At 41.4% G+C, this 266,448-nt stretch overlaps 2 protein-coding genes and 1 non-coding gene across 4 annotated transcripts in view; 2 read left to right on the top strand and 1 right to left on the bottom strand.

The window, feature by feature from the left end:
* Positions 1 to 51,909: 51,909 nt before the first annotated feature.
* On the bottom strand, positions 51,910 to 178,173 carry LOC126416226 (uncharacterized). 2 transcript variants are annotated; one of them, XM_050083830.1, is made up of 11 exons: positions 178,000 to 178,173; positions 177,878 to 177,914; positions 131,665 to 131,797; positions 124,520 to 124,745; positions 121,767 to 121,910; positions 99,293 to 99,566; positions 95,985 to 96,064; positions 76,765 to 76,979; positions 64,289 to 64,525; positions 54,260 to 54,375; positions 51,910 to 52,068 (listed from the first exon to the last, which is right to left on the bottom strand). In XM_050083830.1, the coding sequence occupies exons 1-11, from the start codon at positions 178,126 to 178,128 to the stop codon at positions 51,992 to 51,994; spliced, it is 1,668 nt and encodes a 555-aa protein (XP_049939787.1). In that variant the 5' UTR covers positions 178,129 to 178,173; the 3' UTR covers positions 51,910 to 51,991. The 2 variants fall into 2 exon arrangements, with proteins under 2 accessions (XP_049939787.1, XP_049939786.1); XM_050083829.1 differs by having other exon boundaries at positions 177,872 to 177,914; positions 178,000 to 178,170.
* Positions 154,372 to 154,446, top strand: Trnas-uga (transfer RNA serine (anticodon UGA)). Its single transcript has one exon. It is a non-coding gene; the product is annotated as a tRNA-Ser (tRNA).
* A 54,645-nt stretch (positions 178,174 to 232,818) lies between the features above and the next one.
* The window catches only part of LOC126417162 (dynein axonemal heavy chain 2), a 959,377-nt gene continuing 925,747 nt past the window's right edge, over positions 232,819 to 266,448 (top strand). Inside the window, 1 exon segment of the mRNA XM_050085060.1 lies at positions 232,819 to 232,894. Coding sequence (XP_049941017.1) covers positions 232,819 to 232,894 — 76 coding nt within the window.

Below are 266,448 nucleotides of genomic sequence, written 5' to 3'. Positions count from 1 at the left end.
CTACAGGAAAATTAAAGAGACCTTTGGAGAGAAGAGAACCACTTGTATGAATATCAAGAGCTCAGATGGCAACCCAGTTCTAAGCAAAGAAGGGAAGGCAGAAAGGTGGAAGGAGTATATAGAGGGTTTATACAAGGGCGATGTACTTGAGGACAATATTATGGAAATGGAAGAGGATGTAGATGAAGATGAAATGGGAGATATGATACTGCGTGAAGAGTTTGACAGAGCACTGAAAGACCTGAGTCGAAACAAGGCCCCGAGAGTAGACAACATTCCATTAGAACTACTGGTGGCCTTGGGAGAGCCAGTCATGACAAAACTCTACCATCTGGTGAGCAAGATGTACGAGACAGGCGAAATACCCTCAGACTTCAAGAAGAATATAGTAATTCCAATCCCAAAGAAAGCAACTGTGGACAGATGTGAAAATTACCGAACTATCAGTTTAATAGGTCACGGCTGCAAAATACTAACGCGAATTCTTTACAGACGAATGGAAAAACTGGTAGAAGCGGACCTCAGGGAAGATCAGTTTGGATTCCGTAGAAATGTTGGAACACGTGAGGCAATACTAACCTTACAACTTATCTTAGAAGAAAGATTAAGAAAAGGCAAACCTACGTTTCTAGCATTTGTAGACTTAGAGAAAGCTTTTGACAATGTTAACTGGAATACTCTCTTTCAAATTCTGAAGGTGGCAGGGGTAAAATACAGGGAGCGAAAGGCTATTTACAATTTGTACAGAAACCAGATGGCAGTTTAAGAGTCGAGGGGCATGAAAGGGAAGCAGTGGTTGGGAAAGGAGTGAGACAGGGTTGTAGCCTCTCCCCGATGTTATTCAATCTGTATATTGAGCAAGCAGTAAAGGAAACAAAAGATAAATTCGGAGTAGGTATTAAAATTCATGGAGAAGAAATAAAAACTTTGAGGTTCGCCGATGACATTGTAATTCTGTCAGAGACAGCAAAGGACTTGGAAGAACAGTTGAACGGAATGGACAGTGTCTTGAAAGGAGGATATAAGATGAACATCAACAAAAGCAAAACGAGGGTTATGGAATGTGGTCAAATTAAATCGGGTGATGCTGAGGGAATTAGATTAGGAAATGAGACACTTAAAGTAGTAAAGGAGTTTTGCTATTTAGGGAGTAAAATAACTGATGATGGTCGAAGTAGAGAGGATATGAAATGTAGACTGGCAATGGCAAGGAAAACATTTCTGAAGAAGAGAAATTTGTTAACATCGAGTGTAGATTTGAGTGAGTGTCAGGAAGTCATTTCTGAAGGTATTTGTATGGAGTGTAGCCATGTATGGAAGTGAAACATGGACGATAACTAGTTTGGACAAGAAGAGAATAGAAGCTTTTGAAATGTGGTGCTACAGAAGAATGCTGAAGATAAGGTGGGTAGATCACGTAACTAATGAGGAGGTATTGAATAGGATTGGGGAGAAGAGAAGTTTGTGGCACAACTTGACTAGAAGAAGGGATCGGTTGGTAGGACATGTTTTGAGGCATCAAGGGATCACCAATTTAGTATTGGAGGGCAGCGTGAAGGGTAAAAATCGTAGAGGGAGACCAAGAGATGAATACACTAAGCAGATTCAGAAGGATGTAGGTTGCAGTAGGTACTGGGAGATGAAGAAGCTTGCACAGGATAGAGCAGCATGGAGAGCTGCATCAAACCAGTCTCAGGACTGAAGACCACAACAACAACAGATGGTTGCAAAGATTTAAGGACAGACATGGGATCATTTTTAAAGTGATTTCCGGAGAAGAAAAATCAGCACCTTAGGTGATGCGTAACTTTGGAGGAAAAACACCATGTGTAAACTGTTAGGAAAAATACAGTCCTGAAAACTTGTACAATGCAGATGCCAGAGAAGACGATGGCCTTTACAGGAGAAACTTGTAAAGGAGGGAAGCAGTGTAAAGTATGCCTAACTGTTTGTCTCTGCAGCAATGTGTCAGGTACTTATAAATTGACACCACTGGGAATCGCACGATCAGCAAACCCACAGTGCTTGAAAAATGTAAGAAGCTTACCAGGTATGAGGGTACATACATTTTATTTTACCTTTCTTTAATTTATTAGTTAATTCAGTACATATTCAACTGTAATGTTTTGCTACAGTCATATCGTAAATGTGATTTCTTCTATTGCAGTCAATTACAAGGCAAACCAAAAAAGCATGGATGGCGTCTACTCTTTTTTAGTGAGTGGCTGCTTTTGCTTGATAAAGAGATGTCAATGAAGAGTAAGAAAATTGCCTTGCTGGTGGATAATAGTAGGGTGCATAACAACATTCCAGTGTTGGAGAACACTGATCTATGCTACTTTTACTAAAATGTGTTCGATTTGGTTGCAATCTAAAAACTCTTTCCATTTGCATCCAACAAAATATGAAGCATTATCTGTTAACATGACTTCTGGTTTTCCTACTCCTGCAAAATAATCCTCTTTAATTTGTCTTATAATTGAACTGGCTGTAACTTTCTGTATAGCGTACAGTTTCACATATTTGGTGAAAATATCATACAGGCCTACTATATATTTTGCTCCCCCCCTTACCTCTGGGATAGGTTCCAGCCACATCTAACGATACCTTTTCTAGAGGTTTCTTGGCCACAATGGGATGTAGTTCTATCTGTTTGGAGTAGTTATATTTTGCTTTTTGGCAAACAATACACTTTCTTACCAGCTGTGGTACTCTTCATCTAAGGTTGGGGAAATAACAATATTTACCTATTCTATCAGTGCATTTTGCAGTGCCATAATGGCCCCAAATATTGTGTGTGTATAAGATAAAATCATCCACAAATTCCTCTGGCAAACACACGTGCCATTGTTCTAGTTCAGGAGGGTTCCTTCGGAACAAAACACCTTTGTGAATAGTGGAAAAGCTTTTTAACTTTTCATCACCATTATGTGTAAGTTTTGCTCTTTTACAGATCGTTGAACTCCTCTAAGCCTTGTGGTAGTCGAGAAATATCATCAGCTATTCTGTTTTGATTTCATTTTATGTATACTATTTCAAAATCAAATTCTTGAAGTTACATATACTACCTGGCTATCCATTGGTGTAGCAATTTACAAGTTAACAAAAATGATGTTCACAGTACACTTTTGTGTGTTTACCTCAAACGGAATATTCAAACTTTTTAAAGGACCAAATTGACCAAATTACAGCCAAACCTTCCCAGGTGCAGCTGGTTAAGCTAATTACTTTAGGGATGAAATTTCCCTCTTCATCTACCATTTGGAAAAGGCACACACCCAGACTGTGAGATGTGTCGGTACATAAACAGAAATCTTCCTCCATACCTGGTTGAGATAAAATATGACAGTTTAATAAGGCTTGCTTGATGTTCTCGAAATTGGTTTGATATTGCTTGTCCCATAACCAAGGTCTGTTTTTCTGGAGAAGATTGAGTAAAGCATCACTGTTCATTTGTTGGTTAGGGATGAAATGCCTGAAAAATCACATTAGGCCTAAGTATGCATTTAATTGTCTCTTGTTTTGAGGAACAGGGTAGGTCCTAATGTCATCAAGTTTTTTTAGATCCGGGGCTGTATGTCTTCTGAAGAGATTGTGTGTCCTAAAAATTTTACCTTTTCTTGTCCGAAATTAGATTTCTTGAGATTTGCTGTTGTTCCATATTCGCAAAAGCGGCTCAATACCTGTTCAAGTAATCTTAAATGTTCTTCTCAAGTGGGTGTATTGACTAAAAGGTTGTCCACATATACTGTTTATCTTACACAAAAGTTTAGGCCCTAGCACTCTGTCAAATGCAGAGATAAATACAACTGCACTTACATTCAGTCCAAATGGTAATGCTTGAAATTCGAGGCTCCTGCCCCCACGTACAAAGGCGGTATACTTCCGACTTTCTTCATGCAGTTTTATTTGTCAATATGAAGACCGGAGGTTGATTATAGTAAGAAATTTGGCATTAGATGGTATTTCATAAGCTGTTCCTCTAAATTGTCTGGACATGTTCAGACTGGTGCAATAATCTTATTAATGTCACGTGCGTCAAGGACCAAGCGCACTGTGCCATCTGGCTTACTCACGTTCCATTAAAGCATCCTGTCAATCTCTTTTCTTACTGCTTCCCTCTTTGTCCACGGTATAGGTACGAGGTAAAACAAAAGTTTTATGAGGATATACTTCAATTTTGTACATAAAATCCTCAATGATTTCTGATCTTTTTTCAAATACATGTAAACAAGTATTAGTTTCCTAAGTTCCGCTTGCTGTTCCCGAGACAATCATTTTGATTCACTTACCTTTGTGCTTATTGTGTCGATATTTACTTCTGCTGCCGACTGGTCGTTATTATATGTGGTGACAAACATAACTATGGGATTTACCAATTTAACTTCAAAGTCATGAGTAACTTCAGTTTTATGTCCATTAGTACTTCCCCTGATTAGCTCTATTACAAATAATTGGTTATTTACAGTGAAGTGACATTGACCTTTTCCTGTGTCAGTTTGTACTTGGTGTGTCCTTACCGATTAAACAATCAACTATTAATTTCTCTACTATAAAAAAATTACATCATGCAGGTAACTGTCCTAATTGTACAGGAATTAAAGCTTGTACCTTGACTCGTTTCGATTTCTGACAAGTGGCAGTTTGTACCTTGCAATTTTGCACGGGCAGTGTTGGTATACGCTTATATTTCTTCAGTTCTTGAAAGAATCCCTGTGATATCAAATTAGTCGTAGCACCTGTGTCAAGCACAATGGGTACACCAAGGTCAAATATTTTGGCTTTAGTAGTAGTGTGTCAAGTTTTTCTGCCTCATTACCTTGATACAGAACATCTCTCACGTCACTACCATTATCATATCTGATAAAGCAGGTGTCGACCACTCTCCCCCAAGGTCATAGAACAGGGGCTTACCATGACCGGTTCAAGTTTTCTGGTGTTTCGGTGGCATCGGTCTCTGACTTAGGCGTAACTTCCACTATGTGGACTGTTGGTGCTTGATTACCTCAAGTAGTATCCTGTAAGGCTCTTGACTGAAATTCTCTTTGCCTGTGCATATCCACATTACTTTGCTGGCTGAATAGTGCTATCTTTGGGTTATTCGATTGTCTGGTATTGTTTTGCGTTTGTCAAGCGATCAGCTGATTATTGCCAGTAGCTTCTATCTATACATATTGTACAGACTGGCCGCATGCTACTTGCCCGTTATAGTTTTTTTTTGCTACATTTTTGCCCAGATCTTTTATATCCACTTTTGAATTTAAGGCTTTCTCCATTGCCGTTGTGATTATCGTTTCCATCATCATAGATCTGTGTGGGGTAAGGTTGCCATCCATGTTGCACTATGAATCTGTTGTTTACTTTGTTGGTTCGCGAATCTCTGTGGCACTATCGGCCTATTAGCAGGCTTGGGTTGTACTAGTCTCTCTTAATACACACATCAGAAAAAGTTTTGCAGCACCCCGGTTCCCAGAACCCCTGAAGATAGACATTGACTGTGGATATTGTCCCTTTGACTGTTCAGAGATGCCACTAAACCTGCCCAAAGATGTAAACAACCATGCATGAGCAGCACCTGTTAGACAGAGGGGGGTCCAACAGCCAGTCAGTTCCAGTCATTCCACCTGGAAGGAGGTACATGACTCATGTTGTCTATAGTTCAAACCATGGTATTGACCATCTAGGCATGGTTGATCATGTCTGCATTGCTTTGCGCCAGTAAGGGCTCTCAACAAGGGAAATGTCCAGGCATCTCGGAGTGAAACAAAGTAATGTTGTTCAGACATGGAGGAGATACAGAGAGACAGGAACTGTCGATGACATCCCTCGCTCAGGCCACCCAAGGGCTATTACTGCAGTGGATTACTGCTACCTACATATTTTGGCTCGGAGGGCCCATGACAGCAATGTCACCATGTTGAATAATGCTTTTCGTGCAGCCACAGAATGTGGCGTTACAACTCAACCTGTGTGCACTACACTGCATGATGCGCAACTTCACTCCCAATGTCCATGGCGAGGTCCCATCTTTGCAACCACAACACTATGCAATGCGATACAGATGGGCCCAACAACATACCGAATGGACCGCTCAGGATTGGCATCACATTCCTTTCACTGATGAGTGTCGTGTATGGCTTCAACCAGAAAATCATCAGAGACGTGTTTGGAGGCAACCCGGTCAGGCTGAACACCTTACACACACTGTCCAGCGAGTGCATCAAGGTGAAGGTTCCCACATGTTTTGGGGTGGCATTATGTGGGGCCGACGTATGCCGCTGGTATTCATGGCAGGTGGCATAATGGCTGTATGATATGTGAATGCCTTCCTCCGACTGATAGTGCAATCATATTGGCAGGGCATTCATCTTCATGGATGACAATTCTTGCCCCCATCGTGCACATCTTTGGAATGACTTCCTTCAGGATAACGACGCCGCTCAACTAGAGTGTCCAGCATTGTTCTCCAGACATGAACTCTACTGAACATGCCTGGGATGTATTGAAAGGGCTGTTTATAGACAATGTGGCCCATCAACCACTCTGAAGGATCTATGCCGAATCGCCGTTGAGGAGTGTGATAATCTGGACTAACATTGCCTTGATGAACTTGTGGATAGCATGGGACGACGAACACAGGCATGCATCGATGCAAGAGGATGTGCTACTGGTTATTAGAGGCACACCGGTGTGTGCAGCAATCTGGACCACCACCTCTGAAGGTCTCGCTGTATAGTGGTACAACATGCAATGTGTGGTTTTCATGAGCAATAAAAAGGGTGGAAATGATGTTTATGTTGATCACTATTCCAATTTTCTGTACAGGTTGCAGAACCAAGGTGTAGTGAAACTTTTTGTGATGTGTGTACATTAAATCTATTGAGTCCAGTACATAAAGAAAGTATTACGTATCGTGTTCTGGAATGGTAATGTTTTTCTCTAATGTGGGCAGTAAGACAGCTCTTTAAAATTTTCAATACTTCTTGAGATACCGGGTTCGCACAGTATCTGGTTTTATTCAAATATTTTTCAAAATAGCCCCTTAAACTTCCGATTGATATTGAATGGAATTGGGTTGAATGCTTCACGTCTGAGCCTCTCTTGTACTGCCTCAGATCAATACTTATCAAGAAAATGCTCTCTCAAACTGTTCATAGTAATGGCAACATTGTGCCATGTCCATAACCTATAGCAGAACATCACCCTGTGTGTATCCAACAACAAATCTAATTTTCTGGGCTTCGGTCCAGGTACAAGGTACAAGACAAAGCATTCCGAAATGCTCTGTGTGCTTTCTTCTTCAGAGGTAAATATCGGAAATTATCGATGCCTAAGTAACCCCTCATCTGCAAGTAGTGTTGAAAAACATGCCGTGCTGTCAGTAACAGGCGTGTTTACATACACTTGTGGCATACCGCATAGCTCAAGAGGTCCAATTGCTGGAAAGTATAGTTGCATCGTGCAACCTTCGGTATTTTCCTTCGACGGGGCCCGTATTGTGGGTAACCAGTGTAAAGATATCTAACTTCTCTAAAAGCGTGGGTTTGTTTTCTGTCATATGTTTTGGAATGTCAGTAGTTTTAGCAACAATGCCTCATAACCTTTCCTCTGCTTCATTTAAACCTGAATCTATTTTAGCTAGAAGTTGATCTTTCTCTTTTAGAGCTGCTTCTACAGTATCTACATAAATTTTTTCACTGTGACACTACCTTTTCAGCAAGTGTGCTGCCCTTATCCAGCATCCTGGCTTCAGCTTTTTCAGTTATTTCCTTTACATCTGCACATAACTTCTCTCTGTTGTTTGGCAAATTCTGATTCTAAATTTAAACAATCTACTCAGACTCAACTTTTGTATTTCAGTAGGTAGGTTTTTGCATACATCTTGCAGCTTGCTGACTGCATTGTACACATCCACATGGATTGAGTCTCCTGAATTTGAGAATATGCTTCTCTAAGGTTTTGTAACGTGCCTGCAAGTTGTTCCTGCTTGTAATCGATGGAGGTTACTTTTTCTGTTAACATGTTTATATTACGGAACTTGTCGGTAATTATTCCTTGTTTTAGTTGTTTACTGAGCTCTGTCAACTTCCCAAATAGTTCGTCAGATAATTCATTGTGTGTAGTTTTTCTCACCTCGCTGAACAGTTGACTAATATTATTCTTGAAATCGTTAAATGCTTGATTTTGCTGTGTAAACTGCTGTCCTATATTTTCCCAGTGTCTTGTAAAGTGCTGTGTAACCTGTTGTATTATTAGTTGCACGAGTTGTGTCAAATTGTGTGTCTCGCTAGTAATAACATTGCTTTTATGAACTGTTTCATGTTATTGCATACACGACGTGAGCAGTTAATCAATGGAATTGTCACATTCACGCACTTCACTTTCACTATTTGAAAAAAATGTTTCATGGTGAGAACTGAGAAATTGTCTTATTGATCGTCATAAAAGTGACATTAGTTATATTACCAGTGTCTTCTTTTTAATAGTGGAATGCCAATCCGGTTGTTTTGGTAGCCATCGGCTAGTTCACGAGTTGTCACGTTACTTTCAACTGTTGCCAAGCTCGGATTCCTGACATATTGGCATAATGCATTTTGTAATGCGTTTTCAACAATGGCCATTTCCTTTGACTCCATTGTGAACAGTGTTTAACAAAAATATGGAAAAATTTTGTTTTTCCAAAAATCAAATTTTGTATCAGTACTTTTCAATTAAAGTAGATTTATGTGCGTATTCTTTAGTGAATCTGATAATTCTCTGAGAACAATTTTGTAGAATTTGGAAGACTTATTTTGGACTTTATACAATTTTTTGTCTTTTCTATAGAAATGTGCTTTCCGTAAAGGATATATTAATTGGAAGGAAAGGGATTATCTACTGCAAGAGAGGTGGCGCCAAGTGCAGCCATATAAACATACAGCGTAACAGTTTCCTACCTTAACTGCTGAAATCAGCATTCCTGGTGTGTCTCATTTGTAGGCAGAATTTAATTTTAATTTGCTCCTTCAAGTTTTTATTGTCTCCAATCTCACAGACATGCAACAAAGGTCTCATTATTTTCTTGTAACGAGAAAATGGATAATTTATCTCAACAATTGAAAAGTCTGTTCATATTCCACTTTACATGGCCACCAGTGAAAAGTGGCAGAATATGGAGGGAGCCATAAGATACAATATATAATGGAAACTGATTAATAATTGCTGCTTGAATGTTTAAAAGAATTGGAAAGAGTAATGGAAAAACAATTTGAATGTACTCATATTCTGAGTGAACTTTAACTGGCACTAATATCAACAGACCTTCAGTATTCAATACATTAAGATCAACATTCATCATCTAAATTTCTGATTATCACCTTTGTGCATAGAGCTGGTTATGACATTCGCCCATGCAAATTCCTCTTGTCTGCTAAGATCCTCTTGATGCACGATTCTCGGCGCGGGCGAAATGATGAATGGATGGGGTTATATACAGGGTTATTACAAATAAACTTTCAAAATGCTATAGAAATAACACCACTGGTCAAAATGAAGTAAAATGCAATGGAATATTATCAGACAACGGGGAAAACCTATAGCAGAAGAAGAAGGAGAAGGAGAAAAAAAAAATAGTGTGAAAATTGATCAGTAGATGGCGCTGTATGTGTGAGAATACGTAAATGAAAACACCTGTCATGTGCACGACCCATTGAAGTTGGTATAAACACGCCGGGTATGCAGCTTTTCCTCATTTTGTGTCTGCAACTTTCGCCACGACTGTCTCAATGCAGGACCATGCTCTGCTTGTAAAGCTGTATTACAAGAATGATGACTGTGCACATGTCGCTCTGTTGAAGTTCTGGCCACTGAACGGTTTGGGAAAAGGCTTTGGTCTGATGACTGCCGTGGGTCTGGAGTAAATGATTCGGAAATTTGAAAAGATGGGTTCTTTTGGTGTGCAACCTGGTAAAGGGACGAAACGAATTTATTCGACATCATTGGAAGCAGTGGCCACAGCAATTTCATGAGAAGATGAGCAGTGGTGAACAAAAATGTTGTGCACAAAGAATTGCCCGAACATTGGACATAACTGTGTGCACACTGCATAAGTCCTATAAAACATCCTTCTTTGCTATCCATTCAAAATTACCCACGTGCACGAATTGCTTCCTGTTGACCTGCCAGCAAGCGAGATCTTTGCTTAGAATTTCTTGCTCTCATGGAAGTGTGCAATGATTGGCTGTGGAAGATTTTGTCGACAGACGAAGCCCACTTACATCTGACAGGATATGTCAATACACAGAACTGTTGAATATGGGTAACAGAAAATTCACATTCAAATCAACCAGTACCACTTCATCTTGAAAAGGTCATGTTTATGACATCATTTATCATAGGGCTATATTTTTTTAAGTGACAGTTGCTTCCGGTCTTGTTACCTGTACCTTCACTGGTTAGTGCTATGAGTGTCTTTTGCACAACCACGTCATTCCAGCTCTCCAACAGTGTGGATGAGATCATTTTTATGCAAGATGGCCCACCTCTGCACATTGCAAATCCAGTTAAACAGCTGTTGAAGCACCATTTCAGAAATGCTAGAATTATCATCCGCCATTTCCCTACAGCCTGCTCGTCCCAGTCACGTGATCTTAATCCGTGTGACTTCTGGCTGTGGGGCTATCTGAAAGATGTGTTCAGTGTTCCGATTGCAAATTTACCTGCATTGAAGGCACACACTGTGCAACACATTCTGAATGTGACACCGGAAACACTTCGATTAGTTGTGGAACATTGCTGTTTCTTGATTTCAAATTGTTGCAGAAAATGGCGGACAGCATATTGAACATGTTTTATGCCAGTCACATGGAAATTAATACAGGTAATTCGATTTGATTTTGATTGATGCTTTTTATGCAGTTTTTAGCTTCAGGACAATTAAAAAGTGATTTTTTTCCCATTCTTTGTGATATGACCTTACTGTGGTGGATGGGCTTACGTAACTAACAGTATCACATCTGTACAACCAAGCACACTGAGTAGTACAGTTTGTTTAACACCAAACATACACCTCAGGCATTGTTGTATGATTCATTTGTAGTCTACCACTATTAAATTATGATGCTCACACACCATGTAATGCTACACTTTGCAACTATTTATTTTTCTTCTACCATACGTTTTCCTCCTTGTTTGATAATATTCTGTTACAATTTGTTTATTTTTCTTCTGCCATACATTTTCCTCCTTGTTTAATTATATTCTGTTACAATTTGATGTCATTCTGACCAGTGATGTTATTTCTACTGCGGTTTGAAAGTTTAACTGTAATTATAATCACCCTGTATATAAATATCAATACATGAACTTCATCTCCCTAATAACTTTTATAACACTTCTTTAATGTATGGTTAGAATACACAGTTTTGAACAACACTACAACAGCAGAACTCTTCTTACGTCTGCCCGCTACCATGTATAGAGGCAAACAGGTGGAGATACAGAAATCAGTCAATTGAAGAGCATCTCTCTACAGGTTTTGTTTGTATCCCAACATTATCACTGGTACAAAATAATGTATTATATACATATTCTTCAGCCAGTAGATATGGTGATAATTAAGAACTTTAAGACAAAATACCGCTTACGTTTAGTTCAACACGTGATCGCAATCATTGAAAGAAAGGTGAGCAATTGCTACAGTTTCAATGTGAAGCAGGCTTGTGACATGATTGCTAGTTCCTGGAACAGTGTACAGCTGTATATGATTGTGAACTGCTGGAAAAATGCAAGAATTTCCGAAAGTGAGGATGTTGGTGAGAAAGTTGTGGTGGATGAAATAACGCAGGATGATATTCAGAGTAACTTGGAGATTTATACACCAGTTACTGATAAAACTATAGATGCTTCATTAGTTGAATACTTTTAAGTGGATGATGAGGCATATTGGTGTTTGAAGCATATACCAATGACTATCATCGAGGAGTTAAAGGGTAATTCGACTGTTGAAGATTCTGACAATGACAGTAATGTGGTAAGTGCGAATCCCCCGCCTCTGATGGAGCTAATAGGCCAGTTGGAAACCATTCACTGAGTAGCATCTTCAATCCCCGTTGTTTCAGCACAGCTCAATCCCCGTTGTTTCAGCACAGCAATTGATTGCATTAGAGGAGACAAAGACAATATTCAGAAGAGAATCCTTAAGAAAAAAGAAACAAAGGAAAATAAGGGGATTTTTCTGTACACAAAAGTAAGATATTCTACAGATACAGGATTAATAAATAAAGTGAACAAAATAGGTTTTGATTATTTGTCTTTTAACGTCATTTTTCATCAGAAAAATACTTCAGTAATGTACTTCCCAGCCATGAAAACATGGCTCCTCGCTCCGAGTCACGATATCAAAACCTCATTACAACAATAGCCCTGGTACAACAATTTAATTTTCATGGTCCCATGAAATTTGTTATATCAAGGTTTGACTGTAGTAATATAACCTAGCTTCATTTCCTTAAGTGTTATATCTCCATTATTTTGATGAATAACCATATTTCCAAATCTCCAGATTGGTAACTCCTGGTCCGTACATAAAGGATGAAAAAATCAAAAAGGTCAGAATATTTTGTTCCTTGATGTCCACTTCAGAAAAAGAGGGAAACTTAAATTAATAAAAGAATCCTAGTAACAGAAGCAAGGTCGTTGGATTGCTCAATTCAATCTTCCGGAGCAGGAATGTGATGAACAGAAGAACTAAGAGACCCATACTCAAGCTGATATTATAGTCCTGTATGGGGCAGTATCCTAGACGACTAATCAGAGACATTGAAGCTATGTGAAGTATTACAGATAGATTTATGGTGAAAATCAGAAACCGAAAGAGGACTTAAAGAACATCGATGTAATAAAGATAATGGAAGTGAAAAGATATGTGGTATTTCCAGAATTAATTTTTACTCTGCAGCGGAGTATGTGCTGATGTGAAACTCTCTGAAAGATTAAAACTCTATACTGGATCTAGACTCGAACTTGGGACCTCTGCTTTCGCAGGCAAGTGGTCTACCAACTTAACTACACAAGCACATCGGATGATATGTCGTCATTGTTGTCGCCATTATCATGAGCCATGCTCGGGTAAAGCAGTTGATAGAGCACTAACCAGCAAAAGGCAAAGGTCCACAGTTCAAGTCTCAGTCTTAATCTGAAAGGAGTATATGTGATGTGCTGGACCGAAGTGGTACAGACATGGAGGAAACAAGAGTACCAAACCTGAAAGTGAAGTAGAAAACTGAGGAACCAGTGACTACTGGGTTCCAAAATGGTCAGATGACATGAAAAGATTTGGTGCATAAGAAGATGATATACAAAACTAAGGAACCTGGGCAATAATCTTGAAGAGATAGTATGGAATACTTGTATAATTCTCATTGTAAAAGGTACCAAGTGTATTGTTATGTTGAGAGAAACCTCTGTATTGAGAAAAAAAAATCTCAAAGAAAAATTACATAAATTTATCTGTTGTATATTAAGGTGTTAAACTCAAAAATTTGCTTGTTTAGAGACACTTTCACATAGGTAGCCATTTAAGATACAGCTTGTCACTATGTAATTAAATAGAGGCACCTTCGCCTTCATTGTAAAATTCTTGTTGTATAAATGTATTCTGTGCCACTTTTGGAAAGATATTGCCAATATCCATTTATGGTGCACTAAACTTTCAAAGCAACCTTCCATTTCTAAGGTCCAGTTAAGAACACCGTGAGCACCTGTATTCCATTCCAAGAATATGATTACCTGTACAAATTTAAATCTGGACCCTGACTACTCCGACTGAACAGTTCCAACAAACTTTCAGTATTCCATAAAATTATTCATTTATTAACAACTTACACTGCATAAATGTGTGCGCAGTGTTTCTTTTGCGTAAAGGCAATCACAGTTTGTAAATTGTTTGAGCTCCTGCAAACTCTTCTCCTGTCAAGAACTCTAATTCCATGAACACGGTTTCTCTAATAAATTCCGTAAACCAATTGCACTATGATATCACAACATAGACATTATGATGTCACCAAACAGTATCATATGTTGAAAATGTGGGTTTCGTGGGAGGTGTGCCAGAGATAAATCCCTGCAGTCACGCTATCCTCTTTGTCCTCGGTGGCTCAGATGAATAGAGCGTTTGCCATGTAAGCAGGAGATCCCAGGTTCGAGTCCCGGTCGGGGCACACATTTTCATCTGTCCCCATTGACGTATGTCAACGCCTGTAAGCAGCTAAGGGTGTTCATTTCCTTGTAGTATCATATACAATGTGTACAGTTGTCAATTGTTCTGGGGTGGCAGATATTGTAGAAGACACAAATTTTGAGAGCCTACTGCATGGAGCCTGAGCAGCAACTCTGGTAGACCTTGCATCATAATGAAAAAGTTATCATGTACACAAAAAGTAAAATGCAAACATATTTATTACAAATACTTTTTATACTTATTTGCTTCTGAATGTATTAATGTCTCCTCATTTGTACAAGGTCGAGATACAAGTTGGTTATAATTAAAGTGCAGTTACTGGCAGAAGTCTAGTGTGGACTGCAATTAATTTATGGCAGCGAAACTATTGACACACTAATGCAGAACCGATTTTCGCTTTGGGGGGGGGGAGGGGGATTTGTTCTAATTTTGCCCACCAACTGAAAATCTGGCAATGTGAATGCAAGAAAGACATACAGAAATGTTTCCATATATAATGGATTAGGGATGGGGTGTGGGTAGATAAGGTCAGAAGTGTGAGAAAGGCATAATGCTGAATTTATTATTAACAGATTAACAGCTACTTAATTTCTTCAATATGGGCACCAGAAACGGTTATGAGATACTGAACAATGCCAGATTTGCTCTTGGTGGGAGAAACTGAAACTTAATTTGTTGGTTAATGTAATTCCAGAAAATTTTATAAAGTTGACTTTCTGGCAGCATACACTCAATAATCATGTCAATATAATCTCCACAAACATTGTCTTACACAACAAAAAAGATTTTCTGTGAGACGCTGCACATTGTTATGGGCGGAAATCAACAAAATTCTTTCAGATTTTATTCTTCACTTCTTAGTCATACCAGCGAGTGTTTTGCCACATACTGTGCCTTTAGCATCACTTGGCATTCTTGATGCCATAGTGCCTTCAGATTTGCTGATCCTAACTGGTCGCCACTAACCTGAGAGTGGAAAGTGAACAGGGGCACAAATCTCTGGACACTGGCTATCCAGTTGTTCCTTTTAAGGCTTAAAAACAGGTTTCAGCAAAGGCAGACTGCCGAAAGTACATCAGAGTCAGTACGGACACCTTGTATGTTGGGATGGAGGTGATCAACCTGAAAGGTCTGAACAAGCACAGATAGTGGGAATGCTTGTCATTTAGAGATCCAGCATTAGGCAGGTGGTGGAGCCCCTTAAAGAAATAGTGAGCACAGGTCAGGAAGGAAGAAAGGCCAGTGTCCACTCAGTTTCCTTGTCAGGGGATATGTCCCAAGATGTGGAGGAGGCTTTGCCAGGAGTGACTGAGTGCACTGGGTGTACCCACCTGCAATTCTTGACTCATATTGGGATGAGTGATGCCTGCCACCTAGGTTCAGAAGACATTTTCAGTTCTCACAGGTGGTGAAGAGAGCTTAATATTGGGCAGGAGCATTTCTAGATGTGATACTGATACTTCTGTTTTAGAGCCAAGTGGAAGTCTTAAGCCAAAGACTCAGGCAATTCCGTGATGATGTCAATGCAGGGTTCTCTACCTCCACTACCAAGTGGAGGATTGCAGGATACCCCGTAATAGGTCATGTGTTGAGTACGACTTTGTACACGGTAATAAGTAGTGGTGGACTACAGAGTAGTGTGGCAACTGTTGTCATAGGAAAGCTGGACAGGAGTAGAAATGATTAATGTGTAAGTTAACACAGTAAACAGAAGATTTGCTTAACTTGTGTTTCTCCAAGTGTACGAAGACTCATTACAAATAATGCAGCAAGAAATAGAGTCCAGCTCAGGCAATAGCAATGAGGAAGAGGCGCTCTAAACTAAGCACAATTAGTGATGTCAGAGCTGTGACTGCATAGTGTAACGTTAAATGCTGTTTAGGCAAATGACATTTCCCACTCCTATTACTACAAGAAAAGGTGATCATGACAAAATAAAGGAGAGGTGTACAGTTCGAGTAAATGGCAAGGTGTGACAGCAAGTAAATGTCTTCATCTGCTGTGGATGGGGCTTTTTATGTTTTGACGTCGTGCCTTGGCGGTGTTTCCACTGTCAAGGAGCAGACACCCTCTCCAAGAATGTAAACAGCAATGAACAAAGGAAGCTCTAAAATGAAATGTCACTTAATTCTTGTCGAACCTTCAAGGTGGACATTCTACTTAATTTATATTGTATCTGCTCCAAGTTAGAGAGTAATTGTGATCTGTACACCCTTTGAAACCAATACAAGACCCCAATGATAAGATGTTGATGTAATTTCGTAATTATAGTAGGTATTGCTTTTCCTTCCACTAGTAACAGCTGCAAAGGAGAAGAGTTCAAGTTTTTCCAGGGCAACACACTGTTCTACAGAGATACTGCTTTGCAGAACCTCCACATGAAGAAGGCAATTATTTGCGACTGAGTCACATTAAAGATAAATGAACACACGATACATCACGTTTCAGAACAAATGCGAGTGTTCTGACTCAGCTCCAAACATAAGGAGGAGGTCAAAAACATTTCAGTGGCATCGCACAGCGAAAAGGATCCAAGTGCGAATGGTGTGTCTAACTGCTGCTGGCCATCCTATATTGTGGCAGCAGAGGGCACTTGTAACGAGGCACTGGAGGTGAGGCTCAGCGGATGTGCACCATTGGATCTGACAGAGCCCATGCGACTTATCAGCATCTGATAGAAACTTGAAATTCCGTTGCCAACTGAACAACGCCTGTGGGGTAATACTAATACATGATACCATATCAGGTATACACTACATACAGGAAGCAGCTATTGTGTGTCTTGCACACCTTTTTTTTAAGGGGGAGTCTAGAGGCAGATCGTCATAACGCAGCACACCTGTGGGTTGTGTTATAGCTCCAATCCTGAATGTGACCACTAAGACACAGTTTGTTTTCGTGTATGTATGTAATTGTGTTGGTATCAGGACCAACAGGTCAACAGCTCAATATATTTGTAATTTGTTAACTAAGTTTTCCATCTGAGTTGCTCATAAAACTTTTCTTAGTGACTAGTTTCAAACATTTTCATTCACTCTCCTACCGTTACCTACATTAGAGGTACAATCAGGGTTGCCACAAGTTTCCCCTAGTGAAATTCCCGACAAGTACAGCATATTTCTCGTACAAATATGAAGATCTCGGAGGTAAGTAAAGACATAAGTTGACAACAACAAAAAATGTAAGGACTTCCGTATTTCTCCCCCATTCTGTTTCGTTTTGCTTTAGGGTGCAGAAACAACTACGGTCATACGAGACCATGTCAAAACTGTGAAACACTAAGACAAGGAGAGAAGTTCAAAAGACTACATGTCAGTCCCCAACGATGGAAAAGCAGACAGCTAAAAACAGGGACATGGAGAAAAATCTATAAAATACGCAATAGAGAAGTAGAGGTCCAGAACTAAAAATTAAATGCTCTTCGTCATATTGCTAAAGTGGATAAAAAGTAAAACGCAGTGAACAGTCCTGTTCAGTAAAAAGGCAGTAATTCAGACAGAAAACTCAAACAAGAACATAATAGGTAAAAAGAAAGGGCATTCCATCAGGACATGGCAGACAGTTAAAAGTTGGGTGCAATGTCCACAAAGTGGTGTGGGAGTGCCACTTAACAAATGGCGATGGCCAAAAAGGAAAGCTAAAGTCACACCACCTCCTGACAAACGGCAACACAGAGATCATCAGAGGGAATGTAAGAACTCATAGGCTATGGTACGAGGATTACAGAAATGGCAGCAGTGTGAGCAGCCTCGTTTCCTGTCATACCGACATGACCAGGAACCTACGTAAACATCACAGTGGCTCCATCAAGAGTGAGCAAGTGCAAGCTTTCCTGGACCCGTTGCACTAAGAGATGGTGGTGTACAGTGCACAGTGGCTCTGAAGGGAGCCGAGAGTGTCTGAGCTGATGACACAATTGTCCAGCCTGTCGCTGGATTTACTCCATGGCCTGATATAGGGCAGAGAGCTCTGCTGTAAATATTGAACAGTGTGAGACTTTGGTACCAACGACAAAGGCACACCTGACACAATGATCAGTCCAAGAGCCATCAGTGAACACAAAGCTACTATCGCGAAATTCCATGTGAAAATGAAGGCAATACAGCAAGGCTGGTGTGGTGTCCTGAGGAAGCAGCTGAAGGCCAAAGTGAACACGGGCCGCCGCACGAAGCCAAGGTGGTGGTGAGTCCACACCCACCAGGAAAGCTGCAGGGAGTGTGAAACTAATCTGCCGGAGCAAGAGCCGAAAGCGAACTCCAGGAGGAAACAGAGAAGACGGATGTGCCCCATAGTGGCGATCAAAGCAGTCATAGAAGGAGAAGGCACAGGATGGGTGGCGATGCATGGCAGACAAACGGCATGCATATCTGATGAGGAGGAAGTCGCAGCAGTAAGACAACAGTAGTTCAGCACCTTCTGCATACAGACCCTCAACCAGTCTAGTGTAAAAGGCACCTGTGGCCAAACGGATGCCACGATGGTGGATAGTATTGAGACAGCACAAGAGGGACAGACGTGCAGATACATAAACAAAGCACCTATAGTCTAGTTTCAAATGGACAAGGAACCAGTACAAACTAACGAGGGTGGTTCGATCTGCGCTCCAGGAAGTACCGTTGAGGACATTGAGGGACTGCGCGCAGTGGGCTGCCAGGTAAGACGTGGGAGGACCAAGAGTGTTTCCTATTGAGCAGGAGCCCCAGGAATTTCGTAGTTTCAACAAATGGAAGATCGTTGGTTGGTTTAAAGGCGGGAGAAGGGACCTTGTTCCTAATAAAACAAACTGTGAGAATAAAACGGACGAAACATATAACACAAAATGGAAAGAAAGGAAAAGCCACAAGAATGAAGGGAAGGCAATGAACACTAAAAGGAACAAAATAGGACAGGAAACAGAAGAGAGTAAAACATGAAAGCAGATTACAGTGGCTGGACAACCACGAGAATAAAAAGGGAAAGCCAGCCACTCTCCAGCACATTAAAACCTCCACCCTAAAAGCACTAGGGTGGAGTACACAGAGGGACAAAGGACATGCACTAAAACCTACATAGAAGTATAAAACCCACTCTCACGGATAAAATATTAAACTAAAGCTCCTGTGGAGCATTGTCACCCAACACCGAAGACAGGGTGCTGGGAAAGTTAAAAGTCTGCGCAGAGCGACAAGAGGTGGACGACTGTCATTTGGGAGCCAAAGCGACACTGAGGTGGGTCCTCGCGACGGAGTAGGTAACCAACCGTTAGCCACGTATGGCCAATTTGGAGCTAGCAGAGGACAACTGATTCCCTGCAAGAGGCCTGCATGGAAGACTTCCACACATCCATAGTTTCCTTAATGACACACGGTTTGCTGTGCGTGCTGTTATGCCATTCCGTCTCCCAAAGCCGGAAAACCCTGCGATGTAAGACAGAATGCAGGTCAGCTTCGGAGATGCCTATCTCCAGAAGCAGTTTCCGAGTCGGCTGTTTGGCCAGCCTACCGGCAAGTCCGTTCCCGGGGATTCCGATGTGTCCTGGGGTGCACACAAACACCACGGAATGGTGGGACTGTTCCAGGGCACAGATGGACTCCTGAATGGATGCTACCAGAGGGTGGCGAGGATAGCACTGGTTGATAGCCTGTAGGCTGCTCAATGAGTCAGTACACAGGAGAAATGACTTGCCAGGGCATAAGTGGATGTATTCAAGAGCATGAGATATGGCTGCAAGTTCTGCAGTGAAAACAGTGCAGCCAACTGGCAAGGAGTGCTGCTCAGTATGTCCTCCCTGAACATATGCAAAGCCTACGTGAGCATCAGCCACTGAGCCGCCTGTGTAAACCACTTCAGAGCCCCGGAACATGTCAAGAGTCGAGAGGAAGTAACGGGAGAGCGGCAGGATTAACGGAGTCCTTAGGGCCATGCAAAAGGTCCAGACAAAGCTGCGGCCAAGGCGTACACCATGGAGGCGTACGTGAACGGACCGCAAGTACAGGTGGTAAAGGGAATGACTCCAGTTCGGAGAGAAGGGTCCGCACGTGAACCGCAATTGTTTGCCCCGATCAGGGCCGCCGATGCAGGAGATGGACTGCCGCAGGCGGAAAAAGGAGATGGTAATTCGGATGCTCAGGGGAACTATGAATGTGTGCTGTGTAACTGACAAGCAGTTGCGCACGTCTGATCTGCAGTGGAGGGACACCAGCCTCCACCAGTACGCTGGTCATCGGACTCGTCCTAAAAGCTCCTGTCGCTAATCGAACCCCACAATGGTGCACAGGGTTGAGTAAATGCAATGCTGAAGGCTCTGCTGAACCATAAACCACACCCCCATAGTCAATTAGGGATTGGACAAGGGTTCTGTAGAGCTGCATCAGTGTAGACCAATCTGCACCTCAACTGGTGATGCTCAGGCAACAGAGGGCATTGAGGTGCTGCCAGCACTTCTGCTTAAGCTGACGAAGATGAGGGAGCCAAGTCAATCGAGCATCAATAACCAGACCTAGGAATTGATATGTCTCCACTACAGTGAGTGGATCATCATTAAAGTAAAGTGCGGGTTCCGGATGAATGGTACAACACCGACAGAAGTGCATGACACACGACTTTGCGGCCGAAAACTGGTAGCCGTGGGCTAGAGCCCATGACTGCACCTTGTGGATGGCTCCCTGGAGGTGCCACTCAGCAACAACAGTACTGGAGCAGCAGTACGAAATGCAGAAGTCGTCTGCATACAGAGAAGGTGAGTTGGAGGGCCCGACAGCTGCTGCTAGACCATTAATAGCCACTAAAAATAGAGAGACACTCTATATAGAGGATTCCATTCTCCTGGATATGGATGGAACTATGGGAGTCACCAACTTGGACATGGAAAGTGTGGAGAACAGGAAGTTTTGGATAAAAATCAGGAGTGGTCCCCGGAGACCCCACTCATACAATGTGGACCCCACTCACACAATGTGGCAAGGATATTCATCGTCAAGTCATGGCGTATGCTTTACGTAAGTCACAAAAAGGCAATCAGATGTTGCCTGTCTGGAGAGGGCTGTTCAGATGGCAGACTCGATGGACAGAAGATTATCAGTGGCAGAGTGACCCTGCTTGAAGCCACCCTGACATGGAACCAGCAAGCCACGTGACTCCAGGACCCGACCCAACCCAACCGCTGACATACCATATGTTCCAGCAGCTTACAAAGAATGTTGGTGAGGCTGATGGGCTGATAGCTGTCCACATCAAGTGGGTATTTACCAGGATTGAGCACCAGAATAATGGTGTTCTCACGCCACTGCTATGGAAAGATGCCATCGCACCAGGTCCGGTTGAAGATGACGAGATGATGTCGCTTGTAGTCAGATGAGAGATGTTTAATCATCTGGCTGTGAATGCGATCAGCCCCAGGAGCTGTGTCGGGGCAATGTGTAAGGGCACTGAGGAGCTCCCACTCTGTGAATGGGGTGTTATAGGATTCAGCGTGTAGTGAATGAGAGGGCGTTCCCTTCCAGCCACCATTTGAGTGTGTGAAATGCTGGGGGGGAGGGGGGGGTGGGGTGGGGTGTAATTCTCCAACGCAGAGGCTCAGCAAAAAAGTGCTCGGCATTTATGGACAGCTGTTGGGGTCTGGTACCAGAAAAGACGTTTGATCTTTGCCCAGACTTGGGAAGGTGACATGTGGCACCCAATGGTGGAGACGTATCTCTCCCAACACTCCTCCTCCTGTTGTTTGATAAGGTAGCCAACACGGGCACGGAGCCATTTGAAGGCTATGAGGTGCTCCAGGGAACGGTGCTCCTTATGCCACTTTAGAGCTCGTCGACGCTCCTCAATTGCTTCAGCGACTTTAGGCGACCACCAAGGGAGTGCCTTACACCTCGAGCACCCTAAAGAGCGAGCGATCGCGTTTTCTGCTGCGATACAATTGTGCTAGTCACCTTCTGAACCATCACATCGATGTTACCATGTGGGGGAGATTCAGCGGTGACAGCAGAAGTGAAAGTTCACAGTCCGCCTTGTTCAAAGCCCATCTGGGCAGGCGTCCATGTGCCTGACGCTGGGGCAGCAGGTAGACGTGCTCTCCAGTGGATGGATGGGAGAAGTTGATAAATCAATGGCCGAGTAACTACCATGAGCCACATTGAAATGTGTGGCAGCCCAGTATTTAAGAGGCTGAGGTCAAATTGCAACAGTAAAGTTTCGACATCTCTGCCTCGGCCAGTAAGCATGGTACCATCCCACAAGGGGTTATGGGCATTAAAATCTCCCTGAAGTAGAAAAGGTTTAGGGAGTTGATCAATCAGTGCAGCTAATACACTCAGGGGGACTGCACCATCTGGAGGAAAATATACATTGCAGACAATTATTTCTTGCATCGTCCTTACGCTGACAACCTGAGCTTCACTACAGACCGAGTTTAGGACATAAACGAAACTCCACCTGACACTCAATTACAGTCACTATGGTTCCTGTAATATCCCTTATAGCCACGGAGGGCAGGGGTCCGCATTGCTGGGAACCAGGTTTCCAGGAGGGCAATGCAGATAGCAGGTGTAAAGCGTAACAGTTGCCGTAACTCAGCCAGTCGGTGGAAAAAACAACTGCAATTCCACTGGAGGACGACACCGTAAGACTGAGAAGGCATGGAACATTCAATAAGGCAGTTTATACCTCAGAGTCACCTGCTGCTACAGATTTATTGCCATTGTGTCTGATGGTCTGGCGAGATCTAGGTTCTCAGCTGACGCTAAAATCTCCACCCCGTCCTCAGCCACAGAGCTTGTAGGTAGCGGTGGTGTGGGTGCCACTGCAATTTCCTTGGTCTTAGGGGTTTTGTTTTTGGATTTCTCTTGCTATTCCTTGGGTTTCCCTGGCTCGGAAGACTTCACTGGCTCAGTCTCTTTTTTTATTATTATTATTTATTTATTTCTTGTTCCATGGGACCAAATTAAGGAGAAGTCTCCATGGTCATGGAACAAGTCAATACATGAAATTATAACACGATATTAGAAACAGATAAAATGAAATATAAAAAACATATCAGGTGACAAGTAAGTTTAAATAAAGAAAATCAACAATGTAACACTGGAATTTGCTTAATTTTTTAGATGTTCCAGGAGCTCCTCGACAGAATAGAAGGAGTGAGCCATGAGGAAAAAGTTTAGACTTAAAAGAGTTTGGGCTACTGCTAAGATTTTCGAGTTCTTGTGGTAGCTTATTGAAAATGGGTGCAACAGAATACTGTACTCCTTTCTGCAGAAGAGTCAAGGAAGAGCATTCCACATGCAGATTGGATTTCTGCCAAGTATTAACTGAGTGAAAGCTGCTAACTCTTGGGAATAGGCTAATATTGCTAACAACAAACGACATTAAAGAAAATATATACTGTGAGGGCAATGTCAGAATTCCCAGATTTTTGAATAGGGGTTGACAAGAGGTTCTGGAACTTACACCACATATAGCTCAAACAGCCCGCTTTTGAGCCAAAAATACCCTTTTTGAATCAGAAGAATTACCCCAAAAAATAATACCATACGACATAAGCGTATGAAAATATGCGAAGTAGACTACTTTTCGTGTTGAAGTGTCACTTATTTCAGATACTGTTCTAATGGTAAATAAAGCAGCATTTAGTTTCTGAACAAGATCCTGGACATGGGCTTTCCACAACAGCTTACTATCTATCCAAACGCCTAGGAACTTGAACTGTTCCGTCTCGCTTATAATATGCCCATTCTGTCTGATCAAAATATCGGTTCTTGTTGAATTGTGAGTTAGAAACTGTAAAAACTGAGTCTTACTGTGATTTAACATCAAATTATTTTCCACAAGCCACGAACGTATTTCATGAACTACATTATTTGATACTGTTTCAATATTACACACAAGATCCTTCACTATCAAGCTGGCATCATCAGCAAACAGAAATATTTTTGAATCACCTGTAATACTAGAAGGCATATCATTTATATAAATAAGAAACAGCAGTGGCCCCAGCACCGACCCTTGGGGAACGCCCCACTTAACAGTGCCCCATTGGGACTGAACATCACTACCACTCTCAGTATTGCAGAGAATTACCTTCTGCTTTCTGTTCTTAAAGTAAGAGGCGAACCAATTGTAAGCTACTCCCCTTACTTCATAATGGTCCAACTTCTGCAGAAAAATTTTGTGGTCAACACAGTCAAAAGCCTTCGTTAAACCAAAGAAAACTCTTAGCGTTCGCAACCTTTTATTTAATCCGTCCAAAACCTCACAGAGAAAAGAGAATATCGCATTTTCAGAAATTCTGACTGGGACTGAGGATGAGCGTGAAGCCCTACAACCAGCTGCTTTTGGGCCCTTCAGCCACTGGCGGGTGTCGTCTTCCAAGTAGAAGAAACCTGGTAAGGGAATTACCCAAGGGACTCTTCCTAGCGAGAGAAGCCGAAGAGGACTTACGCTTCTCCGGCTTAAAAGTGGGGACAGACACCCCCGATGATTGGGGGAGGTGTTGCTCCCGAAGTAGGTGGTGCAGGAGCAACAGGGAGGGATATGCCCCCCACCATCAAGGGGGCAGGTGTAGTCTTCCGGCTCTGAGAGGTGACCTGCATTGTGGAGCTGATGGTGCCAGAACTGTTGTAGGGGCGGCGTAAGACGATGTCATACACACGGGATGCAGGTGTTCAAATTTTCTCTTAGCCTCAGTGTAGGTCAGTCTGTCCCGGGTCTTGTACTCCATTATTTTCCTTTCTTTCTGGAGAATCCTGCAGTCAGGCAAGCAAGGCGAATGGTGGTCTCGCAGTTGACACAGATGGGAGGCGGGGCACATGGAGTATTGGGATGTGATGGGAATCCACAGTCTCGGCATGCGACGCTAGAAGTATAGCGGGAAGACATATGGCCAAACTCTCAGCACTTAAAGCACCGCATCGGAGGAGGGATATAGGGCTTTACATCACACCGGTAGACCGTCACCTTGACCTTGACCTTCTCGGGCAATGTATTACCCTCGAAGGCCAAGATGAAGGCACTGGTGGCAACCTGATTGTCCTTCGGACCCGGTGGACATGCCAGACGAAATGTGCACCTCGCCACTCTAAATTGGTGCGCTACTCATTGTCAGACTGCAAAAGAAGGTCTCTGTGAAATGCTATACCCTGGATCATATGTGAGCTCTTATGAGGTGTTATGGTTACAGAAACACCCCCCAACTTGTCACAGGTGAGTAACTCCCGTGACTGGGCAGAGGATGATTTTGGACAAGTCATCCACGTCCCCGAACTTGTCCTCTGAATGCTCAACAAAAAACTGAGGCTTTATCATCATGAAAGATTCTCCATCAGTTCTCGTACATACAAGGTACCAGGGCAAATAAGATCCGCTGCCATCCTTGGCCTGATGTTCCTCCCATGGTGTGGCCAGGGAGGGGAATGATTAGGGTTCGTACTTCTGTGCATTGAATTGAGCTCGTGATTGCTTAAAGACTGCTGGTGTTTCACCACCAGCAAGAGATGATGGACTATGCTTCAGCTTGTGTCATCCGCCTTGATGCCACCCAGTCCGACCAGGGGCCCTTCCCATGGGTGCCACCAGCCGCAGCAAAGGCCACCTGGCAGGATGGCCATTGCTGGGATTCCCAATGCCCCAGGTGGCTGGGCATCTACCCCATGGCATACATGGGGAGTTAACGGCACAGGCATCAGCAGAGCGATCCGTGTGTGGTCAGAGGGCTACAACCAACAGGGTACATGGCGGCCCCCCCACAACGGACTGGTTGCCGTGCTGGATATCATGTGCAAAGAAATCCATGGTCATCATTAATGCAGAAATCGACACTGCATAGTCATGGTGGAAAACGCACCCAGGAAGGTGTCCTCAACCAAGAGATGGAGAATGGGCAGGACTGCAGTGCGGCGACGAGAAAGTGGGCTAAAGATCTCAATGCACAGTGCACCTTGTAAGGCTCCCTTCCCCAGTTGGCTCGCTCTTTGGGAAAATTTTGAAGAATGGAGGTCAAACCCTACAGGGGACCATCACATAAAGGCCGAAACGTGTGAAACTCCTTTTAATCGCCTCATACAACAGGCAGGAATACCTCAGGCCTATTCCAACCCCCGGACGTGCAGGGGTGGTACCATTGAGGACACAAAGAAGATTGAGGGACCATGTACATCAGGTTGCCAGGTAAGACACGTGGCAGGACCAAGAGAGTTTCCTATCAAGCATGAAACATTGTTTCAACGAATGGAAGGCAACAGGACCAAGATGTAGAGATGGTGGGAGAAACCATTTGCGTTGCCAGAAATTCATACAGACAGTTTTGTCAGGGGAAAAGCGAAAGCCATTGTTGATGCTCCAGGAGTACAGACAACCAAGACAATGCAGAAGATGCCTCTCAGTAACAGGTCCATGGAGAACTGCAACAGATGGTAAAATCTGTGTACAAAAAGAGAGCTGGAGATGTCCGGCGGGAGACAGGCCTTTATAGCGTTAATGGTGATAGCATAGAGGATGAGGATGGAGCCGTGAGGCACATCAGTTTTCCTGGATAAAGGTGTCCTACAAGGCAGAACCCACAAGCACCTTGAAATCTCGGTCTTATAAGAATGCCCAAAGAATACAGGGCAGGCACCCAAGGAAGCCCCACGTGTAAAGAGTATGGAGGATACCAGTTCTCCAGCAGGTGTACGCCTTCTCCAAATCGAAAAAACACGGCCACATTATGGGGTTTCCACAGAAAACCATTCATGACATGGGTGGACAAAGTAACAAGATGGTCAACTCCAGAACGCCGTGCTCGAAATCCACAGTATGCAATCATTAGTAAATGTCGAGACTTGGGTGTTGGTTGGCTTGAGGGTCTAGGAAGTCTTCATGGGAGCATTCTTTCTGCCCTGCCAGTTGTGTAGCTGGTGACTTCACCCTGTAAGGTAAGAGTTTGATAGCTTGTTGCACAGCTGGACGAGGGGAAGGCAATGCTACCATGACAATGGGTGATTTCACAATCTCAGAGCTGAATTTGAGGTCTCGTGTGCATGTGGGCAAGGAGGCATCTACCTTTTTCATCACCCAATGGATGGCAATGACACCCTGATCAGAGATGTATGTTTTGATTTCGGCCTCAATCAGATCGTTGAGCAGCCTAGTGTAAATAACTCCACAGGAAGAATTCAGTGTTTGATGGGCCTCAACGCAGAATAGGATAGCCATGGAGAAGTGAAGCCGCAAGCAGTTGTGCTTGAGAGTCAGACGTAGTCTCCAGCTGAGGGGGTCTTGAATCATTAGCCTCATTCCATTTACGTTTTGTAGACAGTGATTGTGAAGATGATTGCCAGCGTCTCCAATGGCATGCTCCTTCCAACTGGGGTCTCCCTTCACAAGGGAGCACATCTGCCTTAGGTGACTGTTCACACCTCACGAACACCTGACAGAGGGACCAATTGGCAATTTGGGAAGGTAGCAGCTCAGGCAATCACACTCTCTGGGCCTGGCCTGTACCAGGGGGTACGTACGAACCCTACCTGTCGACCCGGGGCTGGGAATTATGTGTTACCCTGTTATGCGTTAGACTCATGGGGGCTGCCTTCAGGAGCACATAGGGAGAAAGAAGAAAAAAGATGAGCCTCAAATGGTGAAGAGGAAGGAAGGATAGGAGAAGGTGAATGAGAAAAGGAACAGAAAACAGTGGCGAGACTTTTCGTATGTCAGCTATGCACAGTGCAGCACATTCCTGAAAACACCCCAGACATGTTCCCCAAGGGAAGGGAAGGGAAAAAGAACAGCAGGAGGATCGACATGCAGGTAGGGCAACGATGCTGCAAAGGCTGGGACCCCATGTAGATTTCTCCCCCGTGTGAGCAAACATCTGAAGTACTAACATCGACATCTTTTGTAATGAACTGTTTTTAGATGGAGAAAGCAACGCAAATGGTATGTGTGTTTCACTAAGACCACTGTTATTTTATTTCAATAAAACTAAACACATTTGTGAGGGGGGGGGGGGGGGGGGGGGGGGAGGTAGGCGTCTTCAAAGAAGTGTATAAGGCAGGGAGGAGTTGTATAAACCAGCCTTACTGGTGACCACCAATAAAATGTTGGTTCTTTGTTCATTATTGTCGATTATTAGTCACTGTGTTATGTCTATTATTTTACAGGTATTGTGCAATTTTTCTTTAGAGAAATGTACAAGCACGTAGCGTACAAACTGCCAGCGACCGCCACAATTTTCTCCTTCTTATTGTTCACACTTTCTAATACATAAATTATTTTGTAAGTGCCAAAATGTACTAGAATAAATAAAACCATAAAACACCACACTGTACAATGTACTTGCGGTGGGACAATTGCAATTCCTGAAATCAATAAAATTGTAGCCTATTTTAAACCGCACACAAATGCTGTAGAAATAATTGACGAAATAGTCACACTCGTCAAACAATGCGACAGCAAACCCACCATTATTGCAGGCGATCTCAACTGCAGAATAGACACGGAGAACTATAAAACAAAATAGTCATTGAAACCCTAGAAGAAGATGGTTTCACCCTACTGAACGATAGATACCTACATACATACATACATACATACATACATATGCCACAATGGGAAAAACACCATTGATATCGCATTAACAAGAGGAGAAATAAAAGGAAGTATTCAACCAGTATGGCATGACTCCATTACTCCTATACGAAAGCACATTCCAATGAAGATAAAAATAAATAACATCACATCACTGCCAGCAAGAAAGACCCACCATATCACACAAAGAAAAATAGGTATAGAAAAATTAACAAACCAGCAAGAACAAATAACACATATAGAAACTTTAATAGAGGAAGGAGACCTTGAAAAAGCAACAGACCAAATAGAAGACCTTCTAAAAAATTCAGTGAAACAAACAAACCCAAAAACAAGGACAGCAAAAAGATGGTATGATGCTGAATGTTACAGCAAAAGGAACACTGTTCTAAGAACACTCCACAGATTAAGAAACCAGCACAACGAGGAATCATACAAACTGCATGCAGAAGAGGAGAATCTACAAAAAACTAATAGAAGAGAAGAAAAAATAATACAAAGAAAGAGAGGCAAAACGAGTAGCGGTTGAAGCAGAGAAAGACCCATACATAGTAGCAAGACCAAGAAAACTGTCTCATACACCAAATATAGACATGAAGGAATGGGAAGACCACTTCAGTAAGATACTGAACAAACGAGGAATCAAAACACCCCCAAAGAAAGAGAAACAACATCAAAATAAGGAAAAGGACAATTATGGGAACCTCTTAATGAAGAAGATGTAAAAGAAGTAATAAAAGCACTGAAGAACAAGAAAGCAGCAGGACCCGATAATATATTTAATGAACATATAAAAGATGCAAAAGAGGCCCTCCAACACGTGTGGATCAAACTATTTAACAAATGCCTGGAACTTGGAAGAATTTGGACACAATGAAGACACTCGACAATAAAAGTTCTCTACAAAGGTAGAGGAGACCCAACGGACCCAAACAAGTACAGAGGCATAGCCCTGGAAAATACTCAGTGCAAAATGTTTTCAAAGATAATTACACAAAAAACCAAAGCTTCTGTGGACAGTCATTTCCCAGAACGTCAAATGGGTTTCAGATCTGGAAGATCAACACTTACGGCAGTGAGGCTTCTTCTAAACAACATCGACGAAGAGCTACAAAAGAAACAAATGTTCTGCACACTGTTCATAGACTTTACCAAAGACTTTGACCTACTGGAAAGAGATCTCGTAGTCCAAAAACTGGAAAACACAAAGGGAGAAGATAGCGTATGGGCAAGAATAACCAAGTCAATCCTCGAATACAATTTAATCACAATATCAGACAACCTCTCTTTTTCGAACTTCATTCTGCAATCGAATGGAGTCTTACAGGGTGACCCAATGAGCCCTTTGCTGTACATTCTTGCCACTGAAGTACTCCGAATTGGAGAAAATTAAGAAGATGTATATGTATATGTTTATGCAGATGCTGACGACATAGCCGTAGATTCAACAGATATACAGAAGCTGCAGAAAATCATTGCGAAAATAGACAAGTGGTGCAGTGAACACAAACTACGCATAAACATAACAAAGACAAAAATGATGATTTTTAGAAAAGGAGGTGATACACCTAAGAATGCAGAAATCAACATCAGAGGACAAAAAATAAAAAGCTCAGACTTTAAATACCTAGGGGTGACAATGCACCCAACAGCCAAATGCTTCACAAAACATACAACAGAACGTGCAGCCCAAGCAATAATAGCAATACAGGACATCAAAAAATCCGCCTACTCAGTCTAGAAACAGCCATGAAATTATTCAACACAAAAATCTTGCCAATCCTGGCCTATGGGATGGAGGTTATATGGGACCACCTGACAGAAAAAGATCTAGAAACACTAGAAAAGGTAAAATCGACCTATCTAAAAAGAGCACTAGGTCTCTCAAAGACAACAAGATCTAGACTAGTGTACCTGCTAGCGAGAGAGACATTCCTAATTGAAGACATCAAACTTTGAAATATGATGCCACACACCAGGGCTTCCAGAAAGAAACTGAAGATCATTGAGGACAAACGAGAAAAAGTATGACCGGAGTTCTATGGCACCGAAGCAATGACGAACCGCTCATGGACAGCACCAAACTTCAAGCTGTGACATGTCATAACTAGACTTTCTATTCACGGCTTTCATCATCTAATTTGCAAAAACAAAACTTATCATGACCCAACCACAACATGTGTATGTGAACTATGTAACAAAGCCTGTGAACGGTATCACAGAGAACTGTGCAGTAAAAGAGTGAAATCCATAAATGAATATGCAAAAATGTAAAATGTAAATGTTAAGCAAAGAAACTGTATATGGCTATTTGGCTGCAATTTTGTTAAATAAATTAATGGTTAATTTTGGTGACTAATTAGAATATTTTCAGCTAGAGTAAATTAACAACAGTGGAAACATATTTCACAAATTGCATACTGAACATAACACGAAACATTTATCGTTTTGTCAATAGCGTTGTCCCCTCTAATGTAGGTAATGGTATGAGAATGAACGAAAATTTTGAAAACTACACTACTGGCCATTAAAATTGCTACACCACGAAGATGACGTGCTACAGACGCAAAATTGAACCGACAGGAAGAAGATGCTGTGATATGCAAATGATTAGCTTTTCAGAGCATTCACACAAGGTTGCCGCCGGTGGCGACACCTACAACGTGCTGACATGAGGAAAGTGTCCAACCCATTTCTCATACACAAACAGCAGTTGACTGGCATTGCCTGGCGAAACGTCGTTGTGATGCCTCGTGTAAGGAGGAGAAATGCATACCATCGCATTTCCCACTTTGATAAAGATCGGATTGCAGCCTATCGCGATTGTGGTTTATCGTATCGCGACATTGCTGCTCGCGTTGGTCGAGATCCCATGACTGTTAGTAGAAGATGGAATCGATGGGTTCAGGAGGGTAATACGGAACACAGTGCTGGATTCCAACGGCCTCTTATCACTAGAAGTCGAGATGACAGGCATCTTATCCATATGGCTGTAACGGATCGTGCAGCTACGTCTCAATCCCTGAGTCAACAGATGGGGACGTTTGCAAGACAACAACCATCTGCACGAACAGTTCGACGACGTTTGCAGCAGCATGGACTATCAGCTCAGAGACCGTGGCTGCGGTTACCCTTGACACTGCATCACAGACAGGAGTGCCTGCAATGGTGTACTCATCGACGAACCTGGGTGCACAAATGGCAAAAAGTCGTCTTTTTTTTTATGAATCCAGGTTCTGTTTACAGCATCATGATAGTCGCATCCGTGTTTGGTGACATCGCAGTGAACGCACATTGGAAGCGTGTATTTGTCATCGCCATAATGGTGTATCACCCGGCGTGATGGTATGGGGTGCCATTGGTTACACGTCTCTGTCACCTCTTCTTCGCATTGACAGCACTTTGAACAGTGGACATTATATTTCAGATGTGTTACGACCCTTGGCTCTACCCTTCATTCGATCCCTGCGAAACCCTACATTTCAGCACGATAATGCACGACTGCATGTTGCAGGTCCTGTACGGGCCTTTCTGGATACAGAAAATGTTCGACTGTTGCCCTGGCCAGCACATTCTCCAGATCTCTCACCAATTGAAAACGTCTGGTCAATAGTGGCCGAGCAACTGGCTTGTCACAATACGCCAGACGCTACTCTTGGTGAACTGTGGTATCGTGTTGAAACTGCATGGGCAGCTGTACCTGTACACGCCATCCAAGCTGTGTTTGACTCAATGCCCAGGCGTATCAAGGTCGTTATTATGGCCAGAGGTGGTTGTTCTGGGTACTGATTTCTGAAGAGCTACGCACCAAAATTGCGTGAAAATGTAATCACATGTCAGTTCCAGTTTTTGTCCAATGAATACCCATTTATCATCTGCATTTCTTCTTGGTGTAGCAATTTTAATGTCCAGTAGTGTAGTCACTTATCAAAATACACACATCAAAAAGAGTTTTGCATCACCCCAGTTCCCAGAACTCCTGAAGATAAACATTGACTGTGGATATTTTATCACAGACAGTGTCCCTTTTGACTGTTCAGAGATGTCGCTAAACCCTCCCAAATATGTAAACAACACTGCATGAGCAGCACCTGTTGGACAGAGGGGGTCCGACAGCCGATCATTTCCAGTCATTCCAACACCTTGTGTTGTCTGTAGTTCAACCATGCCTAGGCAGTCAATACGAGGGTTCGATGATGTCTGCATTGTTACTTTGTGCCAGGACGGGCTTTCAAAGAGGTAAGTGTCCAGGTGTGTCTGAGTGAACCAAAGGGATGTTGTTCAGACATGGAGGATATACAGAGAGATCGGAACTGTCAATGACATGCCTCGCTCAGCCCACCCAAGGGCTACTACTGCAGTGGATGACTGCTACCTATGGATAATGGCTCGGGGGAACCCTGACTGCATCGGCACCATGTTACATAATGCTTTTCATGCAGCCACAGCACGTTGTGTTACGACAAACTGTGCACAATAGGCTGCATGATGTGCAACTTCACACGTAACATCCATGGCGAGGCCCATCTTTGCAACCATGACACCATATAGCGACGTACAGATGGTTCCAACAACACACCGAATGGACCGCTCACGATTGGCATCACATTCTCTTCACCGATGGGTGTTGTATGTGTCCTCAACCACACAATGGTTGGAGACATGTTTGGAGGCAACCCAGTCAGGCTGAACGCCTTAGACACACTGTCCAGTGAGTGCATCAAGGTGGAGGTTCCCTGCTGTTTAGGGGTGACGTTATGTGGGGCCGATGTACGTCGCTGGTGGTCATGCCAGGCGCCATAACAGCTGTACGATACATGAAGGCAATCCTCTGACCGATAGTGCAACAATATCGGCAGCATATTGGCGAGGCATTCATCTTTGTGGACGACAATTCATGCCCTCATCACGGACATCTTGTGAATGACTTTCTTCAGGGTAAGGACATCACTCGACTAGAGTGGCCAGTATGTTCTCCAGACATCAACCCTATCGAACATGCCTGGGATGTATTGAAAAGGGCTGTTTATGGACGATGTGACCCAATAAACACACTGAGGGATCTACGCCGAATTGCCATTGAGGAGTGGGACAATCTGGACCAACAGTGCCATGATGAACTTGTGGATATTATGCCACGATGAATACAAGCAGGCATCAGTGCAAGAGGACGTGCTGCTGGGTATTAGAGGTACCGGTGTGTATAGCAGTCTTGACCACCACCTTTGAATGTCTCACTGTATGGTGGTACAACATGCAATGTGTGGTTTTCATGAGCAATAAAAAGAGCGGAAATGATGTTTATGTTCATCTCTACTCCAATTTTTTGTATGGATTCCGGAATTCTCAGAACTGAGGTGATGCAAAACTTTTTTTGATGTGTGTGTTATATGCAACTCTTATAGAAATCTTAATTAATAAAGTACAAGTTTGTTTTCAGTTAGACAGCCAAATAGTGTAATCACTGGACAAGTTTCCTGTAAATTCTCTGAATATTGTTACAGCATCTCCGCATTTTTAATGTGTCCTACAAATGTCTTCTTGGATTGACCTCCAAAGCTCTCTGGTTGAGATGATCTGGCCTGTGCCAAGAATTATTACTATTTGAGTTACAGACTGAAGACAATTTTATGATAGTGGCGCCAAAATTATTTGTGTTAAACAAATGTTGTTGGACATAAGTGGAAGTATAACAGTGTTCCTAACACTATAAATAAAAACTGTGTGCACATTTATCATCTACTGTAATGTAAATTATGTAAATGCTGAATGCTCAAATGAGAAAGCTCTAAAATAGATGAACTGCAAATTTTTATGTTTGAGTTCAAATATGTTAAAAAAACATTTTCAGGTGCATGCTGCTTTAGAGAAAGTACAATAAAATTCTTTTAAAAGGCTGAAAACTCTAATATAGCTACCAGATTCTCTAAGAAAAATAATCCACGGGAAAGGGAAAAGGGGGGGAGGAGGAGAAGGGTGGAAGCATTCCATGCATATTTGTTTATTCTGATTCAGATTACCATGTAAGATATGAGTTAACTCTTTAAAACGAAAGAGTTTATTTGAGGGTTGCTGTCAAGTTAATGCAGGTACATGTTTTAACAACTTGAATTGATAGAATCTCAGGAAAGTTGACAACAGTACCCGGGTAAATGTCATAGTTTGAAATAACGCCTCTGTAATTGAAGAAAGGTTTTTAATTCTGACTGATTTCATCATCATTGTGTTAAGTGAAAACTTAACCGTCCAAATTCATTGACTTAATTAAAAAATATGGTTTCAAATTACATTTTTTTCTGAATCTACCACATAAAATGTATTTTAACAAATTATATGTTTGAAAATGTAAATAAATTTTGTTTAGATTTAGGAATTTCTGATTAGTTAAGAGCAGAAGTCTCTTGTAAAATAGGCTACATAAAAAGCTACAGTAACCAAGAAAAATTGAGTTTATTTCATATGTAGCATTCTCACCTTTGTAGATGGCTAATTTGTTCATGGGACATAACTTACAGATATTAAATGGCTCCCCTTTTTATTTCTTCATGACCACCAATATTTAAAATCTTTGATTTTGTTTCCAAATTCTGTAGTAGTCGCTGTAAGTATCTAGGTTACTATGGTATGTAATTTCGTGAAACATATCACATTTCTCCCATTGATGTAATGTATTTTCTTTGTTACAAATACAATAACTCCTCACATTAATGGCTCTTTATAAGAAACACTGCAGTAATCTCTCAATCTCAACATAAACATCAACCTGACCGCAAGAGATACAACAACAGATTTGGCACATAAAACTTTCTCTTGTCTTCGTGACATCCACAGCATTGTCATGGCATACACTGTCCAATGACATGCACCAATTCTCCAAGCTGGGACGCCACGGCATACAACAACACAATGTGTCCAACGGGTACTGCAACACATGGTACTGAAGACAGGTGGCATCCATCCGTATCTGTTACATAATGTACTCTCCCAAAAAGTTTGCGGTTCTAAACCTTTCAACTAATGAAAGACTCAACTATGGCAATCTTCGTATGTTGGCTAGGTAGATGTTTGGTAAATATCGCTTCACCAAAGTGATATGTTACACCACATGTGATAGGCTGAATAAGACTGATCAAAATATTTCAAGCAGATTTCTAAGTGTCTTCAGTGAAATGTTTTCACCTAAAGCTTGTTTTAATAAAGTGACAAGAAAATTCGAATGAAGAATTTAGTGCTAACAAGGGAACCTCCCCATCGCACCCCCCTCAGATTTAGTTATAAGTTGGCACAGTGGATAGGCCTTGAAAAACTGAACACAGATCAATCGAGAAAACAGGAAGAAGTTGTGTGGAACTATGAAAAAAATAAGCAAAATATACAAACTGAGTAGTCCATGCGCAAGATAGGCAACATCAAGGAGAGTGTGAGCTTAGGAGCGCCGTGGTCCCGTGGTTAGCGTGAGCAGCTGTGAAACGAGAGGTCCTTGATTCAAGTCTTCCCTCGAGTGAAAAGTTAATTTTTTTATTTTCAGACAATTGTTATCTGTCCGTCCGTCCGATGCGAGGTAACTGCGCCGTAGTATGGGGACGCTACACCTAAACAAACGTTAAAAACATATGTTTTGACAGAGCACAGGGAAAACTGCGCGACTATGAAACTGTTGCATTCATTTGTTGCAGTTTATGTGACAAACTCTTATGTTTTCATCACTTTTTTGGGAGTGATTATCACATCCACAAGAAAACCTAAATCGGGCAAGGTAGAAGAATCTTTTTACCCATTCGCCAAGTGTACAAGTTAGGTGGGTCGACAACATATTCCTGTCATGTGACGCACATGCTGTCACCAGTGTTGAATATAATATATCAGACGTGTTTTCCTGTGGAGGAATCGGTCGACCTATGACCTTGCGATCAAATGTTTTCGGTTCCCATTGGAGAGGCATGTCCTTTCGTCTACTAATCCCACACGGTTTTGCGGTGCGGTCGCAAAACACAGGCACGAAACTTATTACAGTGAACAGAGACGTCAATGAACGAACGGACAGATCATAACTTTGCAAAAATGAAGAAAGTAAAATTTTCACACGAGGGAAGACTTTAATCAAGGACCTCTCGCTCCGCAGCTGCTCACGCTAACCACGGGACCATGGCGCTTCTGAGCTAGTGCTCTCCTTGATGTTGCCTATGTTGCACGTGGACTACTTACCGTATTTACTCGAATCTAAGCCGCACTTTTTTTCCGGTTTTTGTAATCCAAAAAACCACCTGCGGCTTAGAATCGAGTGCAAAGCCAGCGGAAATTCTGAAAAAAGTTGGTGCGTGCCGCCACAACTTACTTCTGCCGTCGAATATATGTAGCGCTACACAGGCATGCTTTGTAGGCACAAAGATAAATACTGGCGCCAAAACGTCTGCGCCAGTAAAAAAAAAAAAAAAAAAAAAAAAGGAGGAGGAGTGGAAGTCGAGTTATTTTCAATGTACTACGAAAATCCGACTGGCAGGACTGTTTGGGATGTTTGTCAATATGGCCAACTCTACGTTCTGAATTTTTTCCTATCTGTGAGAAGAGATGGTTGATATAATAGGAACTTTTATAAATTGTGAATCACATGCAGTATTCTCGTCACCATAAGAATAATACGCATATAAACATTTTGCCATGTATTGTTTCATGTTTGCCGCTATCTCATTTAAATCCGGTCTGCCTAATAAACTACGAAACTAGAGTGAGACAACAGCAAACGCGGAAGAATATAAATATCATGTCATGTTTATATTCGTATTATTCTTATGCTTAATAGCGATACAGTCAGAAATGAAGTACGGCAATCGCCTAGATTTTTAAATCTAAGATGACTAATTTCTGTGTAGAATGTAATGTACTAAAGAGGCGCCTGCAAAGATTTTCAAACGGAGAAAAATTTTCGCTAAACTCTCGTTCAGAACATCTTCTATCATACGCAGTCTATTATTTGGTTCTTGTTGATCATTATCAAAGAAAGCAGCAGTGTAAGTACCAACAAATAGCAGTTTCTTGCCATTGTTTCGCTAATGAGACGATTCTTCTTTTCTTAAAAAAAAAATAAAAAAATAAAATAAAAAAAATAAAAATAATAAAAAAAATAAAAAAAAAAAAAAAAAAGGCGGTAGCGCGCACAAAAGCAAGCCATGCCGCGAGCGGCGGCAGGCTGTAAACACGCACTATCAGAATGCGACAAACAATGCATGACACAGTACAGTAACGCATTTTCAGCTTAGAGTGACGTAAACACCTTTAACAAAGAAAACTGCGCTTATCAGATCAAAGAAAAATAAGCTATCAATTCAAACCAGACGAAGCACGTGGAAAAGGAAGGGTACCCGTATAAATACGGACGGAGCGCCTGATGCATAGCAATGGCTACCTGGTAAAGCTTAACTGCTAACTTACGACTCGAACCAAACTACTGTAGCTGTATCGTCATTCATTCGACCTAAATTGTCTCTCATATTACAATGGACCAACTTTGTTTCGATTTGGAGATGCGGCCTATAATTTTTCTCTCCCCTTGAATTTCGAGTCTCAAATTTCAGGTGCGGCTTAGATTCGGGAAAATATTTTTTCCTTGATTTCGAGTCTAATTTTTCAGGTGCGGCTTAGATTCGAGTGCGGCTTAGATTCGAGTAAATACGGTAGTTTGTATATTTTGCTTATTTTTTTCATAGTTCCACACAACTTCTCCCTGTTTTCTCCAGTGATCTGTGTTCAGTTTTTCAAAGCCTATCCACTGTGCCAACTTATAACTAAATCTGAGGGGGGTGCGATGGGGAGGTTCCCTTGTAAGGAAAGACAGCTGTATAAGAAACTAAAATAAAAGTATTGACTTTGCCAAATATGTTGGATAATACAAAAATTATATTTAAGGAAGGCAAATGACAAATACTGTGCTAATTTTAAGACATGACAATTAATCAAAAGCAGTATGGTGAGTTTTGAAATCTGAATTAAGTATTATGGCTCTAGTCATGAAATCTGTAAAATGAAGCTTGATTGAACTCTAAATTTTAGAATGCCTCCAGGAGTTCATTAATCTGGTGAAATCAGATGCCAGTGTTGTGGATAATGAGAACTAAGTATGTGCTTTCAGATTTAATAAAAAGTGTGAATACCTCACAAAATTTAAAAAACAGTTCTAGCAATGGACACAGAAAATATTACATTTTCATTGAAAAACAAAAATTTTGCAGATTGGGGGAGAGAACAAAAAAAAAATCCTTAAATTTGTGTTTAAAATAGTAGGACCCTATAACCTATAATAATTAATCTTATTGAACGTGGATGTTCCCCAGAGGTACTAAAGTATGCAGCAGAAAAACTGTTGTTCCAGAAATTATCAAGAGAGGATATGGGAAACATAATCCCATCCCTCTTCCTTCAGCCCTGTAAAAAGTATCTGACAAAGCTACTGCCATCTAGATTCAAAATTTTATTAAAGAATAGATTATACTAAATCAATTAGGCTCCCAGTGCAAGAAAAGCCTTTGGTTTATGCTGCAGTCACAGTGGCGCTGATATCGGTGGGTTTTGCTGACAACAGACATCAGTCGAAGACAGCCGCTCAATTCAAATCAGTAACCCATTATGTGTGTGGCCATAATTCAAATAAGTTTGTCTTATACCTGGAAATAAAAACTGCTTTCACGGAGCAAACTGAGGACCAGTTCAACCATCCATGGATCATCTGCTAATATTAAATTTAAGGAATTGGGAACACTATACTTAACACGAAGGGCCGAAAGAAGGGGACATTCTACAAATATGTGAAATATCAGTCTGGCTCCACAACCACATCGCGAGGGTGGGTCATTACATAGGAGGAAACAATGGCTAAGCCAGGTATGAGCAACGCGTAAACGGCATAAAACAGTGGACTCCTTCCGAGAGGAGTAGAAGAAAGAGCGCCAAATTGCAGTAGACTCCTTGATTGCGCGGAGTTTGTTACTATGAGCAGTAGTGCTCCAGATGGCTTCCCACTTTTGGGCAAAGAGAGTTGATGTAGATCTGCTTATCTGCAGCCGGAATCATGAACGGAAATGGGGGGGTGGGGGGTGGGGGGGGGGTTAAGTATCTGCTTCTCTAGCCTAACGGTCACCCATTTCATTCCCTGGGATGCCCACATGACTTGGGACCCAGAGAGAGAGAACAGGACAGGCAGAATGCTCAAGGGGAGAGAGAAGGTCGTGGATAGCAGAGGCCAAAGGGTGACGAGAGTAGCATTGGTCGATAGCTGCAGGTTGGTCATGGAGTATGAACAAATAAAAACACTGTGGAGAGTCCTGTGAATGGCCAGAAGCTCTGCTGTGAAGGCACTACATGATCACTGCAATAAATGGCGTTCGACGCCAGCAGGAGACGTGACAACGTATCCCACCTTATCGACTGTCTTGGAACCATCAGTGTAAAAGATGGTGGCACCCTGGAATGGAACTCTGCACAAGGATGACACATACAAGACTCCCGAAAACTATAGGGGTGACAGAGACCTTAGGGCCCTGGAATAGATCAGCTGTCGTCTAGGCACCATCTGGGGGGGGGGTGTTTATGGGAAAAAAAAAAGACATGGGGTACAGTCCACTGAGTGGAGATGGAGATCCCGACAGGGGGAAGTAAAACGCACGCCAACCAGTAATCCCACCCATGGGTGTTAGGACAGGGACATCCCTCATTGGCACAGAGCACAGGGTACACAGGATGGTCAGGGAATTCGCAAATAGCAATTGCTTAACAAGGAGTTGGCACCGTCGGATGTGTAGAGGTGGAATCCCCCTTCTGTGAGAAGACTATCAACAGGACTAGTGCAAAATGCACCAATAGCCAGACACACCCCACAATGATGGACAGGGTCAAGGAGTTTCAAAAAGTGGAAGGAGCTGCTGAGCCACAAACCTGACTACCATAATCTAGTCTGGACAAAACCAGAGAACAGTAAAGATGGAGAAGAGTGGAACGGTCTGCACCCCAAGATGTGTGGGCCAGGACGCAGAGAGCATTAAGCTTCCACAAACATGTAGTCTGTAGGTGGCAAATGTGGGCCAGCCATGTCAGCTTGTTATCAAAAATAAGGCCCAAGAAACGGGACTGTGCTACAACATCGAGAAGCTGGATGCCTAAATAAAGTTCTGGATCGAGGTGTACAGTGGGTAGACGAAACAAAAGCATGAAACCATGGGTGGTGGCCCATGCAGAGGCCCGTCAGATGGTGCCTTGGAGCTGGCGCTCAGCAGACACTACCAAGTGGGAGCTGCACCAGCTACAAAAATTGTCTACGTACAACACTGGGGTAACCAGAGGCCCAACAAAAGGTCACAAGCCCACTGATGGCAATGAGGAAGAGTGTGACACTTAGCACAGAACCCTGTGGAATACCATTCTCCTGAATCTGAGGGGCACTGAGTAAAGTGCCAACTCAAACCTGGAAGAGCCAGTGAAATAAAAACTCGCGGATAAAAATCTGAAGGGGACTACAGAAGCCCCAATCATGGAGGGTAACTAAAATGTGATGGCACCAAGCCATGTCATACGCCTTATGTAGGTCAAAGAAAACTGTGACAAGGTTTCGGCCATGAGTCAAAGCCTGTCAGATGGCTGATTCCAATCTGAGTAAATGATCAGTTGGAGAACGCCCTACCCAGAAGCCACACTGATACAGGGACAAAAGGCCCCGAGATTCAAGTCCCCACATAATCTGAAGTTGACCATCCTTTCGAGAAGTTTACGAAGTACATTCGTCAGGCTAATTCAGTGGTAGCTGTCTACAGACATTGGGTTTTTCCCGGGCTTAAGGATGGGTATAACTATACTGTCTCGCCATTGTGATGGAAAAGCATCCGTAAGCCAAATGCGGTTGAAGACCCTGAGGAGCTGTTGCCTCTGGGGAATGTCCAAGTGTTGGATCATCTGGTTGTGGATGGAATCTGGACCCAGGGCCATGTTTCGCGAAGAACTAACCAGGGGCAATGTTTCGCGAAGAGCTAAGAGCTTGCACCAATTCGCATGCAGTCAAGGGTGCATTATATGGCTTAACGTGGTGTGGGATGAAGGGGGGGGGGGGGGGGGTGTTCAACTTCGCATTTCTGCCAGAGGAAGGTAGTACGGCAGGAAGAGGACAACGATGCCTTCACAAAGTGTCTTGTGAGGTGTTCTGCGAGGACCAATTGATCAGTGCACAGAGCACCTTGGAGGTTCAGATCCTGGACAGCTGATTGTCGCTGGCAGCCCAGAACGCTACAGAGCCTGAACCAAACCTGCGATGAAGAGGCACACATCCCCAGGGAGGAAACATAGTACTCCCAGCTTTCCTTTTTACTCCGCTTAAAAAGGTAACTAGCCTTAGCATCGAGAGGCTTAAAAGTGAGGAGGTTGGCCTGTGAAGAGTTTCACTTAAATCACTGCAACACTCATCGGCAGTCCTGGACAGCGACTGGGACATCCTTAGTCCACCACGGTACTGGTCGACGATGAGGGGGACCTGTGGATAGGGGAACAACAGGCCAGCAGCATGAAGAATAGTGGCAGAGATGCCTTGCGTAACTACATCAGTGGAGTTCAAGAAGGAGGTGTCAAAGTGCACAGCAGACGTATATAAAGGCCAATTGGCCACCATGTGGAATGCCTAGCCGGCCGGGGTGGCTGAGTGGTTCTAGGCGCTACAGTCTGGAACCGCGGCGACCGCTACGGTCACAGGTTCGAATCCTGCCTCGGGCATGGATGTGTGTGATGTCCTTAGGTTGGTTAGGTTTAAGTAGTTCTAAGTTCTAGGGAACTGATGACCTCACAAGTTAAGTCCCATAGTGCTCAGAGCCATTTGAACCATTTTTTTGGAATGTCCAACGTGGGGGTCTATTTGCCTGGCGGCAGCAGGTGAATGATAAAATCACTGGAAAGTGGTCACTGACACGAAGGTCATCATGGGATGACCAATGTAGGGAAGCCACGAGGGCAGGGGAGGAGATTGTGAGATCGATAGCAGAGAAGGTGCCATGAGCGGCACTGAAGTGGGTAGTGGAACCATCATTGAGGAGACACAAATCGAGGTCTGTGATAAGTTGGTCAGTTAGGATACCCAAAACCGTTGAAGTGACACTCTCCCACAGTGGATGGTGGGCACTGAAGTCCCCCAAGGAGGAGAAATGGGGGTGGGAGTTGCTGGATTAAGGTAGATAGTGTACTTAAGGAAGAGGCCTATCTGGAGGGAGGTAGACATTGCAATTGGTGATTGCCAGAGTCGTTTGGACTCTAACCACTATTGCTTCCAAGTTGGGTATGTAGTCACTAATGACATCGGAACAAACCAATGTTACCCCGGGCCCAGCATGGTTCTGACAGAACGACTGATAACCACAAAATGTTGGAGAGAGTGATCATCATGGAAATGCGTTTCTTGAAGAACAAGACAGAATGCAGAATAGAATGAAACAAGACATAGCATTTCCAGTAGGTGACATTAGTATCTGTTGCAATTCTACTGGATGACTGTGTGGCGAGAAGGAGGGGGGGGGATTGTACCTCCGGGAGCACTGGGGGCAACTTGTCTTGGTATTTGTTTCTTCTTCTTCTCTTTCTGAAGTGGAGGAGGGCAGGGCACAGGGGGAGCATAAGCTTCAGCAAGATCTCAAACCGAAAGAGAGTGGGTGACCTTAGGGCGCACAGATGGTGCACCTCTTGGCCTAGCAGTTGTAAAGAGTCTTCTGGCCTGAGAGACTCTGGGGAGAGGGGTCCTGGGAGGGAGCCTGATTACCGGCAGATGCCAAGGCAGGGGGAGCACTTCTTCAGCCGAGGGAGGGGGACGGGGGCCTCCCTGATGGGAGGTCGTGGGAACTGCAATGGAGGGGGAGGGGAGAGTGGGTCACGACTGCGGTAAGATTGAGAGAGGAGAAGGAAATCAAGTAACAGAGGCAGAAGTTGAAGAGAGTGACACTGGATGTAGGCTCTCATACTTTTGCAAGCCTCAGCATAAGACAGGCAATCCAGGGACTTGTATTCTTGGATCTTCTTTTCTCTCTTGTAAGCTGAGCAATCCGGTTAGTGAGGGGAGTGGTGGTCAGTGTAACTGACACACACAGAAGGTGGAATACAGGGGTTTCCCTCATGGAGTGAGTGGCCACGGTCACCACACAAGGGGTACAGCCGGAAGACGTGTGTCCAAATCCCCTCAAAAACCAGAACGAAGGTGCCAGTATCGGTGCGGTTATCTTTGTGGCCTTTCTGCACACGTCGAACAAAAAGGACGCCACATCCCTCCATATTAGCCTGGAGTTACTCATCAGTTTGCAGTATGAGGTCCCTATTAAAAATTACTCCCTGGACTATAATCGGAGATTGGTGAGGAGTAATAGACACAGGAACATTGGCAAGACGATTACGGGCACAAAGAGCTGCGGATTGGGTGGCAGAAGAAACTTTGATCAACAGGGAGCCCAGCCACATCTTACTAAGAGAGACTACTTCACCAAACTTGTCCTCGATATTTTCCACGAAAATGTGTCCCCATCCATCCTAGTACAGACGAGGTAACAGGGAAAGGGTTTCATCCCAAGACGGCAAGCCTGGCCCTCCTCCCATGGTGTAGCCAGTGAAGGGAAGGTTGCTGAGTCACACAAAGCAGCATTCAAGGATCCTTCACCATTCAAAGAAACAGCTGTTTGAGAACAGCCAGATATTTGTAGATCAATAGGCTTCGTGCGCCAAGCATCCACCTTGATACCACCCCCTCCGACCAGGGGCTCTCCCCACGGGCACCAGCCAACAAAGCAAGGGCTGTCTGGCACAGCAGCCGTTGCCAGGAGTTCTGATGCTCCAAGAAGATAAAGCAACCATTCCCTGGCATACATGGGGAGGAAACAGTTCAGGTGTCAGTAGTGTTATCCCTGTCTTGTCAGGGGGCTCACCCATATGGGTACAAAACAGCCCCACCACATGGACTGGCTACACATACTGGTGACCTAGCTGCATGGAAGGGGGCTACAGTTGGGAAGGCAGAGGGGAAGGAAGGGGAGAGAGGAATCCACACTAGACGCTAAGGAGGGAGTTCTTCCCCACATGGCTCACACTAAACACAGGAAATATTGGAGGAGAGGCCAAACCTCAAGTGGATACCTAAATGCCAAAAAGGATGAAAGAACAGACAAAAGGAACAAAATTTCAACCAATACAGGAAACCAGGTGGATAGCCAGGTCAACATCAATCAGAACACAGAGAGAGGGGAAGGAGGTGGCAATGGGGAAGGAGCAAGGATAGGGAGGGAAGACAGGGTGAAGGAGATGCAGCCAGGGAAGGAAGAATTGGCTGCAATAGCTCGGGCCCCTGTGCGCCATGCACAAATCACAAAAGAACTGTCAGTCTCCTGGGGGAGTTAAAGGTGGAGTTTGTGGCATCCTAAGCGTAAAAAATATAACCATGTTACAGTTCAGAATCTATGGACTGAAATCACAGGTTTATTGGAAGCCATGAGCAGACAAAATCTTTACCAGCAATTTTGGCTATGGATTATAACCAGGAAATGTTTTTATGGTAGTAGGGTGGCGATTCTGTTAGGTGAAGTGGTTTGCAAATGTGGTGTATGTATGTATGTATTTCCACTTTTCAGTGCTTTAGGTGTTCAGATGATCTTACACTAAACTTCATGTTCGTCTTACACATTTATGAATGAGAGTCACTCAGGTTTATAGATGTATACCTGTACAACATTAAATAAGGCTCCTACTTGTAAAGGTGCGATTCAAGGTATATTAAAAAATCCATTTCTCACATTCAAGACCCAGTTCTGGTTCAAGTAAAACCTGAAGTGACAATGATATTTGACATCTGTCGATTACATCTTTCTAGAGCTTTACCACGTTCTGAAAAGTACAGTTCCAAAGTTTTTGTGAGATATGTTAGATGCTACAGGAAAATTAGAGAGACCTTCAGAGAAAAGAGAACCACTTGTATGAATATCAAAAGCTCAGATGGAAACCCAGTTCTAAGCAAAGAAGGGAAAGCAGAAAGGTGGAAGGAGTATATAGAGGGTCTATACAAGGGCGATGTACTTGAGGACAACATTATGGAAATGGAAGAGGATGTAGATGAAGATGAAATTGGAGATACGATACTGCATGAAGAGTTTGACAGAGCACTGAAAGATCTGAGTCGAAACAAGGCCCCCGGAGTAGACAACATTCCATTAGAACTACTGACGGCCTTGGGAGACCCAGTCCTGGCAAAAGTCTACCATCTGGTGAGCAAAATGTATGAGACAGGTGAAATACCCTCAGATTTCAAGAAGAATATAATAATTCCAATCCCAAAGAAAGCAGGCATTGACAGATGTGAAAATTACCGAACTATCAGTTTAATAAGTCACGGCTGCAAAATACTAACACGAATTCTTTACAGACGAATGGAAGAACTGGTAGAAGCCGATCTTGGGGAAGATCAGTTTGGATTCCGCAGAAATATGGGAACACGGGAGGCAATATTGACCCTACGACTTACCATAGAAGCTACATTAAGAAAAGGCAAACCTACGTTTCTAGCATTTGTAGACTTACAGAAAGCTTTTGAAAATGTTGACTGGAATACTCTTTCAAATTCTGAAGGTGGCAGGGGTAAAATACAGGGAGCGAAAGGCTATTTACAATTTGTACAGAAATAAGATGGCAGTTATAAGAGTCGAGGGGTATGAAAGGGAAGCAATGGTTGGGAAGGGAGTGAGACAGGGTTGTAGCCTCTCCCCGATGTTATTCAATCTGTATATTGAGCAAGCAGTGAAGGAAACAAAAGAAAAATTTGGAGTAGGTATTAAAATCCATGGAGAAGAAATAAAAACTTTGAGGTTCGCCGATGACATTGTAATTCTGTCAGAGACAGCAAAGGACTTGGAAGAGCAGTTGAATGGAATGGATAATGTCTTGAAAGGAGGGTTTAAGATGAACATCAACAAAAGCAAAACGAGGATAATGGAATGTAGTCGAATTAAGTCGGGTGATGCTGAAGGAATTAGATTAGGAAATGAGACACTTAAAGTAGTAAAGGAGTTTTGCTATTTGGGGAGCAGAATAACTGATGATGGTCGAAGTAGAGAGGATATAAAGTGTAGACAGGCAATGGCAAGGAAAGCAGTGAAATTTGTTAACATCGAGTATAGATTTAAGTGTCAGGAAGTCGTTTCTGAAAGTATTTGTATGGAGTGTAGCCATGTATGGAAGTGAAACATGGACAATAAATAGTTTGGACAAGAAGAGAATAGAAGCTTTCGAAATGTGGTGCTACAGAAAAATGTTGAAGATAAGGTCGGTAGATCATGTAACTAATGAGGAAGTATTGAATATGATTGGGGAGAAGAGAAGTTTGTGGCACAACTTGACTAGAAGAAGGGATCGGTTGGTAGGACATGTTTTGAGGCATCAAGGGATCACCAATTTAGTATTGGTGGGCAGTGTGGACGGTAAAAATCGTAGAGGGAGACCAAGAGATGAATACACTAAGCAGATTCAGAAGGATATAGGTTGCAGTAGGTACTGGGAGATGAAGAAGCTTGCACAGGATAGAGTAGCATGGAGAGCTGCATCAAACCAGTCTCAGGACTGAAGACCACAACAACAACAACAACAACAACAACAACAACAACATGTTAGATGCTTCCAGAATGAGATTTTCACTCTGCAGCAGTGTGTGCACCGATATGAATCTTCCTGGCAGATTAAAACTGTGTACCGGATCGAGACTCGAACTCGGGACCTTTGCCTTTCGCGGGCAATCGCTCTACCAACTGAGCTACCCAAAGGTAGGAGACGAGGTACTGGCAGAAATAAAGCTGTGAGGACGGGGCGTGAGTCGTGCTTGGGTAGCTCAGTTGGTAGAGCACTTGCTCGCGAAAGGCAAAGGTCCTGAGTTCGAGTCTCGGTCTGGCACACAGTTTTAATCTGCCAGGAAGTTTCATGTTAGATGCTATTTATGATACTCTAACTAGTAACTTAAAATCCAATATTTGCACCACAAATACCTGTGCTACAAAATTTTTAATTTTTCTATACCAAATTTTGAAGCTGTGCAAGTGCACTAAAGGACACTGTAATATTGTGGATTTTCTTTCTTAGAGCAACACTAAATCTGAAATACTGCCCCCAAGAATACTATTACTTCCTTCCTCAAATCCGCTGGGTAAGTGATTAGAGGGTAATGAAGTATCGTAGAATCTGATTATCTGAATACCCTGCCACTACTGCATTAATTTTCACCGTTTTTGGGATACTGTGTGCTAGTGTGGAACCACAAATCTATCTTTCATTAATTAGATAATACTTGCTTCCTGACACAAATTTTGTCCATGTATCATAACATAACCATGTACTTTCACCACTTAAGTTAACCATTATGGGCTTATAACCTCATTGGCAGCAACTTGACAGACCGATGTCACATATCCTGCCACTGTAGCGTAATAAACCAAGCTCTGAACGGTGTGTCTTGGAGAGATCATTAGTGCAGTTATCACTGAAACTATATATTTTTGTAATATATCCGTATAAATATGAAGAACATCAATTATGACCTGTTAGTTTTTAAGGTGGTGGTCCCTTCTGACATTAATCGCTGGTGAGAGAAGGAAAGTGGCGTCACAAAGATAAAGTGTTCTTAGCTTTTATGGCATTGTTTTTTTTTTCCTTCATCTCATATATTTGTGAAACTTGTCTGGTACTTCCAGCAGCTGAGGACAGAGTACAGTATTCGCCCCATTCATTTTGAGACAGATACAGCTCATACATGCATCTTTTGATAGGAAAATCTGCACTGCGACACCTGTCTCCTAGTACAGAGAGGCAGTGTGGTATCCATCCTGTCTTTGGAGGTTAAAATATAACCTACTTTATACATGAAATAGATTCTAACCTAAACTCCTCGATCCCGTCAAAAATTGACGAATAAGATCAGACGCACAGTGACCAAGCCATTGGCAGATGTCCTTGAGCAACTTATGAAGATGTCTGACAACAGTGTCAGTGCCACTGTGAATGCAGCCCTGGTAAATCACAAACTAATTATCTACAAATTTAACAGGTTATGGATAATGTTCTGCAGTGGATTGCTTCACAACTATGCGACAGGAAACTAAGTGTGTGTGTGTAGCAACTGAAGAACACGAGTCAGAAAACATGCCTGCAGTGGCAGGCGTAGGAGGCCAGGCCTCTTAACTTTTTTGTGGTAGAAGTTGTTATACTAGCAGGAATAATTATTTTTGCTATAAATCTTTGTGGAATTATGTCAGCGAGTGTGAAACTTGTTACCTTGTGTTATTTCTTCTACGTCACAGTTGGGAGCAAGTCAGAGTGCAGTAGCTTAACCCTAGCTTAAGGTAGATGGGAGACAAAGCATATGGTGAAGAGACCAGCACATACTATGGCACTTGTAAATGCTTAGTTGGCATGGTACCCTTGACATCATTATTAGGAACAGCAGAGAGGGTACAGGCTATCATAGGAGTGTTGCCATGCCCTTCTGCAGCACAGGAGACCAGCAGCTGTGGTGTTGCTTCTCTAGGTTACTCTTACATTATTTGCCTCATGAACAGTAGTTGTCCCGCATGCAGTGAATACGGATGAGGTCCAACCTTCTACAAGTACTGATGTAATGCTTTGGAGTGAGGACATCATTGCTTCCTTGCACGTGGTGTTGTTTTCAACAAGATGTGAAGCAGAATGGTAAGAAATTTTGAAGAAAGGATGTCCAGTACCAGCATACAATTTTTCAGATAGTATGTACCAAAGACATGCATTCCAAAGTTCATGTATGAGCAGCCTAAGTGGTTATCTGCAAGCCTTTCATAAGGAATATTATTGTGCTGGCCATGTTTTCTTTTAAACACAAGAAAAATTATAAGGTTTCAAAAACTACACAGAACAAGCTGATTGAATATATAAATGAGGTGGTTTATGAATAAATACATCCATGTTTGGATAGAACCTCATTTTATCCCTGTATTGTGAATGAGGCAACATATCTAGGATAAGCCACAAGGCTTCATTGTCGTGAAACTACTGGACTCCACTGGAGACATTCATTCAAGAACAAATTCTTTGTTTTCATCATTTTAGCGAACCTAGAACTGCTGCTGCTGCTGCTGCTTTATTCAATGGGCTGAGTGCGCTGTTCCAAAATTCTGACACGAAAAACAAACTGGTGGCCCAAACCTATGATGTTGCTTCTGTTCTGGCAGGAGAATTAAATAGCCTGCAAGCTAAGGTCCGTGAAATTGCCCCCCAAGATGACTTTACTCACTGTTTTGCACATTGTTTGAATTTCGTTTTTCAGGAGAGCTATTTTTGTATAAAAACAGTAAGAATTTTTTTCTCCATGGTTTAGGGTATTCCTGCTTTTTCCACTGGCCTTCCAAATGTACATCAATTTTCAGCAGGTATTGTTTGTAACTCTTCCCTTTGAACTTTGAAATGAGTTGGACCTATACCACCTGCCATTCATGAAAACTATTTGGGGACAATTGCCGTTTCAAATGAAATAACTGACAGTCCCGACTCTAGTGCAATGACTACAAAAGAAGCTTTTGGTTTCAAAAATAGCCTCCTAGACTAACTGTTTTTCTTCTCTCTGTTTTTCAAAACATATTTTAGAAGACTAAACTGCTTTTCAACATTCTTCAGAAAAGACAGTGATTCACAGTTTTGTAAAAGTGCTGTCTCAGAATCCATAGCTTGTGTAGAAAACTTAAGAAATGAAGATAAATTGATAGACTTTTTAAATTGCACAAAATGATCAACTAATTCGCAGTCTGCAGCTTCCTTGAGTAGACCTGAAATGATGGATGAACACACTGGTAATCAATTGATGTCAAAATACAAGCATGTGTACTTCGAGGTTCTGGATAAAATTTTAATGCAACTGGAAACAAGATTTTCACATGGTCAGCGTTTCCCTGTAGAATCATCGAGTTAACTCGTTTTACAAGTAACAAAGCTGAAATGCCCACTTTAACAGTTTTTTTGTAAATAACACTATTATCATCATTAGCAGTAGTAATAGTATAGTGGTAATGGCTGTTGCCACTGACATCGTCGTCTTGGTAGTGGTCATTGTAGTAGTAGTAGTGGTAGTAGTAGTTGTAGTAGTTGTTGTCATAATTACAAACGCTAGGTACGTGTACATTAAAGGGAAGGAAAGGGGATTTTCTACATTATTTCTTGGTTTCACCAGAATTTAGAGCCACAACTTGCCACTGCATTCCTGTCTGGATCATTAGTACAATGAATCATCTATAAACATGGTTTCAACCCAATGTATTACCCCTAACCTTACCAAAAACCCCTCATATGACCCAGTTCAGTACAAAATAGTCAAAATTCTAAGATATTAAAACGTCATAAAAATCAGGGCCTAGAAGAACTGCCTTGTGTCAGATTCCTAGAATTAAAGTGGTATAAACATGTTGAGTATCTAGTAAGAAAATTATGTGACTTTGCATTTGCAGTGTGAATATTAGCTAGTGCCCCTAGCAGACAAGGAAAAATCATGTATCATAAGTATTTCCAATCTATTGTAAGCTTTGATATTATTTTTTTGGGGAGGCTCAAGTAAGACATCGCATATACTGAAAACTGCAAAAAAGAATCATTAGAAACTGGCTGTACATCCAAGAGAATCACGTTGCCCATTATTTAAAAATCTAATGTTCAACAGTTTTCACCTTACGTATTTATATTATCATTTTTTACACAGGAATTTAGAAGTATTCAAGGAAACTTGTTTTGCTCATTCATATAATATGAGAAATATTGATAATTTTTTGCTCCCTGTCACACGTGCAACTACATTTTGAGACACCTAGTAAACTGGAATGAAAATTTACAGCAAACTAAAGCCAAGAACATTAAGAGTATGAAGCTGGACTTACCGGAAAAAGTTACGTCATTCCTCCAATGATCTTATAACTCAGTTGAAGATTTCATAAAGGATGAGCTGATTATTTGATGGGATGTAATTTATCAACTTAAAATTAATGACACTATCAGGTCTCATTAACTATAGTTTTATATCACTTAAATTATACTACTAATTTTTTTTGACATGTCTCCTATGCTCTAATCAAATGTTTATAGCATCTGTATGTTAGGAGATTACTAAATCACAATTCATTTCTTTTTCAGTTTTAATAGACTTCTCGTTTTGTAACACTGTATGTACAAAATTACTGGCGCACAGCAAAACTGATTTTAAAATACTTTGTCACTGATGCGAAGAAGTTCATAACAGTTGTATGATTCACAGTCACTTGAAAGGTCCGAGGTATCTGGAACAGAAGATTGTTTAGTCAAATAACAATCAGTTTCATTTTTGATTTTGGATACATTCAATGTACAGCCCACAAAGTCTAACTAAAATTAGAATCTATGATAATTAAGTGATGCTAAATTTACTATAACCATCCACTTCTTTACATTAATGTTCTGATGACTGACATCACAGCAAAATGAAGAGCTCTTACTTTAATAGAGTAAGAATGAATTACTGTAGGTCGTTGATTGAATTCTTGCACAGAGTAAATTATGTAACCATTATTAAGTAGGTGTTTCTGACCACTTCAATTGGGAGTAGTAAAACCTTTTAACCTCCCCATTAAAATGAGCAGAAACATTGTTCTAACTCTGATTGGATAAAAATGAGTGACTTTGTCAGTCTTTTTGAAGGAACACTACCAACATTCAGCAGATATTTAGATAGCTGGGTGGAGCCTACTTTACCCTATTCAAAAATCTGTGAATGATGATTTGAAACCAGCTAATAATGTTTACAGAGTTTAGTTAATCTGTAAAATGAATAGTTATGGGATCTATATCCTGTGGCTGTCTTCATTCATTATGAAAAGGAATACACCTACACATGTTGGAGACAGGATTAAATCCGTTTATCTCACATTTGAGAGGTAATACTACCTTTTTCCAATCTTACCATCATGAACTACTTTAAGAACGACTTCTCCAAATACATAACCCTTGTGGTCTAAAAACATTCTTCAGATCATAAATGTAATGCGGACTTTTCTGTTTAGCATATGTTACCCAATGCTTGATTATTAGTCATCTCTGCCACAGTCGCCAAATTCTGAACACCTTCCATGCACTCAAGGGTTGAAAAAATCTTAACTATGATACTTCAATACTTTAAAAAAGTACATTTTTAGACCAAGAGTGGAATGCACTTTGTGTGTATTTACTGCATTTTGTGCTTGCTTTAAAAACCATGGTGACTGTGTGGCATAGGGTTATTAATCGCTCATTAAGTGGTACGATTGACTGCCTTTGAGTATGCTGATGTGAACAGAGATTTAGTGAGACAGAACTCATTGGCATGCGATGCCCATTCCAAATATGGTGCTGCTGTGTAAGTTTGTTGGGTCACTATGTTATACTCCAATCTGTTGATTAATTTTGTCTGTTCCAGTACACCACTTGCAGGAACACTTTCTTCAGCATACTTATATAATAATAGATCAGCATTAAAGTCTCAAGTTGATAACTTTAATAGTTTCTGAGGAACATAAATTTACTTAAGACTCTAAATTTTCAGTCTTTCATAAAACTAGCTTCCTGGTACACTAGTGTAACACTGCATAAGTATCTTATAAGTGTTGTAACTAAACATCATCTTGTCCAACAGTGCTAAAATAGCTTCTAACAACACAAGTAAGATTATATTGCAGATATTTCAGAATGTCTATTTTTATTTAAAATTCTTTTTATTTAATAATGTACAGCTTTTATGCTATCTGAATATGCAGTGGAACAAATGAAGAGTATAGATGATGAGATGTATGTAACATATTACAGTCTGGTAGTGGATCACTTACATTGTATGAAAGCCATTTTGTAAAACAATCAGTACTTGTATACATTGTATGAAAGCCATTTTGTAAAACAATCAGTATTTGTATTGAGGAAATCAACAACCCTCATCGTCCACAGTCTGTCTCCCATCAATCACAAAAAGAGCATAGTACCATGTTCTAGAGACAGTAGGCTAACAATACCAATTAATTGTACAGGTCTCAAAAGCTAGTGTTAACTGCCTTCTATTACACAACCAATCTTCTGTGGGTAAGTAGTTACCTTTCCCTTATTTTATGTGTTTTACCTTTCTATTTTTAATTCATGCAGAGTTCCACTAATTCATGTTTATGGTTAATTTTCCTCAAAGTTCTTTGGTCACCACCTGTTTCAAAACCTCATAGCACCATGAACTGCTTGAAATAATACCTATTTACTCACATAGTTCCACATGTGGTGAGCAGGTAATGGAATGTTTAGGAATCAAGAGCCATATTTAGTTTTCATCAGTCCAGTAAATTTGTTTCCTACTCCTTTGTTTTACGTGCACTCTTTTGCTCCCCGCAAATTAATATGCAACACAACAGATGAAACTGTCAAGAATTTAGCTAATTAACACATTAATTCAATTATAAGAACACAGTTTAGACAACTTACCTTCTTTGTAGCAAACTTTCTCTGGAAATATTGGTGATTTAGTGAAAACAAACATAGATTTCACTTTTAAACATTTGTTTTCTGAAGTCAAACTTAATCCAAAGTGCAGAAATTCACTGAAACCAATTAACATTCCATATATCAAGAATTGAAATGGTATTAAAATGGTACTGTTTACAACATGAAATTAAGACTATAATAGTGTGACATTAGCGTGTAATGTGTGTTATGAATAGTTAACTAATTCATGTGCAGTAAGCATTATTTACATGTAACAAAGGTTTCAGTAAAATTCACCAATTATTTAAACAGTACAATTAGGGAGTGCATATTATTTCATTAAGTTCAAAAAGTTACCCACAGTGTAAAATGTTAACACATTTACACTCTGTGTAATATTTCATTTTCATACGACAACTTATACTTAACAAATGGTTAGAGCACTCTGGCAGCAAAACAGCTTGTAAACAAAGAGATACAGATGTTGTTGGTGTCAGAAGTTTTGATGCAAAGGAAAACCACAGACTATCAACTAAATAACACACCTACATTTACACTCTGCAAACCACTGAAGAGCATGACAGAGACTGTATCCCACTGTACCAGTTATTATGGTTTATTCCCGTTCCATTCACATATGATGCATGGGAGGAATGATTGCTGGAATGCCTCTGTGCCTGCAGCAATTACTCTAATCTTGTCCTTACAATCCCTATGTGAGCAATATGTAAGGGGCTGTAGCACATTTGTAGAATCATCATTTAAAATCTGTTCTTAAAGCTTTGTTAGTAGACTTTTTTGGGATAATTTATGTCTATCTCCAAGAGGCTGCCAGTTCAGCTTCCTCAGCATCTCTGTAACACTTTTCCACGTATCAAACCTGTAACCATTCATGCTGCCCTTCTCCGTATAAGTTCAATATTCCCTTGGTACAGGTCCCACACACTTGGGCAGTATTCTAGAACTGCTTGCACGAACGTGTGTAAGCAGTCTCCTTTGTAGACTGATTGCATTTCCCCAGTATATAACCAATAAACCAAAATCTACCACCTGCTTCACCCACAACTGAGCTTATGTGATTATTCCATTTCATATCCCTAAAAAGTGCTGCACCCAGGTATTTGTGAGAGTTGGCCGATTCCATCTGTGAGTCACTGATGTTAAAACAACAATGTAGGAAAGTATTTACCATAAAGAAGACACGTATAAAGTTGGCCAAATCCAGCATCTTCGGCCTGGCATTCCGATTTGTGATGCTGGAATTGGTGGTCACGTGTGCATTAGGTGTGCTTGCTTCTCTCTCTCTCTCTCTCTCTCTCTCTCTCTCTCTGACAAAGGCTGTGGCCGAAAGCTTTATGCGAGTGTCTCAATTGTGTCTTCAACTTGACATGTCTGCTTTATGGCAAGTAGCAATCTTGTCTTTTCCTACATTGTTGATATTCCTACCTGGAGTTTCCTTTGTTTCATTGATATTATATATATTCTGCTATGGTAGTCACTGAAGGCTTCACTCATTGCTCTTCTGACACCAAAACGTGTTTCATTCAGCATCTCTATCCATAGTCCAATGCTTTATTTTACACTCATTCTGTAGTAGCCTGTTTCATTAGAAATTTCTTTACAGTGAGTGTATAGCATAGAGGGTCACTCCCGTCGTTAACTGTTCTACCAGTGCATGGTCAACTATTCTTTTAAACATGAGCCATAGCTCATCTACATGCTCTTGCACTATGCTCAAATTTTTAAGTTCCTCATTTAGATATAACACTACCGATTTTTTTATCTAGCTTTCTGAACACATATGCCTCTCTGCTCATTTTAGTTGTTCTTTGTACTCTGGTAATCATTGTTGCCACAACCGTGTCACAGTCACTGATACCAATTTCGATGTGGACACCCTCAAAGAGGTCAGGTCTATTTGTTGCCATTAGATCCAATATATTTCCATCATGAGTGGGGTTCCTGTCTGTCTGTTCTAGGTAATTTCCAGAGAAGGCATTTAGTAAAGTTTCACAGGATGTCTTATCACACCCACCACCAACAAAACTGTAATTGTCCCCATTAATTGTTGGATGATTAAAGTTTCCATGATTGATTACAGTATGATTGGGGAACGTACATACAAGTGAACTGACGGTTTTCTCTTACATTTTCAGTTACATCAGGAGATGACAGAAGCATCCAATTACCATTTTATTTAAACCCCTGATACTGAGTCTTGCCCAGTCTCACTTGCTGTTTCAATTTCCGTCTCCGTCGATTTGAGTTCCTTGTCTACTGCGACAAGTATACCACCTACACTTCCCATTAGCCTATCCTTTCAATATAAATTAAATTTTCTCCAAAAATCTCTCTGCTATCAATTTCAGGTTTCAATCACTTTTCTGTACCTATTGTTATGTGAGCTACAATGCTTTTCAGAAGCTCTTTGAATTCAGGCACTCTGTTGCGAACGATTCGACAGTTGACCACTTGGATTTTAATACTCTCACCTGTGTGAGGCATTTCTTCTGATATTACGATACTTCTGGGTTTCTTACAACTATCGTTATCTGGAGTGGTTGGAGTCACTTAATCTAAAAAAAAAAAAAAAAAAAAAAAAAAAAAAAAAAAAAAAAAAAAAAACACCAACCAACCAACCTTGTGTCCACCCTGCACACATTCAGCTACCTGGTAACAGCCTCTTATGTGTAGTGTACACCTGACCCATTTAGGAGGACCCTACAGTTCTCAACCCTATGGTGTAAATCCAGGAAGTCACAGGCTAACTTGTCATAGAATCTTCGAAGGACCTGGTTCAGTTCTTCCACTCATCTCAGAACCAAGAGGCCACAATCAGTTCTGCGGACAATGCTTAAAACTGTGAGCTTCATTGAAACTGCGGGCACATGGCTGGTACCTTCTCTGCGTCGTTGGAATGATCCGACTATAACGTCGGAGCCCAGATGACAGGCATCATTTGCTGTAACGTGCACCACAATCTGCAGCTTGTTGCACCTTGTTCCCTTAGTGGATGAGTAACGGCAGCTCCTGTACTTTCTACAGAGGAGACAGGATCCACAGGACAGGATAGTACTTGAGGTACCTTTGGTACTGGTACTACAGGCAGACTCTCAGGAGTTCTTATAACACACTGATTCGCAGCAGCTGCAAATGGTTTGACAGTAGTCACAGAAATTTCCAGCTGCTTACTAATGTAATCAACTCATCCTGTGTTCGAGAACAGTATTCACAGTGAAGCTGCATTTTGGCTGGTGCAATGTATAACAGCACAGTGAACAAATAATTTTAGACTAAGCCAGCAGTTTATCTTTTGATCTGTCGAGCTAAGAAAGTACTAATTCCCTGTCAGAACTGAAGCAAATACACAAAATTAAATTTCTAATAAGGCAGCAGAAAAACATGTGGTAAAAATTACTAGTTACCTACAAATTTTTGAAATTAATTATAGTTGCTAACAAACTTGAAAACAGAGTTAATTTATAATAAATTTAGATAATGTATCTTCTTTAAGGGAACACCAGATGTAACCCAATATGTTAGCTACAAAATAATCTACAGTTACTAAATCACAAACACCGATTAATAACAAATTATATTATGCACAGGACAATGGTAACAACCAAAATCTCTCAAAAATGCATGCTTATTTACATTAACATACAGTGAAATTCGGGGTGATTTATTCTTTCGCAGTAACTGTGAATCACAACATTGGCTTGCTATGAAATAAGTTATCCAAAAGACTAGTACTGGTAACTTATGAAAATGAATGAGGGTCGATCAATAAGTAATGCTCCACATTTTTTTTTTAAATTGCCGTTAACATACATAGACAAACATCCTTGTTGGTGCTTCACATTTGATGGATGTTCTGTGCGCCGGTGAAGTTTCGAACCATTCTGGCAAATGGTACAGCTGTAGTACACCATCAAAATGACGTCTACATTACAAGCAGCATGCTGTTATTGAATTCTTGTGTGCAGAAAAAGAAACTGTGATGAACATCCATAAACATTTGTGTACACTGTATGGCGATGCTGCAGTTGATAGGAGTAAAGTTGGGTGATGGGTAAAGAAAGTTACAGCCTTAGAAAACACAGAAACAGAGCTCCGTGATCAGCCAAGCTCAGGACATCATGTCACAGCCACTGCTCCAGACATGCTGATTCATGCAGACACCATTATTCGTGCTGACCAGAGCATCAGAACTCAACAATTGGCTCTACAGTTGTCGGTCAGCACTGGAACTGCGCCTGCAATAATCAAGACTCTCAGATATTCAAAGAGGTGCTCACGATGGGTTCCATAAATGCTCACAGCGGACGCAAGATCCAAGGAAAGACCATCTCATCTAATTGTTGGAGCGTTTTGAGACCAATATAGAGGAGTTTCTGTCACGGATCTTTATGAGGGACGAAAGCTGGGTGCACCACTTTGCACTGGAAACAAAAAGGCAGTCCATGGAGTGGCATCATCCTCATTTGCCACAAAAGAAGAAACTCAAGACAACCCCCTCGCACATTTATGCCAAGAGGGTCAACCACCAATTTAGAGGCATACATGAAGATTCTGAATAAACTCAAGAACCGTTTTCGATGTGTTCGATCAGACAACAATCCAGCAGAAATCTTGCTCCAACATGATAATGCACGCCCACACACAAGTCTGAAAACCTGAGAATACATTGCCAAATTGGGTCAGACATCAACGCCTAATCCACCCTACAGTCCAGACCTGGCACCCTCGGACTTCTCCTTCTTTGGGCCGCTTAAAGAACACACTTTGAAGATAACGAGAGTGTCAGTCATAGAGTGAAAACAAGGCTATGCCTACAGGACAAGAGCTTTTACCAGCAGCGAAGACATGCTCTTCCACAAAGTTGGCGTACAGCCATAGAATGTGATGGAAACTATGTAGAAAAATAGGACATGGACAAGACATGTTGATGTATATTGTCACCAAATTCTGACTCTTAACAATAAATATGTTCTGAGAAAAAAAAGTGGGATATTGCTTATTGAACGACCCTTGTATTTTTGTAAGTGTCTGAAAATTCTAAAAAGAGTAATCTATTTCTCATATAATTACACGATGAAATTAGAGAACGGTGGTTTTGAACAGGTGTAGACTTACAGTTCACAAAATTTTAAGAGAGTACAAATAAGTTTAAGCCTGCAATGGACATTAACACCACAAGTTTATCAGGGCACTTGAAAATGTTCGAAATTTTACAATACAAACAGGCATTTATACAATCAATGCAAGATTATGTAGAAGAAATGCAAACAGTAAATATCCAAATCTAGAATTTCAAACCAGGGTACAAATCTTGCACACGTGATCTCACACAAATGAAAATTTCTAAGTCAGCTTTTACGTATAAATAAATGTACATATTGCACAGGTTTTTCACTTAGCTGTTTCTGTGCCAACGTCTACACTGGTGTCCCAAAGAAGAACACTGCAGCATGAATGTATCTCAGTCAGAATAGAGAAATGTGCAGTACCAACATAGTAAGTCTTCTGCATGTTACAGCCAACAGTGCAACTTCTCTGACTAGGCACTTTGTTTAAGACCTCATCAATGTTAACGTGCCAGGACGAGAACCGATATGAGGTGGCATGATGGGAAGTGCAATGATTGGGAACCCTGCCCCAGGTGTTAACAAACCTACTATTTGTGAAAACTTTAGTGACATTTGGCATCCTGAAAAACTGACAAATAAGCAAGGGACTAAGAAGCTAGATAGTGACTCACTTTACAACATTAATTCATACATTCATCCTGTACTATATATTTCATAAAAAAAAAGAGAACTTTCAGGAATGTAGAGTGGAAGAAGTTGTCCATACACAGCAGGGAGTCATCCTGACTGCTATCACGAAATTGAAAGCTGCTGCGAATGGTTGTGTTGGCAGAGCTATTGGGAGCCTCATACCCACCAAGACAACAAAGGTACTGCAAATACATTCTTCTCCTATTTGTCTCCTATCCAGGAGATACAGAACCTTTCACTATTTGACAGCCTAACTGTAAGTGGGAGTGTCAGTGGCAGACCAAGGGGCTCTGTACAAAGGAGGCAGCAACCAGGAAGAACTCAGGGTACTACAGTCATATCCTCTTAACAAGTCCAAGTTATAATCTCTCACTGAAACAAACTGAGCCAGTGTTTTATAGCAGATGACTTCAACCTGTGAGGTGAAAGTTTGGTGGTTTGTTGCACAGCTGGAGGAGGAGACGGGGATGCTACCATGACACTGGGAAATTTCGCAACCGCAGTGCTAAGTTTGAGGTTGCATGTCTGCTTGGCCATGCCCTTAATGTAGTGAGATGTAGCAAGAGCAGTACTGTCTGTGCCAGTTGGTAAAATGCAGGGTTTCCAGCTAGCCAACAACTTGTGAGCAACCAGGGAAGGCAATTTTTCCTTCACCTGGATCTCCCGGACAACCCCCTCATCGAGATACTTGGGACAATCTCAGGAGGCGGCAGCATGGTTGCCGTTGCAGTTGATACAGCGGGGAGGAGGAGGCGAACAATCGTCCTCATGAGCAGCACTATCACAGGTTACACATTTGGCTGGGTGTCGACAGGGCTCTCTAGTGTGGTTGTAACGATGACAATGGTAGCAGAACATTGGGTTCGGAATGTACGGTTGTACTGTGATAACTTCACAGCCTGCTTTGATCTTTGACAGAAGCACAACTCCACAAAAAGTGAGAAAGAGTGAGTGTGGGCAATAAGGATGCATCTACCTTGCTCATCATCCGATGTACTGCAATGATACCCTGATCAGGAGGTACATTTGGATTTCTATCTCAGTCAGACCATCGAGCAGGTTAATGTAAATAAGAACACAGGAAGAATTCAGCGTACGATGGGCCTCGACATGAACAGGATAGCCGTGGAGGAGCTAAGCTGCAAGTAGTTGTGATTGAGAATCAGTCGTCTCCAAAAGCAAAGTACCATTTCGTAACTGAGAGCAGGATTTCACAGGGTCAGTGATTCCATCAACACCTTTCTGAATAATAAACTGACTTACTGTAGCAAAGGACTGACAGTCTTCAGTATTTGAAACCACAAGAAACTGTGGTGGAGCTGGGTGTGTCTTTGAATCGTTAGTCTCATTCCGCGTATGTTTGTTAGACGGTGACAGTGAACAAGATGATTGGCTCATTGTGAGAAAATCCCCCATGATTGCCAGTGTCTCCAATGGCGTGCTCCTTCCAACTGGGAGGGGCCACGCAGTCCGTGACATGACACCTAAAACTACGCGACCACTCCGCATGGCACACTAAACTATCACCCGATATCATTAACATCCATCCATCACAGAACCTTAGAACATATTCTAAGCTCTCAAATAATTACATAATTTTAATAAAATGACCTCTTCCATGTCAACCAACATGGATCCCGAAAAAATCAGTCATGCAAAATCCAACTCACTTTTCTTACATTACGTCCTTAAAGCCATGGATTATCACAATTACATAAATGCTATATTTCTTGACTTCCAAAAAGCATTCAACTCAGTATCACATCATGCTTTTCAACAATCCCACAAGATTTGAGACAAAAATTTGTTACTAGATTTAATGTTTGTTGGTAGGGAGTAAGCTGCATGTTATCATGGGTTGAAAATTATAAACAGGTACAGCAGTAACATCAAGCTTGTCCCAGGCTAGTGTCTTGTGACCTTTGCTGCCCATGTTTTACTTCAATGACCTGGCAGACAATAGTAACTTCAGGCTTTTGGTGGTGATGCTGTTATCTGTAATCAATTACTGTCCCAAAAAAATTCATAAATATTCAGTTACATCTTTTAAGTATTCGAAGGTTGTAAACTTGCTCACAATGTTCAGAACTTTAACATTATGCACAAGAGAGAGAGAGAGAGAGAGAGAGAGAGAGAGAGAGAGAGAGAGAGAGAGAGAGAGATTACAGAAAATTTATGTAACTCATAACAGAATATTGTTTAAGCGTGTTGGGGATCCATACCAAATAGGACTAACAAGGGAAACTGAATGTTTACAAAGGGCAGTACGAATGGTAACAGGTTTCTTTTAATTTACTTGAGGGCAATACAGAAATGCTGAAAACCCTGAACAGGCAGATGCTTCAAGACAGCCAACTATAACGTGAAAGCCTGCTTACAAAGGTTTGAGAGTGAGTATTAAGTAAAGAATCAAGGAGTACGCTATCACCCCTGTATATATTTCTCCTTTAAGGACTACGAAGTCACAATTAGACTAGTATCAGTGCCACAGCGATACTGAAAATAGTCATTATTTCCATGCTCCACATGAGAACCAAACAAGGTGAAACCTTAATCTGTAGTACCATGCTTAATATCTTCTGCCATGCATTATACCATGTGTTGCAGAGTGTGGAGTGCAAGCAATTTTAGCCAACACTGTATTTTGCTGAAATTAATTGTTATATAACTGCTTTAGGGTTAAGAAGCCTGACAATGACCAGAGAGCAGCATGCTGACCACATGCCCTTCTGTACCGCATCCAGTGGCAGATGATGGCACACTGGTCGGTCAGGCTCAATTGCCCTGTCTAAAGCCAGAACATGTAACTATCTACCTATATAACTGCTTTGTATGTAGAGGTAGAAGTTAAAAACAGCAGCTGAAGAACGTAGAGAACCAGCAGTGGCTTTCTGAATACAAGCTACTTTTCCCTTAAGGCACCTTTAATGCAAAAGTAATTACCAGAATTACCATTGTGAGTAGATACAAACTAATCATTTGTTCCAAAATATCCTTAACAGCCCTTAAGTAGCTGCAATTTTCTATTAAAATACAACTTGTGTCAATCCACTCTCTTGAAAGATTTCATCCATGAGCTTTATGGATCATCATCTGATGACTGAATGATTGAACGTAAAAAGGATATACACTCTTCACAGTCTCGACCATTTCTCACTACTCTGCAGCAGTTTTGATAGATGTCCACTGTGATGGCACTTTGCCTAGACTGCTTGTTTAAATTTTACAGTTCAATGAAAAATTACATTTATGTGATTTTTTATGGTTTCTTATTTAACTGAAAAGGGACTGATTTATGATATTCATTGTATGAGATAAACAGATGTTCACACTTTGTGAACATTACATAGTAAACTAAATATCAGATTAATAGCTATATTTCAGTGAAAGATGTTACTGTACATCATTTAATAACTGGCACTGCAGCAGTAAATGAAATTAATTATGTTGCTTATGCTCCACAAGTGTGTGTGTGTGTGTGTGTGTGTGTGTGTGTGTGCGCGCGCGCGGGGGTATACCTGTCCTTTTCTCCCCCTAAAGTAAGTCTTTCCGCTCCCGGGATTGGAATGACTCCTTACCCTCTCCCTTAAAACCCACATCTTTTCGTCATTCCCTCTCCTTCCCTCTTTCCTGATGAAGCAACCTTAGGTTGTGTGTGTGTTTGTGTTTCTTTGTGTGTCTATCAGCATACCAACGCTTTCATTTGGTAAGTTACATCATCCTTGTTTTTAAATAACATAATTAGAAATATTTGGCCTGTAAAATAGCTTGTAACTGCTAACTATGAAATATTAACTAAAACTCTCAACTTAGGGTCTGAGTGACCTACTTCTCCTTTTTAAACTTTTCCAACCAATCCCTCTTTCCTCCAAGAAAAAGGAGCATGCAAGGTATTTCTAGGTTTAAGTTTTTCTCCTGGCACTGTTAGTAAATCTGCCTGTTGAAAGGTAAGTCCTGACTAGCATTTCTACCTTGTTATTTTAACTACTGCATCACAGGCAGCAATTAGTATTTTTGAGCAGTTAGTAGTAGCAACAGTAGTAGATAGACATGTCTCATATCAGTACAAAGTAGTTATATGAAATGTGAGCTAGGTGTAAATTAAAATAATAGAAAGCATGAAGCAATGCTTAAATCATAGGCAGCAATTTGTGACTAACTGCATTGTATTTTAAATACCTGATCGATAACTGTAAAATAAATACACACTAAATATAGAAAGCTAACATTATTTATGACAGCAAAATACCTGTTCAGACTCTGCAGAACTAGTGCCATATCGACAGTAGTGTGCATTTTTATTGTTGGTTTAATTAACAAGTCTTCCAGACTGTGAACAGTAGAGTCACAGAACACTACTGCATCTACTGCTAATGTTGATAAATAGTCTCTGTCAAGTAACAGCCACCTCTCAGCAGCTACCACAAGTTCAAGCGCAGCATGCCTCTTTGCCAGCCAAGTCATACAGTTATCAACATCCGATATCCTGAAAACAATGACTTACTAAGTTGAAATCAAACAATGGAAAATCCAGGATGGAATGTAAAAATATTATGAAAAGGAAAGACGCTACTCACCATATAGCAGAGATGCAACTCAGCATCTCCGCCGTATGGTGAGTAGCAATTTTCGTTTTCATAATATTCTTACTATGTTGAAAACATCATAAACTTTGGATAGTCCCTTAGAGGAAGCTGTTAGCTGAATGATACATATTTTTAAAAGGGTAACCACTATGTATAAAGAATTTAATTTCACAGAATTATCAACCATACTGCTATCTTTGTTGCCCAATGGTGAGAGGTAGATTTTTCTTTTAAGGTACAATTAAAAAGTTTTTATAAATTGTGGTTTTTACAAAATAACTACAAAATTTCAATTTTTGTTTCATTTTGAAAATCGGGGATCAGAGCAACACAGTTGCAAATATTTTTCTGGGAGTGGATAATACCCACACCGATCAGAGCGACATCTTTTGCCAATGGTTAGTGACCACAAGAAGATACTGCCATTTTGTTCAAATTCCCTACAACCATTATTATTGTAATTGTAAAAGCAAAAAAGAGGGACGATTTAAACTTTTGTACTGTTTAGGTGCCATTTGTATCTCATTTTGAAAGGATACGATTTATTATGAATCACAAAAGCAAGTAGGTGTAACTGAAAATTTATGAGGGGCGTTCAATAAGTAATGCTCACTTTTTTTCCTTAAAGCATGTTGGTTTTAATCAGTATTCCAAGTACACCATATTATTCCCTACTCTTTTGCTACATAACCCTATTTTTCAACATAATCTCACCGCAGTGCGACAGCTTTATGCCACCTTACTGGGAGAGCCTGTATGCCTGTGGGCTACCACTCTACTGGTCGACATTGAAGCCAACATCGTGCAGCATCAATAACCTCTCCATTGTCCATGTGCATCCTTCATTGGGCCAAACGGAGAGAACTTTCTCTTTATGGTCTTCTGTTAGGTGACGAGGAACCCAGCGGGCACACACCTTTGAGCACCCCAAATGGTGGAAGAGAGTGTGTGACACTACCAACAGACAACCAGTTGAGTAATGAGATGTCTGGTTGTGATCCATCAATCTCCTGAACGAGAATCTCTGCACATCTAACATTGCAGGAGTCACAGCTGTGTGCAGCTGGCCCGCACGTGGGAGATCGGACGGGTTTGTGCGACCTTGTTGCAATGACTGACGCCCCACCGAATGACTCACCACGCTTTTGTTTACAGCCAGTTCTAAAAAAAAAAATGGCTCTGAGCACTATGGGACTTAACATCTATGGTCATCAGTCCCCTAGAACTTAGAACTACTTAAACCTAACTAACCTAAGGACATCACACAACACCCAGCCATCACGAGGCAGAGAAAATCTCTGACCCCGCCGGGAATCGAACCTGGGAACCCGGGCGTGGGAAGCGAGAACGCTACCGCACGACCACGAGATGCGGGCACAGCCAGGTCTCCGTAGATATTCTGCAAGTGCCTATGAATATCTGCAATGCTCTGGCTTTCCACCAAAATAAACTGAATAACAGCCCTCTGCTCGGAACGCACCTCCATTACAGAATCCATTTTGAAAGTCATATACAGTGAGACCATCTACTGGAATTTCACGGAACTATAGGGGCAGAAGGGAGAATATTCCACAATGTCCCACAACAAAATCTGCACTTATTTAACCAAAATTTATCAAGAAAATAAAGATGTGTTTTATTACTTATTGAACATCCCTTGTATTACCGCAAAAAAAGGGAAAACAAGTACTTTATTTGAGAAACAATGATAAATTACACTTTAAGTAGAACTTATTTTGCTGAATTCGCAACTTCTGTGTGAAATGCTTAAAAATGCAAAATACTGAAGCTATGATATTAAAGATACAAGATACACAAAGCAAAAAATTACATATTCTAGATGGTTATCACAATATTATGGCAATATCTGTAGCTTAAAATATTTACACAGTTTCAAATTTAATAAATGCTATTAAAAAAATAAAAGATAAGACAAGTGTTAAATACATCACTGACTACAAAATATTAATTCAATGAATTTATGAAGTTTAACAATATTTCAGGTAGTATGTATAAAGGGCTGTCAAATGAAAACAAGAGATGGAAAAACATAAGTAAACTGTTTAGTATTTCAAAAGTAATAGCCATAACTGTTAAAACATTTATACCAGTGGTAAGAGATGGTAATGCCTTCACAGAAAAATGTTTGTGACTGCCAAAGGAACCATGATTGTATGCAAGCATGCGTCTCTTTGCCTGAAACAATCAGCAGCCACGAAGTTTCATAGGCAAGCCCTTGCACATCCTCCACGCAGTCCCAATCCTTCCTCATGTGATTTCCATATACAATCGTGGTCCTGTAGGCAACTGCAAACATTTTCCATGAAGGCACTGACCATCTTCTCTCACAGTGGGATGAAGGTATTAACTTTTTCCATAAGTCATTTTCATTTGACTGCCTCTTGCATAAATTAAATCGCTGGTGGATGCAATAGCTATTTAAAAAAAAAAAAATAAAAAAAAAAATAAAAAATTAAAAAAAAAACAGCTGATATATCACACAGCTGCAAAATTTTCTGGATGCTAATAATAAAAATTCCCAACAAGAGTTAGCTAACAGTGACATATTTATATGCAGCTTTTTAACTAAAAATATGAATAAGAAATGTGACATTCACAGTATGCCAGCAGGCATTTATGTAACATGAGGCGTATTATGGCAGGAAGCAATAAAGTAGAACTGCATATCTGCACAATAACTTGAGATATTCCATAGTTATGAGAAAGATGTTTCCAATATTTAACATTAGTACAAGAACACTGTATCACAGATATCATAAATACAAAAGTTCACCTGAGACACTGATAGTTTTGGAACCATAAAGTTCATCAACGAAGGATCTGGAAACTTAAGTCTATTACTGTATTTGATATATCCTTAGTTACATAGTGCCTCTTGCTCAGTACAGTGCTGTTTACGCACCCCATGTTACTTTCCGAAGCATTGAAATCAGGATTGTGACGCGCTTTTGTAAGCCACTCATAGCTCATGTCATGTGATCTCGCCAGCAGATGACAGCGGATATTCAGTGCATAGGACACGTGATGTAGTCAGCCAATGGCAATATCATGTTAATTAGCGCGTATACACAAATTGGGAAAGTTTACCGTTTAGATTAATATACATATTGTTGCTACAAGAACAGAAAAGCTTTCACATATAATATTGAACTTTTTGGCACATGTTTCACTTTAATATACATCACACAAATGTGCCAGTAAAATTTTTAATAACGACATAAATGTGTGAACTTCTGGGCCCGAAATTTTTCTAAATGGTCGTCCTCAAAGAGTTGATTTTTTAAATGAGAGTCAAACATTCTGTCATTTAAGAAATTCATTGTACATTCTCACACATAGTTCAGCTTGCATAAAATGAAATTTACTTTGCAAGTAATACTTTTCAAACAACCATTCAGTATATTTTCCTGTGACCTGTTAGAAATAGGTATGTTTCCGCAGTTGCCAGAGACCGTCAGATAACAGGCGTCACCACTTTTGTGCAGCTACGATGACCCAAGAAGCCCATATGTTCATACAGTGCACATTTGTATGTCAAGATTCGGATTTAGATTTTCTTGGAGTACCAGTACTGTATTATATGATGTTTCGCTCTTTATTATGGCATAATGGCATATGTGCTATAAGATGAAAAGATGTAATTTTGAAATGCAGTGAACACTTGAAACTAGCCAGTAGCGTGGAATTAAACATTTTGTTTCAAATAAATTGACTGCCTCGGCAGAAGAGATTAATAAAAGCCAAATTTCTTTTGCAAACCGACAAAAATAACTTCATTGTTCGGCAAGGCGATTAATGCTTGACTATCAAAGGTGGAAATAAAATAAAATCTGAAACTAATAATACACTCCTGGAAATTGAAATAAGAACACCGTGAATTCATTGTCCCAGGAAGGGGAAACTTTATTGACACATTCCTGGGGTCAGATACATCACATGATCACACTGACAGAACCACAGGCACATAGACACAGGCAACAGAGCATGCACAATGTCGGCTCTAGTACAGTGTATATCCACCTTTCGCAGCAATGCAGGCTGCTATTCTTCCATGGAGACGATCGTAGAGATGCTGGATGTAGTCCTGTGGAACGGCTTGCCATGCCATTTCCACCTGGCGCCTCATTTGGACCAGTGTTCGTGCTGGACGTGCAGACCGCGTGGGACGACGCTTCATCCAGTCCCAAACATGCTCAATGGGGGACAGATCCGGAGATCTTGCTGGCCAGGGTAGTTTGACTTACACCTTCTAGAGCACGTTGGGTGGCACGGGATACATGCGGACGTGCATTGTCCTGTTGGAACAGCAAGTTCCCTTGCCGGTCTAGGAATGGTAGAACAATGGGTTCGATGACGGTTTGGATGTACCGTGCACTATTCAGTGTCCCCTCGACGATCACTAGTGGTGTACGGCCAGTGTAGGAGATCGCTCCCCACACCATGATGCCGGGTGTTGGCCCTGTGTGCCTCGGTCGTATGCAGTCCTGATTGTGCTGCTCACCTGCACGGCGCCAAACACGCATACGACCATCATTGGCACCAAGGCAGAAGCGACTCTCATCGCTGAAGACGACACGTCCCTCCATTCACGCCTGTCGCGACACCACAGGAGGCGGGCTGCACGATGTTGGGGCGTGAGCGGAAGACGGCCTAACTGTGTGCGGGACCGTAGCCCAGCTTCATGGAGACGGTTGCGAATGGTCCTCGCCGATACCCCAGGAGCAACAGTGTTCCTAATTTGCTGGGAAGTGGCGGTGCGGTCCCCTACGGCACTGCGTAGGATCCTACAGTCTTGGCGTGCATCCGTGCGTCGCTGCGGTCCGGTCCCAGGTCGCCGGGCACGTGCACCTTCCGCCGACCACTGGCGACAACATCGATGTACTGTGGAGACCTCACGCCCCACGTGTTGAGCAATTCGGCGGTACGTCCACCCGGCCTCCCGCATGCCCACTATACGCCCTCGCTCAAAGTCCGTCAACTGCACATACGGTTCACGTCCAAGCTGTCGCGGCATGCTACCAGTGTTAAAGACTGCAATGGAGCTCCGTATGCCACGGCAAACTGGCTGACACTGACGGTGGTGGTGCACAAATGCTGCGCAGCTAGCGCCATTCGACGGCCAACACCGCGGTTCCTGGTGTGTCCGCTGTGCCGTGCGTGTGATCATTGCTTGTACAGCCCTCTCGCAGTGTCCGGAGCAAGTATGGTGGGTCTGACACACCGGTGTCAATGTGTTCTTTTTTCCATTTCCAGGAGTGTATATTTTAGCCTTCCGTAATTAAGTGAATGTATTTTAATTCACTTGATAGCTCCCAGCCACAGAAATCCGTTTTGTTTTCATTTGACATGAGAGCAATAAACGAAGAGGAAACAGTAAACTCACTAAACGTAAACACGGGTCACATGGAAACTACTCACCTCTCCACTACAACAGTCTGATCTGTACATCAGCACCAGATCAACGTTATTTCTGAACCGCAGCAGCACTAGCAAAATCCACTTTGTGAGGTGGTTAGTAAATTGCGAGACTCGAGCCACCATACCAGCTGGGCATGAATCATATCCTGAAGGATATTAATTTGGCGCAGTCTAAAAAATTCCCGGGTTTTTCCCGGTTTTCTCCCGGATGAAAAAATTCCCATATACACCCTGAACAGCCATGTGTGCGAGGGTGAGCGTATTTCGATGCTTACAGCACCACCAATTGGTATGATTTACATCCCCCCCCCCAATACATTTCCCCCTGCATCAGTAATAAGCTGTTCAAATTTGAGGTCATTCTGAGCAGTTGCTCTCTTTCCATAGTGTTTGCAAATGAACTTAATTATGAACAATCTGCAGATGCAAGAGAAACTCGTCTCTGTTCGTGAACAGCTGAAATTTGTTTTTTGTTTTAGGGTGCAAAACAACTAGGGTCATATGCACCCACGTCAAAACTATAAAACACAAAAACAGAGGGGAGTTAAAAACGACTACACGTCAATCCCAATAGACGTAAGAGAAGACGGCTAAAAACTAACTCAGAAGGAAAAACCAAGCGGAAATATAAACGGTTAAAAAAAAATGGACATTCCGTCAGGAAATTGCGGACACTTAAAACTTGGGTGCAATGTGCACAAAGTGGTGTGGGAGTGCCACTTAAATGGCAATGGTTAAAAAGGTAGTGCCCCGTACGCAACCTAGTTAAAATGACCACCTCGCAATGGGAGGGCCAAGAGGAGGTCGTCCAAACCACCAGGAGAGGCTTAATAACCTGGAGCTTATTTTCGTGAAGGGAGGACAAGTGGTGATGCCAAAGTGACCCTACCTCCTGACAGATGGCAACACAGGTCATCAGAGGGAAGATAAGAACTAGCGGGCTGAGGTACGAGGCTTGCAGCCTTGGCAGCAGCCTCATTTCCTGGCACACTGGCACGACCAGGGACCCACATAAACATTAGGGTGGCTCCATCAAGAATGAGCAAGTGACAGTTTTCCTGGACCAGTTGCACAAACGGATGGGAGGTGTAAAGGGCACAGAGACTTTGAAGGGTGCTCAGAGAGTCTGAGCAGAGTACACAATTGAAAAACCTGTTTCATTGGACATACTCCATGGCCAGATACAGGGTGAAGAGCTTTGCTGTAAATTCTGAGCATTATGCCAGAAGCCGATACCAAAAAATATCGGCACCAGTGATGAAGGCAAAGTTGAGGTAGCGTGAAGTTAGGTTGCTGGAGCAAGAGCCAAAAGCAAATTCCAGGAGGTAGCAGAGAAGAGGGACATGCCCCATACTGGCGATCAAAGGATTCATCAAAGAAGGAGCCATAGGATGGGTGGCAATGCACAGCAGACAAACAGTGTGCATACCTGCCGAAGAGAAAGTCATGGCAGTAGGACAGTGGTACTTCAGCAGTTTCTGCATACACACTAAACCAGGCAAGTGTAAAAGGCACCAGTGGCAAACGGGTGCCACGATGGTGGATAGTACTGAGACAGTGCATAAACAAAACACCCATGGTCTAGTTTCGAACTGGCAAGGAGCCAGTACAAACTACACCCAGGAAGTACCATTGAGGACACGTAGGACATTGAGAGTCTGCATACAGCAGACTGCCGGGTAAGACATGGGAGTGTTTCCTATCGAGCATGAGCCCCAGGAATTTCGTAATTTCAACGAACGGAAGAGCAACAAGCCCATGATGTAAAGATGGTCGGAGAAACCAACTGCGCCACCAGAAATTCATACAAACTGTTTTTTCAGTGGAAAAACGAAAGCCATTGTCAATGCTCCTTGAGCAAAGACGTCGAGACATCGCCGCTCAAGGAGACAAGTCAATGGAGAACTGCAATAGATCGCTAATTCATCAACAAAAAGTGAGCCAAAGATGCCTGGCGGGAGACAGGCCATTGTAGGGTTAATGGTGATAGCAAAGAGGATGACACTCAGGACGGCACACCGTTTTCCTGGATAAAGGTATCAGACAAGGCAGAACCATACAAACCTTGAAAACTCAGTCTTTTAAAAATTTCTCAAGGAAACAGGGCAGGTGGCCATGGAAGGCCCACGAGACAGTATGGAGGATACCAATCCAGCAGTGGACAAAGCGACGAGATGGTCAACTACAGAACTGCACGCTCAAAATCCACTTTGTGAGGTGGTTAGTAAATTGCGAGACTCGAGCCACCATACCAGCTGGGCATGAATCATATCTTCCATCAACTAGGAAACACAACTGGTGAGAGAGATGGGGCGATAGCTAGAAGGAAGGTGTTTGTCCTTACTGGGCTTAGGTATGAGTATGGCAGTGGCTTCATGCCAGCATCTAGAAAACATGCCCTCTGCCCAGATGCGGTTGTACCTATTAAGCAAAAAATGCTTGCCCGCAAGAGAAAGGTGCTGCAACATCTGAATGTTAACAGCATCTGGCCCTAGGGTGTAGGATCAGGATGAAGTGAGAGCATGCTCTAGCTTCCTCATCGTAAAGGCAGCATTGTACCACTCACGATTCTGAGAAGAGAAGAGTATCGCCTGAGTCTCCTCTGCTCAGTTCCGATGGAGGACGGCAGGGTGATAGTGGGAAGAGCTCGAAATTTCCGAAAAATGGTGGCCCAAGGTGTTGGATATAGCAATAGGGTCCACAATGATGTCATCTGCTACTAGGCTGGAAATTGGGGAAGGGATCTTGGTCCCAGACAGCTGTTGGAGGTTGGCGCACATGACGGATGGAGGAGTTGATTGTTAAAAGAACTAATAAAGGAAATCCAGCTGGCCTTTCTGCTATCGCGAAGAACGCAGTGACACTGTGCATACAACTGTTTGTAACGAATGCAGTTTGCCATCGTAGGACGATGGTTAAAAACACAGAGAGCATGTCTCCGTGCGCGGATAGCATCGCGGCATGCCTCAGTCCACCAATGGGCCGGGACACAGCGAGGACCGGAATGTTCTGTGGTGGTAAGGATAATGTTTGTAAGATATTCTACCTGGTCATCGCAACTGGGGAAATCTTATTCATCAAAGGTCGTCAGGGAGGAGTAAGGCCTCTAGTCAGCCTTATAAAGCTGCCATTTGGGTGCGCACGTAGGTGAGGGAGTCAGCAATCAGATGGCACATGGCAATGGTCGCTCAAGTATGTGTCAGAGACAACAGACCACTTGAGATGATGGGCAAGATGGGCAGTGCAGGATAGATCCAAATGAGAATAGGTGTGTGAGGAGTCAGGAAGGAATGTGGGTGTTCCTGTGTTAAGGCAGAAAAGAGAAGTTGATTAAGGTGGTCAGCCAAGAGGTCACCTCTCTGAAGGTTCAGGGCGAGTCCCAAGGGGGACGGTACACATTAAAGTCACCGAGGAGCAGAAATGGGTGAGGTAGCTGCCCAGTGAGCTGGAGTAAGTCTGCCCTGGGGACACTGAACGATGGAGCGATATAAGTGCTACAAAGGGAAAAGGTCAAGTGAGGAAGGTAAAGGCGAACTGCAACAGCTTGAAGATGGGTAGTCAGGGAGATGGGTTGACTATGATCATCATCCCATATGAGCAGCATGACTCCCCCACGAGGTGGAATGCCGACCTCAGGGGCAAAGCCAAAACTGATTGAGAAGAAATGTGAAAACTCAAAGCAGGTATGAGGACTCAATTTTGTTTCCTGAGGGCAGAGTACAAATGGATGCTGCGATTATAAAAGCAACTGTTAATCCTCTTTGTCGGATCGAAGGCTGTGAATGTTCCATTGGAGGAGACTCATGAAGAAGAAAAAATGAAGGGATATCACCTTGGCGACTGCTGAGAGCAGGCCTACAAAGAGTTGCAGATACAGGGCACAGAGGCAGGACGATCCTGCTCCATGAGGTCCACGGACACATCTGCTTTTATTGTGCTGTCAGCCTGCTGAGCCCATAGCAGAAAAACAGTTGGTGGCGTGCACCAGCATCACGGAGGCCGGCCAGATGAATGTATCACCTGGCAACAGCATCTAATAGGATCTTCGAGTCAGCGAAGGAGTCGGCAGAGTTTGCCTATGTTCGACTTTTTTTAGCCTTTCTGGTTATTAAAGGAAGACTCAGTTGTTGGATGAGCGGAGGGACGTAGGAAGTCTTCACGGGAGTATTTCTTCTGTCCTTTCCAGCCTGCCGGTTGTGTAGCTGGTGACTTCACCCTGTGAGGTGAGAGTTTGATTGCTTGTTGCACAGCTGGACAAGGTGATGGCAATGCTACCATGACACTGGGCAATTTCACAACCACAGAGCTGAATTTCAGGTTTCATGTCTGCATGGGCATGTCTTTCATGGAGTAAGATGTAACAATAGCTGTACTGTAAGAGCCAGATGGTAGAACATAGGGTTTGCAACTAGTCAATAACTTTTGAGTGACCGGGTACGGAACTTTTTCTATTACCCGGATCTCCTGGACAGTCACTCATCGAGACACACCAGACAATCTCAAGAAGAGGCAGCATGCTCACCATTGCAGTTGACACAGCGGAGAGGAGGTGGCAGACAATCGCCCTCGTATGCATCCCTACCACAGGTTACACATTTGGCCAGGTGTCAACAAGACATTCAAGTGTGGTGAAACGATGGCACTTGTAGGTACGATCGGTTTGTGATAACTTCCCAGCCTGCTTTAATCTTGGATGGAAGCATCACTATCGAGGTGAGAAAAAGGGTGCATGTGGGCACTAAGGAGGCATCTACAGTTTTCATCACCCAATGGACAGCAATGACAGCCTGATCAGAGAGGTATGTTTGGATTTCAGATTCGCTCAGACCATCGAGTAGCCTAGTGTAAATAACACCAAAGAAAGAGTTCAGAGTTCTATGGGCCTCGACACAAGCAGGATAGCCACGGAGAAGTGACGCAGCAAGCAGTAGTTGTGCTTGAGAATCCGAAGTAGTCTCCGAAAGCAAAGTGCCATTCTGTAAATGAGAACAGCATTTCACATGGCTGGCAATTGCATCAACATCTTTCTGAACAATAATCAGATTTACCATCGTGAATGACTGACCATTTTCAGTATATAAAGCCATAAGGATCCATGGTGCAGTTGGAAGGCTCTCTGAATCGTTAGCCTCTTTCCGTTTCCGTTTTATAGAAGTTAATCGTGAAGATGACTGGCTCATTGCGAAAAAATCCTCATGATTGCCAGCATCTCCAATGGTGTGCTCCTTACAACTGGGGACCCCCTTCACAAGTGGCACTCCCGCTTTAGGTGATTGTTCACACCTCAGGTCACACCTCCTGGACACCTGACAGAGGGACCGATCGGCAATTTAGGAAAGTAGCAGCTCAGGCAGTCAGCCTTCCCTAGGCCTGGCCTGTACCAGAGGTATGTGCAAACACTACTTGTCAACCCAGGGCTGGTAATTACGCGTTACCCAGTCACCTGTTAGGGTCAGACACATGAGCCTGTCTTCAGGAGCACACAGTGAGGAGGAAGAAAAAGAGGAGCCTCAAACGCCAAAGCGGAGGAAGGACAGGAGAAGGCGAATGAAGAAAGGAAAAGAGAATGAAAAACAGTGGTTAGACTGTTCTTATGTCAGAGATAGATAATGCAAAACATTCCCAAACCCACCCCAGACATGTTCCCCACAGGATGGGGGGCAAAAAATAGTAAGAGGATAAGCATGCAGCACAGAGGGGAAGAGATGCTGCAAAGGCCGGGGCCCCATAGTCGCCAAACACGAAACAGCCGAAGAGTGGCAAGCCCCCAGGGTTGCTGAAATTTGTGCTGCTTACACTTACTTGGCTAAACTATTTCTTTCATGTGTTACACTGCAGTACTGGCAGTTGATGCCCTAATATAAATTGTCGGTGCCAATGAAAATCATTACAAAGTTGATATGAAGCACAAGAATTTTACTACAGAATACAACTACAAATGAAATAAATTACACTACAGCAGATATATTCATCCCGAGAGAATGAGCAACTGTGTTGATATTTAGACCAATTCTCCTTTATTCTTCAGTCCCAGTGGCATATTTTTAATTACATGAAATGTTCCAGTCACTCTGGATCACCTTAAGATATAAGTAGTTGTGTCCAACTGATCTTGTCTGTGTCAGAACCTCACAGTGTACTGAGACTGAAGAATGAATGAAGTGTTTGAAATAAATTACCAGCACTAGTCCCTTCCTTCAGTTGTGAAACATTTATCCTGTTGAAATTTTTCCTCACTTCTCAATCTGAGTCCATCAGTCACAAATCATAATCAGCCCTATTATTCTTCATCATGAATATTTTCTTGTCTGCCATTAAACATGATGCACCACTTTTGAACTGAATCATCATTCACCACATTTCAACCAGCTTTGGTTACCTGCCTATAAATTTCTGATGTTGTACTGTTTGCTGTACATTTCCATTCAAAATTTTAGGTAGCATTCCTACATGGCATTCTACCATTTGTTTTAATCATAAGTACACCTGCTCAATATTAGCTAATAATTATATACAAAAATATTGTAGGATACTGTGAAATAAACTATTACGAACTAAACAACCTATAATCTTTTTGTATAAGTACTACATTGTTTCATTATAATTTAGAAAGCAACCACTGTTGTGGCTTGTACACTGCCATTTTACAGGAAGTGCAAGCTGAAAATAACATCACATAGTAATTAAAAGATTCAAATACCTTCCTGAAAAAATTAAACCCTGCTTCATCTGTTTGGGTGTTAGCAGATTTGTGCTCAGAAAGATATGTAAGTACTCATTAACAAGCTTCTCCAGACCCATTTCAATAATTATTTCCACACATTCATTACCCAGAAGCTCTGGCACTGTTTCTCGTTCACCAGAAATCAGCTCCTTAATAATCCTTGCAGCAGTTGTGCAGTTTGTGGGACGTACCTGTTTTGAACAAAATAAGAGATTCATGTAGATTTATGGAAAATACTCCAGTACAGGGCAATCAAGACAGAGTCAAATAGGCACAAGGCTGGAGTAGGACTAATAACTAAGAAGAAAATACGAATGCACGTAATCCACTATCAACAACATAGTGAACACATCATCATACCCAAGAAAGACACAAAACTTAACACCTGCCACAGTGATACAGGTTTTTATGCCTACTAGTTCCATAAATAATGAAGGGAGAAAGAATATGTAATGAGATAAAACAAATAATTTAGTTAAGGGAGCTGAAAGTTAACTGGGAGTAGAGAGTAAAAGAGAGCAAAAAAATGAAGGGAAGATCTGTCTGGTAGAATTTTGCACAGAGCATAATTTAATCATTGCCAACATTTGTTTTAAGAATCCTGAAGGAAGGTCATATATGCACAAGAGATCTGAAGACATTGGAAGATTTCAGATTGATTATATAATGACAAGACAGATTTTGAAACGGGGTCATAGACTGCAAAACACTTCCAGTGGCCGATGTGGCCTCTGAGTACAACTTATTGGTAATGAATTGCAGGTTAAAAATAAAAAAGTTTCAGAAATGAAAGTAATTAAGGGGATGGGATTTGGATAAATTGAAATAACCACATGATGCTAAAGTTTGTAACAACTAACTGAAACAGAGGAAAGGAATACAACAGATGACAAAAGCTTAGATTAGAGAAGTGAAACAGTGAAGGCAGCAGAGGAAAAATTATGCAAGAAGATAAGGCCTAATAGAAACCTTTCATCATATGAGATACTGAATTTAATCTATGAAAGAAGAAAATACAAAAATGCAGCAAATACTGCAGTCAAAAAAGAAAACAGACATAAAAAAACAGACTGGCAAAGCTGCAGAAACATATCACTATGGAAAAGATAGGTACCACTTATAGCAAAATTAAAGAGACCTCTGGAGAAGAGAGAATCGCTGGTATGCATATTATGAACTCAGATGGCTAACAATAACCAGGCAAACAAGAGGAAGCTGAAAGCTGGAAGGAATATATAGATTGTCTATACAAGGTAAATGAGCTTGAAGACAATATTACAGAAAGAGTATAGGAAGTAGATGAAAATAAAATAGGAGGCATGATACTGAAAGAAAAATCTGACACAGCACTGGAAGACCTGCGGCAAAACAAGACCCCTGGAGTAGATAACATTCCCTTTAAAATCCTTGAGGGAGTCATCCATGACTAACTATTCCACTTGGTACACAAGATACATCAGACAGACAAAATACCCTCAGAAGCATGTAATAAATCTAATTCTGTAGAAAGGAAGTGTTGGCTGATGTTACCAAACTGTCTGCTGAATAAATCATGGTCACAAAACTGTCTCAAATTACTGCACTTACAAAAGTGTGGAAGAACCAGTAGAAGCTGACCTGGGTGAAGATCAGTTTGGGTTACGGAGAATAGTGGGAATGCGTGAGGTAATGACAGGGTTGTACCCTATTCTGATCATACTCAATATGTACACAGAGCAAACAATGAAGGAATGAATTAATTTTTTTGGGAAGGGTGAAAGGGCTAATCATTAAGGTCATCAGTTCCTCTGTTCCTTTAATAATCGAATACTAAAGGTTTTCAGGAGAAGAAAAAGTTGGACTGCTAAATTAATCAGAGGCAGAAAGCCTGGTACAAAACAGAGGGAAGGAAAGGAATTGTCAATGGGAAAGGCACTGCACTGAGATAAGAGAAATGAGATGGTCTACAGCATCCCCTACCAGAAGGCTGTCCACAGGGATCACCCTAAATATGCTAGTCCCAAGCCAGATCTTGCAAATAGTAAACCAGGCCCAGTAGCTGTAACATCGAAGGGGCACCGACTCATAAGCCAGACACCAAAAACTCAGCTGTGATAGGACTAGTGCTTTGCACAGATGGAAGAAAGTGGAATGGTCCACACCCCAGAAGATGTGACTCAAGCAGCAGGGAGTGTCAGGTTTAAGCTGGCATTTCTTTTCAAGCTGGTGACTGTAGTAACCATGTCAATCACGCATCAAATAGAAATCCCAACAAACAATATGAAAACCACACTGATCAGTTCATTAAAAAGGTAAAGTTTCGGCAGAAGTGCATAACACATGTTTTCGCAGTGGAAAACTAAGCCATGGGCAAGAGCCTACCACTGTGCTTTCTGATGGCACCTTCCAGCTGCCATTCAATAAAACTCATTGTTAAAGAACTGCAGTAAATATATCAGTCATCCACATACAGAGGTGGTGAAACCATACATCCCAAAGCCTCTACAAGTCCGTTATTCATTATCAGAAAGAGGGTCAGACTCAGCACAGATCCCTATGGGACGCCATTCTCCTGTATATCAAGAGTGCTACATGATGACCCAATTCAGATATAACACAACCAGAGAGAAAATTCCAGACAAATATCAGGAGGGGACTCAAAAATCCCACTTTTACAGTTTGGTAAGGATGTGGTAACACTATGAGGTGTCCAAGAAGATAGTAGTGAGGTGTTGGCAGTGGACACAAGCTGCCCATTCAGGAAACTCCAGTTGAATTAAGTGGTAAGTAATGGATCAGACTTCCCTAAATCCACAATGGCTGTTTGACAAATGCCCCATGTCTCTAAAGTTCAACATGGCTGTCAGTGCACCATTCGTTCAAGCTGGTTAAACAAAACAGTTATGAGTTGGTTAGGCTCACAGTGGTCCATTTCATATGGGGTTTTATCTGGTTTCAGAACTAAGGCAAATGTGATTTTCCCTCCACTGTGTCATGTCATGGCCAAGGGCCAGAGAACTGAGGAGTTCCCATTCACTAAAAGTAGTATTACATGATTCCAGATGTTGGGTAACGAGGGATAGATTGTTTCCCTCTACACGTCTTTTGTAGATGGACGGCTGAGGATTTGGTGTCAGATACAGGTGCTTGAGCAAAATGTGCTGCAACGTTTTCTGCAATAACAGTAGGGGCAGAAGGAATATTGCCTTCCGAGAAGATACCACAAATACTGATTGTTAGCTAATAACTATTGACACAAAGCAACTTGGCCCATACCTGCAAAGGAAAGGTATGGGTCACTATGGTAACAACGCACTTTTGCCAACACTCATTCTTCTGGTGCTTTATGAAGTAGCATTCCCAAGGAAAGGCAAAAAGGTTTACACTGACCGATAGCACTTCTTACTTTTATATAGTTTGTTACCAACAAATTTCAAACTCACATTAACTAATTGAATAGCTACTGGCATGTCAACAGCAATCCTAAGCATAGCAAAATATGGCCAATATTAGAAATATTATACCATGGCAACTTTTATCATGAAATATACCTGCACAACACCCCCACCCCCTACGAACCATTTACCTTTCCAATTGGTGGAGAGGTTTGCGTGCCTCAGCGATACAGATAGCCGTACCGTAGGTGCAACCACAACGGAGGGGTATCTGTTGAGAGGCCAGACAAACGTGTGGTTCCTGAAGAGGGGCAGCAGCCTTTTCAGTAGTTCCAGGGGCAACAGTCTGGATGATTGACTGATCTGGCCTTTTAACACTAACCAAAATGGCCTTGCTGTGCTGGTACTGTGAACGGCTGAAAACAAGGAGAAACTACAGTGGTAATCTTTCCCGAGGGCATGCAGCTTTACTGTACGGTTAAATGATGATGGCATCCTCTTGGGTAAAATATTCCGGAGGTAAAATAGTCCCCCATTTGGATCTCTGGGCGGGGACTACTCAGGAGGACTTCGTTATCAGGAGAAAGAAAACTGGCATTCTACAGACCGGAGCGTGGAATGTCAGATCCCTTAATCGGGCAGGTAGGTTAGAAAATTTAAAAAGGGAAATGGATAGGTTAAAGTTAGATATAGTGGGAATTAGTGAAGTTCGGTGGCAGGAGAAGCAAGACTTTTGGTCAGGTGAATACAGGTTTATAAATACAAAATCAAATAGGGATAACGCAGGAGTAAGTTTAATAATTAATTAAAAAAATAGGAGTTCGGGTAAGCAACTACAAAAAGGCATCGTGAACGAATTATTGTGGCCAAGATAGACACAAAGCCCATGCCTACTACATTAGTACAAATTTATATGCCAACTAGCTATGCAGGTGACGAAGAAATTGAAGAAGTGTATGATGAGATAAAAGAAATTATTCAGATAGTGAAAGGAGATGAAAATTTAATAGTCATGGGTGACTGGAATTCGATAGTAGGAAAAGAAGAAGGAAATGTAGTAGGTGAATATGGATTGGGGGTAAGAAATGAAAGAGGAAGCTGCCTGGTAGAATTTTGCACAGAGCATAACTTAATCATAGCTCAAACTTGGTTCAAGAATCATAAAAGAAGATTGTATACATGGAAGAAGCCTAGAGATACTGACAGGTTTCAGATAGATTATATAATGGTAAGACAGAGATTTAGGAACCAGGTTTTAAATTGTAAGACATTTCCAAGGGAAGATGTGGACTCTGACCACAATCTATTGGTTATGCACAGTAGATTAAAACTGAAGAAACTGCGAAAATGGGGGAATTTAAGGAGATGGGACCTGGATAAACTGACGAAACCAGAGGTTGTACAGAGTTTCAGGGAGAGCATAAGGGAACAATTGACAGGAATGGGGGAAAGAAATACAGTAGAAGAAGAATGGGTAGCTTTGAGGGATGAAATAGTGAAGGCAGCAGAGGATCAAGTAGGTAAAAAGACGAGGGCTAGTAGAAATCCTTGGGTAACAGAAGCTATACTGAATTTAATCGATGAAAGGAGAAAATATAAAAATGCAGTAAATGAAGCAGGCAAAAAGGAATACAAACGTCTCAAAAATGAGTGTGACAGGAATTGTAAAATGGCAAAGCAGGCATGGCTAGAGGACAAATTTAAGGATGTAGGGGGGGGGGGGCAAGGATGTAAGGGGGGGGGCCAAGGATGTAAGGGGGGGGCCAAGGATGTAAGCGGGGGGGCCAAGGATGTAAGGGGGGGGGCCAAGGATGTAAGGGGGGGGGCCAAGGATGTAAGGGGGGGGGCCAAGGATGTAAGGGGGGGGCCAAGGATGTAAGGGGGGGGCCAAGGATGTAAGGGGGGGGGCCAAGGATGTAAGGGGGGGGGCCAAGGATGTAAGGGGGGGGCCAAGGATGTAAGGGGGGGGCCAAGGATGTAAGGGGGGGCCAAGGATGTAAGGGGGGGGCCAAGGATGTAAGGGGGGGGCCAAGGATGTAAGGGGGGGGCAAGGATGTAAGGGGGGGGCCAAGGATGTAAGGGGGGGCCAAGGATGTAAGGGGGGGGCAAGGATGTAGGAGGGGGGGCCAAGGATGTAGGAGGGGGGGCCAAGGATGTAGGAGGGGGGGCCAAGGATGTAGGAGGGGGGGGCCAAGGATGTAGGAGGGGGGGCCAAGGATGTAGGAGGGGGGGCCAAGGATGTAGGAGGGGGGGCCAAGGATGTAGGAGGGGGGGCCAAGGATGTAGGAGGGGGGCCAAGGATGTAAGGGGGGGCCAAGGATGTAAGGGGGGGCCAAGGATGTAAGGGGGGGCCAAGGATGTAAGGGGGGGGCCAAGGATGTAAGGGGGGGCCAAGGATGTAAGGGGGGGCCAAGGATGTAAGGGGGGGCCAAGGATGTAAGGGGGGGCCAAGGATGTAAGGGGGGGCCAAGGATGTAGGAGGGGGGGCCAAGGATGTAGGAGGGGGGGCAAGGATGTAGGAGGGGGGGCAAGGATGTAGGAGGGGGGGCAAGGATGTAGGAGGGGGGGCAAGGATGTAGGAGGGGGGGGCAAGGATGTAGGAGGGGGGGCAAGGATGTAGGAGGGGGGGCAAGGATGTAGGAGGGGGGCAAGGATGTAGAGGGGGGGCAAGGATGTAGGAGGGGGGGCAAGGATGTAGGAGGGGGGGCAAGGATGTAGTAGGGGGGCAAGGATGTAGTAGGGGGGCAAGGATGTAGTAGGGGGGCAAGGATGTAGTAGGGGGGGCAAGGATGTAGTAGGGGGGCAAGGATGTAGTAGGGGGGCAAGGATGTAGTAGGGGGGGGGCAAGGATGTAGTAGGGGGGGCAAGGATGTAGTAGGGGGGGGGCAAGGATGTAGTAGGGGGGGGGCAAGGATGTAGTAGGGGGGGCAAGGATGTAGTAGGGGGGGGGGGCAAGGATGTAGGGGGGGGCAAGGATGTAGGGGGTGGGCAAGGATGTAGGGGGGGGCAAGGATGTAGGGGGGGGCAAGGATGTAGGGGGGGGGCAAGGATGTAGGGGGGGGGCAAGGATGTAGGGGGGGCAAGGATGTAGGAGGGGGCAAGGATGTAGGGGGGGGCAAGGATGTAGGGGGGGGGCAAGGATGTAGGGGGGGGGGGGCAAGGATGTAGGGGGGGGGGCAAGGATGTAGGGGGGGGCAAGGATGTAGGGGGGGCAAGGATGTAGGGGGGCAAGGATGTAGGGGGGGCAAGGATGTAGGGGGGGCAAGGATGTAGGGGGGGGCAAGGATGTAGGGGGGGGCAAGGGATGTAGGGGGGGGGGCAAGGATGTAGGGGGGGCAAGGATGTAGGGGGGGGGGGCAAGGATGTAGGGGGGGGGCAAGGATGTAGGGGGGGCAAGGATGTAGGGGGGGCAAGGATGTAGGGGGTAAGATAGATAATGACTACAGGAAAATTAAGAAGACCTTTGGAGAAAAGAGAACCACTGGTATGAATATCAAGAGCTCAGATGGAAACCCAGTTCTAAGCAAAGAAGGGAAAGCAGAAAGGTGGAAGGAGTATATAGAGGGTCTATACAAGGGCGATGTACTTGAGGACAATATTATGGAAATGGAAGAGGATGTAGATGAAGATGAAATGGGAGATACGATACTACGTGAAGAGTTCGACAGAGCACTAACAAGGCCCCAGGAGTAGACAACATTCCATTAGAACTACTGACAGCCTTGGGTGAGCCAGTCCTGACAAAACTCTACCATCTGGTGAGCAAGATGTATGAGACAGGTGAAATACCCTCAGACTTCAAGAAGAATATAATAATTCAATCCCAAAGAAGCAGGTTTTGACAGATGTGAAAATTACCGAACTATCAGTTTAATAAGTCACAGCTGCAAAATACTAACACGAAGTCTTTACAGACGAATGGAAAAACTGGTAGAAGCCGACCTTGGGGAAGATCAGTTTGGATTCCGTAGAAATATTGGAACACAGGAGGCAATACTGACCCTACGGCTTATCTTAGAAGCTAGATTAAGAAAAAGCAAACCTACGTTTCTAGCATTTGTAGACTTAGAGAAATGCTTTTGACAATGTTGACCGGAATACTCTCTTTCAAATTCTGAAGGAGACAGGGGTAAAATACAGGGAGCAAAAGGCTATTTACAATTTGTACAAAAACCAGATGGCAGTTATAAGAGTCGAGGGGTATGAAAGGGAAGCAATGGTTGGGAAGGGAGTGAGACAGGGTTGTAGCCTCTCCCCAATGTTATTCATTCTGTATATTGAGCAAGCAGTAAAGGAAACAAAAGAAAAATTCGGAGTAGGTATTAAAATCCATGGAAAGAAATAAAAACTTCGAGGTTCGCCGATGACATTGTAATTCTGTCAGAGACAGTAAAGGACTTGGAAGAGCAGTTGAATGGAATGGACAATGTCTTGAAAGGAGGATATAAGATGAACATCAACAAAAGCAAAACGAGGATAATGGAATGTAGTCAAATTGAGTCGAGCGATGCTGAGGGAATTAGATTAGGAAATGAGATGCTTAAAGAAGTAAAGGAGTTTTGCTATTTGGGGAGCAAAATAACTGATGAGGGTCGAAGTGGAGAGGATATAAAACGTAGACCGGCAATGGCAAGGAAAGTATTTCTGAAGAAGATAAATTTGTTAACATCGAGTATAGATTTAAAGTGTCAGGAAGTCATTTCTGAAAGTATTTGTATGGAGTGTAGCCATGTATGGAAGTGAAACATGGACAATAAATAGTTTGGACAAGAAGAGAATAGAAGCTTTCGAAATGTGGTGCTACAGAAGAATGCTGAAGATTAGATGGGTAGTTCACATAACTAATGAGGAAGTATTGAATAGGATTGGGGAGAAGAGAAGTTTGTGGCACAGCTTGACCAGAAGAAGGGATCGGTTGGTAGGACATGTTCTGAGGCATCAAGGGATCACCAATTTAGTATTGGAGGGCAGCGTGGAGGGTAAAAATCGTAGAGGGAGACCGAGAGATGAATACACTAAGCAGATTCAGAAGGATGTAGGCTGCAGTACGTACTGGGAGATGAAGCAGCTTGCACAGGATAGACTAGGATGGAGAGCTGCATCAAACCATCTCACGACTGAAGACCACAACAACAACAACCTGCACAGTGTTTTCGTTATGTCTCAGGTAGATGCTGCAATTCTAGTCCCTTGAAATTTATATATGTCTGCTACCATCATAATTGATAACATATTTAAAACAGAAGTAATTTGAAAGTAATTAAAATAAAAAAATAAGTGTTAATCATTGTTGTCAATATATAGCTTAAAACTAATGTGATTAAGAAACACAGAACAGAATCTAATTAAAATACGAGTGTAGCTATGAAAATGAAAAACATATCCTGTCCACCAGATTCAATTTTGAAAACATTACTTTAATAAAATGAATTACAATTTTGAAGCTATAAAGAATTTATATTCTCTAATTTATGAATAATCCACTAAAAGTTAATATGTATTGTTCTAATTATTTACCCGATTGTTTTCATTCTGTATGAAACTGCTTTGTTGCAAATTTCATGTATTACATAATGTAACTTTATTTTATGATTAGTGTTATTTAATGTACTGTTATCTGTTTTTAACAGTTACATCATTGTAGCAAAACCTATGTAGGGCCCATGTGGAGCTACTGTTGTACGCCCAGTTTTGGATCGATCAGTTAACACGTAATCGATTCTAAATGACGCACACTGTGCCAACTTTGTATAGTTTTACTCTGAAATAAACATAACTGAAGCTCAAAACAAATTGTGGCATGAATTAAGTGAGCATTACAACCCACTTGGTCTGTATTTGTACCGCCTGGATGTTGATCTGTTCTTTTTATTTTATAAAGGAACTGCAACAAGATCAACTCTTTGAAGCTGTCAACGTAGGTTAAGTATTTGATCCCAGCCTAAGAAAAGCCCTTTTTCATTTGGAAACTTTTCAAGAGCTCCCACCTGTTTGATCTCTGGTTGTCTTAGGCTTTCCTGTGGCCACAGTGGGAGTGGTTTTTGGTGGAATGTTCCATGGTGGGGCAGATTTCTAATGAGATGTTCCACAGTGGGACAGGTTTCGGAAGAGATATTCTCTGCTTTTATTCCCGCCCCTTTGGATGGCAGCACAGGGCTGAAATAATGTCACTTGGCTTTCTTGATGGATAATCACTGGTTGGGTAATAATGTGGAAATGTCATGACAATCTAGAAATTATTACTCTCACACAAGTCGTCATGTAGCCTCCATTACAGACCATTGGCATATATGTCCCGTGTGCCACATGGATCAAGTGTGCCACTGCTTAGTAAACGTATGTCATGGTGTTCCATTATAGTACCTCTGTTAGATGTATCACAACCTCAAAACGGTTTGGGGCATTCAATTTGCCCAGAATGGGACAATGTGAAGTTAGCCGACACATCAGGTCAACTATCTCCTGATATGTTACCTCCATGTTTGAAGTGATATGGGCAACACAGTAAGTTAAATCACAGTCATCATCTGTATGTTAACAGCCATTGCCTCGAATGCTCCATTGAATGGAAGTTTATCACTAAAAAAAATGTCTGCATGCACCAATTTGCATGATTTTTGTGAAAGAGTTCAAAGCCGGGAAACAACATTGAAAAATTACAATCTATACATAAAGCAATAGAGGAGAAGGCTAATAATTTAAACAGAGGGAAAAATAACCAAATTAGGTTCAAAAATAAACAGGGTACAGCAAACTGTTACAAATAAATTGAACGTATTATATAAAAAAGTAAATTAAATTCGGGAAAATTTGTATCAAAAACTTACATGTGTATAGCACCTGGTATGTCAGATGACTTAAGTTTGTCGAAATGGTTTCTTGGAGGGGAGGCATTGTCAGGGTCACTCAAAAATGTGATGAGTGGCAAATCTTTAGTGATTTTAAGAACAGTTTCTTCAATAAGTTTTCGTTCAAGTCTGAGCAAGCTAGAATTAAGAGTGAATTTTTTAATGGCCTTGTTTTTTAGAGGGAGAAAAACAGTGAAAGATTTCTGCAGAAACCATTTAAGGAGATAAGCACATTGACATAAACCTTCTGATGAAATGACTCAGATACAATCAAAAGAAGGTTGGCTAAAAAACTACATTGGTATCTAGTTCATGGGCCAGACAAATCACTTCATCAGTTTCCGAGATATGTAGACAAATCGGTTGGTTGGTTTAAAGGAGTGGGGGGGGGGGGGGGGGGTGAAGTCATCGGTCCCTTGTTCCCAGTAAAGTAATTACACGTGGGAAAGAATAAAAGAAAGGAGACGTACAGCACAATAACAGGAGAATGGAAGAACCAGAAGAATGACAGAACAACCACCAACACTACTACGTGCAAAACAGGAAAAGAAAACCACAGAGAGAAGCAAGAAACAGGTAGAAGGGATGAAAACGAGAGCAGACAACCCTGGCTGGCCAACCACGAGAATAAAAAGGAAAAGCCAGCCACTCTGCGACACATTAAAACATCCAGCCTAAAAGCATTAGAGTGGAGAACACAAAGGGACAAGGACATGCACGAAAAATTATATAGAATGATAAAACCCACCGTCGCATATAAGACATAAAACTAAATTATCCGAGGAGGCATGGTCAGCTAAAATTAATGGCAATGAGTCCGGTAACTGGAGAGTCTATCGCAGGGCAGACTTAGATGGATATGGGCCACTGTCAGCCGGATGCCACACCGACACTGTGGTGGGTCATCATGGTGCTGGAGATAGCCATGTCACCAAAGTGTGGCCAATGCGGAGCTGTCAAAGAACCACACAGTCCCTGCGAGAGGCCCAGGTGGAGGTCTTCCACACATTCGTAGTCTCCTTAATAGCCCGCAGTTTGTTGTGTGTACTGAGGTTATGGCATTCTGTCTCCCAAAGCCACAAAACCTTGCAGCGTAGTACTGAACACAGGTCAATTGCAGAGAAGCCTATCTCCATAAGCAGATTCCGTGTAGTCTGTTTGGGCAGGCTGTCAAGTTTATTGTCTGGGATTCCAACGTGACCTGGGGTCCAGACAAACACCACTGAACGACTGGACCGTTCCAGTGCATAGATGGACTCCTGGATGGTCACTACCAAAGGATGACAAGGGTAGCACTGGTCGACTCAGAGGCTCAAGCAAAGGGCTTGGCAATCACGATTGCGTCGGTAGATTACATGCCATTTATGTTAACACCGGGAACACCTGTTGGGGTCTGGTACCCAAAAACAAGTTTGATCCTTGCTCAGACTTGAGAACGTGACATATGGCACCCAATGGTCAAGACATATCCCCCCCAACACTCCTGCTTCCATCGTTTGGCAAGTTGGCGAACGAGGGCACAAAGCCATTTAAAGGCTGTGAGGTGCTCCAGGGAAAGGTGCCGCTTATGCCGCTGTAGAGCTCGCTGATGCTCCTTAATTTCTTCAGCGACTTGCAGCGACCACGAAGAGACTGCCTTTCACCGGGGGCACCCTAAAGAGCGAGTTATCACATTTTCTGCCACAGAAAGAATTGTTGTTGTAACCTGCTCAACCATCACATCGATGTTCCCGTAATGGTGGAGATTCAATGGTGACAGCTGAGGAAAACGTTTTACAGCAGTAGACCATCACCTTGACTTTCTCAGGTAATGTATCACCCTCGAAGCCCAAGATGAAGGCACCAGTGGCAAATTTATTATCCCTCAAACCCCGGGTGGACACGCTCGTCGTCAACTGCAAAAGAAGGTCCGTGTGAAATATGATACCCTGGACCCATATTTAAGTTCTTATGGGGCGTGATGGTAACAGAAACATTCCCCAGCTTGTCAAGCGAGTACTGCCCGTGACTGGGCAGAGGATGCTGTTTTGATCAAGACTGGACCCAGATCTCATGTTGGACAATCCCTCCACCTCCCCAAACTTGTCCTCTAAATGCTCAATAAAAAACTGAGGCTTCATTGTCATGAAAGATTCTCCATCAGCTCTCTAAGATACAAGGTGCCAGGTTGAATAAAAGCCGCTGCCATCCTTAGCCTGATGTTCCTCCCACGGTATGGCCAGGGAGGGGAGTGATTGGAGGTCGTACTTCTGTGCGTTGAATTGAGCCTGTGAATGCTTAGGGACTGCTGGTGTTTGATTACCAGCAAGAGATGATGTACAACGTTTCATAATGTGTCATCCGCTCTGATGCCACCCCCCTCCGACCAGGGGCCCTCCCTATGGGCGACACCCAGACACAACAAAGGCCACCTGGCAGGATGGTCATTGCCGGTAGTCCCGATGCCCCAGGGTCACGGCATCTGCTCCTCGGCATACGTGGGGGAGTTAACAGTGAAGGCATCAGCAGAACGATCAGTGTGTGGTCAGGGGGGCTACAACCAACAGGGTACCACAATGGACTAGCTACTGTGCTGGATATCAGGTGCAACCAAGGAAACAAGTCCATTGTCAGTGCAGAAAACGATACTGCCTAATAGATGTAAAAATATGCACCCAGGAGGGTGACCTCGCCCAACAGTTTCAGAACAAGGAGAAGTGCAGATCCATGTTAACGAAGGATGTGATAGGTCTCAGCGCCATGACGGATACAATGCACCATGTAAGGTGCCCTTCCCCTGTTGTCTCACTCTTTGGGAAAATTTTGAACAATAGGGGACCATCACATAAAGGCTGAAATGTGCAAGACTCCTTTTAGTCGCCTCTTACAACAGGCAGGAATACCTCGGGCCTATTCTAACCCCTGGACCTGCAGGGGGAAGACAAATCAGAGAGGACTATGGAGAGGAATCATTCACAAAACATTAGTCACGAGACTTATCACCATGAAGGTTGGAACTCTAGTTCCAGTAGGGAGAATTCTAGAAGAAAGGTTCGTGGGAACTTTTGACATGAAAAATCAGGATGAGATAGGGCAAGAGATTACGATGGAAACATGGAATAGAAGTTGGGAAAGAAATGTTGATAACGGAAATGATGCAAACAGACTGGAGGTAGGATGGCAGGCAAACCAAGTGGAAAACATTGGGTCACCTCAATGAGGGTCCGCAGTTCTGGGGTGAGCAGATCAAATTACAATTGGACCTCTAAATTTTGCAAGAATTCAAATAGGCATAACAATTAAAACAGCTCAAAGCACACAAATAGATCATCAAATGGATCATGTGAGTTAAAATAAAAAAAAATTAGGATACTATGTGCAACATTGATCCACTAAGGAAAAAAGTGTGTTCAAAGAAGTAGAGAATCCAGATTTGCCAACAGAGGCTATATGCGATTTGTACACCAGTTCTGAATTGGGGGATTGTTTGAAGAGAAAGATGACAGGTCAGTGAATGATAGTGTTGGGCTAAATGAGACTGCAAGGATGATGCAATGGTGGAGGATGGGGGATTGGGGGACAAGGTGAAGATAATGGTAATATGAGTACTGCTGATGAGAAAAAATCTTGAGGATTCTGGGGGTAAGTATACTAGTGAGGTAAACGAAAACAAAATGTTGAAGCTTGATGCTGCTGTTGATTTTGTTAAATGAATCAAGGAAAATGTAGTAGATGGTGAATTTGCATCTGAAAACAGTTGCTGCCCACTCATTTGAATTTCTTTAAAATATCCAGATGGGTATTATTATTGTCTTCTAGTTTTGAAACAACCAAAACTTTTATTCGACAGTCCGATAATACAGATGAAGAAATGTTATTGTTAAAATTAGACTATTTTAATAATTACTCTTTGACTGGACTGTGGGGACAAAACTGTTAAAGAGTAGTAATGAGGACACACTCAATGTAAATGCTTGTGGTTTTGGTGCGGGATGGGGGAAGGGGGGGACGTCGTGTGCAGCTGAGGCCATCACTCCCCAGATTCACTTTTAGTTTTTTTCCCCCCCTCTTTCTTCTTTTATCCTTGTTCTCCTTGTGGAATTTAGCACTGTGTGTGTGTCAGGAAGGACGACAATAAGCTGCCGTGTGGCCCCATAGTCCAAGTCTCTGAAAAAGGTTTTAACCACAAGCATACTTAAAATTATGGTTCGGGGGGGAGAGGGCTTTCTGGCACAATTTTATTAAGACTTAATGTTTACTATTTGACTTCAGTCAAGTAAGTATCGTACATTATCTAAATCCTTAGAAAGTGATCAACTCTTACAATTAATGATACGATAATTGGACATTGAGACTTCTGGGAATATGCAATTTTTTATTTGACTAAGATAAGCAATCTGAAGGTGTTAGGGGGCGGACAAACTGACACACCAACACCACACCAGCATGTGCGGAAAACAAACATGATAAGTCCCTCGGTAGACCAAAGTATTCCCTCCCACCAGCACAAAAAAATATACTATGTTAAAACATGATGCACCATGAATGTGACACCAAAAACACTGCATTCCAGTGGATCTTCACACCGCAAGACATAAGCAAGCTTCACTTGGCAGAATCTGATACAAAGGCGAGTGAGGACCACTTCGTCCCTTCTCAGAGATTGAAAAGAAGTGTGCCATGGTCCGAAAAGCTGGTTTGAGTGATCACAGCTTGTTGCTGGCCACTTCCAGGTACTATCTTTTCCAGTCATCCAACTGCTCTGTCAGCTTCGTCAGTCCCCTTGAATCCCATGTGTCCAGGACCCCAGCAGGAGGCCATCTTTTTCTGCTTCCTGTGCAGGAGGTGGATAGTGGTCCTGGACCATCTGAACTACCCTATCTGCTGGGAACATTTGCTGACTAGTCTTCAGAGCCTAAGAGAGCCCGAAAAGACAAGAAATTTCCCTCCACTTGAGTCTCATGTGTTGCAGAGCCCTCTTGACCACCCACAGTTCTGCATAGTACACCAAGATGTGACTGGGTAGGTGGATTTTTTAGTGACAAAACCTGAAAAGATAACAGAACACCTAACATTTTCCCCTTGCTTTGGACCATCAGCAAAATTCACCATGTGCTTGTGACACTCCAATAAAAGGCATTAAAAACCCTTACAAATATAGGCAGAGTAGGGGCATTCTTGTGGCTCCATCATGTCCAAGTTAAGAGCAGGCCTGTCAGTCATCCAAGGAGAGTATGTGCTCCAACCCTGTTTAAGAATTGGTATGGCTACTACACCAAACAGGAAAGAAAAAGCTTAGTTGCCTGGTGACTACTCAAACTTTGTTGTACGAATTGTTCAGCCGCAATACCAATAAGATGCTCAGAGATGGACCTCACATTTGTATACAGGTCAATCCATGAGGAGTTTGTCGTGGATGTTAAAAGGTGTTACACCAGCCTCTGCACACAGGCAAGAAATGGGGAGTAGTTTGATAAGCTCCTGTAGCAAAGTCTGATGCCCAAGTAAGTAGGACTAGCTGAGCCACACACCACAAGTATCACACAGCGAAGAAGGACTGCAGCAAGATAGTGAGACATCCACGAAATCCCCATTCGTGCAGTCAAAGGACAATATTGTGTCTCCAGGTGGTGCCATATGCTTCCTCCAGATTGAAGAAGAGCTGTTTGTGTAGGAACGACTTATCACACCCTCTAACTGGAGGGGACTGTCAAGCATGAACTGGTATTTCTGAAACCCAAATTGGAAACAGCTGAGCAATCTCTCAATGTCACAAGCCACATTGAGCATCAGTTTAGCATCCATTCAAGAGTCTATCCTATGCAGCTAATGAGCTTAACACTTTTTTAGCTATCTGGAGACTTGTCCTTCCCTGGCTTGAGAAGTGGTATCAGAACTATCTCCCACCACTGATCTGGATAGTAGCCTTCAGTCCATATTTTGTCCAAGAGGCATAGGACAACTTCTTTCACCTCCATGCTTAGGTGTCATAGTATGCCATATTGAATCCAATTGGGTGCTGGAGCACTCTCATGCACATCTGTTAATGCAACTTTAGTTCCTACATGGAGATAGGGCACTTACAATGCTCGAAGTTGCTAGGCGAAAAGTCTAGTCTGCTATTTGGAGGAAACCATTGTTTAATATGGCAGGTATTGAACCCGAACTGTCAGTCCTTGATATATTCTGAATGGACACTAATGTAGCAGAATGGAAAAATACATTAAGAACCACACTGATCTCAGCTCTACCACAGACTGCCAGTACCCATCTAACTAACTGCAGATATGAAGTATATTCAGCTTTCTCTCTTTTGTATCAATGTTATCTATATAAAACTAATAGTTTGGGAATGTACTTAGTCATCTTACTCTGTTATATCAATAAATTTGCATGAATACTCTACTGTAAAGATTTTCAAATTTCCCAAGTAATGTAAACAATTACTGTTACTGGTATATTTCAAATACTGGTGCAGAAGTAATAAATGTATCAAATAATAAGGTTACAGTAAAAACATGCTAGGAACATTTACTTTTACACAATACTGAAGTAATTAACATTTTCATGTAAAGCATTGCTTGGACAAATAAGATCTCGTATTCACACAAGTCAGGTGTGCCATAAATTTACGTGATGAAAGAAGTAGACATAGATATCTTGTAACAAGACTTCAATTTTGGAGCGAAAGTCACCAGCTTTTTCTTGGAACTCAGCAGAACCTAACACTGGTTTGTCTGCCAAGCTAATAACTGCAGCAGTGACTTTACAGGTGCAGCTACAAGCACACGTGGGTGTGCTAGCATCTGCATTGGCAGTTTGTGTTGAGGCATCAAACTTTGCTACTTGTTGCTGCATGCTGGCAGATGTCCCAGCACATACATTGGCCATTTACATTGAGGCATCCAACTTGGCAACTGTTTGTTTGACAATGACAGAACAAGACTGCAACTGCTGGAAGCAAGTAAGATTTTCAAGGCTATGGAGCCTCCTGGTGACCCAAAGCTCTTGACCAAGACTGGATAAGCACCTGAGCAATTAACACGACAGGGAGGTAGTGTGCATGGCAAGCCCTGGATCAAGAGTATCTAAACCAAATATTCCACAGGTTTGCTTACCTTTACATGCTAGGATGGTGTGCCCAAAATGTCTGGCACTGAATGAAATGCATCAGATTGGGGACATACAGGTAGACTAAAATGTATGAAATCAACCTTGAAATATTCAGGTAATGTGGTTGATTTATAGGAAAGGATTAGGATAGTTGTTTTTTTTTCCTAATTCACCATCTATCCATTTCACCACATTTCTCACTTTATTATACTTTTACTTTCCCATTGCACTAAACGTTCACTTGGGTCCAGACAAATAGTGTTACTTCTTGACACAGTGCCTTTGCTGTAAGTGAGGACGTCTTGCATTTCAACAATGATAAGATATTCCCCAAGTTTTTTTTTTCCCTTTGCAGCAACTTAGGCACTCAACTGGACATCATTGTCTCTATTAGAAGGCTACCATTCTGCAATCTTAATAGACTTAGGAGCTCCACTATTTTCTGTACATAGAATGAAGATATTCTCTCTAATGTTCCCTCCTCCCTATTCATGACAATGAATTCATTACTATGCACTGGCATTGTTCTGTTGCGGTTGTTCAACACTGATGTGTCCAGTGGGCTGCCCACCAGAAGTCTCTGTGGAGTGGGTAGGTAAACGTTCCAGTGGCCCACCTCTTCCACTGAGAGTTCGAATGAGCCATTTTGGTCCCAAAAAATGCTAGGGAATCATTCACCCACCCAGACAAGAGTCCCATTGCCTAGATAAGCCTTTCAGAACGGAGGTGCGACAGGTTCCCGCTAATGACTGTTCTACTTCAACAGCCACGCATCTTATTGGCACACAGCATACCTTAAGATTGAGGCCTTTTTTTAAATAGAGGTGTGTACCTTCCTTGCAACCCAGGCAGTCAAGTCAAGACTCCAATTTGCTGACACACGCTGTGTTCTACCATTTCACCACGCAATGGTCGCTGAAGCATGCCCAGAGTGTAGCGTTACTGACAACTGGTGGCATTTCCCAATCCCAAGCTCGGGAAACCCAGGATCACCAAACCTGTACAAAGACTGAACTCCCTGAGGCACATGAGTTGGGAGACAGGTGTGGCTTTTTGAATGTCATGGATGCAGTGAGTGTTACACACCCGCACGCTAGTACATACTCTGTTTCCTGGTTCAGGAAATTAACATCACTATCAGTAATTGTCATACCAACAGTTCTTTTCACAATCGTGAAAACAGAGCAAAATTTCTTAAGAAAACACAAATAAAAAATTAAAAACTGTTTTTGCCCATGGAATTAAATTGCACGGTAAAGAGTCTATGGTAATGGAAGAGTGAGACAATATCAACACGTTAAAAAAGGATTAAAGCAGTTCTTTTAGATAAAACATACTACACACTCAATTATCATTTGAACTACACATACTAGGGGTTGTTAAAAAAAGGATAAGTACAAATTAAACATCTATCATTTCACAACATACTTATTTCGTCTGGTACTGGAAAATTATGTGTTCAATATCTGCGATGATTTTGAGCTCAATGTCTTCACTTTGGAAGTGCACTGACCCTCTTTCAGATAGAGAAATGGGAACACAAAAATGAATGTAACAGAGAGATGAGGTATCATCATCCTGCCAAAGTCCACCGAAAGGATGTGAGTATGGTGTGTACAGTGACACTTGACAAGATATGAATAAGTACAGTAGCAGTGATTTTGGAATTAACTAGACTAAGTAATTATATGCCTGCATGTTTATTTAACTTTTATTTACAATTCACTGTTGTGTTAAGCTTGTATGTAAATATAGTAAATGGTTTGTAGATAACCAACTAAAATAATCACGTAACTAGATAGCAATCTCAGTTTATACTGTAATTAGAAACAAATAAAAGGCAATAAGTGAACAAAATAAATATATAAAACATATAACTTACATATGGATTTATTTTCTTGGAAAGGACACACCCAAAGAAGATACTGAAACATTGTTTGAGCTCAATCTGGTTACTGCAGTCTGAAAGTTAAAAAGTAAATATCCTTGAATAAAAAACAATAGCTGTTCCTATGAATATTAAAAAATATATACTACTGAGTTAATGATGGTCTCTCTCTCTCTCTCTCTCTCTCTCTCTCTCTCTCTCTCTCTCTCTCTCTCCCCCTCCCCCCCCCCCCCCCCAACTCTCATCAACCAAAAATAGTGTTTATAACACCATACAAGAACATACAACTTTGATACCTCCATGCGGATTTCATCGACCAAGCAAATGAGAACATGGTTAAATGGACACAAAAATGAGGCCACTGAAAAGAGGTGTCCTTTCTTCTCTTACAATTTCTGTATTAACTGGTTTAACACTGTCCTCCATAATTTCTTCTCCAGTGTACCAAAATGTGTATCTCAGACTAGGACTGTATCTAACATTCTAAATTATTTGTTGCATTTAGTCCAAGCTGCCTTCCAGTGTAGTTTTTTGCCTTTTATGTATTTATAGCTCCCTCTAGTACACAAAGTTATTACCTGATGTTTTAACTTGTATCCTATCTTCTTGTTCCTTCCATTTGGTGTTTTCTACTTAATTTTTGGCCCTTTTTGTAACACCACACCGCAGATACTGATTCTCTTCTTTTCACATATAATGCTGTATTCACGTGTACATTCCCAGAAATTGCTTTTTAAAAGCAAGGCTTAAGGGGGATACCAGCGGACTTCTTTCTTTGTATGGAATTATCATGCCTGTGTTAGTCTGATTTTTAAATCTTTGCTACATAATTCAGAAAAGTGGGTAGTGGCGGTTAGGACCCATATGGCACAGGTTGCAAAGCAATCACTGAACTCCAGAATGTTCTGCCACTGGGTGGTCAACTCCACTCTTGCTACAGTTTGGCAGCAGCAGTCCATTCTAATAGACAACATGTTGGTAGTCATGCACATCTAAAATTCTGAGCAGAAATTGCTGCTTTCAAATGTGGCCTTTCCCCTGATGGGCTCAGATAATTTTGTGACAGGAATACAGTAGGATCTGCCAGTTGGGTGAACCTGACAGATGTTGCACCTGTCTTTTACAGGGATATGACCTCCATCGCTTCACAGGAGAGCTTCTGTAAAGTTAGGAAGGTAGGAGACGAGGTACTGGCAGAAGTAAAGCTGTGAGGACAGGGCGTGAGTTGTGCCTGGGTAGCTCAGTTGGTAGAGCACTTGCCCGCGAAAGGCAAAGGTCTCAAGTTCGAGTCTCGGTCCGGCACACAGTTTTAATCTGCCAGGAAGTTTCATATCAGCGCACACTCCGCTGCAGAGTGAAAATCTCATTCTGGAACTAAATGGATAATTTTAGTCTGCTTACTGACTTTACGAGATATCAAAACACCTTAGGATTTTTAGTCAGATTGTTTGCCAAAATTTTACTTCAAAATTCACTGAATGCTTCTTGCATCACTCTATTCACATTCATTTTGGCTTCACTTTCAGTTTGTCTACAAGATTGACTTCACTTACATTACAGATGCTCTCTTCACTTTCACTGTAACTTTCTTCTATAAATACTGACCTACAGTAGCACTTTCACATACCTCACAACCTTACTCAGTACATACTTGTCTAAACATAGTGTACAGTGCTTTTGAGTTTTACTCACTATACTATCAGAATGAACCACTTCCCTGGTATCTTAAGTTTTCTAAAGCCAAACTATTCAAGTTGAAATAAATCCTCAATTTTCTTTTTCATTATTTCACATATTATTATTCTCAAATTTTGATGCACGAGGCTTATCAGCAGCTCCCACATTTGTGTGTCTTTATTATTGTGGATGATATTATTCTGAAAATTTGATGGTTGGTCTCTAGTCACATAGCTTCTACACAAATATGAATAATTATTTAGCTGTCACTTCCTCCAATAGCACTAGAAATTCCTAAGGAATGTTACTTTTTCCAAATTATCCGAAGTTCTGTCAAACTGACTAATACTGTATCCCATATGCCACCCATTCCTCCTATCATGCTAGGAGACAATTCCCCCCAGCCCCTCACGGAAGCTATCAATGTCCTCTCTCCACTATCCACTTTCTTCTGCATTTAACAACGGAATTTCTTTCATATTCTGAATATTGATGTCTGTTTCCAACTTTTCAAAATTTATTTTGACTTTACCGAATCCTTAACCTGCTTTTCTACCAGCCATTTCTTTTTAAATTTCTTCTCAACTTCCCTGCAGCCATTTCACTAAAACTTGCTTTCACTTCCTTTTGAATTTCAGTTCAAAGTGACATTATTGTATGACTTCCCTATTCTTAGCATTACTGCATTTCCTTCTTTTGATTAACAGTAAAAGCATTACACATAGGGGGACAGCATTTTGTGAAGTAGTATATATGGTGTGGCCTTTCTTGGCTGCTGTACGCACCAATTTATTAGCCCAAATTTTTATTTTCCCTGGTAACCAGCAGCCTTTGTAGCAGTGGAAAGATGGAGTGGACTGGTTTGTCAGCTGGGCATGTGCACTACATAACTTAAAATGCACTCAAGAGATGAAGGAGAGGATATATATGCCTCAACTGCATATCTGCTCCAGAGCTCTTGAGATCGCACAACCATTTAACATCTTGTAATAGGATCTTGAAAACACAACTGAATCAAAACAGAGATCAGCAAAGAATGTCACTCACTTTAGATCAATATAGCTGGCATGAAACTGTGGTAAACTATTAATTTAAAACAGCATCTACATAAGTACCCTTGTTATACTACAAGCAGTTGTGGGTTTCTTGGACATACAAAGTGTTACTCTACCAACCCCAGATAATGCTGGATATTTGCTATACACAAAGACATGCTAGATATAGTTTTGCCTGAATAATACAAAATCACTTCATAGTATGTGAAAGGTTGGGGGTGGGGAGGGAGGGGGGGGGGGGGCAGTTGCAATGACCAGTAATTGTCAAAATGTAAAATTTTGCGACCATAGACCAGGCATGAACTCTTGCGCACACGACCGTCAGATAACAGCCCACAAACCTCAGTGCAGAGGGTGGCTCTGTGGCTGTTCTATAGGCATAAAACAGGTCAAGAACTTATTCTTAGCAATCGTTGATTGCAATCATCTAGTTCAGGTATTATGAGAGTGGCTAGGCGTAAGCAAAGCGTCATGAATAAAAGCTAAAATAAACAATCAAACACATTTCTGTCTACATTATTTACATTCAAACCTTTTATTTTTAATTTGGAAAAATAAAAATAATTTTACCTGAAAGTATAAGCCATAGCTTGTCTGTTCCATCGAGTGGAACAGATGAATTATCTGTCACTGCATCAGAAACATTGGTGGGTGCAGATCCCCTTGATGGAGTATTCATGAATTCAAAATCATTCAATCTGTCTATAACATTGCCACTACCTGGAAGTTCCACATCATGACCACCACTTACACGAATATTTTTAAGTGATTTCACCCAATCATGCAACAGCATTAGATGCTGCCACAGCCTGTTAGCATTACTCCCAGCATCACAGGTGATATTCTGAAAAAGTAATGTAAGTCAAGAAACGCTGATATTTCTTTAAGTAAACTTTTGTTACACAAAGTGACCTAAGATATACCTGCACTTCTTTGTTCATAAAACACAAAGAGTCTGGCTCATAATGCCCCAGTTTCATTAATTAAGATTAAGCCAGTGAGGGTAGCTGTCAAAAATCCCATCATAGCCCAAGAAAGTCAACTAAACAGGCTAAACAGGAACTTCAGATATCTAAAGTAACTATAAACGATATTGTCAAAATCAAGGCTGTATCCAAAAAGGTCTAGACCATAAGGAAGCTATGACTGACAAACATGATAGAATAATAAAATTATGCACATGCTGTGTTTAACCACTTTGACAGGCAATGCTTGACTGTACAAACAACTTGCCTGGACAAAATGCTCCTAAATTTTCTCATCTACAGCTACATCAGAGATAATTTTCACACCCATAAAGCACACAATATTCAAGATTTCAGAATCTGGTTTGCAGGCAGCATCAGCATCACTTTTGATATGTTGAGTGGACATGCACACACATTGTCTTTAAACTGAACAGGTATCATTACAGCACAAAACAATATCTTTATTAACAGTATTACTAAATTTCAGTAAGGTAAATAGTTCGTCTTTATACATCATAACTCTGAAAAGTAACAGTTGGCACCTCTGAAGCAGCGGTCTGCTGACACAAAGAGGTACTGTGTGAGACATGCCTAATGTAGATCCTCATGCCATCTAGCTGTTGCAATGATGCAATCCAGTTGTAAGAACGGGTGGGTTACAAATCGCCATACTGTCTTGCCACCTCATGGCAGATGTAACAAATGGTCGATCTAAGTTACAAATTTACTAAATTATATTAGCTAGTAATTAAATATATTATTGTCTGCTAATTTTGTTAAAAAGCTTACAGTGTTAAAACAGGTGTAAAATTATGTATTGTGTATTATGTGGCTTTAGAAGTAAGTAATAACTGTTAATGGGATTCCCTCTTATTAATCTGAGCAGCAGTATCCCAGCCTTTATGAGAAGAGAGAGCTTTTGAACAAAGATTGTCTAACAAGTCAGTACTAGTGCCAGCACAGTGCATGTGTATAGTGAAAATCTAGCACTGGTAAAATCAGTCTTGGACAACTGATGAATGGCACTACTATTTAATAAAACGTGCACATAAACTGTGTGCTAAGGAAGAAGAGGTTTGCTCTGACTTATTGTGGAGTAAAAAGCCAATTTTGTTGTGGGTTACGGGGCTCTGCAAGCTGCAAGAGACATATTGCTGGCTATACGTACAACTGAAGAAGATCCTATAGCATTTAGAGCTACAAATTGTAAGCTGCCACTTCACATTTGTTAAAGGGGCTTGGACATAGCTTGCCACCACGTGAAATGCAACAACTTTATTTGGCCTGTGCCATAACATGTAACAATCTTATTTTGTTTGTGCTACAACATAAAGTGGACTTTGAATAGGGAAGCCACGTTGGCAAAACATGTAAAAGTCATAACATAATTGGAACTGCATGTTGAATAATAATAGACTGGTTATTTATGAAGCAAATGCTTATCTCATGTGTTTGTTTATGTATTTAAAAATCAACACCTTATAGTTTCAATGTTTTAAACCAAAGATTTTTTACAATGATAAAAGCTGGTATTTATTTCAACAAAAGATCATTTACAGACTTACACTGGTTTTTAATATATAAATCACAAACCAGCCAAATTTCGTAATGGATGCTGGGTGTGTCTGTTACTGTTGAGAAGAAGATACTAAAAGGTGAAGTACTACTACTTTTCTCCAGAAAACTGTGGTGGCTTGGGTACTTCGCAAATCCAAACAGGTGGCGTGTGACAAAATCTGAGTATGTTAATTAAAGTGAGGTATAGATCATAACTGAGACCCGTTACATAATTTCTGATTACATATTGCTATGTGACAAACTTTTTCATCCCTGTCTGAAAGATTTTTATAACATCAACACTAAACATATTACCACCACAGTACATAAGCATCTTCAATGCTTCTCAAGTTATTCATTAAAAGTTTATTATGTCACTTTGATGAAAAGTGCTGTTCTATTTAAAATAATTACTTAAGTGTGAATCTACGCACATTAATATTACGCATTCCTGCAAATTTCAGTGTTCCATGTTGAACAAACATCCTGTACGATCGTCACCTCAAAGGCAGTTAACATAAAATTATTAGGTTTCCTCTATGATTATTTGTTGTTAAGATCTGTTTACTACCTTTTAAAGTAATTTGTGTGGCAGATTGCAAGCTCTCACAGACAAAAGAGTGATCAGCCATCACATAGCTCAGTATCTATTGCACGCGACTGTCTCCCGTAACTTACAGGTCCAGCTATCAAATATGGTTAATAAAGCAATTGTTACAACCTATGATACAATAAATTGAACAATGGAAACTCCAGGTACGAATATCAACAACATAGAAAAACGTAGATTGCTACTTACCATAAAGACGACAAGTTACGCTGCAGACAGGCACACTTAAAAGACACTTACATAGAGTTTTCAGCCACAGCCTTTATCAGCAAAAGAGAAATACACACCACTCACACACACACAGAAGCACATCTCATGCATACGAATGCTACCTCCAGCATCTTGGGCCAGAATGCAACTATCACGTGGGATGCAAGCAGCAATCTGCAGGGGGCGAGGAAGGATAAGGGATAGTAGCACACGTGTGGGGAGAGACTAACGCTGTCTTGCAGAGTATGCAGGGCCTAGGAAGCCAACAGGCACAGCGTCAGGAAGTTGTAGGGCAGGGAGACAGAAAAAAGGAGTAAATAAGGAGGGGAACTGGGAAATGTTGGCGGGTGCATTGCCAGAGGGTGGGAAACGAAGGAGGTGGGATAAGAGAGCTGGTAGAAGATGACAGAATAGAGGGGGTAGAAACTGATGAGTTGAGGGTGTGGGAATGTGTGTTACTGTAGGCTGTGGCCGGGATAATTATGGGGGCGGAAAATGTGTTGTAAGGATAACCCCCATCTGTGCAGTTCAGAAAGGCTGGTGGTTGAGGGGAGGATCCATATGGCTCGGGTACTGAAGAGCCATTAAAATCACCCATGTTATGTTCGTGCTACACGTTGGACTACTTTGCTCTTGGCCACAGTTTGGCAGTGGCTGTTCATCCTAGTGAACAGTTGGTTGGTAGTCATACAAATATAAAAAGCTGTATAATGCCTGCATCAGACCTGATAAATGACGTGGCTGCTTTCACACGTAACCCAGTCCCTGATGGAATAGGAGTACCTGTGATAGGTCTGGAATAGGAAATGCTAGGTGGGTGAGTTGGGCAGGTCTCACACCTGCGTCTTCCATAGAGCTATAATCCTTGAGAAAAGGGTTGGGGTTGAAGGTGGCACTGGGATGGACTAGGATGTTGTAGAGGTTGAGTGGGCAATGGAACACCAGTTTAGGAGCGGTGGGAAGGATCTCAGGTGGGATGTCTCATTTCAGGCCACAACAATAGATAATCGAAGCCCTGATGATGGATATGGTTCAGTTGTTCCAGTCCGGGGTGATACTGGGTGACAACTGAACATAACCTGCTTGATTTAAATGGTTGCTTCACTACTGAGCCATCTGTACCCTCTGCTCCATCACCAGCTTTTCCAAACTGCTTGGATGGAAGTATTCCTTACAACTCTTTCTTCATTCCTACATTAACCCTAGACTTAACCTGCACTAATGTACTGTCCTCACACACTACACCCAACAGTTTCCACCCCATCAGTCGTATCATCTCCTACCCATTCTCATATCCTACACACTGTCTGCTGCCCTCTGCTAATGCAACCGCCCATCTTTCCTCACTTCTCTCCTTTTTTCCCGACCTCCCTGTCCCAAGATCTCTTGACGTTCTGCCTGTTGGCATTCTAGTCCCTGCATACTCTGCCAGACATGGTTCATCTCTCGTCTCACATGTACACTAGTATTCTTTCCCCTTCCTCGCCCCCTCCAGATTGCTGCTTACATCCCATGTGATAGCTGCATTCCAGTCCAAGATGCTGGAGATGGCAGTCACGTGTGCATAAGGTGTGGTTGTTTTGTGTACGAATGGTATTAGTTTCTCTTTTGCTAATGAATGCTGTGGCCGAAAGCTCTATGTTAGTGTTGACTAGGATCTGCAACTTAACGTGTCTTCTTTACAGTAAGTAGCAATGTCTACTTTCCTGCACTGTTTACAAAATAAACTGAATCAAATAGGGACAACGCAACCTCAAACTCATAACTGCAAAAGGAAATGTTGAAGTTTTGTGATTGTTGTTATCAAAAGAAACTTTAAAGCCCTTTGAGACATTTATGACTTGCATGTTTATCCTTGTTGATTTGATTCTTTAACATTATCAAATTGGGGCACTAGGAGCCAAACATCTTTGTAGACTTTCCCATCTGTAGTATGATGGATGATAAATGAATTATTACATGTGTTATTACATTTTAAAATACCTCAATATAATAATCATGCCCATTAAAAACAGTCAGTAGTAGAACTGTACCATGTTTTCTGAATCAATAGTGACAATAAATGATGACATCAAATATCACAGTACAGTACAGCCTTTACTATAATAAGAATTAAATTGATGGTTAGACCGGTGATGATACTGTATCTACATAACTGAAAAGATGTCACTGCTCATCTAGTTGTGCAGCTGTGATTGCTGAACTTCTACAGCTTTGGGTCAAAAGCAAGTAAGTCAAATGCTAAGGTAACTACACACTCAGATTGCAAGAATGTGATATTTTCTATTTCTCAAAGGGGCAAAGAGGGTGCATTATGAATAACTGAAGGCTGTCAAGCAAGAAGAGACTATTGCAACGTATGAGAGAACACAGTACTGTACAACTGATGAAACATAAACCTCAGCTGACTACTGATATCCCTTCTGTACAACTGCACTTGAGGCCAGTATAGTTATGCAGAAACGGAAGAAATTATTAGGTGAGAAACAAACCTCAGCTTACTACTGATATCCCTTCTGTACAACTGCACTTGTGGCCAGTATAGTTCTGTAGAAATAGAAGAAATTATTAGGTGAGATTTATTCACATCATCAACATGTCCTAGGATCATGACGCACATGACAAAAAGAGGATTGAAACCTCAATAACATTGACAATATCTACTCTACAACTACAACCACCAAGTTGTAGCAACAGTGCACAACACTTAAAGGTTGCAGGCTAAAGCAATCAATAATATAGCAGTGAATCTTGTGGCACTCTCAGTTCAATCTTAATTACACAAGACTGAACAAAGAGTTAGCTACTACATTAAAAATGTGTAGGTTTAAGTATTACAGCAGCATGAACACACTGGATAAGATATTTAATTTGTATTTCATAACTAAACTTTTTGTTAAATGACATGAAAAAAGGGAAGGATTATGTATACAATAGAACTCTCAATAACTAAAATACACTGATAAGATTATTAAAAAAGCATGCATTGACTTTCAAATATGAAATGCAAAAAGAAGACTAAAATAAACAATGAATAATTTCCAACTTTTAGCAAATCCACCATATTAAATTTGGTCTTTCAGTACCAGATCAATGAGGAAGTTTCAATATGGCCTACTTGCCTTCGTATTGTTCCATCCTAGACAATTTAACATTTATAGTTGCATTTTCACTGCTTGGTTCCACTGCAACCATTTGAAGTAGACTGACTTTAATGGTGGCTACATGGAGCTGCAGGGGGGCAAGGTGTAAATACTCCCCTCCTCTTGTGGCATTTATTTCTCAGAAAAGATCAACTTTAACAGGGGTTACATTATATAGTTTTTACAGTGCTTTGTTCAGAATATAGAAGTAATAAATTGAAATATTATTAAGGATGACAGTCAAAACAGGCGACCTCAGGATCTCATGTCTAGTTTTTGCTGATGACCTGACCTTACTGGGAAATTAGCTGCAACACAACTCCAAGCACTGCATTTAATAGCAGAATAATCAAGTCTACGGATCAACATTGGAAATACCAGATTCGTTTCCAGTATTAAAGATACCGTTGCATGATTTCTTCATTCCATCATAGGACTGGTTTTCATTGGGAGGATCCACAGAAAAAGCACATCTCCACCTCTACTAATTTTATGACCACAGCACTTGGCCCCTGTCAGATGTCAAATTTTCCCACGTGAGGTAGTGTCAAAAGTTAAGTCAGCATTACAAGAAGTCCAATAAGCTGTTCTGAGGACCCTACTAGGTGCTGGTGTGGTAAAGACAGGACAATGGGGAACTAATTGCTATCACATACGCTATCTGATCTAAAGTATCTGGACACTTATTAACATACATTAATGTAGCTGTGTTAGCCTTCCCCTTTATGACCTCTTGAATTCCATTGGGGATACTTTCAGTGGGGTGTCAGAATGTCTGTGGAGGAATGACTGCTCATGTTTCCTCAAGAATTGAAACCAGAGAAGGTAATAGTGTTGGGCCGTTAGGGTCAGTTGCCAAGTCAATGTTGTAATTCATCCTGAAGGTGTTCCACCCGATTCAAATCAGGACTCTGGGCAGTCCAGTCCACTTCAGAAATGCTACTGTCCACAAATCATTGCCTCACACAAGCTACTTTATGCAATCGTGCATTGTCATGCTGATACAATCACGGTCTCCAAACTACTACTTGACCGATTCTGATGCCACTGATACTACTGACAACAGAACACTCTCCACTGCCTTTTATACCAGCAGGTCCACGTCTCATCACATTTAGTGGCTGATTCCACATTACACACACACAGGGGTGTCAAGATACTTTTGATCAATTAGTGTAGACTATAAGGCTCTCTTCAATGGAAGGAGAGGAGAAGACCTTTGGGCTATAGACTAATCTATGGCTGAAAATGTATCACACAACACACTGAAGCAAGTGGAACCAATGTTACCGAACTGGCATAAATCAAAGTCCAACTTAATTTGTTCTATTAAAGTACCTCACAGCATGAAATCTCAGCTCTGGCTTCACAAAGATTTGTGGGCAATGAAGTCACCCAATGCAAGGAATGGCATGGGTAGCTCAGAAATCAGGATGGTTATTTCCCTACTGGTGACCTCCCCCTCTGGAGGAAGACAGATCTTACAATAGGTAAGTACACTGATATCCATTTTTGTACATCCACAACAGCCAACTCTGCATTGAATATAACTTGTTCAATGAAGGAGGTCTTGGAAATCAATGTAAAAATACTGATGTCTTTCAGTGCTAGCTCTATTTTTTACAAGAGGCTCAGTGTTTGCATAGAGAGAGAGTGTGTGTGTGTGTGTGTGTGTGTGTGTGTGTGTGTGTGTGTGTGTGTGTGTGTGTGTGTGTGTGTTTTACAGTGAAATTAAATAACTGAAGATCAATACTAACTGCTACATAAAATGGCCATAACCATTTTGGTTGAGTGAGAAGGTGAAAACAGTCATTACAATGCCATTAGATGATATCTGTGGCTGTACCCGGAAGTGGAAATATAGAGGCAAAGAGCTGGGTCCAATTAAGTCTTCTAATTGGTAAATACTGAACTAATCAGTTTGACAATCACTACATCCTGTAACACTTGACATCCATGCCAGTGGTCACATGATGTTCAGAAATGCAGAGTGTATCAGCTGGATTTGACAACTCTGATTGATAAATGCCAGCAAGTTGTTCATTAATTTTACTCCTCAGTACTCAAATACTAATGATCTGGTAAGGATAACCAACATTTAACACTAACATGTTACAATTGGTTGGAACTAAAATTTCTGGGGATAGCAAAAAAAGTTTTCAGCTGATGCAGAATGCTTCAATTTTACTGGTTAGTATGAAAAGGAACTAACCAGTAAAACTGAAGCATTCATGTTGTACCCCGTCAAGACAGACATCCTACCCAAAATAGTTTTCTGCCGCCCACCCAACATAAGAATATCCTTGTCTGTCCTTACTCCAATCCTCCTCCCAATCCTGCATCCCATAGGTCATTCCCTTACAGTCGACCCAGGAGCGAGACATGTTCCACACCCCCCCCCCCTCCCCCAACAACTCCCCTCCCCTACTGCAGTCCAATCACAGGCATCTCTTGTCCAATAAAAGGCAAGACCATGCTTGAAAGCAGCATGTTACATTTCAGCTATGCTGCAATTACTGTAAAGCATTTTACGTGAGCACGACAAATAAACCATTCAAGCACTTGAATGGCCACCATTCAACTGCAGCGAACCACAAACTTTACCATCTAGTTGCCTAACATGCTGTGCACCACAACACTAATGACTTCAACATCAGCTTCACTACATGGGCCATCTGGATACTCTCTTCCAGCACAATTTTCTCTGAACTACACAGGTAGGAATTCTCTCTCCAGTATATCATGTGTTTTCTTAAGTTGTCTCTCACTGCCTCACCTTACCTTTACCCTGCGCTCTTGTCCACACCATTCCTTTCCCATCCCGATAGAGTACTCTTCCTCCTACCAAGCTCCCCCACCCCACCTGCCCAATTCCCTCTAGCTCCCTCCCTCCTCCCTCATGACCTTCACTCTGAACTCTTTTCATCGTGTTGCACAGACACTGAATCATCTGACAAAATACCTGCCTCACACTATCCAGCTATGCCCCTTCTTGCCTTGTGTGTCCCCTATCCTTTTCCCCCCTCCATCTATCTACCCAGGCTAGGCTTTTGATAATCAATACTCAATAATCTACCTAACTGCTATCACAAGCATGTACATTTGGATGTCTGTGTGATTAAAGGATGTGTGTATTCTTACTAGAAAAAGGGCATGAGCTTGACAGTTGTGTTAACTCTTTTCTATTATGTGTTTTTGTGCACATGTACCAATACTCTACAGGTAAGTGGTTGCCTTTCCCTTATTTTACGTATTTATCCTTTACGTAAATAAGAATATTGTGGTGTGGCAGAAAATGCCACAAAATGGTTAAAATGTTACCTGTCCAAGAGGGAAAGGGGGGGTGGGGGGGGGGGGGTGAAAAAAAATCAGTCAACAGGAAAGTATCCTGTATTACACCATCTGTCTTCGTCCAATTGGGATCTATCTACATTTGGTGTCCTGCAAGGTTCCATTTTTCTTGTGTATGTCAACACAAAAACAGAAGAAAATGTGACACACTAGAACAGTGGGAGGTGTCCAGGACAATCCATGCGAAATCACCTAAGCCTCTCTGCTGGACCATCATAAATGTCAGTGAAATTTTATGTGAACATTCACACATGTTACCAATGAACACTGGTAAAGCTTAATGTTCATTGAAGTAAGTCTGACCGATACAGTCATTTGTTTGACTCCACGTGTGACTTTGGACAGAGCAAGATGAATTTCTGGTGAGTGAATTGTTATATCTGGTGATATCTTTTATCTCAGGAAATAAAGGTATGATGAACATGAAACTTGGTATGTAGTAACCTCACAATACAAGGTTCTTAAAGAGAGAGAGTTGTTTAGTACCACTTTCCAAAACTGAATAAATTAAGTGCAAAGGCGAAGATTATGCAAAAAGGGCAAAGACCATGCAAAAAGGGCAAAGACCATGCAAAAAGGGCAAAGACCATGCAAAAAGGGCAAAAATGTGATATTTTCAATTTATTTTGCAAATTACTATTTACTATAAAACTCTCCAAATTGGGCTTATTAGAAAGACCATGCTCTCAAAAGCAAAACAAAATGTATCTGAATATCCAGTATGGGTTAACAATGATAAATAATTTGAATCAAAATTGCACATGAAACTTGTGTACGTAAACTTCAGATTCTTGTATCTTAATACATGCTGATTCCAGCATGGGCTAACAATGCTACATAAATTGAGGCAAAGTAGCCAGAAGTATCGCACTGAGAATAAAATTTTAACTTAGACTTTTTGCATCTTCTTGATTAATGGAATTATAAACATGAAACTGTACAACAACAACAACTTAGCAGCATAAGGTTTTCCAATATAAAATATCATTCATGTACTGCTTGCCAAATTTCTACAAAATCAGTTAAAACTTTATTTCCATAAAAATTACAAAAATTGATCACATTCAATCTGCTTTTAAAAAATGTTTTCCGTAATTGTTTTCAAACTAATCACAATTGGAAAGAGCACATTTTAAAGCATCCAGAAAACCACATTTAATTTTCCACTGTGTACTAGCAGTACCTGAAAACAACAGACAAACTGAGGGAATGTACCACAACAGACTACATCCCAGAAACTTGTACCTGTGTTTTGTTGCATCTGGTTCCAATTTTTAAACTGGCAAGTAATAACTCACTATATTGTGTTGGCCCATGGTGACATTGTCACTACCCATTCCAGAGCACGAACTCCCAACTCCATTGCAATACCAGCTATAAGCGCATTCTATATCTAGATTCCCATGCCTGTAATTTGGTTTCTTAATTTGGTTCCAAAGACATTAAAAATTATTAGTTTGTTTTTGAAGGTACTGCTCAGGGGTCTCATTGGGAAAATTTGCTAGCTACATCATATCCTTTTGTACCTTTTGTGTACGGGCACGTTGCAAACTGTTCATTGTTTAATTATTTCGGATCACCTCCAACTTGATACAGTACCTGTAAATGAGTTTATTCAAAAATTCATTGACTTTTGTCGAATCAAACAAAGACCAGTAAAACCATTTCACAAACATCTCAGCTGCGCAATATAAAACTAATAATTTTGTCAATCAATGTAGCCACAAAAACGATTTAAACATTGATAAGGAATGTAACATTCAGCACCAGCCATGGAAAATCTAGGTTTAATGGGATTGGTGGCACAACCAAGTGACTGCCTACTCAAGAAGCGTACAAAGGCTGTCAACATATCAAATACTGATGGCAAAAGATCTATTCAACTTCTGCAACCAAAAGTTACATTGCATCAAATATGTATGAGTACAAGTTCAGAAACAATAAAGCTAAGAAAGCAAAAAGTTTAAAAAAAATAGAATAGCGAGAAAGCAGCACGGTTGCTGGTATGAGAGAAGATATTATCAAATGGATTTGTAAGCAGACAGGTACCACAACACGGCTTTGAAACCTCAACTATGAAACAATTACAGGCTTGGGGACCTGGATGAAGAGACCTACCTGTGGGTGGTATTTCGTAAACCCTATAGCAATGGGGTTGCCAATTAAGGTTTTTGAATGGGTAGTGACATCATCACCATAGACCAACACAAAATAGTGGGATATTAGTTGTTAATTCAAAAATAGAAACCACACGCAACAAAACACAGACAATAGGTTGCTACAATGAAGTCTGTTGTCATGGTACATTACCTATAGCTTGTCCATCATTTTCACGTATTGTCAAACATGATTTTCTGGATGCTTAAAAACATGCTCTTTTCAACTGCAAATAATGTGAAATCAATTATTGGAAACAAATTTTCTAAAAGCAAATTGAAGGTGATGTATTTTTGACATTTTTACAGAAATTGAGTTTGAATTGAGTTTGTAGAAATTTGGTAAGCAGAAAAAGAACGATATTTTTTACTGGAAAACTTTAGGTTGCTAGGTAGTAGTTGTCCAGTTTAGTGTTTATCATGCCTTTAATCAACAAGATATAAGAAGCCGAAGTTAAAACTTTATTCACAGTGTGATTTTTCCAGTACTTTGCCTCAATTTATGTAGCACTGTTAGCCCATTCTGGAAATTAAACCCACTGTTCTGGGAGAGCTTAAAACATACGTTTTCAAAAGAGATTGGTTTTGAAACTTTAATAGAAAAATATACCCCATTTTCAACATTTCACAAACATCACCATCTTTTCGATGAATTTGTGGATTATTGGAAAATAGTAGGTGAAATTTTCCATTTCACATCCTTATGCTACCAAGCTATTGCATATTAAGCTCATGTTCAGCAAGAGTTTACGAGATAAGAATCTAAAGTTTACAGTTTTTTCATGACACAAGTTTCATGTTCAGTTAGCCCACATTGGATATTCATGTACACTTTCTTTTGCAGTTCAAACCATGGTCTTTGTAATGAGCCCAGTTTGGAGAGTTCCATAGTATACAGTTTCTTGCAACATCAAATTCAAAATACCACATTTTTTATCTTAAAAAAAAAAGCACTTAATTTATTCAGTATTGGAAAGTGTTATATCAATGAAACTTAATATTTGAGAACTTTCCGTTGTTAGGTTGCTTCACGCTAAGTTTCACATTCATCATACCTTCATTTCCTGATGTACAAAAAAATCAAACTTTGAAAAAATTTAAATCACCAACAGTTGGGACAGTCCAGCAAAATGTGAACCACTGTCAAACAGGTGCTACAACAGTGGGATGGGTCCTCACTAAGGATGAGATGACCACGAGTTAGCCAAGTATGGCCGGCGCGGAGATTGCAGAGGATGGCCAAGTCCTTGCAAGACACCTGCATGAAGAACCTCCACAGATTCAGTCTCCGTTATCACCCGTAGTTTGTATGGTGAAATCAGAGTGAACCATTCCATATTCCAGGCACCTAAAACTTGAAGGCATAATACTCGTCAGAGGTCTGTTCCCGGGATGCTGATCTCAAGAGCCAGTTAACTGGTAGCTAGTTTGGCCACGCTATCAGTGAAGTCATTACACCAGATCCCGACATAGCCCGGAGTCCATATGGTCACTGATCGTCCCAGTGTTCAAGGGCACATAGGGAATTCTGGATGGCAATGACCAAGAGATGGCGAGGGTAGCACTGGTCGAGAGCTTGCAAACTGCTCCAGGACTCACTGCAGGAACGGATATGATCAAAAGCACAAGAGATGGCTACCAACTCCACTGTGAAAACACTAGAACCATCCAGCAAGGACAGCAGTTTAGAATGTCTCACAAAGCAAAGTCCACACAACTAGCAACCATGGAGCCATCAGTGTAGATAACTTGTGAACCCTAGGATGCGCCAAGGATGGAGAAAAATTGGCAGTGTAAGGCCTCAGGATGAACAGAGTCCTTCAGACCTTGTGAAAGGTCAAGACTAAGCGGTAGCCGAGGGACGCACCACAAGGGTGGGCCCGGAGGAGAGGTAGAAGAGGAAACAACTGCAATTCAGAGACGGCAGACCAAATATGGATTGTGATTGTAATGCCTTATCTGTGTCGCCGTTGCGGAAGATGGATTACTGTATTTGGAAAGGGGAGATGGTAATTTAGATGCAAACGAATGTGTGTAGCACAAATGACAAGCTGTTGTTGGCACTTTATCTGCAAAGGAGGAACCCCAGCCTCCATGTGTAAGCTGTTCACAGGGCTAATTCAAAAGGCTCCCATCACAAGTCGAACCCCGCAGTGGTGTATCAGTGAACCACTGTCAAACAGGTGCTACAACAGTGGGATGGGTCCTCACTAAGGATGAGATGATCATGAGTTAGCCAAGTATGGCCTGCATAGCTGAGGTAAATGTTGAAACATATATCATACCCCCATAATCAAGGCAGGATTGTATCAGAGCTTTGTAAAGCTGCAGGAAGGTAGTGTGATCTGCATCCCAGCTGGTGTTACTTACGCAGTGAAGTGTATTAAAGTGCAACCAGCACTTTCACTTAAGCTGGCAAAGATGGGGTATCCACGTCAACCGAGAATCGAAGATCAGTCTTAAAAAGTGGTAATTCTCCAACACATTGAGTAGTTGGTCATCGAGGTAAAGTTCTGGTTGTGGGTGAATGGTGTGACACCGACAAAAGTGCATGAAGCGAGTCTTGGCAGCAGAAAATTGAAAGCCATGGGTGAGGGCCTATGCCTGTGCCTTTTGTATTCTGCCCTGTAGTCGAAGTTCAGCAACACTCAAACTAGAGGAGGAAATGTAGAGGCAAAAGTCGCCAACATACAAGCAGGCTGATACTGAGGACCCCACAGCTGCTGCTACACCACTGCTGGTTACTAGAAAGAGAAGGACACTCAGTATAGAGCCCTGTGGGACCCATTCACTTGGTTATGGGGGGTACTGTGGGAAGCACCAACTCTGACCGAGAACATACATTGCGACAAAGTTCTGGACGAAAATCAGGAGCAGATCTTTGAGACACCATTCATGTAAGATGGCAAGGATGTGGTGTCACGATGTGGTATTACAAGCCTTTTGCAGGTCGAAGAAAACAGCTATAAGGTGTTGATGTGGGGCAAAAGCTGTTCAGCTGGCACACTCTAGGTAAACCAGATTATCATTAGTGGAACGGCCTTGGCAAAAACCAACCTGGGGTCGAGCCAGAAGACCCCAAGACTCATGGAGCCAACATAGCTGCTGGATCACCATGCATTCAAGCAACTTACAGGAACATTGGTGAGACTTACACTGGGTGACAACTTAACACCTCTTACAGAATGCGTACCCGGTATCAGTACTGGAAGAATGATGCTTTTTCGCCACTGCAATGGGAACTCGCCTTCGCTCCACATGCAGTTAAAGATGGTAAGGATGGTATCACGGTAACAATCGACCAGTAGGGATACTTGATCATTAGGTCAGGGAGGCATTCTGGCCCTGGGGCTATCAGGGCACTGGGGTATGACACTGCCAAATTCCTACTCGCTGAATGGAGCATTACATGGCTCCAGGTGGCGTGTAGTAAAAATAATTGCTTTCACTACAACCACTGTTTTAGGACACGAAAGGCAGATTGATATTTCTCAGAAACTGACAATTGAGCGTAGTGCAGAGCAAAATGTTCCACGACAATGTCTGGGCCAGTGTAGACAGTGCCACTCAAGGTAATACCAGGTACACCTGCAGGTGTCTGGTATCCATAGAGATGTCTGATATTAGCCTAAGCCTGCTAAGGAGAAGAAGGTGGTCTGATGGTTAAACGTACCATTCACAGCATTCTCACCTCTGACTTTTTATCAGCCACTTAAAGCCGATAAGGTGCTCCACCGATGGGCACTGCTTATGGTACTGGAGAGCCTGACTACGATCTCAAATGGGTTCTGCAATATCTGAGGACCACCAAGGTTTTGTCCTCTGTTGGGGAGGCCCGAGAAACAGGGGATTACTAAATCAGCTGCCAAAAGAAAGGCTGTAGTTGTATTCTGGACTGCCTCATCAGTATCTCCATGTGGTGGGGAGCCATGGTCGACAGCAGAAGCAAAAGAAATCCTGTCAGCAGAGCCCATCTGCCGAGGTGCCCAGGGGAGGGATACTGAGGTAGGGAAAGGAAGATCAGGAAGTGATCACTACCACACAGGTCATCATGGACCCTCAAGTGGAAGGATGGGAGAAGACAAGGGGTGCAAATTGAAAGGTCTTTGAGGTCTTTATAGCGGCCAGTGACCAGGGTTCCACCCCACAAAGCGTTAAGCGATTTGAATGCGCCAAAGATTAGGAAAAGTGGTGGCGTTTGGCGGGGGGGGGGGGGTTAGGATGAGAAACCAGTGGGAATCAATGCAAACACAAACAGTATGTTCTGAGACACGTCACCATCTGAAGGAAGGTAAACACTTCAGATGGTAATATCCTAAAATGCACTTACCCAAACAGCCACAGCCTCCAAAGGGGTACTGAGAGGCATGAGTGCCTAGAATATATGTGCAAACTCCGCCCCACACCCTGCCATAGGCAGCAAGATTCTTACAATATCCCCAGTATCCACAAAGGACTGGGGTCTGTGTTGCTGGAAACACAGTCTCCTTAAGGGCAATGCAGAAGGCAGGAGATGTGTCAAAGATGTCTAGCTCAGCCAGGTGGTGGAAAAAAAATGCTAGAATTCCATTGGAGAATAATGACATCAAGTACAGTAAGGCCATGAAGGGACCAAGGGGACAGGTTATGCCTTAGGGTCACCTGCTGCCACTGGTTGAGGGGTTATGGCATCAATATACATAGGTTCCGGTTTCTGTTGTGGGGTGCAAACTGGGGCTTCAGGGGCTGCCGGAATCTCCGCCTTGGCCACAGGACGAAAAGGCAGTATCTGGTGGGATGGGGGCCACCAGAATGTTGTCCTCCTTGGAGGACTTTTCCTTGTCTTTCCTCTCCTTAGAGGGTTTTTGTGATTGCAAGGGCTTCTCTGAATCAGTTTAAGGCAAAGAGCCCAATCATGAAGCACTGTGACCAGCAGCCTGTGGCTCCTTCAGACCACAATCTCTAAAGAATGGGCTAGCATAGCTGTGGGAAGAGAATATTTTAGGGTATCATCTCCCTGCATTGGGAGAGGACTGGGACTGTCCTTTCGTAGAGACTGCAGCGGCCATATGGCCACCAGCGGGAAATAACTTTATCCGTTTCATTTGCGGCAGATCCGCCATGGTGCTGCCTGCTCCTAACGGGTGCCACCCAGCTTCGGCATGGCTACCTGGCCATTGACCCATTGCTCGGAAGGCCCCAGTCACATACAACAGATGAAAGGTGGAAACTTGACACCCAGTAATAAACCAGGGGGCACCAAGAAAACCATTTGATGGAGGGACAGAAGGAGAAAGGGATAGTAGAAGTAAAAGCATGCAGCACAGAAAGGAAATAATGCTGCAAAGGCTGGGGCTCTGTGGTAGCCAAACACGAGGCCCAGAAATGTGACTTCTAAAGTACCTAACATTTCTTCATTTATTCCATTTGATTGTTTCGAAACATCAAAATAAAACTTTGAATATTGGTATATTTCACACACATTTGTTGCAGATGGCTGTATTACTTTTTTCTCAAATGCCATTGGTCTCATTTTATTTGTGCATACAACTTGACACTTCTTTCGCTGTTTTATTTGTCTGGTCCTATGGCCCTGTCTTTGTTCAATTAGCTTTCTTGGTCCTGTCTGGCTCTTTGTCGTCTCCTGTGTGTAAGATCATCTGAAGAACAATTGCCTTCCCTTCAGATTATTTTTGGTTATTTGATTGTAGATTATGCATGCATTTACTGTTTCCATATCTAGGATATTGTAGAAGACACATGTCAGCCATCTCTTACAAGCAATCTTATATGAATCTTTATGAATTGTTTTATTTACATCCACAACATGCTTTGTAGCATTTCTTCTTTCCTTTTCCCCTCAGTTCTATTTTGTGTCCATAAAATAATGATATTCTTACTTTTCTTCCCTTTGTACACTGTTATGGTACAACCTGGCTTATTCCTCTTCTTCAAGATGATGGTACAAAGTGAGTCAGAACAGTTGTTCACACAGTTGGGGAGATTTCAGCAAATATTTTTCATTGTCCCCACAAATAACGTTTTCTTCTGTTGAATTTTCTCAGTAAGATGAAAGGATGCGAAAGAGTTGTTTGTTGTCAGAATTCTTCCTCGATTTAGGAATGGCTCCATGAGGAAATGGACAACATACTCTTCCAGTGTCTTGTGTGGCAGGAGTATTTATGTGCCAAGATACGGGAAGAAACTGCAAATGTATTTTGATGCCACGTCTGCAGCTGTCCAAAATTTGAATCAGATTCTCTACTGTCATGTTTTCTAATATTCTAGAGAAACACTTTCATAAAGACTGTCAAATTTCAAAAATAAATATACTATCAGCATCTCAATATGGTTTTAGGAAAAATCACTCACTGAAACGGCAACCTTTCCTTTTCTGTATGAACTCTACAGGCCCTAGATAGGCAGGAACATACCTCAAGTAACTTCCTAGCCTTGTCAAAAGCATCTGATACAATCAATCATGACAAATTACTAGGTAAGATTCAGAACTGGGGTATTAGGGGAGCAGTGCATAATTGGATTAAATCATACCTCCACAAAAAACAACTCATAGTGATATCACATGAAGTAAATGGGACAATCAAAACTCGTCAATCAGATTTAGTGGTCACACATGGAGTTCCCTGTGGTTCCATATTGGGTCCAATTCTGTTCTTACTACGTGTAAATGATTTACATATGATGTTGTTGTTGTTGTTTTCAGTCCTGAGACTGGTTTGATGCAGCTCTCCATGCTACTATATCCTGTGCAAGCTGCTTCATCTCGCATTACCTACTGCAGCCTACATCCTTCTGAATCTGCTTAGTGTATTCATCTCTTGGTCTCCCTATACGATTTTTACCCTCCACGCTGCCCTCCAATGCTAAATTTGTGATCCCTTGATGCTTCAGAACAGTCCTACCAACCGGTCCCTTCTTCTTGTCAAGTTGTGCCACAAACTCCTCTTCTCCCCAATTCTATTCAATACCTCCTCATTAGTTACATGATCTACCCATCTAATCTTCAGCATTCTTCTGTAGCACCACATTTCAAAAGCTTCTATTCTCTTCTTGTCCAAACTATTTATCGTCCATGTTTCACTTCCATACATGGCTACACTCCATACAAATACTTTCAGAAACGACTTCCTGACACTTAAATCTATACTCGATGTTAACAAATTTCTCTTCTTCAGAAACGCTTTCCTTGCCATTGATAGTCTACATTTTATATCCTCTCTACTTCGACCATCATCAGTTATTTTGCTCCCCAAATAGCAAAACTCCTTTACTACTTTAAGCATCTCATTTCCTAATCTAATTCCCTCAGCATCACCCGATTTAATTAGACTACATTCCATTACCCTCATTTTGCTTTTGTTGATGTTCACCTTATATCTTCCTTTCAAGACATTGTCCATTCCGTTCAACTGCTCTTCCAAGTCCTTTGCTGTCTCTGACAGAATTACAATGTCATCGTCAAACCTCAAAGTTTTTATTTCTTCTCCATGGACTTTAATACCTACTCCGAATTTTTCTTTTGTTTCCTTTACTGCTTGCTCAATATACAGAATGAATAACATTGGGGAGAGGCTACAACCCTGTCTCACTCCCTTCCCACCCATTGCTTCCCTTTCATACCCCTCGACTCTCATAACTGCCATCTTGTTTCTGTACAAATTGTAAATAGCATTTTGCTCCCTGTATTTTACCCCTGCCACCTTCAGAATTTGAAAGAGAGTATTTCGGTCAACATTGTCAAAAGCTTTCTCTAAGTCTACAAATGCTAGAAACGTAGGTTTGCCTTTTATTAATCTAGTTTCTAAGATAAGTCGTAGGGTCAGTATTGCCTTCCGTGTTCCAATATTTCTGCGGAATCCAAACTGATCTTCCCCAAGGTCGGCTTCTACCAGTTCTTCCATTCGTCTGTAAAGAATTCGTGTTAGTATTTTGCAGCCGTGACTTATTAAACTGATAGTTCGGTAATTTTCACATCTGTCAACACCTGCTTTCTTTGGGATTGGAATTATTATATTCTTCTTGAAGTCTGAGGGTATTTCACCTGTCTCATACATTTTGCTCACCAGATGGTAGACTTTTGCCAGGACTGGGTCTCCCAAGGCCGTCAGTAGTTCTAATGGAATGTTGTCTACTCTCGGGGCCTTGTTTCGACTCGGGTCTTTCAGTGCTCTGTCAAACTCTTCATGCGGCATCATATCTCCCATTTCACCTTCATCTACATCCTCTTCCATTTCCATAATATTGTCCTCAAGTACATCACCCTTGTATAGACACTCTATATACTCCTTCCACCTTTCTGTTTTCCCTTCTTTGCTTAGAACTGGGTTTCCATCTGAGCTCTTGATATTCATGCAAGTGGTTCTCTTTTCTTCAAAGGTCTTTTTAATTTTCCTGTAGGCAGTATCTATCTTACCCCTAGTGAGATAAGCCTCTACATCCTTACATTTGACCTCCAGCCATCCCTGCTTAGACGTTTTGCACTTCCTGTCGATCTCATTTTTGAGACGTTTATATTCCTTTTTGCCTGCTTCATTTACTGCATTTTGGTATTTTCTCCTTTCGTCAATTTAATTCAATATTTCTTTTGTCACCCAATGATTTCTTTCCACTAGCCCTCGTCTTTTTACGTACTTGATCCTCTGCTGCCTTCACTACTTCATCCCTCAAAGCTACCCATTCTTCTTCTACTGTATTTCATTCCCCCATTCTTGTCAATTGGTCCCTTATGCTCTCCCTGAAACTCTGTACAACCTCTGGTTCTTTCAATTTATTCAGGTCCCATCATCTTAAATTGCCACCTTTTTGCAGTTCTTTCAGTTTTAATCTACAGTTCATAACCAATAGATTGTGGTCAGTCCACATTGCCCCTGGAAATGTCTTACAATTTAAAACCTGATTCCTAAATCTCTGTCTTACCATTATATAATCTATCTGAAACCTTCTAATATCTCCAGGGTTCTTCCATGTGTACAACCTTCTTTTATGATCCTTGAACCAAAGTTGTACTCTGTGCAAAATTCTACCAGGCAGCTTCCTCTTTCATTTCTTACCCCCAATCCATATTCACCTACTATGTTTCCTTCTCTTCCTTTTCCTACTATCGAATTCCAGTCACCCATCACTAATAAATTTTCGTCTCCCTTCACTACCTGAATAATTTCTTTTGTTTCATCATACATTTCTTCAATTTCTTCGTCATCTGCAGAGCTAGTTGGCATATAAACTTGTACTATTGTAGTAGGTGTGGGCTTCGTGTCTATCTTGGCCACAATAATGCATTCACTACGCTGTTTGTAGTAGCTTACCCGCATTCCTATTTTTTTATTCATTTTTAAACCTACTCCTGCATTACCCCTATTTGACTTTGTATTTACAACCCTGTATTCGCCTGACCAAAAGTCTTGTTCCTCCTGCCACCGAACTTCACTAATTTCCACTGTATGTAACTTTAACCTATCCATTTCCCTTTTTAAATTTTCGAACCTACCTGCCCGGTTAAGGGATCTGACATTCCACGCTCCGATCCGTAGAATGCCAATTTTCTTTCTCCTGATAACGACGTCCTCCTGAGTAGTCCCCGCCGGAGATCCGAATGGGGGACTATTTTACTTCCGGAGTATTTTACCCAAGAGGACGCCATCATTATTTATCCATACAGTAAAGCTGCATGCCCTTAGGAAAAATTACAGCCATAGTTTCCCCTTGCTTTCAGCTGTTCGTAGTACCATTTACATATAAAAAGAAAAAACAGTAAGCCGTATCAATTTGCATGTGACATCAGCATCTTAATTACAGGAAGTAGCCAAGAAAACTTTGAAAATGACATTAAGATCTTCACAGATAAGATATTACAGTACTTTGATGAAGACAGTTTGATTATAAGTCTGGAAAAAAACTGCTGCAATGGATATTTTCACTGCCCAGAAAGGACACCCACTAATCCTCCTGTAGGAGTAAGTGGACAAAAAAACAGAGGGTGTACAAAATTTCTCAGTAAATGGATTCAACAACACACGAAATGGGATACACATGTGGACTATGTGAACAAAAAATTGAGCAAAACGTGTTTTGTAATTAGAGTAATAAACTGTATACCTTATGATAATCTCAGGACCATATATTTTGCTTGCATTCATTCAATATTGAAATATGGTGTACTGTTTTGAGGAAATTGTGGAGTTAGTCAGAAATCATGTAGATTGCAGAAAAATATTGTTAGATTAATGGAAGGATTGGCCCTGAGATCAGGCAAACCACTATTTAGGAAAAATAAAATACTACCATTTCCATGCATTTATATACTCTAACATGTAATTATTATACAAGAAAAACTAAACAGTAGCAGTCCAAGCATCACCCATAGTGAATCTGTACATAGCTACCACACAAGACAAATAAATAATGTACATGTACAACAGACGAACACAGCACTACTACAGAGAGGTACTCCACCCTGCCATCAAATTGTACAATACACTACCCAAATCCACAAAAATAATAATGGCCTTAAACAAGTTCGAATCAACTGTGAAGGATTACTTGGTTGAGCACTGCTTCTATACAGTAAGGGAACACCTAGAAAAACAAAACTGCCTCACCAATTAACAGTTTTTTAAAATGTTCAGTGTAAGAAAAATATTGTATAATTTTATCTTTCTTTGACATGATGTCTGAAAAAAATGAGAAAAAAATCAAGGAATGTATATTGCAATTAATGAATGGTCCAATATCTTTTGTACACTGTACAGTCCTAGATTCACAGGACCAATAAATAAATAAATACATGTATAACATGTCTAAACATTCTCCTTAATCACTTTCCTGTATCTATACATTTCAATTTCATATTTATTTATACCACATCATGTTTCATTTATTTTCCCAATTTCTGTCTACCCACATCACACTTTACAACTGCATTACATATTTTATATCAGCAGCACAATAACATAACTAACAGTTTTTAGAGTGGGGCATAATGACGTATCATACATAATTCCACTGCTAATGGAGTTCTATTTTAAAAAAAATTATGAATACAACACTCACAATGACAGCTGTTGTATCATGAGGTGGTTTCTTCACTGGCTGGTTCCACTTTAATTTCACTGTAACACTTGTGTTCTCACTGTTCTCATGGATTGAGTTCATATTTGTGTTTACATCACAGGTAGCAACAACATGACACTTTGGCTGTAACAAATGCAATAAATCATTAAAAATCTGTATTTTGATGCCAACTGAAGAGAATCTTGACAGTTTTAGATCCAACAATTTGATGTTTAAGAAGCAAGGAATCAAGAGGTTTCTGCACTTCTAATTGTTTTGCTTTTCTCTAAATACACATTAATGAATTCCCTGCAGTGGCAAACTATAATTTTGGTATGACAATAGCTTACAAGTTTGCACATAAGGGTAAAAGATCAGCACCATAAGAATTTACAATGCACTAACATTAGCTTCTATATGTTAAAAGTAATCGTGAGAAATTGGAAAAGCTCAACAATGACAAAATTAAATTTATCTAAATCTGCCTTTCACCCATGTTAATCCATCTGTGTCTGACAGTTGGAATTTCTAAGCAAGAATGTCATATTTAATCAGTAAAATCACAGTTCAAAATTTTTCATTGCATGCCAATCACACAACCTTGTTTTCAGTCTCATGTATTTCTCTCACAGAGGTTCCTTTGACTCCTCTGGAATGTCTTATTTTATGGCTGTATGCTTTATCTGTAGTTTCTTTTATTATTAGAATTCATCTGCCAGCCTGTGCAAAAATTAGCCTAAAGTGGTGCTTGTATAGTTTCGTTCTCTGACCATCCTAAACTCGATTCCAATGAAAAGATTTCTCATTTAGATCAATGAGCAAATTTGGTAAATTCCAAGTTGTAAAAAGTCTCATTTATTAACTCACTGCAATAACATTACATTTTGTACGTGAAGTGAGCTACAATTAACACAGGGAAATAGGCAGCACAAAGAAATATGTATGGCTTTTCAGTGATACTTACTGCCGTATGTTTTAGAAAGTAAGGAAGTTCATGGATGCGAGAAAAAACAAGGATGATCTACACTCAACATTCTTCAATGACACTGTCAATAGACTCAGTACAAGCTCTGACATGGGGAGGGGGAAAGGCACACGAGCAGAGGTTGCACAAGGGACTGGAGAAGACCGATAAAGCTTTTCTTCATAGTTTTGGGACAACACATCAAATTTTGAAAACAAGACAGGCAGTGTTGTGTTTTTCTACACAGAAAGAGAGATTAAACAGTTGCTACTTGAATTCAGATATTTCAAGAACAGAAAGCAGAACTGATGAACACCCACTTTAAAATGATATCAGAAGTCCTGGGTGGAATGCAAATAATGGAAAGGTAAGCACTCACCATATAGTTGAGGCATTGAATGGTCAAGAGAGACAAACAAGAAAGAAAACAATGAGCCTTTGGATTACAGCCTCCTACGACTAACAAAAAAATGTATATGTATGGTTAATTTTTCTGTCCCCCTACAATTTCCAGTGCATCTGATCAAGATCTGCTTTAAACTAACATGTGAAGTGAAGTAGAAATCAATGTGAAGTGAAGTAGAAATTAGAAAATAAAGGAAAAACTTAGTTTAGTTTAGAAGAATTCACACTGGCAAACAGCAGGCAGAGCAGAAGAGGCAATGACCTTGGAGTCAGTACATTCAGGAGAAGCCATCACCCTCCCCACATAAGCGGACGCTGTCGATTCAGCCATCAGGGCATCGCCCGACCGGCTTACGTGTTTCTCAATTGTCACGTGATCAAAGGCCCTCGCCTACATTCCAAGAGCCAATGACCAACGTTAAGAAGATTCTTCGAGAAGTTTTTGAACATGACAGAAGAGGCAATGATCGTGAAGTCTTTCACCTGCAGTGAACTGAAGTAAATAAATACGCGAGACGCAGTGGGCCCGACAGTAGTTTTCAGTTTCAGTACAATTCAGTCGGTGCTGAAGACCGTCATGCAGGAAGAGACTACATCGCACACAGAAGCACCAAGTCCACCGCTGTAATGGAATAGCAAGCAGCAGCCTCACCGCCAGAAGACAGAAGTTAAAAGGTGTTTGAAGACTGATTTTTACGTACCTGGGTGACTTGTGAGGATGGAAAGGAGACGGCCTCACATCAGCAGTCACCTGTGAGCTGGTAATGAAGATCTGACAGCCGAAGACTAGCAAGCTGGAGTCTGTTGTTCGAGTCCGGGACACTGGCCTTCCCCCGCCGCGCCGCTCCACTGGCCGACGCACAACACTGACAAATGCGGCCGCATAGAGAAGACAAACACTGTAATGCCACATCCAAGGTATCACCACCCGATTCAAGACTTCGTTCTCAATAATTAAACGGGCCACAGCACGACGCGCGTCTCCAGTCAACTGGGCGCGACGGCGACACAAGATACACACTGCCAGACGTAATCAGACGCCGCCGCTGCCGCAGCAGAAGGCTTCGCAAACGACACAGCTGCCGCTCTCCCAGCCAGAACAATCCAGTAAGGAAGCCATTGAATGAATCTTTCAATAAAAGTTACTTATGTAAAAATGCTGTTTTGTTCTACTTCATACCAGAGCCAAGGAAGAACCCACCCTGTCCACATGTTGTTAAGAGAGAAAAAGTAATTTATTTAGTGTTTCTCACTCTGACATAATGCTTTAGAATCAAATGCCCTTTGCAGTAATGCTCATCCTGACAACTGACTAGCATCAAAAGAAAACTCAGTTACACATTACAACAAAAATTGAACATAGGTTATTTCTCCTTAAACTGACCTTGACATCTGGCATCCGTGCAATAGAGGTATGCTTATTTACAAGTGATGAAACATCTACATCAATTAGGTATTTGGATCCACATTGAGTTACTAGTGTTCGTGACCACCAGCCTTGTACCAACTCCACAGCATGCAACACAGGGTTACCCTTTGTCAGCACCCACAATTCGGGACGATCCACGTGATCTTTGCAATAATTTTTTGTGTACTTGCGCAACAGTAGCCTGAAATATCAAATTCTGGTTAGCTTTATAATGGCATTAGCAGCGCACACAGTTTCATTTAGTGTTAATGAGATTCAAAATAAATGATTAAGAATACCAAAATAATTATTCATATTCAATGTTCACAATTCCCATAAGGCCGAAAAAAATAAAAAAAAATGTAGATTCAACATAAATTTATATTCCACCACAAAATGTGATTGTTTAGCTGATCCAATCTAAAATAATTGTGAGAGTATGATAAGTGGGAAGACTTTCACTAAATTCTTTACTGCAGAATGAAGAAAATACCACAAGCTATCATAACCATTTAGTGTACACATCTTTGCCAGACAATGGAAATACTGAATATGTATGATTCACAAAGTACATATGAGACAATTGAAATAAGATGTACAAATGAAAAAGGTTTAGAGAAGTTGGGGTCCGCACTGCAGTTTGAGACATGAAATGACATATATTGTACAGAAAATGTTGCAGACAAATGGAGTAACTTTTATAACACTTTCTTTGCCCATTTTAAAGTAACATGTCCAGTTACTTTCAAAAAGAAATATACTCAAAACCGCATAAGACTTCCTTCAGAAGTAAAACAGCTGAAGAAGAAAATGTTTATTACTTGGCAAATATATGAAGAGTTCCAGGACACATCAACTAGAGATAACTACCACACATGTCGAAAAGCCTATAAACAAGCACTGAATGTATACACAAAGGAAACTATACAGCAAAAAATTGCTACCTCGAATAACATAAGCAAATCATTATGGAACTGTGTAAATGAGAGAATCAGCAGAAAACCAAACCCTAGTGTCAACAATATCCAACTAACAACTGATAATGTAAATATTTCAGATCCATATTTGATCAGCAATGTTTTTGATACCCACTTTATAAATTCAGGTAACATGTGGGTGACCTCTGACACTGATGACTACAGAACTCCTTACAGGTACAAAAATCAGTGTTTATGTATGAAACAGATACAACTGAAGTAGAGGGAATAATAAATAAAATGCATAACAAATTCTCTAGGGGATGGGATGAAATTTCCTCCATTACATTAAAACGATGCAAACATTCACTCATACCTGTTCTGGTCTACCTCTTCAATGAAAGTTTGAATAAAGGTGTGTTTCCATCTGAATTAAGATATACAATAGTCAAGCCATTGCACAAAAAAGGTAGTATAGACAAAGTCGGAAACTACCGACCCATTAGCTTAATTCCAATCCTAAGCAAAGTATTAGAAAAGATTATTTCACTACGGTTAGAGAAACTTCCTTGTCAAAGAGAAAGTGCTACAAGAAACCCAACATGGTTTTAGGAAAGGCTATTCAACATCATCTGCCATATGTGATGTAGTACATACAATACTTATGAAATTAGAAGAAAAAGAAAGGGAGGCATGTTTGTTCCTAGATTTATCGCATGCATTCGACACGGTATCTCATGAGCTGCTACTTGAGAAAATGGAAACTTATGGTATTAGAGGAATAGCCAAAAGTCTCATACAGTCATACTTACAAGACAGATATGAGGTCACACAAGTCACAAACAAAGTGGGCAATGTTATTAAGAAGCACAGCTCCAGTCCAGCCATAGTAAAGTATAGTGTGCACCAAGGGTCAGTTTTGGGTCCTTTATTGGTCATACGATATGTTAATGATCTGCCCACAGAACACAACAGCAAGATACTTAACTATACGGATGACAACCGCTGGTAACTGGGGAACCAATGAGAATGATTTGGCCAAAAATTGTTCTGACGTCTTATTTGGATTGAAGAACTACTTCCAAAACAATGACTTACGCTTAATCATCATCAATAAAACAAATCTAATGGAATTACAAATACACCACGAACAAGATGAAATGCGATGGAGTGTTGTGTCTGATAATGGTTCAGAAATAAAATTGAAAGATAAAACTTCCTTGGCGTAATGTTAGATCAGCATCTCTTGAGAGCATCGTATCTATTTCTTATGCCAAAAACTTAGCAAATCAGTTTATGCAATGTGGATAATGTCACAGTTTCTTAAATATGAGCAAATGAGTATAATCTACTATGGTTTAGCGTATCCGTACCTCACATATGGAATTGAAGTATGGGGATGTGCTGCCAAGCATGTAAATAGGGTATTCATCCTTCAAAAAAAGGCAGTTAGGATCATGAGTAAGCTTAGATATAATGAGTCTTGCAAAGAAATTTTTAAAATTAAGAAACTACTAACACTCCCATCACTATATATTTATAAAACTGTTCAGGTGATGCTAAAATACAAGCAGTACAATCATCTAAATAGAGAAGTGCACATGTACAATACTAGGGGGGACAATGATTATCACCTGGAAAGAAATAATACAAAAAGTGCAGACAAGAGTCCCTATTACGTGGGGATCAAATTTTATAACAAACTTCCAAAAAAATTAAAAAGCTTAAGTGGAAGCTGCCTTGAAATCGCCTTGAAGGAGTTCCTCAGCAATAAGTGTTTTATAGTATTAAGGAATTCCTCTCAGAGGGGTAGAATACTTCCATTTGTATAAATAGTATTTACATGTACAAAAAAAAATCGCAACATAATTTTTTATCTGTTAGACCTATTTTATATAATTTTTTCCCACAATGTTTTAAGGGGAAATGATCAATATGTAAACTACCCAAAACAAATCCTTGTATTTGTCCATGGAGAATAAATAAATAAATCATTTTGCAATCCATATTTATCTTCTCTTGACTTTACTAGATGACAAATGAGAGTACACTGGAGCACCAAAGAAACTGGCATAGGCAGGCATATTGAAATACAGATAGGTGCAAACAGATAGAATATGGCACTGCAGTCAGCAACACCTATACAAGACAACAAGTGTCTAGCACAGTTGTTAGATCAGTTACTGCTGCTACAATGGTAGGTTATCAAGAATTAGGTGAGCTGGAAAGTGGTGTTATAGTCCGCACACGAGCGATGGGACACAATCTGCGAGGTAGCGATGAAATGGGGATTTTCCCGTACGATCATTTCACGAGTGTACCCTGAATATCAGGATCTGGTAAAACATCAAATCTCTTACAATGCTGCGGTCGGAAAAAGATCCTGCAAGAACGGGACCAACAACGACTGAAGAGAATTGTTAAGTGTGACAAAATCACCTGTATCCATTCATGTGCATTGCGCATTCTGACGGACTTGGGCAATTCCAGCAGGACAATGTGACACCCCACACATCCAGGATTGCTGCAGAGAGGCTCCAGGAACATTCTTCTAAGTAAGAAACTACTAACAGCAACAAATAGGCCACCACCAATGATTTTAATCTCTGCTTTGTGAATCGCATTAGGTACTCATTAAAAACTTTAGTTGGACTTATCTCTAGCATTAGCCAGCTTTTAATGCCTGCTTCAACGCTTTCTCTTGATACATGCAGCTCTGGTTCTTTCACAACCTAGCTAAAACAATTTACAGATATAATACTGCTGTTTTCCAGGTGTACCCTCATCTTATGTTTGACCTGCACCTTTTGAGACTGAACATCTGCTTTTATTTTTCCTAGACTCTCTAAGCTAAAAAATGTCCAGTCCACTCCACAAAGACCCACTTTTTGTGTAGCTGGCTCCTTTGTGTAATGCACCACTGATCTATTAAGTGGATCCCACCATACCTCTATCATGTGGTACAAGTCAAGGAATCTGCAGCCTGTATGGTCACAGCCTCGAATCCGAGTCTCTGATTTAGACTTTCCATTCGACTCTGTACCAAATGTTCACAGTTGGTCCTGTCAACTGTAAGACAGATGGTGAGCTCCATCTTCATCTTGAGAGCAAGACAGGATGTCTTCACCATTTCAGACAGCCACCAGAAACTTGAGAGACTCTTCTGAGCCAAAAGACAGATGTTAGTACCAACTTGAGAGACAACTTCAATTGGCTGTACCCCATGCTTTTCATGGCCTCCAGAAGGGCCAGTGCCACATCTGGGATGACTCCCCCTGATATATACACAGAGTGCACATGAAGCTGCTTCCCCTTCTTGGTAGCCATATGCCTAAACAGGTTCCAATACACATCTATATTGGAGTCTCAGCTACCAATAATCCCTTGGGTCCACACATCGAGTCCCCCACTGCGATGCCCCTTGGCAACAGCTCAAGCTGTGAGACAAAGCCAGCACAGTCTGGAGCTATGAGTGAAGGGTCACCAACATAGCTCACATTTGAACACAGCATTCAGCCTCTTTCCATACTAGAGATGGTGTAAATCTTCACTACACTAACACGTGAGAAATACAATGGAGAGCCAAAGAAACTAGTACATCTGCCCAATATTGTGCAGAACCCCCACTAGCATGCAGATGTGCCACAGCATGACATAGCATGAACTTGACTAATGTCTGAAGTAGTACTGGAGGGAATTGACACCGTGAATCCCATATCACTCCAATTGCTCATGCCCCACCTCTTTACAGATCCTCCACCAGCTTGAACAGTCCCCTGCTGACATGCAGGGTCCATGGATTCATGAGGTTGTGTCTCCATACCCATACACATACATCCACTCAATACAATTTGAAATGAGACTCGTTCGACCACGCAATATGTTTCCAGTCATCAGCAGTTCTCATGCTGATGGGCCCAGGAGAGGCCTAAAACTTTGTGTTGTGCAGTCGTCAAGGGTACATGTGTGGGTCTTTGGCTCCAAACACCCATACTGATGATGTTTTGTTGAATGGTTCACATGCTGACAGTTTTTGATGGCCCGGCATTTAATTCTGCAGCAATTTGTGGAAGGGTTGCACTTGTGTCACATTGGACAGTTCTCTTCAATTGCCGTTGGTTCCATTCTTGGAGGATCTTTTTTCGGCCACAGCAATATTGGAGATTTGATGTTTTGCCAGATTCCTGATACTCATGGTACACTCTTGAAATGGTCATATAGGAAAATCCCCACTTCATCGTTACCTCGGAGAATCTGTATCCCATTGCCCGTACACCAACTATAAAACCACTCTCAAACTCATTTAAATCTTGATAATCTTTCACTGTAGCAGCAGCAACCGATCTAACAACTGCACCAGACACTTGTTGTCTTATATAGGTGTTGGACGACTGCAGCACTGTATTCTGCTGTTTACATATCTCTGTATTTGAATACACATGCCTATACCAGTTTCTTTGGCACTTCAGTGTATACGAATCTAACTACAAAAGCACACAGACAAAATTAAATAAGTACATCACTTCTAGCTAGAAGCCAGTAATATAATGAAAAACAGACTATGTGCTCTCCTGCTGTTAGAGCAAAGGCTGGTCCCTGAGTCAATTGAGATTCCAAGTTGTTCTGTAAGTCTTTTACAATTATTCAAAAAGATTCCAGTCACCCAATTTTTCTCCTCCAAATATGAAAAAATGTTGTCAACTCACACCTACAAAGGGAGAAATGACCATCACATGGAAAGATTTACATATTCATTCTTCCTATGTTTTATTAGAGAGTGGAACAGTCGAGGAATAGTCTGAAAATTGTTCTGCAAACCCTGTGCGAAGCACTTAGATGTGAAAGGCTGCATAGTGATGTAAATGTATACATCACAGGATACTGTATGAATTTAGTAAAAGAAACTAAGCAAATCTTGGGATACAGTTACCTATGTGTTCAATATTTTTTGAGGATTAGAAAGACAGAAATTCCACAGAAATTTCTCAATGAGCTTACATTTTTTATCCATCTTGTCCCATTATTAATGAAACTGGAAATAACTATGGGTTCTTAAATATTTCTGTAATAGATACAGTAGAAAAGTTGTCCAGTAGAAAAGTTGTCTCGGTCTAAAGACCACAATACAGCATAGCTGGAAGTGAGTGACAGAGGATGGATTGCATTTATGATTAGAGACTACTGGACAGGACAAGCATTTTTCCAGTCTTGCATGGCAGTTGCAGTATTGGTAGAGCTGCGAAAGAAAGGTCACTTTGAAGGCAGATCAGGCATAGTTGGATTGACAGCATCAGGCAAATCCAACAAGCATACCCTTCATGCAGCACAAAGTAGTACAAAACAGCACACTTTACACCCACCATTACGTAGTCATTGCTAACCTCCTGCACACTGCATACTTACTACAACCAAGTTCATAACACTTAATTTTAAAATATCCCTTACAATTCTTTTTTATGTTATATTCTGCTCACGCGTCTTTATTTTCACTCTGTAACACCTAGGTATGCACCAAAGTTATGTGCGTGTATCAGCGTTACAGTCCCTATGTAGCTGCTGAATGCTAGTAATAAACCAAATACATGCTTCTCTTCCACACAGCAATAATCTCTCGGACTCTCGGCATTTCAGCTTCTGTGATTCCACATCCTTCCCACAGACAAAGCTAGTATCACACTTTGAACACCCTGCCCTAATGTTTGACAATCTGTATAGTATAGGCGCATTACTTTTGTTCACCATGAAATGAGGCAGATAACTTTGTAATGACCACACTGTCAATTTTTCAGGTTTCATTTTCATTGCGAACACACTTGCTTCTGTATCACATCAGCTAAGAATGTGGTACAATGCCTCCCTTAACACATCACTTAGTTATAATATAATAAAGAATAATAATGAGCAAACACCATTTGTAGATACAGCAGACCACTCACTGTGCTTGTTTTAGTGTTGCATTTTGGTTCTTCCAAGTTGATTACAAAAATATATTTTACCTCCAGTTTCTGGTCATTTCTGAAAGTGTAATGCCTGTCAATTCAGTGGTAAAATTTATCCAACCTGCTCTATTTACGAGTCAAATTCAAAAACGACAAGTGAAGCTAATTAAAGTTCTTTCTATGCATCTTGCATCCTGAAGCTACTGTACAACAGACACACTGTACTACACAAACCACTACACTGTACAACCAAGAAAGTATGTACCTCGCTTCTTGTTGAGCTAGTGGACAATAATCAGCCTCCTCACCCAGCCAGTTTTCACAAGTGTGCAATGGTTTACTTTCTTCATCAACAGCAAATGAACATTTCAATGGCGATCCTGTGATATCCAATCCACCTGAAATGATTTTTGAAACCTTTGTATAATTTAACATTAGTAAGATACTTAACAAAATTTCAGTTTTCTGAAGCAATGTCATAATATAGAACAAAAAAACAATGCCTAATCACACATGCTAAAGGACTCACCTGACATTATCTACTAACAACTGCCTGACTTCCCATTACAAAGCAGAAAAATCATGTATTAGAGCACCCATGTAGAAACTCAGTTATTGATCCCAGATACTTAATGCATTCAGCAAACATTTGCAATTATACTAGATTATATGAAAGACACACATATTGAATTACATACATCATATCAATGGATTATGGGGATGGAGCCTACACACAGCAAGGACAAAGTTTTATAGTTGTCCAGTTACCACAGACTGGTGGTGAACAGTACAGCAATCACTTCTAAAGCACACATTAATTCACAAAGTCAAGTATCTGACAAACTGTGGACAGCAAGAAGACTAATGAGGGGGAACTTGCTGGCACAAGTGAAATGGGAACTTTAATTTTATTTAAGCACGTGTGATTTGTCGGAGATAATGCTATAACTATTTTGGAAAATCTGAAGTATATAGCAGTGAATGAATACTATCAGCTGTGAAAAAGTAAAGAAAACAGCCATTGCTCTGGCCGAGATTGTTGTGAAAGTAGTTTTTATGCAATAAACCACAAAGTCTAGAGAATAGTAGCAGTTGTTGTCTGAATAATATCATGCTGTTTTCCATCTCAGTTCTTAAATAGTGCACAATCACAATCTCTGCTGCATAAATGATTAGAAAAAATTATGGTTATACACATCTAATAAGCTTATTACTAAAAATGATCATTCCTATCTATTTCGCTGGACGAGTTGGAAAAGAGTCCTGGTGCCTCGCAAAATCTTGAAAAATGTACTGCACTACACTCATCCAGACACTGATCACAACAGAGTGCAGGTCTCCAATACCCCACCCCACCCCTCCCATCCCCCTCAGAACTAAAAATATCTGTAAGGAGGAAATTACCATTGTTTTGAACACTGGAATGTTAATGACACTGCGTTCTTGAATATTTCAGGATTCATAAATCATACTTTTTTTTTCTTTTTGTCAGTGTGTAGAAACAGAACTAATGGGATATTGAACAAATCACAATCAAATGAAATAAAAGAAACGTGTGCTTTGTATACAATAGTAGGTAGGTGATGAATGATTATTTTGAGGTAGTGTCATTGCTGAAAATGAACATATGCATTTTGTGAAATGAGTAATGAAGTTAAAAAAACTGACATTGTAATGGTGACTCATGGAAATAGTCTAATGAGCCAAAACATGACACCTGATTAATAGCACGTTGCTCCACCTTTGGAATACTATACAGCGGCAGGTCTACATTGCATGAATTCAACAAGTTCTTGGTAGGCTTTCAGAGGTATGTGGCACCAGATATCTATGCATAGATCATCAAATTCTCATAAATTATGGGCCATTAGTTCATGGGTGTGTAGCTGGTGCCTGACAGCATACCAGGTGTGTTCCATCAGGTTCAGATCATGTGAAGGCATCATTCAGTCCAAGACAGAAATGGAAGTTCATTGTCATGCCCCTCGAATCACTGCAGCACAATTCTGAAGATGTGATATCAACAGTTAGGGAAGGCATGAAGAAAGAATGGACTTAGGGGTCTGCAATAATCTTCGTTTAGTCCACAGCATTCGTGGTGCCTTCCATTACCACCAAATGTCCCACGGAAGCCCATGTGAATGTCCACCATAGCACAATACTGGCCCCACTGCCCTGCATCTATGGCATGGTTCATGATCAGCAGCTGTTCATCTAGATCCATACATGACCACCAACCTGGCATAAAGAGAAAGTGATTCATCCAACAAGACAACATAGATCCACAGTCCACTCTCAATGATCCCATGCCCACTGCAATCACAATTGACGGCGTTGTTAGTCAACATGGAAAGACACAGGGATTGTCTGCTGTAGAGTCCCATGTTCAACGATGTGCTCCAAAACACTTGTACCTTCACCAGCATTGTAGAACCCATGCAGGATACAGTGGCCAATGCACAGTTACCAGTTTTCATATAAAGTGCTCGACGAGTTCATTTGTTTGTTTGCCCCCTTTCATCCCTTCGGCGATGACGGATCTAAAGTGCAACTGTGCAATCTTTCTCAAACTATTTTACAAAAACTATTCAGTAAAAAATTCATTTTTGGATTACTTATAGTTTTAAATGTCAGCTTCATGATGATGTGCCCATCGTTTCATTAATGGTCATACTTATTGTGATATTTGCATGCAAGTAAGAAACAGTGCAAAATTCGAAAAAGCTTGCAATGAAAAATAAGGTCCACTATGATTTTGCATTTGGTGCATATTACATAATGTGTTGCTGTATATGAAACTTAGCTAACATAATGAATTTTTCTTTAGACTTATTTGAAGGTCTATCTTTCACCAATCTTGAGAAAATTGATCTGAGGCAGCTCAGTTTGAGATATCAAAATGAGATTTTGGCCAATCTTAGCAAGCGAAGAGAAGAGTATTTTGCCATATGGTAAAATGTTGTGTGACTAGGGCCTCCCGTCGGGTTGACCATTCGCCGGGGGCAAGTCTTTCGATTTGACGCCACTTCAGCGACTTGCGCGTTGATAGGGATGAAATAATGATGATTAGGACAGGACAACACAACACCCAGTCCATGAGTGGAGAAAATCTCTGGCCCTCCGGGAATTGAACCCGGGCCTGTAGGATTGACATTCTCTTGCACTGACCACTCAGCTACCGGGGTCAGAGTGCCATATGGTTATTATGCAAGACTTCTTCATCTACTACATTATTCCATTAACAACAGATTTTCCAGTGAAAGGATGTAATTTTTAGGGGTCCTTGACAGATATCAAAATAAGTAATGCTATGGGTTTTGGAACAACATATATGAAGACATTACATGTTTACTTTTGCTCCAAGGATGTGCTTTTTCATAAGCAATTTACCTTATTTTTACTCGGTTCCTTTTTTTTATTTATTTATTTATAGTTCCGTGGGACCAAATTGAGGAGAAGTCTCCATGGTCATGGAACGAGTCAATACATGAAATTATAACATGATATTAGAAACAGATAAAATAAAATATAAAAAAAAAACATATTCAGGTGACAAGTCATAAGTTTAAATAAATAAAATCAACAATGTCACACTGGAATTTGCTTAATATTTTAGCTCTTCCAGGAGCTCCTCGACAGAATAGAAGGAGTGAGCCATGAGGAAACTCTTCAGTTTAGACTTAAAAGAGTTTGGGCTACTGCTAAGATTTTTGAGTTCTTGTGGTAGCTTATTCAAAATGGGTGCAGCAGAATACTGCACTCCTTTCTGCAGAAGAGTCAAGGAAGAGCATTCCACATGCAGATTGGATTTCTGCCTAGTATTAACTGAGTGAAAGCTGTTAACTCTTGGGAATAGGCTAATATTGCTAACAACAAATGACATTAAAGAAAATATATACTGTGAGGGCAATGTCAGAATTCCCAGACTATTGAATAGGGGTCAACAAGAGGTTCTCAAACTTACACCACATATAGCTCACAACAGCCCGTTTTTGAGCCAAAAATACCCTTTTTGAATCAGAAGAATTACCCCAAAAAATAATACCATATGACATAAGCATATGAAAATATGCGAAGTAGACTACTTTTCATGTTGAAGTGTCACTTATTTCAGATACTGTTCTAATGGTAAATAAAGCAACATTTAATTTCTGAACAAGATCCTGGACATGGGCTTTCCAGAACAGCTTACTATCTATCCAAACGCCTAGGAACTTGAACTGTTCCATCTCACTTATAATATGCCCATTCTGTCTGATCAAAATATCGGTTCTTGTTGAATTGTGAGTTAGAAACTGTAAAAACTGAGTTTTACTGTGATTTAGCATCAAATTGTTTTCCACAAGCCACGAACTTATTTCATGAACTACATTATTTGATACTGTTTCAATATTACACACAAGATCCTTCACTATCAAGCTGGCATCATCAGCAAACAGAAATATTTTTGAATCACCTGTAATACTAGAAGGCATATCATTTATATAAATAAGAAACAGCAGTGGCCCCAGCACCGACCCTTGGGGAACGCCCCACTTAACAGTGCCCCATTGGGACTGAACATCATTACCACTCTCAATATTGCAGAGAATTACCTTCTGCTTTCTGTTCTTAAAGTAAGAGGCGAACCAATTGTAAGCTACTCCCCTTACTCCATAATGGTCCAACTTCTGCAGTAATATTTTGTGGTCAACACAGTCAAAAGCCTTCGTTAAATCAAAGAAAACACCTAGTGTTCACAACCTTTTATTTAATCCGTCCAAAACCTCACAGAGAAAAGAGAATATAGCATTTTCAGTTGTTAAACCATTTCTAAAACCAAACTGAACATTTGACAACAAGTTATGTGAATTTAAATGCTGCAGTAACCTTGTATATACAACCCTCTCGATAATTTTAGCAAATACCGATGGCATAGAAATAGGTCTAAAATTGTCAACATTATCAATGTCTCCCTTTTTATAAAGTGGCTTCACTACCGAGTACTTTAATCGGTCAGGAAACCGACCACTCCTAAAGGAAAAGTTACAGATATGGCTAAGTACTGGACTAACATACATAGAACAATACTTCAGTATTCTGCTAGATACCCCGTCATATCCATGAGAGTTCTTGGTCTTTAGTGATTTCATTATTAACTCAATCTCCCTCTTGTCAGTATCATGGAGGAGCATTTCCGGTAACAGTCTCTGAACACTTTTTTCTAAGAGCGCTATATGATTCCCTGTTGGGACTAGGTTTCTCACTTAATAAACCACTGTTTCAGAACTCTTTTGCAAATGTGTGTGCACAACATATTAGTGAGGTGACACTGTAAACTCCGCTGTGTTTTGGCAAAAGAAGCAAATTTTAACTTGGCAACAAGAGGAATCTGTAGGTTTTACTCAAAAATTGGCACTTGTGACACTTCTCTGAAAGTTACAAATGGTTAGCAACCTAGGCAAAAATAGCTGCATTTTCAGCAGAATTCTGTCCGCCATCAGTAGCTGAGTTGTCAGCACAACAGAATGTCAATCCTAACGGCCCGGGTTCAATTCCTGGGTGGGTCGGAGATTTTCTTCACTCAGGGACTAGGTGTTGTGTTGTCCTAATCATCATCATCATCATCATCATCATCCCCATCGACACGCAAGTCGCCAAAGTGACGTCAACTCAAAAGACTTGCACTTGGCGAACAGTATACCCGACAGGAGGCCCTAGTCACACGACATTTATTTATTTTAGCAGAATTCTTTCTAAATACTAGCCAAAGCAGAGGCGACAGATATTTTTGAATGATCAACATGCAAGTGTGGGCATGGAGGGACTCCACTTAATTTACAAAAAATGAGTTCTTGAGATTTCCCCTACAGCGCATGCCTGTAACCCCCCCCCCCCCCCCCCTTCACTACCACTCACTCCATAAATGCCCCGCCAATTGTGTACCTACCAGCCACATTATTCTGCAAGCATTCTATTCTGTCTTCAGATCTGCCACAAATGGGTCCATTCATCTTTACAGAGTGGGCAAGCCTCTGACTTCCATGTTCCGTGATGAAGTGAGGACATTCAACACCTTGTCCTCCACATGTGGTTTCAACCACTTTCCATAGATACTCAACAGCAGCACGTATACAGGTTCACCGTTTTACAGCTGCTCACACCCAGGCGCTGAGCCATTACAATCTGCCCTCAGTCAAAGTTGCTTATACTGATGGCTATCGCCATTTGTGGATCATCCTACCACCTTAAATGTGTTCACAGTCTGCACTAAATAGTTGAAAGCTACTTCCAACAAATACTGCAGTCTGGGGTACTTCCAGGCTACTGTGGTTGGTTGGTTAAAGGAACCAAACTACTAGGTTATCAGTCCCTTTTTTCTGTAACAAAGGTGTCTAGATGACTACATTAGAGATAGCCTACCGCGCAAAACACCAGGGTCTACCAAAGGTCAATGAAGGCTAGAAAAAAGGACAAAAAAGACAAAAGAGAGACATTGAAAGAAAGGCAGACAGGGTGCCCCATCTAGAGAGCAGCCAAAAGCCCCCAAAAGATTGCAATGAGGGGCACACCACCACCACCACCACCACCACCACCACCACCTACCAGACATACCTCACACAGAAACTGCCTAGAAAAGACTAGCAGACAGGGCAACAGAAGCACAGACAGAAGGTGAACAAGTTGAACAGACCACACAAGAGTGGGGAGGAAGAGTAAAAGAGCAGGCAGGGATGCACCACCAAGCACAGACAGCTGCAGTCCAGTCTGGGCGGAGGAGGCACCAGAGTGTTCTGCCAACCCCTCAATGGGCCATTAACGTAAAGTGGCCCCTCGTTTAGACAGAGTGGTAGAAGTCCCCTTCACAAACAAAACGTAAAACAAAGCCATCCATTGAGGTATTGTCTCCTAACATCAGGGGTAACGATTCAAGGAGATTAAGAGTATGCCAAAGGGTGGCTACTTTGGGACAGTTCAGCAAAATGTGGACCATCATCAAACAGGAGACACAACGGCTGTAGGCTAGGTCCTTATGACAGAGGAGATGATTATGAGTCTACCAAGAATGGACTATGTGGCGATGGCAAAGGATTGCAGAGTCCTTGCAAGATGCTTGCATGGAGGGCCTCCCGATTCATAATCTCCTTGATCACCCATAGTTAGTTTAATGAAGTCCAAGTGAGCCATTCCGTATACCAGATCCCTAAAACTTGCTGGAGTAATACCAGTCGGAGGTCTGTTTCCAGAACACAGATCTCTAGAGTCACCTTACTGGTAGCCAAGTTTGGCCAGGCTATCAGTGAGTTCATTCCCTAGGGTCCCAACGTGACCTGGTTCCAGACGTATGTCCTTGAATGTCCACATTGTTCAAGGATATAAAGGGAACCCTGAAGAGCCATGACCAAGGGATGGCAGGGTAACACTGGTTGTGAGCTTGCAAACTGCTCAAGGAATCTCTGCAGATAAGAGAGGACTCATGGAGTTTAGTGCAAATACATGAAACTGCAACCAGTCACTTTTTTGAATAGTTAGTTATTATTCCATTAATCTGTTTTGAACCTTTTCAGGTTCATCTTCAGATGGTTTTCTGGAAGTTACATCACTACTTCTAGCATAATGCTGGATGCTGGCTTGCGACAGTGTGGGTGGCTAATTTCTGTTAATGTCTCTCTGTCTGCTTCCATTTTGATGGCCAGTTGGTACATCACTTCGCACACTTTTACACAATCTGTATACAGTTACTCTGTGATAGCTATCACAGGTAAATGTACACAGACTGCGTAAAAGTGTGCGAAGTAATGTACCAACTGGCCATCAAAATGGAAGCAGACATATGGATACTAACAGAAAAAAGGTGCCCATTCTGTCAAGGCACCACCCAGCAATATGCTAGAAATAGTGATGTAGCTTCCAGAAAACTATCTGAAGATGCACCTGAAAAGGTTTGAAAACCTGTTCAGGGAATAATAAATAACTATTCAAAAAAGTTACTGGTTGCAGTTTTATGTATTTACATTCAATTAACAGTCAAACGTCCTAAAATATCTGTAATGGATAAGCATAATGGAGTTTAGTTATGTTCCACGTGAGTATAAGCTAAGCCTACAAGATCAGCAACTATTGAGTCATCAGTATAGATTACTTCTGAATCCCGGGATGCACCAAGGATGGAGAAAAATCGGTGGCAGAGGGCCTCAGGATGAACCAACTCTTTCACACCTTCTGATAGGTCGAGACAAAGCTGTGACAGATGCACCGCGGAGGTGTACGTGAGTGGGCCCAGAGGAAGGTGGTAGAGGAAACAACTAGAGTTCAGAGAGGAGGGACTGGAAGTGGGTTGTGATTAGTAGTCCCTGACCTGGACCGCCAATGCAGAAGATGGAATTCCATGTTCAGAAAGAGGAGATGGTAGTTTGGACGCTTAGGGGAGCAGCAAACGAATGTGTGTAGAATAAATGACAAGCTGTTGTTGGCACTTAATCCACAATGGAGGGACCCCAGCCTCCACAAGTAAGTTGTTCACAGGACTAACTCTAAAAGCTCCTGTTGCAAGTTGAAACCCACAGTGATATATTGGATCAAGTATCCGGAATGCTGAGGACGATGCCGAACAGTATGCCATACTCTCATAATCAAGATGGGATTGTATCAGGGCTGTGTAAGGCTACAGAAGGGTAGTGCAATATGCACCCCACCTGGTGTTACTCAGGCAGTAAAGTGTATTACGGTGCAGCCAGCACTTTTGCTTAAGCTGGCAAAGATGGGGAATTCACATCAAGTGAGCATCGAAGACCAGTCCTAAAAAGTGATAAGCCTCCACCACAGAGAATAGATGGTCGTCGAGGTAAAGACCTGCTTGTTGGTTGGTTGGTTTAGAGGCAGGGAGAAGGGACTAAACTACGAGGTCATCAGTCCCTTGTTCCTAACAAAACAATGCCACAAGTGTGAAAACAAAATGGACAAAACATATAACACAAAACGGAAAAGCCAAAAGAATGAAGGGAAGGCAACGAACACTAAAAGGAACAAAAGAGGACAACAGAGACGCTAGAAACAGAAGAGAGTAAAACATGAAAGCAGATTACAGTGGCTCGCCAACCACGAGAATAAAAAGGGGAAGCCAGCCACTCTGCAACACATTAAAACCTCCACCCTAAAGACTAGGGTAGAGGACACAGAGGGACAAAGGATATGCACTAAAACCTACATAGAAGTATAAAACCCACTCTCACGGATAAAATGTATAACTAAAGCTGCTGTGGAGGCATTGTTGCCCAACACCGAAGGCAGGGTGCTGGGAAAGTTAAGAGTCTGCCGCAGAGTGGCTAAAAGTGGGTAGTCCAGCAAGAGGTGGACGACTGTCATTTGGGAGCCAAAGCGACACTGAGGTGGGTCTTCGCGACAGAGTAGGTAACCATGCGTTAGCCACGTATGGCCAATTTGGAGCCGGCAGAGGACAACTGATTCCCTGCGAGAGGCCTGCATGGAAGACTTCCACACATGCATAGTCTCCTTAATGACACACAGTTTGCTGTGCTTGCTGTTACGCCATTCCATCTCCCAAAGCCGAAAAACCCTGCGGTGTAAGACAGAATGCAGGTCAGCTTCGGAGATGCCTATCTCCAGAAGCGGTTTCCGCGTCGCCTGTTTATCCAGCCTGTCGGCAAGTTCGTTGCCAGGTATTCCGACGTGTCCTGGGGTCCACACAAATGCCACAGAATGGTGAGACTGTTCCAGGGCATAGATGGACTCCTGAATGGATGCTATCAGAGGGTGGCGAGGGTATCACTGGTCTATAGCCTGTAGGCTGCTCAATGAGTCAGTACACAGGAGAAATGACTTGCCAGGGCATGAGTAGATGTACTCAAGAGCAGGAGATATGGTCGCAAGTTCTTCAGTGAAAACAGTGCAGCCAAATGGCAAGGAGTGCTGCTCCCTCCCTAAACATATGCAAAGCCTACGTGACTATCAGCCATTGAGCCATCTGTGTAAACCACTTCAGAGCCCCGGAACACGTCAAGAAGCAACAGGAAGTGACAGCAGATAGCAGCAGGATTAACGGAGTCCTTACGGCCATGCAAAAGGTCCAGACAAAGCTGCGGCTGAGGCATACACCATGGAGGCGTATGTGACTCGACTGCAAGTAGAGGTGGTAAAGGGAAGGACTCCAGTTCGGAGAGAAGGGATCGCACACAAACTGCAATCGTTAGCCCCGATCTGGACCCCCTATGCGGGAGATGGACTGCCACGGGCAGGAAAAGAAGACAGTAATTCGGATGCTCAGGGGAACTATGAATGTGTCCTGCGTAACTGGCGAGCAGTTGCGCACGTCTGAATTGCAGTGGAGGGACACCAGCCTCCACCAGTACGCTGGTCACCTGACTCATCCTAAAAGCTCCTGTCACTAATCGAACCACACAGTGGCGCACAGGGTCGAGTAAATGCAATGCTGAAAGCCCTGCCGAACCATAAACCACACTCCCATAGTCAATTCGGGACTGAACAAGGGCTCTGTAGAGCTGCAGCAGCGTAGAGCGATCTGCACCCTAATTGGTGTTGCTCAGGCAACATAGGGTATTGAGGTGCTGCCAGCACTTCTGCTTAAGCTGACAAAGATGAGGGAGCCAAGTCAATCGAGTGTCGAAAACCAGTCCTAGGAACTGATATGTCTCCACTACAGTGAGTGGATCGCCATTAAGGTAAAGTGCGGGTTCCGGATGAACGGTACGATGCCGACAAAAGTGCACGACACACGACGTTGCGGCTGAAAACTGGAAGCCATGGGCTAGAGCCCATGACTGCGCCTTGTGGATGGTCCCTGGAGGTGCTGCTCAGCAACAACAGTACTGGAGCAGCAGTATGAAATGCAGAGGTCATCTGCATACAGAGAAGGTGAGACAGAGGGCCTGGTAGCTGCTGCTAGACCGTTAATGGCCACTAAAAATAGAGAGACACTCAATACAGAGCCCTGTGGGACTCCATTCTCCTGGATATGAATGGAACTATGGGAGTCACCAACTTGGACACAAAGTACGGAGCGACAGGAAGTTTTGGAAAAAATTGGGAGTGGTCCCCAGAGACCCCACTCATACAATGTGGCAAGGATATGAGGTTGGCAAGTCATGTCATATGCTTTACGTTAAGTAAAAAAAACGGCAATCAGGTGCTGCCGTCTGGAAAAGGCTATTCGGATGGTAGACTCTATGGATACAAAATTACCAGTGGTAGAGCGACCCTGATGGAAGCCGCCCTGACATGGAGCCAGCAAGCCACATGAATCCAGGACCCAACCAAACCGCCGACATACCAGATGTTCCTGCAGCTTACAAAGAAAGTTGATGAGGCTGATAGGCCAATAGCTATCCACATCAAGCAGGTTTTTACCAGGTTTGAGCACTGGAATGATGGTGCTCTCCCATCATTGCGATGGAAAGATGCCATCACACCAGATCTGGTTGAAGATGATTAGAAGATGTCACTTGTATTCAGATGAGAGATGTTTAATCATCTGGCTGTGGATGCGATCAGGCCCAGGAGCTGTGTCAGGGCAATGTGCAAGGGCACTGAGGAGCTCCCACTCTGTAAATGGGGCATTATAGGATTCAGCGGGTAGTGAATGAGAGGGCGTTCCCTTCCAGCCGGGGGGGGGGATAATTCTCCGACGCAGAGGCTCGAACAAATTGCTCGGCAATCGAATTTGCGACGGTACACAACTCGCCGTTTATGGTAACACCCAGGACAGCTGTTGGGGCCTGGTACCCACAAAGACATTTGCAGAAATGCACGAAGCAAGTCTTGGTGGCTGAAAACCGAAAGCCGTGGGTGAGGGCCCATGCCTGTGTCTTTCGTATGGTGCCCTGCAGTCAACGTTCAGTGACACCCATCATAGAGGAGCAAGAGCCGTGGCAAAAGTCATCAGCATACAAGGAGGATCACACTAAGGACCCCGCAACTGCTGCTATACCATCAATGATTACTAAAAACAGAAGACCACTCAGTACAGAGCCATGCGGGGCCCCATTCTCTTGGATACGGGAGGAACTGTGGGAGGCACCAACCTGAACCCAGAAAATACAAGACAGGAAGTTCTGGATAAAAATTGAGAGCAGACCCCAAAGACCCCATTCGGGTAAGGTAGGCAGGATGTGGTGTCGCGATATGGTGCCACAAGCCTTCTGTAGGTCAAAGAAGACAGCTATAAGGTACTGACATCAGGGAAAAGCTGTTCAGATGTCAGACTCCAGGTAAACCAGTTTATCAGCAGTGGAATAGCCTTAACAAAAACCACCCTCAGATGGAGCCAGAAAACCTTGAGACTCAATGAGCCAACAGTTTCCAGCTCACTTTGTGTTCAAGCAACTTACAGATAACACTGGTGAGAATAATTGGGCATTAACTGTACATCTCTAGAGCATGCTTACCCAGTTTCAGTACTGGAACTATGATGCATTCTCGCCATTGTGATGGCAACTCACACTTGCTCCAGATGCTGTTAAAGATGCCAAGGATATGGTGCTGATAATCCACCGATATGGGCTTGAGCATTTGGTTGTGGATGCAATCTGGTCCTGGGACTATCACAGCAATGGGGTATGACACTGACAAATTCCAAATTGCTGAATGGGGCATTATATGGCTCCATGTGGCACACAGTAAAAGATAATTGCTTTTGCTCCACCCACTGTTTTAGGACATGAAAGGCAGGTTGACGATTCTGAGACACAGAGGCTTGAGCATACCGCAGAGCAAGATGTTCGGTGATGGCATTTGGGACGGTTTGGGCGGTGCCATTTAAAGACATACCAGGTACACCTGTAGGTGTCTGGTTTCCACAGGGACGTCTTGATCTTTGCACAAACCTGTGAAGGAGAGGTAAAGGGTCTGCTGGTTTAAATGTACTGTTCCCACCAGTCTCGCTTCTATCATTGTGTTAGGTGGCAGGCCCGGGCACAGAGCCGCTTTAAGGCAATGAGTTGCTCCATTGGTGGGTGATGCTTATGGCGTTTGAGGACCTGTCTTCCGTCAGGGGGTCCTGAGAGACAGGGGTTCACTTTATCAGCTGCCAAAAGAATGACTAGCTGTATTCTGGACTGCCTGACTGATATCCCCATGCAGCAGAGAGCCAAGAGTGACAGCATATGCGAAAGCACCCAAACCAACACTGCTGAGAGCCCATCAGGGCAGGCGTTCAGGGGAGTTAGGCTTAGGCTGAGAGAGAGAGAGAGAGAGAGAGAGAGAGAGAGAGAGAGAGAGAGAGAGACAGGAAAATCGGGAAGTGATCACTATCACACAGGTCATCATGGACTCTCCAGTGGATGGATGGGAGGAGAAAACAACTGAAGATGTAAGGGTCAGTGAGAACCGCGAACCACACAAACTATGCAACAGCCCAGGTCAACTTGTGACAGTAAGTTTTCACAGTAAGTTTACCATGGCCAGTAATCGTCGTTCCACCGCACAAAGGATTATGGGCAATGAAATCACCCATGATAAGCAAATGTGTGGGGATTTGAGAAAGCAATGCCAACATTAGGTTCCGAAACACTTCGCCATTAGGGAGAGAGGTAGACATTGTAGATGGTAATATTCTGAAATGCCTTTACCTGAACAGCCACAGCCTCCAAAGGTGTATTAAGAGGCACAAGTCCCCTCTCCCCCCCCCCCCCCCCTCCCCCTCCTCTCGTTACACATTCCAAAGCTTTTAACTCCTGGTGTCACCCAGCTCTTGATGCTGAGTATAATTTGAGGCCCGACGGCTTCCCTGGAGGGTGATAAATTCACGAACTTTGTTACAAATAATACAAAAATGTAATGCTACAGTCTTTACTTTTTACATGATGGATTTCATTCTTTGCATACTAGCTGGCAAGCATTCATCAGATGACCTCAATCACCTAGCCTTAAAAACCCAACTGTTCATTCCACAAGTACTCTGCTGCTCAAATAGCTTCCTCCTTGCGTATTGCATCCCCTGACCCATATCCATGCCATAATTAAGGTTAGAAATCTGCAGTCAAGGTCATCACAGAATTGACCAAGCCTATGGCTGAGACCTCCACAATATGAAGTCTAAACAACATGAGAAATTATTCAGTGACTGTAGGTATGGTGTTACTACTGAAGTGACTGAGAAGAAAAGTACTCACCTGGCAAATTGTAATAGTGCCTGCCATTTAATGGACTAGGTAGCAGATACGGCCCAATTAAACAGTCCTCAACAACACCGACCCACACATTAACGAATAACCACACTTGATGAGCACTAGTAACTGTGGCGTGTGGGTCATCCTCTCTTCAAACATGCGAATTGTGCATGTTTAAGACTCCATCACCCCCGAACGTTGCTTCATCGGTAAACAACACAGAGGATGGAAATGCATTTCACATCGTTCCAGGTACCACTGCAAAAACTGTGCTCTGGGTGGTCAATCAACTGGTTCCACGTTGTGGACATGATCTAAGTGAGATGGACGTAACAATTGCTCTCGAAGGCCTGTTCTTACATTCGCTTGATTCGTCCCCATGTTACATGCAATTGCACGAGTGCTGATTGAAGGATCCCGCTCCACATGCTGCAAGACAGCTTCCTCAAATTGCAGTGTTCTTACCGTGTGACGGTAATCTGCTAAATGACCCGGTCTCACGCAGACTTTGGTACACAGCAGCAAAGGTCGTATGATGCGAGATACAGCAATTAGGATATTGTTGTTGACAAACCCGCTGTGCAGTTCGTCCATTGTGGTGCACTATGTACTACGCACCAACCATATCAGTGTACACCTCCAGGTGTATCGCTCCATCAGTAAACAGAGACAATGCACTACTACACTGGTGGATAGCAGTTGCCTACAACTGAAGAGCATAATACGCCCTCTTAACAACTGAAGATCGTATACGACTTGCACCGGTTTAAATAATCCTCATAGGAACAAATGACATTGGGGAAAAGTATTTCTTTTGATGTCCCCTACAACCTACCACAGTTGTAGGTTTAAGTACTTTTCACCCTGTATAATTACAGGTTTTCTCTTTACAGACCTCACATTTCTCACGTCCGAACAGTTCATCGGTTAGCACAGGAAGAACAACTTAACCACAATTATCACAGATAACAAAAGAAGATTATAACTGTCGTTGTCCATGAGTGTAGTTCTCTGATAATAATTTCAATTCACACAGAAATTAAATTATTACAGAAATAATGAAATAATTATCGTCATTTTTACACGATACAGCCCTTTTATACGTAGTATCAATAATATTTGTTGAAGTTTGTTCACTTAGTTCATTTTAACATCTTGTGGCTAGAACATAGTGTCGTGGATATTACATTGCCCCTTCATGTCAAGCCTGATAATTAAGAGTAGGTAACTGTATTTTCTTGAAGCCCCTTGACAGTTTTATTCCCAGTTTTCTGAGTCCAGTGAACCCAAATTGGGGGGGGGGGGGGGGGGGGGGCGCTAAAGGGGGGGGGGCTAAGTTAACCCGGGAAGTATCCACTGCTTTTTCCGAGACTATACAGTTACTGAAGCCATTTAAATACTCAACACTACTTGTGTCATGAATTAAACAATATTGTATCTGAATATTTGCATCATGAGAACAATGAACCTACGTGGACTATCGTCTGTCTGCCGCCATCTTAGCAAAAATATCTCCGCGGCAGTTTTGAATTGAGAATTTTAACAAACATAAATGATGTTAGATATAAATGAATGGAAGTAAATGTGCACTGGTGGTCCCAAATCTACTTTAAAAGACAGAATTCAACTCAGATTGAATCCTTAAATACAGTGTTCACAGCACGTTACATCAATTTCTTATTTGCTGATCTATGAAGCCTAATTACTTCTGACGATTTACATGAAATATTTTAGTAGGAGACATACGTCAGTGTTGTGCGCGGGTAGTATTTTGTGACTAAATGTTCCTTTTTCTAGAGAAAAAGTACTTCCACGTTAAGTAACAGTTGTGTAAAATCTGATAAATGATATGCAATTTAGTGCCACTCATAGGACTTTACAGACAACATTTCTACATGTCAAGTGGAGATTTCTTTAGCAGAGTGACAAATATTAGCCGGGATAATCATTTTTGAGATCAAACTAATTGCTACGCTGACAACGCTACCTTAAATATCATTTACAAGTAATTAAAGTCACGAAATACTATAAACCGGTTCTGACACAGTGATAAGCATAATAGTACATCTGTAGTCTAGATGGGATCAGAAGAATGCCAGATAGAATCTGGCTGCATCCCTGACAATTCCACCAAGATACTTTAAAATGTTTAAGTCTGAATGCCTTTTACTTTGGGATTTCTCATGTGTGGTAGTTTGGTTTTGGTTTTGTTTTGCTTTAGGGTGTAAAAAACAACTGGGGTCATACATGCCCAAGTCGAAACTACAGAACATGAAGAAAGAGGCGAGTTAAAAAATTACTATGTCAGTCCCAACTGACAAGAAAAGACAGCTAAAAACAGGCACGTGGAGAAATGGCTTTAAAAAAAAAACACCACACATTAATGGAGGTCCAAAACTAAAACTAAACTGAAAATTAAATGGTCTTCACCATATTGCTTTGGCAGATAAAAAGTAAAATGCGGATGACAGCCCACACGTCATTTGCTAAAACGACCGATAACTCAGACGGCAATATCCAAGAGCTTATTCCCATGAAGAGAGGACCACTGGCGATGCCAAAGGGACACCACCTCCTGACAGACAGCAACACAGAGATCATCAGAGGGAATATAGGAACTCGCAGGCCGAGGTACGTGGACTGCAGCCTTGGTAGCAGCGTCAGCAGCCTCATTTCCTGGCAGAACGGCATGACCAGAAACTCACAGAAACATCACACTGTCTCCACCAAGAGTGAGCAAGTGGCAGTTTTCACGGACCTGCTGCACTTAAGGGATGGGCGGTGTACAGCGCACCTAGACTTTGAAGGGTGCTGAGTAAGTCTGAGCAGAGGTGAGAATCTAAACGGCTGTGTCACCGGATGTACTCCATGGCCTGATAAATACTGTAAATACTTAGCAGCGTGCCAGAAGCCAATATCAAAAGACACGGGTGCCAATGACGAAGGCAAAATGGACCCCACAATCAGACAGCCATCAGTGTACACAGAGGTACTATCGCGAAGTTCCATGCGAAAGCCGTTAAACTGAAGGTGACAGACCGAGGCTGGAGTAGTGTCATTAGGAAGCAAATGAAGGCCAAGGTTAACATGGGCTACTTCACGAAGCCAAGGTGGTGAAGGGTTCACACTCACTGGGGAAGGTGCAGGTAGTGTGAAGTTAAGCTGCTGTAGCAAGTGCCAAAGGCGGACACCAGGAGGTAACAGAGAAGAATCATCTAAGAAGGAGGCATAGGATGGGTAGCCATGCGTGGCAGACAAACGGCATGCATACCTGGTGAGAAGGAGGTCACAGCGGTAGGACAGTGGTAGCTCAGCAGCTTCAGCATACAGACTCAACTGAGCTAGTGTAAAAGGTGCCCGTGGCCAAATGGATGCCACGATGGTGGATAATACTGAGACGGCATAAGATGGGTGGATGTACACACGCATAAACAAAGCACCCATAGTAGAGTTTCAAATGGACAAGGGACCAGTACAGACAGAGGAGGGTGGTTCGATCGGCACCTCAGGAAGTACCATTGAGGACACGCAGGACATTGAGGTACCACGTACAGTGGGCTGCCAGGTAAGACACATGGGAGGACAAAGAGTTTCCTATTGAGCATGGGCCCCAGGAATTTCATAGTTTCAATGAACAGAAGGGCAACAGGCCCAAGACGTAAAGATGGTGGGAGAAACCAATGGCATCACCAGAAATTCATACAGTTTTGTCAGTGGAAAAGCGAAAGCCCTTGTCGATGTTCCAAAAGTAAAGACGATCAAGACATCGCTGAAGACTCCGTTCAGTGAGACAGTCTGTGGAGAACTGCAATAGATGGAAAAATCGTCACCAAAAAGGGAGCCAGAGATGCCCGACGGGAGACAGGTCACTATAGGGTTAATGGCGGTATCAAAGAGGCCGGCGCTCAGGACGGAACCCTGAGACACACTGGTTTCCTGGATAAAGATGTCCGACAAGGCAGAACACACATGCACTTTGAAAACTCCGTCTTTTAAAAATACCTGGAGGAGACAGGGCAGGTGGCCCCAGAAGCCCCACATGTAAAGAGTACAAAGGATACCAGTTCTCCAGCAGGTGTCACAGGCCTTCTTCAAATCGAAAAACACTGCCACAGTCTGGGATTTCCGCAGAAAATGATTCACGACATGCGTGGATAAAGTAACAGTATGGTCAACTGCAGAATGCCGTGCTCGAAATTCACACTGTGTATTCATCAATAAATCGTGAGACTCGAACCACCATACCAGCCAGGCATGAATCATGCATTCCATCTCCTTGCAAATGCAGCTGGTAAGAGATGGGGCGGTAGCTAAAAGGAAAGTTTTTGTCCTTACCTGGCATAGGTATGGGTATGAAGGTGGCTTAAAGCCAGCATCCAGGAAATGTGTCCTCTGCGCAGATGTGGTTGTATGTGTTAAGCAGGAAGTGCTTGCCAGCAAGAGAAAGGTGCTGCAACATCTGAATGTGGATGATGTCTGGCCCTGGGGCAAAGGATCGGAATGAACTGAGAGCATGATCCAGCTCCCTCATAGTAAATGCAGCACTGTAACACTCACGATTTGGAGAAGAGAAGGGTACGGCCCGAGCCACCTCCACTCGTTTCCGATGGAGGAAGGCAGGGTGAAAGTGGGAAGAGCTCAAAACTTCCACAAAATGGCGGCCCAAGGTGCTCGAGATAGTAATAGCATCCATAAGGACATTGTCTGCTACTGTCAGACCAAAAATTGGAGAATGGATGTTGGTGCCAGAGAGCCATCGGGGGTTGGCCCACATGACAGAGGAAGAGGTGGAACTGTTGAAAGAACTAGTGAATGAAATCCAGCTAGCTTTTTTGGTGTCCCAAAGAACACAACAGCACTTTGCACGCATCTGTTTACAATGAATGCTGTTTGCTATCGTAGGATCATGGCTAAAAACATACCAGGACACGACATCGTAAAGAGGAAGTGTGGGGTACGGAACGTTCTGCCGCAGTAAGGATAACGTTTGTGAGATATTTCACCTGGTCATCACAACTGCGGAAATCTTGTTCTCTGAATGTCGCCAGGGAGGAGTAAAGCTGCCAGTCAGCCTTAGGAAGCTGCCATTTAGGCGTGCATGCGGATGGGGTAGGAGCAGCAAACGGATAGCAAACAGGAAATGGTCGCTTGAGTAGGTGTCAGAAAGAACAGACCACTCAAGATGAGGAGCAAGCTGGGCAGTGCACAAGGAGAGGTCCAGATGGGAATAGCAGTCTGAAACGAAAGTGGGTGCTCCAGTGTTAGGTAGAAGATGTTAAGTTGGTTAAGAAGATCAGCCAAGAGGGCACCTCTCAGAGGTCCTGGGAGAACCACAAAGGGGATGATGTGCATTAAAGTCACCGAGGAGCAAAAAGGGGGGAGGTAGCTGCCCAGTAAGTTGAAGGAAGTCTGCCCTGGTAATAGCAAATGGAAGGACGTATATGGTACACAGGGAAAAAGTCAGTTGGGGAAGGAAAAGGCAAATTACAACAGCTTGAAGATTGGTAGTCAGGAAGATGGGTTGACTATGTCATTCTGTATGAGCAGCATGACTAGCCCATGGAATGCCGGCCTCAGGGGGAAGATCAAAACAAATCGGTAAGAAATGTGAAAGCTCACAGCAGTCATGAGGGTGCAATTTCGTTTCCTGAAGGCAGAGTACAAGGGGACGCTGCGACACTAAAAGCAGCCGTAAATCCTCTTTGTGGGACCAAAGGCCGTGAACGTCATGAGGAGACTCATGTTTAAGAGTTGTAGGGGTGCCACCCACAGCGGCTGCCGAGTGACAGCTGGGGAAGAAGCACTACTACAGCACACAGAAGCAGGAGGATCCTGCTCTTTGGGGTCCACAGAAGCATCAGCTTACTTGTGCAGGCGGTCTGTGGAGCCCAACGCCAAAAAACGGTTGTTGGTGCGCACCGGCGACACCGAGGCTGGCCGGGCTAATGTACCACGTGGCAACACCATCGAAGAGGATCTTCAACGTGGCAAAGGAGAAGACGGTTTGCCTTTGGTAGACTTCTTCGAGCCTCTCTGGTTGGATGAAGACTGCCGTTGGTTGGCTGGACGGACAGAGGAAGTCTTCACGAGAGTACTCCTGTCCTTTCCGGCCTACCGGTTGTGTTGCTGGTGGCTTAGTCCCTTCAGGCGAGAGATGCACAGCTGGATGGGGGAATGACGATGCTACCTTGACACTAGGCGATATCACAACCTCAGAGCTGAATTGGAGGTTTCATGTCTGCAAGGCCATGTCCTTCATGGAGAGAGCAGTAACAAGAACAGAACTATAGGTGCCAAATGGGAGAACAAAAGGTTTGCAGCTAGCCAATAGCTTGCGAGCGACTGGGTAAGGCACTTTTTCCTTTACCCGTATCTCTTGGACAGCCCACTCATCAAGATACATGGGCCAGTCCCAAGAGGCGGCAGCATGGCCGCCATTGCAGTTGATACAGCAGGGAGGAGGAGGCAGACAATCACCTTAATGTGCATCCCTACTACAGGTTACACATTTGGAAGGGTGTCGACAGGACGTTCCAGTGTGGTTGAAACGGTGACACTGATAGCAGTGCATAGAGTTCGGAATGTACAGCTGGACTGTGAAAATTTCATAGCCTGCTTTGATCTTGGATGGAAGCACCACTCTATCAAAGGTGAGAAAATACCTTTTCCATTACACGACGGACAACAATGACACCCTGATCGGAGAGGTAAGATTAAATTTCTGCCTCTGTTAGACTGTCGAGCAGTCTCATGTAAATACCACCACAGGAAGAATTCAAAGTTCTATGGGCCTCAACATGAACAGGGTAACTGTAGAGAAGTGAGGCATCAAGCAGTTGTGCTTGAGAATCTGAAGTAGTCTCCAAAGACAAAGTGCCATTTCGTAAGGGAAAGAAGGATTTCACAGGGCAGGCAATTGCATTAACACCTTTCTGAACAATAAACGGATTTACCGTAGCAAAGGACTGACCATCTTCACTACGTGAAATGCCGAGGAACCTTGGTGAAGCAGGAAAGGTCTCTGAAACATTAGCCTCATTATGTTTTCATTTTGTAGATGTTTATAGTGAAGAGGACTGACTCACTGCGATAAAATCCCCCACGATTGCCGGCGTCTCCGATGACATGCTCCTTCCAACTGGGGTCCCCTTTCACAAGGGGCGCACTCACCTTGGGTGATTGTTCACACCTCAGTCACACCTCTCCAACACCTGACAGAGACCAATAGGCAATTTGGAAAGGTTGGAGCTAAGGCAATCACCCCTCCCTTGGCCTGGCCTGTACCAAGGGGTACATGCGAAACCTACATGTTGACCCAGGGCTGGGAATTACGCATCACCCAGTCATCAGTTATGCGTCAGACACATGGGCCAGCCTTCAGGAACGCAGAGGGAGGAAGAAGAAAAAGAAGAACCTGAAGCATTGAAGTGGAGGAACGGGAGGAGAAGAGAAACAAAGAAAGGAAAAGGGAGAGAAAAAACAATGGTGAGACAGTTTTTACGTCAGAGACAGACAATGAGGTACATTCCCAATAACATCCCAGACATGTTCCCCAAGGGAGGGAAAAGAATAGCAAGAAGATATGCATGCAGCGCAGAAGGGAAAAAAATGCTGCAAAGACTGGGGGCCCCATGGTAGCCAAGATGTATGGTAGTCATTGAGCCTTGATCAAATGTGAGATCCAGGAATCTATCTGACATTAAAATGGAGAATAGTACAATTAAAATGAAATTCCAGTTAGTTAAAATTGTGACAGATACAAATAAAATCTTGAAGACACACTGTTTCATCCAATGAAAACTTAGAGGCTAACTTGTCTTTTGCGCACAAATCTACAATCTGTTCAGCTTGAAATTTAATTAGCAAGCTCTGAATGCCACGCAAGATGATGATGATGATGATGATGATGATGATGATGATGATGATGATGATGACCAGCAGTAAATCATAAAATCTTCTACAAACAATGATATCTTCATTAGAACCTTCACTGCGTTAATTATGTCGTTAATAGCAGTGGCAAAAAGGGCAATACTTCATGTTTCTTGAGGGACACCATTCATATGAAATTGTGTTTCCTATTTGGTAATGGTATGACCACCCCATAAGAAAGGATTTGAATAAATTTTACAGCCCACCACAGAAGCCCCAGCTGTGAAGTTGTCCGAGTATGTTGTAGGCCTACATGTACAGTCATGCTTTTCCAACACCTAAGAATATCTCTACCAAATGCTTCATTTACAGCCACCGCCATACAATGTAAATGTATACGGGAAATGGATAATGAGTTTCTTTCTGGGCCATTCCACGTTAACATGATCAAATTTCGGGAAATGTTCCTGCATGAAAATCGCAGATATTAGAATGAATTTTTCACTCTACAGCGGAGTGTGTGCTGATATGAAACTTCCTGGCAGATTAAAACTGTGTTCCAGACTGAGACTCGAACTCGGGACCTTTGCCTTTCGCGGGCAAGTGCTCTACCAACTGAGCTACCCAAGCACGACTCACACCCCGTCCTCACAGTTTTAATTCCGCCAGTACCTTGTCTCCTACCTTCCAAACTTCACAGAAGCTCTCCTGCGAACCTTGCAGAACTAGCACTCCTGGACGAAAGGATATTGCAGAGACATGGCTTAGCCACAGCCTGGGTGATGTTTCTAGAATGAGTAGAGTGAAAATTTAATTCTAGAAACATCCCCCAGGCTGTGGCTAAGCCATGTCTCCGCAATATCCTTTCTTCCAGGAGTGCTAGTTCTGCAAGGTTCGCAGGAGAGCTTCTGTGAAGTTTGGAAGATAGGAGACGAGGTACTGGCGGAATTAAAACTGTGAGGACGGGGTGTGAGTCGTGCTTGGGTAGCTCAGTTGGTAGAGCACTTGCCCGTGAAAGGCAAAGGTCCCGAGTTCGAGTCTCGGTCCGGCACACACTTTTAATCTGCCAGGAAGTTTCACTTCTAGAAATGTATAATCAGCTAAGAAAAGCAAATCCTTATCAGGTTTGGTAAACTGTGCTAAAGAAACTCACCCGTGGCTATCAGGCATGGCCCCTATGGCGATTGGAATGCTAGTTTTCTTACTTTAAAATGAACAAGTGATGGTTAAGCCAACATGGACCATACCAACACATATAATTTTTCAGGTGTACATTTATGTTCAACATTAACTGCAAACTATCCTGATGCAAAGTACTCTACAACTTAAACCAGAATTAAACTAAAATATCAGTACCATTACACAATCAAGGCTATCTAATAATTATAAATAACATGAATCCCCTCCAAAAATGTCACAAAGACTGCCCTGAAATGGCACCAAAATTTTCACAATGTGACAATGGTGTAAAACCCGGAGGTCATTTATACGATGTGAGCTGCAGCTGTTGTGTAACAAGTTTACTATCATGATCTTCACTGACTTGGTAAGACACAATTAAATTGAGAAGTTTATAGCCTATTTGATTCTGCAGTTATAGCAGAAAAATAGACAAATATGTCATGATGATTCGTGATAAAACACACATCTTTTTTTTAAGTTTTTCGAATTATTTGGACATTTATCTCACTTTCTACTCATTAATACTTTTGATATTGCCTTCCTCAGATAGTACTAAATTGTTTAACGTCATAAAAGATATCAAATTTAATTTGAGTACCAGCAGAATACGGGGCCTCTATCAATAGACCTCCACCTTGTCATTCTTTTTTAGCGCCTTGTATGCTCACATTCAAAATCAAATATGGTTTTTAGGTGGTTTATGAGATAATATTTGTCATGAAATTGGTTTAAAAGCGTTTGCAGAAGACTTGTTTTTGTAAAAATGGGCCAAAAATAGCAATTTCTGGCATTTTTAGAAATATGGTCATCTTTGCCCTCAAATTGTAAACTATTGGGAAGCAGTAGGAGAATGAAAGTGTATATTCTAGGACCTTGTATTGGCAAATTGTTATGAGCAAAGTTTCAGGTGTATCCAACAATTATTTCTGAAGACAAAAAAGCTAATTTCACATTTTTTTCAAGCATCCACGTTTTCAGCTGCCTTTGCTTCTAATTATCCATATGCAAATTTCTCAGGCAGTCTCTTTTTAATCTCTTGCTTAAGAGAGGGGGCAAAAAGCTGTACAAGATCACCTGGTTTTGTTTCTTTCATGAAAATATTGCCGGAGATATATCTCAAAGTTGTCAAAAACTCTCGGGTGTACTGATGATAGCTGCACTATGGAGCCAAACAAAGGACTATATCTCTGGAAGTATTGAATTAATGATTGTGAAACTTTACCAATGTTCATTGGGCCCATGTGCTATTGTTCATAGCAAATTTCATCAAGACGGGTCATTGGTCATATGGGGTCCTCTAGACCACTTGGCATGAAATGATCCATTTCCTAACATACTGATAGGCATTTTGTTTCACAGTTCTCCACCAAAAGTTTTCAGCATGCTGTCGGTCAGTTGTTCTACAACTGCTATGAGCTGCCAACATATGGTCATGCACTTATTTAAAAACTTTCTCTCTGAACGCCACGGGTATCACCACATGTGGCCTGCTCTTTGACATTCTGCACAATAAGCAGTCACGTATCACAAACTGCGACTCCGACTTAAATTACTGAGTCAGCATTAGCTGCCATCAGTAATTAAGCAATCCTCCTGCCCAGTGCTTATAGAATTTAAATTTTCATGCTTAAACTATCAGCATTATTATGCTGTTTCTCTCGTTTGTGCACTACTCATATTCTAATTAAATTTAGTGCGTGTCTTGTCAGTCTACCGGAAAGGCTTTTCAATCACAACAATCAAGTCAATGGGGTATGATCCATCACCACTTTAAACTTCTGACCATACAAATAACAACAAAGTAATAAATGTAGATAGCTGCTAACACTTCATTCCCCGTAGTGGGATAATTCTGCTACGATTTGCCCAACTGCCTGGATGTGCATGCCACTGGGTGTTTATTATTATCTATAGTCTTGCTGATAACACATCCCATAGCCACATTGCTCAAATTGCAGGACAAAATGGATTCCTGTTCAAAATTGAAAAATACTAATACTGAATCTGACGTCAGTGCCTGTTTCAAAGTCTTGAACATGTCTGACAACCAGTACACCAAACAAATTTTGGTCTTTTCTTTAATAAACAGTTCGAAGGCTCAGCAATTTCAGCAAAATTTTTGACAAATGTTCTATAATAACAAAGACCTAAAAATGATTGCCATTGCTTGACTGTCTGCAGTGACAAGAAATTACTAACCGCCGACTCCAACTGGTAATCAGTTTTTACACTGTCCTGACTGATCACTTGCCAGATACAGTTTACTTCTGTTGCTGCAAAATAGCATTCATTAATACTCAAATAGTCAGCATTTGACAGTGTTTAGTACCTAATACCTCTCCAATCATCTGACATGTTCCTCCACATCCTTCAAAAAACACTGATGTCATCGATGCACTACACATTGGTTGCTTGGTTTGTTTGTTTGGGGTATAAAGGGACCAAACTACAGTGTCATCAGTCCCTTTTTCCTGACGCAAGCAAGGCCCAAGGCACAAAAACACCCAACACCACACCTAAAAAGAAAACGAATGGAACGAACCAAAAACGGAGAAAACATACACCACATGGAAAAGTATAAGAAGGTATTAAAACCATAGAGCATACTGTCTGGGCTGGCTAATCACAATAATAAAAGAGGATGCGTCAGCTACTCTGCAATACATTTAAATATCCACCCCAAAAAGACAAGGTGAGATGAACACATACAGGGAAAAGACCACCAAGACAAACAAATGCAAAGAATGTGTGACAGAGTTAAAATGGAGGGATGGTGACAACTGCAGAGTATGATAAAAAAAAAACCTCACAAATAAAACGTAAATCTGCTGTTGAGGCATTGTCGCCCAACTGAAAGTAGGGTTCTGGGAAGGTTAAAAGCCTACAGCAGAGCAGCTGAAACTGGGCAGTCAAACAAGATGTGGACGACAGTCATTTGTGAGCCACAGTGACACCGAGGTGGGTCATCGCGACAGAGGAGATAGCCATGTATTAGCCACGTATGGCCAATGTGGAGCCGGCCTGCGAGAGGCCCGCATGGAGGTCTTCCGCACACATTCCTAGTCTCCTCAAGGGCACACAGTTTGTTGTGTTTACTGAGATTATGCCATTCCATCTCCCAAAGCTGAAAAACCTTGTGGTGTAATAACAATTGCAGGTCAGTTATAGGGATGCCAATCTCCAAAAGCAGTTTCCATGTAGCATGTTTGGCCAGTCTGTCGGCAAGTTCATTTCCTGGGATTCTAACGTGGCCTGGGGTCCACACAAACACCACTGAATGACTGTATCATACCAGGACACAGATGGACCCCTGGATGTTCGCTACCAAAGGATGGCAGGGGTAGCACTGGTTGATAGCTTGTACGCTGCTCAATGCGTCATTACAGAGAAGAAACGACTCACCAGGGCATGAGTGGATGCACTCAAGAGCACAAGAAATGGCCGCCAGCTCTGCAGTGAAAACACTGCAGCCATCTGGCAAGGAGTGCTGTTCAGTATGTCCTCCATGAAAATACACAACGCGAATGTGACCATCAGTCATTGAGTCGTCAGTGTAAACCACATCAGAGCCCCAGAACACGTCAAGAATCTAGAGGAAGTGACAGCAGAGAGCTGCAGGGTTAACTGAATCCTTAGGACCATGTGAAAGGTCCAGGCAAAGCTTCGGCCTGCGGGCTTTCAAAAAAGGTGATGATGGTGTCCCTCAACTACGTACCCTCCAACTCAATGTTGAAATATTAAAAGCTTTGGCTGGTTTCGTTGTCTAGGGGCTGGGATATGTAGTTGCCACATTACAGGCCAAATACTGCTGAGTCTACAGTACACAATATGAATATACACATGAATCAAATGGTTGAAGGTTCCTATCAATCAGCAATTGTGAATTTTGGACGTAACATAGACATTTATAAATGCAAGTTTGCAATTAAATAAATTCTGCAGGTATTATTTTAACAGCATTAAATGATGGGTACAATAAGAGAAGTACCTTTAAGAATGCCCTTTATTACTGTAAAACACTTATTGGTGTTGATGGTCCAACAATTAAATAAAATATAAGCTGAATAAGAGGGAAACAACAGATTCCTACTTCATGTAATTAGTTATGAACAACAACATAGCTCGCGAGATATTCACTTCTAAACGCGTACTACACCTTCACTGCAGAAGCCACAGAAATCTCACAAGTACACAAGTCAGCACTATGAAATATTTCTATCTCCCGCGACCACGCACAAACTGCTCCACTCTCCAAGTCTTTCCCGCGACTGTGCATCCATCATGCCGTACTCTCCAGGCCTCTCCCATCTCCTCTACTGTACTGTCCAGCACAATCACTGTGATTGGCTAGAGTGCTTCCGCCCTGTCTCCAAGCCAATGCACACTCACAATCATAATGAAACACGTTTGAAATACTGTATTTACATCTAAATAACTTTAAATTAAATAAATATTCCTACGGCTGGACCATAAACATGCTCTAACACACAAAACAAATTAAACAAACATATCAAAGGAATAGAACAGAAGTAAATCAGTAGCCTAATGTCTCTGTGCTTTCTAGAACACAATAAATAATTGACCAGTATCTTCATGAATAGTACATATCGGATATAAACAAAGACATAGATGAATAAATATATTTATAAGCATGCTGCTACCGTTTTTTCATGTCACTGTGGAGTACTTAAGGTCTGGCGCAATTAATAGTAATCTGCTACTTTGACCTCCAACAACTCTTGTACTATTCCAGTTTAACGCCTGTAATTCATACCAATTTGCGTTTCCGCTAATAGCTTTATATAGACAGATCAATCAACTAAAACAGATGAACCGTTTTATTTTGGAAGTTCGTTACTGGGTGTTATTCTTACGATTTACAGCCAAATACTAAACTTTAAACTAATAATGATATTGAGAATCTGATTACACCATCAGAATCATCGTGCAAATAATGGTAATGTACATGTTTATTTTTGAGGTATCACGATTCGTCTGGCTACTATTAATTTCTATATTGACTGAAGTGTCCGCCATTAGGGTTTCACAATGTCCGCCATCTTTGGCACTCCTGGTGTACAAGTCTCTTTCATTGACACAGCGTCACCAAGGAATTCCCAGCCATGTGGTCAGGCCATTGTGCGGCATCACGCGGTTACTAACAAGCCACGGGCAGAGCGACCCGCCAACTCCGAACTTAGAATATTTTCACCATGCCACAACTCACCCGTTACCTCACAGGCCTAGGTTTACACCATGGAGGTGTACGTGAATGGACCTCAAGTATAGGTGGTAAAGGCAAGGACTCCACTTTAGACAGAAGAGATCGGACACGAACCGCAATCTTACGCCCTGACCTGGGCCTCCGATGTGGGTGATGAACTGTCATGGATGGGAAATGGAGATGGTAATTCAGATGCTCAGGAGAAGTATGAATGTGTGCAATGTAACTGGTGAGCAGTTGTGCATGCTTAACCTGCAATGGAGGGACTTCGGCCTCCACCAGTACGCTGGTCACTGGACTCGTCTAAAAGCCAGTCGAATGCCACCGTGGTGCACTGGGTCGAGTAAACGCAAACCTGAGTGTGCTGCCGAACCATAAACCAGACTCCCATAGTCAAGGTGGGATTGAACAACAAGGGCTCTGTAGAGCTGCAGCAGCGTACAGCGATCTGCATCCCAGTTGGTGTTGCTGATGAGCAGAGGGCATTGAGGTGCTGCCAGCAGTTCCACTTCAGCTGACGAAGATGAGGAAGCCACGTCAATCGAGTGTCGAAAACCAGTCTTAAGAATCGATATGTCTCCACTACAGTGAGTGGATCGTCATTAAGGTAAGGTCCTGGTTCCGAATGAACGACACAACGCCGACAGAAGTGCATGACACATGACTTCGCGGCTGAAAACTGCAAGCCATGGGCTCGAGCCCATGACTGTATGTTGTGGATGGCTCCCTGGAGGTGCTGCTCAGCAACACCAGTACTGGAGGAGCAGTACAAAATGCAGAAGTCGTCTGCATACAGAGAAGGTGAGACCGATGGCCCGACAGCTGCTGATAGACCGTTAATGTCCACTAAAAATACAGATACGCTCAATACAGAGTCCTGTGGGACCCCATTCTCCTGGATATGGGGGGAACTGGGAGACACCAACTTGGACACTGAAAGTACAGAGTAATAGAAAATTTTGGATAAAAATCGAGTGCGGAATCCGGAGACTCCACACATATAATGTGGCAAGAATATGTCGTCACCAGGTCGTGTTGTAAGCTTTTCATAAATCAAAAAAGATGGCAATGAGGAGTTGGCGTCTGGAGAAGGCTTTTCGGATGGCTAACTCGAGGGAAACTAGATTATCAATGGTACAGCGACCCTGGTGGAAAGTGCCCTGGCATGGAGCCAGTAGGCACATGACTCCATGACCCAACACAACTACCGACTTACTGTACATTCTAACAGCATACAAAGAACATTGGTGACGCTATTGGGCTGATAGCTATCCACATCAAGTGGGTTTTTACTGGGTTTGAGGGCTGGAATGATGGTGCTCTCCCGCCATTGCAATGGGAAGACGCCATCGCACCAGGTCCGGTTGAAGATGATAAGATGTCGCTTCTAGTCGGATGAGAAATGTTTAATCATCTGGCTGTGGATGCGATCAGGCCCAGGAGCTGTGTCAGGGCAAAGTGCAAGGACACTGAGGAGCTCCCATTCTGAAAATGGAGCATTATAAGGTTCACTGTGACGTTCAGTGAACTAGAGAGCTTTCCTGTCCATCCACCGTTTGAGGGTGCGAAATGCTGGGGGATAAGTCTCTGACGTGGAGGCTCGAGCATAGTGTTCAGCAAAGTGCTCGGCAATTGTGTTTGCATCAGTAGATAACATGCCATTGATGTTAATGCCAGTAACACCTGTCAGGTTCTGGTACCCACAAACACTTCTAATCTTCGTCCACACTTGGGAAGGTGATGTACGGCCCCCAATGGTCGAAACATACCTCTCCCAACATGCCTTTTCAGTCTTTTTATAAGCTGGCACAGAGCCATTTAAAAGCTATTAGGTGCTCCAGAGAAGGGTGCCACTCATGTTGCTGTAGAGCTTGCTGACACTCTTTAATGGCTTCAGCAATTTCCAGTGACCACCAAGGTACTGACTTTTGCAAGGGGCACCCTAAAGAACAAGGGATCGTGTTTTCCACCACAGAAAAGATCGTTTTAGTGACCTGCTCAACTACCACATCGATGGTGCTCAACTACCACATCGATGGTACTATGTGAGAGAGATTCATCGGTGACAGCAGAGGTGAAAGCTTCCCAGTCTGCCTAGTTTAAAGCCCATCTTGGCAGATGTCCAGGGGATGACACTGTGGGAGTGACAGGAAGATGGGAAAGCGACACTACCTCCCAAGTCATCATGGGCTCTCCAGTGGACAGATGGAAGAAGTCCTGGGCTGCAGAGGGATAAATCAATGGCCAAGTAAGAGCCATGAGCCACACTGAAATGTGTGGGAGCCCCAGTATTTAAGAGGCAGAGGTCGAGTTGAGATACAGAATTTTCGACATCTCTACCTTGGCCAGTAAGCATAGTGCCACCTCACAAGGGGTTATGGGCATTAAAATCTTCCAAAAGTAGGAAAGGTTTAGGGAGTTGATGAATCTGTGCAGCCAATGCACCATCTGAAGGAAGATATACGTTGCAGACAGTTATTTCCTGCATCGTCCTTATCATGACAGCCACAGCTTAGAGGGGTTTGAAGGGGGCACAGGTTCCCTTCATACTGAGTTCAGAACATAGACAAAAACTCCACCTGACACTATTATAGTTGCTACGGTTCTTGTAATATCCCCTATAGCCATGAAGGGCAGGGGTCCACATTGCTGGGAACCAGGTTTCCTGGAGGGCAATGCAGAAAGCAGGTGTAAAGCTTAACAGTTGCCCTGCTCAGCCAGGTGGTGGAAAAAACTGCAGCAATTCCACTGGAGGATGACGTTATCGTAAGGCTGGGAAGGCATGAAGCATGCAAGGAGGCAGGTTACACCTCAGGGTCACCTGCTGCCACCAACTGAGTATTTGTATCCATTCCTAGTGTGGGTGAGACATCAATGAGATCCAGGTCGTCAGGGGATGCTGAGGTCTCCACCTCATCCGCAAGTGTAAAATTGGTAGGGAGTGGTGGTGTTGGGGCCCCCAGAAGGCCCTTTTTCTTAGCAGACTTCTTTGTTTGCTTGCCCTCTAGCTTCTCTTTAGGAGCTTGCTCAGAGGACTTCACTGAAGTAGCTTCGGGCACAGAGGAAGACCGTGAAGCTCTTCGTCCAGCAGCTTTTGGCTCCTTTAGCCACTGGCGAGTGTCTTCTGTGGCATTAGTGGAGACCTTGGTAGAGAGGGTCCCAATGGAGCCCTTCTGCCCAAGAGGAGCTAGAGGAGGCTGTTGCTGCTCTGGCTGGGGGGAGGGGACCGATGTCCCCTGCGTTTGTGGGGCCTTGCTCCCGAAGTAGGTACTTTGGGAGCAATGGAAGGCAATTTTTCCCCCTACCACCAAAGGGGCAGATGTATTCTGGAGGTCCGCAGGGCCCACTGTTTGTTGTACAGTGTGGTATGACTGGTACTTGTGATGGCGATGGTACTGTAGTTGCAGCATATGCGGACGTCACCCTAACGGGTTGTAATCGTTCAAATTTACATTTAGCCTCTTGGTAAGTCAACCGCTCCAGGGTCTTTTAGCCCATAATTTTCCACTCCTTTTGGAGTATTGTACTGTCTGGCGAGCAGGGGGGAGTGCTGCTCCCCACAGTTGATAAAAGTGGGAGGAGGCACACAGGGAGTATCTGAATGCAGTGGACATTCGCAGTCTTTACATGTAGCGTTGGAAGTGCAGCAGGAAGAAATGTGCCCGAATTTCCAGCACTTAGAAGCCTCACATAGGGGAGGGACGTATGGTTTAACATCACAGCGGTAAACCATCACCTTGACCTTTTAAGGCAATGAATCACCCTCAAAGGCCAAGATGACGGAACTGGTAGCAACTCTGTTGTCTTTGGGTCCCCCTGTAAACACACCCGATGAAATGAATATAGATCGGCATGGAGCTCGTCATCAGACTGCAAGAGGAGGTCGTGATGGAAACTAACCCCCTGGACCATGTTGAGGTTTTTATGAGGAGTGGCGGAAACAGGAATATCACCCAGCTAGTCACAAGCGATTAACACCCGGGACTGGTCTGGGGATGCTGTCTGAATCAAGACTGCACCACTTCTCATCTTGGACAGCACTGTCACTTCCCCAAACTTATCCTCAAGACATTCAACAAAAAACTGAGGCTTCATAGGTAGAAAGGAGTCCACATCCATTCTGCAACAGACTAAATACCGAAGCGAATATGGCTCTTCTTTCTGTAGCCCTACATTCCTCCCATGGTGTAGCACGGGAGGGAAACGATTTAGGGTCTTATCTGTCAGCATTGTACTCGATCTTGCCCTTCTTAGAGACTGATGGCAGCGTACTGTCACCAGCAAGAGATGACTTAGTCCGCTTCATTGCAGGTCATCCGCCCTGATGCCACCCACTCTGATCAGGGGCTCTCCCCACGGGTCCCACCCGGCCACAGCAAAGGACACCTGACATGATGGCCGTTGCCGGGAGTCCTGATGCCTCAGGAAGACAGGCACCTACTCTTTGGCATATGTGGCGAGTTTACACCTCGGATATCAGCAGTGCAATCCCTGTGTTGTCAAGGGGCTACCACCAAATGGGTACAAGATGGCCCCACCACAATGGACTGGCTACTGCACTGGATACTGGGCACAGAGAAATCCAATACTATCATGGGTGCAAAAGAGGACAGGAGACAACAGGAGAAGATGACATACCCCAGAAAGTGTCTTCACCCAACTAGTTGAATTGCAGGTGGAGAAGCAAAGCCATGACAAGAGTTTCAGGAGATTGAATCTAACGGTACGATGGGTAACTCGTGCACTATGTAAGGTGTCCTTCCCCATATGGCCCTTTTAGTTGCCTCTTACGACAGGCAGGGATACCTTGGGACTATTCTAACCCCCAGACCTGCAGGGGGGTACTGCATGCATTGTTTCGGTTTTAACCCTCTGAGTACCCCATCCAACTGAAAAGTGGCCAGTGCATCTTTTATTTGAACGGTATTTACGTGTAACAGTAATAGCCCAAGGACCATAAAGGCTGTCTTCTTCCGGTCCTCCAGCATTACCTACACTTCGTGATAACCCCTCTTCAAATCCAATGTTGAAAAATATTTACACCAATCCAAGTTGTTCAGAGTCACTGTTAAGTTCGGAATGTGATACATGTCGCTAAAAGTTTTTGCAGTAAAGAATCAATAATCACAACAAAATCATTTTTTAGTGTCATCTGGTGATTTTTTTTTATTACAGGACAAGGACCATGGGTACACCCCATGAACCATTACTATGTTCAGTAATCCCCATCAGCCAGATGATCAATGAACTCTTCCATCAACAGGTGTAGACATCCCAGGGCCCTGTACTGTTTCCTACACATCAGAACATTGTTGCCTGTTGTGGTATTCTATGCTGCATGACTGGTGTTGCTGTTACTGGATCACTCAGATTAAATAAACAATATCATGAGAAGGAAAGTTTTTACTCACCGTACAGCGGAGATGCCGAGTCGCCAATAGACACAACAAAAAGGTTTTCACACTTGAAGCTTTCAGCCAATGGCCTTTGTCAACAACCACACACACACACACACACACACACACACACACACACACACACACACACACACACGACTGCAGCCACAGGCAACTGAAACTCAACTGCGAGCAACAGCACCAGTGCACGATGGGAGCAGCGACTGGGTGGCGGAAGGAGGAGGCTGGGGTGGGGTGGGGAGGAGAGGGGAGGGATAGTACGGTGGGGGTGGCGGACAGTGAAGTGCTGCAGGTTGGGCAGCGGGCAGGGGAGAGGATGGGGAGGGGAAGTAGCGTTAAAGAAGAGAAATAGACAGAAATAAATATAAGAAAAGACTGGGTGTGGTGGTTTAATGACAGCTGTGTAGTGCTGGAGTGGGAGCAAGGGAAGGAGCTGGATGGGTGAGGACAGCGACTAACGAAGGTTGAGGCCTGGAGGGTTATGGGAATGGCTCAACAACAAACTCTACTTCCCTTGCCAGAATGAGATTTTCACTCTGCAGTGGAGTGTGCGCTGATATGAAACTTCCTGGCAGATTAAAACTGTGTTCCCGACCGAGACTCGAACTCGGGACCTTTGCCTTTCGCGGGCAAGCGCTCTACCATCTGAGCTACCGAAGCACGACTCACGCCCGGTACTCACAGCTTTACTTCTGCCAGTACCGCATCTCCTGCCTTCCAAACTTTACAGAAGCTCTCCTGCGCAGGAGAGCTTCTGTAAAGTTTGGAAGGCAGGAGATGCGGTACTGGCAGAAGTAAAGCTGTGAGTACCGGGCGTGAGTCGTGCTTCGGTAGCTCAGATGGTAGAGCGCTTGCCCGCGAAAGGCAAAGGTCCCGAGTTCGAGTCTCGGTCGGGAACACAGTTTTAATCTGCCAGGAAGTTTCATATCAGCGCACACTCCGCTGCAGAGTGAAAATCTCATTCTGGAAACATCCCCCAGGCTGTGGCTAAGCCATGTCTCCGCAATATCCTTTCTTTCAGGAGTGCTAGTTCTGCAAGGTTTGCAGGAGAGCTTCTGTAAAGTTTGGAAGGTAGGAGACGCGGTACTGGCAGAAGTAAAGCTGTGAGTACCGGGCGTGAGTCGTGCTTCGGTAGCTCAGATGGTAGAGCGCTTGCCCGCGCAAGGCAAAGGTCCCGAGTTCGAGTCTCGGTCGGGAACACAGTTTTAATCTGCCAGGAAGTTTCTACTTCCCTTGGTATGTTTGTGCCAACACTAACGAAACTAGCTTCACTGTATCTTGCTGTATGCTATCATATGAATTTATCATTAGCATACATGTTCTCAGTTCATTTGGTACCAACCGAATGATTGGCGAACCTTGCGGCATTGTTTTGCTTGCAGTCGTTGCCCCCAGTGGAAACAACATCCCATCGAGTTCAATTGTATATTGCAAACGGTCAATTTTTGCATGATGTTTATCAAGAAAGTCAATTCCAAGGATCGCACAGTACCCTTCACCAACATGTAGCAACACTTCTATAGGCTTCCCAAAACTTTACTTTATTTTGCCACCAATTGACTGCATTAATTTTTAATATATTATTATGTGATCCAGATTTTAGCCTTCGGCCATTTTCCAATACAAAAACTTATTTATGTGCCAAAACACATAGAAGCCAAAGAAGGAATACAAGTCCTTTTGACATACAAATTTTTATACTTGAAAATGCCCTAAGGCTGAAATCTGGATAGTATAACAATAACATAAAAAATGTTACAGTCATATAGGGCACCATCATTCACAAAAATTAACCAAGACTCTGGCTCCAGCCAGAATAAAAAAAATATATGAAAACTTTTAGTTCCAATGCTAAAGCTGAGCCATAATGTCCCCTAGGAACATCACGTCATTATCAACTACCTAACATAACCTACATTATAGAGACATCTGTCTCTTTTCTACCTAAGAGGTTCAAACATACGGTCGACACTTTAGCACCCGTGTCCACTGTTTATTATGCAAGCAAGCAGCATTCCACCTCAGCACACATTTGTGCAGTACTTTGTTTTACTTGGCATACCATCTGACAGTTGAGACACCCTCTTTTGCTTTTAATGAACACTTACCTCAGTGCTGTTTATCTCACCTTTTGCTTTGGCAGTTGTGTGTCTTTTGTCCTACTTCTCCATACCCATATCATTCTAGCTGGTGGCAATGTTCTTGGTGTGGTCCCATACGCTCACATCTTTAATGCTTTACCTCAGAAGAGGAAACACTATGGTCATTCTGTCCCCATGCAGCAATATCTATTTCCTGCCGGCATGTGGGGATCCTTACAGCAGTGGACAAACTACTTGGATTTTCTATCCTCACTGTTTTTTTACATGTCAATGTAAATACCCCTCAAACACATCTAAGGCCTATTTTCCACTTTTTACAAGATGACTGCCAGCCTCTGAATTCCATGTGAGCTCATAGATCTGTGTGTTAACTTTCCTAATCCTGTCAGAGAAGGACTCCACTGACTTGTTCGCCTGCTTAGCTCAGTGGAAACATGCTTGCCTCCGATGCAAGCAGGCCTGGGTTCGATTCCCGGCCAGGTTGGAGATTTTCTCCACTCATGGACTGGGTGTTGTGTTGTTATCATTTCATCCCCATCACCAGCACGCAAGTAGCCCAATGTGGCGTCAAATGAAATAAGACTTGCACTTGGCAGCCGAACCTCCCCAAATGGGACCTCCTGGCCAACGATGCCATACGCTCATTTCCATTTTTTTCCACTGACTTATCACGACAACCCACTGAGTTTCTCCCTAAAGAACCTCATGCTCTCACATTTGCAATAATGCAGACAAGTCAATTGGCCAACTCGAAAAATGTTTCTGCCTTACTAAGAGGCTCTTGGTACATAATATTTCTTTGCATCACCCACTAACTGTAATTTAGCCATATTTTTGTTAATAATGTATCATTCAACTCCTGTTCTGCTGCAATTCCCAGTAATGAAACTATCTGCTCTTTCAAAGATTCAACTATCTCGTGAAAATCACTGCACATGTTTTTGGCATTCATGTGACCTCTATCTGCTGTTATACAAGAAAAAAATGAGGAAACTTTACCAACAATGCACAGGCAAGAAACAATGTTAATTCTTGAAACACATCATGGCCCAACATGATTCTGTGCACTGCTGTGTCTTATGGCCAAAACATCTACATGTGCTATATACAGCCTACATACAGAGCAATTTGTATCCAGTCAAATTACAATACGGGCAACACACTGGTCAAAAGCAAACTTCCTTAAAACTGCCATGGAACCAAGACAGGTCCGCAGGTTCCTATGGTTTAACAAATGACACTTTTGAATTCACGTGACAATCACAATGCACCACCGGGCCCGTAAACAAACAAAACATAAAAAGACCAATAAAAATGGGCACTCAACAAACCACACAGTGGCAAATTGCAAAATTTACAGATCAGTTCAACAATGAGCCAGACAGACAACGTTGGCTGCTGATGCCATAAATGTGCTGCTGTGGTACCCGACAGACATCTCTACGCTGGTGACCAATTACTGTCACCAAATATAAAGGGCTGGAGTTGTCACCTCTATGTTGCCAGTATGGAATAGAATGGAGAGTGATGATGATCTGTCGAACCCCTCAAGGGACTAATGATATATTGTTACCAGAAAAGATATTATTATTCACAGATACACAATGATCTTGCTTCACAGTTTCCAGTAGCTGGCTGAGCCGAAGTGAGCCAGCCTCACCAATATGTGCTGATACCAGCACATCTTGTAGCATTGGCTGCCGCAGCAAGGGAGGTGCATACTCAATGCTCCCACAACATTAGTCAGCTAGCTGCAGGTCAATCGGTGTTGCCTGTGCTGCCTCTGGTGGCCAGCATGGTGCTCTTTTTCACACGGCAGACTGCATCCCATAAAGGCAACCATCAGCTCTGCAGGACGTGGCCTTCGTCACAAAGTGGTACGTCATGGTCCCTCAGTGAGGTAATGGCCAGTGGTGCCAACGTCAGCTCACAGAGACAGGTTGGAAGGCAGAAGCTACTGCACTTCTCCAGATTAATGATACTTCAGCAGGTCACCTGGTACCATCTGCTAAGCCCCCAGGGGATCTGGTTGTAGGAGAGACATAAATCCTCATCAATGAAGGCAGAAGCAAGGTGGTAGTAACCGACGGCAGCAAACAGCTTCAGCCCAAGCTGGCAGTTGTACCATCAATCATTATCATCTAAGCAAGCTGCAGAGTGTCATAGGTTCCACCCTGGGACTGGTTAGCTGCAAATGAGAACTAAGCTGGTATTTGTAAGTGTCAGTCTACACTAATGACGACGACATCACATGGCAAGAATGACCAAATGTGTTCTAGTTTTCTGAACCCATCAGCACTCTACACTGACTGTGTGCTGAAAGCTTAGTCACTGTTACATCATTGTCCTTGGTCAAGAGAATGACGTTATACTCCCTTCTCCACAAGGTTGCTCTGCTGCTTCGGTACCTTGGTCCTCCAGCTTGGGCAGTGTGTAGCAATTGGCTTTGTGGCATGCAGTATTGACTGTTTTTCTGGGTTGTCATTCCAATTTCGATATTGTGTACTTGCTTGCCCCGACTTCCACACTGGCTCTGGCCGAGGAAACAATAAAATTTTCACAACTGCCCAGGATGTCATTCTGGGGTTCAACTGCTCTTTCAAATTCTTTGTTGTCCTGACAACTGCCGTCTCACCAGCAAACCTCAAGGTTTTTATTTCTGCTCTCCAAATTTTAATGCATTTCCCAAACCTCTCTTCACTTTCCTTCACAAATTGCTCAGCATACAAGGGGACTGTATTATACAGATTGCAATCCTCTCTCACTCCTTTCTGAAATGCTGCTTACCTTTCATGTCCTTCAACTCATTACTGCAGCCTGATTTCTATACAAGCTGTAGATAACCTATTGCTCCCTTTATTTTATCCCTGATATATTCAGAACTTCAAAGAGTGTTCCCCAGTCAACATTTTCAAAAGCTCTCTCTAAATCTATAAATGCTATGAAAGTACGTAAACCTATTCTCTAACCAATCTTCGAAGATACATCATAGGGTCAGCATTGCTTCATGTGTTCCTAAATTTGCCCAGCATCCAGACCGATCATCCCCGAGGTCTGCCTCTTCCAGTTATTCCATTCATCTGTAAATAATTTGTGTCATTATTTCACAAACGTGAATTACTAAACGATAGTTTTGTGATATTCACATCAATCAGCACTTGCCTTTCCTAAAATTGGAATTATCACATTTTTTCTTGTGAGTCTAAGGGTATTTTGTCAGTCTGACATCTTTCAATACCATACATTTTGTTACGGCTGCTTCTTACAAGGATTACAACCATTTCGAGGGATTTCATCTACTCCAGGGGTCTTTTTCAACTTCAAGCAGCGTCAGGGGAACACAAACACAAAAGGATTTAACTTTCAAAAGCTTTCAGAGCCAGTGGCTCCTTCTTCTGGCGGAAGATTTGAACAGGAAGGAAAAGGGGTGAAGGAAAAGGACTGGAGACGTTTAGGAAAAAGGGTACAGTCTATAAAAATCACCCAGAACCCCAGGTCAGGGAGATTTAGCAGACGGGGATGAGAAGGAAAGACTAATTCATCCTGTCCAATAAGTCTCCCCTGATATGGGGGTCCAGGGTGACTTTTCAAAATTGTACCCCTTTCCCCGAACCCTCTTCTTTCTCGTTCAACTCTTCCATCAGAAGGAGCCACTGGCTCCAAAAGCTTGTGAAAGTTAAATCCTTTAGTCTGTGTGTGTTCCCCTGCCACCGCTTGGTGAGCAGATTTTTTTATGTGTTCATTTACGTTACATTATGAATAATTTATTATTTTTGTTGTTAAATTATTCTCTAAGTATCTCATCTCCAAACTCATCTTCATCTACAAGAGTTGGTGTAAAAAATATGGAAACACCAAAAACACATCATATTCCTGTGCCTAATAGGGTGTAGGAAACCTGTTGGCATTGAAAACAGCTTCTAGCTCCATGGTTTCCAAGAGAATCTTAAAGCAATCTTCCTGCAAAATAGTGGCAAGTCCAGGTAACGATGACGGAGGTGGATAGGGATCAAGTACCTTTCTCACCAAAGTAGATCACAAAGGCTCAATAATATCATGATATGACAGTTGATCCTCATATTCACAAAAGCAGCCATGGACAATGCAAGCTATGTGAACATGAGTCTTGTCTTGGAACACAGTATCACCACTGGTGGACAAACACTGTAGCGTGGACTGGATGTGATTATCCAAAATGGCCAACTAACCCATGGCAGTACTGCGAACTTACATAGTAACCATAGGTCTCATGGAATACCACGATATTGCTGCCCAAATCATCACCAAACCCCCGCAATATTTCAATCTTTGGATGTAAATTCAACCAGAAGTTGGAAACAGTCAAACAAGACTCATCAGACCAAAAGACTTTCTTCCATCGCTCCGCAGTCCAGCTTTTATGACTTTGGCACCATGTTTTCCTGTTATTGGCATTTGCATCAGTGATAAGTGGTTTTGGAATTCAAGCTCACCCTGCAGTTCCATTCTTCTGGTGGTCCCTTTGTGTTTTGGTGCTGACAGAATTCCCAAGTGGGACATTCAGCTCTACAGTGACTTTTGCAGGTGTTGACTTCTTATTTTTTGCCTGTCCTCTTCAATGACTATCCATCACGATCGCTCAACACATTCACATTGTTTCTTATGGATGATGTTTTTCCGCTTTCCCTGTATGTGACATGAATTTTCGACACAGTGCCTCTTAAAACACCAAACACTATTTACTTACAAAAACTCCCGCCAAGCGGGCACCAGCAATTTGCCCATGTTCAAATTCACTTAGCTCTGACCTAATGCACTCACAATCACAGAGAATACTGTTCTCACTATGACAGACACTTGCAAAGCAGTGAGGAAATTGCACAAGTGAAACTCTCAGTCAAATACAGGGTGGCGCACAAAATGTGTTAGCAATTGTTTCTTTCACAATTTACGACGCACATAAGATATCCTGCTGGGATCTCTACAGCAGTACCAGCAGAGCTTGGAAAAACAAATGAGTTACAAAATGACGTGTAATTCACGATACTGCTGCTCGGAGACTGGTAAGCAGCAATGGCTGACAATGGAAGACTGATGACACAGCAACGATCGGCAATTGTGTTACTTTTTCATGAAACGAAAAGCCTTGTTGTGACTCAGAGTCGTTTCCGACAACAGTTTAACATACAATGGGTCCCTTGCAAGAAGACCATCCACAGGTTGTACGATAAATTTGTACAGGAAGGAACAGTAATGGAAGTGACGCGACCTCGGCCTAAGCCTGTTTGTTTGCCGGAGAATATTGAAGCGGTACGAGTTGCTGTACAGAGAAGTCCCAGGAAATCGTGTAGAAAGGCATCAGTGCAACTGGGAATATCCAGACGCTCTGTTCAACGCATTCTTAAAAGTGACCTCCATATGAACCCATACAAGATGACCTGTACACAGAAGCTCACTGAAGAACACAAGCAGCAGAGACTACTGTTTGCTCAGTGGGCGGAGGATAGGGAAGAAACTCTCAGCAACGTTTGGTTTTCAGATGAGGCGCATTTTCATTTAGATGGTGTGGTTAACAAACAAAATGTACACTTTGGGCCACTGAAAACACACAAGTGCTTCATGAACGACAACATTATGCTCCGAGAATTACAGCGTGGGCAGCAATTTCCAGTCACGGACTTATTGGACCCTTTTTCTTTGAAGAAACTGTGAACAGCGAGCATTATTTGAGCCTGCTTCGCAATAGCTTCATTACACAGCTTCTTGCTACTGCCTTGCCATTCAACATGCAGTGGTTCATGCAAGATGGAGCAAGGCCACATACTGCAAACACTGTGTTGGAGTTTTTACACGAGCATTTCGACATGCGGATCATTTCACTCAGGTTTCCAGGTTGCTTCAATGATGGACAAAATTGCCCCCCCAATAGTCCAGACCTCAACCCATGTGACTTTTTTCTTTGGGGGTACCTAAAGGAAAAAATTTTCCCCAAAATGTCCACGTGATTTAATGGAGCTCAGAAGACTTATTCTTAAAGCTTGCAGTAAAATTACGGAAGACATGTGCCGTAGGGTAATCACTAACTTCAGTGTTCGTTTGAAGGGAGTTAGGAAACAAAATGGTGGACATATTGAGCATGTGCTGAGTAAGAACAAATCTCCATGGACGGCTCTTCATTGTAGTATATGTTCCTTTCTGATTGTATTGACAAAGTTAATATTCAAAAACAAAATGGTAACACATTTCGTGCGCCACCCTGTGCAACCACACAAACTGCAAGCTTAGCCAGCATCTGCAGTTATGTTCATGCGTGGTATACAATCACTGTAAAGAAACTTCTAAAGGAAAAGAGATAACTGCATAATAGATGTAAAGCTAAGTGTAGGGCTATAGATAGTGACATACTGAATGAAACGTGTTTGGCTGCGAAGAGAGTAATGCATGAAGTCTTCAATGACTACCGCAGCAGAATATTATCAAGGGATTTTTCACAGAACGCAAAGAAATTCTGGTCATATGTAAAGGCTGGTAGTGTCACCAAAGTTAGTGTCCAGTCCCTACCAAATGAGACAGGAATAGAAATTGAGGGTAGCAAAGCGAAAGCTGAAATGCTTAACCCAATTTTCAAACGTTCCTTTACGAAAGAAAACCCCGGAGAATTGCCCCAATTTAATCCTAGTACCACTGACAAGATGAATGAAACAAGTATTAGTGTCAGTAGTGCTGGGAAACAGCAGAAACTGAACAAAGCCCCAGGCCGCGATGGAGCCCCTGTCAGATTCTATACTGAATTTGCAGCCGAGTTAGCCCTTTTTCTAACTAATCTATCACAGAGCCCACTAACAAAAACTGTGCCCAGTTCTTGGAAAAAAGCACAGGTCACACCTGTCTACAAGAAGGGTACTAGAAGTGATCCACAAACTACCGTGCTGTATTCTCAACATCAATTTGTTATGGAATCTTAGAACATATTCTAAGGTCATACATAATGAGTATCTTGAACAGAATGACCTCCTCTGTGCCACTCAGCGTGCCTTTCAAAAAATATTGATCACGTAAAACCTAACTTGCACTTTTCTCACACTACATACTGAAAGCTTTGGATCAATGCAACCAGATAAATGGAGTATTTCCTCATTTCTGAAAAGCATTTGACTCAGTACTGCACCTACATTTATTGTCAAAAGTATGATCATATGGGGCAGCAAGTGAAATTTGTGACTGAATTGAGGACTTTTTGATAGGGAGGACACCGCATGTACCTTGGATAGTGTGTCACTGCCAGATGCAGAAGTAACTTCGGGTGTGCCCCAAGGAAGTGTGCTGGGACCTTTGCTGTTTGTATTGCTTATTACTGACCTTGCAGACAATATTAATAGTAAAATCAGGCTCTTTGCAGATGTCTATAATGAAGTACTCTCTGAAAGGAGATGCATAAATATTCAGTCAGATCTTGATACAATTTCAAAGTGGTTGAGAGACTGGCAACTTGCTCTAAATGTTAAGAAATGTAAAATTCTGCACTTCACAAAATGGAAAAAAACCTGTAGTATCCCATGACTATAATATCAACGAGTACTGTTGGAATCAGCCAACTCGTACAAATACCTGGATGTAACAATTTGTAGGGATATGGAATGAAATGATCACATAGGTTCAGTTGTGGGTAAAGCAGGTGGTAGACTTTCGGTTTATTGGTAGAATACTCGCCAAGCGCAATCTGTCTACAAAAGAGATGGCTTACAAATCACTCGTGTGACCATTTCTACAATATTGCTCAAGTGTGTGGGACCCATACCAGATATGAACAACAGGGGATACTGAAGTTTGTTTAATCCATGGGAGAGTATCACCGAGATACTGAAGGATCTGAACTGGCAGACTAAGCCTCTATGCTGACAAAGTCTATTAAAGTTCCGAGAATCGGCTTCAAATAAATGATTACTCTAGGGTCATACTACAACCACCTACATATCATTCACGTAGGGATCATGAGGATAAGATTAGAATTACTGTGTGCACAGAGGCACACAATCATTCTGCCCACACTCCATACCTGAATGGAACAGGAAAGAACCCTAATAACTGGTTCAATGGGATAAACCCTCTGTGATGCACCTCACAGTGCTTTGTATGTAGATTTCTCATGTAGTTTCCATATTTTTGTCCAACTTCTGTGCATCTTACCCCATTTTTGGAAACTGTCTTCAAATATATCTCCCTTGTATAGCCCTCTATATATACCTCTCACCTTTCCTCCTTTGCTTAATACTGGCTTGTAAGTTGAGCCACTGATATTCATGCTGTCATTTCTCCACTCTCGAAAGGTCTTTAATTTTCCTGTAGGCAGCATCTATCTTTCCCCCAGTCTTCCATGTTTCTACAACTTTGCAATTGTCCTCTAACCATGCCTGTTCAACCATTTTGCACTTCCTGTCACTCATTTACAAGACATCATTTGCACCTTTTTATATTTTCCCTTTTTATCAGTTAAATTCAGTGTCTCCTGATTTTTCCAAGGATTTCTACTAGTTCTCATCTTTTTCCTTTTTTATCCTCTGCTAATTTCAGTACTTCATCTGATACAGTTATCTATTAATTACCTACAGTATTTCTTCCTCCTTTTTTTTTTTGTCAGTCATTGTTTAATGGTCTCTCTCAAACTCCCAACCATCTCTTGTTCATTCCCAGGTGCCATATCCATTTCCTGCCTTTCTGCAATTTCTTCAGTTTTTCTCAGAGTCAAGGAAATGTTTTCCAGTCCGGTTTCAAATTCTGTGTAGTGTTTAGTAATATAAACCTTCCGAAATCTCCAGCTCACTTCCAACCCAGAGCCTTCTTCCACAATTCTTAAACCAAGTGTTTGCGTTAGTTAAAATACGGTCAGTGCAAAAGTGTGATTAACGGAAGCCATTCATAGTGCCAGGCTAACTACCAACCTTCCAACTTAACCTATGACTTTGTCTACATTACTAATCACAAAGTCATAGACAACTAAGATTACATACTCACATTCTTCGGCTTTGCCAACTCAAAATCAAACTGTCATCTTTGAACCTGACCTATACCACTATCACCACAACAACATTCCAAAAAATAATATAGATTCAAAAATATTGTCAATGTTCTGTTAAATCTCTTCCTGTTTCAGCACACAAGTCCACATCAATAAATTACAGGACAAAGCAGCCATCCACTAATGGTAGGTTCTGTTGACCTCAATATATTACCAGGGGCCTGCCCCTCATTACTTTCTCCCAGTCCATATCATCCAACTATTGAACACCAGTCCCCAGTCACAAATGTTTGTCTCCCTTAACTACCTGAATGACTTTTTACTTTATCGTACAATGTTTCCTCTTTTCACCATCTGCATTGACTTAGGTTTGCTTCATGTCTACCTTGGCTACAATAACACCTTTGCTATCTTGTTCATAGTAGCTTACCCACATTCTTATTCATTATCAGGCTTCAACTGTATTAGCCCTATTTGGTTTTGTATTTATAGCCCCATACACATTGCCTGAGAGTCCTATTTTTGCCACTGCATTTCACTAATTCCCACAACATCTAATTTTACCAACTTTATTAGTAACCCCGACTTGGAATTTTTAACAGGACAATATTTTACCCCACATATTTTATCCTAGACGATGCCATTAAGCCATACAAAAGACCTGCATGTTCTCAGGAACGAACAACTACTTTAGTATTCACTTTTGACCATTTAATACACAACTGCAAACCAATACATACAACAAATATTAATAAAGGGTCTCGGGAAGCACTGTGATTAATATCAACAACTGAAACAATTCAGAGGCTCTACACAGACAAGCTGGTCTGCTCAAAGCCCGATGTTCGCAGTAGCCACACCGAACCCCCACCCCCTAGCTCTCAGGGAAACGGAGAAGAAAGCAGTTTAGTCAGGTGTTTATATTTAAATAATGTTTATTCTTTTTTACAGTATTTTAGTAAGAGAACAAATTTTCAACAGGCTCGAAAGTAGAGCTTTTTTATGGCTTCTTACAAGTCGCCATCAGTGATTCAGACGCCCTTGGTTTTATACATGAATATACTATTTTTGTATTTAACAGACATGTGCGATACTGTTGTGCTGAATGGTCAATGGGCGAATAAACAGTTCCCAAAATCAGATCAATCTAGATAGGCCAAGATATGAACTAATCAAGACCCATGGCAGCTTACCAATAATGGCCATGGGACTTTTATTGCGCTACCAAATAATATTCATAACATGCGAACGGGTTCGTCTAACGAAAAAAATGTTGAGCGATTTAAAGGATCTACTGTTCACTGCGTATGAATTCTTTTCTAGCGACGGAACTTTATTACCTAACTTGAAACCATGACAACAGCAACAATACTCATAAATTAATACTAACATTACGTCCATCTGTCATCGTATTATTACTGTAGAGTAATCCAGGCACGCATCCAAGTCCTAAGTTGACAATAACATAGCAGTGGCTACAGATGGCAGTAACCAATAATTGTAATATTTTAAAAAATCTAGCATTCAAATATAAACGTGTAAAATATCAAAACTTACACTCGCTGGAGTTATCCTGCAAAACATCCGGAGAAGATTTCACCTGCAAAACCATTCGTGGGCTAAACAGCTGATCGTTTGAATAATAATAAGTCTTGGGGTTGTATTTTGAATTATGTTTTTCCTACCTCAAAACCATGAACGAACAAACCAATAGATTCTTCCAATCCAAATACTTTAATATATGTGGGCAGTTTTTGTTTCAAGACGTATCCACTATCCTTCACCACATCAATCGCCTTACCCACCAACTCCATGCTAATAGCTTCGTAGTTCGTATGCTACTCAAACTTGGCGGGAGCCAGAAGCACACGAGTTCACGTTGGAACTCTGACATCCGAATGATATACTCTATGACCCATCGATTACGATGTGTACCACAGTCTAGGCCCGTCCACACGCAACGATCTGTCTGCGCAAATGTCTGCGCACATCACATCTGCGCAGACAGATCGTTGCGTGTGAACAGAAGATTTGCACCAGCCTGAGGTGTGTGCAAACCTGGAAGTTGGAGTTGGAGGTTTGAGCGAAACCTCTCAAATCTGTCGGTTCAAACCACATCTGCGCAGACAAGTTGGAGCGTGTGGACAGGAGATCGTCGCAAATCTGGCGCGAAACAGCTGTTTGCTCAGTCTAGTGTTTGTATTTGTGTGCACAGGGCGTTAAAATGGCTGATACTCGTCAGTGTTCTCGAGAGTTTGTAAGTGAATTCATTGAAATATACAGAAACCACCCATGTTTGTGGAAGATTAAAAGTAAAGAATATAGTGACCGAGACAAAAAGACAGCAGCATACAATGCTCTAATTGAAAAATTGCGGGCAGTTGGCGCCTCGGCAAACAGAGAAACGGTAATAAAAAAATAATTTCGTTGCGAACTGGCGAAATTATTTGCGGATGGATGTCGAAACTTATAATTATCTCTTAAAGCATGTAACCCCTCATATTATGAGAAAAAGACTTGTATGAGAAGGGAAATTTCTCCTCATGAACGCCTGGCAGTAACATTAAGATTCCTAGCAACAGGAAGGAGCTACAATGATTTGGAATTTTCATCTGCAATATCGAAACAAGCATTGAGTGAAATAATACCCAACACATGTGAAGCTATTTACGCTTTCCTGAAAGATGAGTTCATGAAGGCAAGTCAAGTAAATTAGTCTGTCAGCGAACTGTTTACCGAAAAGAGTTATCCAAAGTTCAGAAATCTAGAAGATCTGGTGTAGGAGTAGATCAAGTATACCAGCCAACGTTATGGTATTTTGATCTACTTGGCTTTCTTAGTGATCAAGAAACGCCAAGACCAAGCAGGAGTACAATTGAAGATGAAATTGGAGTGCCAATGTCCGAGGAAATGGAACACGAGGTTATGTAAAACAAAACAGGTTCGCCCTGCAACTCTCACAGTAAATTTACGTGACAAAACTGCTTTCGCTTTAGCAGCCACTGTCTGCACCATTTTGACCGCTTTCTCTGTTTCCTGCGGTTGGTCTGAATGTTTTTTGCAACACAAGTTGCGAACACAGACCACAACAGAACTTCCTCCATTTCTATTTTTCAAAATAACTGAATTAAATTTTGACGTTTTCGGGGAGCGTAGTCGCTTGCCACCGATATTTCTTTTCTACACCGACAGATGGCGGGCGAGTAGTAGATTGGGGTTTGTGTCGTGTGAACACACCACATTTGCAGCGATCTTTTGCATGTACAGACATCTGCGCCGATGTCTGCGCAGACAGATCGTTGCGTGTGGACCGGGCTTTATATTAGACTGTGATGTGTACTGAAATATAAATTCCAAACTGGCAATGTTATTTAACCGTAAAATATGTGTTCATGTTACCAAAACGAATATGTTGTACTCATCAAGTCATTTCCCAAGTGAATTTTATACAAATGATGAAACAGGATCAATAGCTAGTTACTTACGCGTTCCATTGATTAATCTCACAGAAACCGTTATGATGTGGAACGTGTCAAGTGCAAAAGAAAGCTTAAAATTTTTATTACCTATCCCATTCCCTTAATTGGCACAAGATGAATTTATTACACATATAGATTTATTTATTCCTATTGAAGAATTCATGTGTGGTACAGAACAAGTTCTCAAGGGGATATAATTTATTTTTGAAACTATTACTGTGTCTTCAGACATTTTATTTCATCTGGTAATTTATCGAAAAGTTTTATAGTAATATATTTTACCCCTTTCTGTGCCAAAGACAGGTTAAGTAGAGGATAGTGTAAATCTTTCTTTCTTCTGGTATTATAATCACGAATGTAATTGATGTTTTTAAACTGGTCCATGTTATTGAAAACAAATTTCATTACGGTGCTGAGTAAATATACTGTAATGCTGTTGTAAGAAATCAAAACCTTTTAAACAGATGCCAGAAAGGTATGCGACTATACCCACACATTGTTCTAATCACTTTCTTTAGAGCAGTGAATACATTTTGCCTAAGTTTTGAGTTACCCCAAAATATTATTCCATATTACATCAGAGAGCGAAAGTATGAAAATATTTTATCTTGCTAATTTCTATATCCTCAAAATTAGCAATCATTCTGATTGCAAAACTTGCTTAACCTAGTCGCTTTTGGAGATCCAAAATTATGAATTTTCCAACTAAGATTCTCATCTATAGGTACACTCAAAAATTTAGTATGACCTACCCTGGCTACTGACTTTTGTTTATGAGTTATGTTTATTGAAGGAAATGTTCTCCTTGCAGCAGAAAATTGGATGTATTGTGCAATATGTACAGGCTGTTTCAAAAATGACCGGTATATTTGAAACGGCAATAAAAACTAAACGAGCAGCGATGGAAATACACCGTTTGTTGCAATATGCTTGGGACAACAGTACATTTTCAGGCGGACAAACTTTCGAAATTACAGTAGTTACAATTTTCAACAACAGATGGCGCTGCAAGTGATGTGAAAGATATAGAAGACAACGCAGTCTGTGGGTGCGCCATTCTGTACGTCGTCTTTCTGCTGTAAGCGTGTGCTGTTCACAACGTGCAAGTGTGCTGTAGACAACATGGTTTATTCCTTAGAACAGAGGATTTTTCTGGTGTTGGAATTCCACCGCCTAGAACACAGTGTTGTTGCAACAAGACGAAGTTTTCAACGGAGGTTTAATGTAACCAAAGGACCGAAAAGCGATACAATAAAGGATCTGTTTGAAAAATTTCAACGGACTGGGAACGTGACGGATGAACGTGCTGGAAAGGTAGGGCGACCGCATACGGCAACCACAGAGGGCAACACGCAGCTAGTGCAGCAGGTGATCCAACAGCGGCCTCGGGTTTCCGTTCGCCGTGTTGCAGCTGCGGTCCAAATGACGCCAACGTCCACGTATCGTCTCATGCGCCAGAGTTTACACCTCTATCCGTACAAAATTCAAACGCGGCAACCCCTCAGCGCCGCTACCATTGCTGCACGAGAGACATTCGCTAACGATATAGTGCACAGGATTGATGACGGCGATATGCATGTGGGCAGCATTTGGTTTACTGACGAAGCTTATTTTTACCTGGACGGCTTCGTCAATAAACAGAACTGGCGCATATGGGGAACCGAAAAGCCCCATGTTGCAGTCCCATCGTCCCTGCATCCTCAAAAAGTACTGGTCTGGGCCGCCATTTCTTCCAAAGGAATCATTGGCCCATTTTTCAGATCCGAAACGATTACTGCATCACGCTATCTGGACATTCTTCGTGAATTTGTGGCGGTACAAACTGCCTTAGACGACACTGCGAACACCTCGTGGTTTATGCAAGATGGTGCCCGGCCACATCGCACGGCCGACGTCTTTAATTTCCTGAATGAATATTTCGATGATCGTGTGATTGCTTTGGGCTATCCGAAACATACAGGAGGCGGCGTGGATTGGCCTCCCTATTCGCCAGACGTGAACCCCTGTGACTTCTTTCTGTGGGGACACTTGAAAGACCAGGTGTACCGCCAAAATCCAGAAACAATTGAACAGCTGAAGCAGTACATCTCGTCTGCATGTGAAGCCATTCCGCCAAACACGTTGTCAAAGGTTTCGGGTAATTTCATTCAGAGACTACGCCATATTATTGCTACGCATGGTGAATATGTGGAAAATATCGTACTATAGAGTTTCCCAGACCGCAGCGCCATCTGTTGTTGAAAATTGTAACTACTGTAATTTCGAAAGTTTGTCTGCCTGAAAATGTACTGTTGTCCCAAGCATATTGCAACAAACGGTGTATTTCTATCGCTGCTCGTTTAGTTTTTATTGCCGTTTCAAATATACCGGTCATTTTTTAAACACCCTGTACATTACACCAACAGAGACAGATCGTTGTGTGCGCAAATTAAAGCTGGAGGCGTGCGAAAAATTGCTCAGACATACTGGAGGATGTGGGCAGGAGATAGCCACAAGTGTTGCACACAGAACTTGTTTCAGTCAGTTGTTTGTCCACTCTTGTGTGTATTTCTTTGCATACACAATGAATTGTATAATAATTTATGCACATACCGCTTTAGAGAATTCAGTTGATGAATTTACTGAAATATATAGAAATCATGCATGTTTGTGAATCGAGACAGGAAAGCAGTTCCTTAAAATTCTTTAAAACTGACCAGAGCAGTTGGCACTGTGACAAATAAGGAATCTGCAATTCTAAAAAATCGTTGCAGACTTTACTATAAATTATTAATCTCTCTGCTTTACGCTCAGAAATCTCCCTCGTTATGCTGACCTGAATACAGTACTGCTAGCATATTTTCACTCAGTTCTGTCATATGGCATAATCATTTGTGGCAATGCAGATAAAATAGTAATAAAAGTATCTATTATAGATTATGTCTTTAATTATGTTTGGCAGAAAATCACAGAGCGAAATTCGGTAAATTGGAGAAAAAATAACTTTTTGCTCCTTTCTTTATTGCAACCAAAAGTTACACCATAACCGTAACATCAAAAGAAAAAGCAAAGATACAATTTTATAATGTCATGGATCATGGCGGCACACAGAATTAACATAAATATCTGGCGCAATCACACCACGAAAATTGAAATTGAAGCCACTAAAAATACTCAATAAAACGAGCTCACTGCTGTCAACACTCATACGCTTGTTTTATTGAGTTGTTTTGAGATCACTTACAGAGCCTTTCTCTTTGATATGAATTTGGCTCTAGTTAAAGGTTTTGTGAATAAGTCTGCCAGCTGTTTATCAGAATAAACATAATAAATTTCAATCTCATTATTTTCAACATGTTCACATATGTAATGGTATTTAATGTCAATGTGCTTGGTATGCTTGTGACGTTCTGTGTTTTTAATCAGGCGAATAGCACTTTGATTTTCAACATGTAGTGTTGTTGGTTGGTCTAACTGAATACCAGGTTCACTGCGAAAACCACGCAACCAAACAACTTCAGTAGCAGCATCAGAAGCTGCTATGTATTTGGTCTCCGTTGTTGATCTGCTTACACATTTCTGCAGACGTGAACACCATGGCACAGTCCCACTTGCTAACAAACTCACATAGCCTATTGTTGACCGACGAGTGTCACAGTCACCAGCAAAATCGGCATCTGAGTAGATCACCACTCCAGTAGAGTCAGCTTTATGCCTAATGGTCAGGTTCCTGGTACCCTGTAGATACTTCATAATCCTTTTAACAGCATGCCAATGGTAAGGACCTGCCTTGTGTAAAAACCTGCTCACCATGCTCACAGCGAACATGATGTCTGGCCATGAGACAGTTGCTGAAAACATTAAGCTGCTGACTGCCTGCCGATAAGGTTTCCTTTCCATCTCCTTTACTTCATGTTGGTTTGCAGAGGAATGTCTACTGTCCAACTTGGTTCCAACATCAAAAGGAGTGGAGTTCGGCTATGAATCATACATACTGAACTTCTGAAGTAAACAGTTGATGTATCTTTGGTGGATTTCTTTTGTAGAAGGGCTTTGTTCAATTTCCAATCCACAGAAGTATTTTTCATTGCCCATGGTAGTTTCAAAGATTATTCCCAGTGCTGTCAAAATATTTTCCAGTATTTTTGGAGACTTACAAATAAGCAAGCCCTAATCCACATAAAGTGCCAGGTAAACACCAGTGTCATCTGTTAAAGCATGGAAAACACATTTGTCTACGTTCAGTTGTAAAAACCGAACATTGTCAGAAACTGTACAAATTTTTAATTCCAACAAAGTGGTGATTGTTTGAGTCCATATAAACTCTTATTCAGTTTGCAAACATTACTTGAGCCTTCTACAACAAAACCTTTTGGTTGCTCCATGCAAAATTCTTCTTTCAAATTCCCATTCAGGACTGCAGCCTTAACATAAAACTGCCTAATTTCCATATCTCGTGAAGCTGCTATGGCTAATAAAACTCTGATTGAATCATGTCGGACAACAGGAGAGAATGTCTTTTCATAATCAATGCCTTCTCATTGTGAATAACATTCCACATAATCTACCTTTAAAGCGGTCAGTTTTTCCCTCAGAATTCTGTTTCACACAACAGACCCACTTAAATCCAACTGCCTTGCGGTTATGTGGTAATGGTACTAAATCCCAAGTTTTGTTCTTCTTCAAGGATGTCATTTTCTCTTCCATTGCTCGTTTCCACTTTGATGACTCTTTCGATGCCATTGCTTCTTCAAAATTTTGAAGTTCAAAGATAATGGCAGAAAAAGCTATATCTTGGTCCTGAAAATGAGCAGGTGCTAATAGATTAGACCGATCTCTCAGATTCATCATTTGATTTTCTTTCATTTGTTCATCAGTATCATCCTCTTCAGATTCCTTTCGAACATCTTTCTGATTTTCTTTCATTTGTTCATCAGTATCATCCTCTTCAGATTCCTCTTGAACATCTTCTGCACATGGTCTCCCAGGTAAAATTCAATATATCTTTGTTCTATGTTTAAGCTACGGGTTTTGTTCTTCATTGAAAGAGACATTCCAGGAGATCGTGAATTTCTTTGACTCATGGATGTAGAGGCGATAATTGGTACTATAATCATCATAGCCAACCATGATCAATTTCTTTGCTTTACTATCCCATTTTAATCTAAATTTAGCAGGAATGTGTATGTATCCTGCTGATTCAAACTTCCTCAGGTGTCCTAAAGAATGAGGTTTTCCAAACCATTTTTCATATGGCATAACATTGTCATTTGCTTTACATGGTCGGCGATTTAAGATATCTGCAGCACAATTTACTGCCTCTGCGCACAATTCATAAGACAAGTCAGTACTTAATTAAATAGTGTGTGCACTCTAAGCAATGGATGTGTTATCTTGTTCAATGTGGCCACTCTGCTGTGGTGTATAGCGTCTTGTTTTCTCATGTATTATACAATTTTGATTGAAATAATCTTTAAATTGCTTATTTATGAATTCAGTTCCATTGTCACATCTCAGAACTTTGATTTTGTTTCCTGTGTATCTTCCAATTAGTCTCTGAAATTCCAAAAACACAGGGAAAGTATCATGCTTACTTTTAAGAAAATACACGAATCTGTATGAAGTGCAATCATCGTTGAAAACCATGTGCAAATGTGCACCTCTAAGAGACGGTTTTCTCATCCATCCACTCAAAGCTAAATGAATAAATTCGTCAGGAACTGTCGATCTTGATTCCAAATTTAAATTAAAGATTGTCTTTTCATCTTTCCACACTGAGATGATTCTTGAGACCACTGAAATGAATGTGCCCAAGTCTGTCACGGTGGAATTCAGAGAAGCAGGATTTGCCTTTAGTACATCTGGACATTTAAACAACATTGTCCATCAGATTGTCCATCTCAATTCCTGCTGCAAATAGATCTGAACTGCGAACTTCCAGTCTCTTGTCAAAAATAACTTTCACTCCTCTTTTTGTGACTGCTCATACTGAAAACAAATTTTTCTTTAGCTTAGGAATATGCAATGTGTTTTCCAAAGGGCGAGGTTGCCATTTGCCCTCAACTAGTGACAATACTTCAATTGATCCAATGCCTTCTGCTTTGACGATTGAGTTGTCTCCAATTTGAACAAATGAGTCAGCCGACTGAATTGGCTTAAATATGTTGAACCACTCTTAGTTTGATGTCATATGTTTTGATGCAGCACTGTCAGATAACCAGATGTTTTCGCAACCTGGAGCAAAAACATACTCATGTTCTGCACTCAAAGCTTGGTGATCAGATGTGTCAGTTTTCGTAGTTAGTTTTGCTAAAAGTTTTCTTCACTCGGATTTAAAATCTCCCTTTTTGTGACACTAATAACATTCAACGTCTTTTCTACTGACCATGTTAGATACACTGTTGTTATCGGTATTTGAACTGAACATGCAAGTTTCGTCCACATTAACTGCTGTTAAGGCTGTTGAGTTTTCAACACATTGTAAAAGTTTTTGTTCTTCTTTCAATAACCTTAGTCAAATTATCAAACATTTGTTGATCTTCAGCACACGAGTTCCAGGCAGTTGAAAAAACTACAAGCTTTGCTGGTAGGCTTCTCAAAATTTTAGCCGTCAACTTCTGTAACCAGTTCCCTAATATCAGCTAATGCTTGTTCCAAGGACTCAACTTGACTGATGTGTTTTGCGATGTTGTCTGTTGGCGACATTCTGTCATCAAAAAAAAATTCTGCTTGAAGGCCATTTTATTAACTACAGATCGATGTTCATGAATAGTCTTTAGTCTGGCACACATTTCCGCTGCATTTGTACACATCATAACAGATTGCAGTCGTCAAACTCCATCGCAGTAGATAGAATGAGCATCACCTTCCCATTTAAGTCGTCCCAAGTGGCTTGAGTCTCACCAGCTTCATTTAGCCTCGGTTTTCCCTCAAGGTTATTAAGCACTTTTTCAGCATGAAAAACATCTTGCAACTGATATTTCTACAGATGAAAATTTTTACTGTCTAATTTCTGGGTACTATACAGTTTCAATAACCAGGGACTCCTAAGATACGACTTGGCAAACAAATGGTAATGAGATGGGGAGCTATTAATATTAATGGGGGCTACTCTGGGAAGAAGGCAGAGCTGGCAGAGGCTGCAAGTAAGATGGAGCTGGACGTTTTAGCTGTTAGTGACATTCGGGTAAGGGGTGAGAAAGAAGAGGAAGTGGGAGAATACAAGGTCTACCTGTGAGGAGTCAAAGCAGCAATAGCACAATGGGGTGTAGGGCTTTACATCAGGAAAGAAATGGAACTCAGCGTAGTTGCAGTAAGGTATGTAAACGAACGACTGATGTGGATAGATTTGACAGTGTCTAGCAAGAAAATCAGGATTGTGTCAGTATATTCGCATTGTGAAGGGACAGATCAAGATAAGATGGACAGTTTTTATGATGTACTCAGTGATATAGTTGTTAGAGTAAAGGACAAGGACAGTGTTCTGCTCATGGGTGATTTTAATGCCAGGATTGGAAATCGAACAGAAGGGTATGAAAAGGTTATGGGTAAATTTGGAGAGGATATAGAGGCCAACAGGAACGGGAAACAACTCTTGGATTTCTGTGCCAGTATGGGCTTAGTAATCACAAACTCCTTTTTTAAACATAAGAACATTCATCGGTGTACTTGGGAAGGCAGGGGAACCAGATCTGTCATTGACTATATAATAACAGATCAGGAATTCAGGAAGGCTGTGTGGGACACACGTGTATTCAGGGGATCCTTTGATGACACTGATCATTATTTAATCTGCAGTGAAATTGGGATTGTGAGGCCGAAAGTGCAGGAGGTCAAATCCATATGTAGGAGGATAAGAGTGGAGAAACTTCAGGATAAGGAAATCAGGCACTAGTACATAACAGCGATCTCAGAAAGGTACCAGTTAGTTGAATGTAGTCAATTACAGTCATTGGAAAAGGAATGGACAAGGTACAGGGACACAGTACTAGAAGTGGCTAAAGAATGTCTTGGAACAGTAGTGTGTAAAAGTAGGATGAAGCAAACAGCTTGGTGGAATGACACAGTCAAGGCAGCCTGTAAAAGGAAAAAGAAGGCGTGTCAAAAATGGCTACATACTAGAACTCAGGTAGACAGAGAAAGTTATGTTGAAGAAAGAAAGAAACAAAGCCAAACAGATAATTGCAACATCCAAGAAGAAATCTTGGGAAGACTTTGGAAACAGGTTGGAGACTATGGGTCAAGCTGCTGGAAAACCATTCTGGAGTGTAATTAGCAGTCTTCGAAAGGGAGGTAAGAAGGAAATGACAAGTATTTTGGACAGGTCAGGAAAACTGCTGGTGAATCCTGTGGATGCCTTGGGCAGATGGAGGGAATATTTTGAAGAGTTGCTCAATGTAGGTGAAAATACGATCAGTAATGTTTCAGATTTCGAGGTAGAATGGGATAGGAATGATGATGGAAATAGGATCACATTTGAGGAAGTGGAGAAAATGGTCAACAGATTGCAGTGCAATAAAGCAGCTGGGGTGGATGAAATTAAGTCGGAACTCATCAAATACAGTGGAATATCACGTCTTAAATGGCTACACAGGATAATTGAAATGGCCTGGGGTGTCGGGACAGGTTCCATCAGACTGGACAAAAGCAGTAATCACTCCAATCTTAAAACATGGAAACAGAAAAGATTGTAACAACTACAGAGGTATCTCTTTAAGCAGCGTTGTGCGTAAAATCTTCTCAGGTATTGTTGAAAGGAATGTGCGAGTATTAGTTGAGGACCAATTGGATGAAAATCAGTGTGGGTTTAGGCCTCTTAGAGGTTGTCAGGACCAGATCTTTAGCTTACGGCAAATAATGGAGAAGTGTTATGAGTGGAAAAGGGAATTGTATCTACGCTTTATAGATCTAGAAAAGGCATATGACCGGGTTCCCAGGAGGAAGTTATTGTCTGTTCTACGAGATTATGGAATAGGAGGCAAACTTTTGCAAGCAATTAAAGGTCTTTACATGGATAGTCAGGCAGCAGTTAGAGTTGACAGTAAATTGAGTTCATGGTTCAGAGTAGTTCCAGGGGTAAGACAAGGCTGCAACCTGTCTCCACTGTTGTTCATATTATTTATGGATCATATGTTGAAAACAATAGACTGGCTGGGTGAGATCAAGATATGTGAACACAAAATAAGCAGTCTTGCATATGGGGATGACTTAGTTGTGATGGCAGATTAGATTGAAAGTTTGCAAAGTAATATTTCAGAGCTAGATCAGAAATGTAAGGACTATGGTATGAAGATTAGCATCTCCAAAACGAAAGTAATGTCAGTGGGAGAGAAATATAAACGGATTAAGTGCCAAATAGAAGGAACAAAGTTAGAACGGGTGGACGGTTTCAATTACTTAGGATGCATATTCTCACAGGATGGCAAAATAGTGAAAGAAATGGAAGCGAGGTGTAGCAAAGCTAATGCAGTGAGCGCTCAGCTACGATCTACTCTCTTCTGCAAGAAGGAAGTCAGTACCAAGACTAAGTTATCTGTGCACCGTTCAATCTTTCGACCAACTTTGTTGTATGAGAACGAAAGCTGGGTGGATTCAGGTTACCTTATCAACAAGGTTGAGGTTACGGATATGAAAGTAGCTAAGATGATTGCAGGTACTAGTAAATGAGAACAATGGCAGGAGGGTGTCCACAATGAGGAAATCAAAGAAAAACTGGGAATGAACTCTATAGATGTAGCAGTCAGGGCAAACAGGCTTAGATGGTGGGGTCATGTCCATGCATGGGAGAAGCAAGGTTACCCAAGAGACTCATGGGTTCAGCAGTAGAGGGTAGGAGGAGTCGGGGCAGACCAAGGAGAAGGTACCTGGATTCGGTTAAGAATGATTTTGAAGTAATAGGTTTAACATCAGAAGAGGCACCAATCTCAGCACTGAATAGGGGATCATGGAGGAATTTTATAAGGGGGACTATGCTCCAGACTGAACGCTGAAAGGCATAATCAGTCTTAAATGATGATGATGATGGATGATGATATACAGTTTCAATTTATCCATCTTCGTGCAAGCTGATTATAAGTCAAACTTATATTACTCAGTTCAGAACGAAACCGAAGGTTTTCCACAATAGACCAGCGGAATACGATGGTTCCAGACCTTGAGCTTCACAGTTCACACGAATAAACATAGTTCATAAGAAGAATGGATTAAAGGTGAACTGCACAATTCACTACCACAATATTTACCATACAACTTTTCATATAGACTACGAACCCTTATCTATAGTTTAAAATGGAGTTTTATATCCTGGTTGCAGAAGTTTATAATAAGTTGTTGGTAGTCTACAGCCAGAGATTCGGAAATTCTCCTATACTAGTACTCAGAAACTAGTACAAGATACCTCATTGGTCCCTCCTATTATTAATTAAAATGTATTAAATTCAAAACATATCTAAAAATGTAATCTCTAACTTGTCATAATGTAGCGCAAAATATTACATAACTGAGGTATTTTATTTGTCTTCATTAAATGCTGACACAGAATAGTTACATAGCTTTGTATGTGACCAGTATTGTGTCGCTCATTATTTGCTTCGACATTGCTGTCGAAAATTCTAAAACCTTGTAACGTTTCCCTATTGCCATAAATATTGTTGTCGCTATCAGCTGTTCATGCAGTCTTTTTTGCAATGTTATATGAGGAGTTATAAGTGGCAATAGATATTTATATGTCACCATTTCCATTTGCAAATAATTTCTCCAGTCATCGGATTTTCCGTTTAATTCGTGAAACAAATTAATATGTGAAAAAGTCATCATTTTGGGGCGCATTGTCTTCACCATTTAGATCGCACTTTCTGCTGTTAAAGCTTTATTGACAATTTTCAAGCCTAGTTCCGATCACTGACTACAGCAGAATTCCTGGATTGTAGTATCCTTAACTTTATATATATATACATATAATGCAGAGGTTGAAGATTGTGTTATGTAAACATATAAATGGGGTCATATAAATAAAATGGAGAATGTACTTTTTTCTTGGAATTTTGGAGAACATTGTCTGATCCACATGAATAAAATAACTCAAAGTATATCCCTCACTTGGTAAGGGAATTTTCCAATCCGACATTTTTTATACAGGAAGAATACACCAAAAGATATACCCTCCCAAAATTTTAGCTTCTAAGACACACTGACAGTATTTTTAAAAATGGTTGAAAATCGCGAAATTTGTAGCTTACCAGGCAGGTGGAGAAATGTATACCCCCAAATGCGCTGTGGGCGCATATCCTAGGTAAACAGTGCATATGTAAACAGATAGCACATCTTGATGTCTTAGTAATTTATAAAGCGAATTTCAGTTTTCGTTTTTCTGAAACAATTGTCACAGTTACTGTTCACCCAAATTTGTAATTCATTTAATATTCATAATAAATACCAGTTGCTTTTGCAGTAAGACAAATGTTAACAACAGTGACAAAACTGAACAAATATTCGTTGTGTTTAATGCTTAATGTTAAGCAGTGTACACACTCGATTTTGCTTGTAAATTCTGATCGTTAACTGTATAAAAGAAAGACTCACATAAAATAACAAATGTGCGTCAAAATGTAACCCGCAAAACTGTAAAAGAAAAACTATCAAAAAGATTTACTGTATGGAGTGGCCACAGTGCCCTGTTATCCCTGATTAATGACCAACATAAACCACTAAATTGGCATAAATAACATGAACAACAGTTATTTTCTCTGATGACCTCACAGCTGAGCGCCCATAAGATCTATCCAACAGTTCGTTAGAGAGTTTTATGGAGGTACGAACAATGTAGAACTGCTCATGAGAGGCAGTGCACCATTACAATGGAGATCTACGAGACTGGGCCCTATGAGTCGCAACTGAGACGAATATTGCTGATTCCAAGTCTTCTTCTTAAAGCCTAAGCAGATTCAAGAGATCGCATGCTAAGGAAAGTTTACTTCACGTAAAAGTGTAGAGGAGAGGCCATTAATTGGCAGCTGACGAGAAGATGAAGCTTGCTGTTTATCTCACATCTGCTGTGTCTAAACCTGATCAGTCAAGTTTTGTGGAAGAACTGTGAACAAACCACCTTTCATCATTTCGAGACGAAAAAAGATAGACCCTGTTGTGCAATCCTTTACTGCTATGACACATTCATATACAACAATGGCAGTGATAAGTATGATTAGATTATTGTTTCTGCAACTTTCTGTCTGTCTTCAGGGATGTCAAAGCATATTAGGAACAAAAATTTAAAAAAAGATGTTTAGTGGCAAAGATCTTATAATTGACCATCAAAATCTGGGAAAACAGGAAAGAATACTTTTTAATATTTCATTCGAAATAATTTCTTACCAATTGCTGAAATTAATTAATTGCTTTTGTTGGGCTGTTGCCATGGACATAGTGATAAATCTTTATTTCAGGAAGATTACGAAAACACTAATGATATAATTCGGATTTCCCCCAGAAAAACCACTGTGACTCTTGATAAAAAAAAATTTCTTTGACTGTGGAAAGTATTTTTCAGGAAATAGCAGGACAATGTAATTTCCAATAACTCCATGTCATTCATGGCAGTGGTACGCTGTAACATTCTTGAAGCTGTCTTCCCTATGCTAAGTTCATTGAAGATTTTTCTGATTTCGTTTTGTACATAGATTGACAAGTAGCAATAGGATTTTAAATTACACTAATTGTTGTCTTCTTTTTTTAATGAATCAATCACTAATAGATTATAATGGATCCACTAGAAACAATAGGTATATGGTGCAGTATTTTTAATGTCATGTGATAGCTTGGGAAAAGAGTATTGTGGTTTAATAGACACCTGTGCTTCATGCTAAAGCTTTTTTTTTTTTTAAATTGACTGACATCTTCCCAATGTTGGACAGGAAATGCAGAATACTGATTATTCTATATAGAGATAGGTTGGTGGAGAGAATTCTGTACTATCATCCCAAATGAAGAAAACTGCTCATATCTATAAGAGAAAATAATGAAAACATGTTTCAGCGATTGTTGGATGACTCACTGCCAAAAGACTAACTACTATGATGTAAATGTAGGGCATGATGCTCATATCATTCATGACCCTTAGTAGGGTGCACACAGATATTCCCAGTATACAGCACTCCCATACTAGGCGATTGTTTAGATAGGAATAATTGGATCTCATGGCCTGTAATAAACTGTGGTCAATAAACTGGCTCATAATAACATAGACATTGGTTTCTGAGAGTTTTAATAATATATAGATAATTTTACATCATATCTCAGCAACTTTATCCATGAATCCCACAGGGAGTGATTTCTGGGATGTGGAAAGAAGACAAATATGTATACCTGTATTTAATTTATTTTATGTGCAATACAATTAAATGACTTGACATTATGATTTACTATTATAATGTTCAAGCAAGAACCAATGGAAAGATCAGTTAACATAATGACTATTGTGTTATTGTAATAATTCTAATTGCAAACTAAACTAAACATTAAATTAAAAGAGACTCTATGAAGACAGACATCAACAAAGTAGCCAGAGCCAATCAGCAGAAAGCCCTTTAATCCATTCTCATACTTCACCCCATCATCAACTTTACATTTAATGCACTCTGGCTGCCTGTTGAGCACATGTCTACCTATGTATCTTCCTCCATTCTGTGTTAATATTAAAAACTTAAATTCTTTGTAGAGTTAGTGTTTGGTCCTAATAAAATATTCATATTAGGATCAAATACTAACTCTACAAATAACTTTCATCCCCCTTGAACCATACTCCTTGGCATCAGTGGGGAGGCTCGCGTGCCTCAGCAATACACATAGCCATACTGTAGTAGGTGCAACCACAATGGAGGAGTATCTGTTGAGATGCCAGACAAACATGTGGTACCTGAAGAGCGGCAGCAGCCTTCTCAGTAGTTGCAGGGGCAACAGTCTGCATGATCTGGCCCCGTAACATTAACCAAAACGGCCTTGCTGTGCTTGTACTGCGAACAGCTGAAAGCAAGGGGAAACTACAGCCATAATTTTTCCTAAGGGCATGCAGTTTACTGTATGGTTAAATGATGATGGCGTCCTCTTGGGTAAAATTTTCCAGAGGTAAAATAGTAACCCATTTGGATCTCCACGCGGAGACTACTCAGGAGGACGTTGTTACCAGGAGAAACAACACTGGTGTTGTACAGATCAGAGAATGGAAAGTCAGGTCCCTTAATCGGGTATGAAGGTTAGAAAATTTAAAAAGGGAAAGGGATACGTTAAAGTTAGATATAGTGGAAATTAGTGAAGTTTGGAGGCAGGAGGGAGAAGACTTCTGGTCAGGTGAATACAGGGTTATAAATACTAAATCAAATAGGGGTAAAACGGAAGTAGGTTTAATAATGAATAAAAAAAATAGGAATACGGCTAAGCTGCTAAGAACAGCATAGTGAACGCATTACTGTAGCCAAGATAGACATGAAGCCCACGCCTACTACAGTAATACAAGTTATATGCCAACTAGCTCTGCAGACGACGAAGAGATTGAAGAAATGTATGATGATATAAAAGAAATTATTCAGATAGCGAAGGGAGACGAAAATTTAATAGTCCTGAGGGACTTGAATTCGATAGTAGGAAAAGGGAGAGAAGGAAACGTAGTAGGTGAATATGGAATGGGGGTAATAAATGAAAGAGGAAGCCACTTGGTCAATTTTGCACAGAGCATCACTTAATCATACCTAACACTTGGTTCAAGAATCATGAAAGAAGGTTGTATACATGGAAGAACCCTGGAGATACTAAAAGGTATCAGATAGATTATATAATGGTAAGACAGAGATTTAGGAACCAGGTTTTAAATTGTAAGACATTTCCAGGGGCACATGTGGACTCTGACCACTATCTATTGGTTATGAACCGTAGATTAAAACTGAAGAAACTGCAAAAAGGTGGGAATTTAAGGAGATGGGACCTGGATAAACTGAAAGAACCAGAGGTTTTAGAGAGTTTCAGAGGAAGCATTAGGGCACTGTTGACAAGAACAGGGGAAAGAAACACAGTTGAAGAAGAGAGACGAAATAGTGAAGGCAGTGGAGGGTCAAGTGGATAAAAAGACGAGGAGGTCTAGTAGAAGTCCTTGGGTAACAGAAGAGATATTGGATTTAATTGATGAAAGGAGAAAATATAAAAATGCAGTAAATGAAGCAGGCAAAAAGGAATACAAACGTCTCAAAAATGAGATCGACAGGAAGTGCAAAATTGCTAAGCAGGGATGACTCGAGGACAAATGTGGGGATGCAGGGGCATATATCACTACGGGTAAGATAGATACTGCCTACAGGAAAATTAAAGAGATCTTTGGAGAAAAGAGAACCTCTTGTAAGAATATCAATAGCTCACATAGAAACCCAGTTCTAAGCAAAGAAGGGAAAGCAGAAAGGTGGAAGGAGTATATTGAGTGTCTATACAAGGGTGATGTACTTGAGGACAATATTATGGAAATGGAAGAGGATGTAGATGAAGGTGAAATGGGAGATATGATGCTGCATGAAGAATTTGACAGAGCACTGAAAGATCTGAGTCGAAACAAGGCCCCGAGAGTAGACAACATTCCATTAGAACTACTGACGGCCTTAGGAGACCCAGTCCTGGCAAAAGTCTACCACCTGATGAGCAAAATGTATGAGACAGGCGAAATACCCTCAGACTTAAAGAAGAATATAATAATTCCAATCCCAAAGAAAGCAGGCGTTGACAGATGTGAAAATTACCGAACTATCAGTTTAATAAGTCACAGCTGCAAAATACTAACGCGAATTCTTTACAGATGAATGGAAGAACTGGTAGAAGCTGACCTTGGGGAAGATCAGTTTGGATTCCGCAGAAAAATTGGGAACACGGGAGGCAATACTGACACTACGACTTATCTTAGAACATAGACTAAGGAAAGGCAAAACTAAGTTTATAGCATTTGTAGACTTAAAGAAAGCTTTTGACAATGTTGAGTGGAACACTCTCTTTCAAATTCTGAAGGTGGCAGGGGTAAATTACAGGGAACGAAAGTCTATTTACAATTTGTACAAAAACCAGATGGCAGTTATAAGAGTCGAGGGGCATGAAAGGGAAGCAGTGGTTGGGAAGAGAGTGCGACAGGGTTGTAGCCTATCCCCAATGTTATTTAATCTATACATTGAGCAAGCAGTAAAGGAAACAAAAGAAAAATTTGGAGTAGGAATTAAAATCCATGGAGAGAAATAAAACTTTGAGGTTCGCCGATGACATCATAATTCTGTAAGATATGTAGATGTACTAATGATGGCTCCAATGGCTCCAGCAACGATGACACGGATTTCAAAAATTCGATTCGATTGGATGTATTTTTCGTTCCAATAGAAGTATAAATAGGAGATCCTGCAGGATGTAGACAATGTCAGAAAACTAGAACACAGCAAATATTTAAAAAGAGAAAACGTTTTGATGTACCTTCCACAGATCTTAAGCGAAATTATCGTCATGGATATGAAATAAGTCAAAAGATTTGAATCAAATTTTCACTTAAAACGCAGTGACCAGAGACCAGAAGTTTAGGCACTGCAGTTATTAAAATAGTGAGGCAAAATGCATTGAAAGTAGCTAAAATAGGAACTAAAAAGCAGTACATAAAAAGTTCAATTATACCTTTTTTATTTATTAGAGTGCGTTATTCAGACAAGCGTACAATCAGCATTATGTTAACATCGTGTTGCACTGTATTTTTAAAGCAATTTTAAAATTTTCAACAAAATGCCAGTTGCAGTTGACAGATCCAAGAAAATGTTTCTTTAAATCATATTCATTACAGTACTTATTAGCTTATTGGTTGAACATGACAATCAAATACTTTTGCATTTTCAGCCATATAATACATTTTTCGTGTGAGGAAATGTCCTCTCCACATCTACAGAGGTTAAGTGGACAAATCTAAAAATTTCTACGTGAATGGAACTTTGTAGAATTTTTGCGAAGTTTCTAATTTTTTCAAGATCAAGATTTTTCGAAATTTCCATCTTACACTTTTCCTATCTACGGAGCACCATTTCCCCAGCACACTCTCCAGTTTTTGCACTGAATCATCCACAATTCTATCTTCACTTCACGAAAGGCTGCCGTGTTTATTCAAGTTGGCAGATAGGTTGTTGTAGGAAACTGAGTTAAATCATTTCTCACTGTCGAAGATTTTAGAAGTTTCTTTACTGCTATAACTGAAGTGCTTCATCCTCCAGAGTGATGACCACCTTAGTAATACTTGTGAAATTTGAAGCATAGTGAAATAACGCTAATATCCATGTCCTCTGGCTCATTATGACATCTTGAGGGGATAGAGCTACATCTGATGCAGTATCTTTAAATGTCTGAATCCTCGATGGGATCTTGTCAAAAATCTACTTAGTACTGTAAATAAAGTTGTTGACATTCTGAAAGAAGCTTGGTACCTCTTCTGACACCCAGTGAAAACCCTGTGCTATGAAGGTCACGTGATCCATGTTTGCACATAGCACTTTTTAAAGTTGTCCTGACATGTGCAGCATCTGAGGTGTAATACAATTTACTGTCATATGGAATTTCTTCAGGGGACAGTAAATGCAACGAATTGATAAATAACTGTGTGTTAATTGTAATTTTAATCTTGTCCAGACATATGCTGTAAGCAGGAATGTTGATTCACATCATGAAGGATCAAATAGTCGAACAATGACATTGACAATAAAACGTCCCATGGGATAAGATGACTTATCAATTGAAATCCAGATCATTTTATCTTTTTAACCTTCCCTTTTACATGATTTTCATTAAATCATCATAACATTCATTTAAGTATCATTTTTGCACACCTGACTCAGTGGACACGGATTCTTCCCTATACTTCTCTAAAAACAGTCGTAATGTAGGATTCAGTAGTTTACACAGAGGGATTCTGGTAAGTCAACTTCAAATTACGAGTTTCGACTTGATGTTGCAACTGCCATTGGAATTAAAGCAATCTTCTCCTCAATAGCCTTGCAAATGCACGTTTGTGTTAGGTTGTACTGATACGTTGAGAAATGAAATATTTATTTTCAGACTTCACTGACTTCTCATACATTCTACAGCAGAAAATACATCACATTCGAAAGTATCACATATGTAACTTTGCAGTTTACTGCATGAGGTAGCACTAAACTTCGTCATATTCTAGCTAACTTGAACAACAATGTCGCAAAAAAAGCTGAAAAACAGAATAATTTAGAAAAATAATGTAACCAAGTTTTATCTCTAGCTCTCACTGTTGCTTTTGAAGAAGATGTTATGATAGTCACCCAAGCAACGTCAAGCGATAAGTAAAAGCCTTACTTACTGTCGTCTTTTTTATGGTAAAACTTATTGTTTTTAATAACAAAGGAATAAATAATAATGAAAAAGGTAACAAAATAATTTATTTCGGCAATTATTCATTTATATTAAAGAAGACAAAAAACGGCAACTTACATTGCTGTGTTTCAACCACATTGATGTAAAATGAACAGATTCAAGTTAAAACTGGAGATAGCTTTAACACAGTTAACCCTTAAATGCATGATTTTTTATTTCAAGCTTTAAAAACTACCATGTTTAGTTTATAGTGCCTACATTACGAAAAAAATATTGAAAAAGTTTTAATTAAATTAACAAAGCATTATTGTTGACAATTGCTACAAACACAAAAACAAACCTAATTTCAAATCTATCGTAAATATTCAAACCCAGAAATCAGTGCACAAACACCAAAAAACGTCTCTACTTTCCACCAAAATACATGCGCGGCAGTACATTCACACAGCTGATTGTCCAACTGGTTCAGTTCATCCTGCCATTTACGTTAGCTATGAAGAACTACTAACAGCTTAGCAGCTGCATTAGAGTGTATACACTTAACTACATAACGGATTTGTTAAAAAAATGTTGCTCATTATAGGATACATCGAAGAAATGCATTAAAGGGTTCATAAAGCAATATGTAAAAGTTCAATTCAGTGAGATGTAATGGGCCTAATGATAATGCTTAGGCCATTATAGCCAAGCATCATACAACAGAAAAATTATTCTACAGCACTTAAGCCATATTTCCACTTGCAACAAAAGTGTCACTGCAGCAAGTGGCATTGTGGGTGATACAGCAGTGGTGTCACATACTGCTTTTTTCACATGCTCCTGTCAAAATATTATGGCACTGTTTTTCAGTAAGGGGTCAGTTATGAGTATATGTATAGACATCAATGTTGTCACACAGGTTATGACATTAGAACTGAACCAGGAATTTAGTAAGAAGAAGAGAAAGGACAAACGTTGGATTTTGAACTGGGTTTTACATGGGAATAATACAGAGATGTCACAGAAACTTGTAACTGAGGTTGTGCTCATAAACAGAAAGCACTTTATTAATTACTTTCAAATCACACAAGGCAATTTCGAGTACTGTTAGAGCTGTGACTCGAGTTCTATTAAAAAATCTGATACATTACGGGTGGAATCTTGACTGAGGTGACATCAGAAGTGACACTGTCAGTGTTTGGCATCTTAGGATTACTTGTCATCTTTCCAATATTTACACTATGAAACGTCCCCTTACAAAAAATTATACATGACTGTGCTTAAACTGACACACAATATATTTAGCGCAACACAATCTGACTCTCAATAACCCCTACAAAAGAATGGCCCTGACTAACATTAACCTATACCTTTCACAAATCACTTACCTCACAAAAATCTTCGTTACTCGAACTACTGCAATACAGCGAGCGCCACTACTGCCAGCTAAATAAAAGATTCAAACTACGGAAGGCACTAACTACTGATAAGCATAGTTAGCAAATGAAAGATTTTAACAGAGAACAAACAATGTATTTACCATAATAATGTTGAAAAATCATAATATACATAGCAGTTCATGACATTCAGTCTTACAAATTTCAAAACTCCGCCATTTCTCTCCCCACATCCACCACTGCTGGCGTCTCACCTCCAACTGCGCGACGCTACGCGCTGTTAACAGCCAACTGCCCAACACTACAATGGCAGACAACAATGCAAACTGGCACCAGACTGCACACAGCACAGCCAGTGATTTTCATACAGAGCGCTACGTAACGTTGCCAATAAGAAAACATAAACAGCCCACTTACAACACCACGTTCTCAAAATTTCCATTTCAAGTTCTTGTGTGATGCTGGATGCTATTAAGTTTAACTTAACACTTAATATTTTCACTCCTACTCACAACAGCTGTTAAATAAGACGAAATATTAAAGTTATTCTATACCGAATTTTGGAGTTATGCTTCGTACAAGTACACCAAAAGCCACTGCAATATGCAGGATGTATCATAATTAATGGCGTAAATGCATATAGCTGAAAGTACACGATACTAGGAGCAAAAAAGTCCAGTGAACAAGGGTCCTAAAAGGCATACCTTAACAGCTATGAGCGCTTCTTCATCTTCAATTCTATGAAAAAATCTCTCGTACTGTGAGCTCTTTGCTTTCTATCTTTTGGAATGAGGTACTACGGACCAAAATAAGAAAAAAGGCTATCTTTACTTTTTTTCTTGTTTTGGCCCATAGCACCACCGCTCAAAATATGAAAAACAAAGAGCCTGTCATAGAAGAGATACGTTTCACAGTTCACATGTGTGAACTGTGCAGCCCATGTTTACTAGACTGTTTTGCTTATAGTATGACGCTTTCAGCTCTATGTATTTAACCCATTATTTATGATACACTGTGTATTTGATGATTTGCTTTTTTTTAAACTGCACTCAAGATGAAATTATACTACCACCAGAAATGTGATTACTTCCTTTCCCAAATCCATTGGGTAAGTGTTCAACAGCATTGAAATTTCCATTACTAGATTCTGAATATACTGCCAGATTTGCATTAATTTTCACCAATTGTGGAAGTAAGCGAGCTGCAGTGGAATTACAGATCATATTTCACTAAGCACCCAATAATACTTGTTTACACACACACAGATCTTATCCATATATCAGGTAATAGAAACATCATATACAGTCACCACACACAAATTAACCAATATGTGCTCTTAACTGCGATTGCAAAACGTTGAACTACCAGCAAACTTGAAACCTTGAACGTAGAGCTTAAATATTATATTCCTGTTACACTAAACACCACGGTTCAGGACAGATAACGTTTATAATAAAAATTCACTCATCATATCAGAGTTGCTTGGTACTCACCAAACATCTACATCTAAATCAGTACTCAGCAATCCATCTGACGGTGTGAAATCATAATCCACATCATTTTTTGTCATCACAGCTAACCAACAAAAAAAATGATTTTTTTGTATTGGGACAAGTACAGAAGTAGCATTTTTATAAATTATTGCACTTGTACTCTAAAGAAAACTCACGATATTGTTTCTAAATGCACTTAAAAGGTAGAAATAAGTTTTTTGAGTGGGTCTTAATTTATTTTCTTTATAAATATACAGCTACTACATTATTTTCATTAACCAATCGTTTTGTATGCTGGATGGATCTGTAGACACAGTGCTCCTATGCAAGTTTAACATTGGTTATGTTTGTTGATGTACATACTGTGAATGCTTGTTGTTCAAATTTTGCAATATGTAAAACAGAATCATCTCCATTTTCCTATATATCATCCACAATTTCAAACAATGCTCAATTTTTGCCTTTGTAGAACACCTTTTTTTGTTTCCATAAACACATAAAATTCATACTGATCATTGAACTGTAAACAAACACCACTTTTTACACTTTTTACACACCTAGAGGTACTGGGAAACCCGCACACAGTAAAATTACTAACACCAAAATCAAAACATTGAATGGAGCTTCGAAATTTAGCCACAAGATGGCGGATGAAAGATGGTAATCCGTGTGGGAGAAGGAAAGTGGTGTCACAAAACATCTTTAAGTGGCAACACTTAAGTCATGCCACAGGAATTTAGTATTTCCACACATAACTTCTGTGGAGCCACTCAAGTGGGGGCCAATTGGTGCACTTTTGATGCATGTAGAAACTGGGATATAAAATGGCTTTGCACATGCAACTAAAGTGACACCTCACCAAATGACGTGACAGATAATATGGCACTAGCACTATATGCTGCTATTTCCATAAGTGCCTGCCAAAAATCTTGCTACCCAGTTTTCAGTATGATGTCAACTGAGATTATTTGGACAGACATAGGTATTGTCATTCAGATTGTGGCATAGAATTAGACCTTGAATCCAGTAAGAAGAAGAGAAAGCATAAATATAGGATTTCAAAGTAGGTTTTGTACAGAAATAACATAGGGGCTAAAAACACTTATAAACAAAGTAGCACTTATAAACAAAAAACCGTTTGTCAACCACTTCTGAATAAGTAAATTTAGAGTACTTGCTCAGTTGTGTATTGAGCTCTAGTGAATATGTGATACCCACATTAGAGATGCAGGAATTGCTTGAATGAAACTACCAATGGCACTTTCATATTTGACATAAGGTGATTGCTGTCATCTCTCAAATATTTATACTATGTCTTTAAAAATAAGATTTCAGTGTTCTCGTGTAACGTGTTTGATACTATTTATGGTGCCATGAACTTTCATTTGAAAGTTAATATTTTCATTCCTGCATGGCAGTTAAGTGAGACATCTGAAATAATAATGTGAATGATTCTATATCAAATTTGGGAGTTATGTTGCATGCAAGTGCATTTAAAGTACTGTAAAATAGTTTGTGATTAGATGTTCGTATTCCATTATCGAAAGCTAGAGTCAAGCTGAAAGTATATTGCCCCTGGAAACCTTGTTCCTCCTTTCTCAAATTCAGTAGACAAGTGTTTAAGTGGATTTATATTGCCAATACTATAATCATAATTTGTGGCTAATATTTCATTATATTTCATCGTTTGTAAAATTAATTTGGCTACTGTGACACTACAAATCACCTTTCTCTAACTAATCAGAAATACCTGCCTACCCATACATGAATATTATCCATGCATCAGATAATAGAAATATTATACATTTTCACCACATAAAATAATCACTTTATAGTCATAATTACAATGATAAAACCTTTTAATAACAGCAACTTTGAATGAAGAAAGGAAATATTATGCTCTTGTTAAAATGCACAGCATGGTTTCATGGATCTGGACAGACAGCATTTGGAATAAATACACATACAACATGCTGTCAGAGTTTCTTGGTATTCGTCATAAAGAATGACACAATACCCTACATAAAAATGATAACTTTTGTGCTAAATAAGTACAGTAATAACTTTATCTGATGATCGCAAACAGTTTCAATTGTGTTTAAAAAACACAGTATTTTTTTCTAAGCACACTCAACATAAAGCAACAAGGGCTTTCAGTATAATTTATTTTTTTTACAACTACAAATGTGCAACATATTTTTCAGATATCAATCTTTTTGGATGCACAATAGACCTGCAGATACATCACTCTTATAAGATTTCAACACTTTATCATGTACTCTTATATAGGCATTGTGGATGTTTCTTACTTCACCTTTCTAATTAATAAATTACAACTGGTGTCTTGTTCCTGCTGTTGCATGCCAGTCTTGTATATGGCAGTAAAATGGGTAAAATTTTCGAAGTTCCAGAGCAAAGCTATCTCACAACATTATGGCGATGTGGACATGAGATGTCCACAATGAAAACATCTCGCCACAAAGATTGTGTCAGTGCAAAACACAACATCAGCATTTCTGGCAAGCCAGGGAGCAGACTTCAGCAGAACATAGTTGGTCAAAGCAGCCAAACAGGGTCATCGTTGTGTGATGAAAGGAAGGCTAAGGCGAATGCAGCAAACAGAACCAAGGGCTTTTACGAACCAGTTCTGTACTATAACAAACTCATTAAGTAAGCATGGCAGAAGGATAACCCCTGATACTGTACCTTCGTGACAGCAAGCCCGATGCTGTCATGACGAATGACATTGGATAAACATTAGCCAATACTTCACTCGATTAATACCCCAGCAGTTTAGCTCATAAGGCAATCAGTCAGATGGATCGATGGCGTACATGGTGTTTGCACTCAACTCCTTGATTGCAGCGAAGTGGCTTCTGGCACAAGTCTGTTGTAGATTTCCTGCACACTATGGACAACAGCTGTTACTGGGAGAAATGGCTACCTTGCCACAATCACCAGTCACAGGGCTCAACATCACAGACTGCCTCAGTTGCAGACGGGAGGACCTGGAGGTCTTTCCTTCCCACCAGGATCAGCACACCAGCGTTCCTACCATTTTGACAGACTGAATAGGGTATACCTGCACGACAGGCCAATATTGTCAGACCTCACGGCTACACATCAACCATCTTAGCGGTATGACGGGTAATGACGGATAACGAAGAAGGGTGGTGAGCAGTAGGGGACAGAGCACCTCCCAATTCAGTGTGTGTCGTCACTCACTGCCACAGTGCCGTGGTACAGCCAGTTACAGGGCCACAGCAAGTGGTCAACCCCCAGTGTAGCAGCTGGATGGAACGAATTGTGCGGTGTCAGCTCTCTTGAGCAGGCTGAATGCTGCTTACTCGTATGATGCAGGCTCCCAGCGGCATTGACAGACGATGCCAACCACAAGCCAAGACACTACCTCTATTTTTATAGAAATAAATAACTAATTCTCAGTTTCCTTTCACTGTACCTATCGGCGACCTCTTGTCACTACCATCCTTCTGAGGAAAATTGGCAGGGAGCGAACTGTGTGAGTGCCTCCTGACACAGAACCAACTCTGCTTCCGCCCTCCCAACAGTCGCCTTATGCAAAATTGGTGTCAGAAAGTGGTCATGCTTCTGACGCTTGCAGCATCAACATCAGAGGGCTGTACGTAGCATTTTGTACAGAGCTACATCAGCAGTTACAACAATTGTGTGGTGAGTCACTGAAAAGCTTTGTTTCTCACTCATGTATGTTTTGATGGTGATAATGCCCAGAATAAGACACAGTGAGTTCAGAGTTACTTTTTGCAAAGTCTGGTATCTGAATTTGTGGGCAGTTACAGTAAGGTGTATTTTGTACCGGTAGATTGTAAAATATGTCGTTTGTATAGGCACAGAGCGCCTTCTCTTAGGTTATTTCTGTAATATATTCCACTTGCAGTATGGTCATGCAAAAGAGAACTTTGTAAAGTGTGTATGGTTGTCGATGAGATGAAGTAATAACTAGATTTTGAAATTCATTATAGTGTATATTGTGTGTGAGGTATAAGGCTTACCGTGATATAAAAGAAAACTGCACAAACATGAACTACTACAGCAGTCACAGTATCAGTGATGACAGAACAGGTTAAATTATTAAAAGAATAAAACGAGCAAATGGCACAGCAGTTACGTAGTCAGATGGGAGATCTTTCACAATCAGGCCCAAGTGGAGGTAAATCAGCACTGGCAGTACCTTCCATATCCGTGGATCCTGTAGCCACCATACTTATTTCCCTTTTTTTCTGTCAAAACATCGGAGGATGTCGCTAAATTTTATTGTAGCGCTTGTTATCTGCAGCCGGCTTGTGCAGCTGGTCTGGACAAACATCATTGCAGATGGCCAAATTGCGCTTGTTGGATGATTCTAAGACGTACATCATGTATCATGAGGTATTGAGTGAAGTAACGGCATTTACAGAGTTGGCAAATGGCTTAAAGCAACGGTACAGAAAACGAAATAGTGCTCGTTTCTTTCGAGAAAAGTTAAGTAACTTGCGACTACTACCAAATGAGACAACCGAAGCGTTTTCAGGCAGGAGTTGGACGTCCAAACTTGTGGGTTGACTAACAAATCGGATACTGTTGCAGTTTTATTGAGACAGGCTAAGGACAGGGTACTGCATGTGTTCCTGAGGGGGATTCCTCCAGAATTTTCTCGCAAAGTGAGAAAGGAAAAACCACAATATATAGCAACAGCGCTGCAGGTAGCCTCTTGTCTGCGAGAGATAGATAGTGCTACTAAGTCACAGAACGATAAGAAAATGTTTGCGTCGGACAAATATTGTTATCTCTGCAGCACAGTGTCGCCAACCTCAAACTTTTAATTGTCAAAGGATTGGTTATAAGGTACAGGAATGTAGGACAAAGAAACAGGGTAACTATAATAGAAAAAAGAAATCGTTAAACGACAACAGGAATCTTCCTTCTATCGAGAAGTGTTCCCATTAAATAGAAGTGCATTCAATGTCCATGCAGAAATGGATTGTTCATTGGTGGCTTGTACATGTATTGGTTGTAAGCCTGGACCTCATGGATAAGAGCAGACTACAAGAGACAAAGTATAGGTTGCGTGCAATGGGTGGCAGTGCACTACATTCAATCGAGACAATGCGACTATGGTTTAAAATTGGAAACACAAGGTTTCATGAGCAATTTGAAGTGTTGTCAACGAGGGGAGAAGGTGTCATTGTGATACTTGGGTTAGATTTTCTGTTTAGGCATCATGCTGGAATCAGACATTGGCAACGGACAACTGAACTCTATGGTAAGTCATTTTCATTGGGTACAACAGTTGTAAATGTTTCTATATCACAAGATGCAACCATTGAAAAAGTGGTATCGAATAAACTGTGTATAAGTGCATTAAAAGTTGTTTTATATGACGGAGTACCAGCAGCTACAGGAAAACTAGTCTGGGTAACAGTGGACAGTAGCATTCCGCAGGGTATAATATGTTTGGTAGAAACAATAACAAGTAATGACATGTCGAATGAGCAACATAGTTTTGTTTGGAGGTTTATTACGCGTACAAGGGATAGTAATGGTCAGGTTATAGTGCCAATAAGTGTGGATAATTTTGGGGGGGATGAAGTGAGTCTTCCGAAAGCTTTACTTATAGTTATGTCAGAGGTTCTCGAAGAGGAAGGTATTGCTAGAAAAAGTTAACACCTTCAGGATGAAGATAGACCATTAATGGAATCAATATTAATACGGCATAGCGATCCACAAGGAGTGTTACCTGCTACACCAATCACACAAATAGAATACCAACAGGCAATCTTTGCCTGTATTTAGAAACCGATAACGACTACCTAAGCATTTACACCCTTCAGCAGAGGGAATGCTGAATCAGCAGTTATCAGTTGCGATTACAGAACATAGTGATAGTCCATCGTCAGTAAGTATCGTGATTGTTGGTAAGAAGTCACTAGATGGAACAATGAAATATTAGTTTTGTTGTGACTTCAGATTCTTAAATGAAAAAACTGTAACAGATGTGTTCCTGATCCCTAATATTACTGATACATAGATAATTTGGGTCAGTGCAAGTTCTTTTCAACCTTAAATTTACGAACTGGATATCATCAAATTAAGGTGCACAATTCGGATAGATCTAAACGAGTATTTACCATGACTTCTGGTCACTACCAATATTGTAGGATACTTTTTGGAATGAAAACGGCACCAGCTACATTTCAAAGTTTATTACATGGAGTCCTCAGTGGTTTAAAACCAAACAAATGCATGGTGTAACTCGATGATATAATTATACCCGTAAAAAGGCTGGAAGAGCATGTTCAGCGTTTGCAGATAGTCATCTAAGGTCATCAGTCCCCGAGCACTTAGAACTACTTAAAACTAACTAACCTAAGGACATCACAAACATCCATGCCCGAGGTAGGATTCGAACCTGCGACCATAGCAGTCGCACGGTTCCAGGCTGTAGCGCCTTTAACTGCTTGGCCACCATGGCCGGCTTGCCGATAATGTTCGACAGGTTAAGAAGGTCTTGACACATTTAATATTGATAAGTGTCACCTTGCACAATCACAAGTGAACTATCTATTTATTTATTTTATTTATTTATTTATTTATTGTTCCGTGGGACCACATTAAGGAGAAGTCTCCATGGCCATGGAACGAGTGAATACATGAAATTATAACACGATTGTAGAAACAAATAAAATGAAATATAAGAAACATATTCAGTTGTAGATTGTAGAAACAGATAAAATTAAATATAAGAAACATATTCAGCTGACACATCGTTAGTTTAAATAAAGAAAATCAAGAATGTAACACTGGAATTTGCTTAATTTTTTAGCTCTTCCAGGAGCTCCTCGACAGAATAGAAGGAGTGAGCCATGAGGAAACTCTTAAGTTTAGACTTAAAAGCGTTTGGGCTACTGCTAAGATTTTTAGTTCTTGTGGTAGCTTATTGAAAATGGATGCAGCAGAATACTGCACTCCTTTCTGCACAAGAGTCAAGGAAGTGCATTCCACATGCAGATTTGATTTCTGCCTAGTATTAACTGAGTGAAAGCTGCTAACTCTTGGAAATAAGCTAATATTGCTAACAACAAACGACATTAAAGAAAATATATACTGTGAGGGCAATGCCAAAATTCCCAGACTATTGAATAGGGGTCGACAAGAGGTTTTCGAACTTACACCACACATAGTTCGAACAGCCCGTTTTTGAGCCAAAAATACCCTTTTTGAATCAGAAGAATTACCCCAAAAAATAATACCATATGACATAAGCGTATGAAAATATGCGAAGTATACTACTTTTCGTGTTGAAATGTCACTTATTTCAGATACTGTTCTAATGGTAAATAAAGCGGCATTTAGTTTCTGAACAAGATCCTGAACGTGGGCTTTCCACAACAGCTTACTATCTATCCGTATGCCTAGGAACTTAAACTGTTCCGTCTCGCTTATAACATGTCCATTCTGTCTGATTAAAATATCAGTTCTTGTTGAATTGTGAGTTAGAAACCTTAAAAACTGAGTCTTACTGTGATTTAGCATCAAATTATTTTCCACAAGCCACGAACGTATTTCATGAACTACATTATTTGATAATGTTTCAATATTACACACAAGATCCTTCACTACCAACGTGGCATCATCAGCAAACAGAAATATTTTTGAATCACCTGTAATACTAGAAGGCATATCATTTACATAAATAAGGAACAGCAGTGGCCCCAGCACCGACCCTTGGGGAACGCCCCATTTAACAGTGCCCCATTGGGACTGAACATCATTACCACTCTCAATATTGCGGAGGATTACCTTCTGCTTTCTGTTCTTAAAGTAGGAGGCGAACCAATTGTAAGCTACTCCCCTTACTCCATAATGTTCCAACTTCTGCAGTAATATTTTGTGGTCAACACAGTCAAAAGCCTTCGTTAAATCAAAGAAAACACCTAATGTTTGCAACCTTTTATTTAATCCGTCCAAAACCTCACAGAGAAAAGAGACTATAGCATTTTCAGTTGTTAAGCCATTTCTAAAACCAAACTGTACATTTGACAGCAAATTATGTGAATTTAAATGCTGCAGTAACCTTGTATATACAACCCTCTCGATAACTTTAGCAAACACCGATGGCATAGAAATAGGTCTATAATTGTCAACATTATCCCTGTCTCCCTTTTTATAAAGTGGTTTCACTACCGAGTACTTTAATCGGTCAGGAAACCGACCACTGCTAAAGGAAAAGTTACAGATATGGCTAAGTACTGGGCTAACATACATGGAACAATACTTCAGTATTCTGCTAGGTACCCCGTCATATCCATGAGAGTTCTTGGTCTTTAGTGATTTAATTATTAACTCAATCTCCCTCTTGTCAGTATCACGGAGGAGCATTTCAGGTAACAGTCTCGGAACACTTTTTTCTAAGAGCGCTATATGATTCCCTGTTGGGACTAGGTTTCTATTTAGTTCACCTGCTATATTCAGAAAGTGATTATTAAATACTGTACATATATGCGACTTATCAGTAACACGGACATCCCCACTACGCACTGATTCTATATCCTCGACCTGTCTCTGCAGACCAGCCACTTCCTTTACGATTGACCATATGGTTTTAATTTTATCCTGAGACTTAGCTATTCTATCTGCATACCACATACTTTTTGCCTTCCTAATAACTTTTTTAAGCACCTTACAATACTGTTTGTAATGGGCTACTGCATTTAGATTGTGACTGTTTCTAACGTTTTGATATAATTGCCACTTTGTTCTACAAGATATTCTTATCCCTTTAGTCAGCCACCCAGGCTGCCTGTTTGTGCTAGTACCCTGTTTTGAACGTTCTAACGGAAAGCAGCTTTCAAAGAGCACGAGAAAAGTCTTGAGGAAAGCATTATATTTATCGTCTACTGTATCAGCGCTATAAACATCTTGCCACTATTGTTCCTTGATAAGGTTTACAGAAGTCTCTACAGCAACTGGATCAGCTTTCTTAAAAAGTTGGTAACTATATTTAACATGTGTTGCAGCACAAAAATCTTTTAGACTTAAAATTTGTGCATCATGATCTGAAAGGCCATTCACCATTTTGCTAACAGAATGCCCTTCTAGTAATGACGAATGAACAAAAATATTGTCTATGGTTGTTCTACGGTTCCCTTGCACTCTCGTTGGAAAGAATACGGTTTGCATAAGATTATATGAATTAAGGAGGTCTACCAGCATCCTTTTCCTCACACAATCACTTATACAATTAATATTGAAGTCACCACATATAACTAACTTTTTGTATTTCCTATAAAGTGAACCAAGAACCTCCTCTAGCTTTAGCAAAAATGTTGTGAAATCGGAGTCTGGGGATCTATAAATAACAACAGTAAGAAGTTTAGCTCCACTAAATTTAACCACACCTGCACAACATTCAAACACCTTTTCAATGCAGTACTTTGAAACATTAATTGACTCAAATGGGACACCGTTATTCACATACATGGCTACTCCCCCACACCGCAAAGAGCTCCTAGAAAAGCTGCCAGCCAACCTGTATCCTGGTAAAGGAAGCCTCTGAATTATCTCCTTATTTAAGAAGTGTTCAGATATACCAATAATTTCAGAGTCAACATCTATAAGCAGTTCGCTAACTTTATCTCTAATGCCTTGTATGTTTTGATGAAATATACTAATTCCCTCATTAATCGGATACCTAAGCTTTGTCGAAAGTGGTTTCTTTTTTAGATTAGATTAGATTAGATTAATACTAATTCCATGGATCATGAATACGATATTTCGTAATGATGTGGAACGAGTCGAATTTTCTAATACATGACATAATTAGGTTAATTTACCAACATACTTAAGTTAATATAACAACTTTATTTTTTTGTGTTTTTTGTTTTTATTTATTTTTTATTTTTATTTTTTTATTTTTTAAATATTTTTTTTCTTAATTTATATCTAAAAATTCCTCTATGGAGTAGAAGGAGTTGTCATTCAGCAATTCTTTTAATTTCTTCTTAAATACTTGTTGGTTATCTGTCAGACTTTTGATACTATTTGGTGAGTGACCAAAGACTTTAGTGCCAGTATAATTCACCCCTTTCTGTGCCAAAGTTAGATTTAATCTTGAATAGTGAAGATCATCCTTTCTCCTAGTATTGTAGTTATGCACACTGCTATTACTTTTGAATTGGGTTTGGTTGTTCATAACAAATTTTATAAGAGAGTATATATACTGAGAAGCTACGTGAATATCCCTAGATCCTTAAATAAATGTCTGCAGGATGATCTTGGGTGGACTCCAGCTATTATTCTGATTACACGCTTTTGTGCAATAAATACTTTATTCCTCAGTGATGAATTCCCCCAAAATATGATGCCATATGAAAGCAATGAGTGAAAATAGGCGTAGTAAGCTAATTTACTAAGATGTTTATCACCAAAATTTGCAATGACCCTTATTGCATAAGTAGCTGAACTCAAACGTTTCACCAGATCATCAATGTGTTTCTTCCAATATAATCTCTCATCAATGGACACACCTAAAAATTTGGAATATTCTACCTTAGCTATATGCTTCTGATTAAGGTCTATATTTATCAATGGCGTCATACCATTCCCTGTACGGAACTGTATGTACTGTGTCTTATCAAAATTCAGTGAGAGTCCATTTACAAGGAACCACTTAGTAATTTTCTGAAAGACAGTATTGACAATTTCATCAGTTAATTCTTGTTTGTCAGGTGTGATTACTATACTTGTATCATCAGCAAAGAGAACTAACTTTGCCTCTTCATGAATATAGAATGGCAAGTCATTAATATATAAGAACAACAAAGGACCCAAGACTGACCCTTGTGGAACCCCATTCTTGATAGTTCCCCAGTTTGAAGAATGTGCTGATCTTTGCATGTTACGAGAACTACTTATTTCAACTTTCTGCACTCTTCCAGTTAGGTACGAATTAAACCATTTGTGCACTGTCCCACTCATGCCACAATACTTGAGCTTGTCTAGCAGAATTTCATGATTTACACAATCAAAAGCCTTCGAGAGATCACAAAAAATCCCAATGGGTGGTGTTCGATTATTGAGATCATTCAAAATTTGACTGGTGAAAGCATATATGGCATTTTCTGTTGAAAAACCTTTCTGGAAACCGATCTGATATTTTGTTAGTACTTCATTTTTACAGATATGTGAAGCTAGTCTTGAATACATTACTTTCTCAAAATTTTGGATAAAGCTGTTAGAAGGGAGATTGGACGGTAATTGTTGACATCAGATCTATCCCCCTTTTTATGCAAAGGTATAACAATAGCATATTTCAGTCTATCAGGGAAAATGCCCTGTTCCAGAGAGCTATTACACAGGTGGCTGAGAATCTTACTTATCTGTTGAGAACAAGCTTTTAGTATTTTGCTGGAAATGCCATCAATTCCATGTGAGTTTTTGCTTTTAAGCAAGTTTATTATTTTCCTAATTTCAGAGGGAGAAGTGAGTGAGATTTCAATTGTATCAAATTGCATAGGTATGGCCTCTTCCATTAACAGCCTAGCATCTTCCCTTAAGCAGGAATACCTGTCAGCTGGCTTCAATCTAAAAAAGGTACAGCTCTAACACCCACAACTACCGGAATTTTCCCATGAGTGGTCCCACCACCCCCACCTATGCTGTCACCTATAAACTTTGAAACCTCCCCTTTCCATTCCTGTTGAGGTGCAGGCCATGTCTAGTGAAACCCGTCCTGGAGCATATATTGAGCCAAGATGGAGTAAGAACAGATCTACACTTGATATCAGCAGTAGGTGACTTTCCAGTCCTTCAGACACTTAAACAATTGCAATCCTTCTTTGGATTAGCAAACTACCATAGAAAATTCGTGAAGGCGTTTGTTGGGTGGCACAACCACTAACAAAATTATTGTGGAAAGGTATAACATTTAGCTGGACACCAGAGGGTCAGGCAGCATTTCAAAATTTAAAAGGTATATTAACTTCAGATGCAGTTTTCATTTTTCCAGATTTCACAAAAGAATTTATATTGTCATGTGATGCAAGTGGTACAGCTTTGGAAACTGTTTTAGGGCAAATCTTTGATGGGAAAGATTCTTCAAGTCGACTAAAGAGGTGGTCTTTGAAACTAAGTGCATTTCAATACAATGTGATTCACAGACCAGTTGTTAAACTCATAAACGCAGACAAACATAATAGGAAGATTGAGGCATTGCAAGTCTCTGGTTTGATCTAAAAGATCTGAAGAAAGTGCAAGCAACTGATACAGAGTGTCAGGTGTATTTCAAACAGCCACAGTTTGTCATACAAGATGGGGTTTTGCATAAATCAGCCAAGTGTGGATCAAGGTGCTGTACTTCTAGCAGTTTTGCAGACAAAAGTACTGCAGCAAGCACACAATCAAACGTTATAGGGTCATGGGGTAAGAGAACAACAAACAGAAGAGCAACAGAAAGCTTTTGGTGGAGAACAAGACCGTAGATGTTCATCTGAACGCCAAGAACTGTATTCTGCGTGCACAACACTCCTGTTAACGCTATTTAAAGATACGACTACAAAGACTATTACAAGCTGACTATCCATTCCAAATGAAAGAAGAAGATATTTTGGGCCTGTTTCAAAGGAGTCAATCGGGTATTAACTATGAGTTTAAAATTATCGAAGACTTCTCACAGTATTTGGTAATGATAGCAATCCCAGATCAGAAAGAAAGCTCAGTAGCTCACACTATGGTAAATTATTGGATATTTAAATCTGTGGCGCCATAAACGATTATTAAGGATCAGGGGATAAATTTCATTTTGGATCTCATTAATCAGTTTTGTCGCTTACTGAAAGTTAAGAAATTATGTACAAGTACATTTCATTCACAGGTAAATGATGGTACAGAAAGAGTTCATAGGACTATGTCTAAGATGCTAAACCCTTACGTGAATTTTCAACATCAAGACTGGGATGTATATTTAGATTTTGTAATTTGTGCCTACAATTATCATCTTACGAGGCGGTACATGGACGCAAAATGCCTTGTCTGTTTGATGTGATTCAAGCATAGTCGGGAAAAGACGCTGACACATTAAGGTATTCGAAAAAGCTCTAAAGTAAGCCTAGAAAAAAGTAAAATGGGCTGACAAAAAAGTCCTAGAACGTGAAGAGCATGAGTGGTTAAGTAACAGGAATTTACCACAGTATCAGTCAGGTCAATGGGTATTACTTGCAAGCCCTTACACTCCCAAGGGTAATACGAAAAAGTTATTGACGAAGTTTAAGGGTCCTTACCAGGTGGTCGAGATAAAGTCGCCAGTAAATGTAAAGTACAATTTCCAGAACGAACTTCAATAGAATTAAACTTTTTCAAGTGACTATAGATTCCTTTCCTCAAGTACCAGCAGAGATGCCACACACTAGAATTAAGAAGAAAAAGAGTAAATAAATACCGCAGAGTGCGACATATGGGTTGACATCAAGGAATACATAGTTGTTGATGTAGAGATACATGGGTAATAGTAGGATTTTTCCTTTGTTTTCATTTATTACTGTAATGTACTTATGAATATAGGTAATTTTGTTGTATTTCCACTTTTTTCTTAGGAGGAAGCTAGTACATATAAATTTCTTCCTTTAGGTAACGGCGAGGATGACGCCTAGATGGAGATAGCGAGTATTATGATCTTCCTCATTGTTGGAGCAGAAGGAATTGTCAACCAACCAGATGTAGTCCTCACGAATCACAGGTGGTCGCCGAGACTGACATTCGACATCTGTGAGGTAAAGAACGACGTGAGAAGATCGCAAGATATGCTCATAGAAGTACTAAAGGAAGAAATGAATATTATGAACATAAGGAAGCTGAGAGAGCAGTTTCAGCAAGTGACAGATACAATTCCATACTCTCCTGTACAGAAGAAGAGGGGATTGCTGAAGGCTGGTTGGAAACTACTAACGACCGTGTTTGGTACAGCAGATAATGATAGTATTTCAAGTGTGAATAGTACAATAGGCCAAGTGCAACAGGTAGTGGGACATATAGGAAAAATAGTAGATTGACATACAACGCAAATTATGGGTGTGGAGCAAGGATTGTTAAACACAACTAAAACAAAAACATAAAATAACAATGGAATTACAACAGTATGCTAATGATACAATCATTACGATAAATAACGATTTAGGTGTAATAGAGAATCATCTAAAAACTTTGGACAGCAAAGTAGGCATAGCTGGGCTAATGAGGGAATTAGCAAATAGTGTGACTGACGCTAGAATAGAACTTGAAAGAATTCAAGAAGCTATCCACTATGCTATGCATAAACAATTAAGCACTTCACTGCTAACACCGGAAATTTTTTTGCAAGGGCTGTTGCAAGTGAAAAAGGAATTTCCTGCAGGTCTGCAGCATGTTGTTTCCATAAATAAAAGCAGTATAACATTTCACTATCATGTTCCCATAGTTAAAGATTATTTTGATAAAGCATGTACATATGAAGGGCTTATTTCAATAGTTGTACAAGTCCATTACCTCCACTTTTCTGTCTATAATGCTTCTGAAATTAATAAGGCAAACAAACAGTAAGGAAGGTTCATCTCTAGCAAGAAGCCACATGCTTGAATATTACTGGTATCTAAACTGCAGATTTTTCAGCGGTCATTTAAGTTTAGGACTCTGTATCTCAATATGAACAAAAATGGACTTGTACCACAATTGAAATAAGTCCTTCATATATTAATATACAATTCGACATAACTAGCTTTAAGTCACTAATTGAGTGTTATACAATTCATGCATACCCAGTTGGATCGAGACTTATTAACGGATGGATTAAATTTTCGGTTAATGAACTATTACTTGTATCTAAACAACGAGAAATGCACATAGTTATAGCGGCAGAAGATATTGGTAAGTGTATTAATGAAATTATTACTATTTCTCCTGCACGGGCAGTTCAAAAGGATAGCCGATCACGTGAAGTACAACTATTCCTGGGAAATATAAACGCACCAGAGTGTAAGAAGTTAGTTACGAAGCTATGGACAACTTTAAGCAAGTCGCAAATCATTGGATTTATTCTGTATACAAATAACAAACGGTAGTAGTGAACTGTTATAAAAACAGGACTTTTACAGGAATATTTACTAAGATGGTATCAGTTCTTTCGGACATGTCTGAAGGAACAGATATCATCGGTGACCAAGCAGCTCGTTAAAATGAAATTACGCCGGCCGGGGTGGCCGAGCGGTTCTAGCCGCTACAGTCTGGAACCGCGGTCGCAGGTTTGAATCCTGCCTCGGGCATGGATGTCTGTGACGTTCGTAGGATAGTTAGGTTGAAGTAGTTCTAAGTTCTGGGGGACTGATGTCCTCAGATGTTAACTCCCATAGTGCCCAGAGTCATAAGAATGAAATTACAATGAAATGAACACCCTTAGCTGTTTACAGGCGTTGACATACGTCAACGGGGACAGATGAAAATGTGTGCCCTGACCGGGACTCGAACCCGGGATCTCCTGCTTACATGGCAGACGCTCTATCCATAATGGGTGGGAGCACTAAATCTATCCATAAAGGGCGGGAGCACTACGAATGTAGTGTGGGACAATACGTTGAGAATGTGGGTTTCGCGGGAGGCGTGCCAGAGAGAAATCCCTGCAGTCGCGCTATCCTCTGTGTCCTCAGTGGCTCAGATGGATATTAGTCGGCTCTCAGCCGTGGCAGCGTGCGGACGGCCACGCGCTCCGGCCAGTGCTCCGCTGCAGGCGTTGTTTACTTCCGCGTCGTAGCTTTAAGGCTTGTGTCCGTCCACCGTGAACAACATGTCGAGCGCTAACCGCCGTGCGACCCTTAAAGTTTCCTTCCCAGCTGAACATGCGCGACCTCGTGCACATGAAGTTGAAACGTTCATACGTGAAGAAGTTCGTTTAGATCCTAACCACGTTATCGGAATCCATTTTTCGACCACGAGTAGTGTCGTTCATATTAAAATGACAAACACCGAGGTGTGTGAAGATGTTATTCGCCGCCATGCCAATGGACTTAAGTTCAAATACTCTGATGGTCATGTCGGAGCTGTAACACTTGAACTCGCAGAATACGGTCAACGCACGATTAGGGTGTTTGAACTACCTTTTGAAGTGCCGAAGGACGAAGTTGTCTCTGCATTACAACCATACGGTAACGTCATCGGTTACGTAGAGGAAAAATGGCAAACCTTCACGACCTACCATGTTCTTAATGGTGTGTGTCAGGTCAAAATTGAACTGAAAAAACATATACCATCATACCTGACCATTGGCGGGGTGCGAGCCATTGTCATGTACGATGGCCAATCCAGAACATGTGCGGGTTGTGGACAAGAAGGCCACGTCAGATCCGCCTGCATGCGACGCCGCCTGATCCAGACGCCGGTCGGCGAGGAAGCGTCCCCAGCGGTGATGACTCAGATCCCTGTCACATACGCCAAGGTTGCCCAGGAAGGTAGCACGTCTACACAGAGTCTTCCTGCTCCGTTGACGTCGTCTGATCAGGTAGATGCAACCGCTCCTGAGATTCCTTCTGAGGTGCCCCAGACGCCAGATCCTGACCTGCCGAATCATCGCAGCACTGTGACTGAAAATGCTGCTGAGATGGACGTTGATCCGGGAGTGGTACCTACTTCTGCTTTCCTTCAGACTGGTCCGGAGTCAGACGAAAACCACCCGCAATCGGACTCTGAACGACCTGTTCGAAAACAAGGGTCGACACGAAAGAGAAAGAAACGTAGCCGTACACCCCCTGATGAATCCATTCTACGGATGGATACCAGGGATGCAGACCCGAAGATGGACGACAAACCGCTCTTTGATGACCAAAAGTCTGATGCGAAAGACCCTCCACAGGCGACCACTGGCAACGAACACCCCTCCTTACTGGCGCCGTTACCCCCGCAGGTCGACGTTGAAGAGAGCCTCTCCGATGAGACGAAAACTACGTCTCCTCTCCACGTGGATGATGTGCACAGCCGATGCCCTACCGCAGTATCAGTCTCCTGGGCAGATGACGTGGAGATCGAAGGGACTGGGGTGGACGCTGCTGATGATGGGGCACCCCCATCGGTTGCGCCCGCGTCCGCAAACTCTCCACAATAGCAGCCTCTTCAGCGGACCGGCAAGATCGACGACCTCTCGCTCCTGAAGAAGAAGCCCCACCTGTGCCTGTGGGACTCCAACACCAGCATTATCGTGTCGCAACGATTAACCTCGCGACCATTCGTGCGCCCCACAAACTGGCGCTGCTCCGCGATATGATTTATGATGCGGACATAGATATTGCGATTTTTCAGGAAGTGCATGTCGCCGATTTTTCACCACCAAATGGCTTCACGGTGCATCTTTCTCCCGCTTCGGACACTGGTAGTGGTGTTGCCATCATCTTACGCGAAGGTCTTCCTGCCGAAGATGTCCTCTACCTCCCCAGCGGCAGAGGTATGGCCCTTACTCTCTTTGGTGTACGCATCGTCAACATTTATGCGCCGTCGGGCTCCAGCTACCGTCGTGAACGCAATGCCTTCTTCGCGAATGAAGTTACACCCCTTTTTATGGGACCACACGATGACTGGGTCATGGGTGGAGACTTCAACCGCACCCAGCGACCTCAGGATCAATTGCCGCGTCACTCACCATGCGCAGCTCTGGAAACAGTCGTCACGCGGCTACAATTTGTCGACACGTGGAGACATGTTCACGGTGATCTTTTGGGCTTTACGTACTACACTGCGCACTCCACTAGCCAACTGGATCGCATCTACATCTCGCGATCCCTAATTCAACACAATCGACAGGCTGAAATCTGGCCTGTTGCTTTCTCGTACCATGAGGCTTACTTCTTGATGTTGTTCTCACAAGACAGGCAGTATGGCACGGATGTGGTTTATGGAAACTGAACACGGCACTTCTTAATTCACCTGACTGTCGACTTCTAATAGAAGACACTTGGATCACATGTAATAGATGCCGACCCACGTATCCGTCTACCATATCCTGGTGGATCCAGTGTGCAAAACCTGCTCTTCGAAAAACTTTAATCCGGTATGGCAAAGATGTTGTCGCCTGGAGGAAGAGCACTATGGACTTTTACTACAGGATCCTACGAGAATGCTCCACGATGCCAGCCTCCCCTGAGCGCCATACAAGTATGAACCAAGCTAAGGCCCAAATCTCCAATCTCATGCGACGGCATTTGAAAGGAGCGATAGTACGATCTCGTACTGCTGATCGCATGCCTCATGAACATCCGTCGATGTACCATATCATCCAAGAACGACAAAATCGACGCCGAAAATTGATTCACGTCCTAACGGATCAAGAAGGGCGTCGCTACGTAACCTAATCTGCAATAGGGAATGTGCTTCACGCCCACTACCGGCAGCTCTACGCCGCAATTCCACATTCCCCAGAGTTGATCGAGGAAGTCTCACAGCTCATCTTCGGTGGTATCCCAGGAGATGCGGCGATTGACTTGATGTCAGAGGTGACTGATGAGGAAGTCCGCGATGCGATCCGGGCAGGAACCATCAATCGCTCCCCAGGACCCGACGGTCTTCCCCTCGAATTTTATCGCACCTTCCGTGATTTGTTAGAGTCCACCTTCACCTCCATCTGTCGGGAACTGATGTCTCCGGAAGTACCTGTGCCGGACGCTTTCATGGAAGGAATTATTATTCCTGTACATAAACCGCATGGTGGCAACAATATCAGTGATTATCGGCCCCTCACCCTCCTTAACAATGATATGAAAATCTTCACTCGCCTTTTGGCAGCACGACTTAAAAACGTTGCCCGATATGTTGTGTCGCCAGACCAAGCATCTTTGGGAGGAGATAATAATATTCGCACGGCTTTATGCCGCTACAGAGATATGATCGCCGTTACCCAGGCACAACGCCTCTCTGGGGCACTTGCGTCTTTGGACTTTAGTCAAGCTTTTGATAGGGTTGACCATTCGTTCCTTACGGCTGTTCTCCACCATATGGGTTTCCCAGTCGCCGTTATCATGGTAGTGATGCGCCTTCTGCGGGGTGCCTCATCCAGGATTATGTACAATGGCAGACTCACTCCACCGATAATAATAGGTCGATCCGCACATCAAGGTTGCCCTCTATCAGCAATTTTGTACGCCTTTTCCTTGGAATCCTTGCTATGTGGACTAAGACAACGTTTGGTAGGGTTGTCCATAGATCGCTACCGGTTCTGTTGCACAGCCTATGCTGATGATGTAGTCATCTGTTTACGTAATGCCGACGAGGTTCGAGCTGTTTTGACGTGGGTAGCGACTTATGGTGAGGCGTCGGGTAGCTCTTTAAACGTACGTAAGTCACAAGTTATGTTCATTGGCACGGGACTTCCCGTGGAGTGCGTTACACCTCTCACCACCGTTGATACCATTCGTTGTTTGGGAATAGATTTTTCATCTGATCTCCGGCGTTCAGCCACCATCAAATGCCGACGCCTCCTTTTAATGATCAGAGCAGGTCTTATGGACCATCGCCTTCGATCTCTAGATATTCTCCAACGAGCTCGATATGTCAATACATATATCGCATCCCGAGTTCCCCATGTAGCACAAGTTCTACCTTTCCCGCTTACTGTGGCACGTCGCATGTTGGCAGCGATGGCATCTTTCGTCAGCTCTGGGCTGTTGTTCAAAGCTAACTATGCAACCCTTACACTTCCCCATGAACGAGGAGGGGTAGGTCTGTTTCACGTGCCGGATAGAGCTCGCGCCCTATTTATCAGCGCCCAGATGACGGTATGGACACGTTGCCCAACGAGCCTCACTGGTCTTCTCCTGTCGGCATACTCGCCGGTCTCACTGTCAGCCCCAGTGCTGATCTCGGATGTTCCGGCCCAGTTCCATTATATACGGTACTTCTTTCTGGAACTCAGTTATCTACGCCTCACCTTACCAAGACAGCTTATACTCAAGACAAAGGCAGTATACAATGTCCTCCAATTAGGTCGTCCACCTAACCCGATTGAACAAAAGTTCCCCCAGGTTGACTGGCGTCATGTATGGCGCGCGGTGTTCGCCTGTTACCTTGAGACAAATGTTCGATCTGTCTGGTACCTAACTGTCAATGGTAAGCAAATCAACCAATTTCGCCTTCATCGTATCCACCTCGCCCAATCACCTCTATGCTCCACGTGTGGAGTGCCAGACAATGATGAACATCGGTTTGTTTGCGGACCGGCGGCGGAGGTTTGGCACTTGGTTCGACGTATTGTGGCTTTTCTAATGTGGGACATTCCGGATCGGATTACTCCCCTTTCATTATTATTTCCAGAACGTGACTATTTTCCTCGGACAAAGACCAATGCTGTGAATTGGATTCGCGGACATGCCATTCGCTACTTATTTGGACAAACAGTAGACTCTGTACTCGATTTTTGGACATACCTCAATGACTGTCATTATGTCGTTGTCCGTCACCCAAAATACAGACAATTTTTCTCGAACTTCCTTGGGAGTGCTTTCCACGAGCCGCCTCGCAGCTGGAATGTGTTAAGCCAAGAGAGAAGAAGGTTTCCTGTTTGAACCAATGAACATTTCTGAACAATTGAACGGAACACATCAATTTCGAGAAGACGTGACTCAACATATTACCAGCGGGGCGCAGAAGGCCTCTGATCACTTACAAAAAAAAAAAAAAAAAAAAAAAAGTTCAGAAAAAGGAAGATTTTGTTATGTTTGTAAGGATAGCCCTAACCTTGATTTCCCATATTTCCCCTGGTATATAGGCAGCTCTCTGGGGTAGGTATAGTCAGGAGCCAACGCCTGAAGTGGCCTAGATTTTTTTGTTATAGGATGAAAAGTGGCGGTGGCACTTTTTTTTTTAGTTCCATTTTAACAAAAAAAATGAGAAAAAAAGATGGATAGAACGTCTGCCATGTAAGCAGGAAATCCCGGGTTCGAGTCCCGGTCGGGGCACACATTTTCATCTGTCCCCGTTGACTTATGTCAACGCCTGTAAGCAGCTAAGGGTGTTCATTTCATTGTAATTTTACAGGAATGACAAGAGTAGAATTACAGCTTAGCGGTATATTAAGCAACAGTGCTAAATGTGATATTGCTGGAGTAGACTTTCATCTACCAGCAACCATCATCAGTACTACAGCAATTAATAGTGTATAACAGATATTGTATTGGCCAGCATAGATAAATTGATTGATGCAAATGTTTTCAGCGTTATTAGTGTGGATGAAAGCAATGCACCGTTACCATCAGTGTAGCAACCACTAATATAACTGCAGTACGAGCAATCACTTGTGCTGTTTATCTTTTCTTATGGAGTAAAATAACGAAGCAGCATTGAAGCCCACACATGAAATCCTTCTGGAATGGGCTGTAACATAGGTTAAGTTGATAAAGAATTTTATAAGTGTGGTAAGATTATTCATATTAAAGGTTAAGACATTTTTTGTTTTTCCTAAAAATTTGGAACGAATTTTTTTTAAAAAGAAGAAGGGTATGTTGCATGTCAAACTTGTACAGGGCATTAAAACAGCTAAAATTTTCAAATTCCTAGAGTGTTGCTATCTCGCAATATCATGGCAATGTTCAAACGGAGTGGCCACAATGAAAACATTTCGCTGATGAGATTGGATCAGGGCAAAACACATTATCGGCGTTTCTGGTGAGTCAGGCAGCAGAAATCAGCAGAACATAGTTGGTCACAGCATCCAAATAGGGTCATGTCTCCATTGTTATGTGATGAAAGGAAGGCTAAGGCAAATGCAATGAACGGTACCAAGAGCTTTTACGAACCAGTTCTCTACTATAACAAACTCATTAAGAAAGCAGTCAGGAGGACAACCCCTGATAGTGTACCTTCGGCGTACCAAGCCCTATGCGGTCGTGACGAATGACACTGGATAAACGTTAGCCACTTCTTCTCTCCATTAATACCCCAGCAGTTTAGCTCATAAGGCAGTCAGTCAGATGGATCGATGGCGTACATGGATTTTGCACTCAGCTCTCTGACTGCAGCGAAGTGGCTTCTGGCACAAGTCTGTTGTAGATTTCATGCACGCTATGAATAACAGCTGTTACTGGGAGAAATGGCTAACTTGCCACAATCACCAGTCACAGAGTTCAACACCACAGACTGCCTCAGTCACAGATGGGAGGACCTGGAGGTCTTTCCTTCCCACCAGGATCAGCACACCAGCTATCCTGACATTCCGACAGACTGAATAGGGCCTATCTGGACGGCAGGACAACATCGTCAAACTTAATGGTTACATGGCAATTGTCATCGTGGCACGATGGATGATGAACAAGGATGGTGAGCCTCCCAATTCAGTGTGTGTAAGTTAAACACATTCGCCGCCGTTACTCACTACTGTAGCCAGTGCTGACGCCACTGCAAGTGGAAACTGCTATTGCAACAGCCAGCTTGAATGACGTGTGTGCTTTCAGATGCCTTGAGCGGGTTGAATGCTGCTTGTGATGTGATTCCTCAGTGGGCATTGATAAATTATACCAACCACAAGTCAAGACATTACCTGTATTTTTATGGAAATAAATAACTGGTACTGAATCTTTTTTAATCTTTTTTCACTGTGCCTACCAGCAATCACAAGTCACTACCAACCTTCTGAGGAAAACTGGCAATGAGCGGACTGGGAGGGTGCTTCCTGACACAGAATCAACTCCACTTCCTACCTCCCAGCAGTCGTCTCTTGCACCACATATCATCCAAAATTTCAAGCAATGCTTAATTGTCTGAATTTGCAGCACTCATTTTTTGTGACCTCACAAACATGGTCACTCCTTGTACATCTATTACAACTATTGCTACCTCCTCTCCAGAGGATGGCATCTGGTCCACTTTATTGTGGGTGGCTTGTCAATGGTAAGTCTAGGCGTTTTTTACAGGGTAGACAGGGACGAGGGAGGACTCTGGGTGTTATACTGATCCCCCTAAGCAACCTGTCCTAGTTGCAGTCTTTCACTGAAATCGGAACTGAGCCAGTTGTCTCAGTTCACCTGTTGGGAAATCTGTCCTGTGTCAAGATAAGGCAAACACAGTAGGTTCGGGGGTCTATCAATTGTCCACACGTATGCCGAGTAATGGTGCCCCCTTAGGAGAATGGAAGCAAGAGACAGGAAGGAACAGCATGTGCACCCTGTATGTATGGCTGGAGGCCTCATTCACCATGTTGAAAAGGTTATTCCAGCAGCCACTGTGGGAACAGAGAACAAAGTAACTGCAGATTGTGGCACATGTTGGAATAAATGATGCCTGTTGTCTGGGCTCCAGCAACGTACTTGGAGCATTCTAGCGACTGACAGAGAAGCTTGAGAAGACCAGCCATGCCTATAGAGTTTCAACGAATCTCACAGTTTGTGACACCCCCAGAACTGATCATGGCCCCCTGATCTGAGTTGAGTGGAGGGACTGAAACAGAGTCTTTGAAGGTTCTGTGACAAGCTAGGCTGTGACTTCCTGGACTTGCACCATAGGGTTGAGAACTCTAGGGACATCCTAGATTGGTCATGTGTGCGTTGCACACCAGAGGCTATTACCCAATTAGCTGGCTTTGTGTAGGTGCACACAAGGGTTTTTCTTAGATTAGGTGACTCTCCATACAGTCTGGATAATGACAGTTGTAGAAGTATTAGTGTAAGATCCAGAGGAGGTCCCCCACCAGTGAGAGTACTAATATCCTAGTAGTTAACTGCCTAAGCATTCGCAACAAAGTGCCAGAGTTTGAAGCGCTTCTGAAAAGCAGTCAAACTCACATAATACTGGGTACAGGAAGCTGCTTAAAGGCTGAAGTTTATAGCAGTGAGATTCTTTGGTAAAATTTAAGTGTATGTCGAAAAGACAGGCTGATAGGAAATGAAGGAGGTGTATTTGTCACAGTAGACAATTCACTCAAGCCACTGAGATAGATGTTGTTGGAAAGACACAGTCTCAAAGGTGGGCATAAAACGACAATCGGATCCTTCTATCAACCACCAGAGTCACCTCCTTTTGAAAAAACCTCAGTTCAGTTGTGATTAATTTATCCTGTCATAATGTAATAAATGGAGCAGACGTTAATCACCCAACAATCAACTGAGATAGTCACTGGTTTGTTAGTGTAGGGCGTGACAGGACGTCACATAAAACTTTACTAAATTCCTTCTCTGAAAACTACTCAGAACATATGTTTTGAAACCTTAATTATGATAGAAATATTTTAGATCAATTGGCCACAAATGAAAATGATTTCTGTGAGGACATCCACATCGAAAATGGTACCAGTGACCATGAGCTGATTGTGGCAACAATGCTAACCAGGTAAATTAGATGAGGAACTTGAAACTTTTAGCACAGGGCAGAAATATGTACAGGAACTATGGTTCAAGTTTGAAAGAATAGTTGATCATGCACTAGATTGAGGTGTAGCCAGTAGGGCAGACGATAATAAGAGGGATCCTCCATACTATACAGTCACTGTAAAGAAGAAACTTCTAAAGAAACAGAGACTACTCCATAATAGGTGTAAAACATAGCATCGAGCTACAGATAAAGAGATGCTGAGTGAAAGGCATTTGGCTGCCAAAAGAGCAATGCTTGGAGCCTTCAAAGGCTACCATAGGATAATTTTGTCTGATGATCTCTCCCAAAACCTAAAAAAATTCTGGTCTTATGTCAAGTTTGTTAGTGGCACCTAAGTTATTGTCCAGCCAGTCATGGATGAGACTGGCAAAGCAAAAGCAGAAATACGTAACCAAATTTTCATACCTTTCTTGACAATGGAAAATCCAGAAGAACTGCCGCAATTTAATTATTGCTCCACTGAAAAGATAACTTAAATAAATATTAGTGTCAGTGGCGTTGAGAAACAGGTGAAATCGTTAAAACTGGACAAAGCAGAAGGATCTAATGGAATTCCTATTAGATGACATACAGAATTTGAAGTTGATTCCGAAGATATTGATTATTTGAAACCCAAATCACACTTTTCTCACATGACATACTGAAAGCTTTGGATCAAGGCTGTCAAATAGATGCAGTATTCCTTGATTTCCGAGAAATATTAGACTCAGGGCCTCATATGCACTTATTGTCAAAAGAACGGTTGTTCAGGATGTCAAGAGAAATTTATGAGTGGATTGAGAATGTCTTGCTAGGGAGGACACGGATTTTTGAGTTGGATGGAGAGTCATCAACAGATGCGGAAGTAATTTCAGGTGTGCCTGGGGAAGTGTATGTATATTAATCACCTTACAGACAATATTAACAGTAACCCCAGACTTGTTGCAGGTGATGCAGTTACCTACAATGAAATACTATGTGAAAGAAGCTGCATTAATATTCAGTCGATCTTGATAAGATTTCAAAGTGGTCCAAAGACTGGCATCCTGTTTCAAATGTTCAGAAATATAAAATAGTGCACTTTGCAAAACGAAGCAATATAGTTTCCTATGACTACAGTATCAGTGAGTCACTGTTGGAATTGGCCAACTCATACAAAAACCTGCAGGTAACACTTTTTAGAGATATGAAATGGAATGATCCTTTAGGCTTTCGTTTATTGGTAGAAAATTGGGGAAATGTAATCAGTCTACAAAGGAGATTGTTTACAGATAACTTTTGTGACCCATTCCTGAATATTACTTATGTATGTAGGACCCATATCAAATAGGGATATACTGAACATGAGCAGAAAAAGACAGCACAAATAGTCACACATTTGTTTGATCTGTGGGAGAGTGTCACATAGATGCTGAAGAAACTGAACTCGAAGACTATTGAAAATCGACATAAACTAGCCTGACAAAGGCTTCTTATGAAGTTTCAAGGACCTTCCCTAAGTGATGAAATAATAATAATAATAACAATAATAATACCTTATTCAACGTCGAATGATTCATTGCTTATGTATAAAAACAGGTTACAATTCTTAATACACAGCACGAAAATTCATTCTTCTGAACATGTCATTGGTTAAGAAAACGATTAAATTAAAAATAAAATGCTTTGCTTAATGATTAAATTACAAATAGAATGGTCTACACAACCCTATCTACAAATTTATTCAAAGCACTTCTTAATCTGTGCAACTGTAGGGATATACTGCAACCCCCTATGTATCGGTGTCATAGGAATCGTGAGGACAAGATGAGATTAATGACAGCATGCATAGAGGCATTTAAACAATTATTGTTCCAAAATCTTAAACATGGCTGCCATTTAGCAACGGTATAAATCTGATGAGGTTGAAAAAAATCAGCCAACCAGTTGCAAACCAGAGGTTTATTTAGCCCTTGACCTAGGTTTCGATGTTTATAAAAATATCTTCCTTGGTAGGACTGGGACCTAAAAATGTATAAAAACGATTACAAACTATTTTTAAATATACAACAAAATATTAATAATAGAAAAATATTTGTGAGGTAAGCATACACACTTGTTACATCACACGGTGGTAAATTCCATTAGCTGAAGCCGAGTTGCTCCTGTCATATATAAAATCGATATAAAAACCAGAAACATCACATGCCATGACTTAAGACAGCAGCCAGATTACACTCAACATGCATCAGAATAAATGCACAAATGTGTTTGCCAACTGGTAAAGGCCATTGTCTACATAAAATTATAACAGGAGTCCAAGGAATAAAATATTTGTATAATATAAATATTCACCATGCCAGTGACAAAGGCTACCTATTCAAAGGTACAGGCTCAAGAGATAAGGAAAAATCAAGACGTAGGGGGCGCTAAATACACAAGTCAAAAAAAGTTTTGCATCACTTTGGTTCCGAGAGTTATGAAACCTGTAAAGGAAATTGGAATATAGATCAACACAGACATCATTTCCGCCCTTTTTATTGCTCATCAAAACTGCACGTTGCGTGTTGTACTACCTTACAGCAAGACCTTGAGAGGTGGTGGTCCAGATTGCTGTACACTCCGGTACCTCTAATACCCATTGATGCATGCCTGTATTCGATGTGGCATACTACACATGAATTCATCAAGGCACTGTTGGTCCAGATTGTCCAATTCCTCAAAGGCGATTCGGCGTAGATCACTCAGAGCGTTTGGTGGGTCACATCGTCCATAAACAGACCTTTTCAATCTATCCCAGGCATGTTAGACAGGGTTCATGTCTGGAGAATATGCTGGCCACTCTCGTCGAGCGATGTCGTTATCCTGAAGGAAGTCATTCACAAGATGTGCACGATGGGGGCCGCGAATTGTCGTCAATGAAGACGAATGCCTCGCCAATATGCTGCGAATATAGTTGCACTATCGGTCGGAGGATGGCATTCACTTATTGTACAACCATGACCACTAGCTGCGTATGTTTGCCCCACATAATGCAACCCCAAAACAGCAGGGAACCTCCACCTTGCTGCACTCGCTGGGCAGTGTGTTTAAGGCCTTCAGCCTGATCGGGTTGCCTCCAAACACGACTCTGACGATTGTCTGGTTCAAGGCATACGTGACACTCATCAGTGAAGGGAACGTGATGCCAATCCTGAGCAGTCCATTCGTCATGTTGTTGGGCCCATCTGTACCACGCTGCATGGTGTCGTGGTTGCAAAGATTGACCTCGCCATGGATGTCGGGAGTGAAGTTGCGCATCATGCAGCCTATTGCACACAGTTTGAGTCGTAACATTACGTCCTGTGGCTGCACGAAAAGCATTATTCAACAATGTAGCGTTGATGTCAGGGTTCCTCCGAGCCATAATCTGTAGGTAGCGGTCATCCACTGCAGTAGTAGCGTTTGGGCAGCATGAGCTGGAATGTCATCGACGGTTACTGTCTGTATATCCTCCATGTTCAAACAACATCACTTTGGTTCACTCCTAGACACCTGGACACGTCCCTTGTTGAGAGCCCTTCATGACACAAAGTAACAGTGCGGATTCGATCGAACCGCGGTATTGACCCTCTAGGCATGGTTGAACTACGGACAACACGAGCCGTGTACATCCTTCCTGGTGGAATGATCGGCGGTTGGACCCCCTCCATCTAATAGGCGCTGCTCATGCATGGTTGTTTACATCTTCGGGCGGGTTTTGTGATATGTCTGAACAGTCAAAGAGACTGTGTGTGTTATACAACACCCACGGTCAACGTCTATCTTCAGGACTTCTGGGAACAGGGTGATGCAAAACTTTTTGATGTGTGTACATGCTTAAATTAGATTAGATTAGATTAGATTAATACTTGTTCCATAGATCATGAATACGACACTTCGTAATGATGTGGAACGTGTCAGGTTAATAAAAGATGTCTGTACAAGATATTACATTACACAAAATGTTGCATGACACTAATGTTTAAGTTGGTTTTTTTCCACTCCCTTAATTTATATCTAAAAATTCAGCCAATGAATATAAGAATTATACCTTACTTGTGTTAAGTAACAGCATTTTACTTTAACGTAAGAATGCAAATTTCTTCTACAAGGCTACTAATAATGCAATTTACAAGTATACATTATGTATAAACTCTTTAATACATCCGCTGACAGAGTAACGCTGTATGTATAATCCAGTGTGTAGAAAGTAGAGTTCTGTTTACAAAGGACCTCTTACAGATATGTGGGGAATGTGTGAGCTAATTTCATACCATTCTCTGAGGGAATAAGTGTAATTTTACATAACGAAATAAGTGGCTGGAAATTGGATTTATTAGAAGAATCTGAAATATATAAATATTTTGCTGAGAGAGACGATAACAATTTGAACGATCAGTTCCAACTCGCAAGTAAGCACTTCCTTGAAAGCTTTAAACTGCTGCTTACAGTCACATAATATGTGTGTACCGATCTCCGCTAATATCGGCGAATGTGCCGTTTTCCTCAAAATACTTCCTCTCTATAGTTGAGCTACTTACAATTCATATCACTGGGTTTCATTTTCGTGGCCTTTTTAGCACACGTTCAAACGGTTGGTATTCCAAAAAAAGTTGTATTTTGTAGTTGGTTCACACTTTTTCTGCGTAGGCCTAAGTACATTTTTTGAGGTTGTGATGTAACTTTATCCAATTTACTATTTCCTCTGCCCTTTTGTAAAACAAATAATTTTTTCTAATAGAATTGTCACCTCACTAAATTTACGTGCAGTATCACTCTGCCACATAAATATTTTACCGATAATTTTATATTTAATGTATTGCTCTGAAATTATTGCATTTATTACTGACCTTTTATAAGAGATCGTAATTTTGCTTTAATGAAATATTACATTACGTAACACCGACAAGATGCAGTGTTTGTGTGCATGTATATAACACCCACTACATTCCAATTTTGTCTCATCACTTAAGCTTCCATAGTGGTAACCGTAAGTTTCATTTCTAGTGGCATTGTTTTAGTTCACATTTGCTCTTCCGTCCTCATATATTTGTAACAGTGGTCCTTTGTAAACAGAACTTTAGCTTCTGCACACTGAATGATATGAACGGTATTACTCTGTCAGCAAATGTATTAAAGAGTTTATACATAATATATACCTGTAAATTTATTGCATTATTAGAAGCCTTGTGGAAGAAATTTGCGTTCTTACTTTAATGTAAAATGCTGTTACTTAACACAAGCAAGGCATAGTTCTTACACACATGTATTTAGTGCCCTCTATATCCTACTTTTTCCTGTCACTTGAGCCTGTACCTTTGAGCAGTTGACCTTTGTCTCTGGCTTGGTGAATATTTATATTATGGAATTATTTTATTCTTTGGGCTCCTGTTATAATTTTATGTAGACAATGACCTTTACCAGTTGATGAATACAAATGTGCATTTATTCTGATGTATGCAGAGTGTAATCTGAGTGCTTTCTTAAGCCTTGGCATGTGATGTTTCTGGTTTTTATATCAATTTGAGGAACTACTCGGCTTCAGCTAATGGAAATTACCACTATGTGATGTAACAAGTGTGTACGCTTACCTAGCAATTATTTTTCTATTATTAATATTTTATTGTATATGTAAAAATAGTTTGTAATCGTTTACACACATTTTTAGGGCCCAGTCCTGCTAAGGAAGGGATTTTTATAAAAATATAAATCTAGGGCAAGGGTTAAATAAACCTCTTGTTTGCAACTGGTCGGCTGATTTTTTTCAACCTCTTCAATTATTCTTCCCACACTCCATATGTGCATTGAACAGGAAAAAACCCTAATAATTGGTTCCGTGGGGCATAACATTTTCATTAGACAATGCTTTTGTTCTGCATAAAACAAAAACATGACGAAATTTCTAACACGAAAACCAGAATACAGCCACGAGATGGCATTTGAATGAGTCAATTCAGTTGTATGGGAACGAAGTGACGTCACTAACTTTCGTGGCATGGCCATAAGTGGCGCCACTTGAATGACGCCACGGGATTGTCAGTGAAGCAGTGTTCACACATGCATCTAGTGAGGCGCTACAGCTTGTGGCTTGCTGTAGTGGCAGCGTGGTATAGGTCACACAGGACGCTACAAATTCTACTTAGTTGCACAGCTTTTAGAATGGCATAAATTGAAATCATGTGGGCGGGTATGAATGTTATAGTGCAGGTTATAAATACGATGAAGACGAAACCAAGATGTTGGATCCGACCATAGATTTCGGACAGGGATAAATCAGGGGAAAGAAACACATCCATAAAAGAAATGACACAGAGGGCCGCAAATGCTGTCTGCAATGGCGAACTAGCCAACAGCTGGCATGTAAATATCATCGACAGACACGTTGTTCTTCCAAGATTTTAGAGTCTTATTACATTCGTTGATATAGGCATTTCGAATAACTCATTGTTAGTTTAACAGCTGGCACATCGCACTCTGGAACTATTTCCTGCGTTAAACCACAATTTATACAGTGTTTGGTCTCATAAATTACGAAGTTTGTATTTTCACTTTTTTCAGAAATAAAATTTAAAAAACCACTGTAATTGAATGACTTACAGCAGCAATTATACTACGATAACTGCGACAGAATGTTCATGTTTCGAAATACTGCCACTGGGAATCGTACGCGCGCATGCTGCATGGGAGGCAAGCATGTTACTACTCAGCTAATCAGACAAACATAGCAGATGATAACCAAAGTCAACAATCGCAAAACGACGAGGAGCCGTCTGTAACACGGTTTGTAATTATCCACGGCTTCTCGGAAATTTCACATTTCCCGCTACCACTGTGGCGTCACTTTAGTTGCATATGAAAACAATGTATTGAGAATAACACTTTAAAACGAATTTAATGGTATGCACGTACTACATTGCAGAGGCAGTTTCTCGATTATCAGCTTTTTATTTGTTTGAGGAGTTATTTTTTACAGGAGTTTGGGTAGCCTATCGGCAAACAAGAAATGTACAGCGAAAAGTGATCATTGAACAGAGGGACAAAAAACGCCAACGCTTTCACTTGTAGATAGCTACGGTACACTCAGTCATGTGTGCCTCATATAAGAGATAATTTAAAAAAATAAAAGAAGAAAATCGAGACCAGGGAAATGAAAAGTGGTATTCACCTTAATGCCGATTAAGAGAGACATAAAAGAACCTTCCACGGCCATTGTTGGTGTTACCAATTGTCTGTGTAGGGCTTCTTCAATGTGCGGAAATACTATGCAATATGTGTGCCATAGTTTAGAACACAATTTTGTATCGTTAATATGAGGGTTGAAATTACGTTCCCTTGGCGACTGAACTGTTTGCAAAGAGAGTGCAGTAACTACGTTGTAATTATTATTAGGTATCAAACATTTAGGTACCTGCAGTTAATATTAAAATATTGAAATGGAAACTGAGGCAAGTTTGCCGAGCATCTCCAGTGAATTCAGCTCATCCGAGGAAGAAGGGGAGGCTGCTGAAGGTAACGATTGGAACTGTACTTTCAAGATGTTGGCTGGGGACCTTATACTGATAACGCTGCTTTTACGGTCATAAGAAGCGATTCAGCGTTTCGGATTGCTGATGTGGTCTGTATGGTCAGCCCTTTGACGTTCAGACGTGCACCTCATCATGAGTTGGCTGACAGAAAATGTGTTATTGCCTGAAACACGGCCCCGTTGTCAAAGATAGGCTACGTTTTTGAGAGACTCAGAAATAGGGATTAGATCGTAATTATCAACACGACTTGTGCCGAATAGGCAAACACTTTAATAACATGAATAGTTAACATAGTTTGTAGACTGGTGGATAAAGTATAGCAGTTTTTCACTGTACTATAGTGCTTACAAATGAACTGAGAATTTATGTAAAAGTACGAGTAAAGTCAGAGTATAACAATAATTTATGAAATCAGCTGTGCACCTCCAGTATGGTTGGGCAGTAGATGTATACTGGACCGTGTACAGATATATGATAGTAACCCCCCCCCCCCCACACACACACACCTTTTTTTCAATTCCTTTCACAGTTTTCAGTAACAGGTGATACTGTTACCGATTGAGCTGTGTAGGCATGACTCCCTGTGGCCAAGGGTGCTCATACTGTAGTTTGTTGGGGGTGGGAGTTAGAAGTCAGGTGTGAGGGCTGTCCTTGAGTCATGCCTGGATAGCTCAATTGGTTAGAGCATTGCCTGTTGAAAGACTACATTTGTCATAGTTTTAATCTGTCAGAATGTTTCAGTATTGGACTTGCAGATATATTATAACAACTACCCCTAAACTGTCTTTCCAATTTGTCAGTGTCTCATGGTACATTACATGACAGACTGAAACATTTCTGTAGCACTAGTAACACATTTCTATAAAGCTGGAGACAAACAAACGAATTGTAATTACTAGTCCATTTCACTCTTTCCATTTCCATAGTTTGAGAGGTTTTTTTAGAAAGTGACTAATGATGAAACATATTTTTGTTAGCTGAATTTCTGAAATCCTTTTTAGTTTGACTTTTGTAAATTATTCTCCTCAGACGAAGGTAAAGAAGACAAATGAAGTCACAGTAGAGTTAAATAATAAAAATATCTTGTTGCTAAATTCCAGGGACTAATAATGGTATTTGATTTAGAAGAGTACAAGAAAGCATTGCGGTGTCACAGGATTAAAACTAAACTCAGGATGGGATAATATAATAGGTGTGAATTTCCATGAGAACTAGCACCATGTTCGCCAATATTTTTAACCTTTTTAAATGATATTTCAATTCCTGTAAACGGCAGTTCATAAACTGAAATATATACTGGTAGCACTTCAATATTTGTTGATGACGCAAGGGTACCGATCTAGGGTGTCAAATTCACCTTCATCAGACATAGCTCAGCTGGTAAATCAAATGGCCTGCTAAAGGCTCATAACTAATTTAAGTCTTAATCTCACAGAGACTCATATTGCGCAGTTTCATACAAGGAAGAGTTTATTTATAACTAGCCGATAATTTTCAGGTGAGAGTATGTATGCAATAAGTGTACAGTAAAGAAAACAGGATTACATTTTACAGGCCCATATGAGGTTATTTCATTTTTTCTGTTACAATATAACAGCTAATATTAAATTTCATATATAATAGCCACTCAAATTTTTCTGTAAGATATACTTCGAAACAATTTTTAAATAAATTGCCTACTATCTTTACTTCCTTAATTGATTTTGGTAGCTGTCAGTTTGTGATTTTGCTGTTTTGTGTAATAATTCTCCCTTCCTCTTATTTCGTGGTCATGTGCTTCTTTATTTGGGTCATTCCACATGAAGTGCCCTAGGGCTCCCTGCTTGACCACCTTCAGTTTTGATGAAATTTGTGCAGGATGTACCTGAGGGCCCTACATGAACTTATGCAAAGTTTCAGGCTCACCTGTAACTTGGTTGAGGTGCCAGAGCCATTTTCGTTAAGACCACTTCTACAGAGACCGAAAAATCGTTAAGAAATCGTCAAGTTTGGCATTCCACTGCTACTAATGTAAAAGAGCTAGACTCTTGCTGGGTATAGTGTACAACTTTGTGTGCTCTACACACAAATGTTGCAAGTAGAGTTCAGAAAGCAATGCATTTGGCATAATCTCACTTCAAAGTGGGCAACAAATCATGTCGCGAGAAATTTGCCCCATAGTTTGACGTATAAGTAGTGGAGAAAGTGCCCTATGGACTTGGTCTTTTGCGAAACTACTGTCTGTCTGGGTGTTAAGTATTCACAAATTTTGACCTGGCTTGTGTGTTTAATTACTGTGCTACCATCCTGTAAATTTGCTAAAAAACATGAATGTATCAAAATATACCCGTGTTCAAAGTCGTGTATCTCAAAATAGACACCTACCACATTACATTCATTAACACCATTCAACAGAACACATTTCATTCTATTAGAAAAACATATTTTCATTTTGATGTCTCTTTGGGTAAGGTGCAAAAATGTCGCCTAAAATTTGGAATTTTGTTGATTATGTCTTCATTGTTTAAATATTCATTTTGCTGTTCATTCAGTGATTTTAAACCTGTTTGTGACAGGTTCATTGGTAAATTTTACCATTTAACTGTACTAGAGACTGCTACTTATTGGCCGGCCGGAGTGGCCGAGCGGTTAAAGGCGCTACAGTCTGGAACCGCACGACCGCTACGGTCGCAGGTTCGAATCCTGCCTCGGGCATGGATGTGCGTGATGTCCTTAGGTTAGTTAGGTTTAAGTAGTTCTAAGTTCTAGGGGACTTATGACCACAGCAGTTGAGTCCCATAGTGCTCAGAGCCATTTGAACCATTTTGAACTGCTACTTATTTTTTGGGAAGCTGAATGCTTATTAATTTTATTTCTTTTCTTTATTTAGGACTCAACAATTTGATTTTAGTGTCTGAAACATATCAAGTTGTTGCTGAAATGGAAGAACAAGATCAAGTTAATGTATGCAGTTGTGGAAATACTGATTCCCCATGCCATTTAACGACATACAGTGACTTAAAATGACTGAAAGCTGTAAACCAACTTTCCTTAGAAGAACAACAATTACATACTAGATGGAGTGGTATAGATTCTTCTGAAAATACTCAAGTATGCTTCCATCATGAAGCTTTACTCCTAAAAAGATTTGAATTTTTGCAAAGATCATGATGCAGCCCATTTGGCAAGAAAAACCACACTGCACGAAAAAGCTTGCGCTCAATCAGCGTAGATACAGCTGGATAACCATGTCTGATATTAAACCAGGCCAAAAAATGTGCCCTTCCTGTAGAAAAGAATTTGATACACTGAAATATTTACAAATGGACGTTACGTATCAGTCAGATGAAGATGATGAGACTAATGTTGGTCACAATTTGAATACAAGCTTAACATCTGTTGGAATACCTCCATTAAAATTTCAACGAATTGATGCAAGGGATACAAAAGGATATGCAAAGCGCAAAATACAAGTTGAAGGTGCAATTATTAAGAAAATTGCAGAAGTAGGAGGACTGATCCTAGTGAATTGGAGCAACCTTCCACAAGCAAGCAATGCTTGACTTGTTCAGATTACATTGAGCTGATCCAAGAATTGAAAGAAAAGTTACATATATCAAATAATAACGAGAAAATTCAAATTTTGACCTTAGTTCCCCAAAGCTGGTCTATCAAAAAGACTATGAAAGAATTTTGTGTTTCAGAAAGAATAGTAAGGAAGGCTAGAAAGTTAAAAGCTGAACAGGGAATATTGGCACAGTCCAAAGGTAAATGTGAGAAACAGCTTTGTGAGAATGTGAAGGCAAGAGTCATAGAACATTTTTATGATGAAGAGTTTAGTCGGATTTGTCCAGGAAAAAAGGACTGTATTACTGTTCGGATGGATGGAGAAAAGGTTAAAAAACAGAAATACTTATTACTGAACAACTGAAAAGAAATGTTTGTTGCGTCCCGAAATAAAAATGGACCGGAAATTGGATTTTCCAAATTTTGTGGATCTAGGCCAAAGTGGTATGTGACTGTGGACACAGCTGGTTCACATTCAGTTTGTGTCTGCACAGTGCATCAAAATGTGAAACTAATGTTGGCACATAGCCCAATAAAAGGAGATTACAAAATTTTACTGAGCCAAATTGTCTGTAATTTGGAAACAAGGGCTTGCGTGCTTCATCTCTGTGAAGTATGTCCAGGAACAGAAGCTCTAAATGAATATTTGGAAAGCGCTTTCGCAGATATTGATCTTGAGAATACAATTCAGTTCAAACAATGGACTCACACTGGTAGAGATACACTTGAAACCAGAGAAATGACAGTTGAGGAATTCATTGAACTATAGTTACAAAACTGTTGGCCCTTTCTACTCACCACTACATTGCAAAGTATCAGAGCAAGCATTTGCAGGTCACTAGAGAAGGTCTCAAACCAGGAGAATTGATTATATTAATGGATTTCGCAGAAAATTACTCCTTTATTGTCCAAGACGCAGTACAGGGATTCCATTGGGAAAAATGGTCATTTGTCATTTACTACAAAGGTAATGAAAACCTAAAGAGTGTCAGCTACTGCATAATCAGTGATTGCCTCCGACATGACACAGTTGCAGTTCATGTGTTTTTAACGTACTTGATCAAATCCCTTAAGTGCATTTTTAAATAAATTAAGCATATTCATTGTTTTAGCAACGCTTCTGCAGCACAGTACAAAAATTTTAAGGGCTTCCTAAATCTTCGCCATCATCAAAAAGATTTTATCATTACTGCAGAATGGAATTTTTTTGGACCAAGCCATGAGAAATCACCGTGTGACGGAATTAGGGGCACAGTTAAGCGTTTAGCCCAATTGACAACCAAATCTTAACACCAACTGATCTGTTTGAATATTGCAAAAAAAATGTTCATGGCATTGAATTTATTTATATTAAAAAAGAAATTATTGAAGATGCAAAAATTGATCAAGGGAAACGTTTTGAGAATGGATGTACAGTGTCTGGTACAAGAGACCATCACCATTTTGTGCCAATTGATGAAAAGCGACTTAAGATTCACAGAGTATCAAATGATACATTGTCCTTAAAAGCAAATGTTAGCCAACATGCTAAAGTTGCTACTAAACATGTTGCCATTAATGAACTACAGCCTGGCCAGTATGTTGCCTGTGTTTATGATGGAAAATTGTGGATAGGAAATACCTGTGAAGATTCATGTGGAGAAAAAGATGCATTGATTAATTTCATGCATCCTCGTGGAGCTGCCCAATCATTTCATTGGCCTACTAGAAGAGACATATGCTGGATCCCAGAACAACAGATAATTGCAGTCATACCAGTCCCAGCTGCTTCAATGATGGGGTGGCAATACAGTCTGCCAGTCTGCTGGAAGCAATAGTTTTGGACATCAGCAAAAAATTTAAAACATTGAACAATTGAAGAATTCTGTATTGTGGCTTCGGAACCACAGAGAGATCCAAAAAAGGCTTGGGAACCTGCTAGATACCCACATTCAGGCTTGGGAACCTGCAGTAAAGAAACCCACCCATGCCTGATCTTGCATGACTATCAGGCTTGGCCCCTTGGTGATGGGGTTACCAGTCTTGAGGTTGGTAGTGGCATAGTCACCATGGACCAAAGCAAGGATTTTCCGAATTACCAAAAAAGTCAATAGTTTAGGCGAATTTTTTGCACCTTACCCAAAGAGACATCAAAATGAAAATAAGTTTTTCTAATAGAATGAACTGTGCTCTGTTGAATGCTATTAATGAATGTAATGTGGTAGGAGTCCCTTTTGAGATACGTGACGTTGAACACGGGTTTATTCTGATACGTTCATGTTTTTTAGCAAACTTACAGGATGGTAGCACAGTAATTAAACACATAAGCCAGGAAAAAATTTGTGATATACTAAACACCCAGGCAGATAGCAGTTTGGCAAAAGACCAGGTCCATAGTGCACTTTCTCCACTACTTATACCTCAAACTATGGGGCAAATTTCTCGCAACATGATTTGTTGCCCATTTTGAACTGAGATTATGCTAAATGCATTGCTTTCTGAACTCTACTTGCAACATTTGTGTGTAGAGCACACAGAGTTGTACCACTATACCCAGCAAGAGTCTAGCTCTTTTACATTAGGAACAGTGGAATGCCAAACTTGATGATTTCTTAACGATTTTTTGGTCTCTGTAGGAGTGGTCTTAATGAAAATGGCTCTAGCACCTCAACCAAGTTACAGGTGAGCCTGAAACTTTGCATAAGTCCATGTAGGTCCCTCAGGTACACCCTGCACAAATTTCATCAAAATTGATGACGGTTGAGCTGGAATCATCTTCTGAACTGGGATGCTTGACATGGAATGATCCATTTAGGAGCGGTTTATCACTTGCTGTCACTGCTGTCGTATGCTGATATGTATACAGTGAGTACACGTCAAAATACTGTATTATGGTGTACAAAAGCCTGTCTACAAGTCTTGGATGGCATTTTCGCTGTACTTCTCACCGCTCCTTCCTGAATTTTAAATATTCTTTTTAAGTAACTATCTTGCGCACTTGAGGAGGACAGTGTTCTGAGAACTTTATCATTCACAACTTTTACTGTCTTATGCATGTTGAAAATCTTTGTGTTTATCTTTTCACCCAGTACATCTAAGTGCTCCTCCTGGTGTCAAATGCTTATCTGTGATGGTTCCTAAAAATTTTGTGCTGCTTACTTCTTTAATTGCCTTATTATTCTATGTGATATTTACTTTATACATTTCACTTTGTTTAGTTTGGAACACTACAGATATCGTTAATTTAGATTGATTTATAAGAAGATTGTTTTGTACTAGTTATTTATTTCGAGTTTCAGTATTTAGGTATGCTTCCTTTTCAAACTCCTCCTTTGTATCAACTGTAGTAGTGCTGTCAGCATAAATTTTAAGTTTCTGTTTTATATATTCTGGGAAATAACTTATGAAGAGAGCAGCAGTATTGGGCCAAGCATGGAAGTTTGCAGCATACCATGTCTGACAATTTGTAATTCAGATCTGCGATTAATTATATTTCTCCCACTAGTATGTCTGATTTCTGTGCACTGTTCCCTATTTACAATTTACAATTTGACTGTTTCATAGCATTTGCCTCAAACTGTATACTGATAGAGTTTCTTCATTAACCTGGAATGATTTTACACTGGGGGGTATGCAAATGTTGTGACTCGCCGATCTTTCATAGTGCCACCGCATGGTTACGTGTGTCCTCTACATGCGGCGCTGTCTGCCAGCCATGCAGCAGCAGCACCACCACCTAAACGGCCAGCCAGCCAGCGGCCGCTAGACTTGGACTCAGTTATGATTTGACTGTTAAAGTGTACACACATCTTACTCTGTTTACTTGATCTGTGACTTTCGTGTATAGTGTCTTCCTTGAAATATATTTGTTCAACTTGAAGTTATTACACCAAACTTCTAGCTTACCTGGGCCACATTAGAAGAAGACGACCATTCTTAGCCCACATTTAATATACCAATAGTAACTGCTGAAAAAAAATAAATTAACAGAATTTTGTGGATCTTTTGCCAGTGGTGTGACAAGTTCTCACTTATTGGGCCACACTGACACTTGCTTTGGGACACCTGCAGCCTGTGGGCCATGGGTTGGATACCTCTGATTTACACAGTCAAGATACTTTAGACAGGTTCATGAAGATTCCGCACGTCTCCTTTTGTCTGTCTAGTGAACCCTGAATATGTTCAACTACATCAGTTGGTGATCTCATTGTTGGTTTCTCGTTTCTGAAACCATGTTCTTATGAGTGTAGTATTTTAAATTTATTTATAAAACTTACAATTTTATTCTTCATTATCATTTTATATATATTTTGGCAAAAGTGGAGATCAATTATGTTGGTCCATAGTTTCCTAATTCACCTCCATTTCTGTTCTTAAATGCAGGCTATGGATTACTTGCTTTTAGTGAACCTGGAAATGCACTCCTCTGCTGCAGCATCCAGCACAAATGGTAATGGCTTTAGTATACTTTCCCTGTATTTCTTTATGAGGTATGAGGTAACACCATCTAAGCCAGATGAATGTTTGACTTTAAGTTTCTTTATTAAGTTTGAAACTTCGATATCAGTTGCTGGGATGAATGCTGTGGTGTGTTTTATGTGTGGGAATATTGGAACTGCACTTTCTTCATCTGTTTTTATTTTGTTTTGTCCATGCAGCTTCCACAGTTGTATAGTATGTGTTAAAGATGTTTGCTATTTGTAGAGGGCCTGTATCACTTGTGTTATCTTTTAGTGGGCAGATGTCCTCTGTCAATTTTGTAACTTTTCCTCTCTCTACATTTGCGAGGAATCATAAGTCTTTTAAGTATTCTCTGCCTTATCTACAGCTGTCTTAATGAATAATGCCTTAATTTCTACGATGAAACTGCAGTGCCCCACTTGGAGAGCACATAATACACTTCAAGTGTATTTCTTGTATGGAGTATCCCTCCAATCAGCCAGCTTTTTTTTTTGGTTCTTGTTTACTAATCTTTTGCTGACAGGACATGGAAGATTATTGTAATAATTAAATAAGGATAAAAACTGCTCCCATTTAATATTTGCATAATTTTCTGCATACTCTGCTTCCCGTTTTTCTTCCATTGACATCTTTTTTAATTGAATTAGATTTTGTGAGTTTATCTGCCTTTTTTACTCCAACATCTTCTGCTAACTAGCATCAGAATTAGACATTTATATTCATACCCCAAATGAAACATTGTGAGGTAAAGGTCTCTGATAACAAGTTGAAGTGGAAGTGACTCTTATGTTAAGTGATCAGGATACACAGTTCAGCTTATTTTTAACTTAAAAATAAGCCTCACTCTCATTTTGTTGATCTAACAACAAGTGAATGTCCTTATATATTACTTTTTTCACTTCATGTTGTTGTTGTTGTTGTGGTCTTCAGTCCTGAGACTGGTTTGATGCAGCTCTCCATGCTACTCTATCCTGTGCAAGCTTTTTCATCTCCCAGTACCTACTGCAACCTACATCCTTCTGAATCTGCTTAGTGTATTCATCTCTTGGTATCCCCCTACGATTTTTACCCTCCACGCTGCCCTCCAATACTAAATTGGTGATCCCTTGATGCCTCAGAACATGTCCTACCAACCGATCCCTTCTTCTGGTCAAGTTGTGCCACAAACTTCTCTTCTCCCCAATCCTATTCAATACTTCCTCATTAGTTATGTGATCTACCCATCTAATCTTCAGCATTCTTCTGTAGCACCACATTTCGAAAGCTTCTATTCTCTTCTTGTCCAAACTATTTATCGTCCATGTTTCACTTCCATACATGGCTACACTCCATACGAATACTTTCAGAAATGACTTCCTGACACTTAAATCAATACTGGATGTTAACAAATTTCTCTTCTTCAGAAACGCTTTCCTTGCCATTGCCAGCCTACATTTTATATCCTCTCTACTTCGACCATCATCAGTTATTTTGCTCCCCAAATAGCAAAACTCCTTTACTACTTTAAGTGTCTCATTTCCTAATCTAATTCCCTCAGCATCACCCGACTTAATTAGACTACATTCCATTATCCTTGTTTTGCTTTTGTTGATGTTCATCTTATATCCTCCTTTCAAGATACTGTCCATTCCATTCAACTGCTCTTCCAAGTCCTTTGCTGTCTCTGACAGAATTACAATGTCATCGGCGAACCTCAAAGTTTTTATTTCTTCTCCATGAATTTTAATACCTACTCCGAATTTTTCTTTTGTTTCCTTTACTGCTTGCTCAATATACAGATTGAACAACATCGGAGACAGGCTACAACCCTGTCTTACTCCCTTCCCAACCACTGCTTCCCTTTCATGTCCCTCGACTCTTATAACTGCCATCTGGTTTCTGTACAAATTGTAAATAGCCTTTCGCTCCCTGTATTTTACCCCTGCCACCTTTAGAATTTGAAAGAGAGTATTCCAGTCAACATTGTCAAAAGCTTTCTCTAAGTCTACAAATGCTAGAAACGTAGGTTTGCCTTTCCTTAATCTTTCTTCTAAGATAAGTCGTAAGGTCAGTATTGCCTCACGTGTTCCAGTGTTTCTACGGAATCCAAACTGATCTTCCCCGAGGTTGGCTTCTACTAGTTTTTCCATTCGTCTGTAAAGAATTCGTGTTAGTATTTTGCAGCTGTGACTTATTAAGCTGATAGTTCGGTAATTTTCACATCTATCAACACCTGCTTTCTTTGGGATTGGAATTATTATATTCTTCTTGAAGTCTGAGGGTATTTCGCCTGTTTCATACATCTTGCTCACCAGATGGTAGAGTTTTGTCAGGACTGGCTCTCCCACGGCCGTCAGTAGTTCCAATGGAATATTGTCTACTCCGGGGGCCTTGTTTCGACTCAGGTCTTTCAGTGCTCTGTCAGACTCTTCACGCAGTATCGTATCTCCCATTTCATCTTCATCTACATCCTCTTCCATTTCCATAATATTGTCCTCAAGTACATCGCCCTTGTATAGACCCTCTATATACTCCTTCCACCTTTCTGCTTTCCCTTCTTTGCTTAGAACTGGGTTTCCATCTGAGCTCTTGATATTCATACAAGTGGCTCTCTTATCTCCAAAGGTCTCTTTAATTTTCCTGTAGGCGGTATCTATCTTACCCCTAGTGAGATAGGCCTCTACATCCTTACATTTGTCCTCTAGCCATCCCTGCTTAGCCATTTTGCACTTCCTGTCGATCTCATTTTTGAGACGTTTGTATTCCTTTTTGCCTGTTTCACTTACTGCATTTTTATATTTTCTCCTTTCATCAATCAAATTCAATATTTCTTCTGTTACCCAAGGATTTCTACTAGCCCTCGTCTTTTTACCTACTTGATCCTCTGCTGTCTTCACTACTTCATCCCTCAAAGCTACCCATTCTTCTTCTACTGTATTTATTTCCCCCATTCCTGTCAATTGCTCCCTTATGCTCTCCCTGAATCTCTGTACAACCTCTGGTTCTTTTAGTTTATCCAGGTCCCATCTCCTTAAATTCCCACCTTTTTGCAGTTTCTTCAGTTTCAATCTACAGGTCATAACCAATAGATTGTGGTCAGAGTCCACATCTGCCCCTGGAAATGTCTTACAATTTAAAACCTGGTTCCTAAATCTCTGTCTTACCATTATATAATCTATCTGATACCTTTTAGTATCTCCAGGGTTCTTCCATGTATACAACCTTCTTTCATGATTCTTAAACCAAGTGTTAGTTATGATTATGTTGTGCTCTGTGCAAAATTCCACCAGGCGGCTTCCTCTTTCATTTCTGTCCCCCAATCCATATTCACCTACTATGTTTCCTTCTCTCCCTTTTCCTACACTCGAATTCCAGTCACCCATGACTATTAAATTTTCGTCTCCCTTCACAATCTGAATAATTTCTTTTATTTCATCATACATTTCTTCAATTTCTTCGTCATCTGCAGAGCTAGTTGGCATATAAACTTGTACTACTGTAGTAGGTGTGGGCTTCGTATCTATCTTGGCCACAATAATGCGTTCACTATGCTGTTTGTAGTAGCTTACCCGCATTCCTATTTTCCTATTCATTATTAAACCTACTCCTGCATTACCCCTATTTGATTTTGTGTTTATAACCCTGTAGTCACCTGACCAGAAGTCTTGTTCCTCCTGCCACCGAACTTCACTAATTCCCACTATATCTAACTTCAACCTATCCATTTCCCTTTTTAAATTTTCTAACCTACCTGCCCGATTAAGGGATCTGACATTCCACGCTCTGATCCGTAGAACGCCAGTTTTCTTTCTCCTGATAACGACATCCTCTTGAGTAGTCCCCGCCCGGAGATCCGAATGGGGGACTATTTTACCTCCGGAATATTTTACCCAAGAGGACGCCATCATCATGTAATCATACAGTAAAGCTGCATGCCCTCGGGAAAAATTACGGCTGTAGTTTCCCCTTGCTTTCAGCCGTTCGCAGTACCAGCACAGCAAGGCCGTTTTGGTTATTGTTACAAGGCCAGATCAGTCAATCATCCAGACTGTTGCCCTTGCAACTACTGAAAAGGCTGCTGCCCCTCTTCAGGAACCACACGTTTGTCTGGCCTCTCAACAGATACCCCTCCATTGTGGTTGCACCTACGGTACGGCTATCTGTATCGCTGAGGCACACAAGCCTCCCCACCAACGGCAAGGTCCATGGTTCATGGGGGGGCACTTAATGTTGTCTTACACTATTAATGTCTTCAACAGAAGTGACAAGTAAGAACATTTGTGTAAAGAAGATAATCCCCATATTGTAGAGGACCCTTTGAGAATATCTGAGCTCTTACACTCACTTCCCAGCACTTTTATCCTAGTAGTACTGTATATGTTGTTGATAATAAAAAGCAGTCTCAGCAGAAATGTGTTATGCACAACCACAATACAAGACACAAAAATAATTTTCATTGTACTTAATTATATGTGGTTCAAAGTGGGTTACATATTTTGGTGAATATGTCTTCTGTAAGATCCCAGGTAACATAAAACAAGAAAGTGGGAATTCCACGAATTCAAAATAAAAATTGAAATCACTTCATTAGTTACTCTTTCTACAAATTATCTGATTATCTATGTTCAAGGATTGAAAATTCCTATTACTTACACAGAAAATGACTATATTCGTCATAAAGTAGAGGGCATAGACAGCAGCTGTTTGATATAATTGAGGAAGCAATACCTTTTTCCAAGCTAACATTAGTCCCACTAATATAGTAGGTCATACAGGGTGCTTTTTTCCACTGTGTACAAACTCCAGGGATTGATCAATGAGAGGATGTGGAACAAAAAAACATCTAATGAACTTATGTTTGGAAATGCATGGCTTCCATGCTAGAGACCATATATTCAATCATACTTTGTTACAGAGACTGCAGTCTAATAGTACTGTGCAGCCACAGTTACAGTATGCATGGTGTCCTCCTAGAGGGTGGTACTGTTCCTCATACATCATGCTGTAGCCCGCGGTAGTAATTGGTAATTTCGTGTGTGATTCACTTCTCCTGCTGACTCTTCCTGTTGTGGATGTGATACAGTATTGCACACAGTGGTCCTGTATTCGAATCGACAGGGTGTTTACTTAGGGAAAGGCAAATCGAATGGGCGGGAGGCAGTGAGGTTGTATAAGGAGACCTATCCCAGCTGACAACAATCACAGCATTCAGTGTTTGCAATAGTGTTTTGCCGTTTGTTGCAGACAGAGTTGTTCCAGGAAGCAGGAAATCATGAAGGATGTACCCAAAATGTTTGGACACAAGACTTGGAGGGAAATGTGATTAACACTGTGAAAGATGACCAGGCAGTTGGTATGCCAGTACAGGGTAAACCAGATGACTGTGTGGAACATTCTCCGTGACAATTGTTACTACCCTTACCACTTACAGCGTGTGCACGGCTTTCCAGTGACAGACTTTCCACATCGGGAGCAGTTTTGTCACTGGTTTCTTCACCAGGCAACCACAATTCCAGGATTTATGTCATCCAACCTATTCGCAGATGAGCCCACCTTTACGCGGGTGGTATCTTCAACTTTCATAACAGTCGTCTGTGGGATAGTGTGCAGCGCCCCCATGGTATGGTGACAGAGAAACATGAGCATCAGTGCATCTGGAATGTATGGGATGGGACAATTGGCGTTTGTATTTTGGGACCAGCCTTCCTTCCACATTGCCAAACAGGCCAAAACTATCGGCATTTCTTGAGGGTGACTTTTTGCCCCCTGCCCCCCCCCCCCCCCTCCCCCCGCTGGCAACAAAACAGATGTAAATCCACCCCTGCTTACAGATGAAATTACCCCCCAAAAATGTTTGTAAATTCATCTGTGAAGAAATGTTTTACAGTATAATTTAAGGCATTATAGAAAACGTTGAATAAATTGCATTGCCATGACATTGTTAGACCACTGTTTTAATCTCACTGTTTAGGTAAAGACTGTCCTTTAAGCTTCAGAAGGTACGTGCATACTTATGGATAACGTTAACTCCCAGACGGTTTTGTAAATCCATTACTGAATTTTTTTTTTTTTTGCAACATTGTTTAACCCTCAACTGTGTATGTAAGTCTTACAAATGTCTTGGTATATATGGAGTATCTCATTATCCCTCATTAAAAGATTTGTGCAATCAAATGGTATATTATAATTTACTGTGTGAATTATCCAATACTACATCATAGCAGGAAGGACCAGAGACACACTTTTGAATTACATTCATTTTATTAGCAGCATCTTTACACAACACTTGCGACGAATAACAAGAATGACGTATGAACCATGGCTGACAAGAACACACACTGGAAAGAAAGTCAAAGAAGTTTGTTCTCGCAGAGGTGGTGTTCAACTCCCATCCTTGGTAGTGTGGAGCATGGGGGATGTTATAGGACAGAGGAGCTTCCGATGTGATGGGATGCGGTGTAACCGGCTGTGTCATAGATGCCATGAGGGAAGGCCTTTTGGACTGTTGCTCTGCAAGGGAAAACGAGGTGAGGAAAGAATGTAATCTCAGTGCCCAAAAGGGGATGGAGGGGATGACGTGGACGGGATAAAGGAATGTGACGAGAGGGGGAGTGGAGTAGGTTGAAGGTATGGAGAGAAGAGGGATGGCAATGATAAGCTGCCCGATGGTGTCAATGGAGGCAGTAATGTTGGCCTCATCTATGGAAGGATGTAAAGAGTAAACATTTTGGAAGGGTAATGTGGGAAGTGTTAGGGTCGTCGAAGGAGCAGGGAGGGTTGTGGAGAAGGAATGGGTGTCATCACAGATCTGGATCAGAGGATCTTTGGGGGTGAAAGGTGAGATGTTGATGGAAGTTGTAGTGGCAGTTGGTGGTGCAGGTGAGAGATGAGTGACTGGAACGAGCACATGAGAATCATGTTTCGAGCACAACACTGGGGAATCACAGGAGCACTGGGACAGAGGGTGGTTAGTAGGGAATGTAGGTATTGGTGCACATTGATCTAACGATGAATCACCACACTCAAGTGGAATAGTTTCATTGGATGGTAGCTCATGCGTCTGGTATCTTCAATTGTCCAAGCTGGTTTTAAGCTGTGCAAGGGTACAGTTTGTGGCTTAATGTTGAGAAGAAAAACAAAGGTGTTGTTAGAAACTGATAGTACCTTGTGATTTTTTTTTCAACAGAGTAGCGTAAACACTCCATGGTTCTTCTATTCATGTTCACTAAACTTCTATGGATCGACCGACAAGTACTTGTCGGTGCAGTTCGACCTCCGTGTGTACATTCTGCTCGCGACTCATTTCCAACCTGCACACACAAATGTGACGCACAATAGGTAGGATTCCAATTTCTCGCACTCATATCTAAAATATCGTGTGTTGAGACGGTAGAAGGCCAAGTGGTTCTAGAATTTACACAGAAATTCTTGAATCCCTACAGTATGATCAAGAGAACCCACGGCAACACTTCCACCCAGCCACTGGTGTGACACATGAGCCCCACTTTCATAGTGCGATGTCAGTGTTCCACAAATCTGTTACTTTGGGAATGATAGGCAGTGGTATGGAACTTTGCAACACCACATAGATTACAGAGCTTAGTGAAAAGGAACATTTCAAATTGCCAACTGTGATCTGTAGTGATAGCTGAAGGGCAACCGAAGTGAACCAGCCAGGTATGAACGAAACCAAGGGCTACTGAGTCAGCTGATATTTTGGTGAGGGGGACAGCCTCCATCCACCTACTAGTCCAATCAGTCATCGATGGAATGTATGTCAGGTCAAGATGTATGTGGCAAAAACGTCCTTTTGGGATGTCCAAATGTCTGAGAGGAAATAGCGCATGTCGACAGACCTTGCTATGTTAGCAGGGAATGCACATGTGCCTAGATGCAGCAGTCACTTTTGATGGTCAGCCAAAGAAAACACTTGGTAAGCAGGCACTTGTTGGCTTTGGGTGGGTAAGGTCATGAATAGGGTTGAAAACTGTGCGTTGCAGGGCAGAAGGAACTGTGAGACACAGCATGCCAGTAGAAGTGTCATACCACCCTGGAGTTGCTGATCTAGGTAGGATTTGGGGTTCCACTGTAAGGGACTTAGACAAGTCTTGTAACAAGTTCTGTATGTCAGGGTTTTGTTCCTGCAAGTGAGCCAATTTGTCCAGGTCAAGGGGCAAAGTCATGGACTGATGACCACAGATGTTAAGTCCCATAAGAAAAAAATAAAAAAGGGGCAAAGTCATGGAGGTAAACTTGAAATGTAGTCTGACTATATTGTCAGATCCTTTGATGTAACAGACATCCATAGTGTACTGAGAAATGAGATCCATATGTTGAGAATGATGAGGGGAGGGTCGGCAGCAGCGTTACATAATGTGTCCATGAGATGGTAATGGTTTGTAAAAATGGTAATGTCGCGACTTTCAATGTCTTCTTGGAAATATTTCACTGCCTCGTAAATGGTTTTTAACTCCCTCTCAAAAGCAGACCATTTGCACTAGGAGGAGGACAGTTTCATGGAGAAGAAGAGAAGAGACTGTGAAATGTTGCCTGTATGTTGCTGAAGCACAGCGCCGGCAGAGGAGTCACTTGCGTCCATAGTAATAGAGATCCACACAATCTGTGACAGGGTGTGCAAGTGTAACAGTGTTGGAGAATGTGATCGTGAGATTTTCAAAAGCTTTTAACATAGCATCAGACCAGTTCACTCTACATGATCCAGAAGTGTTCCTGCCTACTAAAGCCTCTGTGAGAGGGGCTTGAAGTGAGGTGACATGAGTTGCAAGGTGCCTGAAAAAGTTTACCATACCTAGAAACTTGCAAAGATCATGGTAGGTTTCACGTAGCGGTAGGACAGATATGAAGGTGACATGATCGAAAGTGGGTGAATGCCCTTGGTGGTATGTTCATGGTCAAGGAAGGTGCAGTGAAGTTGTGTTTTATCATGATTAATGTCAGCACCATTGTTTGTGAGGACTTGTAACACATGCAATAGGTGTTTCTCATGTCTGTCATGGGAAGAGGGAGGGGTAAGGATGTCATCCAGATATGCATAGCAGAGAGGCACAGGGAAAAGTAGAGAATCAATAAAGTGCTTCCAGTTTTGGGTAGCATTTTTTAATCGTTAAGGCATGAAACAAAATTCGAATAGGCCAAATGGTGTATTGATGGCCATTTTCGGGATGTCATCAGCATGCATAGGGATATGATGGTAGCCCTTGTGGTAGTCTCTAAACACACATGTGCCATGCAGCTGTTGCACATAGTCTTGGATGTGTGGAATGGGATAATTGTCCATTATTGTGCATGCATTCAGTTATCGGTAGTGTCCTGATGTCAATAGGTATCGTCTTTTTTAGGGACCAGGTGGATAGCTGAAGAACAGTTACTAGAAGATGGACAGACTATACACGTCTAGCAGTTCCTGTACAGTGGCCTTAGTGTGGCACTGTTTGTTAGATGTCAGGGGCCTCACCTTGACAGGTAGTGTTTGAAATAGCCACGAAGTGTGAAGAGGGGGAGGAGGTATCGCATGCAACATTCATATGTGAAGTCATTGATTTGTCAAGTCTGTGGAACAGCAGCATCGTCTGGAGTTGCAGCAGGTGGAATTCCAGCTGGAAGAGCATTGACCATGCGCTGTGCATGTGTCAGGTTGTCGGAAGCATCTGCAACCAGCAGATGGAGCGTGCTGTTGCTGGCGCAAAGGGCGTTGATGTCACAAGATTGGAGTAAGAGCTGAACAAGGGAGTTGGCGAGTTGAGCTATCAGAAGTATACACTCAGATGGTAGATGAGCGAGCATGTCACAGTGGGACATGGGGGCTGTAGACAGCGGAGCGAAGGAACATGGTATGTGTGCGCCAGAAGTAGCCACACGAAGTGTACCAGGTGAAGGTAGGATGCATGATGGAGTGAGATCTTTTGGGATAATGCCCGTATCTATGCTGGTGTCAGTCAGAGAGTGGATGCTGGTTGAACTGTTGAGCACGTAGAAGCGTTCAGATGTGAGGTGACTGTTGGATGATGATTGATTTTGAAGGCCTTGCCCTGATGAAGAAGCGCGATGTAGTGCCTATTGCAACCCACGTGGCAAGTATTCCATTGACAATTACAAGTGGTATCCCCTTAATTGTGGGGAGCAGGATATGAAGTCCCAATGTCCGCCACCGCACTGTGCTGGGAGGTGTCGAGGGTAGAAGGTGAGGAGTGGGGGACAGGGAGTGTAGGTAGTGGGGATGGTCAGCTGCTAGGTGACTGCACTGCTCTGTAGTGTGATGCACGAGAACTCACACGACCCACTCTGGGTACGCGAGGAGGAGGGAGGGGGTAGCCACATCCGAAGCGGGACTGCCATCGTAGGAAGCAGTATCTGGTCTTCCAAAAGTGATGAACTGGCGGTGTCGCAATATTTGATATACGCAATCCGTGTGTCAAAGTCTATGTTAGTGGTTCTGTAGACAAAGATAGAGCTGTAGCTAGATGTCATATGGAAGCTGGACAACCTAAATGACCCATAAGGCAGTGTCTGTTAGTATGTTAGGATCAACAAGGGCATGTAGGTGGTGAGGGCATCTTGTCGCCAATTTGTTCTGCATGAATTACATGATGAAGTGCCTCCTCTGGCAAACGAGGAAGATGCTCGATGACGATCTGCCTTGTATTTGAGGTACCTGGGCAGAGGAGGTGGGGTCAGGATGATATCTCTGATAAGTTTCAGGTCGGCATGTAAATATCCAGTGAGGCATACAAAGTGTGCTTCATCACCAGTGATGCTACAAATTCCAGAATAGAGTCCATGAGAGCAAACAAAAACAGAGCTATTCTTGTTGAGTGGAGGCAGCTCAGGGAAGCAGCAACGGGGCGGCCTGAGCAAGCATTGTAGCACAAAACTGTGTTGTAGACAAGGGCAGTGTACTAAATGGAGTGAGGGTGGCGTGTGACAGCAGTATGGTGCCCGGCGCCTCGGTCATAGTGGTGGAGCAGTTCAGGACATCACACCTCACACACACATCTCGGCAGTTGTGGTAGGCACAGATGACGTGGGTGCAAAGGCGAATGACGTGGAAGACACGACTGGCGATGACTCAGAAGATACGACTGGTGCAGTTGGAATGACCTTGGCCATGGGACCATGAAAATTTCTGGAATGTTTGAACTGAATGAATGAGGTGGCATTGCATGAAGGCTGAAAAAAGACACCTGTTTTGAGTAGTAGATGCTCGTGTGCTGCAAATTCTGATGTGGTGATAAGGCACTGGGATACTGTTGGAGTACCATTTGCTCTAACTGAGCCTTCATGAGCCTTCATTGCACCACAACCTGAAGTGTTCAACACTGCTTTCATCGACAGGACAGACGGGGGGGGGGGGGGGGGGGGGGTTTGACATATTTGCAGTGGCGGCACTGTACTGCGTTCAAATATAGGGATGTCCGAGCTTTTCTGATGAGGAAGCACTGGTCCTAGGAAACATTATTCACAACAAACGGCTATAGTCACTGAGGAAAGTGAACATGATGTGGAATTGCACAATAATGGTATCACTGTTGTGGGTTCTCCAATACTGTGCCATAGTAGAAAGTACTAGAGGTACACTTTTGAGTTATATACACTTTTTAATGGCGTCTTTACAAGAGCTCATGATGAATAACAAGAACAACATAGGAAACATGACTGACAGTAACACACAGGAAGACAAGGTAAAGAAGTTTGTTCTCACAGAGGTTGTGGTTGACTCATACAGAGTCGACTGCTGTTATGACTTTACTTACACATTGTGCATTTCTAGATGTATATTACTACGGTTTATTACAAGTTAAACAAATATCCACTGTGCTCATAGCAGATGGGCATACTACACATTTTACAGAAACTTTTTGTTTTCTTGTTTTTACTTCTGTTACACATGAAATATCTTGAAGATTTTGGTTGTTTTGATGGTAGTCCATGTACTGCAATTTTATTATTGAATTTCAAGATGTTTTCTGTGTCATTCTGGAGTTGCAAAGGCAAGTTTTTAAATAAGTGATTGAGCGTATGAGTGTGAGCTAATTGTAAGCCAAGTTCTTTCAAAAGCTTTTTTCTAGCTGGCTTATTTGTGTTTTTAGCCGTATTAAATAACACACATGAATTAATTCCTGCTGGATCAAGCATGCCATTAAAAAAAACCCTCAATGCCCATATTCTGGTCTAATGTGCCACTGAATAATTATGGACTACTTGGTCAATAAATTGACCCCATCCGTAGTGGAATTGTAACAATAAATTACGAATCCCGTGTCAAAAAGATTGTTCATCTTTTGAAGTGATCCACGAATCAATCGAATTTGTGACTTCTTCATGAGATCAGAAGTGTTGGTCAGCCAGGCCATGCGCCATTGATCTAAACAGGTGATAGTCAGAGGTAGCAATGTCTGGAGAATACGGCGGGTGGGGTAGGACTTCCCATTTTAACATTTCCAAGTACGTTTTGACCTCTTTTGCAATGTGGGGTCACTTTAGTGCGCCTCTCACTGTATTGCGGCTGTTTGTCTTTTAATACTCTGCTCAAACGCATTAATTGTGTTTGATAATGAGCACCTGCGATTGTTTCACTTGATTTTAACACCTCATAGTGCACAACGCTGAGCTGGTCCTGCCAAATGTAGAGCATGATCTCAGAGCTGTGAATATTCGGTTTGGTCGTCAATGTGGAAGCATGGCCGGGATATCCCCATGATTTTTTGTGTTTAGGGTTATTGTAATGAACACATTTTTCATCCCCGGCCACAATGCGATGCATATCCCTTCCGTTTTTGCCTCTGAAGCAACTGTTCACTAACACAAACATCATTCTATGTCTCTTGGTTTCAGCTCACACGGGACCCAAGTTCCTTCTTTCTGAATCATGCCCATAGCCTTGAGACGTTTTGAAATGACTTGTTGTGTCACTCCCACTAATCGTGCCAATTCTTCTTAAGTTTGTCGTGAGTCTTCACTCAGCAATGTCTCCAGTTCTGCACCTTCGAAAACATTCTCCCTTCCACCACTATGCCGGTCTACGACATTAAAATTACCGTTCTTGAAGCATTGAAACCACTCACGACATGTTCTTTCACTAATAGTGTCCTTACCATACATACTTGAGAGCATTCAATGAGACTGTTTTTTCACTGTTTTTTCACTGTTTTTTCATCCCCTGTTTTTTCAATATTGAAACACTGTTTTTTCAATATTGAAACAAAACTGAAACACCTCCCGCAAATGACGAGAGTAAGGCTCATAAACTGACATTTTCAATCAAGAACAACTTTATGACACAGACACAAATCGACTAATGTTTGAATGAGGTTATGTTGATTGAGGTCCAAGCTAACTGCCTGACGTCTGCGATCTGTTTCTTTCGACCGCTACTTATCGTTGATGTCACCTATCGACAAACGGCGGAAGCAAAGTTGTACACCTTGTATTTTTTATGCATTTCATCCACCAATGGGTATGAAGTAAAATATTTATCCATTGTGAAGTTTCTATTTGTTCCAGAAATTTAAGTAGATAATTTTTTAATGGTTTGACTGGCTATAGGTTCACGGCTCAGAGCATCTTGTGTACCAGTGTAAGGTTGTGCACTTATCATGTAGAAAGTTTTAACATCACATGTAGTATTAATTTTAATCCTGTACTTATTGGGCTTGGACACTATGTAAGCCCTAAATGGGCAGTATCCTCAGAAAGCTACAGCTGCTCATCAATTATGCAGTAGGCACAAGGGACATTTAGGTACAATTATGTGTAAAATCTTCCCAAACTTAGTGAATTGAGAATACTTATCTTCTTTATTTCTTAAAATTTTGGCATCAAAATAAAGACATGGAAGTAAAAATATAAGCTGTCATCTGCCCATAATATCTCTGTATATTCTTGACTCTTCTGTAGAAAACATGTCACTCATAGAAAACTGAGACATTTTTCTAAACCCAGAGATACACAGGATGTCAATTAGTGCAAGTACCTCCTTGAGATCAGTGTCATCTACACATCTCGTTTGTTGTGCGTAACTCAGTTTTTGTCTTCCAATTTCTTGGTTTGTATAAAACACTGTTTTTCCTAGTATTTCTTCAGTGCAGAAGATTTTCCATGTTCTGTCTCCTGATGTACATTTCTTGCTTGCACATGAGCTCCAGATATTCTCAAAACTGTATTATGGCACTTAATTTTGCTTGAAGGAGATTTTAATCTACTCCATTACGACCATTGTGAACAATTATAATGTTTCTCTGTACCTGGCTTACTTCTTCATCAGATAATTTATCATTGTGTTCTGATAAAATTTCAATATTATCCTCAACTTTGCTCACAGTTTTGTCCTCTTGATTCAGATTCGGCTAACTATTGTTGAATAGTATTTTCGAAGTCAGTATCTACTGAATTTTTTTCCGATCATACATGTATACACAGCTATTTGGTTACCCCTTCACACTTCCAGACTGGAACAATGAGACTGTACCTGTAAGCTTATAACCCCATGGGGAGAATAGCCAGCCCACGAAGTGCACTACCAGCCTAACAATAACACTTCTCCGTGGAAGTAATATTTTCTGATTTTCTGGGGTAACAGGCTACGCCTGTATCCATTTCAGGGTTAAGACATTATTGAAAACATTGTTGAAACATTGCCAAAACATTTTTACACAATTGCTGAAGGAATACACATTCTCTTTGAAGTGAATTCACTCTCTGGTGTTGAACTTGTGATTAGCTTCCTGTTAGAAAGTTTTGGGATTGACTAATTTGTGTTTTATGTGTTTTGCGAAATGAAGCAAGAAGTGCCCTTTTTTCGTCACATTGGCATTGATAGTCATAAGCCATCTTCATTTTATTATCGAAAAAAAGTCAACTTAAGCCAGTTGTCATTGGACAGAAGATGTCCAAATGTGTTCATATCATAAGACTCTGCTGACAACTAAATTTCAATTACTCAAAATACCTGCTGTAATTCATGTGGGAAAAACATAAAGTTAAGAAGGGTTTACAGCCAATTGACATATCTCATATTTGTTGTTGTTGTTGTTGTCTTCAGTCCTGAGACTGGTTTGATGCAGCTCTCCATGCTACTCTATCCTGTGCAAGCTTCTTCATCTCCCAGTACTTACTGCAACCTACATCCTTCTGAATCTGCTTAGTGTATTCATCTCTTGGTCTCCCTCTACAATTTTTACCCTCCACGCTGCACTCCAATGCTAAATTTGTGATCCCTTGATGCCTCAGAACATGTCCTACCAACCAGTTCCTTCTTCTTGTCAAGTTGTGCCACAAACTCCTCTTCTCCCCAATTTTATTCAATACCTCATCATTAGTTATGTGATCTATCCATCTAATCTTTAGCATTCTTCTGTAGCACCACATTTCGAAAGCTTCTATTCTCTTCCTGTACAAACTATTTATCGTCCATGTTTCACTTCCATACGTGGCTACACTCCATACAAATGCTTTCAGAAACGACTTCCTGACACTTAAAGCTATACTCGATGTTAACAAATTTCTCTTCTTCAGAAACGCTTTCCTTGCCATTGACAGTCTACACTTTATATCCTCTCTACTTTGACCATCATCAGTTATTCTGCTCCCCAAATAGCAAAACTCCTTTACTACTTTAAGTGTCTCATTTCCTAATCTAATTCCCTCAGCATCACAAAACTTAATTTAACTACATTTCATTATCCTCGGTTTGCTTTTGTTGATGTTCATCTTATATCCTCCTTTCATGACACTGTCCATTCCGTTCAACTGCTCTTCCAAGGCCTTTGCTGTCTCTGACAGAACTACAATGTCATTGGCGAACCCCAAAGTTTTTATTTCTTCTCTATGGATTTAATACCTACCCCGAATTTTTCTTTTGTTTCCTTTACTGCTTGCTCAATATACAGATTGAATAACATCGGGGAGAGGCTACAACCCTGTCTCACTCCCTTCCCAACCGCTGCTTACCTTTCATGCCTCTTGACTGCCATCTGGTTTCTGTACAAATTGTAAATAGCCTTTCGCTCCCTGTATTTTACCCCTGCCACCTTTAGAATTTGAAAAGAGTATTCTAGTCAACATTGTCAAAAGCTTTCTCTAAGTCTACAAATGCTGGAAATGTAGGTTTACCTTTCCTTAATCTAGTTTCTAAGATAAGTCGTAAGGTCAGTATTGCCTCACGTGTTCCAATATTTCTACGGAATCCAAACTGATCTTCCCCGAGGTCAGCTTCTACCAGTTTTTCCATTCGTCTGTAAAGAATTCGCATTAGTATTTTGCAGCTGTGACTTATTAAACTGATAGTTCGGTAATTTTCACATCTGTCAACACCTGCTTTCTTTGGGATTGGAATTATTTTATTCTTCTTGAAGTCTGAGGGTATTTCGCCTGTCTCATACATCTTGCTCACCAGAAAGTAGAGTTTTGTCAGGACTGGCTCTCCCAAGGCTGTCAGTAGTTCTAATGGAATGTTGTCTACTCCCGGGGCCTTGTTTCGACTCAGGTCATTCAGTGCTCTGTTGAACTCTTCACGCAGTGTCGTATCTCCCATTTCATCTTCATCTACATCCTCTTCCATTTCCGTAATATTGTCCTCAAATACATCGCCCTTATATAGACCCTCTATACACTCCTTCCACCTTTCTGCTTTCCCTTCTTTGCTTAGAACTAGGTTTCCATCTGAGCTCTTGATATTCATACAAGTGGCTCTCTTTTCTCCAAAGGTCTCTTTAATTTTCCTGTAGGCAGTATCTATCTTACCCCTAGTGAGATAAGCCTTTACATCCTTACATTTGTCCTCTAGCCATCCGTGCTTAGCCATTTTGCACTTCCTGTCGATCTCATTTTTGAGACGTTTGTATTCCTTTTTGCCTGCTTCATTTACTGCATTTTTATATTTTCTCCTTTCATCAATTAAATTCAATATTTCTTCTGTTACCCAAGGATTTCTACTAGCCCTCGTCTTTTTACCTACTTGATCCTCTGCTGCCTTCACTATTTCATCCCTCAGAGCTACCCATTCTTCTTCTACTGTGTTTCTCTCCCGCATTCCTGTCAATTGTTCCCTTATGCTCTCCCTGAAACTCTGTACAACCTCTGGTTTAGTCAGTTTATCCAGGTTCCATCTCCTTAAATTCCCACCTTTTTGCAGTTTCTTCAGTTTTAATCTACAGTTCATAACCAACCGATTGTGGTCAGAATCCACATCTGCCCCTGGAAATGTCTTACAATTTAAAACCTGGTTCCTAAATCTCTGTCGTACCATTATATAATCTATCTGATACCTCTAGTATCTCCAGGATTCTTCCATGTATACAACCTTCTTTTATGATTCTTGAACCAAGTGTTAGCTATGATTAAAAGTTATGCTCTGTACAAATTCTACCAGATGGCTTCCTCTCTCATTTCTTACCCCCAATCCACATTCACCTGCTATGTTTCCTTCTCTCCCTTTTCCTGCTCTCGAATTCCAGTCACCCATGACTATTAAATTTTTGTCGCCCTTCACTACCTGAATAATTTCTTTTATCATCATACATTTCATCAATTTTTTCATCATCTGCAGAGCTAGTTGGCATATAAACTTGTACTACTGTAGTAGGCATGGGCTTCAAGTCTATCTTGGCCACTATAATACGTTCACTATGCTGTTTGTAGTAGCTTACCTGCACTCCTATTTTTTTATTCATTATTAAACCTACTGCTGCATTACCCCTATTTGATTTTGTATTTATAACCCTGTATTCACCTGACAAAAAGTCTTGTTCCTCCTGCCACCGAACTTCACTAATTCCCACTATATCTAACTTTAACCTATTCATTCCCCTTTTTAAATTTTCAAACCTACCTACCCGATTAAGTGATCTGACATTCCACGCTCCGATCTGTAGAAAGCCAGTTTTCTTTCTCCTGATAATGACGTACTCTCGAGTAGTCCCTGCCCAGAGATCCGAATGGGGGACTATTATACACAAGAATGTCACACAATTGTAGAAGACTTTGTGGAGGAACTGAATCTAAAAATCATTGGTCTCGTAAGCCACTGTTTCATTTCAAAATGGGTTCATATCTGAGGTACCTGAAAAAACATCTTGAAGGTAGTGAAGTGATTATTTTAATGGATTTTTCACTGAACTATTAATTGTTGTTCAAGGTGCTGTTCAAGGTTTCATTGGTAGAACAGCCAAGCCACATTACATCCTATTGTGGTTTACGTTGGTGGTAAAGAACTACAGAATATATGCATCTGTAATATTAGTGACTGTCTTCATCATGATACCATTGCATTCGTATGCTCATAAATGAGTCAGGTTAAATAATTGAGAACAAGGGCTGGAGGAATGAAGCAGGTTGTCTGCTTTAGTGACTGTTCTGCTGCCTGGTACAAGAATTTTATCAATTTATGTCTGCATGAGAAGGACTTTGCCATCTCTGCTGAGTGGAATTTATTTGGAACACAACCATTGAAAATCTCCTTGTGAAGGTAGTGGAGGAACAACTAAAAGACAGCTCAAGCTATTTTGCAGAGGTCTCAGGTAACCAAATATGGATGCCTGTTGACTGTTTCAGTTCTAAAATGACAACATTTCAACATTATCTTCTTTTATCAATATAATAGAAGGAAACATTCCACGTGGGAAAAATTATGTATAAAAACAAAGATGAGGTGACTTACCGAACGAAAGCGCTGGCAGTTCGATAGACACACAAACAAACACAAACATACACACAAAATTCAAGCTTTCGCAACAAACTGTTTCCTCATCAGGAAAGAGGGAAGGAGAGGGGAAGACGAAAGGAAGTGGGTTTTAAGGGAGAGGGTAAGGAGTCATTCCAATCCCGGGAGCGGAAAGACTTACCTTTGGGGGAAAAAGAACAGGTATACAGTCGCACACACGCACATATCCATCCACACATACAGCCACAAGCAGACATATTTAAAGACCTAGTGATGCCAAATGTCAGACAAGCCTGAGAAAATAGAATATGGGAGCGTAATCTGGCTAGGGCGAAGGCATGTTTGCGGAGGGAATGTAAATAAAACTTAATGGGGTCGTTGTGGAGGTGTTGTGAGGGAGACATGGTATTAGAAGGTGGAAAGTGTAACATGAGGTGAAATGAAAATGAAAATAAAAATATATGGGGAGAGATAAAGGTGAACCGGAAAGTAACTGGAGATCTTGAATGAAAAAAGGCGAAAAGGTGTTGGTTACAGCTGGGCTATGTTGGACTTGGATTGGTAGACAACGATGTGCATAAAGGTTAGGTGGTTGTGTTGCCGCCAAAACACGTTAAAGGACGGAGAAATTCGGGAAAATTTCGAAAAAACTGCATGTAGTATATTAAAAGGAGTGGTATTGTGGTGGCAGATTATGAAAATGAGGCTAACAATTGTCTAACGAAGAAATAATGGCGTTAAAACCTGTGGGAAGCGGCTAAAAATGATCAGTGATGTGGGAAAAACGGAAATGGAAATAAAGCGAAAGTTATTAGAACTGGCCGAAATGGTTGTTTAAAAGGTGAAAGGAGCTGTTTGTGAACTAGAAACGGTGGATATTATAGCGGCGGTAGTGCTGAAAGCGGCAAAAAAAATTTTTTTGGTTATGGTTTGGAAGTGGGTTACGTATTATTGAGTATATATATAGGCGGGATAAAATAGTATAGCAGATTACGGTAAAAAGGAGAAGGTGAATACAAAGTGAAACTACTGGCAAAAACAGAAAGAGGAAAATAAGACGACAGAAAAGATTTCGAAATGCAACAGTGACAATAACAAACGTAATTGTTGGATTCAAATTAATGATATCAATATAATAGAAGGAAACATTCCACGTGGGAAAAATTATATATAAAAACAACGATGAGGTGACTTACCAAACGAAAGCACTGGCAGGTCGATAGACACACAAAGAAACACAAACATACACAAAAAATTCAAGCTTTCGCAACAAACTGTTGCCTCATCAGGAAAGAGGGAAGGAGAGGGGAAGACGAAAGGAAGTGATTTTTAAGGGAGAGGGTAAGGAGTCATTCCAATCCCGGGAGCGGAAAGACTTACCTTTGGGGGAAAAAAGGACAGGTATACACTCGCACACATGCACATATCCATCCACACATACAGCCACAAGCAGACACATTTAAATATGTCTGCTTGTGGCTGTATGTGTGGATGGATATGTGCGTGTGTGCGAGTGTATACCTGTCCTTTTTTCCCCCAAAGGTAAGTCTTTCCGCTCCCGGGATTGGAATGACTCCTTACCCTCTCCCTTAAAACCCACTTCCTTTCGTCTTCCCCTCTCCTTCCCTCTCTCCTGATGAGGCAACAGTTTGTTGCGAAAGCTTGAATTTTGTGTGTATGTTTGTGTTTGTTTGTGTGTCTATCGACCTGCCAGCGCTTTCGTTCGGTAAGTCACCTCATCTTTGTTTTTATATATAATTATCTTCTTTTATGTTACACAAAATGAAGTTTAACGAAATTAGTTTGATCAGGAATGCCATACAATTGCTGGGACAAGAGAAAATCGCTAGTTCAGGTCCATTTGTTTAATCAGAATTGGAGTAAGCAGTTTTCAATGATTCACAATTCATGCATTTGAAGCAAGTGAAGAAATTCTCGTTGTTTCAGTTATGTTACATCTCGGACAGTATGTTGCTTGTATTTATGACAGTGCTTGTTAGGTGGGAAATATATGTGAAATTTCATTAGAACAATAAGATTCCTGGCCAGCTTCATGCATCCCTATGTGTCATGGTCCTGCCTGTTCCTTTAACTGGCCGTCTACTAAAAATAATTGCTGTATCCCAGAGCAACACATGTTTAAAATCATAAAAGTATCATCCACCAGGAAGGCAATGTGTTTATTCAGAATCTGAATGAAGGCTTTATTGGCAATTTATATGTTTTTTCTTCTTCCTTCAGTTGCATCCATAAGCCACTCCGAACCTACAGTGTCTTAAAAAGTTAAAACAAATTGCAATTCCTTGGTAAATAATGCAGGAAACCAAACATATAAAATAAAGCAGACAGAAATGCTTTGGGACCTTAAGGTAACAATCAAATTTCAAACAGCCACACTCAAATCACCCTCCCCTCAAACCCCCCCCCCCCCCCCCCACCTCCCCATCATATACACAAGGACATACACATGGTGCATACACAAACGTATTGGTTAAAATTTAATTCAAACTTTTAAAAGCAATTCAACTAGCAAATGTCTAAATTCTTTGTAAACAAGAAGATTAACAAATGAGAAGGAAATATATCCTGGAGATCCCCACATTTGCAGTATGATAATTATACGAGGTGGTTGTTGGTAACAGACTTGGTTGAATTTCGACCTCAATGATCCTCACAAACTTTCTCCTATTACCTCTATCAGGTGCAGATCTTTGGTCTCCCACATCTTTTTTCATTTGTTTTTGGCCATGTGTCTAACTATGGCAATGACATCCATTGGGATGCATCTCTCTTATTTGCAATTTGTCATTGCGTCCTTAACCAATGGTCAGCCTTCTTACTCCCCACAGTCTCAACATGGCTCTTGATCTATACAAATGATACCTCCGTACCGGTGTTGTGCATCTCTGATACATCAGCAGCTTTTTGGTATGGTAAATAACAACTCTCTCTGTCCTTTCCAATTGATATTAGTGTTTGCACCATGCAGCGAGGCCATAAGTATCATAATATATGTAGTTGCTGTGACCACACCATATCTTAGTGCCCATTCAGTGGCTAGGAGTTTGACTGTGTAAATTGATACCTCTTTCAGAAGGTGGAATAGCTCCCTTTTTTATTCTTAATATCTACACAAATGCAGCACCTGGTCATTTTTCAAGCAGGCTTTATAAATAGCTATTGGTGGGACTATTGAAGTTTAGATATTTAACACATCTTTTAAAGAGAGTTTGGAACTCACCCAGTCATATGGCTTCAATCATTTTGAATCTATGTTGTGAGGATATACCGACTGTCAACATACTAGGTGAAATGGTTAATCTGTTCGTCTGTAGCCTGTGTCAGGAGTGATGTGCTGTTTTGCTTGAATTACTATTAATGGCCTCCAAGGAAGAATCAGTAGCATAAACACACAGATCATTGTCATATTTGAGTATGCAATTTCTGTGTGACAAGGTACATTGGAGGTCACTGGTATAAACATTAAACAGCAAGGGGGAGAGATCTGATCCTTGTGCCAACCATGTGCTGGTCGCCCTTAGTCCGATAGTGGTCTGATCCAAGAACATTTTATTAACCTCCTTTCCTGAAACAGGGCCAGAAGGGTTGCTGACAAAGCTTTGAAATATCTGTAAGTTTCTGAGCAAGAATAGGTAGAAGTCTTTGTTGTATACTTGACTTAGGTCTGTAAAAAATTCCATTAAATATTTATTCATGGACTAACACAACTGGATGTCCACTGTCAGATGCAATAATGTATCTGACTATGAGTGGCATGTCAGTTGTATGTGTGGGCATTCTGTACAGTGTTGATAGGGACCAGAGAGGACTCAGGGTCATATACTGATCCCTCTGACCAACCAGTTTGAGGTGCTGTCTTTCACAGAAATTGGAACTGAGCAAGTAGGACTTACTTCACCTATTGGGAAACCTGCTTTGCGCTGTATCAAGAGAAGGCAAAAAGGTCAGGAGTCTATTAATCATCATCAGTTGAAATGTATGGGGAATAATGCTACCTCTTAAGGAAATGACAGCAAGGCACAGGAAGGAACACCAGGTGCACTCAGCTTTATGCGTGGGGGCCTCATTCAGCATGTTGAAGAGGCTATTCTGCCAGCTGTTTAGGGAATGGGGTGCACAAACTGCAGATTGTGGGGGACGTTGGAACAAACAATGCCTGTTGTCTGGGTCCTGAGGTCATACTTGGATCATTCCAACCACTGGCAGAGAAGGTTGAGAAGACCAACCTTATGCAAAGGGTGTCAATGAGGCTCACAATTTACAACATTGTACCCAGAACTTATCATGGCACCCTAGTTCTGAGTTGAGGGGAATGACTGAACCAGAGACTTAGAAGCTTCTGTGACAAGTTAGGCTGGGACTTCTTGGGCTTGCACTATAGGGCTGAGAACTGTAGGGTCCTCTAAATGGGTCAGGTGCCCACTACACATCAGAAGCTTCTACTCAGGTAGCTGACTGTGTGTGATGTGCACACATGAGTTTTTTTAGATTAGGTGACTCACTATCCAGACCAGACAAGGACAACTCAAGGAGAAAAGCAAGTATTCATCCAAGATTCAAAGGAATGTGTGATTTCCAAAAAAACATTTGACTCAGCACCATGTCTACACCCTATCATCAAAAGTATGATTGTGTGGGGTACCAAGTGATGTTTGTGACTGGATTGAGGTTTTTTTTAAGGGGATTCAGCAAGCTGTCTTTGATGGAGAGTCATTGACAGATGTAGAAGTAACCTGTGTGCAACAGGGAAGTGTATTTTGACCCTTGTGATTTATGTTGTATATTAATGACCTTGCAGACAATATTAACAATAACCTCAGACTTTTTGCAGATGATGTAGCTACCCACAATGAAATACTGTCTGAAAGAAGCTGCATAAATACTCAGTCAGATCTTGATAAGATTTCAAAGTGATGAAACAATTGGCAACTTGTTTTAAAGCACCTGAAAAAGTGAAAAAAATGAAAAAAAAAAAAAAAATCCTATGGCTGTAGTATCAGTGAGTCACAGTTGGAACTGGTCAACTCATACGAATAGGTGGGTGTAACACTTTGTTGGAATATGAAATGGAATGATCACATAATCCCATTTGTGGACTTTGGTTTATTGGTAGAATGTTAGGGAAATGCAGTCAGTCTACAAAAGATTGCTTGCAAATCACATGTGCGACCCATCCTAGAATATTGTTCAAGTGTGTGGGATCCGTACGAAATGGAGTAAGGGGATACTGAATGTGTACAGAGAAGTGCAGCATGAATAGTCACAATTTTGTCTGATTCATGGGAGAACGTCACAGAGATGGTGAAGAAACTGAACTGGCAGACTCTTGAAGATGATGTAAATAGTCCCAAGAAAGCCAACTACAAAGTTTCAAGAACTGACTTTAATAAGTGATGACTCTAGGAATACATTACAATCCCCAAGTGCCGCTCCAGTAGGGATTGTGAGGACAAGTTTAGATCAGCTGCAGCATGCATGAAGGTGTTTAAACAATCATTCTTCCCATGCTCCATACATGAATAGAAAAACCTCTAATAACTGGTACAATGGGATGCACCCTATGCCATGCCCTTCACAGTGGCTTGTAGAGAATAAATGTAGGTGTAGTACTGTTGTGTCTTGTTCACAACATAAAGCTAGTTGAAAATTGAGTACTAGTTCATAAAACTCTACATACCATTCTAAATGCCTTTTAACCAAATGTTACAAAATTTTATGTACATAGGATAACAGTGATATCGGTCTGTATGAATAGAATGTGTCATCCCTTTCTTTTTTTGGCATGATACGTATCGTCGTCATATCTGCAATCTTAATGCGATTCTTCCACAGAGTGATTGAGAGGTTAATAACATGTTTGCATTGTGCATTATTTGCCCCAGGTGCTGTATTTTTTGATGATTTGATGGCTATTTCTAGCTTATTTAATGTGAAAGGTGCATAAATTGATGGTCATTGTTTTTGACTTGGTCAGTTTCAGTTATGTTCTCAAGCATTGGCAAGGTTGTTCTGGGCAACATTTACTCCATCATTAGGTGGTTTTGTCAGTGGGGAGGGGGTGGGAGAGAGCACATTATTGGTATTACAGAACCATCGAATTTGTTTCTAGATCATTGCTGTTATTGTGATTTTATGATTTAACTTATTACAGTCTTCTGCCCAATTGGGTCTTTTCTTTTCTTGACGTTTTCTTTTCACCTGAGCATGACATGCTTTAAGCTGAATCAAATTTTTCTCAATGCTAACTTTTTTGTATGCTTGTGGTGCTTCTTTTCTTTCTAAAACTGCAGGTTATCATTCCTCATCCCACTGTGAGACTAACTTCCCCATCCTGCACTGGCATGTGTGATGTGTGGTATCAATGTTGCCACTGCCATTTCAGTAACCCATATCAACCATTTGTAGTGTTCCTCTGCATCTTCTGATTCAATGTAAGATGAGAGCTCTTCCTCTGCTGCCTCACAGTATTTTCCCCAGTTGTGTCTTTTCATATTCCAGACACGTATACTATGACATCGATGGTAATTGTTAGCATTCCTACACTGTTTATATATCAGAAAGTGGTCTGAACCCTCAGTGTCTTGCAAAACCTCCCATGTGTCAGGCGGTGCCAGCTTAGGGGACGCTAAGATCACATCTACTGCCGATGTGATTTGCATGGTTTTTCGTAGGAGAACTATCATTCAGGATTACGAGGCTATAGGCAAGTACTACCTCAAGTGCAAATGTGCCTCCCCCCCCCCCCCCCCCTCCCTCCTGTGTCTGTTCTAACACTTTCCCATGTTGTACTATGGCCATTGAAATCTCCCCTGATAATTGCTGGGTAGGTGATCTTAGTCATCAAATTATGGAGGGCAAGGAATGTTTCAATGTTG

This window comes from Schistocerca serialis, chromosome 8, assembly GCF_023864345.2.
Source record: "Schistocerca serialis cubense isolate TAMUIC-IGC-003099 chromosome 8, iqSchSeri2.2, whole genome shotgun sequence".
In the NCBI taxonomy this organism is placed as follows: Eukaryota; Metazoa; Arthropoda; class Insecta; order Orthoptera; family Acrididae; genus Schistocerca; species Schistocerca serialis.
The sequence above is the reverse complement of the archived record's forward strand: the minus strand, read 5'-3'. Positions and strand labels throughout refer to the sequence as shown.

Coding starts and splice junctions, on each gene's coding strand:
- LOC126416226 (XM_050083829.1), bottom strand. CDS start 178,128: ATGGAGTTGGTGGGTAAGGCGATTGATGTGGTGAAGGATAGTGGATAC. Junction 124,746..131,664: donor CTAGCTCAACAAGAAGCGAG/GTACATACTTTC, acceptor TTGATATTTCAG/GCTACTGTTGCGCAAGTACA. Junction 96,065..99,292: donor GCTATGGCTTATACTTTCAG/GTAAAATTATTT, acceptor TTTAACTTTCAG/ACTGCAGTAACCAGATTGAG.